Here is a 234,701-nt window from a genome sequence, read left to right on the forward strand (position 1 = left end):
AAGATGATAAAAAAAAAGTGATGGCAGAAATAGGCAAGAAGTAATGGGACCGATAAGGACTTCTTTGCGCGTGCAATGTACACTTTCGCAACAAAAAATTATTTTGAGATGATTATGACAACATGCCGAAGTGTCCCAAATGCGAGGGCCTTATTCATCATATATGTATGTATTTATATATATATATAATAAATCTAATGTACCTCTACTACTTTTGAGTAGATGTAGCAGCATTTGTGCACACGTTCATCACTGTCCAGTAATACGACCATTAATATATTTCGATATTTTGAATGGTGTGGCTGCACAATCACAAAAAAAAATATTTACAATATTTATTTCTTTATTTGACGAAGAATTGTGCAGTGTCATTTTCAGAGGTGGTTTCCCCGCTGTCATAAAAAATGTAGCGAAGGTAAATAAGGTAATAAATCATAATTAATGCCTCTCATTGTAATTTTGTTATGGACCAGATCACGTTCATAAATTCATTTAAAACAATTGCTAAATGATGTTTATTAAGACTGTTTGATGACCTTGTTTAAGATTTACACTGTCTTGTCTTTTTTAAGACAACTAACTTCACCTGGAAAAAAAAATATTTCTGCTTATTTTGCCTCCATAATGTGTACCCAAATGTGTATCCAATGCAAAAAAAAAAAGTGTGAATCTGAATAAATGTAACATTAACAATGTTTTTGATATTTGTCATTTTGTTTACAGGTGAACATTTGAAAATATAGAATTACTATCGGTATATTGTTTACATGAGGTAAGACATTAAAAAAACAAGTTGTAAATTTCCACATGTATATTTTTACATTTTTATTGGGATCCATAAAACTTTCAAAAACATCAAATTCCCCGCTGAGCCTTCTCATCACAAATTGACTTTAATTTTGTAACTCACGAGTGCCAATTGAATAAAAAAAAATATATGTATACAACCGAGGTGCCGTCTATAAAATTTCACATTATTGTATGTCAAAGTTATTTATAGTCAGTGACAACCAAGTTTTAACATTTCTCAAAAAGTTGTGTTAAGAAAATGTCGATTTTCATCTGTGATAACACCTTTTTTTTTTTTTTACGATCCCATAATCATTCTTTACGTTAAACGACAGGTTGGACTTGGATACAGAAATGTGGAGGCTCGCTTCCTCAGCAAGATTCTGCAGCTGTCACCTACTGAACTCTCTGAGACGAGACCCGACTTTCACGCATTGGCGATAAGAATAAGAGGCGGCAATCTGAAATTGCCATCACTCGACCCAACGCGCAAATATGCAACTCCGACTGGCATCTGGGCGGATAGTAAAGCGTTGGCCTCACAGTTCTGAGGTCCCGTGTTCAATCCCGGCCCCACCTGTGTGGAGTTTGCATTTTTTCCCCGTGCCTGCGTGGGTTTTTTTTCTGGGCACTCCGATTTCCTCCCACATCCCAAAAACATGCAATATTAATTGGACACTCTAAATTGTCCCTAGGTGTGATTGTGAGTGGGACTGTTGTCTGTCTCCATGTGGCCTGCGATTGGCTGGCAACCAGTTCAGGGTGTACCCCGCCTCCTGCCTGTTGACAGCTGGGATAGGCTGCGGCACTTCCCGCGACCCTCATGAGGATAAGCGGCAAAGAAAATGGATGGATGGATGGATGGATGGACTTGCATCTGAGTTCCGTCATTTGTGGGCCCAGCCGGGACAATTTGAGGCTCATGCGAGGTGAGCGGTGCACGTTTGTAATGTGACTGAGCACAGCATCACCTAACATATTGATAGCCATCACCTTTGACCTTTACGAGCTGTGAAAAGCTCGTTTTTGCTGCCTTGTATTTTCTTGCTGTTGCTACACATCCCATTATGCAATCGAAACATTTTTTTTCCCCAGATAGTATATGGTTTATGACTGGAAAATGATTGTATACAGGTTCTACCTATATTTTTATTTTTTACAAATATAGTTTGAGAATAAATGAATACATTTTATAGGTAATTTGGAGCCTCCAAATAAATGGATGCACAATACTTCAACAGATTTGCTTAAAAAAAAAAACGAATTATCTTTCAGAATTAATATTTTCTATGGTACATACTACTGCTCATTATATATTGCCACAAATGAGGTTTGATTGAAATGTGCATACACAAAAATTTCAACATTCATTTTAACATAATCCATCCATTTTCCTAGCCGCTTATCCTCACGAGGGTCGCGGGGAGCGCTGGAGCCTATCCCAGGTTTCAACGGGCAGGAGGCGGGGTACACCCTGAACTGGTCGCCAGCCAATCGCAAACAGCCACACTCACAATCACACCTAGGGGCAATTTAGTGTCCAATTAATGTTCCATATTTTTGGGATGTGGGAGGAAACCGGAGTACCCTGCAGAAAACCCACGCAGGCACGGGAAGAACATGCAAACTCCACACAGGCGAGGCCGGGATTCAGAACTGTGAGGCCAATGCTTTCCAGCTAAACCACCATCCCCCCAATTGTTATTTTATTTAAAAAAAAAATCATTTAAATTATATATACGTATATAAATTATATTTCATGTTTACATCATATACAAACATTAAAATTACAAAATTAAAAAAAAAAAGGTTGCACTCCACCTCATTTAGGACGAGTTCTGCGGGGTTTGTCTGCTTTAATAGCTCAAAGCAGGAAATTGAATTATGACTCAAATATTCCCCAGATTGTGACACACAATCGAGGATTTCCTGCAATAATCACTTGACAGATTCTGATTAATATTCCCTTTAATCCTCACCGAGATAAGAGAAACCAACAACTGAATGAAATTCCCTGTCAATGATCTCATTGCGTGTCTGAACTTCCCCTCAAAAATCATCAATTGCACTCATTGTCGGATTTGTTTCTGGACCGATTCCGCACTGGCACCGTTTTTGTGACTCATCACAGGAATTATTAATCATTAATCGGTTCCTCAATTACAGTACTAGCCAGGACGGTATCACTAATCTTGTCGACTGCATTCACAGATTAGGTTTATTGATTTCGTTTTCAAAATGGTGAGGGTCCTTTCGAAAGAAAGAAAAAGCCTGGACGTTTTTCAAAAATTTATTAAAGAAAAAAACTCAGACAAATATCTTTTAGTATTCATATGAAAAAGTGAGAATAAGACAAATGGCTCAATTGAGAACATTGGAACAATTACTTCTAATTCCAAAGGACAACAAAAGGGAAAACTAAAACGTACATGCCACTTTTTCGAGAACAAAAGGTAACGCTTTCTCTCTGTGAACTTAGGCAAAACAATCTGGCCGAGTGAGCCGACGTAGCATCTAAAACCTGCGCTGCTTGTTGGGTACGTAGTCCCCGGGTCCAGGGAGGCCCCGGGGGAAGCCGCCCTGCGCCCCCGGCAAGCTGGCGCCGCCCGAGCCGGCCATGAGGGCGGCGTTGTCGGCCGGCATCCCGGAGGAGCCCAGGTGCATCCTCATGTCTTGCTCTCGGCTCTCGGGCTGGAAGCCGCCCCTGAAGCCCTCCTGCTGGCGCTTCATCATCTCCTCGTTGCGCATGCGCATTTCCTCCTCCCTGCGCCGGCGTTCCTCCTCCTGCCGGAGCTCGGCCTGCTTGCGCTTCTGCACCTCCTGGCTGTGGAGCTCCTCCATCCTGCGCAGCTCCTCCTGGCGCCTGAGCAGGTCTTGCCTCATCAGCATCACCTGATGCTCGTGCCGGGCCGCCTCCATCTCGGCCTCCAGCTTCTCCTGGGCCTCCTTCATGTTGCGGTCCACCATCTCGTACTGCTGCTTCTCCATCTCCATCAGGGCCTTCCAGCGCATGGCGTACTCGTACTCGAAGGAGCCCGGCTGGGCGAAGCGCGGGGGCTGCTCGCGCTCTTTGTGGTACTGCTGGTTTTTGGTGATGAGTTTCTCGGACAGACCCTCCTCGTCGTCGAGCTGCTCCATGGGCTCCACGATGATGGGGCGGGGGAAGGCGGTGAGCAGGTAGGCGCCGTCGTTGCATTTGTCCAGAGCCTTCCTGGCCGCCGGCTTGGAGGTGAATTCCACAATCCCCTTCCCGGTGGGCCTCCCTCGGTCGTCCACGATGATGACGGCGCGCTCGATCTGACCGAAAACGGAGAAGGCCTCCTCCAGCAGCTCGTTGGACACAAACTCCGGCAGGTTCTTGATAGACAGGGCGGCACCGTGAGTGGCGAAGCGGACGCGGATGGGTCGACCTCTGAACGGGGTGTCGTCGAGCTCGGCTCTGGCGATCTCGGCGATGATTCGGGTCTCCAGGCGGATGAAGCCGAACCCCCGGTCCTTGTTGACGAAGATCTCGGTGGCCTTGCCGTACTTCGCGAACAGCTTTTGAATATCCTCCTCCGTGACTCCGCTGGGCAGGTTACCCACAAAGAGCCTGCTGCGCTGGGTGAAGGTTTTCTCACCCGGTTTCCTGAAGCTCTGCAAGTCCAGCGTTAAGGCCTCGTTCGGGCGGCTAGTCGAGTCGCTCGGCTCCTCGCCGTTCGTGTTCCCTCCATGTTTCTTCTGGTCTCCCTGACCAGATTGACGGTTGGGACCGTGGTTTTGGTGAGGACCCCTGTTTCCTTGCATCGTTTTGTAAAAAAAAAAAAAAAAGCGAGCCAATAAAACGCCCCCGAATCTCTTTGCAGAGAACGGCGTACAAAGACAAGCGCAAGCAAAAATGGCGAGCCTGTGTGATGCGCGACCCTATTGTGACGTAAAACGAAAGCGACGAAAACATTTGAATGGATGACGTGCCCATTGCGACTGAGGAAAAAAATGCATTTGGGGGAAAAGACTAATTTACATTTAGACCATGCTGCCATCAAACCATCATATTTTTTTCTACCGTTTTTAGCCCTCTTAAAAATGTGTTAACTACAGATCTTGTTTTTTTAAAGGAGTTTCTCGCGAGAATACACAACAGCCCGGAAGTACGTCGAGCAGAGATATTCTATGTAACAAGAGGAGCTCGTCGCATTTTTTGTCGTATTACATTTAAAAAAAAAAGTACGCCATTAAAATTTTCGTTTATTTTGTAGGCTAATTTGCAGTGCTGTAGAAAGGAACGGAATTATGCCGAGTTTTGTTTCCTGTTCCAGGTAGTCGCAGACAATTAACGCCACCAGTTAGCCGTCAGTAGTTAATCTTTATGCTTTGAAAGCATCTCTGTTAGAGCGGGAAGCCAAGTATTGTAAGTAGCAATAACAAACGTTGCACCGAATTCAACACATTTGGTTTCAGAGTCCAAGACAATAAGACGACCAAGGTGAGAGCTTCAGCTACCAACCTTATACACTTTTTTTTTTTTTTTTAAATCAGCTTTGAAGTCGGCCACTTGTTAGCAATGTCAAAGCGCGTAAAGGTTCTGGATCGCATGGCGACTCGACGCTAACGTTTCCTGTGCGCCAACAGGGCCGGCATGTTCTCCGATCTGAGCGCCCCGAGAGACGGCTCCTCTCTCTTGTGCCGCCCCGCCGAGGACGTGGGCCCCGTGTTCCAGAGGGCTTCCCCGGCCTACAGTCCCGGCTCCGAGCGCTTCGGGGTCGGTGAGCGGAGTTTCAATCGTCAGTATGCGCATATTTATGCGGCACGACTCATGCAGATGAGACCGCTACTCACGGAGAAAGCCCAACAAAAGTGGGGTACGTCTTATTTGCTGGAATGCACAATCACACAAAGTAGCCCGTACCAACCTTTATTTAGTCAAAACATTTACATTCATCTCACGCCACGGTATACACAAAAACAATACTGGATTCACATCACACGTTATTTGACATCTACCAAGGTGTTTAATAGTCCAGGTACACACAAAATGATTTTTCAAATCTTGCAAGATTATCTGTGACAGATTTATTCTTCTTTTCCTTAAGGCTTGTCCGGTTAGGGGTCGCCACAGCGTGTCATCTTAGATGAACGCATATTTGCTTGCCACAGTTCTACGCCGGATTCCCTTCCTGACGCAACCCCTCTGCATTTAGCCCGGGGACTACACACAGGAAAATAAAACATCAGTGTGGTGGAATGGAAATGGATCTTTCCGATGGCGTTCTTTAGCTCCGCCCCCTTAGCCATATCCCACTAGCTTCCAAAATGGCGACTGAACATAATAGGTTTGAACTGGATCCTCCATCGCGTATTCCAGATAATATTGCAGTATGTTTTTTGCCAAATACAGACTGGTCTCAACTATTTCACGCAAATATATGTACACGGAATTAAGATTGTAACCTAGCTGGATATCTTTCATCAGATTTGCACGTTCCTTAAGCGCATCTGAGGACCATTTTCTTGGTAACATTAACTTTTCCAAGCGCACGCTACTGACAACCAGCATTGCTTGTGAGGCAATATGGCGAGAGGGGCGTGTCAAGCCGGGGGTTAAGACAATGCGGCTATCTGATTGGCTATTATTGTACGAGTGATTAAGTCAGAAAGGTCCATTTGTCAGGAAAGACTTTGTTTGGTGAATGACTCAAAAAGTAGCTTACGTTCCTCAAATACAAGAAGATTTTTCGTTGTAAATATATTTGCTATTTAAATTTATGTGTTTCGGACCCATTCAGAGGTCTTTTGTTGGGACTGAGCATAATCAAGACAGCCTGGTTGTTTATTTGTCCGTCGTGGACCCAAGATACTGAACATAAATTGGACTAAATAATATTTGGGCTAAATACGTGAATTTGGATGATCTCTCACTGCACGCTGGTTAGGAATCGCAGCATGTAGAAAAATTATGAAGAGGGTTTTTTTTTTTTTTTTTGCATAGGATCAGATGTGCTGGTCCGGACACTGTGTGATCTTCAGACGGGGGAGCAGTGCTGCATTGTGGGAACTCTGTTCAAGCGTATGGACTTGCAGCCATCCATTTTAAAAGAGATCAGTGAGGAGGTTAGCATTACGTCAGATCCACTACACCCGGAAAGAATTTGTCACACTTCACTTTTTTCCACATTTTACACCCTTATCCCAATTTTTTGTTATGTGATCACGTAGTCGGCGACGTTGTCAAGGATTCAGTATGCCGCGTTGTAATGTTTTTGAGGCAAAAAGAAAATATTCCATTGTTAAATGTAGAGAAAGTGACGTCACAACTTCTTTTTCCCTCCGTCTGATCGCCCCCAGCACAACCTGCTGCCCCAGCCTCCACGCGTCAAGTACATCAGCGACAACGACGAGCTGCTTCTTGAGGACGAGCTGCAGAGGATCAAACTGGAAGGGAAAATCGACAGGGACAGGTGCGTCACAGGTGAGAGGGTTTTTCCATTTTGCTGCTCGTCACGCAAATGCACTGCGAGGTGCATTCGCTGACTCCCATTTTCTCCAGGCAGTGTTATCGCTGTGTATGGAGCTGAGAGGAGTGATGGGAAGTTCACGGTGGAGGACTTCTGCACAGCTGATCTCCCCGCGCAGGCCGTAAGACCCGCACTCGACGCCGACAGGTAAACGCACACAAAACTTTTAAAACATATTCATTCGTCCCATAATTTCCGGCCGATAAGCCGCGACTTTTTTCACACGCTTTCATCCCTGCGGTTTATGCGGCGATGCGGCTTTTTTTTTCTAACGGCCGCAAGGGGGGGCTCGAGCGGAGACTGATGCCAAGGAAATGACTTTTACCGGTATGTTTTTATTTAACCGGCCCTGTTAGCGCTGCGCGAGTGTGTTTCTGCTGTCTTACTGCCGCGTTTCAGACATTTAGGTATGTTTTTTTTTTTTAAGCAGCTCTGTTAGTGCTGTGCTACCTTGTTGCTACTGTGTAGCTGCCACTGCAGGGGGCATTCGAGCGAAAATGGTAAGAATGAGAGCAGTGGAATATATATGCAGAAGAGGTGACTTTTACCGGCCCTGTTAGCGCTGTGCTAGCGTGTTGCTGCTGTCTTACTGCCGTGTCTCAGTGAAATTTATTGGTAAGTTTTATTTTAACCGGCCCTTGTTAGTGCTAGTGCGTTGCTAACGTTAGCGCTAGCGCGGTGCTAATGCCGTGCTAGCGTTAAACTCTGTGTACCATCTTTCTTTGTAAATATCTTGTGTTTCAATGTGTGCACTTTCGGCTTTTACACAGCTGCGGCGTATGTATGTACCAAACGGTATTTCCTTTACAAATGTACTCGGTGAGGCTTGTAACCAGGTGCGCTCTGTATGCCGGGAATTACCGTAAACAGTTGAAAAATTCAGCCGCATTGAGCAGTGCACGGGTTTCTGGTTCATTGTCCGATTTCGACACATGTCCTCTTTTAAGCTCTGATAAGTTGACAAAAGACCTCAAGTTCTTCCGCGAAATATTTTGATGATGGAACTTCATTTTTCCATTGATGATAGCAAACAGTCCAGGCCCTGATGTAGAAAAGCCTCTCAAATATCTCCAGGTGCATCCTGGAAGTGTTTGCAAATTTTGCGGGATCACGATCATGAAACGTTGGTTGAACAGATAGAAAAATGTCCCCTTTATCAACATGAAACCATCTGTAGGGATTTTTATCCACAGTTTGTCCATTCGTCTCCCAGCCAGCCGCCAACTGTAATTTGTTTGCCGTTTTCCAGTTCCGTCGGGGTCTCCCACTTCGGTTAATGTACGTCAGGCTGTCAAAGGATCCCGTTTTGTGTTGTCTATGGTTCTTTTCTCTCCTGTGCAGATTTGTTCTGCTCGTCTCTGGGCTGGGCCTCGGCAGCAGTGACGCCGACAGCATGCTGGGCCTGCAGCTGCTGGTCGACATGGTAACGGGTCAACTCGGCAACCAGGGGGAGCAGAGCGGAGCGGCGACGATTACGAGGGTCTTGATGGCAGGAAACCTCCTCAGCCAAACCACGCAGGACAAGGATGTCTCGACCAAGGTGAGCCACACGTACGACAGGGTCCACTGTACAGTGTATATATGACCTTTTACCTCCGGCAAGGCACATGCTAACACTTTTATCCTGTAAGTGATCTACGGTATGTTTTTCCTCTGCAATAGTTAACAACGTCACCACCTGTAAAAGTCAAATAATGGCTGCCTGAAATCTGACTTTTGGTTGGTGTCTAGGCCAAGTACCTGACCAAAAAGACTCAGGCTGGCAGCGTGGAGGCCATTCGCCTATTGGACGAGCTGCTGCTCCAGCTGGTGGTGAGACCACCCCCCCTCCCCCCGTTACTTTCCTTGTCGGTCACCAAAGTGTGAGGACATTTGTAAAAATCTATCCTCCCGTTGTAGGCCTCGGTGCCAGTGGATGTGATGCCCGGCCAGTATGACCCCACCAACTACACGCTGCCTCAGCAGCCTCTGCACCGCTGTATGCTGCCTCTGTCCTCCGTCTACCCCACGCTGCAGCTGGCATCGAACCCATACCAGGCCACCGTGGACAGGGTGAGGTGAGGAACGACACACGCGCACGTTATTCATGTGACCAAACGACAAATCAGAAGTGGAAATATTAAGAATGGAATAAGTCCAATGACTCGCCACTTGGATGTATTCCAATTTCAACTGAGTTCTGGACTTGAAATGTGGCTAATCTTCCTTGTTTGAGTGCCATCAAGACTCTGCTGGTCTTGCCAAGTTGATTTTTTTTCCTTTTCCTTTTCGGGCTCTCGATGAAACTCACGATGGACTTTTTGTTGTGTCCAAAAAAAATTGGGCAGCCGATCCATTTCTGTGAGGATCAGCACAGTCGACAAGATCACAGCATGGTCTCGCCGCCTGGTGGATGTAAAGTGAAAACGGGAGACATTCTAGAACAATTTGTGAAGCACACAGCATTTATGGGGCTCGGCGAATCGGAACTCACCACTAGCGTTTTCCTCGACAATAATCCTTGAAGCATCTGCACATTTTTTCTTCCATTTCCGAGAGCTCGATCAGTAGAGTCTTTTGCTAAAAGAAAACCTTCTGGCTTAGACACACCTATGTCAGATCCATCTAGGTAGATTATTTTTGAATACGTTAATTGAAAGTCACAAGAGCGGGCACGTTCCGTCAAGACTCCCCGATTCTCCCCGTTCCTGCAACCGACAGCAAGTGGACTTCTTGGAACTTGGCTTCTGCATTACCAGGTCTTTATTGCTTGTGACTATCTGTTTTTAAGTTTGCTTGCTTCAACCAGGGCCTGCCTGAATTTGCTTTCTCGTGTTGGAATTCTGAACTTCCTGCTTCACAGTCTTACCCGCAGGTCGCCTTCACAGCTTCAGGCATCTCCATGGTTGTCTTTGGATCTATCAGATCTTCCAGATTTTTCTAATGCCTGCATGACTCTCGAAAAGACCATCCCCATTTCTATCATCTTGGCAAGCACATACCGCAGTTTTTTTGGGTTGAGGTTCTGCCTTTGTTTAACAGGCCCTGTCCAATATCAATAATGACTGTCATTTTTACTACCGTAATTCCCGGCCTACAGAGCGCACCTGGTTACAAGCCTTAACAAGTACATTTGTAAAGGAAACAACATTTGGTACATACATACGCCGCACCTGTGTAAAAGCCGCAAGTGCCCACATTGAAACACGAGATATTTACAAAGACGGGACACAGAAAGAGTTTTACCCTAGTGCAAACAGGGCCGGTCAAAATAAAACTTACCTGTAAATATTGCTGAGACACAGCAGCAACACACTAGCAAGATATTTACAAAGAAAGACGGTACACAGAGTTTAATGCTGGCGTCAGCACTAGCGCCGCTCTAAAGGTAACGCTAAAACTAGCCCCAAGCTATCGCTAACACTAGCGCCACGCTACGTAAAAGCCGCAAGTGCCCACATTGAAACCCACATTAAAAACACAAGATATTTACAAAGAAAGATGGTACACAGAATTTAGCGCTAATGCTAACGCCACGCTAACAGGGCCGGTTAAAATAAAACTTACCGGTGTATATATCACTGAGACACAACAGTAACACAGCAGCAACACGCTAGCACAGCACTAGCGCATCGCTAACAGGGCCGATAAAAGTCACTTCCTCGGCAGATATATTGCACCGGTCTCATTCTTACTTTTTCCGCTCGAGTGTGCCACTTGCCGCCGTGTGAAAAAAAAATGCACAAATTAGTTGCATCATTGCATAAATCGCAGGGTTGAAAGCGTGTGAAAAAAGTCGCGGCTAGTATGTCGGAAATTACAGTATATTTGCGACTCATGGCGCTGTTGACACCGCTAAATTACCCACTCACGTGTGTACACAGTGACTGCACCCAGTTCGTTCCTGGCTTGGGAGGGACTGATCCAAGATGAAGGTCACAACACCTTCTTTGTTTTTTTTTGGGGGGGGGGGGGTCTCGACAGAGAAGACAAGAAGCCCCTATGACGCGATAATGCTAACAAATCTATGTCCGCAACATGTGAATACAACACACATGCACAGACAAACACTAATGTGCAAACGTCTGGAAGTTCGTCTGAAAGTGCCGTTTTGTTTTCTTCCCCTCAGGTTCCTGGGCACCTCTGGTCAGAATGTGAGCGATATCGAGCGCTACAGCAGCATGGACAGTCATCTCGAGATTCTGGAAGAAACGCTGCGATTGCGCCACCTTGCTCCTACAGCACCGGATACCCTTGGTGCGTCAGGCTCTTTTGCTGTTTGTACTAGTAGCATAATCTGAGCCATTTCTGCATTATCTATGGATTTTTTTAATTTTTTTTTGCAGGTTGTTATCCATTTTACATGAAAGATCCGTTCATCTTGGAAGAGTGCCCGCATGTTTACTTCAGCGGCAACGCCCCAGCGTTTGAGTCGAAGCGCCTTACAGGTGCGTGCGTGCGTGTGTACGTGAGCTCATTTGCTTAACAAGAAGAATGTATCTACATTTATCGCAGGGGTTGGAGTCCAGAAAACACCCGCAACAAATGAAATCTGACAAGTAGCGATATATTCATGCAATTCAATGCCAATATGGGATACCTTAGAGAGATGCTGATATTTTATTTGTCCACTTGAGGCCACCATCAACCTTCTAAACAAAGACATGCCTAGGCTGGTCTATACCACTTAGTAACATGAACAACAGCCGATGTGAACTTCGTATGAACTAGTGTTTTTCTGCCTTGAGTGTTTACATCGTTCCTCAAACTCAGTCTTCACAGTGTTAGCAAAATCCATTATGGGAACCCATAAGTCATTGCAGTGATGTTTTTAACTACCGTAATTCCCGGCCTACAGAGTCAGGGTTTGCACGCGGCCCTAAAAGTCCCTAAAAAACCCAAAATTTTCGAAGGTGCATTTAGGGGCTCCTAAAAGTCCTTAAAATCCGCGAAAACCGGTCAAGCCCCTAAAAAGGCCTTAAATTAAAAAAAAAATCAAAGGGAGGACCTCTACCGCCAAAATTCTCCCTAAAAAATAAATTAATCTTTGATTGAAATCAGCCGGAAATTGTCACCGTGTTGACAACTAGTCGCCATCTTGTCGATATTCCACTGTTTGTTTCCGTGAGTAGGCATTTCACTTCGTCTTCTTTACGACGTAGCGTAGTTCTTTCATCGATTCAACTTGTATCACGGGGAAGTGCATTTTTCAAGAAGCTTGGGTTGAAAGTAAGGAGTTTGGGAGCTGGGTTCGTCGAGATCCAAAAGATCGGCACATGTTTTACTGCCATCTGTGCAAGCAGACTAGACTCTCTCATCTTCCGTTGGTATGAATCTGTTTCTAAAATATCAAGCTTACCTCTTCTGCTCGAGTGCCCCCCTGCGGCCGTAACAAAAAATGCACAAATTAGGCGCATCACTGCATAAACCGCAGCGTTGAAACTATGAGGGGAGGGGGGGGGGGGGGAGCAGCCGGAAGTATAGGCTGGAAATTACGGGACTGTAATTTTTAAAACTAGCAGTACCTTGAGTGCCCCAACTTTTTTAAAGTTTGGAGACGTCCACTGGTCGATCCGTTTTTTTTGTGTCAGACAAAATTTGAGATCTGTACAAGCTTTACATACACTGCTGCTCTTGTGTAGTGGTTGATAAACAGGAGCAAGTAATGTACTATAACCTACTTACTTTTTGGCAAGGAGAGCCACGGTGCCGCCTGCGCTCAGAAGATTCCCACTTTTGCTACACTGAACCTGAAAAATGTTTTCAGAATGCAATTTTATTACTGTAATTCCCGACCTACAGAGCGCACCTGGTTACAAGCCTCACTGAGTACATTTGTAAAGGAAATACCATTTGGTACATACATACGCCGCGCCCACATTGAAACCCACATTGAAACACGACATATTTACAAAGATGGTACACAGAGTTTAACGTTAGCGCGGTGCTAAAGTTAGCGCTAGCGCGGTGCTAAAGCTATCAGGGCTGTTTAAAATAAAACTTACCAGTAAATATCACTGAGACACAGCAGCAACACGCTAGCACAGCGCTAACGCCAGCGCAGCACTAACAGGGCCGGTAAAAGTAACTTCCTCGGCACATATATTACACTGGTCTCATTCTTACCTTTTCCGCTCGAGTGTCCCTTTGCAACCGTTAGAAAAAATGCTCAAATTAGCCGCATCACCGCATAAACCGCAAGGTTGAAAGCGTGTGAAAAAAGGTGCAGCTTGTAGGCCTGAAATTACGGTAATTGAATTTTTCTTGAAATTCATAAAGTGAATGACTAATTTCACTTTCACTTCACCAGGCGCCGATGGCCAAGAAATCCTTTTGGTCACCGTACCAAAGTTCCAGAGCACCCAAACGGCATGTCTCGTCAACTTGCGCACTCTCGAGTGCGAGCCGATCAGCTTCTCGGCCTTTTCTGCGGGCGACGACGACGAGCTGAACGTCAGCCACTGATGGTGGCGTCGTCCCGTCACGGTACTCGAGTTATCTCGCACGGCGTGTTGTGACCATTGCCTGAAATATACTTGTTCTTTTCACGTTGGTCTGCGAAACCTGACTGTTAAATCTTCAGTGACATACTGAAAAATGTACATTTGTCGAAGAACGAAAGTGTAAATAATTACATCTTGAATTTATAAAAAGTTGGTTTTAATGTGCATCTGCAATAAAAAAAAAATCATGTATAAAAAGACTGAATATTGTGTCAGAAAGATGCAGCATGAACAGAAAAAGATGCTTGATTTTCAGTGAAAACTCATTTTTTTAGTGTTATACAATTGTTAAAAGATTTAAAGTCGCGGATGTGAACATTGTTTATTCAGTAGCCCCAAACAGTACCGTTTTTGTCAGTTCTGTTCAGTTGCAGTCCAATTTCAGACACACCGTTGTTTTTCCTAGCCTGTGGTTCAAGGCGCATTCGACACGACTGAACCGACTGACGACTGCACTGTGTTGCTGTGACGTCGCACTGTTCACATAACTGACAGTATTTCCTTTCGGCGGTATTTACCCACAGTCAAGTACGGCAGACTGAACTGATTTCTTGTTGTAGCTCAGAAAACGTCACGGGTATGAATGCGATCAGTTTTCTTCAATAGTCATCAATCTTGTACTCGTAATTGTAGTCCAAGATGGAGTCTGTGAAGCCACCGGGAGTGGATGATTGTCCCTCTTCTATTAGCCAAGAGTCGTACCAGGATGTGGTGGTCTCCGGCGTTGTGGGAATTGTTGTGGTGGTGGTGGTGGTGGTTGTTGGTGGTAGCGTGGTGGTTGTCGTCGTTGATTGTAAGCGCGTTAATTTTTGCTGCCGGAGACGGCGGATGCGGGCTATTTTGAGTCTCCTCAGCCGTTCCTTGCTCAGTTGGGCATTTTGCGAGATGCCACCGTTGCCGTTAAGCACACGGCCATCGCTGGTGACAATTGGGGGCTGGACGATGGCGTTGCCGTGGCTGACCAGGCGGATTGGTTTGTTGCCATGAAGAGCCAAAATCTGCGGGCAAATGACAAAAGAACGTCTCTTCATTTGTAGCCAAAGCGCAACTCTTAACCGTCCTGATGACGGCTTCATTGGCGTACCTGTTTAATCCGATCCCAGTTGGATTTGGCCAAGTTGAAGCTGCAGGTGGTCGCTCCCGCCTGGTAACCCACCACACAAAGCTTGGTCAAGGAGGCGAAGCCCTCGGCTTTGGCAGTCACGCGGTACTCGCCAGGGTTTAGCAGCCGCCAGTAGTCTCCGGTTGAAGCTGCAGCGAGATAAGAGGGGATAAATGTGGGCTTCGAAAAACAGGATTCCACCTTCGTGTGTAACTTGTGAATTTGGTCTGACTTGTGGTGACGTCGTGGTTTATCCCTTCCACGGACACGGTGGCATTTGCCAGCGGGTTACCCTGCTCGTCCTTCACGATACCGCGAATGCCACGATGAACCTAAACATAAAAACAGTTGGTGTACCAATATCGTCTTGTGGTTGCAGTCCGGTGCATTTGCTAAGGATTTACCCAACTTAATCCACCAATAGCTTTGCAATTATAGAATCAGCAATCATGTACGTAAATGCAAGATAATGGGACATAACTCAGAATCAATATTCATCCAATTACATGTCAGAAATGCAAGAAAGTCGAGCTTTGCTTTATCTACGAGTCTATGTACTTCCTGGTACTTTGTTGTCAGTGCGTGTGGGTCCAACCTGCTCCATGAAGATGAGCATGGCCTCTCGGTTCTTCTGCCACTCTCGCTGCAGCTCACTCTCATGAGGGAACTTGTCACAGCCCAGGAAAATCGACAGTTCTAAGCAGTTGGTATGCAGGTAGCTAAAGTCATTCATGCCTGGGGAGAGAGGCACAATTAAAGCTTCCGTCGTGTGTGGTTTTAGCGCCAAATGAAGCTAATGGTCTCGACGTACTTCCGGTGATTGGCTTCCACTTGGCTCGGTTGATGATGCCGTGGGCTCCTGCAGTGATGTCCCCGTGGCAGGACCCGTGGTAGTTGTGCGTCATGGTCAGGTGTGTGGACGCGTAGGACACAGCTAACCACCTGAAGAGCGACTCGTCCGCGATCTCTCGGAACTCGTCCTCGGGCTCACCGTAATGGTAGCCGGCGCTTCTCTCCCTGTCGTCCTCCTCCTCTCTGTGGTCGTAAGCCTGGTGGTAGCTGGGATCGTAGCCGTGGTCGTAGCCTTGGCCGTGGTCGTAGCCTTGGCCGTGGTCGTAGCCCTGGCCGTGGTCGTAGCCCTGGCCGTGGTCGTAGCCCTGGCCGTGGTCGTAGCTGTGTCCCTGGTCGTATCCATGACCATGTTCATAGCCATGCCCCCTCCACCCCTCACGCTCTAGATAGCCTCTGTCCCGCCACTCGTGATCTGGCTCAACCCGGTATCCCTGTCCCCACTCGGTCCCTTCGTAGCCCTCGTCTTCATACCTGTGCGAGAGTATTTAAGTGAGGAGAATGCCCGAAATAATGATACGCAGTCGTGAGGCGTGCTGTCGTACTGTCTCTTCTTGCGGCTGTGGGGCTTGTCCTCAGGAGGCTGTTTGGCGCGTACGTTGTCGTATGGGTAGGCCACAAATGACTCCCCACCCTGAAAGTTTGCCCCCAACACAAACGGGTGGCTTTGCATCCAAGAGATGATGGCCCTGGTTTCTACTGCAATCTGGGATCAAAGAGGAGGATCAGGGCCACTCGTGTAGCATGGAAGCCTACATATATGTACATCACAAGGTGGGCCGTTATTTGGTATGTGAGCCTTCAATGGAGACTTAGCTGAATTACGGCACCTGCTAATATCCATACATCCATTTTCTTTGCCGCTTATCCTCATGAGGGTCGCGGGGAGTGCTGGAGCCTATCCCAGCTCTCAACGGGCAGGAGGCGGGGTACACCCTCAACCTGTTGCCAGCCAATCCCAGGAAACATAGAGACAAACAGAGGAACTCACAATCGCAACTATGGGCAATTTCGAGTGTCCAATTAATGTTGCACGTTTTCGGGATGTGGGAGGAAACCGGAGTGTCCAGAGAAAACACACGCAGGCACGGGGGGAACATGCAAACTCCACACAGGCAGGGCAGGGATTGAACCTGGGTCCTCAGAAATATGAGGCCAACACTTTACCAGCTGATCCACTGTACTGCCGCTGATTCTAATTCTGAGCAAATATTATCATTTAGACTTGTGAATCAGATCAGTACTTGACTTGACGTCCCAATCACTCGATTCATTACTCCCATATTGAAGTAAACACGACACTTACCGAGCTGTTTTGCAAAAAGTGGTCGGGTATTGCAACGTGGTGGTTGGGGAATAATTTGGGCACCATGCCCCGTTCTTCTGCATCCCACAGGATGCTGCCTAGATCTGGAAAGTTCTGGAAAATGTCAAATCCGTCGTTGGTAAAGTGGCCAGTGGTCCACCCGCTCAGCTCTGAGCCCTTGAACGTGGAGAAAGCGACAGGACACCAACAACCCAGTCATCCATCATTCACCACCATTTCTGTGCATTTTTAGTTCTTTGTTTTTTAAACGTACAACTTGAAAGGCTTCTTCATGTCCATCGGGGTTGAGCGATGGCACCAAGTGGATGCGTATTCCATCCACCAGCCGCTGAGCTCGGGGGTTTCGGTCCCTGTATTCCTTGCACAGGTACTGCATGAGAAGCAGGATCATTTCCCTGCCCACCGCCTCGTTGCCGTGGAGACCGCCCGTGTAGCGTAATTCCGGCTCACCTGCAGAAAACGCCGAAGAGGACTGTTGTTGTCTAGCGATGATAAACGAGCAACAAAACTGGCGCCATCTTTATGACCTGCTGAACCGATTGCTGCCCAGTAAGCTAGTTTTGAACTTGAGAGGCTAAATTTCCGCTTCTCCCAGCCTTGCTCACCTATTTCGTGCTCCGTGGGGTTGCCGGAAATCACCATGGCCATGATGTCCAGTCCCTTGGAACTGCGGCCCAGGCTGTACACGCTGGTGATGTTGGGACACTCTTCGTGCACTGACTTCATAAGCTGGACAAAAGGTTGAAAGTCATGCTTGGCGTGACTTTTGCTTGTTACGGCCGGACCCAACCAGATTTTGGACTACATCCTTAGGATCAGGCGATCAGTTGCAGGAAAGTCTGCTATCTGACCCAAGACACTAATAGTGGGTCATTTGCAGCTTGTTAGAAAACTGGATTGTGTACGGTTCGAACAAGTTGCCCGCTGATGGTTGAAAGTTCGTTCCCTTGATAAAGCTGCATCGGATTTGAAGGGGACAGACACATTAGGGAACTTTTTTAATTGCTTGTGTACCGATTGTTGGGTCTCCGCATACCCATCTAGTGTCCCCAATTACAACTAAATTGAATTTTAGTTTTCTCCCGATTTCTGAAAATGTGTCTTGCAAGTGAGTTGTTCTAATTTTAGAGTATATTGCAAACTAGCACTAAATCCGTGGTTTTGGAACTGGGGAGTGTGGTGTTATGACTTTTGGGAGGGCGGGGCTTAATTTTACTACCGAGCACACAAGCCCATAACCAGCCACTGAAACGGCTGCAGGAGGAACTCAAGAGATTCCATTTTAACAGGAAAAAAAGTTTCAATTTTTGTTCATTCTCGGTGGCTTGATAAACTCGCCAGTATAAATTTTCAACTGTAAAAGTGACCACTGCGGTCCCCTACGCTGAGGTGACTTGCCAAGTGTGCTGAACGGAGTTCCGCCACTTTGAAGGCTCGGCTGGTCGACGCTCTGGAAAAACAAAACATCCAACTTTGGCTGTGCCTCTAATGAGCTTATTTCTAACCCTATCCAACCTGCTCACTCTAAGCGAGAACCTCAGCATCTTCATTTCTGCTACCTCAAGTTCTGCTTCCTGTTGTTTCTTCAGTGCTACCCGTCTCTACTCCGTACATCATGGCCGGCCTCACCACTGTTTTATAAACTTTGCCCTTCATCCTTAGCAGAGACTCTTCTGTCACACAACACACCGGACACCTTCCACCAACTGCTCCACCCCGCTTGGACCCGTTTCTTCACTTCCTTACCACACTCACCATTGCTCTGGATTGTTGACCCCAAGTTTTTGAAGTCGTCCACCCTCGCTATCTCTTCTCCCCTCATCCCTTCTCATTCACGCACACATATTCCGTTTTACTTCAGCTAATCTTCATTCCTCTCCTTTCCAGTGCATGACTCCATCTTTGTAATTGTTCCTCCACCTGCTCCCTCCTCTCACTGCAGATCACAATATCATCTGCGAACACCATAGTCCGAGGGGATTCCAGTCTCACCTCATCTGTCAGTCTGTCCATTACTACCGCAAACAGGAAGGGGCTCGCCGCGGATCCCTGATGCAATCCGCTGCGTGCTTGTGCGTGCGCACGGGTAAGAACCATAGCCCCCACGCTCTGGGCTCCACTTCCAATTGTTACCCGCTGAAATTGTCGCAATGCCCTAACCAGACCCCAGTCGTCATGGTAACGGAAGCCTTGCTGGCATTTACCCAGCAGTTTATCGCGCAAGTGAACTTTCGCCCATTTGCACGAGACAAAGCCCTGTTGCCAAACTGGCTCATTTCAGCAAGATAAGAAATAGTGTGCTCAAATCCTGGATATTTTCTCTTCAAACATTTCCTGGACACGTTTTAAAATCTGGGAACTGCTTGAGAGGAAAATACATCATATGTCACAATTACTTTAAACATGATACTCACTGCCACCATTTCTGTGTAGCTGTGATGCTTGAATTTCAGATAATCTACCGGAGTCACTTCATTTTGCCTGTACTGCACAACATCTGGATCTGTTTGAGGGGGGAGGGAGTGGAATGAAAATATGAAACATGAATAGTGATTGTCTGTGCATGTGTTTTTAGGCACGAGCGTGTGTGTGTGTGTGTGTGTGGTCCTCTCACCAGGCAATGGGCAGCCCAGAATCTCCAGTCTCATGCACAGTGTGCCGTTCCAGCTTTGTGGGATGATCCGGATGTAACGGGCCACAACCGGCTCCGCCAACTGGTTCAACACCGGAGTGTCTTTATCGCTATTTGCGAAAAACAGCTGGACAGAAAAAAAAGAAAATGAGACTGGGAGGGTTTGGGAGCGTCACACCGTTTCAGGTGAGCTCACCCAGTCGGCGTAGCCGTCATGGATGGTTGTCCATTCCCTGCTGTCATTGCTGAAAGCCACAAAGTATGACGTCACAAAGTCGCTCCTGCAATGACGCAAAGGATGTCGGTGAATTCAAGGAGGCACAATGCGCCACAATGGCAAGCCTTTTTCACACGCGCGCTCGCGTCTCACTCGTTCTGCGAGTCTCGACCCTGAGTTATGACTCCCGTGAACTCGGTGTCCCTGCGGGCATCAATTTCAAACCAGTGGACTCTGTCGTCTGAGTTTGCGCACCACGCGCCGCCTTGGGGGTTGTCTTCATCGTCGGAGCCCTGGAAGCCAGCGAGACGAGGACAAGGTTGCGATTAATTACAGTATACATGATTTCATCACAGAAAAATAGAGAATCCAGCAGCTGTCCTACTTTTGCTTGTCTATATGCCCGGCAATTTTTTTTCACTTCTCATTTTCATATTGTATTGACATACAGTACTTAAAGGTCCACTGTCACTAAATGCACGATTTTTAGTATGTTATTAATGGAAAAAAAAAGGCAGCCGGAATGTACCCATCCGTTTTTTCACCACAACATGATTTTGACGTATATGGCTTTTGTCACCCCCGCCACGAAAGTCCTCTCGAAGCAGGAAGTGACGTACGGGGCAGGAGCACCCTCAAGCGGACTTGTTTGTTTCTATTAGTTTTACCTGCGGGAAGGTAGCTCGCTGTTCCTTCGTGTTAGCCAAAATGCCGGCTCACTGTCTTCTTCTTTTCCTTTCGGCTTGTCCCGTTAGGGGTCGCCACAGCGTGTCATCTTTTGCCATCTTAGCCTATCTCCTGCATCTTCCTCTCTAACTACAACTGCCCTCATGTCTTCCCTCACCACATCCATAAACCTTCTCTTTGGTCTTCCTCTCGCTCTTTTGCCTGGGAGCTCCATCCTCAGCATCCTTCTACCAATATACTCACTCTCTCGCCTCTGAACATGTCCAAACCATCGAAGTCTGCTCTCTCGAATCTTGTCTCCAAAACATCCAGCTTTGGCTGTCCCTCTAATGAGCTCATTTCTAATCCTATCCAACCTGGTCACTCCGAGCGAGAACCTCAACATCTTCATTTCTGCCACCTCCAGTTCAGCTTCCTGTTGTTTCTTCAGTGCCACCGTCTCTAATCCGTACATCATGGCCGGCCTCACCACTGTTTTGTAAACTTTGCCCTTCATCCTAGCAGACACTCTTCTGTCACATAACACACCAGACACCTTTCGCCAGCTGTTCCAACCTGCTTGGACCCGTTTCTTCACTTCCTGACCACACTCTCCATTGCTCTGTATTGTTGACCCCAAGTATTTGAAGTCGTCCACCCTCGCTATCTCTTCTCCCTGTAGCCTCACGCTTCCCCCTCTACTTTTCTCATTCACGCACATATATTCTGTTTTACTTCGGCTAATCTTCATTCCTCTCCTTTTCAGTGCATGTCTCCATCTTTCCAATTGTTCCTCTGCATGCTCCTTGCTTTCACTGCATATGACAATATCATCTGCGAACATCATGGTCCAAGGGGATTCCAGTCTAACCTCATCTGTCAGCCTATCCATTACCACTGCAAACAGGAAGGGGCTCAGAGCTGATCCCTGATGCAGTCCCACCTCCACCTTAAATTCCTCTGTCACACCTAAGGCACACCTCACCATTGTTCTGCTGCCATCATACATGTCCTGTACTATTTTAACATACTTCTCTGCCACACCAGACTTACGCATGCAGTACCACAGTTCCTCTCTTGGTACTCTGTCATAGGCTTTCTCTAGATCCACAAAGACACAATGTACCTGCGTGGTTCTACCTCCGCTCTTGTAGGTCACTATATGTTCCTCCCTCTTCTGGAAATAAGTGTTCACTACAGCCATCTCCATCCTTTTTGCAAAGTCCACCACCATCTGCCCTTCAAAGTTCCTTTCCTGGATGCCGTACTTTCCCATCACTTCTTCATCGCCCCTGTTTCCTTTACCAATATGTCCATTACAATCTGCACCAATCACAACTCTCTCGCTGTCTGGGATGCTCAGAACTACTTCATCTAGTTCCTTCCAGAATTTCTCTTTCAACTCTAGGTCACATCCTACCTGTGGTGCATAGCCGCTAACCACATTATACATAACACACTCAATTTCAAATTTTAGTCTCATCACTCGATCTGATACTCTTTTCACCTCCAAGACATTCTTAGCCAGCTCTTCCTTTAGAATAACCCCTACTCCATTTCTCTTCCCATCTACTCCATGGTAGAATAATTTAAACCCTGCTCCCAAACTTCTAGCCTTACTACCTTTCCACCTGCTCTCTTGGATGCACAGAATATCAACCTTTCTTTACTTTATTGCTCGAACACTCGGGAGGATGGATTCATTCTTTGTACTTTTCAAAAGGACCCGGTTCCTCGTAAAAAATGGATTGCACGGGTGCAAAGGATGAGAGCGTCGTTGGCTCCAAATGACAGGTAAGTGTGTATAGAGCTATGGGAGGGGGGGAGGGGGAGCACGTAATCCGTGTCTCATAAGGTGACAAAAGATCTGCGTATGTAAGACGGGCGCTAAATGTGTCGACGTGCACGTCGGACGGCTTCCGTGTCGGCGAGCCCGACGCAGAAGCTTTCGGCGAAGAGCCAAAGTCCGACGCGCACATCGACACATTTAGCGCCCGTCTTACATACGCAGATCTTTTGTTACCTTATGAGAGATGGATTACGAAGGCTTCCGTGTCGGCCACGATGGGGCGGTGGTTTGGCCGTGTGCGGGAGGAGAAAGGAGCTTCCCCCGCGGCATGGGTCCTCCTGATTATGCTACATACTGTCAGGGAGTCTTGTTAGTTACAAATGATCGTATAATCATCAAAATATGGTTCGAAATGATAGGGTAATATTGCCCTGGTCATTTCACTCGATTGTGAGATGTTCTTCGAAAAGAGCTTCCATGTCCGAAGGGGCGTCAGAAAAACCCCAAAAATCTCTGTTGTTTCTCTGCGCATGTCCCGGTGTGATGTCATCAACAGATGTTGCAGGCAATATGGCTACCACTGGGATGTCGAGTGAGACTTCCGCAACTTTGCGCATGGATGACGCGCTCTCCGCTCATATTTATTTTTTCGTATAGACGTTGAAGTGAATAATGTTATATGTATTTTCCATGACAATATCTATTTTAGAATGTTTATAGGCATGACACTTAAATACTTTAATAACTTTAATTTAACGCCTACTGTCTTTGTGGTAGACAAAGCGGTAGAAAATGTCACCGGAAAACGATTTCCAATGGACATCGTTGCGCTACAAAATGGAGCCTTGTAAAAATCGGCAGTTAATGAGTTTGCCGTGTTTTTTTCCAGACATGAGTAGGAGTGGAAGCGACGCCCGTGCCGTGCGGTCACCCTGACTGATGCGTACCTGCATGTTGAGGCGCGCCCTCTGGGCTGCAAAATCGTACTGAGACGTCGAAGAGGCGGACAGCTGATCGGGCTCGATCCTGTGCGACTCCATCCCCATGGGAGGACATTCTGACACAAACACGCACAGCGTAAAACAAATAGCCATGAATTATGTGTGTGTGTGTGGGGGGGGGGCGGCTCACACCACAGTTTCCAGACTGTGGACAGCATTTGACTTACTTTTGGGCTCTTTATAGACACGTGGTCTGTTCCTGGCACGCTCCTCGGCCTCCTTCAGTTTCTGTGCTCTCTCTGGCAGAGGTCAGAAAAACACTTAAAAAAAAAAATTCCACAGTTTTGGTCACAAATCGCTCGTCTCTTACTCAACCAAGAACTCTGGGGAATCAGCGCCGTTTAGCACATTTTGCCTGGCTAAGCCAAAAGTCCTCATGAGGAGAAGAGAATAGTGCAAAAAAATAAACAGAAGACTCCCAAATGTGCTCTGGTGAACCTTACACCTTTGAAAATTGGAATTTTCTTACAATTAGGACTGCGTATATTGCTATATTGTATTTCACTCTCATGCTGGCCTGTGCGTTTTCTCAACGAAGCTAACAGTCGTACGCCACGGCACGCGTCGTGTACTGCCGGGCACGGTTGACGGCCATCTGGTGGTCTTAGCAGTTTGCCACGAGTCACTTTGCAGCCCAGCGTCAACTGCGGCTCGTTTTTGGAAGTGGTACGAGCATTCGCGACCGGAAGCCCACAAAAAGGCCGCATCCCTCAGAAGTGGGACCTGTCGATGTTTTCACCGTTTGTCACAGTTGCATCCCGCTCAGAAGGCGACAACTGACCGCATCTCTCTCCCTAGCTTGGGGTACAAGGTCACCTTTCCATTTTATTTTAAACATTTGACATAGAGCTTCGTGCACGTGGCGTCACCATTTCCACGGTGCTATATTGCTGGTCAAACAGAGCTGCTCGACATTGAACCGGAGGAGAATATTTACAATACCCAAGACCTGTTGTGCTTATGGTTTTAGACCAGAAAAGATCGATGGATTTTGGCAATTAAATGTGATGGATGGTGCCCAACCAAATACACATGCTTGCGTAGCGATCATTTCATTTCAGGTACGAGGTATTCTTCTCAATCTCAAATTAACAAGAAGTACTTATAATGCCAAATTGACTCATTCGAGATGCAATGCAGATTTAAAAAAAACGAAAATAAACCGTCTGTTGCAAAGAAGGTTTACGGAGGTTTACGTGTGCCCGCAATACGCTTCCGTGTACGGAGGAGCTGTCTCCGTGTTTTTTTTCCCCCCAATCATAGTTAATGAATGCGGGTTTGTATAAAACAGGGGTAAAATATTTAAATATTTGTATTGAAAAAAAATCTGAGTAGCTCCATCACTATGTGAGATTTATTCCTGATTGAGAACAGATCCAGCAACGAAGTATTTGTATGCGTCCGGACTTTTCTACGCTTTCAAACTTTTCCGTGTAAATCTCGACGACTTACCCACCAGATACACGTGTGTGTCCAGTTGTCCGAGACAAGCGGAAGCGGGTTAACAGTCCAATTTCTTATTGGCGAAAACATCAACTTCGGCATTAAATACGGGTCCTCTATGCCGAGTTTATCAAATTTTTCCACGTGCCTTTGTTTATTATCACCTTCTAAATGTTTAATTAACAGTATCGGACAAAACTCTAGGCGTCGTGTAATATAATATTTCTTTCTTTTTAAAGTGCAGCAAAGGAATATAAGCCATATCTGAGAGCTGATGAATGTGAGGGAGCTTGAGATACCGTACAAAAGTATTTGGCGCTCCGGTTCTCATTCTGTTGGGCCACTATGAAGCGTCACTTAACATAAACTGTAGTAAGCAACAATTGTATCATATTTGAAATCATCACCCACTGAACAAAAGTTTAGCAATGCCGTCCCACCAAGCTCAAGCCGCTCAAGTAATGCGGCAAAGTAGTGAAGAGAACTTTTATCCCGTTTGCGTAGCGGCAAATCACATCTGTATTCTCTTATGAGCGGAATGCGACCCAATGGGAGGGAACACGTCGTCGTCGTTATCTGCTATTTAGCACTTGGGTCACAGGCCATGTTCATTCTGGCCAACACAGATATCTGATAAACAAGCAAAAAAAAATAAATAAAAAAAAAGTTCCCGGCTTGCTCTCCTACCTCTCTGCTCCCTCTCCCTTTCTTTTTGTGCTCGCTCCCTTTCCTTCTCCATCCATTTGTCATCAGTTTCGTCTTCCTTTTTTTCTGCAAACATTTTTTTTGAAAAAAAAAAAAAAAAGTGGAAGATAATTGGACTTTCTTGAAGCTGTGAGCGCTGTGTGTTCCACGAGCGGTCACAAAGTCTTGGAAAAGGTCACATCATTTCAAACCAAAAGTTATTTGGAAAATTGCTGTCCAGACGGTGCTCAGCATTTGGTCACGGAAAGAGCGGTTTTGTGTGTGGCTCCGTTAACACGTGTGGCACGTACTCATCCCGTATTCGTCGTACTCGTCGTACCAAGTCTCCTCATAGGGTGGCGTATGCGTCGTCTCTTCTGCATGAACAGATGAACAAATGTTGTTTTCGCATTTCATTTCATATTTTGTGTTTTATTGGCGGTCTCATAACAGTTCATTTAATAGTTTGCTCCATTTAAAGGGGAAGTCCACTCATTTGCATGAACAATGTATCCAATAGGTCATGTAATTTGTACTCTATTTTGACAATCTGATGTTAAATCGTCTCTCATTTACTAGTGTTTTGAGAAGTTTTTATCAACAATTACGAATTTTCAGGGGGGCTGCCATTTTCGCGAGTCACATGACCAAAGTGCGCGGATGTGACGTGTTACGTGCCGCAACAAAGGCTCCATAACACGGGACACCATTTATGCCCAGCGCTGATTTCTCGGATTTATCCTCACCTGGTGAAGAAATCGCAGTATCGACCGCTCGGTTGATTCGGAAGACAGAGGAATACTTCCATACACGTGTATTGGAGCCAGCAAGCCGGCTTGGGGGTGTCCGTCCCCCACATAAGACGTGTCTAGAAATAGCACTTTCGGTGACGGAGGTGCCGCTCACGGCTGTGTTTGGAAGTATTCCTCCATCTTCCCGACCAAGTGATATTGCTATTTCTCCATCAGATGAGGATAAATCCGAGAAATCAGCACTGGGCTTAAACGGTATCCCATGTAATCGAGCCTTTGTTGCGGCACGGTACACGTCACATCCGCGCACGTAGGTCATGTGACTCGCGAAAATGGCAACCCCCCCCCTGAAAATTCGTAATTGTCGATAAAAATCTTCTCAAAACACTATTAAATGAGAGAAGATTTAACATCACGTTGTCAAAATGGAGTACATATTACATGACCTATTGGATACATTGCTGATGCAAACCAGTTGATTTCCCCCTTTAATTTTAGTGGAATGATAAAGTTCTGATCAGATCATCAGACCTCTGGCTTGAAAAGAAAAAAAAAACACAACTATGGAAAGTTTGGTCTGTGACGTGTGCCCCCCCCCCATCCGCCCCCACCCCTCCTGTCTGAAAAGTAGGACAGACTCACTTTAATACTTTAATGTTATTCCCATGTGCTGAATTAGTCACGTCATTTCTCAATCCCGCGACACAGACGGCGGCAAACTGGAATCTGGACCGGCCGTCACGCCGGCACGTTTGAGTGGCGCCGCTTACCTGTGAGAGTTTCTACTTTTATCTCGGGGCTGACTTCTTCGCCATCTGGGGGAGGAACTTTCTCTGGCACCGCAACTGCAGCAAGAAAAGTTCACATCGGGGCTCCATCAATGACACAAAGATCTTCGCCCGACAAGTTTATCCAAGTTTGGCAAATCTCTAAAGGGCCGAATAGCGTACGTAACATTTTACTATGTTTGAGTTACTATCCTATAAAGTACAGCTCAGCTTGATATGTGGAAAAAGTAAGACCGAACAGTTTTAGGGATAAACAAAAATATTGGATAATGGTTGTGTTTTCATCCGTGCTGCCAAACTGGAGACTGCAGAAAACAAAACACTGAGCTGAAACGTTTTTCAACTTTTTTTTAAATCATTGGTTTGCTGACGGGCAGCACAGTGACTCAGCTGGAAAGCGTTGGCCTGACAGTTTTGAGGTCCTGGGTTCGATCCCGGACCGGCCTGCGTGGAGTTTGCATGTTCTCCCCGTGCCTGCGTGGGTTTTCTCCGGGCACTCCGGTTTCCTCCCACATCCCAAAAACATGCAACATTAATTGGACACTCTAAATTGCCCCTAGGTGTGATAATGTGTGTGGCTGTTTGTCTCAATGCGCCCTGCGATTGGCTGGCGACCAGTTCAGGGTGTACCCCGCCTCCTGCCGGTTGACAACTCGGATAGGCTCCAGCACTCCCCGCGACCCTTGTGAGGATAAGCGGCATAGAAAAGGGATGGATGGTTTCCTGATGGGCATTGGCCTGACAGTTCTGTGGTCCTGGGTTCACTCCCGGACCCATCTGTGTGGAGTTTGCATGTTCTCCCCATCCCTACGTGGGTTTTCTCCGAGCACTCCGGTTTCCTCCCACATCCCAAAACTTGCAACATTGATTGTCATGTCATGCTAATCCAAGCCGCTTATCCTCACAAAGGTTGCAGGAAAGCTGGAGCCTATCTCGGCCAGCTTCGGACGAAAGGCGGACTACACCCTGAACTGGTCGCCTGTTCGTCGCAGGGCAGATATCGACACCATCACTGAGCGGGAATCGATCCTGCGCCGCTCGCACCAAAGGCAGGCGTGTGTACCAAAACACCATCAATGACTGCATCATTAATTGGACATACTAAATTGCCCCTAGGTGTGATTGTGAGTGCAATTGGTTGAAAGAACGGAGTCTTTTTTTTTTTTTTTTTTTTTTTTCTCAGCCAAACTTACAAGATTTTTTTCATTTAAAATTGCTGCTCTTTCCAAATTTGAGGCTCGCCGTCAAGAACGATGGATGTGACGAACGTGACCCCAGGAGCCGCCTCCCGAGTTCACCTCCTGGACTCGTCGTCAGCATAGACGTGCGTGTACAAGATGTTTGAGTTACTCTGCAAATAGTTCGGCCGTCCAGCGTGCAAGTGTGGAAACGGCACAGGGAAAGTCTTTTTCTCTACTTGAGGTAACCTCTTTGGGCTTTGGGGAGGACACTCGTAGGATTTGTCTTATTTGAATCAAGCTAGCAATTTTTGTTTTGACTGAAATGCAACTTAAAGTGCTTTACAAAAATAAAAAATGGAAAGGAAAACCAGGTGCATAATTTGGTGCTACGGCCACGCCAGTGACCACTTAACGGTCACAGCATTTTGTTCCATCAGGACGTTAAGGGCCATCCATTTTCTCTCCTGCTCGTCCTGTTGAGAGCTTCAGTCCCGGTTGCCTTTGGGCAAACGGCAGACAAGGCTTGGAGGGTTTTGCCAGTCAGTCCAAGGCACACGTAGAGACCACAACCACTTGCATTTCGTTGGACGTACACGTCTGCCGCGCGTACAACTCCACAATTGACGACTTTCCACCCATTCATTAGTCTTTAACGCTGCAGTTGCTAAAGTATACGAAGACTCCATCCATCTTTGACTCCACTATTTACCTTCCCAAAATCAAAAGTGACTGCCGGGGTCCCTAGAAAATAGTATTTTTGATTTGCAACCTTGAACCCAAACTCAAGGCACCCCCATTCCTATCCTTAACTGCCAAAAGCAGTGGCCCGGGTTTTACGTTCCACCGTTTTGTCAAGGCCTCAGCCACAAGTGGAGCGGTGCATTTTTTGGATGTGACAAAGGGAGAACAAAGAAAGTGACGGACTCACATGTGGAATCCCAGTAATCGCCGTCATCGGTCTTCGTTTTCTCGTCAAGCTTGGGGCCGGCGGGGGTCGGGTCCACCTCTTTCCAGTAGACTTCGTAGTCGTCCGTCTCAGTCGGAGACAGATCCGTCTCGTCTGGTTTCCAGTAGTCTTCGTCTAGGTCTGTTACCGGAGCATATGGGTCTTTCCCGTCTGGTTCCCAGTATTCTTCTTCAGGCTCCGTCACTGGGGGTGACGGATCTTTTTCTTTTGGTTTCCAGTATTCTTCTTCGGGGTCCGTCACTGGGGGCGATGGGTCTTTTTCCTCCGGTTTCACATATTCTTCTTCAGCGTCCGTTATTCCAGTGTACGGGTCTTTCTCTTCTGGTTCCCAGTATTCTTCTTCAGGGTCCGTCACTGGGGGTGATGGGTCTTTCTCTTCCGGTTTCCGGTACTTCTCGTCCGTGTCTGACACTGGATTGCCTGTTTCCGTCACGGGGGGCGTCGGGTCTTTCTTCACAGGTTCCCAGTCAAAGTCGTCCTCCGTCACCGGAGCGAGTGGGTCTTCGTCCTCCGGCTTCCAGTAGTCGTACGGCAGATCCGTCACCTCCGAGGCTGGACCGGCCGGCGTGGGATCGGCCTCCCAGTAGTCGTCGTCGTCGGGCTTCCAGTAGTCATTGTCTGGCAGGGAAACACACGCAGCGACTTGATCATCTCGCAGATAGCTTTTTTTCCGGTTTTGTACAATTCTATTCAATGGGATACAAATCTGACTCAAAGGAAATCCGTTATGATTTAGGGCTGGGCTACTCTCTATACTTCATCTTTTGTACTGCAAAATTAAATATTGTTCCGCATCGTGCGGTTTTGCTCTTTGGCCACGATGCTTTGTGTCATTCGGAGCAGTTGCCTCACATGTTCTCCCTCTGTAGTCGTGACATTTGACCTTGAAAGTCTGAGAACTGGAGAGCTGCAAATTATCTTGGTGTCGTATAGTTAACCTTACACTCGTGGGGATTGTACTTTGACACAAACTTCTTCAAATCCTCACTACCTCTATATTTGAGAGATTTGAAACAAACGAACAGAATGTTTAGATTTGTTTTATAAATAATTCCTCGTCTTTTAAGTCACCTTCTCGCTTTCATTTTGGTGAGTAACGATATTAGTTGAACCTCCCACGCGAAAATAAGAATCATCAAAAGACCAACGTACCGATATCGGGGTAGGCGTAGTCTGTGTAAGCCTCGGGTTCTGTGGGCGGTTCCGTCGGGAGAGCTGAAGGCGGCACAGAGACACAAAGTCAACAATTTTGCCATTGGCGCACTTCAAAAGTTACAAGCGCGGCTCGCGGGGTCACTTGTGGTGGTGGGCGGCAGAGTTGTAGTCGTCGTCGTTGTCTGTCTGTCCTTCTTCCTGCCCTTCTTGTCACTTTTGGGTTTCTTGGTGGCATTGGGGTCTTTTGGCTCTTTTTTCTTTTTCTTGTCCTTGTCCTTTTTCTTCTTTTTGCCTTCTTGCGGCGCTCTCCTCACTCGGCCCAAATGACCTGCGCACATCAAACCTCAGAGACTTAAAAATGATCTGGTATTGCCAGACAGCGAATGTATGAGTTTCAGTGAAGCACTTGAAAATTCCATTTTATTTCCATCCATCCATTTTCTTTGCCGCTTATCCTCACGAGGGTCGCGGGGAGTGCTAGAGCCTATCCCAGCTGTCAACGGGCAGGAGGCGGGGTACATTACAATACAGTTTAAAAAATATTTTGTGAAGAACACAAAAGGAGGAAACAATTTTAGAATAAAAATGTTTTAGCTGTTAATTATGGTTTGTTTGTTGATGAGATCATTGGATCTTGAAGAAGGATGGCAGTAGGATAGAAGCCTTTGCACAAAAGCCTCGACAAGATTGTTTGTAAAGGAACTCAACATCCATCCATCTGTTTTCTTTGCCGCTGATCCTCACGAGGGTCGCGGAGAGTGGCGGAGCCCATCCCAGCTGTCAACCGACAGGAGGCGGGGTACACCCTGAACTGGTTGCCAGCCAATCGCAGGGCATACAGACAAACAACCGTTCGCACAATCACACCTATGCGCAATTTAGTGTGTCCAATTACATGTTACATGTTTTTGGGATGTGGGAGGAAACAGGAGTGGCCGGAGGGAAAACCAACACAGGCGTTCAAACTCCACACAGGTGGGGCCAGGATCGAACCTGGGTCCTCAGAACTGTGAAGCCAAAGCTTTACCAGCTGACCCACCGTGCTGCCCACTTTATTTCCACCCCTGCAAATTGCTTGGGAGTCAAGTCAGAGCATTCAATAGTTCATTTTTTTCATCATCTGTTTCCCAGTTTTTAACGTTAGAAATCATCTCAAGGCACACGCCGCCCAAAAAATGACACTTTTCATGTAACGTAAGAATGAAAGTAATTGTTCTGCATGTCACTAAACGTCGCTGGCATAGATAAACCAAACAGATTCATTTGTGATTGGTAAATCATTTCCCAAAGAATTAAATAAAATCACATAACAGCTAATGAGCTCTCATTTGCTGCAATCAATCAATAATATCTAATTATTTCATCAACACAAAGTGGATATAAAAAAAGTGTACACACCCCTGATCAAATGCCAGTTTTGATTACATCGTTGCAAAACCTTTTCTGCCACAAACGTGGCCGGCAACAACCCAACTTTTGACGCAAGACGTCGAAATAAACAACTGAGTTCATGTGTTGAGAAGAATTTTGAATTTGATTGATGCAAATTCTGAACCCGCCATCTCCTAGTCACAGAGGGGTGTGCACAAATTTGTAACCGCCGCGTTATTCCAGTTTAATTTTTCTAACCTTTCTCGAAAGGATGAAAAGAAATCATTTTAACGGCATTCTACAGGATATCGTTCCCTTTGAAGGCAGAAAGACTTTAGAAATTATTCATCTTGTTCTCATTTTTTTTTTTGTATCACCAAAAACTGCCATTCCAACAGGGGTGTGCAGACATTTTCTATCCATTGCCTATGTAGTGACAGGCAAGACAATTTGGTGCTGAGTAAGCAGAGATGAGATCGTCATTATTTTTGGAATATTCATTTTTGTTTGGCAGTTTTTGTCCGAACGCCGCTCGTGAAAAAGTGGCCCGAACAGCGAAACCAATCGAGAGCTCAGCAGAGGTTCATCAGAATTTCCGTTCTCAGACGCTTCCGTGGAAAAGCTCTCTGCAGTTTCCATGAGCCAGGCGGCCTGAATCCCGCCAATCCCTCGGGTTTTACAGGAAAAAACAGCGACGTCCTGCCCCAGCGCTGGCGGGATTCATGGCGCTGCTCGTCGGGACTGATGTGGATTTCAGCCGTGGGTCTCCTCTTCTTCTACTCATCGGCGCTGATTGTTGAAACATGCGAGGGCACAGCAACCGAAAACTTGGAACTCTGCGCTTATTCGTCATTGCTGGGCTGGAAAGTAGTTGTCGCAGGCATGATCACGAGTTGAGAATTAATATTTGTGGAACTCAGATCATTCTCAGAAACTGGAGAATCGGGATGAATTTAGTGGCATTTTGTAATGAAAACATGCACACTGGAAAAACGGTCTTACTTTCACCTACTTTCAATTTCAGCGACAATGTGCTACAGTGAAGAAAATAAGTATTTGAACACCTGAGAAAACCAATGTTAAGATTTGGTACAGTAGCATTTGTTTGCTATTACAGAACATTTCATGTAGTTGCTCACCAGGTTTGCACACACCGCAGGAGGGATTTTGGCCCACTCCTCCGCAAACATCTTCTCTAGATCAGACAGGTTTTTCTGAGCTGTAGCTGAGAAACACGGCATTTCAGCTCCCTCCAAAGATTTTCTATTGGGTTTCGGTCTGGAGACTGGCTAGGCCACGCCAGAACTTTGATATGCTTCTTACGGAGCCACTCCTTGGTTTTCCTGGCTGTGTGCTTCGGGTCATTGTCATGTTGAAAGACCCAGCCACGACCCATCTTCAATGCTCTGACTGAGGGAAAGAGGTTGTTCCCCAAAATCTCACAATACATGGCCGCGCTCATCCTCTCCTTAATACAGTGCAGTCGTCCTGTCCCATGTGCAGAAAAGCAGCCCCAAAGCATGATGCTACCACCCCCATGCTTCACAGTAGGGATGGTGTTCTTGGGATGGAACTCATCATTCGTCTTCCTCCAAACACGGTTCGTGGAATTATGACCAAAAAGTTCCATTTTGGTCTCATCTGACCACAAAGCATGGGAACCTTCCGTGCCAGGCATGATTTCAAATCATGACATATTAGTGTATTACCAACAGTCACCTTGGAAACGGTGGTCCCAGCTCTTTTCAGGTCATTAACCAAGTCCTGTCGTGTAGTCCTGGACTGATTCCTCACCTTTCTAAGGATCATTAAGACGCCACAAGGTGATATCTTGGATGGGGCTCCACTCCGATCAAGATTGACCGTCATTTTCAGTTTCTTCCATTTTCTCATGATTGCTCCAACAGTGGAACTTTTTTTCACCAAGCTGCTTGGCAATTTCTCCGTAGCCCTTTCCAGCCGTGTGGAGTTGTACAGTTTTGTCTCTGGTGTCCTTGGACAACTCTTTGGTCTTGGCCATGTTACAAGTTTGAGTCTTACTGATTGTATGGGGTGGACAGGTGTCTTTATGAAGCTAACGACCTCACACAAGTGAGTTCAGGAGTTGAGGTGGACTTTTAAAGACTGACTAACAGGTCTTTCAGGGTCTGAATTCTAGCTGATAGACAGGTGTTCAAATACTTATTTGCAGCTGTATCACACAAATAAAACGTTGTGATTTCGGGATTTTTCTCTTTGATTATCTCTCTTCACAGTGGACATGCGCCCACGATGCTAACTGGGATTGCTCAGTGGGAGAACTATAATATAGCAGGGTGTTCAAATACATATTTTCTTCACTGTATATGAAAAATGGAAATAATTGAATTAGTGTAATTACTCGGATGTTTTTCCAGCTAAGGTCAAACCTTTCAATTGCCACTTCTTTGTTGCTAGGCAGAAATTCTAGGGCTCACTTTTCAAGGAATGCAACAGTTGTCACATGCCAGCCACGCCCACTTGATTTTTTTTTTTTTTTTAAAAGGGAAACTGGAGGAAAGTGACTGATACATGACAAAAACTTTGACGTGAATACCTAACATTAAAATAATGTGGAATGAAAAACAATGCCATCTGCTGGATGCAGTCGGGGCACCGTCCTGCCCCGACTGCCCCAAGTGCACCGTCATCCCTTTTTCCCCGTCCGTCACTGACCTGGTTCCGCTGCGGCCTCACCGCTGTCGCTCTCCTCTCGGCCCGCCTTGCTCAAAGGCTCACCCCGGAGCAAAACCCCATCTGGCTCATCTCCTTCGTGCCGCGACAGGGACGCGACCCCCCCAGCGCTCCCCCCTTGTTTGGGGATCAGCAGGCAGCAGAGGGCCAGCAGAGCCGCGGACGCCAGGACGGTCCGGCTTCTCATGCCTGCGGCGCTTCCGATTCCCGAATCCTTTTTGACTTTGCTTCGGAGCTTTCCGACGAGACGGTTTATCCGGCAGAAGTTTTTAATTTGAGCCTCTCTTCCTGTGTGGAGTCCCAGAGTCAAGCAGACTCAGACTGGGCTAGGCAGAAGTGGAGTGGGTTGGGGGTAGGGATCGAGGGGAGGGAAGGAGGTGGTTTCAACAGACACCGGAGAGATAGACAGCAAAGCGCACATTCAGTCAAATGAAAGACTTCAACTTCTTCGGCTAAAAAATAAGAAATGTGGGAGGTCACAGGGTCGCTGTCACCTGGCGGGACGAGTCACGACAGGTGCAGGCCTCACCCGAGAGTCAATTGCGAGGTGGGGGGGGGGGTCAACGCTGTCTCATTTTGCACAAAAAGAAGCCGGATGAGTTTCTTGTTGCCCTCCACGACGCGTTGGAGTGACTCCCGAGTCAGGGAATTCCAAAAGAGGAAGGCGGTGGAGAAAGCGGGAGTTTGGGGGGTGGGTGGGAGACAAACGTGAGTGGGACGTGAGCGATTTCGTGTGGGTGTGTGTGTGTTGAACAAAACCGTAAAGTACCAAACATCAGAGCTGGGATTTCAAGTAAATGAAAACAGACGTGAATTCTTTTTCACTGCTGTACTTTGTCTCAGTTGGGAATGGACATCTGCTCTCCGTCACCGTTTCCTCTTTTCTTGCACTGCCGAGAGGCGTGTCGGCTCCGGAGGTGCCCAAAACGGGATCGGAACATTTGAAAAGGTGTTGCTTTCTTTTGTCCTCGGACTCCCTGCTGAAATCCAGTCGTCTTCCGCATCCCGCACTAGTTGATACGTCGCTGAGTTCATGTTCTTCCTCATCAAATTCTTCCAGCCAGAACCTTTACAGAACTTGTTTTGTGTACCGGGGGAGTCACCGATGGCTTAGGATGTCTGCGTCAAAACGTTTACTTCGAGGATGGGTCACCGACCCTTCTGGAACTGATTTGAGCAGGGACACCGAGGGCAAAAGAAAGCAACACCTTTTCAAATGTTCCGATCTCGTTTGGGGCGCCTCCAGAGCCGACGCGGACGTGGATGTCGTGACGGTAGACATGAGGAAAGTGGGTGTTCGAGAAGAGGATGGAAGAGATAGGCTAGGATGGAAAAAGATGACACGCTGTGGCGACCCCTAACAGGAAAAGCCGAAAGGAAAAGCAGAAGAAGAAGATATGCTGCCATCCAAGCAACATCTTTCTCATGGACGCCCTTGCTTATTTCAGTGAGACAATACCAAAACACATTCTGCTGGTGTGACAACAGCATGGCTTCATCGTAAAAGGGTGGAGATTCTAGTCCGGGCTGCCTGGAGTCCAGACCTGTCTCCCATTGAAAATGTGTGCCCTATGATGAACTGAAGTCTGAAAGCGGAGACCCCGGACTGTTGAACAGCTGAAGCTGTACATCTAGCAGAAATGGGAAAGAATTCCACCTACAACACTTCAACAATTAGTGTCCTCAGTTCCCAAACATTTATTGAATGGTATTGAAAGAAAATGTGATGTAAAATAGTGGAATGTGTTGCACACATAAAATTATAAATTGATTAAATTGAGGTTGAACGTGATTTCCAAATCGTTGTATTCTGGTTTTATTTGTTTAACACAATGTCGAAACTTCATTGGAATTGGGGTTGTGCACATATATCCACCCATTTTCTTCACCGCTTATCCTCACGAGGGTCGCGGGAGTGCCGCAGCCTATCCCAGCTATCATCGGACAGGAGGCGGGGTACACCCTGAACTGGTTGCCAGCCAATCACAGGGCACATTGAAACAGACAACAGTCACACCGAGGGGCAACTTATCTTCCAAATTTACACCAATACATGTGTGACTTAAAAAATTTAAAAAAAAAAAACATATATATTTAGCAACACTGGTGAGTGAAGTTTTTGGGTGTGTGCGTCTGTGAAATAGCAGCAAAAAAAATTGCCCAAATCTCCGATCGCACCATTTTGGTGACCTCTAAACTAGAATTAGAAAAATTACAAAGACAAGAGATTAGTTCTAAGATTTTGGGAACTACGTTCTTACATGATGCTCCATGACAAGAAATGTGAAAAAAAAAAAATAAAATGACGTGTCAGCCAATGAATGTTGACTCAGAAAGTTTTTTTTTATTTTTTAAAATGAGTTTGACTGAGTCACATTTCGACTGTTCAACGTCTGAGCTTTTTTTAAACAACTGAGGCATGAACGTTGCCAAATGCGCAAAAATAATCGGTTTATATGAGGCGAGGTTGTGCTGAGGGCGGCGCAAATGAAAAAATGAAATATTTCGGGGTTATGACTTCGGCTGACGAGAATGTTGCAGATAGTACGTCCTCCACTAAGGTCAAGACGAAGCTTTTCAAACATTGCAGACGCACCGACTTTGCTCCTCTTATGCCTTTCACGTAACTGATAGTAAAGCAACAAGGACGAACTATGAAACACATTATTTATATTCTTCAAGAGACGTAAACATTGTGAAATATAATTTAAACGGATTTTAAAAAAATAAAAAAAACAATTGGCGGCACGGTGGGTCAGCTGGTAAAGCGTTGGCCTCACAGTTCTGAGGACCCGGGTTCGATCCTAGCCCCGCCTGTATGGAGTTTGCATGTTCTCCTCGTGCCTGCGTGGGTTTTCTCCGGGCACTCCGGTTTCCACCCACATCCCAAAAACATTCAAAATTGCCCCTAGGTGTGATTGTGTGTGCGACTGTTTGTCTCCATGTGCCCTGCGATTGGCTGGCAACCAGTTCACGGTGTCCCCCGCCTCCTGCCCGTTGACAGCTGGGATAGGCTCCAGCACTCCCCGCGACCCTCATGAGGATAAGCGGCAGAGAAAATGGATGGATGGAAAAAAAATGTGTTAAATGTGAGTAAGTTACACTGAAATCTTATCGTACTCCAGCAAACCCTTTAGTAAACACACTAAAATAGTCCATCCATCCATTTTCTTTGCCGGTTATCCTCACAAGGGTCATGGGAATACTGGAGCCTATCCCACCTGTCAACGGGCAGGAGGCGGGGTACACCCTGAACCGGTTGCCAGCCAAACGCAGGGCACATCGAGACAAACAGTTGCACTGACAATCACACCAAGGGGCAATTTAGAGTGTCCAATTAATCCATTTTCCTAGCCGCTTATCCTCACGTGGGTCGCGGGAATGCTGGAGCCTATCCCAACTGTCAACAGCCAGGAGACGGTGTACGCCCTGAACTGGTTGCTGGCCAATCGCAGGGCACATAGAGACAACCACACTCACAATCACACCAAGGGGCAATTTAGAGTGTCCCAATTAATGTTGCATCTTTTTGGGATGTGGGAGGAAACCGGAGTTGCCCGGAGAAAACCCACACAGGCACGGGGAGAACATGCAAAGTCCACACGGGCTGGGGCGGAATTGAACGCTGGATCTCAGAACTGTGAGGCCGACACCTGCCTTGCCGCCCGCTGAAATAGTTCTGTCCATAATATTTTTGATAAAACAAACAAACAAAAAGGTATATTCATCGCGTACATCTCCAATTCAGTTGTTCCACCAAACTGCACCAAGCCTCCCGCGTAAATTGATCATTTCCTTTTCAGAGTTTGGAAGGCGTGCGTAGCCGAGCTAAACGATAAGCGTGATCGTCAAAGCGGCTCCAGCTGGGTGATAAGATGAAAATGAGCACGTAGAACGTTGCAAAATGAGTGTTGGTGCTGCTGCGGTTCCACCTGTCATTACCTGGAGTTCCCGCACACATTAAAATATATGTTAGCTTAAAGACTGTTGTTATAACATTGTTATTACATCTTTTTCCCCCCCTTTTTTCCTGAGCTGCGTCTGAATATAATCTGAACAGCTATACCGCTATACAGATGTTCCCGTTACAGGGTCATGTTTACGACCGTCCGGTGCCGCACGGCGCTCGGTGCGCCCCACGAAACAACGGAAACAGAAAAGAAGGCGGAGGTCAATCTACCGAAAGTCGAAGGGGCAACGACGGCTGCGCTTGTGACGTCACGTTTGCCGCGTTTGTAGGACGGCGGTCGTCGTGCTTTTGGGCCTGCTCTCGCCTCGGGCGGCGCGTCGGGATCCGGCGGGCTGGGAAACAATGACATCGGGGGGGTGGTGGGGGGAGGGAGGGGAGGGGGAGGACGGGGGAGGAGGGGAAGAAAAAAAAAAAAAAAGCTCCAACCCAGAAGGCTCACAAGGTGCAAATGGAAACTGCTTTGCAAATCGCCAACCCGTAATATTCTGCTCACTCCCTGCGGAGATAAAAATTCATACCGCAAAGAAGTGGAGCTCGTCATCCGATTGGTGGATTTTGTTCCAACTCCTCAGTAAAAATCTTGTATACAGGGTGTACTGCACAAATAACAATAACAAGAACAGTTTATGGATCTGATTTGGACTCAGACGAGTTCTAAATGCCTTTTTTTTTCCATGCCGCGTGTGTGTATGTGCAGCGATTCGGCAGGTCGACCGCAGCTCGGTCATCTGGCTCTGCGGTCTGATTAAGCGCAGATGTCGAAACACACGCTGCAGCAAGATTCCTTCGGAGGCGCAGCAACTTCGTGACCCGGCACCAAAATCCGCCCCCCCTGCCTCAGATTGCTCAACATCATTCGGTGGGTGGGGGGTTAGTGGATATTCGACGGAAGCGCTGCTGGGGGCACGCTTCACTCTGAAGGCTGGACCAAGTCTCACCAATGTCAAAGAACAAAAAAAAAAAAAAAAAAAAAAGTGTATGCACGCGATGTCCATCCGTTATCCAAGCCGCTTATCCTCACAAGTGTCACAGTAGAGCCGGGGCTCACGCCAGCTAGCTTCAGACGAAAGGCGGACTGGGTACCGCATGGGCGGCACGGTGGATCAACTGGTAAAGCGTTGGCCTCACAGTTCCAAGGACCCGGGTTCGATCCCCCACCTGCGTGGATGTTCTCCCCGTGCCTGCGTGGGTTTTCTGCGGGCACTCCGGTTTCCTCCCATATCCCAAAAACATGCAACATTAATTGGACACTCTAAATTGCCCTAAGGTGTGCTTGTGAGTGCGAGTGCTTGTCTCCATGTGCCCTGCGATTGGCTGGCGACCGCTTGAGGGTGTACCCCGCCTCCTGCCCGTTGACAGCTGGGATAGGCTCCGGCACTCCCCGCGACCCTCGTGAGGATAAGCGCCAAAGAAAATGGCTGGATGGATGGATAGCGCATAGACATCGAGCAGTGTGTTGATTGATTGAAGCCAGTTGGCCGCCATTTTGGTACTCCCAAAAAGTGCGGAGGACAGGATTTACAGGTTGGATTATGGCGGAGTTTTTTTCCGCAAAATTTGCCATGTGGAATTAAAATTGGTCGTTGGAGCTTGACATTTTTTTCACTTCTGGTAACATGAAGGATTTTTAATTCGACTTGGTAAACCAAAGGAAAGACATATAACACTGTAACTACCAAGAAACCTTGCATATTACCAAGGGCCCAATTTCCCTGACATGTTAACTTTTCCCAAAATATGCTGTAAAGCACTATAATCATAACATAGTAAAAAACTAACAATTTTTTGTCATAAAACATTCAATTTTAAGTCAGTCATTTGAGATATGTTTTTGGAAATAAGTACTTCCAATGGGAAAATAGATGCTAAACGCATTGTTCATGTGTCGTCTCCGCGACATCCGATTTCAGACAGAAAATTAAAACTTTTTTCCTTGCATTTGAAAAATTTAATTTGCAGACTTCTGTATTATAAAATTCATTAAAAAAAAACGAAAATGTGTTTTCTTGCTTATCCACTGATGAAGTTTGGGAAAATATTTACATTCCTTTTTTGCAAAAAACAAACAAACAAAAAAAAAAACATCGGCCTATAAAGGTGAAGCAGAGGGTGAACAGTGAAGAACAAAAAAAGTCCACAAAATTTTGTTCAAGTGAATTAAGATCATCAGAAAATATAAAAGCCTTTACAAACAAACTTTAACACTGTCAAAGTAAATCTTTCTAACTTACCTGTGGAATGTTTTCTCACAGCCACAAAACTGGAGAAACTCGCTGCACAGGTCGGCATGGTTGTATCAAGATGGCGGATGGCGACTTCAGGTTTGCTGGCCAATGAGCCATCCAGTCATTTTTTTTTTTTTTTTTTTTTTTAGATCAGTGATCGACACCATCACTGAGCGGGGGTCGATCCCGCGCTGCCTGCACCAAAGTCAGGCGTGTGTAGCACTACGCCATCAGTGACTCCAGGCTACATGAAAGCCTGAAAAAAAAAAAAAAAAAAAAGCGCACGCTAATATAGTGACAATCACATAATTAAGTACACTTGAGACGAAGTCAAAGATCTAAATTTTTTTTTTTTTTAATTTTTAAAGTTACATTTTGATCACAAAGCTCACTTTTGACTGAGACTGTCACACAACAAAAGAGTACAGTATATTCAATTTAAGAGAGCTCGTGCACCTACGTCATCAAATCACATCACTTATTATATGCATTATAAATACTTCTCGTGCATTTGAGACCATCGATCTTTTCAGCTGGTATTCCATAGAATGACCTCTTTGAATTTCTGTCTCGTCTGTTGTAACAACCAACAGCACAACTAGTCTTGGGAATTGTGAATATTCTGTCTGGGTCAATTTCCCCCACACTGTCGAGTAGCTCTTTTTGACCGGCAATATGGCGCCGTGAAAATAAGTGACGTCACGTGCACGAGCTCTATACTAGATTCAGTCACGAACAAAAGTTTTAACTCACGTTTGCTTTCACTCACTTTGCTGCTGTGTTTTACTTTGGAAGACACGATCAAAACAAGTTTGTGGGGGAAATGATCGCATTTCTATCAATAGAAAGAGAACAAAAATAAACAGATCGAGACCCAAATTGAATCACAAAGAGAGAAAATTGATTTAACGACCAAATTTGAGTCGGCCTTTAAAATTTGCAAATGTTAGCAATGAAGATGAAATAAATCAGTACATGTCAGTACATAACTTTAAAAAAAATAAAAACTAAATTTTAGTGCTGCGTGGGACATTTTAGTTGCGGTTGTATCAAACAGTGCCATCTAGCGGATAAACCGAGGAACGCGGAGAACGTTGAATCGATTATCTCGATTCAATTTTTCGACTGACGTCAGCCAGTACGAAGTCTCCAAGTGCAGATTGCATATAATTTGGAGTACAAACGCGGAACATAAGAAAGAATGTATTTGAAGTATTATTCAAGTATCGGGATATATTTTTGCTCCAGTTTCTTCCCAACTTGCTCACTTTCTCTGTAACCAGTGGAACACAAACAGGCCCTGCACATTTCAGATTGCAAAAATTCAAGACTTCCCCCAAGACCCTAATCTACTGACAAAAACAAATCAATCAATCTCCGACACTTGAATAAACATGTATTATTCCGGTGCTATAGATTCCGTTTCCAGAAGATTATAGCAATAATGCGGCGCCTGCAAATCAACCAAACGAAGCCGACGAGACAATTTAAGCTTTTTCCTGCATGTGACTCAAGAAGTTGGACGTGTCAAACATTTCACACAAAGTCAAAATTTGGCTTAGTAGGGTCTCTTTGCAAAACCTACGAAGAAACCTGCAAATAAAAGAAATGAATAACCCCTTCTTTGAACCTGTAACCCCGTTTTGAACCCCAAACCTTTTTTCCAAAACCTCTTCTAAAACCCCAACATCCTTTTTTTCAAACCTGACTTTATACTTTGAAACCCGAACTACAATTTAACCTGTTTTTAAAAGCTATTTTGAAATGTGACCCCCGTTAATTCCACTTCTATGTGCCAGTCGATGGGACTGGCATCCTCTGTTGCCTTGACGACGGCATCCCATTGCCACAGGGTTTCCTTCCAACATCACCGGTGAAGTCTTGACTTTGTATTTCTGCCTCTGCATTCAAACCGTCCATTTTGTTCCTCTCCTGCTCTTAGTCTGTGTGTTACACCTGCAAATAAGTATTTGAACACCTGTCTATCAGCTAGAATTCAGACCCTCAAAGTCCTGTTAGTCCGCCTTTAAAAGTCCACCTCCACTCCATGCATAATCCTGAGTCGAACGCATCTGTGTGAGGTCGTTAGCGGCATAAAGACACCTGTCCACCCCATACAATCAGTAAGACTCAAACTTGTGACATGGCCAAGACCAAAGAGCTGTCCAAAGACACCAGAGACAAAATTGTACAACTCCACACGGCTGGAAAGGGATACGGAGAAATTGTCAAGCAGCTCATGAAAAATCATGAAAAAAATGGAAAAACCATTTTTCCAAGGACTGTTGATAATACGCTAAGATATTATGATATGATGATAGATATAATGGTTTGAAATCACGCATGGCACAGAATGTTCCCCTGCTTAAACCAGCACATGTCAAGGCCAGTCTTAAGTTTGCCAATGACCATTTGGATGATACAGAGGAGTCATGGGAGAAGGTTTTGTGGTCAGATGAGACCAAAATTGAACTTTTTGGTCATAATTCCACTAACTGTGTTTGGAGGAAGACGAATGATGAGTTCCATCCCAAGAACACCATCCCTACTGTGAAGCATGGGGGTGGTAGCATCATGCTTTGGGGCTGCTTTTCTGTACATGGGACAGGACGACTGCACTGTATAAAGGAGAGGATGAGCGCGGCCATGCATTGTGAGATTTTGGGGAACAACCTCTTTCCCTCGGTCAGAATATTGAAGATGTGTCGTGGCTGGGTCTTTCAACATGACAATGACCCGAAGCACACAGCGAGGAAAACTGAGGAGTGGCTCCGTAAGAAGCATATCAAGGTTGTGGCGTGGCTTAGCCAGTCTCCAGACATAAACCCAATAGAAAATCTTTGGAGGGAGTTGAAACTCTGTGTTTCTCAGCTACAGCTCAGAAAAACCTGTCTGATCTAGAGAAGATCTGTGTGGAGGAGTGGGCCAAAATCCCTCCTGTAGTGTGTGCAAACCTGGTGAAAAACTACGAGAAATGTTTTACCTCTGGAATTGCAAACAAAGGCAACTGTACCAAATATTAACATTGGCTTTCTCAGGTGTTTGGTTATTTGCAGCTGTATCACACAAATAAATCATTAACAAATCATACATTGTGATTTCTGGATTTTTCTTTTTGGAATGTCTCTCTCACAGCGGACATTCACCTACGATGAATATTTCAGACCCCTCCATGATTTCTAAGTGGGACAACTTGCAATATAGCAGGGTGTTCAAATACTTATTTTCTTCACGGCACATGTCATTTTCTCCACAAAACATTCATCCACATTGAAATGAGAGAGCAACCGGATGAAATATTTTCAAAAAGTACACAGGACGCCACCCGAGCTCCGTTTTCAACAGCATTTATTTCACTTTCTCCAGACAATACATTTAATGTACAACAGCACAAACTATTCTGAAATAACTCTCAGTATAAAATAGGGCGGTCTACAATCAAGGTACAGTCAGAAAAGGCTCCGAGGGACATGACAAAGACAGCAAAAAACAAACAAACAAAAAAAAAAAACCCTTCAAAGTGTCGTCGGGACATTGCGTTTGGCGAGCCGCAAGGACAGCGAGCAGAACTTCAGACGGCAGCTCTCGGAGCGTCTGACGTCCTGCCAAAACCCGTTTGTTTCTCTTCTCTCTCTTGGTAGGAGACTTGCAACTGAGGAGAATTCTAAAGCAAAAACATGTCGCGAGGACAACTGCTGATGGATACTAACGTTTGGCGGTAATTAGAAGACACGTTTGTCCGGCCCAATATTTGATATACAGAACACCGTGAAGATAGCGTAGCGTAGACTTGAAATCATGCTGGTTGAGCTCTAAAGACTGGATTGTTTGCTCGAAGTTTTCCAGGGGCTAAAATCACAGCAAATGATACGTACGCCACCGTCACCGAAAGCCACAAGAAAACCAGCTCGTTCCAACATGGCCGACAGAAACCGATTCAAAGCTGAGTCGTACGAAGCGCTTTTAATTTGCGGAGGCGGCTGGGCCGACGTGGGGAAGGTAGCGCACGCTTAATGCAGACCCGCTTCGCTAATACCGTAATTTCCGGCCTATAAACCACGACTTTTTTTCCCACATGCTTTCAACCCTGCAGTTTATGCGGTGATGCGGCTAATTTGTGCATTTTTTTCTAACGTCCGCAGGGGGGGGGGGGGGGGGGAATCAAACGAAAAAGGTAAGCGTGAGACTGATGGAATCAATGTGTCGAAGTGGTGACTTTTTACCGGTCCGGCCCTGTTAGCGCTGCGCTAGCGAGTTACTGCCGTGTCTCAGTGATTTTTACCAGTCTTTTTTTCAACTGGCCCTGTTAGCGCAGCGGTGCTAGCATTAGCTCGGCGGCGCTAGCGTTAGCATTAGCATATCAGTGCTAGCGTTAATCTCTCCTTGTACCGTTTTTCTTTGGAAATATGCCGCGTTTCAATGTGGGAACTTGCGGCTTTTACACGGCTGTATGCACCAAATGGTATTTCCTTTACAAATTAACTGGGTGAGGTTTATAACCAGGTGCGCGCTGTAGGCCGGGAATTACGGTAGGTGGCCATAAGAACGTCGTGCTTGAGCTGTTTAATATTCTGCGCGCGATATAACCAGTCCAGTTGGTGAAAGAGAAGGTCAAAAGTACAAGCAAACATAGAAAGATGTACTGAGAGCCCAACGCCTATCAGGAAAGAGAGAAAGGAGAGATTTGTCGTAAGTCTTGAGGTAAGCAATGTGTTTGCGTATAATGCCCTACAGACAATCATACATCTTACAATCATTAATTCTCTATGTACAAACTTCCTGATTTACAAACACTGTACTGCTCCTCAGCTTCAAAAAAGAAGGAAACCAAGCGCGAGGGATCAGTGTGGTGCAATATTTGAAGCGAGGAGGTGGCGGGGGGTTGCGAGGGGACCTGACCGACACCGTGGCTCCCGAAGGTGGCTCTTTTGCATACGTCACACACACAGTTTTATCTACAACAGTGCAAAATTGCTGGCCAGTCAGTCGCACGACGCCTCCGCGTCTCGTTTGTGAGCAGATGGCCAACGGCGGCGCTTTAGGGGGCACGATGACGCGACGAGGTCAGCGGCTCGCGCCCGCTTGGGGTCGGCTGGCTGGCTACTGCCTTCTGAGAAATCGGGAAGGGGTGCGGGTGGGCCGGGGGGAGTAGAGCACATGACCTTCCCCGATTCTGCGACGAAGGCACCGTTTTCGCCCGTTACCTTCTCGAGCTCATTTACACGTCAGGCCCGTCACCGCCCGCGAAGCGCCTACCGAGGGGCAACGAAATATGAATGTGCTATCGTAGTAAAAGGTCCGCGCACTCATCGACATTACAGACCAACGTCCACATGACATCAACGAGCTTCACGAAAGGAGGCGGCGGCTATAGGATGCTACAGTACTAGTGCTACCTGAACATGCTACAGATTGAGACTACAAAAACGGGAGACAGTTTTGCACGAGCACAAAGCGCGAACCAGCGTTTTCCAAAAAGCCTTGACCAATTCCGGGCCAACCATATTTTGTTTTTATTTTATTTTTTCTAATTGGATTTTTTTGGTCACATTCCTTTGTAGTACCGTCTTCAAATGACAAAAGTACCATGTTTGCAGCTGGGCAGACCGAGTACGTGGTGCAGCTGGCTAATTGTGGGCAGAGGAAAGCACCCAATCCGTAGTCAGTTCCTGTCAAACGAGACGCAGCCGCACTTTGGATCTCAGTGACAACGTCTGGATTAAGCTTAAAGGGTATTCCAGTGCTTGGCATGAACAATGTAGCCAATAAATTATGTCATACGTACCGTACCTTGAATATGTTAAATCCTCCGTCATTTAATTGTGTTTTGACAAGATGTTTATCGACAAGTTACGAATTTTCAGGGGCGCTGCCATTTTCGCAAGTCACGTGACTTATAAGCGCGGATGTGACGTGTAACGTGTCGATTACATTGTGCCCAGCGTTGATTTCTCTGATTTATCCTGATCTGATGAAGAAATAGCAGTATCGGTTGATCGGGAAGACGGAGGAATACTTCCACACACATTTGAACCTGTGGCTGGAAATAATGTTGAATATTCGGATGGTTCTTCAGACGGAATGACGCCGGAGTCTGACCACTCGGAGGCCTACGCGCGGGACGTAAGTGCGTAAACAAAGGCCCTGGAGCTCCGGGCCGGCAGCAACGGATGGTTTTTTGGAAGGGTATGACGCCGAGTCTGACGAGAGAGCCGAGCTTGAGCGCTCGGCCAGAGCGGAGGCCGCGAGCCGAAACTCGGCTAACGGCCTCCGCCGCCGAAACTCTCCTCGCGGCCCGCTGCCGGAGCCCGCTCGTCAGACTCTGCGTTATCCACATCCAAAGAACTATCCACGGCTGCAGGCCCAGAGCTCCGGGGGCCTTTGTTTACGCACTTACGTCCCGCTCGTAGGCCTCCGAGTGGTCAGACTCCAGCGTCATTCCGCCTGAAGAACCATCCCAATTTTCAACATTAATTACAACCACAGGTTCAAATCTGTAAGGAAGTATTCCTTCGTCTTTCTGATCAACCGATACTTCTATTTCTTCATCAGATGATAAATCTAAGAAATCAGCACTGGGCATGTAATCGAGCCAGTACGCGTTACATACGCCCACGTACATCATGTGACTCGCGAAAATGGCAGCGTCCCTGAAATTTCGTAATTGTCGACAAAAATCTTCTCAAAACACTATTAAATGAGAGAGGATTGAACATCACATCGTCAAACTAGAGTACATATTCCATAACCTATTGGATACATTGTTAATCCAAACCACCGGAATTCCCCTTTAACATCCTAATCGTAAAGAAGAACTAAAGCAGACGCCGTGACAGCGAGAAAAAAACAAAAAACCTGTCACCAGTTTTACGTGAAATGTCTTCACTAGGACGCGTTTCCGCTCTCGCGGACAAAAGTCACACAAAGACGTCCACTTGCGCAAACACACGAGCCCTGAAGTTCGGAACGATGTCTCATCGTCACACTTTTGATTATCATCGAGCGCGAGCTGCAATTGCATACTGTACCGTACGCACGAGATGCACCTCGTCGACGTCAGCTCAATCATTTTCCCACGCGCTCGCTCACACGTACAAATTGTAACTATAAAAAAAACACACTTACCGACGGAATGTCCACAAAGCTTATATTAGACCTTCAGCTTAAGTTTAACGACGAAAGGCTGAGAATGTATCTTCTGTGAAATCTTTCTTAAGGTTATCTTCAAAAAAAAAAAGCAGGTAAAATATACATTTTCTTCTTGGTCAATCATATTTATTTCTATAGCGCAAACGAATGGAGATTTGACTCCCCTTCTTTTTCTACATTTTTGAGTTTGATCTTCAACCTCCCGACCGAGCATGCGAAGGGATCGATAGCTGAAGGCAAGCGACCACGAAGCCCGCTCGAAGCTTTCTGGACCTGATCCACGTGACCCGATCCGAGCGTCACGCCGCCGCTTATGACCCCGCATTGATAAATCCTCCGCGCTACACTGGGGGGAGTCGATCCGAAAGGGAGCCCTCGTGTCACCTCTGATGCCAAAAGAAGCTGGCTGAGGGGGACAAACTCCGCAAGGGTGGAGTTGTGACCACAATATATATATATATATATATATATATTTTTTTTTTATAATTTGAGTACTAAATTTGAAGAAAAGTGCAAATGTTCACTTTCTCGTTTTGGGACATCCTGTAAAAGCGCCATTTGAGTGTTCTGTGTTCAAATAAATAATTCAAACAATATAGCTCTGATCAACCACATAAAAACGACAAATCTTAGCAAAGTGCAGCACCCCAACATCAGAGGATGGTTGGGGGTGGTGGGTTGGGGGGGGGGGGAACATATTGGACAGATTCAGATTGCAGTGTGTTCTTCATCTAGCTCTGTGTAAGCTTAGATGATTCTGGCGTCACCCTCCATGTCAGATGGCAGCTCGCACACCCCCGTGAAGTGCAGCTCCTTCGCCTTGCCCCCCGCCCTGGCCGCCCGCTCGTCCTGGCCGGGCGAGGGCTGCTGCGCCGGCGGCTCTGGCGACGTCCCTCGGGGGACGCCGCCCCCCCGTCTCTCTTTCAGGAAGACCTCCAGTCGGCGAAGCATCTGCTTTGGGTTCTTTTTGGCGAAGAGTTCCACTTCTAAAGGGTGAGGAAACACGCAGTGAGTGTATCTGGAGTCCGAGGCCGTGTCTTGCTACAAGGCTGCTGGTTTTTTTTTTTTTTTGTCAAGATGTCAATTTTACGTCAAGTCAATTAATAATGCCTCGGTGTGCATGTCATGCCAATAGCTGGCAATGTACCATAATTTCCGGCCTATAACTGCGACTTTTTTTCCACACGCTTTCAACCCTGTGGCTTATGCGGTGATGCGGCTAATTTGTGCATTTTTTCCCAACGGCCGCAAAGGGGCACTCCAGTAGAAAAGGTAAGACTGAGACCGGCGGAATATATGTGCCGAGGAAGTGAATTTTACCGGTATGTTTTTTTTTTTTTTTAACAGGCGCTCAGTTGTTAAGAGCGTTGGTTTAATAAACTTAGGGTCGTGAGTTCGAATCCCACTGGGGCCTCCACTCCCCGAGAAGGGTTGCGCCAGGAAGGGCATCCGGCGTAAAAACTGTGCCAAACAAATATTCACTGTGGCGATCCCTAACCGGACAAGACAAAATAAACTTACTTTTCTGTTAGCGCTGCACAAGTGTTAGCGCTGTGCTAAAGTGTTGCTGCTGTGTTACTGCCGTGTCTGTGATTTAAGTGGTTTTTTTTTTTATAAATCGGCCCCGTTAGTGCTGCGCTAGCATTAGCGCTTTGCTAACGTGTTGCTGCTGTATTACTGCCGTGTCTCAGTGATTTTAACTGGTATGTTTTTTTTTAACCGCCCTTATTCGTGCTACCGTGTTGTTGCTAGGTTAGGGTAAGCTAAGCTATTAAAACTTTTAAAACTCTTTCTGCATACTGTCTTTGTAAATCTCTCGTGTTTCAATGTGGGCACTTGTGGCTTTTACACAGGTGCGGCTTATGTATGGAGCAAATGGTATTTCCTTTACAAATGTACTGGGTGAGGTTTATAATCAGGTGCGCTCAGTAGGCCGGGAATTACGGTAATACAAAATTAAACATTGCGGGATGTCAGTAAGCACCAGCGATCAACAGCCACTTTGCTTGAAAATTCAAATCCAGCTCGATGTCGCTATCAAGATCCTTTCTGCATCAGAATCATGTTAGCCTGCACGTTGCAGTTTATTTATATAAAGGGTATAATGCTTCATTCATACAATGAATAGGAAGTCAAATAAAAAAAAAAAAAATCTGACTTAAAAGGGGTGAAATGGGAGGGAAAAAAAGGGCCTTCGATGTTGACTTGTCAAAAATTTCCTGCTGCCTAGATGAGTTTTTGCTCAGCAACTTGTGAAGCAAGGTGACATTTTTGCCTTACCAAACTTCAAAGCCCAAAAAACAAGAATGTCAAAAAGAAATATAGATGATCTCGTCTGAATATGATCAAGAATCTTTATTGTGTGTGAAATCTGGAGCCGTTTATTTGAACACAACGCAATTATTCCGCTATTTCCCTTTATCTTTACCTTTAATCACAAAGCCAGAGTCAGCAATGGTTTTCTGCTGGCTCTTCCACACTTGGTACAGGTGCAGATACGTGGCCACGTAAAATTCATTCAGCACGCCCACCACTTGCTGCCGGCGATTGCACTCCCTAGTGAGGCAGAGAAGGAGGCGTTTGCGTGACTCACGCGCTGTGCGAGGATGGGATGGAAATAGAGAAGACAAAAAAAAAAAAAAAAAAAGATATGCTGTATATCAAATCAAAAAACTGACTTGGACAAGGCCTCCTCTCTGAGCACCTGCAGAGCGATGCGGGTCATGTTGATTGACATCACACTGAAAGGAAAGTTCTGGGAAATAACAACACAACATTACAATGCATACTACTGTGGAAAAACTTAAATTAGATCCAACAGCTGTGTTAAAAAAAAAAAATAAAAAAATAAAAACCAACTAGAAATAAATCGTCTTTCTTAAATGACTACAAGTACCCAGTCACAAATGTTCCAATTACAAATCAAACAATTTAATCCAATTTAGAGTAGAAAATTGAATATTCGTTTTTTTTATCGTTCCTTAAACTCCTTGTGGCGAACATGTCAGACATTTGACAAAATAAAAAGTAATATACTGTCATTTTTAACCCATTTCAACTGTGGTTGGTGCAAATGCACCAAACAGAATTGTGACCTGTGTTTAACTAGAGACGAAAAATCCATTATGGACCATAAACGCACAGAATAATACTTGCTCAGTTTTGATTGCGCCTGTCAGAAATGTAAAATAAAAGTTGATGGTGGTTAAAGTGGTTGTAGTTGGTTTATTGTTACACTGTTAAAGGCGCTTGTAATATTTTGGTAATAGTAATTTCCGGCCTATAAACCACAACTTTTTTCACACGCTTTCAACTCTGCGGTTTTTGCGGTGATGCGGCTAATTTGTGTATTTTTTCCAACAGCCGCAACGAAGCATTCGAGCGGAAAAGGTAAGAGTGAGACCGATAGATTATATGTGCCGAGGAGGTGACTTTTACCGGTCCGGCCCTGTTAGCGCTGCACGAGCGTGTTACTGCCGTGTTTCAGTGATTTTTACCGGCACGTTTTCGCTTTTAATTGGCCCTGTTAGTGCAGCGCTAGCACAGTGGCGCTAGTGTTAAACTCTCTGTGTACCGGCTTTGTAAATATCTCGTGTTTCAACGTGGGCACTTGTGACTTTTACACAGCTGCGGGGTATGTATGTACCAAATGTACTGGGTGAGGCTTATAACCAGGTGTGCTCTGTAGGCCGGGAATCACGGTACATGAATACCACCCTAACATACAGTTGCTCGAAAAGAAAGTGTACGCATTGGGAGTGTTGTATTTTCCGGATTATAAGGCGCACCTTCAAGGACTGGCCCATTTTAAAACTTTTTTTCCATATATAAGGCGCATAGAATAGACGCTACAGTAGAGGCTGGGGTTACGTTCTGCATCCATTAGATGGACTGCGCTAAAGGCTCAATAGTGACCCATACATAAGACGCACCGGATTATAAGGCGCACTGTCAGCTTTTGAGAAAATTAAAAGCTCTTGGGCGCGCCTGATAGTGCGGAAAATACGGTACCTTGCAACGAGCAAATGATACCTGTGTAGGGTGTTGGGATAACTTGTAGATGTCTCGAGCCAACGGCAGGGTCTCTGGATCCATCACAAAGTACAAAGTGTGCATGAGTCCCAGGAAACCAGTCCCACGCAGGTCAGTGGCTGGGTCCGTACCTAAAATGCAACATGCAATTGACCATAAATTAGAGGAGAGCCGCTTCATGTACTTGTCGCTGGATGAAATGCAGTGTTGGGAGTATTTTTACCCTGAAAGCCAATGTTTTCCCAGTGTGTCCCATAGCGAGGACAGTCCAGTCTGCAGCCAATCAGCCTTTTATAAATGGTCTGGAGGACACGCATGTGGACACTCTGGCTGTTGTCCACGTGGCCTACAGAAAATACATTCAAATTGAAATCATAACCCAGCATTTAGGCAACCCCACAGATGATTGCTCAAACAGGCGCGGCGACGACTCGCTGACATTGCGCCATAGCGAAGACGAGATCCCGCTCCTCCGTGAGTTCCCTGTGCAGTCGGGGCGGCCCAAAAAGGAAATGTGTGACGGCGGCCAGACCTGTCCTGCGAATCGTTGGCTGGATGTTCTTCTGAAAATGATCGTGAGGATAAAACATAACCCAGATCACAAAGGTTACAATTGAAGCCAGACATTTACGTACACGGTGGAAAAACACGTTGAATTTTTTTGTTGCACTATTTAAAGTAAAATCAGACTTATGCTCTTCTGTTTCAGGTCAGGATCACAAAAAACTTCTTAATTTTGTCAAAAGCCACAAAAATTTGAGAACTTTAGATTAGATTAGATTGCTATATCTTCAAAAGGTCTTTAGCTTTTGTTCTGGGGTTGATTCGCACACTTTGAACCAAAACACGTTCATCTCTGGGACATAGAGCCCATCTCCTCCCTGAGCGGTGATGGCTGGACTTTCCTATGATGTCTATACTTGTGTCTAATTGTTTGAACAGATGAACGTGGCACTGTCAAGCATCTGGAAATTGCACCCAAGGATGAGCTATACTTGTGGACCACAACGATTCTCTTTGATTTTCTGGTCGATTTGTTTTGATTTTCCACAAGGATTTCTAACAAGGAAAGAGTGTTTCAGGTGAGGCCCTAAATACATCCCTAGGTGTGCCGTCAATTAACTCACATGTTGTCAGTTAACCATTCAGGAGGTTCCAAACCCACAACCTGATCATCTGTGTTCTTTAAAGACATTGTATTTTTTCTGTATATAAACTTCTGACTTCAAAGAAAATAATATAATTTTCTACCAAATTTTCTCACATTACTGAGGCATTTCACAAAATTAAATAACATTGGTGATCCTGACTGACCAGAAACAAGTTTAGGTTTAGTGTGAGACAAAAAAAATGAAACGTGCGTGTATGCAAACTTCAGCCTTCAATTGTATATTCTCTTCCAAATTGATGTACTGCATCTCAATACATGAATTTTGTACTCGCTGTCTTTTTAAAGCTATATTCTTTACATCTCTCGCAAACCTAACCTCCATCTGTCTATTTGCGATTTTCAATAAACATCCATCACGATATCAATAGTCACAAAGGGAGTATAGCAAGCACTCCTGTTGTTCTGACATAAAAAATAGCATAGAAATCCTCAATTCTGTCCTCATTCTCTTCATCTTTTCAACATACTTAAACAATGAGATGGAGACAGAACAAATTCCGAATTCCTTACCAGCAGGTCCCCGAGATCTGTAGTCTGAAAGTACTGAAGGGCTTCATTGAAAGAAATGAGCGGTGTTGGGATTGAGTCTTCGGTCAGAGCTGGGAGATTTAAATAAAACAAAAAAGACAAGACAAGAACATATAATTTGGCTCAACACACTTCTGACAACATTGAGCCACGTTGCGGTCATGCAAACTGGTGAAATTGCTTGACAACTCTAACCTGGTTGAATGCTCTCCAAAGCTTCCCATTCCTCTCTGGCCTTTTCCAACTCCACATGATCTTCTGTGGAGACACACACAAACACAAAGGCCAGGTAAGAAAATACAGTTACTCACTAGATGGTCTAGTTCACGTTGATGCTTCCTATCTGGTGGACTTGCACCATTCACATAAGCTAAGCACCAAGCTGATAAGCCGTATCCCAGAGGGATGCTCCAGCTGCACAGGCAACTCGGTGTCTAGGATACGTTACCAAATTCCAGAGGGGAAAAGGATGCGAGACCAAATGTGAGTTTGTGTTACCTTCAGGTTTTGTCTGGTCCCCTTCTGCTGCTGCAAGAGCCTGCAGGAGGCCATTCTGCTTCAGGGTTGAAATCTAGACACAAGTTTAACACCGCCACTTTTCAAATGAAGATCACTTCAACTTCTCATTTACTGAAGCAGAACAAAATCTTTGGTTTAAAGATTCGCACTAATTGAATAAAACTACTTCCTAGAAAATATGTACGGTAATTTCCGACCTACAAGCTGCGACTTTTTTCCTCACACTTTCAACACTGCGGTTTATGCGGTGATGCGGCGCTAGCGTCAGCGCACCAGGTTATAAGCGCCCCGCTAGCGTTCAACCTTCTGTGTACCGAAGCTCATAACCAGGTGGGCTCTGTAATTACGGTATATACACAAAAGATGTGTTCCTAAAACATTGAAATATTTTCTGCATCCCCTGAACTTCAAATCATACAATTTGGAGTTCAACCCGAATTTCCCAGGAAACAGTTACACAAAAACTTGGAAGTTTCAAATGCAGTCGAGCATGCAGCGTCAAAGTCGCAATATCGCGGTTCACCGTTCGGACCTCTGCTACGTACCAGATTTGGAATTGGTTTTTAAAATACATTTGCAAGTTTAAATTTGGAGTTGTGTCCAAGTAGTACCAACAGCAGATGGGCTGAGATTTACTAGAAAAGAGGCGGCCTAATTAACAGCAAGAGGTGGCGGAGAAAGGCCCCATTTAATATTGTGCGAGTCTCAAGTAGTTAAAGGGAGATTCGGATGGTTTGGATTAATAATGTATCCAATAGGTAATGTCATATGTACTGTACCTTGACAATGTGACGTCAATCCTCTCCCATTTAATGGTGCTTCGAGAAGATTTTTATCGACAATTACGAATTTTCAGGGGGGGGGGTTGCCATTTTCGCGAGTCACATGACCTACGTGCGCGAATGTGACGTAATAGGCGTGGCAATAAAGACTCGGTTATGATGGGAAACAATTGTGGCCAGCGCTGATTGCTCGGATTTATTCTCATCTGGAGAAGAAATAGGATTATTGGTTGATCGGGAAGACGGAGGAATATGTCCATACACATTGGCACCTGTGGCTGTAAATAATGTAGAATTTTCTGATGGTTCTTCGGACGGGAATGACATGGAGTCTGACGAGTGGAGCTAGCTCGCGGGCCGAAAAATCAGCACTGGCCACAATTGTTTCCCAACGTAAGCGAGCCTTTGTTGCCACGCCTTTTACATCATATCCGTGCACGTAGGTCATGTGACTCGCCAAAATGGCAGCCCCCATGAAAATTCATAATTGCCGATAAAAACCTTCTTAAACGAGAGAGGATTAACATCACATATTCACGGTACAGTACATATGACATGACCTATTGGACACATTGTTAATCCACATCACCAGAATTTTCCCTTTAATAGTTGTTATTCCAACAGACTCTCCACCTGAGAGTATTATGTCGTTTGTAAAAGTCTTCCAAATCAGTGTGTGTTAAAGTCATAGTTGCCAGTTTACAATTATAAACAGTAACAGCTCTGAAAATTTCTGCAGGTCTGTAGTTTCGGTCATATATGTTAGCATTAAGCTAGTAGCATTTTGTTGGATAAATCTATACGGCTATAGTCTTTTTTTTTTTTTTAAGATAAAATGCTAAATTGATTTATGTGTCAGTTTTAGAGAAGTAAAACTTAAGCGTGACAAAAAGCTTGAAAGCAAGCATGCTTTGCCTCTTATTTGTGGAGAACTGTGTGAGTAAGTCTTCAATTCTCACAAATCAGTCCTTCTTACATTGCTAGTACAAAATGATGATAAAAACAAACTCCTTAGCAGAGATAATTACCGGCAGGGAGGTGAGAAGGGTGCAACCGTTGGTGGTGTGGTCTTTGACACTATGACTGATGATCAACCCATTCATAACCTGGAAAGAAAATGTTTTAGCAATTTTTGAGGGAGCAGGAATTTTTGAATCAAATTGTGCGAATACAAGAGCAAGGAATTATCGTAATTTCCGGCCTACAAATTAACTTTTTTCACACGCTTTCAACCCGGCGGCTTATGCGGTGATGTGTCTAATTTGTGCATTTTTTTTTAACAGCCGCAAGGGGGCACTTCAGCGGAAAAGGTAATTTAGACCGGTGGAATATATGTGCCGATGAAGTGACTTTTACCGGCCTGGCTGTTAGCGTTGTGCTCGCGTGTTACTGCCGTGTCTCAGCGATTTTTACCAGTATGTTTTTTTATTTTAAACTGGCCCTGTAGCGTTAAACTCTCTGTGTACCGTCTTTCTTTGTAAAGATCTCGTGTTTCAATGTCAGTTTCAATGTGGGCAATGTGGGCTTTTCCACCCCCGCGGCGTATGCATGTACCAAATGGTATTTCCTTTACAAACGTACTGGGTGAGGCTTATAACCAGGTGCGCTCCGTAGGCCGGGAATTACGGTTATTAACAGTACTCACAGGCTTTTGGTTGGAGTGTCCATTGGTGGTCTCCTCTGATGATTTACATTCAGGAGACAAACCATTTTGGCCCTGAGAGGAGACCGTCACATGTAGCAGATGATTATCAGATGAAAACAACCCCCAAAAAAAGTTATGTTGAACTTAATGCGATGAAAAAAGTGATTCATCTGATCAAAAAGTAACGGCCACAAGAAAAAGAAGGAACCTCGCGGAGCGGAACCAAGCTGAGGATGAAAGAAGTGCTTTGTCAGCTGCCGCCATGGTAACACGGCAAGCGAACCGGAGCACAGATTACAGTGAAAGCAGTGACCTTGGGTCTTAAATTAAACATGTGGGTGAAGGGCTAAAAACAAATGAGCTCTTAATTGTTTCACAGACGAGTGCGGGAAGAGAAGAACGTCTCCATGAGAAAGCGCTAAGACAGACACAACAGCCTCAGACTTTGTTTTAATAGTCCAAATAAAATGATGAGATAACGTGCAAGGCCAACTGTATTACCTCAAGGTGGAAAGTGACATCAATGTCTTCTTCCATTGCATATGAGTGTGTCGGCTGCCAAGGGTCTTCCCGATTGTGGCCTCTAAAGGCTTCTAAAATCCTGGAATGAGATGGGCTGACAAGCCGCTACAAGGACTACCATGGTTCCTTGGGCGCACGTGTGTGGCGACCGCAAGTTTTTATGCTTCAGACAGTTGGAAACGTCCACGGTCACAAATTTGACTTCAGCAAGCTGGTAACAGACATCCAGGTAGCGCACATCTCGGGTTCCCCCTCGGAACGGCGATGAGTGTTGGTTTTAGTGGCAGCCTCCTCCTAAATTCTCCTAACCTTGAGTGCGCACACGGAGAGGAATGTGCAGATATCAGTCTAGCGCCCAGAGGAAATGGCACATTTCCCGGAGCCCTCCCTCCTTGCTCCCCTCCGCTGATCTTCCTGGCCTGTTGCTTTGCTTCTCATCGCCATCAGAGGTGCCCAGAAGCTGGATAATGACATCGCTTTGTAGGCTTGAGCTCTCCTCATAGAAGACACTTCATTACGTTGGCTCTCAAGACAAATCCGATAAGCACTCCAAGATAGCAGCGCGCTTTAATTGACTGGGTTATCTTTAGCTTCAACTGAAACAATAAAAAGGGCAGGTGTCCAGATGCAGATCATGGATGGTCTTCTTCCGGCCAGCAATTTTTTTCTCATATGCATTAAAATCTGCAATTAAAAAAAAAAAATAATAATAATCAATCACAAAGCTGTTTTTGAGACACAAAGCTTCCGAAACATAAAGCCTACAAAGGGGAACAAAGGTTAAAAAAAAAAAAAAAAACATAAAACCTGACCATTGTGCACTCAGGAAAAGTCTAAAAAAAAAAAAAATCTAATTAATCAGATCCGTACAAATTTTTGTAGCAGAGCTAAATGTTTACTGAGGACTTGGTGTCACGCAAAAAAAAATATCACTTCACCGCTACTGCAGTCATCACTTCAATGGTGCTAATTGACAAAAATAATTTTCCAACGGGTCCCGATAAAGTGTCAGGTGCTTCTTCTCCTTTGGGCACGGGTGCCAAAGTGCTCACCAATTGGAAAAAAGAAAAATCCTGCAGATAATTACTTCATGCAGCCTAAAAAAATCTGGGTAACAAACAAGATAGATATTAATGAGGTGTTTTGATCAAGTCAATGCATTTGAGTGTTTATTATTGTTTTTTTGTTTATTTTTTGTTACTAACAGTGTGTTGACTACTACAACTACAGTAAAAAAAAAATTCTTGCTGTCTTCTGAAATTGTTGAGCATATTGGAGAAGGCCACATTTTTATACATGTCTTGTGTTGGGTCTTATTAGAGCATGGGTGCGAAAAGTTTGGCCCACAGGCCGATAAGCAGGCCATTGCGTTTTTTAAAAAAAATGAAATTATCAATATTTTTTTGCATAAATGTTTTTCCCTTAAAATTAGCTAGTTCTAATTTGTTAATGAAGTAAGGTAATCATCAAATCAAATAATGCTACTGCAATACAACATATTTGGAAACAATTTATGTACAATAGTTAAACGGTTTACTCACATTTAAATCAACAAAACAATAACAAAAAAACGTTCTCATCTACGAATGTCTCACCTCATCTATCCATTTTAAAAATAAAAAAATCTGGTGCCTTGAATAGCATATTTTTTAGTCACTAATGTGTCCAGTGAGCGTTTAAAAGTATGTACTGTGCCTAAATGGCATTAATGACGTATCATAGGAAAACGCAAGACAACGAAAAAAAAAACCCCAAAATATACATGCAAAAGGATATATTTAAATGTACTTAAACTTCATGTACGTTGAATTTCCAGTACAACTGAACACAATACTGCCAACACAACTGCTGAAGTAAAGCTGATTAATGGAGAATAATATAGCAAAGGCTCACTCGGAAACAGTGTTTGACAGTAAAATATTTAAACGATTAAAAAAAAAAAAATTCCTTACAAAAAAAAAAAAAACCTGACAATTGTAAGGTCGACCCAGTCCAGTAGCTGTCAGCTTGCTAGCTGGCTGGCTGGCTGGCTAGCAACCAGCCAGCTAGCAACCCCGCAGGCACAAAAGACGCAGGCACGGCGGCGGCTCCATCTCGACCACGGAACCGCAACCATCGCAATGCTTGGCAAAAGGAGCGCTCCGAGTCGGCGTTGCACGGCAGCCAAAAAGCATGCCACGAAAACGGCGTGCAGTGGAGCTCCCGGAGGCGCACAAGTAAAGCACAAGCACAGCCAGCTGTCAGGCTAACTAACGGGCTACACGTAGCTCTGCTCCAACTGTCATCGGGATGGAGTCTGCCGAGTCCAAATCGGAAATGCACGTAAATCGCATTTTGTCATGGGGCCACTTGAAACAGCAATACAAACTCACGGCATGCACCGCCAACTGGGCGTATTATGTGGAAAGAAGAATTGCAAAGTACCTCAGTTTCTGCTTGTTTCTTGCTCCAATCTCAGTTTCCCTTCCCCCGTGCAGCGGCCACGCTAGTGCAATGCATGACGGGAATTGTCGTTTCCTGTCGCCAGCCGGATCCATTACGTCATTATTCTCTGGCTCAGAGGGACTGATGGCGTTTCTTAGCGTACACTCTTCACAACATACATCATTGTTATATGATAGTCATTTCCCGTCCCTGTGGCTATTTGCCAAAATGAGGCAAAAATGAATGCTATCGTGTATCTATTCTACATACCTGTCAAATTTTCGGAGCGCCAACCTGTATAAACTACCCCAAAAATCCTTATAGAGAGCAAAAAAATCCTTATAAAATACTGAAGCAAATTATATGTAAAAAATAACGGAATGATTTTTATTGTCGATCTCCATAATGATAATATCTGAAGTTAATGTCTAATTATCAAAGTCTATTTAGTGGCATTACTGTGTTCAGAATTGTATTCATGTGCAACTTTCTTTACCAACTCTAAATGCTGACCCTTTGGCTTGGAAATTTTCAGAATCCGTATGATTTGTGATGTACGGCCGTTTCCGTATACGATTCACCACAAAATCCGTATGAACTATGGCTAAACCATACGAATTGACAGGTATGATTCTATCTAATAAACACAAAGTACATTTATAACAGAAATTGCATATAGCATGCAGGAAAGTGGAAATATAGCAAACAACATATGAGAACATATGTATAGGATATAACAAAAGTTCACCACAATTGTTTAAAGGCATGCTAAGTTTATTTGCATATGAACAATATAAGCACTTCAATGACTTTCAAAATTATTCAGTTAGATTACTGCAAAACTGCAAAAGGCAAAACATCTGAACAGATCCTGATATTTCTGGTGAGGGGATGACAAAATATTATAATGAGGATTGTAAAACTTTTATTTTAAGGAATTCTGATTAAAAAGATCCATTGAAAATAATAAAATAAGACTCAGGGCCGTTCAATGACAAGACGTAAAGCTTTATTTGTATTATTTGTAGTTGCGGTACTACCAAATGCCAAATAATAGCACATAAAACGAGCGATACCAACCAAGCATGTTCAACTCTGATTAATATTCACACTCGACCCATGGGCAACGCAGGCGCCGGGAGCACATGCAAATTCCAAGATTCGAACCCGTAACCACTCGGGCACAACTATGTGAATGGGTGGTTGCTCACGTTGATGGCGAGAGTGGTGCTGAAGAATGCGGTTTCGGGTGAAACTTTAGTCAGTTTGTGCTCCAGCGGGGAGAAGACTCTCCTCAGTGCAGATATTTTGGACGAAGTGGCTCACCACAAAAAGCGGAAATGTTACACAAGTGGCCACGAAACTGATTTCCTTTAAGAGATTTAAAAAAAAAAAAAAAAAAAAATCCATTGTTACTTGTGAGGAAATGTGCTGCTGGCATCCGTGCGCCCGTAAGACGGACCGAGCGCCCCAGCTCTCTGGCAAGCTGTCAGCGAAGAACGTCGGCATGTGTGTTTTACTGTGCTCGGTTACGTATGCTCCCCATAAAGCTGACAATCATTTCAATTCTACTGCAGGGTCGGGCAAGAATACACACAAAGTGTTCTTTTTGCATTTCTTTGAGTTCTAGTGCATCAGGAGAAAATAGGATAAGTAGCACCTCGGTGCTGTTTCGTATACGATCATAAATATCAATAGCATAGAAATCTTTTATTCACATGGCGGCTGATTGAACGCGACTGCACAAAATCAATAAATAAAGCGCTGCAATAAAATCTGCATTTTCAAAATACGGCAATGGACGATACCCATGTTGTTACCAATGTGCAGTTTCTACATTGTTAACGTTAATCAGAAACGTGATTGTTGTCTCACTGATAGGTCGCCTATTAAGAGGTGTAAGATTGCTCATGTTTCCAGGTGTAAATCAAGCGATATATTCATCTACTTTGCCTAATAATTGTTGTTTTCTGCTCTGATCATAGCGTGTTTGCGATGTTTGACGGTGCATGAGTTTGCTGCAGCGCAGACCATCTTGTGTCAGCACGCGTCGGCCATCTCCAGGGAAACCTGAGTGGCCATCCTTTGCCTGAGGTGGTTGGCGAAGTCCACCTGCGTCTGGGACAGCACTTTGTTGATGATGGTTTTTGGGATCCAGCCCTGCGCGCAACAAAGACAAAACCGGAGTTTGGGTTTGAACACTGGATCGGAGTCCACGGCTATGGAAAAAGAAGCGCAGATAAGACTAGAGTGTACCTTTAAATCTATATTCAGTAACCAGGTGAACTTGGTCTTCGTGGGGTCTTCATTGCTGGGCTTCAGGACTATACAGGTGGGCCCATTCTCTGCCCTGTTCAACATAGTTATCGATTTATCATTGCTTCATCGTGAGGTTCATTTATTCATCGGAGTGGTCCCTCACCGGACCACGCCCCTCTGCTCGGGCATGTTCGGGTGCCGAGTGGCCGTCCCGGCCAGGAAGCAGGCCGATCCGCGGCGCTTGGCGCAGCGAACGCTGACGAAGTCCCGAGGCCCCACTACATTGCCGGGGGTGTCTCCTGAGACCTCGTGCGTCACCATCGTGTCCTTGCCGATCTTTTGAAGAATCTGTTGGGTGTGACATTTGAGGAAACTCGCTTTAGCTGTCAGGAGTACCAAATTAATTGCGTGCAGATGACGCTGCCCCACCTTGACCTGCTTCACATTTGGGTTCCACTCCCCCATCTGCTCCATGTTTCCCACCAGCTCCCCGTAAAGGCTGTCCGGATGCTGGTCCAACAGCACTTCCAGCCTGAACACCTTCCCCACGCCGGGCAACATCTTACTCAGGACTTTGTCACCGTTTGGCTGAGGAACACGACAACCATACTTTATTTATTTGCATTATTCTGTTCAGCATCGCCAGGCGGACAGCACGCGAGTCTGGCGGTCAGTCAGACCACACTGAGTGAATCCTGTATTTCCCATGATCACAAAAGGTTAAAAAAAAAAAATCTATTCAATCAACCTTCATCCAGCAGAGCGGTTGCGGTCTTGACACTTACGGCGACCGTTTCCACAGTCCAGCCGTCCTGCTCGCTGAGAATTCCGATAGCCGTCTTCAGCGCATCTTCACCTTGTTTGACATAGGACATTTCCTCCTCACTGAATCCACTCTCCTCCCTAATCGGGCAACCTTCCGGCAAACAGGTGGGCAAAATATTCCAAATTTGAGATCCAACACTTTCAACCTTTTACCTCAAACACTTACCTGTCAGCCCCCTCTGGCCAAATAAAGTATATTAGGTTTCTCCTAGGTGTGCGTTCGAGTGATAAACATGAATAACTCACTGAGGAGGGAACTTCGTCTCCGGACTTGGCTGATCCAGTGACTCGGGCCTGGACCTGCAAGTCGGTCCAGGTCATGGTGAATAGCCACAATTGCATTCTTTCTTAAACATTAGTGATGGGGACAAAAGGCAAAAAAAATTACGACAATCTACCTGATATTGCGCAATCCCAAATAGATCGCGAGCAATTTGAAGCACTACACAGCAGAGTTATGATTTCACTCACCTCTTATGTTCCTCATATGTCGGTAGGAGATGCCAGCAAAGAGTTTGAAAGTCGCAGGGAGCATTTCGTTTCGCTTCGGGAACGACAAAAACTAGATTGCGGGTGTGGAGAAACAGTTTTGGATGTCAGCGCTGTGGCGACGGCTTTGAATTCTGCCCGTGGCCGTCCGAGGGGGCCCGTGTATATATATACACGATGCGCCCACAAGGCCACCTTGCTATCTCCACCTAGATAAACACACATCACCTTCCTCTTCCGAGGACCGTGTCGCCAAGGTCGCTTCACGTACATGACAAGCTTTTCTCTGACTTTCACATGTTGTCAGATAACGTCCAGTGCCTAAAGCCCGCCGTATTGCTCGCTGAGGTCAGCGGGAGCGAGACCGGAAAGATCCATCGCTACGTGGTCTAAAACTGCTTAAATATTTGGGTTGGAAAAATAAAAATGAAGTCCCGGCTTGCTTTGGCTCCATTCTGCCTAACCTTCATTGTAACTGATATGTTGCCACACGCGCATGTGGGCCGCGTGACATTTGTAATTGATGGGGGGCCATCAACCCTGATGTTCTGTTTGGGTGGTCTGGAGAATCTGCGTTATCTAACATTTGATTGCCTTGAAAAACTGCACGGACAAAAGTCTTGGGACGCACCTCAAAATGACTAACCAAAAAAATCAGAAGTGAGGCCACACTTGTTTGTTGTCAGGCAGTTTGCAGAAGGTCCTTTTTTTTTTTTTTTTTTGCTCTCGATCGACACGCCGCTGGAACGCTGAGGCCAATTCATATTATTTTTTTTTCTGTAGATGTAAACATTTGAGCCTGACACCAAAAGATAAATGTGAAACGGCAGATTAATGTGGAAGTAAATATGTGCCACCGGGATTTGAATTTGAAATGTAAAGTGATCACATTTTCAACAGTTGTTTTTGAGTGTAACTTTAAAAATGTAAAATGTAAAATTCAACTGGCTACATTCGCTGACAGAAATTCATCGTCTGCCACCAGGCAGGGTTAACTTCTGGTCAGAACCAATCAGACAGCCAATCCAGTTACGCTTTCTTAGCATGTGACGTCATGTGACTAAGAAAGCGTAACTGCGATTGGCCGGGTGTTCGGTTCTGACCTGAAGTAATCCTGCCTGGTGGCACAGAAGGTGAATTTTAGACAGCGAATTGTAGCCAGTTGAATTAACAGTGAAAAGTTACACTGAAATACAACTATTGAAAATGTGATCACGTTACATTTCAAATTCAAATCCTGTTTTCTGTGGCATTTCAAATTCAAACCCTTGTGGAACATATTTACTTCCATAGATAAACATTTCTGCTGTTTTCTTCCTCCAAGTGTTTACATCTGTGTTGGATATTCAAAAGAGACTTTTTGTCTGAGTAATACAGTAGTCCTGGAACATGTAACATAAACATAGCGGGTACATTTTGCATTGGAAAAGACAAGTATTGGTGACATGAGCGACAACCACCAAAGCGCTGGAGTGCATGTTGTGTGCATGAGCACAAAGACTTCAAGACTCAGTGACGAGAAGAATGGGAAGACCAGACTGGAACTCGCCAAACGTGGTCTAAGGCCTGATAAGACCTCATTTCCAATATTCACCTTCACCAAAGCGATGGAAACGCTGACCGTAAACGCTGACTTCCATCCATCCATCCATCCATCCATCCATCCATCCATCCATCCATCCATCCATCCATCCATCCATCCATCCATCCATCCATCCATTTTCTTTTGCCGCTTATCCTCACAGGGGAGGCGGGGAGTCTTGGAGCCTATCCCAGCTGTCAACAGGCAGGAGGCAGGGGACACTCTAAACTGGTTGCCAGCCAATCCCAGGGCATGGAGACAAACAGTCGCACCCACAATCACACATAGGGGGAATTTAGAGTGTCCAATATTAATGTTGCATGTTTTTGGGATGTGGGAGGAAATCGGAGTGCCTGGAGAAAACCCATGCAGGCACGGCAAGAACATGCAAACTCACACAGGCGGGGCCGGGATCGAACCCGGGTCCTCAGAACTGTGACGCCAACGGTCTGCCAGCTGCTCCACGGTTCCGCTGCCATGCCAAAATAACAAAGATGTTTATCATGGGCAAGGAGAAACCAAGAAAGATTTAAATGACAACACCCACCGAGCGATCTGTGCCCATCTGTGGGATATATGAATATACATTTTTGTGGAGGGCAAGACAATGTGACTGAACAAAAAATATGATATTGATAATCAATCTGGAAGAATTCATATATTTAAATCACCTTGGGAGCACATCTTTGGAAAGGGCAGAAGTCTTTTTCACTTTAAACTGGTCAAAGTCTGTGTTCCAATACTTTTGCTCACTTAAAAATGATAATCTCCACCCCTCCCAAAAGAGGACTGCTATCTACTCAGTTTTGTCTCCGATTCCGCTTTCAATATCTGGAAAATGAAAACTAAAACCTGAATGTTTTTATTTTGCGGCATCGAAGTCGTCGTCTTCAAAACTTTGCGGGGCTCGTCTAGTCACTTCACGTTAGCGACGTCATCTTTACGACTGCGCTTTGGCCTCCGCAAATCCCAGCGCGGAAAAAAGGATGTCCAACGGCGCTCTGTGTTTTGTCAAGCGTCTCACATGTTTTGACAGCCTTGTTCGGGCCTCCGAGCCAAAGCAAACCCATCTAACAGTAATATTGCCTCGACGGTCCGCTCGCCGTGCCGACGCTCAGTGTCAACATTGCACAGAAAGTTGTCAAAAGTCAAGTCATCCGATGATGATGTCTATGATGTGCGTAATAAAACAGGAATCTAGTACTAAGTCCCATCGAAATACTGGAATCCCCGTGACCTAAAACTTGGCGTCCCTCCCAGTGGATTGTAGGGATTACCCATCAGTCTCTGTGGCCTCGCGCCGGCCGAGCTGAAAACTCCTTTCCGAAGACGTGAGTCCGTCAAAATGCTCAAGTCCCAAATGGAGTACGTGCGCCGCCTGTGATGTACTTCCGGACTGGCTGGTGATTTTCAAACTCATCAAAGCTGTTCAAGTGAACAGATATTGTATCATATCAAACAGTACAACCAATGTACAAGGCCAAGAAGAACAAGCTACAGTGAAGAAAATAAGTATTTGAACACCCTGCTACATTGCGAGTTCTCCCACAAATTATGGAAGGGTCTGAAATTTTCATCGTAGGTGCATGTCCACTGTGAGAGAGATCATTTAAAAAGAAAAACCCAGAAATCACAAGCACATGTCGAGGCCTGTCTCAAGTCTGACAATGACAATTTGGATGATAGAGAGGAGCCATGGGAGAAAGTTTTGTGGTCAGATGAGACCAAAATGGAACTTTTTGGTCATGATTTGGAGGAACATGAATGATGAGTTCCATCCCAAGAACACCATCCCTACTGTGAAGCATGGGGGTGGTAGCATCATGCTTTGGGGGTGAGGACGACTGCACTGTATTAAGGAGAGGATGACCGCGGCCATGTATTGTGAGATTTTGGGAAACAACCTCTTTCCCTCAGTCAAGGCATTGAAGATGGGTCGTGCCGTGGGTCTTTCAACATGACAATGACCCGAAGCACACAGCCAAGAAAACCAAGGAGTGGCTCCGTAAGAAGCATATCAAAGTTCTGGCGTGCCCTAGCCAGTCTCTAGACCTAAACCCAATAGAAAATTCTTTGGAGGGAGCTGAAATGCCGTGTTTTTCAGCGACAGCCCAGAAACGTGTCTGATCTAGAGAAGACCTGTGTGGAGGAGTGGGCCAAAATCCTTCCTGCAGTGTGTGCAAACCTGGTGAACAACTACAGGGAACGTTTGACCTCGGCAATTGCAAACAAAGTCTACTCGACCAAATATTAACATTGGTTTTCTCAGGTGTTCAAATACATATTTGCAGCTGTATCACACAAATAAATCGTTAAAAAAATCTTTCATTGCGATTTCTGGATCTTTCTTTGTAGATGATCTCTCTCACAGTGGACATGCACCACCGATGAAAATTTCAGACCCCTCCATGATTTCTAAGTGGGAGAACTTGCAATATAGCAGGGTGTTCAAATACTTATTTTCTTCACTGTACCAACAAGAATCAGTCACTTTTGCACTCGCGCTTATTATGTATGTCAAAACGTGTCAAGATAGAACAATTTGGGACTGGCGGCACAGTGGATCAGTTGGAAAACGTTGGCCTCACAGTTCTGAGGTCCAGGGTTCGATCATGGACCCGCCTGTGTGGAGTTTGCATGTTCTCCCTGGTGCCTGTGTGGGTATTCTTCGAGCACTCCGGTTTCCTCCCACATCCCAAAAATATGCAACTTTAATTGGACACTCTAAATTGCCCATAGGTGTGATTGTGAGTGTGGCTGTTTGTCTCCATGTGCCCTACGATTGGCTGGCAACCAGTTCAGGGTGTACACCGCCTCCTGCCCGTTGACAGCTGGGATAGCCTCCATCACTCCCCGTGACCCTCGTGAGGATAAGCAGTTAAGAAAATAGATGGATAAATTAAAAACTCGATTGTTGAGAAGTGTTCGGTAATACTTATAATAAGTTTTTGAAAAGCACCACACTGCTTCCTTTTCTGTGCACAGGAGCTGTTCGACTCCACTTGCCTCAAAACGCGGTGCTTGCTTTTATAGGCTATATTTTTACAGTACTGTATTTATATTTATAGACTGTATTCACTTGCTTGCGCGTGGCTCTTGGCCATGATCGTTTCTATTCAAGAGACTGAGGCAGAAAGAAAAAAAATCAAAAAAGGTGAGCATGTGGGTACATTCTGATGATAAACTAAAATATTGTGTGCATTTTCACTAGTTTAGCCCAAAAAGTAAAACTCAAATATTACACTACCAAAATTCTGGGATATTCACATTCAAAAGCTTTAGAGGTGAACATATTTTGAGCTTTCAAATGAGTAATAAATGCCCCGGTTCGATTAGAAGTAGTCCAAGAAGACGGTAGATATTTTTGGGATGTGGGAAGAAATCGGAGGTCAGCCCCAAGTATGATTTTTACTCATTTATATTTGAATGCGGCGTCGTGGTGGATCAGCTGGAAAGCATTGGCCGCGCAGTTCTGAGGTCCTGGGTTCAATCCCGGCCCCCGCCCGTGTGGACTTTGCATGTTCTCCCCGTGCCTGCGTGGGTTTTCTCCGGGCACCGCGGTTTCCTCCCACATCCCAAAAACATGCAACATTAATATTGGACACTCTAAATTGCCCTTAGGTGTGATTCCGAGTGTGACTATTTGTCTCCATGTGCACTGCGATTGGCTGTCAACCAGTTGAGGGTGTCCCCTTCCTCCTGCCTGTTGACAGCTAGGATGGGCTCCAGCACCCTCTGCGACCCTTCTGAGGATAAGGAGTTAAGTAAATAGATGGATGGATAAATTGTCCCTAGGTGTGATTATGAGTGTGGTTGTTTGTCTCTATGTGCCCTGCAATTGGCTGGCAACCAATTCAGGGTGTAACCCCCCTGATGCCCGTTGACAGCTCGGATGGGCTCCAGCACTCTCTGCGACCCTTGTGAGGATAAGCGGCTAAGGAAGGTGGATATGTATTTGAATGTTCTTTTTTTATCATGTAAAGCACATTGAGTTACCTTCTATTTGAAATGTACTATACAAATAAATTTGCTTTGCTTTAATCACTCCTCTGAGTCATGCTGTTCACATTTTGACATCACGAGATGTCAAAGGTCAGACAATACCTGACACTTGATCAGTACCGCTCTGTTTTTGCTATTGGTATCGGTATTTCCTCGGTGTCGGACGGGATGTCCGGAACCGGCATTAGAGAGTCAGAGAGAGAGTCAGTCACAGAAAGACGTCCAAGCCCCAGTTGAGAATTTTCAAGTACGCAGATTGAAAAAAGAGACGAGCAAACTGCGGGGTACTCAAACTAAAGCACAAAGTTTATTGGGACTTGAAAGACGCAGCGGGTTTGGGTTTCACATGCACCCGGCACCGCCCCAGCTTCAACTTGCTCTCCTCCGGCGGATTCGCGAGCACGCCAGACAACTCCCGAGTGCTGATGTCGTCTGCGTGGGCATCGTCCGGGTGCTCACGCAAACAACGAGGCACTTCGGTCTCATTCGGACATTTTTCTTTTTGTTTTTCTTCTATCGGGAGTCGGGCAGACTTGCGAGATGGGTGAATGAAATTAGTTACCAGATCTCCCCAAATGCAAAAATAACCTCATTAAAAACAGGAAGACGCGGTGATGCCCGTCTTTTTTAATTAGCTGTGCTGCTGCGGGAAGGCCACTTGATCCTTGTGTTATATTCCGCTTTCTTCCGGCGTCTTCCTCTTCCAGACATTAACGAAGTGGACCAGATAAATAAAACCAGGATAAGATCAACCATTCATAGTTAATATCCTCATTGGGTCTCGGAAATATAACAAGATGAAGAGCCTTCGGACAAGATGAGGCCATTTGATCACGTAAAGGAGAAAAATACAAAAACAAAACAAAAAAAGAAACGGTACATGAGTAGTGAGGCAGTAATATTGAAATGTAAAAGGCATAAAGGGAACAAGAACACTTAAAATTTCAGATGCTGTAACTAAACTGTAGAAAAGATGCATTGCATGGGATTACTAATGCAATCATGTGCCGTCAGAGGTAAAACATTTTTCATTTTGGTGGCAGAAAAAAACAAAACAAAACAGCATGACATTGTTTTAAAATGTGCAACTTCTATACGTCAGGCTGAGTGCGTGTGTTCCTCAACAGTTCTGATCCTGTACAGTTTATTCATTCTTGTTGAAAATGTCAACTCGAAAGCGACGCTGTAAACTGAGGGAGATGCACGTGTGGTATACATGAACACCGGCGGAATGAGGTATGCAGAAGCAGGACAGGGATACGTACAACTCGTCCATGCAAGCGCGATTCTCGGGGTGCAAGCCACAGTGAAGAAAATAAGTATTTGAACACCCTGCTATAGTGCAAGTTCTCCCACTTAGAAATCATGGAGGGGTCTGAAATTTTCATCGGTGGTGCATGTCCACTGTGAGAGAGATCATCTACAAAGAAAAATCCAGAAATCACAATGTATGATTTTTTTAACGATTTATTTGTGTCATACAGCTCCAATTAAGTATTTGAACACTTGTCTATCAGCTAGAATTCAGACTCTCAAAGACCTGTTAGTCCGTCTTTAAAAGTCGACCTCTGCTTCATGTATTACTCTGAATCAGATGCACCTGTGTGACATCGTTTGCTGCAAAAGGACACCTGTCCACCCCATACAATCACTAAGACTCTAACTTGTAACATGGCCAAGACCAAAGACCTGTCCAAGGACACCAGAGACAAAATTGTAAAACTCCCCACGGCTGGAAAAGGCTACGGAGAAATTGCCAAGAAGCTCGGTGAAAAAAGGTCCACTGATGGAGCAATCATTAGAAAATGGAAGAAACTGAAGATGACGGTCAATCTCGATCGGAATGGAGCCCCATGCAAGATATCATCTCGTGGAGTCTCAATGACCCATAGAAAGGTGAGGAATCAGCCGAGGACTACACGACAGACTTGGTCAATGACCTGAAAAGAGCTGGGACCACCGTTTCCAAGGTGACTGTTGGTAATACACTAAGACGTCATGGTTTGAAATCATGCATGGCACGGACGGTTCCCCTTTTTACACCAGCACATGTCAAGGCCCGTCTTAAGTTTGTCAATGACCATTTGGATGATACAGAGGAGTCATGGGAGAAAGTTTTGTGGTCAGATGAGACCAAAATAGAACTTTTTGGTCATAATTCCAGGAACCGTATTTGGAGGAAGACGAATGATGTGTTCCATCCCAAGAACACCATCCCTACTGTGAAGCATGGGGGTGGTAGCATCATGCTTTGGGGCTGCTTTTCTGTACATGGGACAGGACGACTGCACTGTATTAAGGAGAGGATGACCGCGGCCATGTATTGTGAGATTTTGGGAAACAACCTCTTTCCCTCAGTCAAGGCATTGAAGATGGGTCGTGGCTGGGTCTTTCAACATGACAATGACCCGAAGCATACAGCCAAGAAAACCAAGGAGTGGCTCTGTAAGAAGCATATCAAGGTTGTGGCGTGGCTTAGCCAGTCTCCAGACATAAACCCAATAGAAAATCTTTGGAGGGAGTTGAAACTCTGTGTTTCTCAGAGACAGCCCAGAAACCTGTCTGATCAAGAGAAGATCTGTGTGGAGGAGTGGGCCAAAATCCCTCTTGCGGTGTGTGCAAACCTGGTGAACAACTACAGGAAATGTTCTGTAATAGCCAACAAATGCTACTGTACCAAATATTAACACTGGTTTCCTCAGGTGTTCTAATACTTATTTGCAGCTGTATCACACAAATAAATCATTGAAAAATCATACATTGTGATTTCTGGATTTTTCTTTTTAGATGATCTCTCTCACAGTGGACATGCACCTACGATGAAAATTTCAGACCCCTCCACGATTTCTAAGTTGGAGAACTCGCAATACAGCAGGGTGTTCAAACACTTATTTCTTCACTGTATGTGATACGCCTGTAGGCTCACATATGAAGAGGGTGTGTATTATACTTATCAAACAGCCCAAAAACAAGTCTCACGTGATTGTAAATGTCATCAAAATCACGCAGCCGATCTATCTTTGGCCCGAGCGGAGACCAGGCGAAGCTTATTCGGAGCTGACGTCGCGGACGAGGCCGTCGTTTCTGAATGTTAAGGACTGATGTGAGGTAAGACAGGCGGGAAATACTGAGAAGGTAATATCAGTGATATACGGGTTGGTGACGCTATACATAGATGGCTAGCTAGCTATTGGTACAGGCCAGGAAGTAAAAGACTACAGTATTTCTGGAAAAAGAAAAACATCACACGGGAGGACCCACTTTTCAATTCCTTGCCGTGGGTCTTTATGATACAATGGATCCCCTGAAAAAAAAATAGCTTAGTTTCTCTCCTCTGAACTCTTTGAGCAACACAAGTGAATCTGTTCTGTCGTCCATCGATCCTGAGGGTAAGAGGGTTCGTCCAAATATTTCAAAATGGCTCTGACCATCTCACTAAAAAAAGGGCCCAAGTATCCGGGCCTGGTCAATCCCCCTTTAATGGGCTGACCCACGAGACTTTAGACAGGCAGTCTCACGACCCAGCTATGGACTAATTAGCAGCGGGTAAACCCTCGGGGCTTCTTTCCCTTTGTGTGCGTGTCACTGCACCACTAGGGGGCAGAGTTGGACATTGAGTCCACAGAGTTTACGCTGGAAGACTGCACACGGCTGTGAGAGATAGACACCTCTGGGTGCTGCAAAAAAAAATAAAAAGTAAAAGCAAAGAAAGGTTTTGCGTTACAATTGTCATTAGCATCACCAAACGCACGAGCCGTTGCGTCTACGTACGTGCCTCCTGAAGATCCTGTCCAGCAGGCTGCGTCTGGGAGGCTCCGGAGGTTGACTCCAGTCTAGGTCCGGAGGTCTCGTCCCTTGGGGGCCGAACACGTTCAGGTCTCTGAAACACTCCGTTTCTATCATCTGGAGAAGAGAGGACACTTCAGGCCTTTTAAAAACATCGCAATGCTCCGTTCTTGATGAAAAGAGTCAGACAGAGCAAAAGACAAAATAAATCAATCTCGACTGAAAGAATTCTTCCCTGAAGTTATACGAACCGCACAAAAGTTTTTTTTTTTTTTTAAATTGTCTGTCAAGGCGCACATGGTTACCTCATTCTGCCACGGGATGGAAACACTGCCTGTCGCAAATTTGGAGTAGAAGTCGTTGTCAGTTTGGTCCAAATTGACTCCCTTGACAGTGGAGAACTGCTCGATGTCCAACACATCCTTACAGTAGACCGCCCGAGGCTGCGGGAGGACAACGGAAGAGAAAAGCGTGAGAGCGAATGTATTTTGATAAAAATTCGCAAAGTAGAGCACATATAAAAAATGGGAAAAAAAATATTTCACCCCTCATTCACACTTTAAAGGTCCACTGTCATGAAATGCATGATTTTTAGTATGTTATTCATGAAAAAACGTCAGCCGGTATGGACCCATCCGTTTTTTTCACCACAAAACATGATTTTGACGTATATGGCTTTTTGTAACTCCCGCCATGAAAATCTTCCCGAGGGATTTGTTTTGGAGAAGAAGCAGGAAGTGACGTTAGTAGCAGACGCCCACTCAAGTGGTCTCGTATGTTTCTACTAGTTTTACCTGCTGGAAGGTAGCTCGTCGTTCCTTCGTGTTAGCCAAAATGGCGGCTCGTTGTACTGCTGGATATTGCTCCAACATTCAGGAGGATGGATTCATTCCTCATGCTTTTCAAAAGACCCGGTTCGTTGTGAAAAATGGATTGCACAGGTGCAAAAGACGAGAGCTTTGTGGGTTCCAAATGACAGGTAGGTGCGTATAGAGCTATTTAAAAAAAAAATAGTTGGGGGGGGACCAAGTAATCCGTCTATCATAACGTAACAAAAGATTCGCGTACGAAATATGTCGATGTGCGCGTCGCACGGTGTCGGGCTGCTGCACGGACGGCGGCGAATCTGTATGTATTTAAGACAGGGGTTCTAATGTGTCAATGTGCCCGTTGGCGCCGTGTCCACCGATCACGGCTTTGGCCGGGGTGGCTCATCTACGCCGTGTGGAGGTGGATCGGACGAGGAGGTGGTTTGGCCGCGCCTTCGTCGCCCGCGGCCACGGGGGCCGTTCATCGCGGAGGTGGAATGGGTCGGGGAGGTGGTTTGGCGCATGCGGTTTGTCCGTGATCCGCAGATCATCTAAATATGGCTGGAAAATATAGGGTAATATTGCTCCGGACACTTCACTTCCGCATCAGAAGGGGCGTGTTCGTCTCCCACAGTAGGGGTCAAAGCGTGTTTACAATGGCGAATGTCCCAGCGTGACGTCACGGGCAGTAAATGCAGCCAATTTGGCGACCACTTGGATGTCGAATGACACTTCCGCAACTTTGCTCATGGGGGATGTGCTCTCCGCTCATATTTATTTTTTCGTATAGACATTGAAGTGAATAATGTTCTACGTATTTTTCATTACAATATCTATTTTAGAATGTTTATAGGGAGGACACTTGTGCTTTAAACAGACTTATTTATAGTTAGTTAAAAAAAAAATTTAAACACGTTGCAAACAATTTGAACAGGCACAAAAAAAGTGCAAGTCTCAAATGTATTGAAAATACTGTACACATTGTAGTGTGTGCGCTTTAAGAAGTCGGGCTTGCCGGGGTGCGGCGTGACGTCTGACAGCCGTTGTGTGAGTGCCCGGCGGTGAGCTGTGGCTCACAGCAGCTCATGCGTAAGTGTCTTTATGTGTTGTACTCTTCTACCGGCTTCAACAAATGCCTGAAATGTGCGTCGGCAACTGCATCTCAAGAAAAAAGAAGCTTGCTTTTAAGCTTAACGATGGAGTGCGTTATGGCGCCAGGAACAGGGCAAGACTACTCACATCAGGCACAAAAGGAGGCTCCACTATTCCAGCTTCCAGCCTCTTGAAGTTGATGTTTTTGAAGAAGGCGTGGGCCTTGACGCCGGCCGCTCTGTCCCCGTGGCAACCCAGCCTCTGCTTTGGGTCTTTGGTGAGCAGCTAGGAGAGATGCACCGCTACCTTATTCAGCGTCCATTCCGTCGGCACGGCAACCTCTTTGCCTCCAGTCCTCACCCTTCTGCAGATTTCCTTGGTGTCCTCTGTAAACTTGTCGCTGTACTCCTCCTCTTCCTCCTGCACCCTCCTCTCCACCTCCTCCCGCTTCACTCGCTCTTTGCGGGCACGGAAGGGCGATCGCCCCGCCGTCATCTCGTACACGAGGCAGCCCAGCCCCCACCAGTCGGGACTCATTCCGTACTTTTCATTGTTGATTACTTCTGGAGCTAAACAGGAACAAAAGGGGTATTCAAACGAGCAATTTGCAGGTGTGAGCAAGATGTCAATCAGAGCGACGCTCACCCATGTAGCCCACCGTGCCCACCCTTCCTCTGATCATCTCCCCTTCAGGCACTTTAATGGCGAGGCCCAGGTCAGAAATGCGGATGTGTCCTGAAGTGCAATAAAAACAACGCCGATGCTGTCATTATACAACTCACATTGGTTGCAACAAAACAAAACAAAAAACAAAGTCTGACATCACCATTGGATACTGTGATAATTTCTTATTTCCTGATATGACAATACAAATATCCGTCTTTTGATCTGTACCACTTGTCCTCACGGGACATGCAGACTAACGGCCATAATGGACCTTTTCGACCCGCCAAGCACTCGTACAATAACAGCCAATCAAATAGCCGCATCGTCTTAACCCCGGGCTTGACACGCCCCTCTCGCCGTATTGTCCCATAAGCAATGCTGGTTGTCAGTAGCGTGCGCTTGGAAAAGTTAATATTATGAAGAAAATGGTCTTCAGATCCGCTTGGGGAAGGTCCAATTCTGATGAAAGATATCTTGCGAGGTTACAAGGGGCCCGCTCGATTCATTTTCCAAAGCCTAAAACACAGTTGACGAAGTGTCTACGATGGATGAAGGCTCGCGGAAGAGCGCACGTAAAACCAAATCTGAAGAATATCAACAAACACAAGGCTCTATGTTCGAAGATAAGTGAGTGAGAAGTAACTTCTCTGAGTTTGATTTCATTATTATCAGTGCTTTAGACATTGCAGGAGAACAACTTTCACTTCATTAGTGTATCACTGACCTGCTGAATTAAGTGTGTAATGTTTTATGCCGAAGAGTCGGGTTTGTGATACGTAATGCGTGATGTCATGCAAGAGAAATGTCTATTTTCCCATTTTTATCTTATCGGACTTTTAAGACAGAGCACTGGGTTCCATTACGAGCCCATTCAAATGAATACATCCACTCACTTACAAAGACTACAATGATACTACTCGTGATGTTTCCAAGTAAAAAGTACCCCGCTCACCCCGCTTTACATGCGCAGTACAAATCCACTATTTTATCTTGTTGGATTTCAATATGAAGTTTGTGAGGCATCAAACTTTTTCGCATCGATCGCCAACGTTTCGCTCTAACTTTGACATTCCGTCATTCTCCGTCCAAAATCTTCATTCCGTGTACATATCCTTGCGTGAAATAGTTGAAACCTCTCTGTAGAACTCTCTTGGACAAGTCTGACCCATTTGGCAAAAAACATACCCCAATATTATCTGGTATACGCGATAGAGAATCGACTTCAAACATGTTCTGTTCAATCACCATTTTGAAAGCTTGTGGGGCATTCCTAAGGGGGCGGAGCTTAAGGTCGCCATCAGAAAAGTCCATACAGAAACTACGATCAACTCAACACTCACACTCAAAACAGAGATCTGAGCTGATTATGCTTAAAACCCACCGTTGTCATCAAGTAGGATGTTCTCCGGTTTTAAATCTCTACAAAAAAAAAAAAAAAACAACAAAAAAATTGGTTAAATGTCTTTCAGCAAGTTCCATTATGACCAACTTCTGGCTTCATTTTCGGTGGATATTTCCATACATGTCTAAACTGAACATTGAACCTAGTCTGTAGATTGATACCTGTAGACAATGGATTCTCGATGAAGATGCTTGAGACCGCAACAGATCTGAGCAGCATAAAACTGGACCCTGTCTTTGTCGAAGCCTGGCGTGCCCATGTTGTAGATGTGAAACTTCAGGTCTCCGCCATTCATGATGGTCAGCACCAGACAGAGAGCGTCTTTGGTCTCGTACGCGTAGGCCAAACTCACCTACACACCGGCGGGGGGTAAAGGGGGCCGTGAAAGTGGCTGTTGATGCACGGGATCCAAACCAGAGAGAAGTGGCTGTCAAATCTTTACTCACAACAAATCTACTGTTGACTTTCTCCAAGATCTGCTTTTCGTTGAGGGCCATGGACTCTCCTTTCCTTTTCTTGATCCTCTTCTTCTCCAGCTTCTTGCAGGCATACATCTTTCCCGTGGCTCGAACCTGACAGGCACACACCTGAGCGAGACGAACCAGAAGTACATCGCACAACGGGATTCACGTCGCAATCCATACGTGCGTCATCTTATTTCACGGACGAAGGTACTGAGACAAAGCCTCGGACTCAATTTGGGATTTCGGAATCTCACCAACGCATTTCGAGCAATTCTTTGCCTTCAACCTTGCGGGAAGAGTGTTGTGGAAAGCAAGGCCCATTGACGTTTGTTTGGATGAGTTTGCAGTGGAACAATCCATCAATATTATGAAGCATCTTTGGGATTTCCACAAGAAAGACTGTGACTCTCGTCCCACATCGGTGACGACGACCTCACATTCATTTCCCGCGAATCCCCGTGGAAAGTATCTCCAGAATTGTCCACGTTTGTGTGCCGTGTTTTGATTTGTTTTACCTTTTGTGGAGTCTCATTACCGTTGCCCATACAGCGTCTGACAAAGCGGTCTCTCTCACCTCTCCAAATCCTCCCTTCCCCAGGACTCGGTACTGTCTAAACGTGTCTTTCGTGATGGGTTGCCTGACAAAACACAGACACGGGGAAAACCCATTAATACATGCTCATATACCGCGGTATTGATTGGGCCAGAGATGTTATCCGCAGAACTCAATACCATCCTGAGTCTGTTTCCTGTGCACGGGGTGGGGCCTCTCGTGTGCAATTTGACTTTCCAGACAACGGATGTGATCGAGGATGCACTGAGAGCCTGCTGTTTACTCGCCTCGCTCTGCATCGCAGATGTCCCTGCCAAGAGCGATCAACTCCTATTCGGAGCATCCACGAATCAGCAGCTGCCTTGGAAAACCAGCTTGTCGCGTCTCACATTTTTTTTTTTTTTTTTTTTGCCTGTTAACGGAAGGCGACTTTTTACCCGGAACCAAATGTTGGAGCACTGTTCTCTTTTTGCATGCGTGTCTGTTTATTAGTTAGCGGGCCGATTCCTGGTTTAGGGAGAAAGATGTCCATTTTGATTCTGTCGGGTGCATTGCAGAAACTCAAACAGGTTTACAATTCTAGATCCACAGACTGTATTTGAGCAACTACTGTTTTTATTTTTGCCTCGTTAAAATGACAAGAACGTAGAGAATATGTTTCGTCTTGGTGTTCTTGCCACTCCAAACTGAAGTGATTCTGACGATCGTTCGACAAGTCTGCCGTGTGTTTGGCTTTGGGTACTGTTCCACTGCACCCGAAATAGTGGCTGGCAAAAACTGCTCCACATTATGCTGGTCCATCTTCACAACACCCATACATCCATTTTCTTTGCTGCTTATCATCACGAGGGTCGCGGGGAGTCCTGGAGCCTATCCCAGCTGTCAACGGGCAGGAGGCCGGGTACACACAGAACTGGTTGCCAGCCAATTGCAAGGCACATGGAGACAAACAGCCACACTCACAATCACACCTATGGGCAATTTAGAGGGTCCAATTAATGTTGCATGTTTTTGAGATGTGGGAGGAAACCGGAGTGCCCGGAGAAAACCCACGCAGGCACGGGGAGAACATGCAAACTCCACACAGGCAAGTCCGGGATTGAACCCGGGACCTCAGAAATGCGAGGCCAACGCTTTACCAGCTGCCCCACCATGCCACATTCTTTACAACATCTGATTAGTAAAGCAAACTGGAACTTGTTCTGTACGCTTATTTGTGTTTTATTTTATTAATTGAAGCCCTTGAGTTTTGATGCTGAATAGAGGAACGATTTGGTTAACTTATGTATTTCTCACTTCAATTTCAAAACAACTTGACAGTTGACCAAAAAAGACAACATCGTGAAAAGAAGCGTGACATAAAAGAACAAGTCGGGGTGGATAGTCTGGAAAAAGCAAACAAACAAACAAAAAAACTATTACACTAATGAGACAGGAGGGCATTTGAATTGTGACAGAATTTTTGGTGTTGTTTTATTTTGAAGAACCTCACCTATTCACAGTTATCTGGAACATGGGGGAGGGGCAAGTCAGAAAATGACTGTATTTAACTTTTCATGGTGAATGTTAGATTCATTGTTTTATCATGCATTTGCTTTGGAATCGTTCTCTTTGCGGCGGCCGTGTGACCCCGAGTGTGACCCATAGCGTGACCCGGAGTGTGACCCAGCGACATCTTGGGGGTGATGCACCCCCTTGCTGACTTCAAAGCAGACACTCTTCTTCTTCTTCTTCTTTTCCTTTCGGCATGTCCCGTTAGCGGTCGCCACAGCGTTTCATAACACTCACTGCCCTCATGTCCTTCCTCACAACATCCATCCACCTTTTCTTCGCTCTTTTGCCCGGCAGCTCCCTCCTCAGCACCCTTCTACCAATATACTCACTTTCTCTCGTCTCTGCACATGTCCAAACCGTCAAAGTCTGCTCTCTTCAACCTTGTCTCCAAAACATCCAACTTTGACTATTCCTCTAATGAGCTCATTTCTGATCTAATCTAAGATATTCCTCAACACCATAAACATGCTGTAAATCATAAACCTGCTGATCTGTAGCAGGTTTATTAGGACAATGCTGCAGCTTTGAAGAAATGTTTACTTTAGTATTCATCTTTGTGTTGTTATTACCATCTGTTCCTCCATTTGTTTTGTAATCTTGTAACCTTTTGTCTTGAGAAACTGATAAAAAGGGGGACACCGGTAAGGCTGACTCAGAACGGGGGTTGGAGTTGCAGCTGGTCAGCCGAACCTCAATTGAAGACCTCTTCTGTTCCTTCATATCCATATTTAGTCAAGCGGTTGGGTTTAAACCCAACAGTGAATACAATTCATACTTTATTGTATTGTCGACAAGTGACGATTACTGTTAGCCATAACCAGATCAAAAAAAACCCAAACAAACAAAGAAACAAAACCCCTCAATGTAGTCGTCGGCTTAAGCACTGACCTCTCCAACATCTTCCACTGCAGGAAGCGGTCAAAATACATGCTGTTCTCAAAATCTGCGAACGGTGCCCCGCTCAAGTAGTCGTGGACTGCTCTGCAACACAGAAGAAATCCGACAAATAAGCCAGAGCAGCGTACGCTGTACGTGTAGAACGGGAGCGGGCGAGGTCAGGTGAGGACGACAAGTAGACACGCAGGTGGAGAGGTGACTCACTTGCGGCAGTTGCTGAAGATCTCCTTACACGGACTGAGCTCCAGGTTCTCTCGGCACTGATCTGCAAAGGCCTCCGCGATGTCCACACGCTCGGGCGACTACATCGACGTAGAAAATACTCCTCAGTCTACGCATTCATTGTACGGCACTTTTATGAAGAACGATTCGAGAGAAATACGGGGAATTAACTGACTTGTTTGGAAAGGAAGGTCTTGATAATCTGGTCCCCTCTGCTTTTTCGTTTTTCATCAGGCGTCACCTCGTAATCTTCCTGTGCGAGCAAATAAATCGCATCACCGTCAACATCCAGATGTGTTCTACCATGCTGCAGTACCAACGTCGAAAGGTGTAAACAACTCAAGAGCTTCAAAAAAAAAAAAAAAATAGATGGATTCATGAAATGATACATCTTATCCTAGAGTATCCCAAAGGCCTCAAAGTACATGGGAAACTCGTTTAATTTCTAAATTCCGAAAGAGTTTATTCCCTAATTTTCTCTTGCGTTTACCGTCCCCCACGTCACGGAGATGAGGCCATTGTCAGGGCACCTACAGACAATTTAGTCTTCATTCATCAATGCTTTTGAAATGCAGGAGGAAGTACCCGGGGAAAACCCACACAAGCACGAGGAGAACACCACACAGGAATGTTGGATTCAAGCCCTCGACAACAGAACCGAACAGAACTTTTTTTGCTAAGAGATGCGAGTGGTCGGCGCAGCGGTGCATGCTACTTGCGCATCTGCAAATCAAAGGTTCTTGGTTTGAATCTCTGATCAAGCTTTTTTTTTAATGTGTGTGAAATTAAAGGGACGGTTGGCAGAAGCGCAGTTTTATCCGAAATTTTGTTAGGGGCTCAAGGGCTGCAAGTTCAAGATTCCCTGTGAAAAGCCAAAAACCCCAAAACGACTGGGATGAGTTGCTGGTGAGATACAGGTTCCAAAATGCCCTGGAGCAAGGCACCATGTCATGAGCAAGGCTTGGCCACTGCCAAGAGTGGGTGTGGCCAGGCCACTGCTCTGGGCGGCGTCACCTCTGACACCTGTCACAGCTTTTTTCCATTTGGACTCTCATTAGACCATGTACGTATTTAAGTTTGGAGTTTTGTCACTAGCAGTTGCCAGTTCGTTTCCTTGTGTTAGTGAGTTGGATTCACTGCCCGTGGGACTCTCCGCTTTTATGCGTAAGTTAGAGTAACCCTAGTCACACCGATTCTGTGCCCTTTTGTTTGATCATGTCCCGTTAAGTTTGTTAGTTTGCCTCATAGTCATCGGACCTTGCCATATGTCTTTTGGATCCCGCCTAGCCTAGCGTTTCTGTGCCTCTGCCTTGTTTTGGACTGCTTTTTGGTATCGACCAGTTTCCGGAATAAGCCACATTGAACATTATGTCTCTGCCTCGAAGTCCTGCATTTGGGTCGGCCCCCGCGCCGTTGGTTCCCGACACACCAATTCCCGATTTGCTCAGCGCACCAGCACCATTCAAGTCCCCTCACTGACGTCTGCCTCTTGTCTGAATTATTTCTATTTAAGAACCTGGAATAAGAGGCCTGTTGCTGTTCTCTTGAACTTCATTCAAATTGCTATGCATACCATCGCAAAAACTATTTCAAGTGAAATATTATTCAAGTGACCAACTGTGCAGTGGTACACTCGCCTGACTTTGGTGCAGGCACCGTGGGTTCGGTTCCCACTCAGTGACACTATCGATATCTGACTGGCGACCAGTTCAGGGCACAGTCTGCATTTTGCCTGAAGTCAGGTGAGATAGGCTCCAGCAGACCCTTGACCCTAACCTGGATAAGCGGTCTTGAAAATGGATGGATGATTCAATTAATTCACTGAATCATCCCTACAAGAGACTATTGTGAGTACATGTGACTCGATTCGCCATGTACTGGTTTCACGGATTTAGTGGAGGGGAAAAATGGATTTAGTACTAAATAAAGGTTGCAGGTCTACTTATGAAGCACATGAACATGAGGGATAAGATGTATTGTGGCTCACTGAAAGACACGCAACTCATATTTGCAGTTTCACATTCACACAAAACCACAATAAAGAGTATCGTTGATGAAGAGTCAATCCGATTTTTGGGCATGGCTGTTGCTGACGCATTCAACTTCCATTGAGTCACGACAGGCCACCTTTTCCCATGTGCGAAAGAGGGCAAAGGCGCGCACTTTTGCACTTTTCTGTTGACTTAAGTCTGTCGTTGACACAGATATGCACAAAATTGTGCGCATTTCCTGTCAAATGAGGTCACCGTTGACGTTCGCACGTTTTCTCTTCATCACTTCAGAGGCTGTAATAAATGAAGTGCTCCAGAATATTTCATTTACTGGATTAAATAGGCCTGAAAAACCTTTAAAACCCTTCAAGATAAACAAGCGCAGGGCTTCCGCTGATTGTAACATTTCAATTCATTGTTACTGCGTAAGGGTGAATATTACATTTTAAGTGTAGCTGGAGCGTTCCACGCGTCCCGACTGACTTTCTACACACTGCATCCTCTATATACAGTGAAGTAAAAAAAGTATTTGAACATCCTGTGTTCAATTCCCTCAGTCAGAGCATTGAAGATGGGTCATGGCTGAGTCTTTCAACATGACAATGACCCGAAGCACACAACCAGGAAAACCAAGGAGTGGCTCCGTAAGAAGCATACCAAGGTTCTGGCGTTGCCTAGCCATTCTCCAGACCTAAACCCAATAGAAAATCTTTGGAGGGAGGTGAAACTCCGTGTTTCTCAGCGACAGTCCAGAAACCTGTCTGATCTTGAAAAGATCTGTGTGGAGGAGTGGGCCAAAGTCCCTCCTGCAGTGTGTACAAACCTGGTGAAGAACTACAGGAAATGTCTGACCACTGTAATTACAAACAAAGGCTACTGTAACAAATATTAACATTGGTTTTCTCAGGTGTTCAAATACTTATTTGCAGCTGTATCACACAAATAAATTCTTAAAAAAAAATCATACATTGTGATTTCTGGATTTTTCTTTTTAGAAAGCTGCTTGGCAATTTCTCCGTAGCCCATTCCAGCCGTGGGGAGTTTTACAATTTTGTCTCTGGTGTCCTTGGACAGGTCTTTGGTCTTGGCCATGTTACAAGTTAGAGTCTTAGTGATTGTATGGGGTGGACAGGTGTCTTTTTGCAGCTAACAATGTCACGCAGGTGCATCTGATTCAGGATAATACATGAAGCGGAGGTCGACTTTTAAAGACGGACTAACAGGTCTTTGAGAGTGTGAATTCTAGCTGATAGACAAGTGTTCAAATCCTTAATTGCAGCTGTATGACACAAATAAATCGTTAAAAAATCATGCATTGTGATTTCTGGATATTTCTTTGTAGATGATCTCTCTCACAGTGGACATGCACCTACGATGAAAATTTCAGACCCCTCCACGATTTCTAAGTGGGAGAAGTTGCAATATAGCAGGGTGTTCAAATACTTTTTTTCTTCACTCTAAACATTTTCAAATATCAAGTGTGCTTTATTCTTTCCACTGATTTCAAAACCATTCACAAGTTTATATAAAATTAACCAAGATTTCTATCCAGCCTTCGGACATCATGCCTTTTTGCGGTTTTTGTGTTCATTTAACGCTTATGCGCAGAGGGTGTGTCAGAAATATGGACGGGATATGAAAGGGGTGCAAGATTAGGCGCTTCAAAAAAAACAAACAAACAAAAAAAAAAAAGCTAACGCACAGATGGGAAAATATGGCCCCGAATGCGTGCGCTGCTGTCATTCTCACCACAACATATGGCCCGCTTGGCTTTGCGTCATTCCATATGCTGTCATTCACGCAGACACGCGCGTCTGCTAAAGCCTGCGCATTGCGAACCTCTCTGACGCATTTCAGAGCGAGCTCTTCTAACTTTCCACGAGAAAAAAAAAAAAGGCAGGGAGGAGGGCGACAAGGCACCCGGCGGGCCGCACGCCGGCCCCGACACCGTCTTTCAGTGCCCCCCCCCCCCCGACAAGGCCCTGTGTTGCCTGGCAACCACACAGAAAACACGGCGGGATTCCTCGAGGTCCTGGAGTGTCACGCCTACGTCAGCATCTTTCCACTATAAAACACACGCACACATGTATACATACAGCGCATACGCACATAAGCCCGGAGATTTAGGCTTTAAAAAGCAGCGGCGTCACTGACACTTCAGAACCCGGCACAAAGGACATACAACTTTTATACGGCCGCTAGCCAAATTATTAGATACATCTGTCCATGAGATGAACAACATAGAGTACAGTATTAGGAATTCGTCACAGTATCAGTTGTGACACAATAACTCAAATTAAGGCACATTTGCTGTAAAACTCTCTCTTTTTTTTTTTTAATCGCATCACTCTCAGTGAATACATTGTTAAAGCCCAAGTGTCATCCCTATAAACATTCTAAAATAGATATTAAAATGAAAAATACATATAACATTATTCACTTCAATGTCTATGCGGAAAAATAAATATGAGCGGAGAGCGCGTCATCCATGCGCAAAGTCGCGGAAGTGTCATTCGACATCCAAGTGGTCGCCATATTGCCCTCATCTTCTGTCCGTGATGTCACACCACGACATTCGCCATTGAAAACACGCTGTGGCCCCTACTATGGGAGACGCACCCGCCCCTTCTGACACGGAAGCTCTTTTCGAAGAAGAGAACATCTCCCAACCGAGTGAAGTGACCGGGGCAATGTTACCCTATCGTTTCGAGCCATATTTAGATGATATGCGGATCAATTCTAACTAACGACAGACTGCCAGGCAGTGTGTAGGAGCCAGTTTGGCCGAAGCTGTGCTCATCTGCGAGGCACGGCTTCGGCGGCGGCTCATCCGCCCACCTACTATGGGACACGGAAGCTCTTTTCAAAGAAGAGAACATTTCACAATCGAGTGAGGTGTCCGGGGCAATACTACCCTATCGTTTCGAGCCAAATTGAGATGATATCCAGATCACTTCTAACTAACAACAGACTCCCAGACAGTACGTATCAGCCACCCGAACGAAATCGTGTTTGTCCGCGAGGCACGTCTTCGGCGCTGGCTGGTCCGCCCGCCTACTATGGGACACGGAAGCTCGGCCGAAGCCGTGATCGGCGGACACGGCGCCGTCGGGCACATCGACACATTAAGCACCTCTCACTTACGGATGCGGATCTTTTGTTACGTTCTGAAAGGATTAAATCCTCCCCCCCAATTATTGTTTTTTTTTTTTTTTTTTAGTAGCTGTATACACACCTACCTGTCATTTGGAACCCATGATGCTCTCGTCGTTTGCGCATGTGCAATCCATTTTTCCCAACGAACCGGGTCATTTGGAAACTCATGAAGGGTAAATCCATCCTCCCGAATGTTCGAGCAATATCCAGCAATGCAACGAGCCGGAATTTTGGCTAACACGAAGGGGAAAAAAAAGCTACCTTCCCGCAGGTAAAACTAATAGAAAGAAATGAGTCCGCTTGAGTGCGCTACTGCCCTTAACGTCACTTCCTGGTTCTTGTCGAAAACAAATCCCTCAAGAGGATTTTCATGGCGGGAGGTACAAAATGTCATATACATCAAAATCGTGTTTTGTGGTGAAAAAATACGCATGGGTCCATTCCGGCTGGCTTTTTTTCCATTAATAACATACTAAAAAAAATCATCCTTTTCATGACACTGGGTCTTTAAATGAGTACGCACAACAGATACAACTTCAATCACTTGACCAAATTGTACCTTTGGCTGAGCTCAACTTAACTCTAAAAAACGCTCAGCTCAGTGGAAAAGTCGGCCCTGTTAAGCTTTTAGAAGCGAGGGGAGATCCTGCACGCGTGCACAAAGGGGGCGCACCCTTTCCCGCGGAACCCCTGCACAGATTCCTTCCTCCGTCGCGCAAACTGTAAAAAGCTCAGCCGCTTCCAAATGGCCAAGCTTCCTCCGCTTCACGGCTCATTTTCAAAGTGATTTTACTGAAGAAGTACGAAGGGGTGACTATTAAGCTACATTAAAACCTCCTGAGCGCACGGGTCTGGTCTCGCTCCCGAGCACCTGCGTGGCTGTAATCGCTCAGGTCTGCTTTATTGCGTGTCGAGTTTACAACGAAGAGAACCGCAGGATGAAGTAAATGTGGCAAGGCCGCATTTACAGTGGGATCCCCCACACTTTTACGGCGGGTTGACAGCGCCAGAAGGAGGAGGTGGGAGGGAGGGAGGTGTGTGCTCGTGCAGGGATCGGACGCCGGAATCGGACGGGGCGGTGTGAGAAACAATGCTGCCTTTTTTGTGGTCACATACCCGCAAAGATATCCTCAGCGTAGACAAAGACTTAAACGTGTCAAGTGGGAGGTATTTGGTCTGGACGCAAACAGAAAGTGACGTGGGCTACATTTTTGGGGGGGAGAAGGGGTTCTGTGGAATAATCACAACTCTTGTTACTGGTCTGCTCTGACACTGTGTCAGGCAGCGCTGTGATCAAGTGCAAAAAGTTGGTGTTCCCCCCAAACCCGCCATCTCTGCAGTAATTGAAGTCTTAAGCACCCGAAACAAATTTGTGGTCGTCACGTTATCTCTCTTGTGGTTGTCAGGCAACTTCACCATGACGACATGACTCCAAGAAGTTGCCCCGCCACAAAAAGTGAAAATATGGCATGCCAAGAAAAATGATGCAACTGTTCCCCTCGTTTCCACTCTCAAATTACGCAATGACCGGGTTGAACTTTTTTTTAAAAAATTCGACTTGTTAAAAGTCTTAAAGCTCCCCTTCCGTCACTGTTTTTCTATTTATATTATTTGATCATCTTTGATGTCCTTTGCTTGAGTTAGTATGATCATTTTGGTGGGAAATGCCCAGAATGTCCTTTTTCAAACTGTTAAATTTGGTCTTTCCTGCTCTGCATTTGAGAGAATTGGATTTTTCCTTATTATGCAACATGTAAATGAGCTTGGTTCTGATTGGGTCGCTGATACTCCCTACCGAAAGGAGAAATCCAGTGGTTTGCATTAATGATGTATCCAATAGGTCATGTAATATGTACCCTATTTTGACAATGTGACGTTAAATCCCCTCTCATTGAATAGTGTTTTTGAGAAGATTTTTATCGACAATTACGAATTTTCAGAGGGCGCTGCCATTTTCGCGAGTCACATGACCGACGTGGGAGTATGTGACGTGTTACGTGCCGTTCTAAACGTTCGATTCCATGGGACACCATTATGCCCGGCGCTGATTTCTCAGATTCATCTTCATCTGATGAAGAAATAGCAGTATCGGTTGATCGGGATAACGGAGGAATATTTCCATACGGAGCAGCGAGGCCATGAGGTCGCTCGTCAGACTCTGTGTCATTCTCCCCGAAGAACCATCCAAATATATTCAACATTATTTACAGCCGAGCGGCGGAGCTTGCTCGCGGCAGAGGCGTGGGCTGAGCATTATTTACAGCCACAGGTTCAAATATGTATGGAAGTATTCCTCCATCTTCCCGATCAAGCGAGCGGCGGAGAGCCGCTCACGGCTGCGTATGGAAGGATTCCTGCGTCTTCCCGATCAACCGATACTACTATTTCTTCATCAGATGAGGATAAATCCGAGAAATCGGCGCCGGGCATAAATGGTGTCCCATGTAATCGAGCGTTTGGAACGGCACGTAACACGTCACATACGCCCACGGAGGTCATGTGACTCGTGAAAATGGCAGAACACTCTCAAAACAATATTAAATGAGAGGATTTAACATCACGTTGTCAAAATAGAGTACATATTCCATGGATTTCCCCTTTAAAAATGCAACCGTGCTTGGCTCTGATTGGTCGATCTTACACCATCTACTCGGGGCGGCCACGCATTGATAGCGACATCGCATCCTTCGATGCAACGTTCAGACTCGCGTCCCTTCGAGAGTTTGCTCGCAGGGGTTATTAATACTTACTGAAGATTCGCTCCGTTAGCGCCACATTGATGTGCACCTCCGACCTCGAGGGTCGTAGGTGCGCTAGTGTTTGAAGGTTTCTGAGGACTCTAAATTGCCCGTAGGTGCTAATGTGAGCGCGATTGGTTGTCTGTTTGTATGTGCCCTGCGAGGGGCTGGCAACCAGTTCATGGGGTAACCCGCCTCCTGCCCGAAGATTTCTCCGACGGGCTCCAGCACCCCTGCAACCTTTGTGAGGATAAGTGGAATGGAAGGTGAATGAATGAATGAATAAATTTTGAATTCCCATTTCCTGCCACTGCGCCCCACGACCCTTACGGCCGGCGACGATCCACGTGAAACCCAAAATTGAATCAGAATCAGCTTTATTTATTATTCTATTCTAGCTTGAAAAAGGACATTCTGGGCATTTCCAACCAAAATAATCAAACTAACTCAATTAAAGGACATAAAAGATGATCAACATTAAATGGAAAAATCGTGTTGGAAGGGGAGCTTTAAGACTTTTAACGAGTAGAAAGGATGCGGATGAAGATAAAAAGAGACTGTTGATATTTTGAACGCGCCATTCCATCTTTGACAGGACTCGAACGCACTCACGCGATCATCCCTGAATTTACATCGTATGTCTGCGTACCATTGCATCCAGCAGTTGAATGCAGCGTTGCAGTTTTGGTCTGGTCTCGCAGTAAACTCGGAAGAGCTGCCTTCCGACAGGCTGCTTCTCACAGATGCTGACATAGTCCTTCTCTACAAAGACAGAGAAACACAATACTTTACACAGTACAGTGATGCCTCGGTTCTCGACCACAATCCCTTCCGGAAAACGATTCGAGAAGTGAATTGTTCGAAAACCGAATCAATATTTCCCATTACAATGAATGGAAAAAGAAATAATGCGTTTCAAGCCTAAAAAAAAATTATTCTTTTTAAAGTATTTTTTAAGCTTTTCCTGATAATAAACTGCACAGTAGAAATATATGTATAGTTGCAATGCTTTATATATAAAAAAATGTAAAAAAATATATTTATTTTTTGCTTAAGCTGTATGCTTTAGTAGTAGAGTACGCTAGGTTTGGAGTGCATTGCCGTGTCTGTAGCGACTAGGCCCCCAGCCTTGTAAACTTTTTTTTTTTTTAATAACAAAAGTGCAGAATAACTTTAAACATTTGAAATTTTAAACATTCTGGGTTTTTTTCACGGGGCGTTCGAATTGACAATAACAAAACGCGTCGTGGGCGGGTCAGCTGCTTGCGCCGTGCGCATTATGTGGTTTCTGTGTTTTTTACGGCAACATGGGAATTCACAACAAAGCGTGTCGTGGGTCAGCCGGTCTGGCCGCGCGCAATATGTTGTTTCCCAGTTTTGTCGGCGGCGTTCGAGTACCGATTTTCGTTCGAAAACAGAAGCAAAAAAAATAATCTTAACATTTTCATTCGAAAACCGACGTTGGAGAACTGATGCTTTTGTCCCACGCGTGCGCACAAACCGTACCGATGCCGCTGCCCAGCTCAGTGCACTGACTTATGTGGGGGAACCGAAGGATCTCCTTCCATTTTTTGCTCCTCCCTTTCCGCTTGCCTCCTCCACCTGCAGCGAGAGCAAAAAAAAAAAAAACAAAAAACGAGAAGTTTTCTTAGTAGGGGGCACACCGAGGCCCGCCGGCGGCCAGGGAAGGACGACGAGCGAGCGTGAGACGGGGCGGGGTCGTTGCAAGCTCCCCGTCGAATGAAATCATAGTCTCAGCTTGTATATGCATATAATTCATTAATTACGTTGCACTTCCTCTCCAAGTCTCAGGGCTCGCCGAGGACTTTTCTGAGTGCGAGAGATAGAAGCCTATCCCGACGCTCTTACTTCCCGTCAGAGGCCATTACGTGACTGCCAGACTGGATTCCACTGCTGTGAATAATCAAGCATCGGCTTCCTTCTGCATCACCAAATCATTACCATCCACGTCATCGTTGATTAGTGCAATATAGGTGATCAATCCGCGGATTAATCACGCCCTCACTTCACTGTCTCGTTATTTTAATTGTTTTTCTTTTTTGGTCCTGTATTAACTTGTGTATTATCCAATTGTGACTACTACTTTTTTTTTTTTTTTTTTTAATCAATTAGCGCTACCGTGTCCAGCGTCTTGTTTGTCTTCTGATTGCTATCTCGTCGGTCGAAGTCGCTGCGAATTCCTCCAGCTGCGAAGCGCAGTGGAAAAAGGCCGCAATATTGCGAGCATGAGAACAGGAAAAGCAGTGACAAGCAAACATCTTTAAGTAATAAAGCAGGAATGCGAGCGGCAGCGCGTCATGCTGGAGCCTCCGAGGGAAAGCTTCAGCACTTTTGTCTTCGCATTACCGCCGCTTCCTCCCCTCCCCTCCTCTGCTGTTCCACTTCATCACTAATTCCTCTGTGGCCTCCACCGAGGCGGCCATGTTTTCTTTAGGTTCCTTTGTGTTTGGGTGCAACTTCCTGTCTATTGACCTCGATAAACGCATCAATTTCTCCGCAGTGAGAAATATACTGCACATTTATTTTGAGTGGATGAGTGTGAAATTATTTTGCCACACCATAAGAGAATTACAGCTAAGATTTACTGAAATAGGCGGCACGGTGGGTCGGCTGGAAAGCGTTGGCCTCACAGTTCTCAATCCCGGCCCTCCCTGTGTGGAGTTCGCATGTTCTCCCCGTCCCTGCGTGGATTTTCTCCGGGCACTCCGGTTTCCTCTCACATCCCAAAAACATGCAACATTAATTGGACACTCTAAATTGCCCCGAGGTGTGATTGTGAGTGCGGCTGTTTGTCCCTATGTGCCGTGCGATAGGCTGGAAACCAGTTCAGGATGTACCTTGCCTCCGTTGATCCCCGTGTGGATAAGCGGCTAAGAAAATGGATGGATGGACTATTCGAGTGTGTTTGCTGGAGTACGTTAGGATTTCTGTGTAACACATTTAACACAGATTGTGTGATTGCAATTGGCTGGCAACCAGTTCAGGGTGTACGCCGCCTCCTGCCCATTGACAGCTGGGATAGGCTCCAGCACTCGCCGCAACCCTCGTGAGGATAAGCGGTCAGAAAATGGATGGATGGATGAAATAAATTGATGGAAGGTGACCTTTAATTTTACACAGGGTGGGTGGGCAGACACTTCAAGCGCTGCAACTATTTCCTCCCAGATTTTAATAAACATGCAACATTATTTGAACATTTGGAAATAGAAATTTCCCCAAGGTGTGATTGTGAGTGTAGCTGTCTGTCTCTATGTGCCTTGCGATTGGCTGGCAACCAGTTCAGGATGTACGCCGCCTCCTGCCCGTTGACAGCTGGGATAGGCTCCAGAACTCCCCGTGACCCTCATGAGGATAAGCGGCTAGGAAAACGGATGGATAATGTTAAAATGAATGTTAACATTTTCTTGTACGCACATTGACAAGAGTTCCTTATCGATCAAACCTCATTTGTGGCAATATATATAATGTGTAGTGTTATATAACATAGAAAATATTGATTCTGAAAGATAATTGATGTTTTTTTCAAGCAAATCTGTTGAAGTGTTCTGCATCAATTCATTTGGAGTCTCAAAATAACCTCTAAGGGTCCAGCACTCCCTGGGACCCTTGTGAGGAAAAGCAGCTAAGAAAATGGACGGATTTACTGAAATAAGAAAAATGTGGCGGCTTTCCGGACGTGCTATAAGTGCTATTTTCGGGAAATTCAACTCAAACCTAGTTCTGAATACTTTTTTTTTTTTTTTTTTTTTTTACTCAATATGAGAGAAAACATCTTATCATGAGTCCAACTCAAGATAAGAACATATAATGTTTGTGTAGTTTACTTTCACAAGACAAAAACATTTTGAATCCACGAGACAGTACTGACAGTGTTTCATTTTAGACGATGGCGCTCTTCAAGGAGGACTGTGAATTGATAAAAGGACTTTTTTTGGCACACACGATTGTTGTCAGGGCAGACAAATATTCGTTCACTTTTATGAACAAAAATCGGAAACACGCTTTTTACGCAGCACGAGAGAGGAGAAGAAGAGGTCAAATATCCCCAGACAAACACCAAGGCTCGCATGTATTAATAACCCAAGTCAAAATATCCCCTGAGAGAATCATTAACTCGCAGCACCTGCTACTCATCAACATTGTGTTGGACGCCATCAGCTATAAGCGGCCACGCTGGCTCGATTTAAGCTCCTGGAAAACAGTTAATATACAAAGTCAGGTATGTTCCGCATCCGTGCGCCGTACAAGCGGATAATTTGATTTCCTCCGGCGAAACTGTGACGTCCGCGCAGTGAGAGTTAATCCCCCCGCCGCCGCCCATCTAAAAATCAAGGTAATGGAGGGCGGCTTTGGAATCGCCACGAAACAAACCACTTCCTGTGGAAGGTCACGTCGCGTCAAATAATTGCCGTAAACATCCAGCTTTTACACAATGGCCTTTAGCGGTCTATAAAACTGCTGATGTGGTCCAAAATCAGATCTCTGGTTTCCCAAAAGGAATGTATTCCTTTTTTTTTTTTTTGGACTTGTTAAATAGCTCCTTTTGTAGTGGGTTTTTTTTTGTGTCAAATAAAGGTTGCATGACCAAATGATGCGTTTAATTGGGCCTTGGGTCCTAATTAAGACCGCCTTGGATCAATTTTTCTCTGGTCTTATGGCTTTTGACCTCAGGTGAAGACATGACAAAATCCTTCCATCCATTTTCTTTTGCCGCTTATCCTCACGAGGGTCCCCGGGAGTCTGTCAACAGGCAGGAGGTGAACTGGTTGCCAGCCAATCGCAGGGCACATTGAGACAAACAGCCGCACTCACAATCTCACCTAGGGGCAATTTAGCGCGTCCAATTAATGTTGCATGGGTTTTTTTTTTTGGGATGTGGGAGGAAACCGGAGTGCCCGGAGAAAACCTACGCAGGGATGGGGAGAACATGAAAACTCCGCACAGGCTTATTTGTATGCATTTGGGAATTGGGAAATTGATGTTTTTATTGTTGTGGCACAGTTGTCACTAAGTGACATCCATCCATCTATTTTCCGAGCTGCTCATCCTCACAAGGGTTGCAGCCAAGAGGCAGGGTGCGCCATGAACTGGTTGCCAGCCAATCGCAGGGCACATCGAGACAAACAGCCGCACTCACAATCGCACCTACGGGAAATTTAGAGTGTCCAAATAAATGCATGTTTGGGGGATGTGGGAGGAAAGCAAAGAACATGCAAACAGGGTCGGGATTTGAACCCGGGTCCTCAGTACTGTGAGGCCAACACTTTACCAGCTGATGCGCCGTGCTGCCGACATGACAAAATATGTACTGTAAATGTTATGGTTAGAGCGTCTGCCTCACAGCTCTGAGGACCGGGTTTGGAATCCCGGCTCCGTCTGTGTGGAGTTCTCGCGGGCACTCCACTTTCCTCCCACATCCCAAAAACATGCATTAATTGGAGTCTCTAAATTGCCCGTAGGTGTGATTGTGAGTGCGGGTGTTTGTCTCCACGTTGAGGGTGCACCCTGCCTCCTGGCTGCGACCCTCGTGAGGATAAGCGGCTCAGATAATAGATGGATGGATGTCACTTTGTGACAAGTGTGCCACAACAATTTCCCGATTCCCATATGCATCCAAATAAGCATTAATAATTCAAACTCATATAACAGATGAATCCCATCTGCTGTGTTGTGGTTTCCTGTTCAATCAAAAGAGCTCAAATTCCACTTAACATTGTTTGTTGTGTTAATGCGATATGCATCTGCTCCCCAAAGGGGGAACAATCCGGGCAGGATGCGACAAATCGGGTCGAGAAAGCAATTTGTCAAACGACGGCCGGGAAGGACTTTTAAAAGTGACGAAAACGATTGAAATCGTTGAAATTCATTCATTTGATACATAAGTCCTCCGTGAAACATTTTTTCCCCCTTCCGTCCAGGATTGACGGCGTATATGTATTTATTATATGAAACGGCGCTCAAGGTCTCAGCATCCGTCACTTCCACAGCAGCTGGACAATAAAGCAGACTGCGCTGAGGCGTTGCTGCGCGCAGGCCCACGTCACTTTAATTTCTTCCATACGCCTGTGTGGTCACTGCACTTTATTTATGTTTCCCCTTAACGGCTCTGACATCATCAAGGCACGTCAAGTTGAGAAAAAATAAGCCTGCAGAGGGAAGGTGCGACACTTTGAGGTTACCGGAACCCGAAAACGTGTGCGTTTTCTGTGCCTGCAAACAATTGTAGGCTTGACCTCAAGTTCCTCAAGTTCAACATTTCACGCCGTTAACCGAATGCGGGACAACAGCACACCCCCCCGCTAGCAGTGGCGTGATCCCCGACCAGATCGCCGTCACACCCCGGTGCCGCGTGAAAAATCTGTGCCGTTACGGTCTAGAAAATAAATCGAAATCATGCAGCTGTAAAGACAAACTACACAACCGCACTTTGCGCCTCCATTCCAGATACAACGGTATGAGCTCAGAGCGCTGCGGAATGTAAAGTCGAATTTCAAATGTTTTAAGTCATTTTTGGGTCACTGTGTGGGAGGAAACCGGAGTGCCCGGAGAAAAGCCACCTGAGCCAAAAATGAGCCCAAAAAATGAGCGGACAGGGCGGCACTGTGGCTCAGCTGGTAAAGTGCTGGCCTCGCAGTTCTGAGGTCCCAGGTTGGATCCCCGACCCGCCTGTGTGGAGTTCGCGTGTTCTGCCTCTGCCTGCGTGGGTTTTCTCCGGGCACTCTGGTTTCCTCCCACATCCCAAAAACATGCAACATTAAGTGGAGACTCGCAATTGTTTGTCTCCATGTGCCCTGTGATTGGCTGGCGACTGTTCAGGGTGTACCCCACTTCCTCCAGCACTCCCTGTGACCCTTGTAAGGATAAGTGGCCAAGAAAATGGATGGATGTATACTTAAATAAAAAAAAAAAAGCATAAGCCAAGCCAGACTGGAAAAACCTTTTCTTCACTCTTTCGTGGAATAAGTTGGTCAGCCCCAAGTGTGAATGTTTTTAAATCCGGGTTGAAAACTCTTCTTTTTTTCTCATGTTTTTTAGAATATTCCACTTTTTGATCATATTACGTGCGCTATATGTGGTTTTAATTGTTTTTTTTTAATATTTTGTTTGTCATTTTTATTGTCTTTATCCCGTTTTAAATCTTTTATCTCTTTGTTTTCAAATGCCCTCAATCATGTGAAGCACATTGAGTTACCTCGTGTATGAAATGCATTATAGAAAAAAATTTGCTTTGCTTTGCTTGCATGTGAGAATAAGGCTGACAATGTCCGCATCCGAATGCGACGTCGTCCCGCGTGTGTGGGTGCTCCTCAGAGGTCACCAAAAAAGGTCAAACTTTCCGAGGATTAACCGCGTCTCTACCAGCCTGATATTTTCTTCACAAAAAAAAATTAATAATAATAATAATGCGCCCAGGCTTCTTATGTAAGCGCTCACACATTCTCACAACCACCTCCTTTTGCCTGAATTGTGAAACGTCGGTTCTGGAGTTGAGTCACGGCCGGGTGGTCAGAAAGGTAACGAAACGGTGACGAAAAGCGGCGGCGTAATACAAATGCCTTTGTTCTCGGAAAGTCTTCCTTTTCCTGCTCCTCCGCAAAGTCCAACTGTTTGTGAGATGCAAACCTTTCGCGTCAGAGATGAAGGAGCTTCAGCCAAAAGAGAAGTAACAGATTTACAAACAGTTAGGGTATAACTTCGGTAATATTGTCTTTAAAGGTCAAGTGTCATGAAATGGGTGATTTTTAGTACGTTATCAATGAAAAAAAAACCGCAGCCGGTATGGACCCATCTGGTTTTTCACCACAAAACATGATTTTGACGTGTATGGCTTTTTGTAACTCCCGCCATGAAAATCCTCTCGAGGGATTTGTTTTTCGACAAGAACCAGGAAGTGACGTCGGAGGCAGTAGCGCGCTCGAGCGGACTCGTTTCTTTCCATGAGTTTTACCTGCGGGAAGATAGCTCGATGTTCCTCCGTGTTAGCCAAAATGCCGGCTTGTTGCATTGCTGGACATTGTTCGAACACTCGGGAGGATAGATTCGCTCTTCTTACTTTTCCAAAAAAAAAACTGGTTCGTCATGAAAAATGGATTGCACAGCTGCAAAGGACGAGCGCTTTGTGGGTTCCAAATGACAGGCAGGTGTGTATAAAGCTACTAAAAAAAAAACAATGGTTTTGGGGTAGGTGGGGGGCGTAATCCGTAAGTCAGGGGTGCTAAATGTGACCATGTGAGCATCGGAAGGCTTCCGTGCAGCAGCCGTTGAAGGACGGCCTCCGCAGGCCTTGTGAATTGCCACCGGCCTTGTTGACAAGGTCGAGCCGGCTGCCGGCCTTGTCAGCCAAGGTGGCTCGTCGCGGCGCCAGGCTGCAGTGGCTCATCTCCGCCACGGAAGTGGATCGGACGGGGAGGCGGTTTGACCGTGGCGTCGTCGTCGTTCGCGGGCGGCGTTGTTTTTATCACCGCCGCAAGGAAGTGGATCGGGCTGGGAGGTGGTTTGGCCGTGATCCGCAGATCATCTAAATATGGCTCTTAACAATAGCGTGTTCGTCTCCCATAGTAGGCGCCACAGCGTGTTTTCAATGGCAGTTGTCCGGGGTGACGTCACGGATGCAGCCAACATGGCGACCACTTGGATATCGAATGACACTTCCGCAACTTTGCGCAAATTCATTTTTTCGTGTAGACATTGAAGTGAATAATGTTATATGTATTTTTTATTTCAATATCTATTTTAGAATCTTTATAGGGATGCCTCTTGACCTTTTAACCTAATGTAGCATTGTCATGGAAAATTACCACCGGGTAGAGTGTCAAAGTTTTTCGTTAGCAGGGGGGGGGGGGGGGGATCGAGGCAATAACTGATACAAAAATGAACAATAGTAAAAAAGACAATAGAAAAAAATGCAATCCGGTACCTGAAAGAAAAGACCCTCCCGTTTTTGAGTAAAAGAAGACCTATCGGGGATAGTCCCGGCCTCTGCGATTTGTGTTTGCGTGCCTCAGGAAGCGAAGGGAAACACTGCCCAGACTCGAGGTCAAGGGGAGGACTATGGCCGGAAGACGCTCTCGCCTCTTCCACAATGACGTCACGGCCGCCGGTCCCGTTGCCCTGCGGCCTCATCACAAATTCGAAACCTTTCGCGGACTCGAGCTCAACGGGCACATCTGCGCTCACAGCAGACACGACCCAGCAATTCTGACCTATTCTTTTAGTCGCTGGAGTCAGGGAGGACACACCTGCTCAAGCACAAAGTGTGGGAAAAAAATGGAAATAAAAGAATAAAATACAACCACACCAATTTCACAATTCCAGACCAGATCTTATTTTCAGCAATATCTGCAATAAAGAGCTCCATGAAACTTGTTGCAACATTGCAATACAAGACGTTGTGACGATTTTTCCGTCACGTCCTTGTAATCGCCGGTGCTAAAAATAGCAAGCGAGCCAAGGGCACGAACCAGTGAGCTAATACACACTGAGATGGTCAAACCGGTCGGTGACCTCGCAGCAGTTGTTGCTTGAGTGATTTTGCGCCTGTGTATGCGCTCATAAAGGGGGTTGGGGGTGGGGGTGGGGGACGACGACTGAGCAGACCAGGGAGGCCGTGCCGTTCCTGTCTGGAAAGAGTCAGGTGCAGCGGGGTTCCTGTGCTAATAATACATTAAGTATGGAATGCGGAAGGGGGGGGGGGAGAGAGAAATAAAAGCAGAAGCGCAGATAAAATAAAATGCAGGTGTCAAACTCAAGGCCGGGGGGCCAGATGTGGGCCGTCACATCGTGTGATGCGGCCCGCCTAAACACATCAAATGTGCGCGGAACTCATGTTTCTCGCTAAAAAATTTTCCAGTAATGAAATGTTTCTTTGCTTTTAAAAATGAGATTGGAAGCAAATTTTGTTACCGAACCACTTCTTTTTTTAATTGAACAATGGCTAAACATCCATCCATTTTCTTTGCCCCTTATCCTCACAAAGATGCACTGTGCCGCCACAATGGCACTAAACACTTTGAGCAAATATCTTTTCCTTGACTTTGTATTTCAAAAATAGTCATCGAACACTTTTTGTGTACAAAATGTAATCTGTGGAGACGGTTAGAAATCCGGCGGCACGGTGGAACAGCTGGTAAAGCGTTAGCCTCACAGTTCTGAGGTCCCGGGTTCAATACCAGACCCTGCCTGTGTGGAGTTTGCATGTTCTCCCTGTGCCTTTGTGGGTTTTCTCCGGGTACTCGGGTTTCCTCCCACATCCCCAAAACATGCAAACACTAGTTGGACACTCTAAATTTCCCCTAGGTGTGATCGAGTGCGGCTGTTTGTTTCCATGTGCCCTGCGATTGGCTAGCAACTAGTTCAGGGTGCACCCCGCCTCCTGCCCGTTGACAGCTGGGATAAGCTCCAGCACTCCCAACAACCCTTATGAGGATAAGCAGTTGAGAAAATGGATGGATGGGTGTTCAGTGCTTCAAGTAGTGTTGAGTCCAGCCAGCAGAGAAGGCCTTGGTGTCCCTGACTGCTTACCACTAGCTGTGAGGTACTTCTCTTCACCCGCCCCCCCCCCCCCATATTTCTTTGTATTAAATATATATAATATTAAATATGCCTTCGGATCCGCTAACCCCAATGCGATTCGAGCTGAGTCTGTGTGGAAAAGGGAAGCTGTTTTGTGGAGCTTTAATTTTGCTGACTCAATCAAAGGTGGGATAGGCTCCGGCACTCTCTGTGACCCTCATGAGGATAAGCGGCAAAGAAAATGGATGGATGGATGGGTTGGAAATCCATATCGTCGTAACGGCTCTCGACGGTAAACCGTGGAGTCTGTGACAAATATGACACTTTCTACAACTACTATTTGACAGGCATTGGGATCTGCCTCAATATCAATGCGCCCTGTTCTAAAAAAAATATCACGTTTCTCACCTTTTTTTTAAATTATTATTATTATCCCAGGGCTGGCACTCAGTACTTTCTTTGAAAACGGGGGAATCTCATTCAGCAGTTCATTAAAGTGAAAACAACAACAACAACAACAACCTTTTGAAGAGCATGAGCACGCATTTAACTCAATGAGAAATCACCCAACAAAGTTGTCTATCCTCACTAAAGCCTTTGCGTCGGTGCTCGATTCCGGGTAACGAGTGGCCGAGAAAAGGAATCGAAAATCAAATCGTTTCAACACTGAAGTTAGTTATTATCTCCATGGAAGGCAACATCATCAAAAAACAAACAAACACTCCACTCCTCCCCATCAACACGACCTTAGCATTGTCAGAATGCAATAAATGTTTTTAAAGGGTGACTTTTATGGCGGCGTAATCTCTTCTGTATGATTCCATTTCCCGTCATCCGGGGGCGACGCTTTGTAGTTACCCGAAAGGAAGTGGCAAACAACAAAGAACGGAGCCAACTTACCGTGGCGCAGGATACGCCGACGACTGCACGCGTGCGCCGTGGAGCGCGCTTAACGCGACTACGTCGGGCCTTCTCTGGCTCGCCCTCGCCCGTCGCGCTGCTCTCTCGTGCGCACGCAGATGCTAACATCAACGTGTTTGTTCCATATTTTACAGCTGTGTTGACATTCCGAATGGTTTTATCCGTGTTATGACAACATCTCGGAAAAAAAGGTTGTGCTTCTGATACAAACCGGCTGTTCCTTTCTTGTCAACATCTGCGTTTATTCTGTGTTTTAGACCTGCTATTTTATTTTTTCCCCCTCCATTGCCATTTTCGATCTATACTTGCCTGCAGCTGATGATTGATGGTTTTACAGTGTGGACGTTTTAGATTTGGACCCGTTTCTTCACTTCCTTACCGCACTCACTATTGCTCTGTATTGTTGACCCCAAATATTTGAAGTCATCCACCCTCGCTATCTCTTCTCCCGTCCGCCCATATATTCTGTTTTACTTCGGCTAATCTTCATTCCTCTCCTTTCCAGTGCGTGCCTCCGTCCTTCTAATCGTTCCTCCACCTGCTCCCTCTATATTACGATATCATCTGCGAACATCACAGTCCAAGGGGATTCCACTCTAACCTCATCTGTCAGCCAAAAATAGATAGTTTGTGGCGACCCCTAACGGGACAAGCCGAAAGGAAAAGAAGAAGAAGATTTGATACCTTTTTTTTTCCTCCCAAAGTCCTTTAAAAAATATTGAGGTCAACAACTGTTGGTAATGTAAACTCACATATTTGTCAGTTTAGAGAAGAACTTCCACATTCGAATGCCATAGCGAAGAGTGATTGCATGTCATAAAGAAGCAAACGCTGCATGCATGTTGCTGCTGACTAACAGTGAGGGGGTATAGGGAGGGGGGGGGTGGGGGGGGGGGGGGATATTGATTAGTTCCAGGTTGATGCACCTGAAATATTAAAAGAACGGTCCGGTATTAAAAATATGGCAACAATGCAAACGGCGCATACTCAAGATAGGTTCAAATGCAACTTAAAGGTCCACTGTCATGATTATTTTGATTTTTTTTTAAAAAGGCAGCCGGAATGGACCCATCCGTTTTTTCACCACCCAATAGGATTTTGACGTATATGGCTTTTTGTCACTCCCGCCATGAAAATCCTCTCGATGGATCTGTTTTGGAGAAGAAGCAGGAAGTGACGTTAGTAGCAGACGCCCACTCAGGCTATCTCGTATGTTTCTACTAGTTTTACCTGTTGGAAGGTAGCTCTTTGTTCCTTCGTGTTAGCCAAACTGCCGGCTCGTTGTATTGCCAGATATTGTTCGAACACTTGGGAGGGTGGATTCATTCTTCGTACTTTTCCAAAAGACCTGGTTCGTCGTGAAAAATGTATTGCACGGGTGCAAAGGACGAGAGCTTTGTGGGTTCCAAATGACAGGAAGGTGTGTATACAGCTACTAAAAAAAAAAATAATAGTGGGGGGTTATGGGGACATAATCCTCTCAGAATGTAACGAAAGATCCGCGCATGAAAGTCAGGGGTGTTAAATGTGTCGATGTACCCGTTGAAGCCGAGGCACGGCTCATGCATACTGTCCGGGAGTCTGTTGTTAGAAGTGAGCCGCATGTCATCAAAATATGGCTCAAAACGATAGCGTAATACCGCCTCGGTCACTTTACTCGATTGTGAGATGTTCTCTTCTTTGAAAAAGGCTTCCTTCTCCCATAGTAGGTGGGCAGGTGACCCGCCACCAAAGCCGTGCCTCGCGGGCGAGCTGGCTCATACTTACTGTCTGGGAGTCTGTTGTTAGTTGGAAATGATCCGCATATCATCTAAATATGGCTCGAAACGGTAGGGTAATATTGCCTCGCTCACTTCACTCGATTGTGAGATGTTCTTCTTCTTCGAAAAGAGCTTCCGTGTCCCACAGTAGGTGGCACAGCGTGTTTTCAATGGCGAACGTCCCGGTGTGATGTGATAAACAGACGATGCAGCCAATATGGCGACCACTTGGATGTCAAATGAGACTTCCCCAACTTTGTGCATGGATGACACGCTCTCTGCTCATATTTATTTTTTCGCATGGACATTGAAGTGAATAATGTTGCATGTATTTTTTATTACAACATCTATTTTAGAATGTTTATAAGCATGATACTTGACCTTTAAGTAATCTAATACAGTGTTGGAAACCTATGCTATACTGTGGTACTTGAGATATTTCTGGAGTACTATACTGTTGCATTTAATAAGAATATTTCATCATTCATATTGCACCCATCTTTTTCCTTCTTTTACTCTATTACCCAGAGTTCCGTTTCAACAACCCCGTTAAGAACAGGCGTGAACTTGTTGCATCCAGAGTTACATATACTGTGCAGGACTGCATGTGTGGGCAGAGGCAGCAATAACAATAGAGGTGCAAGTGCCACTGAGCTGAATATTTCCACTCAAGAAAAAATAAAAAATAAAAAAAAAAAATGAGTCACACTCCCACTCAAAACAGAGCCTTGTGGTGCCAATGTACAAATGTGCATCTTAGTATCTTCTTTGCTTGCTGCCTTCATGTACGACCGCCCATAGAACCGCGTACTCTGCTCGGATTCCCACCCAAATTTGACTTTTAACGCAGTAATTTACAGAAATATTTTTGTCACTTAGCAACCTAGTAGTATATCTATCTATAAATAAGAACGTGAGGGTAATAAAACGGAGCCGTGTTCCGCACTCCAAAATCTGCGGCCTACGACAGAGTCCGTATAGTGTTCCTCTGATTTCTCCCGTTGTGATACGACGAAGCGTATTTTAGAGTCTTCCACCTCCACAGATCTCCGTACGGGCTCCAGTTGTCCACGAGATAAAAAGTCAACAGCGCGTCATGACAACAAAGGGATGTGCTCTTAGAAGACAAGGCGGGAGGACCTTAATGGGAGTGGAGAAAGGATGAATGAGACATCATGGCATGGATTTGAAATTCCCGGCCTACGGAGCACACCTGGTTATAAGCATCAGCCAGTACATTTGTAAAGGAAATACCATTTGGTACATAAATACGGGCAGCTGTGCAAAAGCCACATTGAAACACGAGATATTTACAAAGAAAGACGGCACACGGAGAGTTTAACGCTAGCGCCGCCACGCTAACAGGGGCGGTTTAAAATAAAAACATACCGGTAAAAATCACGGAGGCACGGCAGTAACACGCCAGCGCAGCGCTAACAGGGCCGGACCGGTAAAAGTCACTTCCTCGCCACATATATTCCACCGGTCTCACTCTTACTTTTCCCGCTGCGGCTGTTAGAAAAAAAATGCACAAATTAGTCGCATCACCGCATGAAGCGCAGGGTAGAAAGCGTGTGAAAAATGTCGCGGCTTATAGGCCGGAAATGACGGTACTTGAGCAGGTGACATTCAGGCAAGTTGCGCAGCGCTTTTTCGCAAGAATTTGGGCAGCACCGTTGACACAAGCTGGTCTACCTTGCTGCGACTTGTTGTGGTATCGCAACCGCCTTCCCTCCAGCTCCCCGGCTTGATTGACACTCCTGCGTGATCAAAGTCACTCGCACTCATAAATAACTGAGCGGCACGGTGCCGCGGCTGTAGAGCGTAGGGCTCACAGTTGTGAAGCCCAGGGTTCAAATCCCGGCCCCACTTGCGTGGAGTTTGCATGTTCTCCCCGTATATGTCTGGGTTTTCTCCGGGCACTGCGGTTTCCTCCCACATCCCAAAAATCATACATTAAATGGACAAAGGCGGCGAGGTGACTCAGCTGGTAGTGTTGGCCTCACAGTTCTGAGGGCCCGGCCCCACCTCTGTGGAGTTTGCATGTTCTCCCCGTGCCTGCGTGGGTTTTTTCCGGGCACTCCGGTTTCCTCCCGCATTCACAAAAACATGCAACATTAATTGGAAACTCTAAATTGCTCCTCGGTGTGATTGTGAGTGCGGCTCTCTATGTGCCCTGTGATTTGCTGGCAACCAGTTCAAACTGTACCCTGCCTCCTGCCCATTGACCTTCGTGAGGATGAGCGGCTCAGAAAATAGATGGATGGACTATATTAGTGTGCTTACTAAAGGGTTTGCTGGAGTATGTTAAGATTTCTTTGTAACTGACTCACATTTAACACAGATTGTGTGATTGCGATTGCAGGGTGTACCCCGCCTCCTGCCACTTGACAGCTGGGATAGGCTCCAGCACTCCCCACGACCCTCGTTAGGATAAGCGGCAAAGAAAATGGATGGATGACTAAATGGACAAACTAAATTTCCCCTCGGTGTGATTGTGACCGCGACTGTTGTCTGCCTCCATGTGACCTGCGATTGGCTGGCAACCAGCTTCCCCCTGCCCGATGACACCCGGATCAGCTCCGGCACTCCTGTGACCCTCGTGAGGATAAGCGGCTCAGAAAATGGATGGATGGATGAAATAAAGGGTGAGCTTTAATTTTACACAGACACTTGAAGAGCTCCAACTATTTGGGTAGATTAACACATTGAAATACAATAATATAATAATATTCCCATAAAGGGAATGTATAAAAGCAGGATAACAACTACCGTAATTTCCGGCCTACAAACCGTGACTTTTTTTTTCCACACGCTTTCAACCCTGCGGTTTATGCGGTGATGTGGGTAATTTGGGGATTTTTTTTTTCCAACGGCCGCAAGGGGTCACTCGAGCAGAAAAGATAAGAATGAGACCGGTGGAATATATGTGCCGAGAAAGTGACTTTACCGGCCCTGTTAGCATTATTGCTGTGCTAGCGTTTTGCTGCTGCGTTACTGGCGTGCCTCAATGATATTTACCAGTAAGTTTTATTTTAACTGACCCTTTATTAGCTGCATTAGCTTTAGCACGGCGCTAGAGTTACCACTAGCGTTAGCACCGCACGCTAGCGTTGAACTATTTCCGTGTAACATCTTTCTTTGTAAATATCTCATGTTTGAATCTGGGTTTCAATGTGGGCACTTGCGGCTTTCACACAGCTGGGGCGTATGTATGTACCAAATGGTATTTCCTTTACAAATGTACTCGGTGAGGCTTGGAACCAGGTGCGCTGTGTAGCCCGGGAATTACGGTAATTGATGTGCCATCAAGCGTTTTTAGATTGGAACATCTCCAAATTGTCTCACCTACACGCGAAACTTCTGAAAATCACAAAGGAACAAAAATTCCCACTTTTACCGGATCATTCTTGTCAAGACGTCCCCTAATCTAGACATCTTTTTAGTAGGTGGACATGCTCCTGATATTTTTTGTTGTTGTAGTTTTTCCTCCACCAACACTAACTTCTTTATGACTGAACTGGTCAGTCAGCGAACATTTAAAACAGGGAAAGAGAAAGAGAATGCCAGCAGGCAGCAGGAGAGTGGAATTCACTCAGTTGCGGCCCAAACGAAATACTACCGCTCTGTTAACATAATTTACTGAGGCCATCTGGACGCGGCGCTCCAGTTTTCCTCCCCGTACTCTCATTCATTTCAACAGCCGGTGACGTTTGCCAGTTTTGGAATCTACAACCGCTGCCGGGAGGAGTTGTGAATGGGGAGGCGATGCACGCACACACACGCATTCACTCCAGTGACACGCTGGTGTGCGATTACATTCAAACAAAGGAATTGACCCCAAGAAATATACCAGAAAGGCCGCGATTAAATGTCAGCTAGCGTGAAATAGGCATGCTCAATCGCACATCGCGCAATCGCCCGCGAGTACTTTCCGCGGTGTTGATCAGCTGTCACCGCAGCGGTTTTCTCTCCGAGAATGCGTGACGTGCAGACCGACGGGATCGTCGGAGCGTTGAGCGTGACAGTCAACTGATCCGCGGGTGACCGCGCCGAGAGATCGGGGTGTTTCGTTTCACCGCACGCGCTCGTCGCCCGTAAAATTTCTTCAAGCGGAGACCCGAGAGCGAGCGGCTCCGCGGGAAGGTGGAGATCGGGTGGCGGTTGCCCACTCAGTTTGTTATATAACAATCAATCTGATTAGATCGCTGATGGGCTGCATCTAACTGATGGAGCACATTAGCATTGTGGAATTTATGTAAGTCGTGATTGCTTTTTTTTTTTTTTCTTCCCCCTCCTGGTGAGTGGGAAACAGAAGATGAGTCATGTTTCCTTCGGTGGGATTGACACGAAACCGATCAGAAGTCCGTGATCACCATTCCTACAATGCATTTCTCTCTGTGAGAGTCAACAAAAAAAAAACAAGACAAGGCCGGCCACTGACGGCCTAAACGACCAAATTGCTATTTCTAAACTTCGCTAACAGTGTTTACAGTATTTCTGATTGTCGCAACCAGAGACCGTTTGCCTCCCGGCTCTGCGCATAAACAAACACATAAAGCAGAAATACTTTTGATCCATTCTCCCACCGCTGCTGACACGCGACCTAAAATGGGCTTCGGCCTCACAAGATCGGCACTAGGCCTCGAAGCATTAAGCCAAACATCAAATCGTGTTTCAAACAGTTGAACGACAAAAACGGACGACCGGACTGTGACAGGCGAGAACTCAAATGATGGCCGCCTCGGACAGTGACAGCACACATCGAATACCGCACAGTACTGTCCGTACCGTACGTATTTCAGACCCTGAAAGGCCCGCCTGATCCCATCCGCTGGCTTTCCTCTCCCACACACAGCCGGAGACTGGAAGAGGACCAACGGAGCAGCTGGGACAAGCAAGATCTGTCATGGGTCATTAGGTGCTCTTATTAATTTGCAGAGCTTGATTCTCCCGGCCCAGTCATGCTCTGCTTCCGTAGAACAAATGTCCGCTTTGAACAGAAGGTGAACGCATATGCGTCGGCTTGGGTTTCAATTTTTCAGAGCGCCGAGGAAGCTTCCCGTTTCACTTTATTATTCCATTAATTCCCACAAAACCCTCTCACGCGGGATGCCCTCCCTTCTGCAAAGTACGCCGTCATCACGGTGACAGGAATGCACTGCCCGAAGCGCGGACTCGACTCCTGCGTGATGGCGCAACTCCTCGGATGCGTTTGATGCGTGACGCCGCCTGCTGCCACGGACAGCAATCGTATTTGTGAACGCTTGAGGTAATGGGGGGGGGGGGACATTTGGTTATGTGTGAGATGGAATAGTACAGGACATGTATGAGGGCAGCAGAACAGCGGTGAGATGTGCCATATTTGTGTCAAAAGAATTTAAGGTGGAGGTGGGAGTGCAACAGGGATCCGCCCTAAGCCCCTTCCTGTTTGCAGTAGTAATGGATGAAGGCTGACAGATGAGGTTAGACTGGAATCCCATTGGTCCATGATGTTCACAGATGAGGCAGTGAAAGCAGGGAGCAGGAACAATTAGAAAGATGGAGGTACGCACTGGAAAGGAGAGGAAGGAAGATTAGCAGAAGTAAAACAGAATATATGTGCGTGAATGAGGGGGGCGGTGGGGGAAGTGTGAAGCTCCAGGGAGAAGAGATGGCGAGGGTGGATGACTTCAAATATTTGGGGTCAACAATCCAGAGCAATGGGGAGTGTGGTAAGGAAGTGAAGAAACGGGTCCAAGCAGGGTGGAACAGTTGGCGGAAGGTGTCTGGTGTACTATGTGACAAGAGTATCCGCTAGGATGAAGGGCGAAGTTTATAAAACAGCGGCGAGGTCGGCCATGATGTACGGATGAGAGACTGCGACACTGAAGAGACAACAGGAAGCAGAACTGGATGTGGCAGAAATGAAGATGTTGAGGTTCTCCCTTGGATAGGATTAGAAATGAGCTCATTAGAGGGAGAGCCAAAGTTGGATGTTTTGGAGACAAGGTTAGAAAGAGCAGACTTCGATGGTGTGGACATGTTCAGAGGCGAGAGAGTGAGTATATTGGTAGAAGGGTGCTGAGGAGGGAGCTGCCGGGCAAAAGAGGGAGAGGAAGACCAAAGAAAAGGTTGATGGATGTTGTGAGGGAAGACATGAGGACAGCGGGTGTTAGAGAGGAAGAAGCACGACATAGGCTTAGATGGAAAAAGATGACCCGCTGTGTGGCAAGCCATAACGGGACAGGCCGAAAGAAAAAGAAGAAGAGTGGGACCCCCGCCGCTTGGTGGCAGCACCAAGTTTGCTATTCAATCAGCCAAATTTTCCATTCAGCTGTGACGTGTCTTTTGATTGAACATGATTAACTCTCGCAACAAGTGATTGCAAACGTGGAACCGGAGCAGGAGAAAGATCCATTCCAATATTCTCAATCGACTTCGCAACTTGTCAAATGTAATTTCAGTGAGGGGGGGGGCAACTGGTGGTTGATGCCCCACCCATTTTTGCATAGATAGAAACGCCCCTGTATAAATGACATTTCCCATCACTTCAAACCACCAAGACAGTTGACTTCAAACTTTGCAATAATCATCTTGTTTGTATAGACAGACACTTTTGGATACACCCTTGCGTACCCAATGAAGCGCCCCGTGAGTGCAGTTGATCAAAATGCAAATTCATAAGCGCCGTAGATGTATTGCAACAGGGTAATAACTCCCTTATCACAATCACAATGGCCTTGCCACTCCCAGCTGTTGGCGACATGTGCATTTTTTTAAACGGTGTTATCAACTGCAGCGGTGTATCACGTGCCCTATCGTGCACGATATTGCGAAGGAGTGCATTCATATCTGATGCGGGTGGAGGGTTGGGGGGGGGCAGCTTTTGGTCTTAAATATGAGCGGAAAACGCCTCGCAGTGCACCGAATATAAAGGAGAGAGAGTGGCTGATTTGACAGTTTGGCAATCATCCGGCGGGGTTTACCTGGAGCCACGAGCGGCTCGGTTTACCTCGTCCTTTTGCACACATTTCAGCCAGAAATATGAAAAAAAAAAAAAACCAAAAAAAAAAAAAACAGCAAACGCGCGCATCATCGGTGCAGCGTTAACTCACCCTCTCTGGCTTTAAGCAGGACAGTGTTGGCCACGATGTTCTCCAGCTCCATTAAAAAAAATAAAATAAAATAAAAATCCCGAATGCAGAGGTTCACGTTCTACACGAACGTCTGCAGCGGAACCACCGGCGTCCTTCGGGCTGGCGCGGCGTCTTCACTGGTCGTCGGCAGCCCAGCGAATCTCGCTCATGGCAAAAGTCGTCTGGGATGGGAGAGGATTTCTTGGCTCTGCTTGCAGCGCAACACGGCCACGGTCCTTGTTGTGCATTTCATTTCGACTTGCGCAAAGGGGGTCCCATGCGTGACTTGGCCACAGAGGATCCACACTAGGGGGGGGGGAGAGAGAGAGAGAGAGAGAGAGAGAGAGAGAGAGAGAGAGAGAGGGAGAGACCTGCGCTGCCCTCGGTGGACACCAGCGGGACACCGCCGACGGCTTCACGTTTGCGCGGCAGAGGTTGGCAGGCTGAGTGCAGCACAGAGGACGTCAGCTCGCCCCTCAGCCCGCGCTTACGTCACACAATGTGGGCGGGGCCCCTGACTGTGTCAAGCCCACTTACGCTTCACCTCACCGGAACATGCGACATTTTTGATTGAGTCAGAAAAGTAAAAGCTCCACAAAACAGCTTCCCTTTTCCACACTGACTCAGCTCGAATTGCATTGGGGTTAGCGGATCCGAAGGCATATTTAATATTATATATATTTAATACAAAGAAATATTGGGGGGGGGGGGCGGGGGAAGAGAAGTACCTCAAGGCGAGTGGTAAGCAGTCAGGGACACCAAGGCCTTCTCTGCTGGCTGGACTCAACACTACTTGAAGCACTGAACACCCATCCATCCATTTTCTTAACTGCTTATCCTCATAAGGGTTGCGGGGAGTGCTGGAGCTTATCCCAGCTGTCAACGGGCATGAGGCGGGGTACACCAGGAACTGGTTGCCAGCCAATCGCAGGGCACATGCGACGAGCAGCCGCGCTCACAATCACACCTAGAGGCAATTTAGAGTGCCCAATTAATGTTGCATGTTTTTGGGATGTTGGAGGAAACCAGAGTGCCCCGAGAAAACCCATGCACACGGGGAGAACATGCAAACTCCACACAGGTGGGTCTGGGATTGAACCCGGGACCTCAGAACGTTTGTCTGTCCAATGAGATCATTTTACTAATCTGCTGAGGACCTTTGGAACACTCAGTGCAATTAGCTATTGGAATTTTTTGGGGGGAGGGCGGGGGGTGCTATTACTCATTCACTGGGCGTGCAAGTTTCCAATTTGCTTTATCCTTCATTAAAAAAAAATATTTGAACACAGAAATTTGCACTTTGTGAGGTGCGCTCATTGACATTTAACTCAAAGTGTACAAAAATCCGGGCGGCAAGGTGGCTCAGGTGACAACCAATTCAGGGTGTACCCCACCTCCTGCCTGTTGACAGCTGGGATAGGCTCCAGCAACCCTTGTGAGGATAAGCAGAAATGTACGGACGGATGCACAAAATCCCACAATGCAAAAAAGCTGCATAAACACGACATGATTTATCGAGAAATGCTCTGTAGCAGTAACAAAACACTCATGGCCAGTGTTTCCTGCAAAAGGCATTGATATTTATATTTACACAGGAAGGAAACCAAGATTTAATATAGATATATATAAATAATGGAGCACAGCCATTACATTTGTGTCGCTAGCAGGCCTTTATGTCGCCAAACACGGAACACAAAGCGCTGCTTCAAAGTAATTGCTATCATAGCGATCCATAAACTGTTTCGTCACTGTTAAACTGAAAAACAGACATTCATTCAAATTGAAATTTACACAGTACACTACAGTAAAGAGGCAAAGTACAATTTTGCCCTGTGCTCATAATAAAAAAAAAAAAAAAAAAAAAAAATCCTGCTTTCAAATTCAACTAAGATATCAGTCTGATACAAACTGAAGCGCGTCGGGTTCCGCACGCCGCGTTAATATTCATCCAAGTTATCAGCTTTGGGGATGGCGAGGCCTCGGTCTTTCAGGACCTGCATCTTTACTTTCTCCGTCTCCTGCTTGACTTGCTGCTTCAAACGCTGCTCCTCCAGAATCTCCTCAATGGAGACCTGCTGCAGGACCGTCTCGCACGGTTTATCCACATCCTGCAATGACAACTCCATTCATTAGGCACATGTTGTACCACGTAAAATTACCCGAACCTGAGGTGTGCGCTCGCATATTCTGCCCCTGCATTTAAATGAGTACAAGTACAAGCCTCAAATAACCCCAAAAGCACTTAGATGGCAACACCTTACAGGAAAACGGTTGCATTTTCCTGAAAGCTGAGCTAAATTTAATTCAAGCTAAAATTGGACATTCTTTCAAGATCAGTCGAGGGAGAGTAGGAAGAAAATTGCTACTCACTACCAAACGGACCATAAAACTCACAGAAGTAGGGGTAGGGTTGGTTATAATATATAAACCCCACTAATGCCACAGCCAAGAAGTTGACACGTGTAGCGTTAATAAGCTTAAATCCAATTATTGTTAAAAATGAAGGCATTTGGGAGAGCACAGGTGTGACAGAATATTGGCGGAACAGCTGGTCAAGCGTTGGCCTCACAGTTCTGAGGTCCCGGGTTCAATCCCAGACCCGCCTGTGTGGACTTTGCATGTACTCCCCGTGCCTGCATGGGTTTTCTCCCACATTCCAAAAACATGCAACATTAATTGGACACTTTAAATTGCCCCTAGGTGTGATTGTGAGTGCCGCTGTTTGTCTGAATGTTGTGCACTGCGATTGGCTGACAACCAGACCAGGGTGTACCCTGCCTCCTGACAGCTGGGGCAGGCTCCAGCACTCCCTTTGACCCTTGTGAGGATAAGCAGTGAAAAAAATGGATGGATGGATCTGCACCGCAGGTCTGAGAGGAATACTACTTTTGGTATGTTGCATGTAAAACACATGTGAAAATATTACTTGATCCTGTGCTTGCGCTCCTAAACTAGTTGTACATAATATTGTATAAAAATACAAACTATACCATGATGAAAGATGTGAGCACATGAATCTTGGGGAACCGTGCAACTAGCAACCAAATAATTTGCTCGAAGTAAAATGCACACGTACTATTTCGCCAAGCAGCACCACATTTTCTCCCCGCACGATGAAGATTCCTCTGGGGATGTCACCAAATTTCTTGCCCACGTGGATACGCTCAACAGTTTGATGGAAAACTAAATTGGCTGACAGGGAAGAGAAATTAATGAGTTGCGGAGTTTACACAACAGCAAGTAGTAGTTGCTAGCTAAACTCGCGCGTTTGGGTACTTCACGCGCTTTGAGGCAAACACGTACCGAATTGGTCAATGCTTCTGAGGTACCCGATTAGTGTTCTACCATCCCGGAGGAGAACCAAATGTTTTTCTGCAAAAGTACAAGCATGACGGGACATTATACAACAACATTGACGGGCCTAATGTGTCAAAGACACGATGGCAAGTCTTCATTTGGGATTTGTCTTCCCCACTCGAGTCGAGCCTCCTCTCGGACTTACTGTCGATCTCGTCGATGAGACTGGCCGTCCCTGGTACATAATTCATCTTGAGATCTTGTTTATTGCCTTCTTATATATCTTAGCGTCAAGCCATGAAGCCCAGGTAAGGATTCTTAGACGGAAGATGAACGGAAGTGTTTTTTTTTAATCGACGCCAGGCTTTAACTTCCGGGTAATTTTTTTTAATAACTCTTTAATCGACAGAAACATTTAATAGCTACATATCCAACATCTAGACTCAACATCATTTCATAAATGAGAACGAAGATTCCAGGTTAAAAATTAGGTTAAAGAATGCAACTATATTTCAAGTCATTTTCATTTTTTTCAGAGGTCATTCGGCTGTCAAAGATTGCACAAAAATTGTTGATTACTTACTCGTCCACTAAATTTCCTGGATAATTACTTTTAAATTTTAATGAAACATTGAAAAAACACACTCTGATTTCACTGTCACAAAAACACAAATATATACTAAAAATATATAAACATGTAGCTATTTTTCATATCGTTTGTGTTGTTCACGTTGTCCTTAAAAATATCCTAGTGAGTCATCTTCCTATTCGCGATCCCTCATTAAGGGTAAACAAGTTGAAGCGAGCTCGCTGTGTCACAAGCCATTCAGTCATTTTCTTTGCTCGTTTGTTGCATCATAGCTGCATTTATCGGTGACAGGAGAGCTTTTTTTTAAAAAAAATAAAATCTTATAATTATTTTTAAGCCATAGAAGTCGTCTGCTACAGTTAGTGTACTATCCGAGATAGCAAGGAGTACGTTTAGTTTGTACACCGCCGTCAAATGGATCGAATTCTGTCTGGCCCTTAACTTAGAACTTGGATAGTAACCCCGGAGAGACAGAACATGGTGAGTCACACTTAAGCACCCGGGCTGTAAAAAAAGAAAAGAAAAAAGCTGCCAATGCGATATTTAATTTTTGGGTAAAGAGCAGCTAAAGCTCCTCAAGCTGCTAGCTATGCGGCTAACATGCTAATTGGTGTTATGTAATGGCTAGCGCTCCCTTGCTAGCTCAGCTAAGTTCACGTTTAGCTTTACGTCTCCACGTCGCTCGCAAGTACGTGTACTTACCATTCATACAGGCTCTCTGTGTACATTTTTAAAGTTTACTTGAGTTACACGACACGAGCATTTTCATACAGACCCTGTAAAGACCATTTCAGGAGTATGGGTATCGTTTTCCTCTGACAAATATTAAGAAGGTCGTGAATCTTTAAACAACTATGAATTGTATGTATCATGGAATTGACGTATGAGAATAAAATGAAGAGATTATGTCGCTGTGTTCTCAGGACACGCCACAGTATCCCGGCTACCCATCACACTACTGGTACCCCCAGTCGCATTCCACTGGACACTATGCAAATACCTACCCCTCTGAATCTGATGGCCAGCCACGGTATAATCCTCAGGTAAATTTTCAGTGGACGTAACTTGTAAAAGGTGGAAATGGAGCCTAACTGAAATGTTATGTTGGCATTTGATTGTCGATCCTCAATATATGTGGAACATAAAGAATGTTAATACTCTATTTGCCACGTCTGTCAAAAACAACAAGGAATTTGTGTCTGGTAGTTGGCGTAGCTCTAGTATGAGAATAGACAACCATTTTGACAAATAATACTTTTGAGACGTAAAAACATACTTTTCCAAGAGGTCACTATGACAAAAAAAAGATTAACCATGAAACACCCCTTCATACAATCTCTTTGTCACACAGAAGAAAGAAGAGGTTTTCCGTCTACATTTACCAGCATGCATAACATCAGTCCCGTTCACTACAAGCTAAGTTCAAAGGAAACTAGCAAACTGTAAACTAGACTGTAGTTGTCGAGGAACACACCAACTGAATGTCTTCGTTCTCCAGTCTCATCTAAGAGCAACTTTGCAGATGCTCCCCATTCAGTTCAGCGCCTCCCAGCCATCAGTCCAGTTGTAGAGCACCGTCTTACGCAGTCCACCAGCTCTGACATTTTTATGTAATGGTTGAGTGTAGCCTATGAAGGCGCAAAAACACAAGCGTTGTCAGCCCAACAGCGCCGACGTTGCCCTCATTAATGGCATGATTGGAAATCTATCCATTAGTCCGCGATGGACAAGAGACAATAAACACTAAATGACAAAAACAATGAAAAAAAAAAACCAGCAATGCTCTTTAAGACTGATGTTTATGCCATGTCGCCATTTTAAAAGAATGGGATTACATTGGTTTACCATCAGCTAATGTCTTCCGAAATGGATCTGTGAAAAATTTACAATTCAAAATGTGAACTTTTCAAACATGTGAATATTAGTTCAGGTAATATATGCCACATTTATAGTGAAAACAGGGATGACAATTTTCTGCGGAATTCTGAGGTTTTTTTTTTCAGATGAAAATGTCATTGTTGTGAAACGTGTAGATTTATTGAGGAAAATTTGGGAGGGGGGGGGGGGGTTACGCCTTGATGCAGGGCAAGGCTGTGATCAAGACCGGCCGCCAGCATCTATCGGCAACACTCGTCGTGAAATTAGTCACAGCTGTGATGGCGGAAAACGGCATTGCTACCTGTTTGCATTAAATTTGGTGTTTATAATAGCTGCAACATTCCAATTTCCGGCAGCATTTTGGCAGTATTTCGTCTGTATTTTCACTCTGATGTTAACATTTCTTCGAGAAGCATTCTGTTCACTACGGCATACATATTAATTATAGACATACGTACGCATATGTTATCGAGCGGTCTGCACGTTTTCCAGTATGGCGAAAGTCTTGGAGTGAAAAGATGAAGCTCGTGCCAGGGAAATTGATAAAAACCTTGTTGTGAAAAACTGTTTCAGATGGGCACAGCTTGTAAAAAAAGTGTAACCGTGCAGATAGGGACGAAAACGGTATCAACGTGTCTAACCGAACACATACAAAAAGTGGACGTTCCCGGCAAAGTACTGTGCACTTATCCAGGAGCATATCCAAACAGGGAAGCACAAATGTAAGTTGGATGTAGTTGTTGTTTTATGATGGCTAGTTGAAACAGTGTGACCCTAGAATGGATTATTTGTACGGCAATTATTTTCTTCTGGAATATGTGTTTTGAAAGCAAAACAATTCAGAGTCTCAGGAGAAATTGTTACCTTTGACCTTTCACATAATAGGAATTCTACATCTGCCTTTTTAGGAAATTCCTGGAGGTTATCCAAACGGCCATGGCGTCTACAACCCGGCAGCACAGAGTCAATATTCCACGAGTGGTTTCCATCCATCCAACCCTTTCTACTGTGCTAACCCTCAGAGACCTCCTGCAGCTTCTTACTCTAACCAGAGCTGTCCGGCGGAGCAAAGCAGTGGGGAAGCTGGACAGCCGCACTCTCAAAGTCATCACTATCCCGGTATACACTGTCAAGGGGTAAGGGCATTTCAAGTAAAAAAAAAATAAAAATAAAAATACAATCGGCCCGATGTATCACCACAGTAAACAGGACTACCACTATGGGTTTTTGTATCAATCCTTCTCATTCACTATTTTTTATTGTTGCTCCCAGGGTCCTGGATATCCTCCGGGAGCGTACTCTTACTACAGTGAAGGTGCTCATCCAATGACTCCAAACACGCTGTATCCCAGCGGCCAGTCTCTGCACCCCAACTCCCAGGCTGACACTTGGCCACACGCCGGGACATATGCAGCCTCTCAGCAGCAGTGGCAGCCAGGCCAGCAGCTTGCTCAAAGCCATTATGGAAATCCTCTACGTCCGCTACACCCTCCGGCTTGGCCAGGGACCGGAACCGGTGCTCCACCACCTTACCAGCCTAAGGTAACTGTCAAGCAAGCGGAAGGATCATGTGTGTTAAGGCGGCGGTGTGACTGTCTGAGCGCTCCCCCTTGCTGAAAAGTCTACTTGTGATGAATGCGGATGCGTTACAAACGGGGGAACTCTGGGTACGTAGCCGACGCTGAGTGGGGAAATCACCCGCTCTCATTCCTCCTTCTCCTTCTTCTACATAGAGCAAGCTAACATACGTTATATCCTAACCTAACCTTGAAACAAAAGTTGATAAAAAGATATACATATATAGGTACGTTCGCTGTGTCTGTCTTTCTGAGGCGTCCATAGTGTTACGTGTGAATTTAGACGGACGTCCCCTTTGTTCAAAATGCGACAAGGCAGTTGTATTGCGTTTCTGACAATTTCATCTCACACACATCAACACAACACAAACACGCTAAAATAGCTAACACAAAATAGGCGTTCAAGAACAGAGTAGTTGAGCCACAACGGCGAATAGTTAACAATGTTGAACAAGTGTTCCCAAACAAGCAAATGTTCGTCCCAGCGGGTATTCCAAGTTAGCGAAAGTTCCGGCCGGTCCGAAAAACGGAAGGCAGCAGGCGTCAGTGTGGTTAGTGTTCCAAGCAGCGTCGTTTCCCAGAGCAGCGGTGAAGTCTCCTTGTCCATCTTTCTCGTCCTTATATAGCCACTCCTCAAAACAATAGCAAACATGAAAACTCAGCGACAAGTTGTCGAATGGCACACTGCGAAGCATGAATGGGGACGTTTCAAACTGGCGGGAAGTTTACAAAATGTACACTCATGCGCGTTAATCACAAGAAGACTTTTCAGCACCGGGTAGTGCTCAGACCATCGCACCGGCACACCGAGCAACGTGGCCGAACCCGACTGAACTGTCGCGCAATGCGTGTGGTACGGCGTCCGTTTTTATGAATGGCCGATGAGTCGGCTGCAGGTTGGAATTTCTCGACTTCATACGCCACTACCAGAGCTCTCCATCTGCGTTTCACGTGTATTATCACAAGTGGACCTTCTACATAGAGGCGACCAGTCAGAGGAAAGGGGGTGGTTTTAGCTGAATATCGACAAAGCTAATATAAAACTGGGTCAAGCAGAGGTAGCAGTAAGAGGGGCCTTTTCTGGATACTCATGAAAAAGCCAAGGTGTTTTTATAACAAGTCCGTGTTAGTCACTCAGTGGATTTCTAAATAGCCAAGATGTGGTACATTTAACAATATTTGTAACTTCCAATGTGCCTGTGCATAAAAATATTAAGCTTGTGACTAAAATTCACACCCGCGGTACGTATGGCGCAGGGTTGTTCAAATGAACGAGTGCACGAGACGCTTTTAAAATATCCACACTCGTTTTTATTCTCACCCACGTCCACTCTTTTTAGCGACCCACTTCTTTTTTTCCAAACTAGTCGTCAATCTTCCTGTGGTTCTTTTAAATGTGCTAAAGTACTACAGGATCAGATCCCTACACTGGCTCGCTATTTGGGGTTTCTGCATGTCCAATCGGTCAATGTGTGGAGGTCAGTCGCAATTCTCAAACTTTATTTGATGGTCCGTTCCAGTCGGATTTGATGGCATCGCGCAGTGTGCGCCAAGCCTTACTTATCAGTAGTGTCAACCCCCCACCGCCCCCCCAAAAAAGTCATGGCTTGTAACTTGAAGTGAGTATTGAAATGTAACGTGGCAAGATTTTTATTCTCCACCCACCCACTCCGTTTGTTGCTAATAAACATAAGTATTTAGAACAAAGCTGACCCTGATTCATCTGCAGTGGGATGCTGAGTCTTTCAACTTAGGTGCAGAGTAAATCTTGTTTTTAGTTCTCAAATATGTTACTGTAAGTGTTAAATCCGTTTTTTTTCGTACTGTGAGTTACCCAACATGCTTGCACATAGTTAAAAGAGGTGGGCCTAAGCACAGCAGAATTACCCATGCTGTCAATGTTCCTACTGCTAGTTATCAATGATGATTGCATTATACTGGAAAGCATTGGGCTCACAGTTATGAGGTCGCCGGTTCAATCCCGGCCACGCCTCTGTGGAGTTTGCATGTTCTACCCGTGCCTGCGTGGGTTTTCTCCCGGCACTCCGGCTTCCTCCCACGTTCCAAAAACACGCAACATTAATTGGACACTCTAAATTGCCCCAAAGTGTCATTGTGAGTGTGACTGTTTGTCTCTATGTCCCCTGCAATTGGTGGGCAACCAGTTCAAGGTGTCCCTTGCCTCTTGCCCGTTGACAGCTGGGATAGGCTTCAGCACTCCCCGCGACCCTTGTGTTCATAAGCAGCTAAGAAAATGGATGGGTGGATAAATTTCCTGTAGGTGTGATTGTGAGTGCAGCTGTTTGTCTTGATGTGCCCTGCAATTGGCTGGCAGCCGGTTCAGGGTGTCCCTTTCCTCCTGCCCATATACAGCTGGGATAGGCTCAAGCATTCCCCGTGACCCTTGTGAGGATAAGCGGCTAAGAAAAATGGGTGGATAGATGGATGTATTTTGGAAGCAGAACAACTCCAAATAAGACATGAAGTCGGTTGTTATGTCATGGGCTGATGCCAAGGACGAAGGCAGCGAGCGTCATTGTAGGCAGGGTGGGACCGAGAAGGGAGGGTTCATTTATTCCCCAACAATGTACAATATAGCTGAAATACTGGGTGCACCAAAAGTAAAGTTTAAAAAAAAAAAACCTCAAAGTACAGACACCTGAAAAAATTCAGTACGTTTGTACTTTGGTATTTCCTTCTGACCACTGTATACTAGTTGTAACTACAGTACTCAGAAGGTTTTAAATCTCATTTCAAGTCAAAAGCAGAGTGAGTAGTGCTTTTCATTAGCAAACTAAAGCAAATTTATTTATATAGTGCATTTCATACACAATGTGCTTTACATGAGTAAAGCATTTGAATAGAAAGAAAACATTTAAAACTTGGGGTGGGAAAACAATAAAAATGATAACAAAATATAAATGCAAAATGGAAAAAAAAGTAAATTTCAAAACAGTCTACAGTGTAGGAAATATCATTAAAAAGTGGGAAATACATGAGAAAAAGGAAATTTTAAAGTAATGTTGTGTTTTGTGTGACTCCAGGACCAACACCAGCAGCACACCCCACAATTGGGACCTGCGCCCAGGCTGCCAACATCCCCCCACCACAGCAATGGGAAACCTATCGAAATTAGTTCACCTCCCCAAATCTACAACAAAACTGGGCGAATTGATCAAAATCACTCCCAAGGTGAGCCCCCACCCTCTGCCCCCACCCAATGTCCAGCTCCGGGCAACGCCGGAGCTCAGCCCGTGAGCGACAACCCCAGCTTAGCTCGGGTCCAGCAAATCATGGCTCGAGTGCTACTTCTTCAGGAAGACGTCGACGAGTTTGTGGGGAAGAAAACAGACAAGAGTTATCGATGCCTGGAGGAACTTCTTACCAAAGAGCTGCTTGAGCTGGACTCTGTGGAGACACGGGGACTTGAAAATGTCCGTCAAGCGCGAAAGGAGGCCGTGCAGAGGATCCAGGCCATTCTGGACCAGCTGGAGAAGAAAGCGTTCTAAAGGGGGTCATGAACCAGCGTGTTCGTCCTCCAGATCCAACGAAGTCCAAATACATTTTTCAAAAATAACCCAGGAGGCTGTTGGTCTGTGTGAGCAGTGCCGATACGGTGGATGAACAAACTTTTTTTGTAGATATCATCAAAACAAACTTTCAAATCAGTCAATGATTGAATTTCGATTTGCGTTAATGCAGCAAAGGGGGCGTAGGACCGAAGGCCGCTCTGTGCGATGGCCGTCGATTGCGCCCCCCCCGGGTTGATCGTGGGGAGAGTTCAGAGTGGCGCTACCTTTGGCGGCTGCCCAATCGCCCATATCAAAAAGCACCCATGTTGTGGAGGATTATCAAAGGAAGAGGCACATTTTTATAGCCACTTCCAAGATATTGCTCATCTCCTCCATAAAGTGATCCTGCTGTCTCTGCCGGTGTGTCCGTTTCAAAAAGTTCCTCACAACATGCACATTGCCTTAACTGCCCACAGTTGCATGATCACGTCGTCGTCGGATACCCGTCACGGAGCCTATCGCGGTACCGTCATTCAGTGTGTTTGCATGCATCCCTCTCGCCTCGGAATCGGACCACAAGTAATGAAATCAGTACAAAGCTCTTTTGGCTTCCGCTGTGATGTCTTACCTTCATTTTTTTAGGATTGAATTTAATTATTCAAAGTTAATCCTCGTACTCCCAAGCAATGTGTATTTTCCCTAAATGCTCATTCAAATTGTGATGAAACAATTTTTGTTCTACATCAGTGGTCGTGACCGCACCGAAATCAAATTTTCTCTTCTGTCTTTAATCCCATCATATTTCATTAAATTCCCCCGATCCTTACAAGTAGTTCACGGTAAATACGTCACCCTGAACATTACCGCAACGGTGATTATGACCGAGTGCTATATATCAGGGGATGTTGAATATATTTAGGGAAAAAAAAGGTAAAAGTATTGCATGGAAAATTAATCATCTGTCTTCTGTATTCATTTACTTGTGCTGTTATGTGGAGCCTCAGTGTAAAATGTCGGGTGTAATGCATGTTTCCAACACAAAATGGAAATATTTGGCTGGTTTAAAAAAAAAAAAAAAATCACCGTAGAGAATTCTCAGAAATAATAAAATTATTATATTTTCAAATTGTGAAATCTGTCATTCCTCCTTTAAAAAAAAAAAAAAAAAAAAAGATCTGGAACTGTATTAATCTTGGCACCCACATTGCCAGTGGTCTTTAAATAGACTGCTATTTCCATGCAAAGTCGCAGCAGTAGACGACCCCCCCCCCCAGCAATGTTAGATGGAATTAATACGGCAGTCCGACGGTTTTGAATCTCTTTGGACATCCTTCTGTTAGTTTACTTCTCTAAAGCCTGCACTGCCCGCATTTTTTCATTGAAAGATTCAGGCCAGAGAGCACCGCTTGAATCCAGCACCGGAAAAGTGATGTCGTTTACATCCAAACTTCCCGCATCCTGGAATGACCGAACCCCTACCAGGAAGGTAGAAATTGACCTCACTTCCCCTGGTTTAGCAGTCTTTGATTTGGAAAGACTCCTGTTTACCGGCAAAGCCATCATCAGCCACGCAGATGAAGTGTGGCCGCGGCTCTACATTGGCGATCGGTAAGTAGCTTGGCTTCATTCTTTCATGCTGAAAATAAAGTCGAGCTCATCTCCGTTGAACACCAAATACATTTACTTGAAATTATCTGTTTTCATATTGTGAATGTTCTCTGGCGTTGAATTGATAGCGCATTCAAAAATGTAATTCACATTTAAGTGAACAGCAAGCTGCAGTAATTCTAAACTCCTCAAATTACATTCCGCATGGTGACAGCTGTGCTCTGTGAGTTGCAATCAATGACCGTGAAGTCCGCGACACATTTCCTCGGTTCAAACTAAAATGCCTTGATGTCTTCTTCTTCTCTTGATATTTGCATTTCTTCACCGGCAGCCTTTGCTGCATATTAACATAACGGTAATAACCCCGTCAGTGTAGTAAAGTGTTGTGTTTTCCACAGGCATAGTGCAGAGAACAGGAATGACTTATCCAGACATGGAATCACTCATATCCTGAATGCAGCTCACAGTAAACGTCAAGGATGCCCTGACATCTACCAGGGCATGCACATTTCCTATATGGGCATTGAGGCAAATGACTCCTGCAACTTTGACATGAGCGTGAACTTCCAGCCAGCTGCAGACTTTATTCACACGGCTCTGAGGAGAGGCGGTGAGAAAGGGAAAGTTAAAGGGGAAATTCAGTACTTTGCGTGAACAGTGTATCCAAAAGGTCATGTAATATGTACACTGTCCAATCCGCTCTCATTTAATCGTGTTTTGAGAAGATTTTTATCGACAATTGTGAATTTTCAAGGGCGTTGCCAAATTTCGCGAGTCGCGTGACCTCCGTGCGTGGATGTGACGTGTACCGTGCCACAACAAAGGCTCAATTACACGGGGCAAAATTTATGCCCAGTGCCGCTTTCTCATATTTATCCTCATCTGCTGAAGAAATGGCAGTATCGGTTGATCGGGAAGACTGAGGAAAAGTTCCATACAGATTTGAACCCGTGGCTGTAAATCTTGAATGTTCGGATGGTTCTTCGGGCGGAATGACGTGGAGTCTGACTAGCTTCGGCATCCGGGGCTAACGGCCCCCGCCGCCTGGAAGCTCGGCTCGCGGCCCGCAGCCGGAGCTCGCTTGTCAGACTCCGCGTCATCCCCGTCCGAAGAATCATCCGGAGCTCCCGGGGGCCCTTGTTTACGCACTTATGTGGCGCGTAGGCCTCCAAGTAGTCAGTCACATTGTCAAATAGGGTACATATTACATGACCTATTGGATACATTGCAAATGCAAACCACTGGAGTTCTTCCCTTTTCCCCCTGCAACAAAAATTCAGCCTTTATTTTCTGGCTTGTTTTTCCTTCAGGTCAGGTTCTGGTGCATTGTCACGTAGGAGTGAGCCGCTCCGCCACTCTGGTCCTGGCGTACTTGATGCTGAAACAGAGGCTCACCCTCGTGGAGGCGATATGCGCTGTGAAAGAGAACAGGGGGGTCATTCCCAACCGAGGCTTCCTCCGGCAACTGATCCGTTTGGATAAACAACTTTTTGGCACACACGACTGAAGCCAGAAACGGGTGCTGCCAGGGTTTTGGATACCTGTGGATCTCCCACTTCACTGCGGCAAATCGAAAGTATAGTTTTCCAAGGCGCCTTTTAGTCATCTAGAATTATTTCATCCATCATGACTTTTCTCCCCCTTTATGGAAACCCTTCTATGTCTGTATGTATATTCATCTTTTACTTTTTAATCAAGCAACTGCTTCACATCTTTCACACAGATTTTAATCAGCAAAGCATGAAAAGTAAAATTTCGAGATGCAACATGAATGTGGATTTCAGATTTCCAAACTCCAATACCGATGTTGGGAAGTTGTGCAAAATGTAAATAAAATCTGAATACAAGGAATTTGCAAATCCTTTTGAACTTATATTGAATTGATTACATTTGCATTTGCTGTTCTAACTGAATAACACTTTTTATTTCTTTGTAAATATTCACTCATTTTAAATGTGACGCCTGCAACACATTTCAAAAACGTGGGAGAGGAGCTAGAAAAGACGGAAAGATGAGTGCAAAGAAAACCCACCTTAGATCATCCCACAGGTGAACAGATTAATTGGAAAGAGGTGAATGTTATGATTGAGTATGGCATTATTGTGGAAAGAATTTCACCTGCACGTGTGCTCAGGAGCACTTCAGAAAAACATTGTCGGTTAAAGCATGTTATCGCCGCATCGATAAATGCAAGTTAAAACTCTACCATGCAAAGCAAAAGCCAAATATTGTATTGTCAACACACCTCCAGCTTTTCAGGGTTTGAGCTCACCTGAGATAGACTGACTCAAAGTGGAACAGTGGTCTGACAAGTCCACATTTCAGATTTTTGGGGGGAAATCATGGGCGTGGTGTTGTCCGTGCCAAAGAGAAGAAGACCACCTCCACTGGAAGTGTGAAGCTCAAAAGTGAGCATCTGTCATGGAATGGGAGCATGTAAGTGCCATGGCACGGATTACTTACACATCTGTGAAGTTAAAGTCCATCCATTTTCTTAGCCGCTTATCCTCACAAGGGTTGCGGAGGTGCTGGAGCCTATCCCAGCTGTCAACAGGCAGGAGGCAGGGTACACGCTGAACTGGTTGCCAGCCAATCCCAGAGCACATAGAGACAAACAGTTGCACTCACAATCACACCTAAGGGCAATTTAGTCTGCAATTAATGTTGCATGTTCTTGGGATGTGGGAGGAAACTGGAGTGCCCGGAGAAAACCTACGCGGGCACGGGGAGAACATGTAAACTCCACACAGGGAGGGCTGGAATTGAACCCGGGTCCTCAGAACTGTGAGGCCAACGCTTTACAGCTGATACACCGTGCCGCCTCTGTGAAGTTACCATTATTGCTTAATTGCACATCCAGGTTTTGGAGCAACGTATGCTGCCATCCAAGGAGTGTCTTTTTCAGTGAGTGCTTCTGAGTGCTTATTTAGGCAACAAAATGTCAACCCACATTCTGCGCGTTACAACAGCAGGACCTCATAGTTGGAGAGTGAACATTACATGGGGACGGATTGGTTAAGCATGCTGCAAAAATTTGCCGTGTAAATATATGAAATCTATACAGTACCTGGTATGAGAGGATTCGAAATGGAAACAGGTCAAATTATCTGTCATCGCAGTAAGAGAATTACGCTTGAGAAGAGGAGAGAATGCCACATTGGTCAAATTTTGACAGGTTGTACCACTTACATTATAGATATTTATGGCCATAAATTGGACCCTTATCGGGTTATTACGTGACGTGATTAATGATCCCTCGTGAGCGTGTAGAAGTCTTGCTTGAATCGAGTCTGAACTTGAGACTCTCTTTCACGTCTGACAATATCAAAGCGCCATTGACTTCAAGTGTTTTTTTACATGAGGCCGGTGACACTTTTACGAGTGGTCATATTAATTATAACTCATGACACTCCGTGTTTCCGTTGCAACCTACATCATGAATACATCATGACTTGTCATCACATGTTTACTGCCTCTGTGAATTCATCATTGCACAACCAAATTCCCGTTTGGACATGAGGCCTTGTGATACTTTGTTGTTTCCTAAGGAGTCATTATTATTGCTTGTGATACATCATAACCTTTTGAACTATTAATGACTTGCTCTGACACCTCATGACTGATCGTTAATTACATCACGTGATACGTGACCTGATAGATGTCAAAGGTCATGGCCATAATTGCCATGACCTATTGAGGGTACAACCTGTCAGTATTTGATGAATGCGGTGATCTCTATTTCTCACTTGTTAAAGCATCCATCCATCCATCCATCCATCCATCATCCATCCATCCATCATCCATCCATCCATCCATCCATCCATCATCCATCCATCCATCCATCATCCATCCATCCATCCATCCAAGTAGCTTCAGCAGGGATATCCAGACTTCCCTTTCCCCAGCCACTTCTTCCAGCTCTTCCGGAGGGATCCTGAGGCGTTCCCAAGCCAGTCGAGAGACATAGTTTCTCCAGCGTGTCTTGGGTCGTCCTCGGGGTCTCTTTTCGGTGTGACATGCCCGGAACACCTCACCTGGGAGGTGTCCGGGAGGCATCCGAATCAGATGCCCCAGCCACCTCATTTGGCTCCTCTCAATGCGGAGGAGTAGCGGCTCGACAGTGAGTCCCTCCCGGGATGACCGAGCTTCTCACCCTATCTCTAATGGAGAGCCCTGACACCCTGCGGAGGAAACTCATTTCGGCCGCTTGTGTCCGGGATCTAGTTCTTTCGGTCACGACCCGCAGCTCGTGTCCATAGGTGAGGGTAGGAATGTAGATCAACTGGTAAATTGAGAGCTTCGCCTTTTGTTCTTGAGAAAGGAAAAGTTATCTTGGTCTCCCAAAGAGAGGAAACTCTATAAGTGGTCAAATAGTCATTCCAAGCATTGTATTAACTGTAATTTTTCGACAGCTCGTTTTACCTTATTTGAGTGAAAAGATTTTAATACCAGAGCAACTCAGCAAGCTATTTCTTGTTCAAGAGTTATTCGCTCATTTTCAAAATCACAAATATGCCCTACCCACTAAGCCTCTCCCGAAAAGAGATACTGCCCTTCCCTCAACCACCACCCCCTGATTTGGATCCTCCATGCTAAACTGTGGAAATTATGACTTGCAAGTACGAGAGACGGGATCTTTACTGCAGATTAAGTAATAGCTGCCAATTGCAATTAGCTTGCATCAGTAAACAAAATGAGACCAAGGCCTGTGTGTTGGACCACGAGGGAGAGGACAAGGGCGCTAGCGTCGAGCTAACGCAGCTAGAGAGGCCTGTGTTTGGACATCAAGGAAGAAAAAAAGGACGAGGACCGTGAGGATGCTGGACAGAAGAAAAACCACCTTCACCTTTCTTCACTCCTGCCTGGGGAAGCACCGCAACGACATTGGGGTTTGAATTTCATTTGCTTTGCCGGGTAGATTCAGTTTTGTCTGGGCCCTTAGCTTAGGTTACCCTAGCCATGTGTGCAGTGTGTTCCTGTTTTGTTCAATTTATTTACTGAATGACTATTTGTTGAGTAAAGAGATTTGCTTTTCTAACCTTTATTTTGTTATTAAATGTTCACACTTTTTGTTACATAACCAGGTGAATTACTTGACTATCTGCAAGACCGTTAGAAGTAAAGAGTAAAGTTGGAATAGACATTTAGAGTAATTACCATTGAGTTAATTTATTAGTTTCCTACTTTGGAGTGAGGAAAGAACTCAGGTGCCAACCTCGTCGAAGTATTGTATACTAGAGAGGCACTACATATGCTAGGGTGTTTTTATTCATTTTTGAGAGGTAAAACGAAAACACTGTCAAACTTCCCTCCCCACAATCCAGGCGTTAGGTTTGTCACCTAATTTGCTGGACTAAATGCGCAAGGAAAATACAGTAAGAAGACGTCTTTCTGATCATGTGGACGTGAGAGACAGGCCAGTTACAGTCTCCAAACATGTTCTGAACCGGCCTCTCGCGTACTCTTTTTATTTCTGAAAACACACAAGGTCAAAAGGAGGGGTGATTGCACCTGTGTGTGTGGGGGGGGGCTCGTCCTGTGAACAAGACTCTCAAAACGAGGTCTGGCTGCAATTTCTGTGTGCAAGGAATCTTCGAAACAAGGACGATACTTTGGGTTTGTTACAAGTCCATAAGAAATATATTAACCATAATTCTAACACCAGGTGAAAGTGATTTTGTCACGGATCAGGTTGCACGTAGGTCCCAGAAGCAGAGAGGACACGTAGGTAGGGTTGTAAACGAGCGTTTATTGATCAAAAGGCGAACCGAGGAACCCTGGTTGCAAGTTCGGGACTTGTAGAGTTCCAATGGGGACTAAGCCGGCAGATGAGCCGCAGGCGGTTGCAAAGATCCACGGCAGATGGAAAAACTAGAGACAAGATAAAGACAAAAAGAACAAGGCTGTGAAAATTCCCAGGAGGTTCAAGAAGCAAAGTTATGTTGGCTGGGCTACAAACGTGGATCGTTGCTCGTGTGGTGACGAGTTGGAGTCCCACAGGGTCTTAAAAGCAATCTGGTTGATTAGGCTGACAAACTGCAGCTGCTGGACCACACACATCAGGACACTGGGCAGCTTGGTGTGATCATCTCCATTCAGATGCCACTCATCTCCGGCAAAATGGGAGGAGACAAGAAAATAAATTATGCAGGAAGTGGGCTCGTCCCACTCGCTCAAGGTGTATAAAGAAGGCCGTCCTCACTCTGCAACTCGTGCTTGGTGTGGCTGCGGTTTTTTGAGACTGGGGGCGCAGTCAGCAATTGGTAAGTTAGTCAACTTCTCAATATTTTTACTTTTTTGCTAAACCTTTACAACATATTGAGATAATAATTAGGACCCACAAATTAATTCTTTTGCATGGAACAAATGCTGTTGCTGACTTCCCCGACAGTTTTAAAACATTCCAATGTATGAATGTAAGCATGATTAATTTCTGTTTTAATATTTGGACAATTTCATGCATTGTAGATGAAAAATTCTATCAGGGATGATGTAACCGGACACAAATGAAGCATGTTAATATGGACAATAAAACTGCTTCATGAAGAAAAATTTAAATAACCAAACATTAGTTTAGCTTAGCAGCAGAATTAACTACAATTAAATTTACCTAAAGCTGCGAGGCTTCAATGAGGGACGATTGCTTGGTTGTTGGCGGGAGGCACAATGTTCAGGAGGTGAGCTGCAGTCTGGAGGAGGGATGGAGCTACGTTGCAGACCTCAGAACTAGAGCGACGGGAGTTTGAAACATAATCACTTGTTCCTAGGAACGAGTCACTACAGACTGAGCTCGAGCCGCCCCAATAATATTAAACATTCAGAGTTTTAGGTACAATTAAGAGACGTATGAGCATACACTCTGGATAAAAGCAGTTGTGCATGTTTGTAATCTTAAAATTTACAAAATGTATGTAATTGGGTGTAAAATGGCTTATGATTATCGTGGTACAGCTCAAAAGTACAGGAATGTTAGGAGCACATGTCCATTATCGGTCAAAGATAGAGAGACCTTATTTAGTTCTTCCATAATTTGCGGTGACTCAATGCTCGACACTACCCTGACAATGTATACTTTGGTTGTTGGACTCAGACATGTACAAATAAATGTTGTGTAACCACAAGATCAATGCTGCACCCCTTGAACCTTTTTTGTAGTCACAACGATGCACGAGGCCCTGGGTTTCTGGATCTTATCAGCGGTGGTCTGTGTGGGACTTGGCCACCACCATGTGGGCCACACTGACGGCCTATCACAGGTCATCTCAGGAAACAAAGAGTTTGCCTTCCAGATGTACAGGAAGTTGGCGGCTCATGCTAACAACCAGGGCAAGAACATCTTTTACTCTCCGAGCAGCGTTTCCGTCTCCTTGGCTGCTTTGTCTGTCGGAGCCCGGGGGGACACCCACCAACAGCTGTTTAATGGTCTGTATTATAACACCTCCCAAGTTACGCAGAAGGATGTGAATCAGGTCTTCAGCACGCTCATCAAAAGGAGAGACAATTCCTCGGACATCAGTGAAGGGACCGCTTTGTTCCTGGATGACACCTTCGAGCCAAAACCAGAGTTTGTGAAGGATTTGAAAGAATCCTTTTATACACTGGTGTCAAATGTTAACTTCCAGCAAACAACAGAAAGCGCGAATACCATCAACAAATATGTATCAGATAAGACCAACGGCTTGATTGAAAAGTTGGTGGACAGCCTGGATCCGAACACAATCATGTACCTCGTAAGCCACATCTACTTCAAAGGTTTGTTGTGACAAACTATTCTGAGGTTTTTTTTTTTTTTTTTTTCCCCCCCAAGTTCTGACATGAAAATGTTGTTCACTCTTCCTTGTCTTTTCATTCGTACTACACAGGAAAGTGGGACACTCCTTTTGAAACCGAGCAAACAAAAGAAGATATCTTCACTGTTGATGAGAACACCAAGGTCGGAAGCTACCACTTCAAAGTCAAGATAGAATACCGATGTGAGAAGAAGGGAGTCTGGAATGTCGCTCTGAATTGTTTTCCAGGTTCCTGTGCAGATGATGAACAAGAAGGCTAGTTTTCCCGTCTATCGTGATCTGGCAATAAACACGACAGTCCTGCGCCTTCCCTTCAACAGCTCTTATTCCATGCTCCTGCTGTTGCCTGACAACATGGCAGAGCTAGAAAAGGCAATTTGTCCACAGCATCTCGCTAAATGGACAAATTTGATGGCAGTTTGGTTGGTTAACAGTCATCTTTTAGATTGTTCCTAGTTTCACTGTGTATGATCTTTTCCCAATTTTTCTTTTTTTTTTTAGGAAGTATGACATATTTCTTCCAAAGTTCTCTATTAAGACTGAGTACTTTCTGAAAGAAATACTGATTCAAATGGGAATGACTCACATGTTTGACGGTCGAGCAGATTTGAGTGGCATTTCGGAGGGCCCGAAGCTGATGGTCTCCAGTGTAAGGATGCCGCTAGTCTTTTTTTTTTATTTTATTTTTTGGTATTCTTTCATTCCATTTTACGTTTAACTTCAGGTTGTGCACCAAGCTACCCTTGACGTTGACGAATCAGGAGCCACTGCTGCAGGTGTCACAGGCATTGGCATCACCCTGACGTCCTCGCGTGTTACCCCTGTGTTGAAGTTCAATCGTCCATTCATGCTTCTCATCACTGAAAACGGCACACATGATATTCTCTTTTTGGGTAAAATAATTAATCCCAATCAGTGATGAACAACAGTTGACCCACTTTTTTTTTTTTTTTTTGACCTTCCAGTATCTCTTTCATGTTCAATAAAAAGCAGTGCAAATTAAAATTGCCATCATGGTCCTATAGTCTTGTCACAACAAAATATGGAATCTTATTGCAGAGCTGACATGGCGGTGATGAAATTGGTACACGTGAAATGTGGTACTGTTAATATCCCTCCGTAAACTGTCACCTTATTTTGGTGGAGGGATTTGTTAACCCATGAGCCAAGTTTTCTGGGGGCTTCGTATTCCTGACATGGTCACACAGGCCAAGCGGATCCTAAGGTGAGGGACCAGACAAAGTGCGGCTCAAAAAACCCTTCAAGTTGGAGCTCAGCAGAGGAAACTCGTGTCTGTCTTCCCATGGGGCTTCAGGTGCGGATGGGGATTGGAGATTCCATCCCTGGCTTCTGAAGCTGGCTATAGGGATCTGCTATGCCACCTCTGGTGGAGAAAGATTCTGAGCTGGTGTGCTATGTTGAAAGGTTCCGACTCGATATATTCCACATGCATCTTGGGTTCTGGTATCAGTCTTCTAGCCGGGGGTTGGACTCTACTCGACTGTAGAGTTACCCACCGTGAGAGGCGCAAAGCCGGGGTGGGCGTACTAATTGGCCATTGGCTCGGTGCCTATATGTTGGGGTCCACCCCAGTGGAGAGTAGGGTAGTCTCCCTTTCCCTTCAGGCGGGGTGCTAGGTACTGACTGTTGTGACTGTGTACCAAACGGAACTTCAGAGTTCCCTTCCTTGGAGGTGCTGCTGGAGAGTGGTCCCAGGTGGGACTCCCTCATTCTGCTGGGAGACTTCACTACTCATATGGGCCAAGAACACAATGAGACATGAAAGGGCATGTTTGGGAAAGAACCCCCAGCAGATCAGGACCGAGGGTGTTCTCATACTTCTGTGCTTGTCACAGTTTGTCCATAATGAACGTCATGTTCAGTCTTCAGGGTGTCCATGTGTGCTTCTGCAAAAAAGGCATCGTGGAACCCCCAAATTGAAACTACGATCTTCTAGAGCCCCTTTCAGTCTTTGGCATTTACAACCATTTTATGCATACAAACTTTTCTCCACCTCATGGCACCCTGTATTTGGTGACACGCTATTTTGTTTTTGAGATACAGTATGTAGACTGTCAAATCTTTTGCAGGTTAGCATACACACTTTATCTTTGCTGTGATATCTCTTGTGTTGTCACAGTTGGACAGCAAACATTACATGGAGGAGACATCGTGGTTAAGCACACAGAAGAGTACACGCAACCAAAGTTCAGTTGTTTTGCTCATTTCCAGGTTATGAATGGAGGTAATGTGTCAGGGTTAGAACCTTTTAAAGAATCCAAATAAAAGTAATGCGAGAAAGCATTTTGGTCAGTTCAGTATCAGATTGTATTAAATGGTCTATGGAAATGTTTGCCTGATTGTGTAAATGTTAGTGCTACTCCTTTAAGCCTGCTCTCCAATAATTTGCATGGATACCACGCTGACAGATTTAACAGAGAGGAACAGAGAATGTTGATCCAACACACCACGAAGGAACAGCGGCTACTTAGCCAGCAAGCTAAGCTGAAAAGGGGGAAGGTCGGTCTAGTTCTTGAAGATTTATGGGACCGACGATGACCCCTATACAGACCTGCGATTCTCCCTGTGCCCAAGGGATAGCGAAGGATCATTGTTAAAGGAAGCCATTTTAAACCAATACCTTTGCTGTTAGGAAATGCCGCAGCTAAAACCCGTTGCTCATAAGTCAGAACGTGCCCACGTACTACCTTACTGGTTCAATAGATAGTTTTTAGATTAGAAAACTGGACTTGCCATTTGGTAGACCGTGATTTTGAAATAGTACGAGCAGTACTGATTTGAAATTGGGATTCGCTAATCATTCACCATTGTCGATAAGAAAAGTGATTGGAGTATTCAGGGGGCGAGTTCGAGCACATGCAAAAAATATCAAGCTTCCAAGCCCACAATGAAGGTGAACGTGCGTTACATGATCATCTCCATTCTGATGCCAGTTATCTCCCACAAAATGGGAGGAGATGAGAAAATAAATTATGCAGAAAGTGGGCTCGTCCCACTCGCTCAAGGTGTATAAAGAAGGCCGTCGTCACTCTCCAGCTCGCTTGGTGTGGCTGTGGTTTTTGAGGTTGGTGAAGCGGTCGGCAACTGGTAAGTTAGTCAACATCTCAATCTTTTTTACTTTTTAATAATTTTTTTAACATTTCTAAGATATTGAGCTTATAAAAATGACCCACAAATAATTCCCTGACATGGGACAAATGTTGTTGCTGACTTCTCTGACACTTTTAAAACACCCCAACGAATGACAATACCTAACATGTTTCATGTACAGTATATTCATTTTTTGTTTTCGTATGGATTTTGAATTAATTTTAAAATCCACCAATATATCCTCAACAGCTGAAAATTTTGATTCAAGGGATGATATAAATTAAACCTCACTGTAGTCAATGAAATACACCCAAACCCACTCAGACTTAACTTCCGCAAAGGAATTGGAAGCTGCGAGGCTTCACTCAGGGACAAAAGGTCTGGTTGGTAGTGGCACGAACAATGTTCAGGAGGTGAGCTGCAGTGTGGAGGAGGGAGTGCAGCTACGTTCCAGAGGTCAGGCTCACGCTGGTCATCCACACTGCAGAACTAGACCGACAGTAGTGTGAAACATACTCACTACAGACTGAGCGAGAGCCGCCCCAATAATAATAATAATAATCTCAAAGGATTAGGTGCATTTAAGAGAAGTACGAGCATACACACTTGATAACAGCAGTTGTGCATGTTTATGAACCTAAAATTACAAAATAGCATGAAATGTATGTAATTGGGTGTGAAATGGCTGATGATTATGGTGGTATCCCTCAAAAGTACAGGAATGTTCGGAGCACTTATCCATTTTCGGCCAAAGATAGACGGACCTTATTTGGTCCTTCCTTAATTTGCACTGATGCAATGCTCGACACTACCCTGACAATGTATACTGTACTTTGATTGTTGAACTTGGACATGTGCAAATAATTTTGTGTCCCAAGTTGTGTAACCACAAGATCAATGGTGCACCTTTGAACCTTTTTTGTAGTCCACAACGATGCATGCAGCCCTGGGTTTCTGGATCTTATCAGCGGTGGTCTGTGTGGGACTAGGCCACCACCATGTAGGCCACACTGATGATGGCCTGTCACAGGTCACCTCAGGAAACAAAGAGTTTGCCTTCCAGATGTACAGGAAGTTGGCGGCTCATGCTGACAACCAGGGCAAGAACATCTTTTACTCTCCGAGTTGCGTGTCTGTCGCCTTGGCCGCTTTGTCTGTCGGAGCCCGGGGGGACACCCACCAACAGCTGTTTAATGGTCTGTATTATAACACCTCCCAAGTTACGCAGAAGGATGTGAATCAGGTCTTCAGCACGCTCATCAAAAGGCGAGACAATTCCTCGGACATCAGTGAAGGGACCGCTTTGTTCCTGGATGACACCTTTGAGCCAAAACCAGAGTTTGTGAAGGATTTGAAAGAATCCTATTATTCCCATGTGTCAAATGTTAACTTTGAGCAAACGACAGAAAGTGTTAATACCATCAACAAATATGTATCTGGTAAGACCAACGGGTTGATCGAGAAGTTGGTGGACAGCCTGGATCCGACCACAATCATGTACCTCGTAAGCCACATCTACTTTAAAGGTTCGTCATGACAAACGATTCTGAAGGTTCACTTTTTTTTTCCCAAATTCTGACATGAAAATGTTGCTCACTCTTCCTTGTCTTTTCATTCGTACTACACAGGAAAGTGGGACACTCCTTTTGAAACCGAGCAAACAAAAGAAGATATCTTCACTGTTGATGAGAACACCAAGGTCGGAAGTTACCACTTCAAAGTCAAGATAGAATACCGATGTGAGAAGAAGGGAGTCTGGAATGTCACTCTGAATTGTTTTCCAGGTTCCTGTCCAGATGATGAACAAGGAGGATAGTTTTCACGTCTATCATGATCTGGAGATAAACACGACAGTCCTGCGCCTTCCCTTCAACAGCTCTTATTCCATGCTCCTGCTGTTGCCTGACAACATGGCAGAGCTAGAAAAGGCAATTTGTCCACAGCATCTTGCTAAATGGACAAAATGGATGAAAATCAGGTTGGTTAATAGTCATCTTTTCGATTGCTCCGAGTTTCATTGTGTATGACCTTTGCCAAAATTTGTTTTGTTTTTTTAGGGAGTATAACATATTTCTTCCAAAGTTCTCTATTAAGACTGAGTACTCTCTGAAAGAAATACTGATGCAAATGGGAATGACTCACATGTTTGACAGTCGAGCAGACTTGAGTGGAATTTCGGAGGGCCAGAAGCTGATGGTCTCCAGTGTAAGGATGGCTCTACATTATTTTTATTTTTTGGTACTCTTTATTCCATTGCCATTCTTCCTCACGCTGCCACTTTAAACTTCAGGTTGTGCACCAAGCTGCCCTTGACGTTGACGAATCAGGAGCCACCGCCGCAGCTGCCACAGGCATTGGCATCACCCTGATGTCTTTACATCATGTCCCCGTGTTGAAGTTCAATCGCCCATTCATGCTCCTCATCACTGAAAACAGCACACATGATATTCTCTTTTTGGGCAAGATAATTAATCCCAACAATTGATGGATGACGGCTGATGTATTATCGCCATCATAATGAAGTCATACCGTGGTCTCAGTTATTTCATTCTTTTCATGTGTCTTGTTAAATAAAAGCTCGGGAGAACAAAATATGGACTTGCAACTAATGTGTCAACTCATTTCAGGATGAAATTTGAGCGTTATTTTCGTACGTCCCCAGTTTTAAGCCTTTAAAGCTTTGTCTCACAGATAAAACAATGTGGTTTCAGTAAATCCACCCATTCTACTACCACACAACCTGTTAAGAGCCACCGGGAGCCACAACCTATCGCAGCTGACTTTGGAAGAAAGAAGGACTACAGCCTGAAATGGTTGCCAGTCAACCACAAGCAAATCAAGGCACAGTGTTCTTCTTTTCTTTTCGGCTTGTCCCGTTAGGGGTCGCCACAGTGTGCCACCTTTTTCCAGCTAAGACCACCTCGTGCTTCTTCATCTCGAACTCCCACTGTCCTTATGTCCTCCCTTACAACATCTTTCTCTCGATCTTTTGCCTGGCAGCTCCATCCTCAGCACCCTTCCACCAATATACTCACTCTCTCGCCTCTGGACATGTCCAAACAATCGAAGTCTGCTCTCTCTAATTTTGTCTCCAAAACATCCAACTTTGGCTGTCCATTCCTGAGCTCATTTCTAATCCTATCCAACCTGTTCACTCCGAGTGAGATCCTCAACATCTTCATTTCTGCCACCTCCAGTTCTGCTTCCTGTTGTTTCTTCAGTGCCACCGTCTCTAATCCGTACATCATGGCCGGCCTCACCACTGTTTTATAAACTTTGCCCTTCATCCTAGCGGAGACTCTTCTGTCACATGACACAACAGACACCTTCCGCCAGCTGTTCCAACCTGCTTGGACCCTTTTCTTCATTTCCTTCCCACAGTCACCAATGCTCTGGATTGGATTTAGGCACAGTAAACCTTTCATATCAATTTTCGTACCCTCACTGAGCAAGGAACATAAGACACACTGCCTGCTACACATCACTGAACATTACTAAATCGATATTGTACAATAACGCCCAACCATTAAAACTTACTATGAATGAAAATATAAAATCTTCAGTTTGTCTCACAAGCATGTTTTGGGAATTTGTAAAGAAACTGGAGCATCTGGAGAAAACCCACTTAAGCACAGCCAGAACATACAAACTCCAGAGAGAAGGACCAGAACCTGGATATGAATACGAGACCTTTGAACTGTAAGGTAAATGTGCTAACCAGCCGTCGGTGTGCCAGCAAAGCTGCCCGCACCACCTGTTTCTAACTGTTCGATTCAATATTTCTTCCATATCTATATCAGTCAGTTCAGGGTGTCCCCTGCCTCCTGCCCGTTGAGAGCTAGGATAGGCTCCAGCACTCCCCCAACCCTTGTGAGGATAAGTGGCTATGAAAATGGATGGATGGATGGATGGATGGATAATCTATTTCATTTGTCAGGGGCTGGCGTGTATAAAACAGTATTGTAAAGAAATATTTCCAACTCAGGTGCTGTAAGTAGCATACTATTGCGCCCAGAAATCTGATCATTGGCAAATTGGTGTGCAAAGTTATGCAATTTCACTTTCTCACAATGATTATGTAATTACAAACATATCTTCGTCTGTCTATCTATGGCAATAATGTATAGGGACAGATAGAAAAAAAATGATAAAATGTCCTTCCATGGGATGTCATTTGAATTTGAAGTCAAGTAGGTATTGCAATTCCCATGTTTAACTGTAGGTGGCAGAAAGGCGACAAGGAGCTATGATGTGGCAACCATTGAAACCAACGAAGAAGAGGTTGGACCGGTCCCATTCGATGCTCGCAAGTTCGAGACAATCATGGCGGAAACAAAAGAGGAGGCACCGCTAATAGGGGAATATTTGCCAAAGGAAAGAAAAACGTTCACCCCCGAGGAAGAGGCCAGGCTCGAAAGGCAACATTTTTGGAGAATAATCGACGCCTTTAGATTTTACAGGTGTTGTTGTACTTGAAAATAAAGGTTGCGAAAAACTGTCGACTTACAGTATTAAACGCAGAACTCTCTGAGAGCAAGTCATGTTAGTTGCTCACTTTTCTACCTATTTACCAATTTGTGTGTTTTGTAATTGTTGAATTTGTTTTGGAACACCTCTTCCACAGTTCACAATGTTCGCCCTTACTAACTACAAAAGGTTGCAAGCCACAGTTAGCCTTGTCAGAATTTTAACATTTGGATAGCTCATTATTACGTTTTAAGATGTTTCACACACTTAGTTGTACACGTTAACCTTGAAGTTCTATTAATCGTCAGAACAGTAACGTTTATGTCACCCCGTCTACCCGCAGAAGTTTGTGACCGTTGCATTTTTATGTTTACTTTTTTTTAGGGGGCATGTGCAAGAGCATGTAAATCGAGCAGAGCGGCACTTTCTGAGTCTGCCTGAGCGCCACCAGAATTTACTGCCTTCTGTACTTCCACACCTGGCCCGGATCCGTCAGTGCGCAGACCACAACCACGAAGTCCTGCAGGCCATTGTCGAGCACAGCATTCACATGTTTGAGAACATTGAGTACGGGGAGAGGGTGAGTACTCAGTGTGTTGCTTTTGTCCTGTATGGGTTCTCTGCCTACTCAGGCTTTCTTCTTTCCTAAATGATGTATGTTAAGTTCGTTGAACACGTTACAGAATCAGAATCATCTTTATTGGCCAACTATATAACAACACACAAGAAGTTTGACTTTGGTAGTTGGAGCTGCCCTAGTATGACAGAGTGACTGGTCATGGATTAAGCTGGGCCAATGTCTATTGTGCAAATATTGCAGATACTCCTCAGTCAATGGACCTTTCCGATGGCGACCTTAAGCCCCCCCCCCCCCCTTTAGCCATGTCCCACAAGCTTTCAAAATGGCGATTGAACAAAACATGTTTGAAGTCGATTCTCTATCCCGTATTCCAGATAATATTGTGGTAAGTTTTTTGCCAAATGCGTCGAGACTTGTCCAAGAGAGTTCTACAGAGAGGTCTCAAATATTTCACGCAAGGATATGTACACGGAATTAAGATTTTGGACGAAGCAGGACGCAATGTCAGAGTTACAGCGAAACGTTGGCGTTCGATGCGAAAAAGTTTGACGCCTCACAAACTTCATATTAAAATCCAAGAGGATCAAATAGTGGAATCGTCCTGCACATTTAAAGCAGGGTGTCTACTTTTTACTTGGAAAGATCACGAGTAATATCATTGTAGTCTTTATACGTAAGTGAGTAGGTGTATTCATTTGACTTGGCACGTAATGGAACCCAATCCTTTGTCATAAAAGTCCGATGTGGGACAAATAGGCAAATAAACATTTCTTTTGCATGACGTCACACGTTTACGTATCACTAACCTGACTGTTCGGCATAAAACATGACACACTTCATTCAGCAGGTCAGTGATACACTAACAAAGTGAAAGTTGTTCTCCTGCAATGTATAAAGCACTGATAATAATGAAATCAAACTCGGAGAAGTTACTTCTCACTCACTTACCTTCGAACATACAGCCTTGTTTTTATTGATATTGTCCACATTTAGTTGTATGTGCGCTCTTATGTGAGCCTTAATCCATCGTAGACACTTCGTCAACTGCGTTTTAAGGCTTTGGAAAATGAATCATCCAGATATCTTTCATCAGAATTGCACGTTCCCCAAGCGGATCTGAGGGCCATTTTCTTCGTAACATTAACTTTTCCAAGCGCACGGTACTGACAACCAGCATTGCTTGTGGGACAACCCGGCGAGAGGGGCGTGTCACGCCAGGGGTTAAGACAATGCGGCTATCTGATTGGCTATTATTGTACGAGTGATTGACAGGTCGGAAAGGTCCATTGTGCAAGTTGTGCGGATGCTGCTCAAGTACAAGAGGCTGGTATTGATCGATAACAGATGTGCAGATGGTGTCATGAGAATAATACAGTGAGTGCATGAACAACCTATAAAATGGAATAATAATTTGTCCGGCAGAATGTGAGAACAAACTCCAGGCAAAAAAAAATGGTGCAGTCTAATTGTACGTTGGTTTCCATTGTTCGGTATCGCCGACCTATGGTTGTTTGGATGTCCGTTTGGCTTCAGCTTTCGCCACGACCCTAGAAATTAGATGCGTAGCCATTGTACAAATGTCTTTATTTCCTATTCAGGAGGATTCGAGGAAAGTGCGCTCCTCCTCAACGTTTGACATGGACAAGCTCAAGTCCACCATTAAGCAGTTTGTCAGAGACTGGAGCGAGGCGGGTCAGTGTGAGCGAGAGTCCTGCTATGAGCCCATCATCCGGGAGATCCAAAGGCACTTCCCAAGTGACCAATAGTAGGAAGCACATTTATGATCTCACAACCAATGCAAGGATATGACGTGCAGAAGGAGGCTTATTTTGCTCAGATATATGTTGCACAAAACTGAGATGTGTGTTGATATGACGACACAATATCAATTGCTGTATTATGGTCTTGTAAACTAGTGAGTGTTTTCCATGTTATATATGTGTTTTATTATGTCAGTGATGTGTCTAAGGTCAGCGTGCTGGTCCCGGGGGCCGGACTTGGTCGTCTCGCTTGGGAAATTGCTCGTCTTGGTTATATTTGCCAGGGCAACGAATGGAGCTTCTTCATGCTTTTCTCTTCAAACTTTGTTCTTAATAGGTACATTGAGAACAGACATAAATTCCTCGATTGGTACTTCATATGTTGATTACGTGTAACATTTTTTCCCCTGCCTGTTTACCCAGGTGTGAAAAGGTGAATTGTCTGACGCTGTACCCCTGGATTCACCAGTTTAGCAATAATAAGAAGTCTTCCGATCAGACGCGGTCGATCCAATTTCCTGATGTCAATCCTCAGAGTTTACCGCAAGATTCCGACTTCTCCATGGTAGCAGGAGATTTCCTCGAAGTCTACTCTGATGCAGGTTGGTAAGCTAAAACCTTGTCGTGGGGGGGGGGGGTGAATTGTTTGTGCGTCAGAATTTGCTAAACTAGTACACGAGCCATTAACATGTATATCTCTGTCCCTTAAATGTATGGGACATACGGTATGCCACGAATGTTAAAAAGAAGGCAAGCGGACTTGTTTTCGGCAAAAAAAAAAAACAAACAAAAAAACTGGCGAAACTTATTGTAGTGAACCATCCAGCTATTCATCCATTTTCTTAGCCGCTCATCCTCACAAGGGTCGCGGGAGTGCTGGAGCCTATCCCAGCTGTCAACGGGCAGAAGGCGGGGTACACCCTGAACCGGTTGCCAGCCAATCGCAGGGCACATCGAGAGAAACAGCCGCACTCACAATCACACCCAGGGGCAATTTAGAGTGTCCAATTAATGTTGCGTGTTTTTGGAACGTGGGAGGAAACCGGAGTGCCCAGAGGAAACCCACGCAGGCACGGGGAGAACATGCAAACTCCCCACGGGTGGGTCCAGGATTGAACCCAGGACCTCAGAACTGCGAGGCCAACGCCTTCCAGCTGAACCCCACCGTGCTGCCATATAGTGGACCACATAGGAGAAATTTTTACCGTATGACAAGAAAACACGCATAGTTTATTTTAATTAGTATGTGGATAATGGAAGCAAACACATTTTGCTCTTATACGTTTTTAAAATATATATTTTGTATAGTTTTTAGTGATTAAATGGATTTATAAAAGACCAATATGTACATAGAAAGTAGAAATTTATATTTTACACGATCTTCTCTGTACCGAAGCGGACATTGTATTGTAATTTTCATAAATGGCGTGTTTGTGTTAGATTCCTGGGACTGCGTGGCTACTTGCTTCTTTATCGACACGGCTCATAACATCATACAATATGTTGAGACCATCTGGAAGATTCTTAAGCCTGGAGGAATTTGGATCAATCTGGGTGAGTCCTTATCACAGTCCTAAACAACAATAATAATTTTCAAAAGGTTGTATCGTTTCATACATTTTACATACACATTTTTCTGGCCTACAAGCCGCGACTTTTTTCACACCCTTTCAACCCTGCAGTTTATGCGGTGATGCGGCGCTAACGTTAGCGCGGCGCTAGCATTAGTAGACCTGGTTATAAGCCTCGGTACACAGAATTCAATTCTAGCGCCGCGCTAACGCTAGTGCCGCCTTAGCGTTAAAGTCTTTCTGTGTACCGAGGCTTATAAAAAGGTGCGCTCTGTAGGCCGGGAATTACGGTATGTATTTGTCTCATGTCCATAAAATAGAATTGTCTCTACGAGAGTTGCATTTGATTTTACCCAGATGTGGTAGTTGGGATATCATAATTTTTTTCTGAAAGTAAGTATTTTAGCGCGGTTGGGGCTGAATGTTCAAATTTTTCCCCTTAGGTCCGCTGTTGTACCATTTTGAGAACATGGCCAATGAGCTCTCAGTTGAACTCAGCTACGAAGACATCAGGGCGGCAATGGTGAAATTAGGCTTCCACATAGTGGTAAAACAAAGAACTTATATGGATCCCTTCGTTTTCCGTTTTTGTTATGGAAATATACTTTGTGAATTAAAACAGCATCTGCTGTCCTACAGGTGGAGAACGAGTCGCTACATACCACCTACACAGAGAACGAGCGTTCGATGTTGAGATACATTTACGACTGCGTCCTCTTTGTGGCACGGAAACCTCACAATTTGCACTCTAACTGTCGAAAAGAGGAGGACCAACAGAGTTCGCCGCCCGCTGCCAAATCGCCACGACAAGATGACTCAGAGTGTTGTACGTGAGTGGAATTTTTTAACCGAGGACTATAAACTTCCAATTCATGTGAAAAAAATGGATCGCCAAGGGAGCTGAACCAAAAAAAAGCTGAACTCGGCTGTCTTTTGTGTTACATTCTGTTTGTAAGCCAAGAAAATGTGATCTGTCATGGAGGGAGACACTAACAATTAAGTAAGTATAATCGCAAATGTTTAGGGGTCATTTCATTTTCAAGGCAAACAGTGTTCTTATGACAGTGATCAGGACTGAAGGTGTATTATTATGATAAGAAGCAGTTTCTCTTACAATTGTGCCACCTTGTGGTACAATTGAGCTTTGGAAACAGATTTCTGCTGAACAGATCGTTTCTCTTAATTTTATCAATCACTTGCGTAAACGTGAGTCAACATTTTTACCGTAATTTCCGGCATACTGCGTGCACCGGATTATAAACCTCACATTTGTAAAGGAAATACCATTTGGTACATACATAAGCCGCACCTGTGTAAAAGCCGCAAGTGCCCACATTGAAACACGAGATATTTACAAAGAAAGATGGTACACTGAAAGAGTTTTCAAAGTTTTAATACTTTAGCTTAGATTAACATAGCAACAACACGGTTGCATGAACAGGGCTGGTTTGGAAAAAAAATAAAAAATAAAATACCGGTAAAAAAATAAAAAAAAAATATATATACCAGCTGCAGCGGCTACACAGTAGCAACACGGTAACACAGCCCTAACAGAGCTGGTTAAAAAAAAAAAAAAAAAACATACCTAAATCACTAACAGCAGAAAAATGCTGGTGTGGCGCTAACAGGGTCAGTTAAAAAAAAACAACATACCGGTAAAAATCACTGAAACGCCGCAGTAACACAGCAGCAACACGCTAGCGCAGCGCTAACGGGGCCGGTTAAAAAAAAAACATTCCAGTAAAAATCACTGAGACGCTGCAGAAACAGAGCAGCAATATGCTAGCGCAGCGCTAACAGGGCTTGTTTAAAAAAACAAAACATACTGGTAAAAGTCATTTCCTCGGTACATATATTCCACGGGTCACACTCGTACCTTTTCTGCTCGAGTGCCCCCTTGCGGCCAAAAATTAGCCGCAGTGTGGAAAAAGTTACGCCTTATAGGCCGGAAATTACGGTAATATCAAAATTTATAGAGGAAGTAAAAACAACAGGCCAGCAATGACAAAAAAATCTACTTTTAAAATGTGCTGTTAAAAATTGCTTGAACTAAATGCTCAAGTGAGTGGTAAACTATGCTTGGGTCTTCACAATTTGGCTAAACCCAAATATTATCGTCAACATCACTAGAAAATAATATCACTGCTGATTAATGCTACGAGAGAATGTAACAGTCGTGTATGTGTGATTGGTAAAGAAAACGCGGAGTTTCCAATCTGATCGCTAGCATTCTTGCGTGCTTGCGACGTCTTACTGTCCTAACAAACTTAAAAACTCTCCAGTTGTAAACGTGAGTGTTCATGATTGGTTGTCTTTGTTTCCTGCGATTGGCTGGTGAGCAGTCCAGGTTCTCTGTAGTTGTCCAAGTCGACTTGGATCGCCTCCAGTTCCCCCGTGGCCCCAACCAGGGTAGGGGCCATAGAAAATGGATGGATGGATATTTGCTACATTTCAAATGCAACAGAACAATGGTGCCCCTCTTTGCACGGATCGTCCATGAAAATGTCGTCAAAGCTTGCTGCAGTTTTGCCAGAATGTTTTTTTTTGTCTATTTTGTACTTAAATAAAGAAAAAAAAAAACGTTTTATATACAATGTTATCTTGGATTATGTTTGGCCATTTAAGAGTCTCATTCAGTTTTGAACTGTGCAGTAGTGAAATGGTTTTCAAAACACTTTGCAGCGCCAACTTCAGACATGATATACTTTGCATTGTAAATTATTTTGATCACTTTTATCACTTTGATGATAAAACTTGGCCAGTTTTTCAGCCTCATTGCTCAAGGGCAGGTCAGCTAGGATGTGGTATTGACTTGAAGATTAGTACATTTTTCTATTAATTAATCTTTTATTACATTCAGCTATTGTTTTTTTTTCTTTTTGCACACTTATTCCGGGTTTTAATTACTATTGAATGAAAAAAAAAAACCGTGTAAGCAACGTCAAACATTTTCATATCTTTCAAATACGTCGGCAGTCATTTCCTGTGATGGGCGTGGCCAAGTGTCGGTACCACGCATTGATTGGTTGGCTACAACCGCGGAAACACGCCACTTCCGGAGATCATGCGTACTTTGATTCTGCTTGCAAAGTTAAGTCAATGAGTTACGCGCATTGAATTTGATTAGAAAGTAACTGTTAGCATTTGCGCATTTTCCCCATTCATGGCGAAGAGACGCACCGACGACTCCTTGTTTTCCCAATCGCCAGCGAAGAGAAAATTCCGCTGTCTGTGCCGTGTTGTCGACTTGCAGCTCGAGGGCATGGCTGCCCGCGGGGGCGTGAGCCCGTCGTGCGCTCTCGCTTTGTTGAGCGGTCGTTGCGGTAAAAGGCCACGGAGCTTGGAAGACTCGGATGTACCCCAAGAACGAGCGCCTCGGTCCCTCTACAATACAAACTATCACGCGCAGACGTGCGGCCTCTCTCATGAAGATCTCAGATCATTTGCGTCCAAAAAACGACGCCGAGAAGAGCCCGTTGGACTGGAGACCGACACTGCTCCGGTTTACAGTAAAGTAAGTCAAGTAAAGCTGTAAAATGAATGAAATGTATTGCACAGTAACTCCCATTTGCTGACAATGGAGGGAGAGAACCTGTACCACCGCTAGGTGTCACCCTTTGCCCATTATTCAGTTGCATGCCTGTGGAATTGGAGAAATGTCAACGTTTACTTTTCGAGTGACCCTAAGTTGCTTCATCATATATATATATATATATATATATATATATATTTTTTTTTTTTTTCCAGACAGAAGCCGACGCTGAAGATTGCACTTACAACTCTTTTCAGTACTGGAGGGCCCCTTTGCCTCAGCTCGACCTCTCGCTGCTCGAAGAAGCCACCGAACATTGCCAAATACACAATTCAAATGTCGGAAACGCAATGGAGACGTGAAAATAAAAGAGAAAAAGTCAAGATTGCTGGAAGTACATGTGAAATTGTTCTTGTCTTGGAATGTGAAGAGGGCATTTCTTTGACTAGGCGACACATTTCCAAAATATTTTTTTTTGGGGTGAGCATTTATTGTATATCGTAGTATCTTTGTCTTCACAAGCAAGACAAGTTAGTGCGTTAGTTAGTTAGTTAGTTAGTGTCTTACTAGTTATGCTTTTCCACTACTGCCTTCCATCTTATGACAATTCTGCACACAGGTAGGACAACTTCATTTTGTTAGTGATGCAAAACTGTTGTACCCTTTTGTTAAAAAAAAAAAAAATCCAACGAGACTCTACAACTAAGTCATTCTGAATAATCCATTTGTAATATGATTAAATGCATTTGTTTAAAATGAGAGACTTGAATGAATGAGGATGATTTTATTTTTCCCCCAACTATTCCAAAGTTCCGCTTCACTATCTGGAGCAACATAATTTTGCCCTACTAGTCTGCCAACTTTGCATTATCCACTACTGTAGAAAGTTGTTGTTTTGGCCACACCAATAAGATGTATCATATTTTCATCAGGTGGTGGTCCCTGTCAAGGGGGCAGGAGACACTTTGCGACAATGAAGTGGAAAGGCGGGGACGGGGACCTTTTCAAGCATTTCAAAGATAGTTTTTACCCTTTGGACTTGTCGTGACTGATAAAAGCCTGCTCTTGTCATTGAACGGCTATCAATAATGTAGGCGTATTTAAGAGTGTGTGTGGGGAGAAAAAAAACATTTCCAACTACAGTATTCTTCCAGACATGGTGAGTGTTGTGTTCATCTAACTTTAAATGTGGCACCTCTACTCAGTGACGCTTTTTAATTTATAACTAACATATTGATGCTGTTATTTTGACTTGTATCTCTCACGAATGTTAACAAAACCGTGTAAAGTTTACTTGTACTTTCTTAACCCAAGCATTCCTTTTAGGTGAATAACAAAAGCTATTGTTGATGCAGAAGAGCCCTTTTGTATCCTGAATGATTTTAAGGTGTTTTTCTTTCATTTTTTTTTTCATTTAATGGACAAAATTGGAGTTAACATTGCTTTGCTAATTTGTCCCATTTACTGTACAAACAATTCAAGTTTGCAGTGTCGTAGGAAGGGCACCATATTGCAAGTATTCACATCTCAGGAAAGGGATGCAATGTGTGTATGTTTCCTTCCAACAATACTTCACGTCAGGCCATTGTTAAATATTTGAAATGCTGCTCGCTCGGGAGACAGAAAGACCTTGAGAACCTGGGAGGGGTACGCAGAAAATACCGCAGTCGAGCTGCATCTAACTATTGGATGGACATTGAACCTAGACTTACCAAAAATAGAACCACTATTTTTGTTTTTGCTACCATTTGTCATGATCTTACCTTTAAAGATCAAAAACATTTTCTATAGTGTATACAGATACAGCCATTTTCTCGCCAATATTTTTTCCAAATTGTAAATCTGTGTTATTGAGCACTTTGCCTCTGCCGAGATGAACTTTGTTGCAGGTGAGGCCGCTAAAGCCCCCCCGTCGTTCTCAGGTGTGATTCGGTTCACGCAATGGAGGCTTTAAGGAGGGAGCAAAAACGGCATTATTTATTTTGCTGTTTTGACATGCTTTAAGAATTAAGTTGCCCATTTTTTCCCCCTCAAGGTACTTTGGCTCTATTGAGTGTGTATTGGACAAGCTGTATATTGTATCCAAAATGGAAGCTATTAAAGATTTAAAGCAAACAAACCCAATTGAATTATTTCATTCCATCACGCAATGAGAATTGATCGGGCATCGGTTTGATAAGCAGTATTGATAATGGAATCGTGATCGCTAAATCGTCCCAAATGAAGATGCTCATACAACAGCATGATTATTGTACAGGTTGGCCTTAAGTTACCCACAATAAAAGGTCACGATAAGGCTAAAGATTTGCATTAATGACTGCACATTTATCAGCATTACTATGAGGTTAAGAACAAAGGCGATGTTCAGAATTGTGGAAATTAACAGAGTAATAAAGACGATGATCCACACAATGAAGTTATGGGAAAGAGTAGTGGAGGCCAGACTCAGGATGGAAGTAAGTATCTGCGAGCAACAGTATTGTTTCATGCTGAGAAAGATTACCACAGATGCATTATTTGCCTTGAGGTTGCCCGCGGAAACGTACAGAGAAGGTCAGAAGCAGCTACAATGCGTCTTTGTAGACCTAGAGAAAGCCTCTGACAGAGTACCAAGAGAGGAACTGTAGTAGTGTATGCGCCAGAGTACCAAGAGAGGAACTGTAGTACTGTATGTGCAAGTCCGGTGTGGTGGAGAAATATGTTAGAATAGTACAGGAAATGTATGAGGGCAGCAGAACAACGGTGAAGTGTGCCGTTGGTGTGTCAGAAGAATTTAAGGTGGAGCTGGGACTGCATCAGGGTTCCGCGCCGAGCCCCTTCCTGTTTGCGGTAGTAATGGATAGGCTGGCAGACGAGGTTATATTGGAATCCCTTTGGACTATGATGTTCGCAGATGATATTGTGATCTGCAGTGAAAGCAAGGAGCAGCCGGAGGAACAATTAGAAAGATGGAGGTACGCACTGAAAAGGAGAGGAATGAAGATTAGCTGAAGTAAAACAGAATATATGTGCGTGAATGAGATGGGCGGAGGAGGAAGAGTGAAGCTCCAGGGAGAAGAGATAGCGAGGGTGGACGACTTCAAATACTTGGGGTCGACAATACAGAGCAATGGAGAATGTGGTAAGGAAGTGAAGAAACTGGTCCAAGCGAGGTGGAACATTTGGCGGAAAGTGTCTGGATGAAGAGCAAAGTTTATAAAACAGTGGTGAGGCCGCCCGTGATGTATGGATTAGAGACAACAGGAAGCAGAACTGGAGGTAGCAGAAATGAAGATGTTGAGGTTCTCTCTAGGAGTGAGCAGTTTGGATAGGATTAGAAATGAGCCCATGAGGGGGACAGCCAAAGTTGGATGTTGTGGAGACAAGGTTCGAGAAACCAGACTTCGATTGTGTGGACATGTTCAGAGGGGAGAGAGTGAGTATGTTGGTAGAAGGGTGCTGAGGATGGAGCTGCGAGAGGAAGACCAAAGAGAAGGTTGATGGATGTTGTGAGGGAAGACATGAGGACAGTTGGGTGCTAGGGAGGAAGATGTACGAGATAGGCTGAGATGGAAAAAGATGACACGCTGTGGCGACCCCTAATGGGACAAGCCAAAAGAAAATGAAGAATCCTGTGCGGAGCATTTGTGAAATTTAACATTCTCCATTCATATTCCAGTCACTTAAATCATGGATTGAGGAAACCTTCTCCAGGAGAGAATGTGTGAAGTTTATCCTCTCCTCCCGAGATCTTCACAGGTACAAACCACATTTCTATTCGGCTCAATATTTACCTAATCTATCCAACCAACACACCAATGCCAACAATCTTTACACGGAAGGCCCTAAAGCACAACTGATATCAGCTGCGTTTTTTTGAATATTGTCACCTTCCTAAAATAATAGCCCTAGAATTTTTCCCTCCCATTTTTCTCTGAATATACAAAAACCTGAACCAAATGCTGAATATACTACATTTATTAGTAGAACGAATTCAACTGTGGCAGTGGTGGGCGACATATGAGGAGATGATTTAGGGTCGACATTTTCACCAAAAACAGCAAAGGAGAAAAGTCGAACATTGGCTCCGTCATTATTTTTGGAAGGTGCAATCAGATTTTTCCGAGACGAGAAGGATTGGCTGTAGCACGCACATCTTCTTTCCAGAAACGTGGACCATGTCTGATGATGTCTTTGATAATAATGTCATTTCCCACTTTTTACAGATGCTTTCCAATATGTCAAGTATGTCAAAACCTGATCAGGTATGATTTAAAAATAACTGCATGCGCATGTATGTTGCAATTACATCTTGCAGCCACTTACAATTAAAAACCTCCAGTTCTGGTGAATTTCCAGCATTTTTGACTTTACAACCTAAGGTCACTTTTTCCATTTTACCTTAGTTTTTGCTCCCCTTCCATGTTTTCTGTCAAATGGCAAATTCTTTGATGGGCCACAAACTCTGCGCCAATATTCACAATCCTTTTTTTGTCTAGGTGCTGTTGTGGTCGTCTAATGGTGGAACACCTTCGGCAAGAGGCACCCGCCCCCACGGTCATCTTTCCAGGTCCAGAACAGGATGTGGCAGAGGACTGGTCCTTGGAGCTACACACCAAAGCCAGTCCCACCAACGCCTACGGGACCATAGACTTCCAGAACAGTGCAACGCGTGCGTGCCGGGCCAAGGTCAGTGATTACAGGGTGCAGTCGCTCGGTCCTGGACTCGTAAGGCCTTCGGGTGCGGCAGGACCAGAGAGGTTTTTGTTGATTGTCGTGTTGCCAACCAGGAACACAAAATCGAGCATCTGAAACTTTGGTGAAGATGACGTTGTCATATTTCCATCTGCTCCCGCAATAGTTTGTGCGTTTGGCCGTGGACTCAAAACCAGATATGCTGCTCCGGTTGATGTTGAAGGAGTGGCAGATGGAGAGACCCAAGCTCCTCCTTACTGTCCACGGAGGAGCTGAGAACTTCAAACTTCCTCCCAAAGTCAAGCAGGCTTTCAGTAAAGGCCTCATCGCTGCGGCTCGCAGTACAGGCGCATGGATACTCAGTGATGGTATTAATACTGGTAAGCGTTCGTTTGACGTAGTGGCCCACATTGCCAACAGATCTTGCCTCTTTTCATGTCAACGTCACGGCCATTGTGTAAATCCGTAATTTCCTGCAATGTTTTTCCAATATCTATTGTTCAGCTTCAGTTAAATTTCATATACTTCCCTTTTGAAAGCATTTAGCTGGTTTTGCAATCCTCTCCAGGTGTTTCCAAGTACGTGGGCGAGGCTGTGAAAACATTTGGGGGCCACAACCTGAGGAAGAGGAACACAATCGGGATCGCGCCGTGGGGAGTGATCGACAACAACGCAGACCTGATAGGAAGAGACGTGCGCATTCATATGACGTCGTTTAATATCCTTTGAACGATACGGGACGCGTTCTTCTTACACTGCCCCTTCGTTATTCAGGTCTTCAAGCCTTACCAGCCACTGGGGAATCCTTTGAGCAAGCGGGCCTATCTTAACAGTTTCCACTCCCACTTTCTCCTGGTGGATGACGGAACGCTGGGAAAATACGGTTGCCAAGAAGGCCTCAGGAAGACGCTGCAGAAACACATTCAGCTGCTGAAGATCCACCCTCGTGAGTCAGTGAGGGAGTGAGGAACACAAAAGAGGCGTGATAATACAGTCGTTCCCGTTTGTTTGCCCTGAGCGGTAAAATTATCAATGGGTGTGGAAAAAAGCCAAAATACAGCACTCGAAACAGGTCAATGCTCCGCCACGGGGGCCATAGTGGACGAACGCTGAGCACACTTCTCAGGGTGACACCTTGGATTTGGGTTCTTGCCTCCCGGTGTGGAGTTTGCATGTCCTCACTGTGGTTGTGTGCGTTTCTTCCACATAATCCGTTTTTCTCTGACATTCACAAAAATATGGATTTTACTGTATTTTTTTTTTTTTAAAGACTAAATTGTCCGTAGGTGTGAGTGGTTGTTTGTTTTATATGTGCTCTGTAATTGGCTAGCAACCACTTCAGGGTGTTCCCTGACTCTTGGCTCTCGTCAATGGACCTTTCCGACCTGTCAATCACTTGTATAATAATAGCCAATCAGATAGCCACGTTGTCTTAACCTCTGGTTTGACACGCCCCTCTCGCCGTATTGTCCCACAAGCAATGCTGGTTGTCAGTAGCGCGCTCTTGAAAAAGTTAACGTTACGGACAAAATGGTCCTCAGATGCGGTTGGGGAACGTGCAATTCTGATGAAAGCTATCCTGCTAGGTTACAAGGGGCCCGCTTGATTCGTTTTCCAAAGGCTAAAACACAGCTCAGGCAGTGTCTACGATGGATGAAGGCTCGCGGAAGAGCGCACGTAAAACCAAATGTGAACAATATCAACAAACACAAGGCCGTATGTTCGAAGGTAAGTGAGGGAGAAGTAACTTCTCTGAGTTTGATAGAATTATTATCACTGCTTTATACATTGCAGGAGGACAACTTTCACTTTGTGTATCACTGAGCTGCCGAATGAAGTGCGTCATGTTTTATGCCAAAGAGTCGGGTTTGTGATACGTAAATGCGCCATGTCATGCAAGAGAAATGTCTATTTGCCTATTTGTATCACATCAGAGTTCTAAGACTTCTGGATTTGCTTACGAGCCAAGTCAACCTTTTTCATCTGGTGACTATGGTACTGACGGAGTTCATCCCCATTGTTTAAAAGTAGAAAATCGAACCTAACTCACTTATAAAGACTACAATATTACTCGTGATCTTTCCAAGTAAAAAGTACTCACTCTGATTTACATGCGCAGTACGATTCCAGTATTTCATCCGGTTGGATTTCAATATGAAGTTTTGTGAGGTGTCAAACTTTTTTCTATTGATCATCAATATTTCCCTGTAACTCTGACATTGCGTTCTGCTCCATCCAAAATCTTAATTCCGTGTACATATCCGTACGTGAAACAGTTGAGACCTCTCTGTAGAACTCTCTTGGACAGGTCTGACGGATTTGGCAAAAAACAAACCTCAATATTATCTGGCGTACGGGATAGAGGATCCAGTTCAAACCTCTTATGTTCAGTCGCCATTTTGGAAGCTTTTGGGACATGGCAACCCTAGCTAAGGGGGCAGAGCTTAAGATCGTCAGTCGGAAAGGTCCATTGAATTAAGTGGGATCTGCACTCTTGGTAGTGAATGGGACGAAAAACAGGCCGTTTCTAAAATGTTAGAATTCAAAATACTCCATTTCTAAAGCATAGTGTCCTTTTTTTGGAATAAACACGCAACAAAAATGACAAACACAAAGAAGTGGGCATCTTCAATCGCTCTACTCTGCTTGGTGTAATTTGTTCCATTTGGTTGAATTCATTGGCAAGATGTTGTAGTGTTACGTGAGGTTACACATATTTTTTTGTTTTGTTTTTAACAACACAAGCCACTTGATGGCAACTGTGTTTGTCTACGTGCTTGACTCCGGGCACTCCGCAGGACTTAACCAAAGGGTGCCGATGGTGTGTGTGGTGGTGGAAGGAGGCCCTGCCATTGTGTCCACAGTCCTGGACTACGTCAGCAATGACCCCCCTGTGCCGGTCTTTGTGTTTGAGGGATCTGGAAGGGCTGCCGACCTGATTGCCTTTTTACATAAGCACACTGATAGTGACAGGTATGCGTACGCTTAGTTTTCCATAAACTCAAGCTTACTTTTCAAACACGTTCGCTCGTGTTTGAGGTTTATCGCGCACACAATGTTTCTTGTGCGTTTCAGGCAGTTGGATGCAGACATTCAACTGGACTTCCTTGTAAGGATTGGGGAGGTGCTCGGAGTCGATAGAAAGGAAGCGTCTCGTCTTTGCGCTCTCCTCCTGCAGTGTATGGACCACAGACAGTCTGTAGGTGACAAAATAATTCCATTTGATTTATGCTCGGTCAGATGTCTGGACCGCACTTTGCTGTCACAACTATGCGTTTCAGATAACCATCTTCGATTCAGAGTCGGAAGACCAGATGGCCCCTGATGCCGCCATTTTGACCACCATTCTGAAAGGTCAAGTGTCATGCCTGTAAACATTCTAAAATAGAAAAATAGATATCACGTTATTTACTTGAATGTCCATACGCAGAAATAAATATGAGCGGAGAGCACGTCATCCATGCGCAAAGTTCTGGAAGTCTCATTTGACATCCAAATGGTAGCCATATTGCCTGCATCAGCTGTTCATTACGTCACATCGGGACATTCGCCATTGAAAACATGCTGTGCCACCTACTATGGGACACAGAAGCTCTTTTCAAAGAAGAAAATCACAATCGAGTGAAGTGACCGGGGCAATATTACCCTACCGTTTCGAGCCATATTTAGATGATATGCGGATCACTTCTAACTGACAACAGATTCCCAGACAGCATGTATGAGCCAGACCGGCCGAAGCCGTGCTCGTCCGCGAGGCACGGCTTTGGTGGTGGCTCGTCCACGCACCTACTATGGGAGACGGAAGCTCTTTTCAAAGAAGAGAACATCTCGAATGAAACGACAGAGAAAGTATTACCCTATTGTTTTGAGCCATATTTTGATGATATGAGAATCACTTCTAACAACAGACTCCCAGACAGTGTGTATGAACCGTGTCTCGGCTTCGATGGGTACATCGACACATTTAGCACCCCTGACTTACATACGCGAATCTTTCGTTACATTCTGAGAGGATTACGCCCCCCCCAAGTATTATTTTTTTTTTTTTTTTGTAGCGGTATACACAAATACAAGTCTTTTGGAACCCACGAAGCTCTCGTCCTTTGCACCCTTGCAATCCATTATTCACGACGAACCGGGTCTTTATGAAAATCCATCCTCCCAAGTGTTCGAACAATATCCAGCAATACAACGAGCTGGCATTTTGGCTAACACGAAGGAACATGGAGCTACCTTCCCAGAGGTAAAACTAGTAGAAACATACGAGACCGCTTGAGTGGGCATCTGCCTCTAACGTCACTTCCTGCATCTTCTCGAAAACAAATCCCTCGAGAGGATTTTCATGGCGGGAGAGACAAAAAGCCATATACGTCAAAATCACGTTGTGTGGTGAAAAAATGGATGGGCCCATTCTGCCTGCCTTTTTTTCATTAATAACATACTAAAAATCATGCATTTTATGACGGTGGCACTTTAAAGGTTAATTAGCTTAATTTTCTCCGGCATTTGACACACAGTATGAGAGAAGGAGTACCGCCTAGTAAATGAAATAGCCATCACGAATCTATTTTATTTCCCTCAGATGTGAAATAAGCTGCAAAAGATCTGTGGAAACAAAATGTTGAAATGTCTTGTATTTATCTGTATGGAGAGCAGGCACAAATGCGAGTCCTGCAGAGCAGCTGAGCATGACTCTTGCCTGGGACAGAGCTGACATCGCACAGAAAAACCTTCTGGTGTACGGACAACATTGGCAGGTAATACCAAGCCTCCATTTACACTGCAGGTCTCTATATCTGCATTCAATTTTGGGGGATTTTTAGTTTATTATGCAGAACATATTGGTGTTCCTCAGGGTTCACTTCAACTCACGCTCTAAGCCAGGTGTGGCAAATTCATTTTTGTCCCAGGCAACATTGTAGTTATTATTTCCTTCGGCGAAATGCATGTAGTATACACGACACACTGATGTCTAACCAGTTTGAAATCAGAAGCATATAAAAGGTATCGTTTATGTTGCACACCACCCATCGAAATGACCCATTTTTCACATCATCGTTCTTAACGAAAACACGACGCAATTATACCAAACGTTAGTTTTACTTTGCGTTTAGTTTACCCTGACCTGACTCTTCGCATGTAGCTCAAAGTGAGATGAAGTTGGTATTAGTTGACACCATTGGTCACGGCTTCCTGGAAGCTTTCCGTTTAGCGTAGCAGTTCAAATTCATTGCTGCTGTTCCTGGTGCATTCCTCCGTGTCTAGGTGGGCTCATTGGAACAGGCCATGCTGGATGCTTTGGTGATGGACCGCGTCAGTTTTGTCAAACTGCTGATTGACAACGGGATGACAATGAGCCACTTCCTCACCGTGGATCGCCTGGAGGAACTTTATAACATGGTAATTACCGTAATTCCCAGCCTACGCAGCACACCTGGTTCCAAGCCTCACCGAGTACATTTGTAAAGTAAATACCATTTGGTGCATGCATACGCCGTAGCTGTGTAAAAGCGGCAAGTGCCCACTTTGAAACCCATATTGAAACACAAGATATTTACAAAGAAAGATGGTACACAGAAGAGTTTAACACTAGCGTGCTAGCGCTGTGCTAACGCTAGTGCTGACGCTAACGCCGTGCTAAAGTTAGTGCTGACGCTAGCACTAACGCTAATGCTAAAGTCAAACTTACTGGTAAATAACACTGAAAAACCTCAGTAACACAGCAGCAACACGCTAACACTGCGCTAATGCTAGCACAGGACAAACAGGGCCAGTAAAAGTCACTTCCTCGGCACATATATTCCACCGGTCTCATTCTTACCTTTTTTTGCTCGAGTGCCCCCTTGCGGCCGTTAGAAAAAATGCACAAATTAGCCGCATCGCCGCATAAACCGCAGGGTTGCAAGCGTGTGGAAAAAAAGCCGCGGCTTGTAGGGCGTAAATTACGGTATATAATATTAACTAATTTACAAGTGTTTTATGCTCTCAGTTGCATTTAAAGAAAAAAAAAAAAGAATCAGTTCTTCTTGTTTTCTTTGTTTTGTTTTTTTTTCCTCTTTGCTTTGAATGCAGTCTCCACTTACTGGACAAATCGATGGAATCCGCTTCATTTCTTTTGCATCTTTTGAAGCTCAAATTGTCAACTGTGACTGAAATCACAACGACGGCAAACTCGGGCTGGAGAGATTCTTTGTGGTGTTTGGTCATTTGCATTCAGTGCAATTGTTTCGGCTGCTGTTAAGATCAGAGGACTGTTTGTCGTGGGTCTACTTGATTCCCCTCCCCTTTCGCTTGCCTTCATCTTTGGTGTGTTAAAATATGCTCATTTATTTATAATCCTAGTTAAGAAGTCCCCCTAAGAAACAAACTAAATGCAGCGATCTTGCTGAATACACAGTATTTGGACTTCTTTGACTTAAAAAAGTAGCCATTATAATTCCATTCTCATTCCATATACTGAGCTACTTATATGTGTTATTATTAGTAGTAATTATGTAATTTGCTCTTCAGCCTCAGGGGCAGACTGACCATTTTCTTCATCATCTTGTTGAGGATGTGAAACAGGTAAGTTTTTAAAAATAATGCAACCATCTTTTGCATGTACAGTTCGTACCATATGATGTTTTTTGATCCTGTGTCGTGTGTGTGTGTGTGTGTGTGTGTGTGTATAGACATCTTTACCTCAAGGCTACCGATTGTCTCTCATTGACATGGGCTTGGTCATTGAGTACCTCATAGGAGGAGCATACTGCAGCACTTATACGCGCAAACACTTCCGAAGTGCCTACAACCGACTTCAGGAAAAGGTGAGCAGCCGTGGTTGTTACGTTCCCCCCTCGATTCAATCTAGTTCCGTTCTCCCGTTGATTGTTTGTGCAGAAAGGTCGACGTGTCCGCAGCTCTTCCTTGTCCAAACAAAAAATGGGAACGATCGGCATCTCCCGGAGGAGTGCAAGTCGTCAGGATCCCCATTTCTTTCGAACGGCTCAGCCTTACAAACGCAAGGTGTGTGGAGGATTCACAACAGAAAGCGATGCATCAGATATCGGAGAACACTCAAGCGTTAACCGATCACAGGAGTGATTATGTCGTGCAATTTGACAGTCTGACACAATTTTTTCTGGTCTTCTTTCTCGCTTGTCTTTTGAAATATTGCTAATCCAAGCTGCTTGGTGTTGTGTCCTTATTTTTCAATCTAGGAGCAGAATGCGCCACACGGTACCAGGGAGAATGCCGTATTGCGCGACGGTCTTTGTGAAGCTCCACCCGTCTTTTCTTTCAACTTCAACGACGTCTTCGTGTGGGCCGTGCTTCAGCGGCGCCAGCAGCTGGCGCTGTTCCTGTGGCAGCACGGCGAAGAGGCTCTCGCCAGGGCCGCGGTGGCCCGCAAGCTTTACCGCTCCATGGCCTTTAAGGCGCGGCAAAGCAGCTTGGACGAGCACATCGCGGAACGCTTGAAAGCGTATTCGCTGTGAGTGCGAATGGGGCCGTTGATCCAGTCGAGGGTGGGATTTCAAATCCCGGCTGTGGGCTTCCTCTGTGGGGCTTGCAAGTTTTCCCAATGCTTCTGGTTTTGTGGTGTTTGTCCTTACTTGAAATGAAGCCGCTTGTGTTTTTATTCTTTGTCTTAGTGAATTTGGTCAGCTGGCAGTCAACGTCTTGGACTGTGCTTTTCGTCAGAATGAGAAGATGGCAATGAAGCTGCTGACTTCTGAGATGGAGGCGTGGAGCCACTTCACTAGCCTGCAAATCGCAGTTTCCTCATGTCACAGGCCCTTTGTGTCGCATTCTTGCACCCAGACCCTCCTCACTGATCTCTGGACGGGTCCGCTCAACATGAGGAAAAACTCATATCTGAAGGTACAGACGGGTTTGCGATGCATCTTGATAAGTAACCAGTGGAACTCGTTGACAGACATTTATGCTCAAAACAATCAGGCGGGGATAACATTTAATATCAGTTCCTTGGTTGAAAAGGTGTTGAGACTTTCATATTCATACAGTGAAGAAAATAAGTATTTGAACACCCTGCTATATTCCAAGTTCTCCCACTTAGAAATCATGGAGGGGTCTGAAATTTTCATCGTAGGTGCATGTCCACTGTCCGAGAGATCATCTAAAAAGAAAAATCCAGAAATTACAGTGTATGATTTTTTTAAAAAATGATTTATTTGTATAATACATCTGCAAATATATATTTGAACACCTGATGAAACCAATGTTAATATTTGGTACAGTAGCCTTTGTTTGCAATTACAGTGGTCAGACGTATCCTGTAGTTCTTCACCAGGTTTGCACACACTGCAGTAAGGATTTTGGCCCACTCCTCCACACAGATCTTCTCTAGATCAGACACGTTTCTGGGCTGTCGCTGAAAAACACGGCATTTCAGCTCCCTCCAAAGAATTTTCTATTGGGTTTAGGTCTAGAGACTGCTTCCTACGGAGCCACTCCTTAGTTTTCCTGGCTGTGTGCTTCGGGTCATTGTCATGTTGAAAGGCCCAGCCGCGACCCATCTTCAACGCTCTGACTGAGGGAAAGAGGTTGTTCCCAAAAATCTCACAATACATGGCTGCGGTCATTCTCTTCTTAATACGGTGCAGTTTTCCTGTCCCATATGCAGAAAAACACCCCCAAAGCATGATGCTACCACCCCCATGATTCACAGTAGGAATGGTATTCCTGGGATGGAACTCATCATTTGTCTTCCTCCAAACACGGTTAGTGCAATTATGACCAAAAAGTTGCATTTTGGTCTCATCTGACCACAAAACTTTCTCCCATGAGTCCTCTGTAGCATCCAAATGGTCATTGACAAACTTAAGACGGGCCTTGACTTGTGCTGGTTCAAGCACGGGAACCTTTCAAACCAGGACATCACCTTGGTAACGGTGGTCCCAGCTCTTTTCAGGTCATTGATCAAGTCCTGTCGTGTAGTCGTGGGCTGATTCCTCACCTTTCTAAGGATCTTTGAGACCCCACGAGGTGATATCTTGCACGGGGCTCCACTCCAATTGAGATTGACCGTCATGTTTAGTTTCTTCCATTTTCTAATGATTGCTCCAACAGTGAACCTTTTTTTTTTTACCAAGCTGCTTGGCAATTTCTCCGTAGCCCTTTCCAGCCGTGTGGAGTTGTACAGTTTTGTCTCTGGTGTCTTTGGACAGCTCTTTGGTCTGGGCCATGTTACAAGTTTGAGTTTTACTGATTGTATGGGGTGGACAGGTGTCTTTATGCAGCTAATGACCTCACACCGGTGCATCTGATTCAGGATAATACATGGAGTGGAGGTGAACTTTTAAAGGCGGACTAACAGGTCTTTGAGAGTCTGAATTCTAGCTGATAGACAGGTATTCAAATACTTATTTGCAGCTGTATCACACAAATAAATCATTAAAAAATCATACACTATGATTTCTGGATTTTTCTTTTTCGATTATCTCTCTCACAGTGGACATGCACCCCCGATGAAAATTTCAGACCCCTCCATGATTGCTAAGTGGGAGAACTTGGAATATAGCAGGGTGTTCAAATACTTATTTTCTTTATTGTATGTTCAAAACTTCATTGCTTTCTTTCAGATAATTTTGAGCCTTCTTCTGCCTCCTGCCATTCTGCTCCTGGAGTTCAAAAGTAAAGCTGAAATGTGTCACGTTCCCCAGCCTCATGAGGCGACTCTCTTTGGACGCGACACTCTCAAGTCAGGAGCAACTCCTGAGGAAACTGATCACGTGGTACGTAGTGTACAGAGCAAACTGGAACTGGGGTCCTCGATCACCGTGGCATTTAGAAATCTTCCCGCGCAGGATAACCAGGATGCAGAGACTGGACTGCCGCCCCAGGACCAAGATCCGGGTTATAGGTCTGAAAGCCTTTTCCCAGTCACTTTGCATCGTGTGTCCTGGCTCACAAGACTCTATGAGTTCTACACAGCCCCTGTTGTTAAGTTCTGGTTCCACACAGTAGGTGACACGCATGTTTTCAGGAATAATCAAATTGTTGCACTTTTTTAAAATTTTATTTTACTGTTTGAATAGAAATACCAAGTACAGCTTCTTGTTTTCTTCCATCCCCCTCATCGTCCCGTGACGGTGTCCGCTGCAGATGTCATACCTCGCATTTCTGATGTTATTCTCCTCCACCATCTTGGTCAAGATGGATGATCAACCCGGTGTCCAGGAGTGGTTGGTCATTTTGTATATTTTGACTACAGCGGTGGAGAAAACCAGAGAGGTGAGAAAACCAATCAACTGGATTTTGGGGACAAAAGTGGAATTATAATTTTCCCAAGCGAATTAGAAAATACTGTTATGTGATGAAAAGCTCTGATTACTAGTAATGATCGTTTATGTAAACTCCTTGTCAGGTTCTAATGTCAGAACCAAGGAAGCTGAGCCAGAAGCTGAAAATCTGGTTCTCGGAGTACTGGAACTTGTCTGACTTCATCGCCATCGCTCTCTTCCTGTTTGGTTTTGTGATGCGTTGGCACGCTGACCCGTACCGGACAGCCGGACGCATCGCTTACTGTCTGGATATTATATTTTGGTTTGTCAGGGTGATGGATCTGCTGGCTGTCAACCAACACGCCGGTCCCTACCTTACAATGATCACCAAAATGGTTTGTGGGCAACGTCCATTACTTCTTCACCTTTAAAAAAAAAAAAAAAACAAAAAAAAAACATTGTCATTACTTGTCTTTGTTTCCATCCAGACCTCGAACATGTTCTTCATCGTGGTCATGATGGCAATTGTACTGCTCAGTTTTGGGGTGTCCAGAAAGGCCATCCTGGCACCGGATGAGGACCCGTCGTGGAGGTTAGCCCGTGATGTCGTCTTCCAGCCGTACTGGATGATCTACGGGGAGGTCTACGCATCAGAGATAGATCGTTAGTGCTTCAAATAAGGACCTTGTGATTAAAATGACATTTATCTTCTGTAAACTGTTGTACTGTACATTTTAGTTGAGGATAATCCAGAATGTGCTGTATTCTTAAAAAAAGATGATTTAATGTGGAGGTTTTATGCAGACTTATCTGGACCGCTGTCTTGTATTTTGAAACTTACGTCGAGTCTCATGTTACCATGTATAGAGCTCGTGCACCTACGTCATGAAATCACATGATTTTTGTTTACCTCGCCATATTGCCGGTCAAGCTAAGCATTGCTCACTGCTGAGTCGGTTGGAGACCACGCGGAAATATCTCTTGTAGCACGACGCCCAGAGTCTTGTCCGATACTGTCAGACATTTACAATGTCAAAATAAATGACGGTACGTGGAAAAGTTAGAAAAACCCGGCATAGAGGACTCGTATTTAATGCCGAAGTGGATGTTTTCGCCAATAAGTAATTGGCCTGTTAATTCGCTTCGCTTGTCTTGCACAACTGGATCCACAGTAAGTCGTCGAGATTTACACGGAAGAGATTGAAATCGTAGAAAAGTCTGGACGCATACAAATACTTCGATGCTGGATCTGTTCTCAATCAGAAATAAATCCCACATCGTGACGGTTTTGACGACTCGTGAACGCAGAAGTGTGTTCGGCTACACGTTAACCTTGGCTGGAATCCACCAATCTTTTCCGATAGTATTCAATACAAATACCAATATTTAAATAAATGACCCCTAGTTTTACACAAACTCGGATTCATTAACTATGACTGGAAAAAAAAAAAGAGAGGACAGAGTCGTCTCCAGGGAACGTACACGGAAGCGATTGCGGCCACACTTAACCTCCGTAAACCTCTGCAACAGGGTTTTTTTTTTTTTTTTTTTTTTTTTTAATACGCATTGTTCTCAAATGAGCCAATTTGGCATTATAAATACTACTCGGTAATTTGAGATTGAGAAGAATAATTCCTACTTGAAATGAAGTGATCGCTCCACAGTTGTGTGTATTCGGTTGGGCACCATCCATCACGTTTAATTGCCGAAATCCATCGATCTTTTCTGGTTTTTCAGCTGGTATTCCATCGAATGATCTCTTTGAAAATCTGTCTCGTCTGTTGTGACAACTAACAGCCCAACACGTCACGTGCACGAGCTCTATACTCGACGTGTCTCTTTGTATTAACAGCGTGTGACGACGGTCATCCATGTGCGCCTGCTTCCTTTCTCACGGCATTCCTTCAAGCTGTCTACATGTTCTTTCAGTACATAATCATGGTCAACATTCTCATTGCTTTTTTTAAGTGAGTACCTCAGCACGAGGTTTGTCCGGCCTCACGTTTGAGTTCTTTTGTTTGTTTTTTGAAGCTGAGGGTTGTCCTTTTCATGATCAGCAACATCTACTTCGATATGGCGTCAACATCCAACAAGTTGTGGAAGTACAACCGCTATCGCTACATTATGACGTATCAGGACCGCCCGTGGCTGCCCCCACCCCTGATTCTTCTCAGTCACGTGGGTTTTGGGGTGAGGGCCATTTACAAGCAACTGAATGGAAATGCTGAGGGAGATGAAAGAAGCTCTGGACTGAGTGAGTAGTAGTAGTGCCAATTTTTCCATGTGCCGGTATATATTCTTTTCTTCATATGACAAGCTTTAGCCTTATATATCGAGTTTAATCATAGCTCACTAAGTGAGTGGTACTACAATCTCTTTTGAGAGCTCTACTTGGGCCACGACGACCGCAAGAGGCTCCATGAGTTTGAGGAGAAATGCGTACAGGCCTACCTTCATGAGAAGAATGAAGATCTCCACAGCAGTCAGATGAACAGGATCCGAGTCACGGCCGACAGGTTCGATTGCTGCTACTGGAATATGATAGAACACAAATCAATCGCTGCTAGTGCCGTGTGGATTTTGATATTGTACAATTTGTGTAGTGTTCTAAATGTTACTGCAGTTCGGGCTCTGGTGTCAAACCCAAAGCCTGTGGGCCGGATCAAGCCCTTCACATCATTTTATGAGGCCCATGAAAGCTTGACACAATTTTTTTCTGAACTTCTGTTCAGAACTTTCCTTTTTGTCCCAGATGGGGCCCAAAACAAACAATGTCAAATGCCAGTGCTATTAATAAGTAATTATATTCAAGTAATAATAAGTAATTAGCTAATGCAAATCAAGAAATGCCAGAAAAACTAGTGTTTTTCTTACTGTTGCACTTTCCTATCCTTAAAAAAAAAAAGAAAAATGATTGAGGCTGCCTTTTCCTAAAAATGTAAGACACTTCAAATGTTGATGTTCATTTTGAAACACAGTAGATAAGCCATCTTGTTTTGGATTTTGTTCCCTTACTATTCGAGACAATGTGAACTGAAAAAATCAAGGTACACACCAAAGCTTTATTTTGCACATTCCTTGCAATTGAACACGTACTGCGTGTGCTTTCAAAGGTTGAAACCACATGCTGAAATTCAGAAAACAAATTTTACACCTTCTTTGGTGCGCTACATCCATCCATCCATATTCCGAACTGCTTGTCTTCAGTCGGATCGAGGGGTGTGCTGGCGTCTCTCTCAACTAACTTCAGGCGAGAGGCTGCGTACATCCAGAATTGGTTGGCAGCCAAGTGCAAGGCATAGTGCCCGACAAGATTTATTAGTATTTCTTAATTTGTAAAAATATCAATGCGCTTTGTATTAATGTCAGTGCAAAAAAAAAATCTTTTTGACAGTAATGTATGCTTTCAAATAGAGCAGAAGAGATGCGCACGATGGTGGACGATGTCTCCGAGAAGATCAACGTCATTCAGGACAGCCTCCTGGAGCTGGACTCTCAACTGGGTCAACTTCAGGATCTTTCGGCGCTGGCCGTGGACACACTGACGCTCCTCTCGGCCTCCGACAACCTCCATCAGGAGGAGGCTCGCCTGGCTCAGTCCCAACCGATCCAAACGTCTCAACGCGTCCTCCCTCACAGCTGGACCCTGCACCACAGAGGCGCCGCCGACTGCGATACGAGACGACTGATGAGCAAGCTTTGTAAAAGTGCTCCGCCGTCATGGATCAAAGGCTGGACTCTCAGACATGTGCCGCAGGAGGAGTCCCACATGGGTGGCGGAGGGATAGAAGGCCAGACGCAGGAGGGACAAAAAGAGGTGGGCTGTAATCTTACAATTTTCCTGCAGTAGCATATGGATGTAGTTTGTAGTTTGATATTTGGTGATTGTTCTTTAATACAGGACAGTAAGTTAATAAATAATATGTTGACCTGGCTTTTTTTTTTTTTTTTTTTTTAAATAGGGATCACAGTTGCCTGAAGTACCCCATCCCAGTGAGTCCTCTGTGGGCCTTTCTCAACCTGAGCCGCTCCCTACAGTTTTGCACCTCCATGGACTTGGAAGCCATCTTTGTGGTTTCGGTGATCCTTATGAGTCACGTGGACCCTCCCGCTGTGGGTCTCTGCTTTCTCTCAAGTTCTCCGAAAGAGGACTGGAGTCACCGCACTCTAAACTGTGGAGCTGTGACCTCCACTTATACCCGAATTGTGAGGAAAATGACATGGAGGAGGAGGAAGAAGAAGGCAACGAAAATGACGACCACAAAGACCAGAATGAGCCAGCGCATGGACGCCGCTACAATCTCGAAGTATGGAGACCTACCAGCAACGTTGACCTTCCCGAGCCCGCAAACATTTCAGAGGATCTTGAACATTCCGACTTCCGCCAAGAAGATCCCCAACTTATTTGCCAAAACAGACCTTCTGTAAAATCTCCGAGGTCAGCCTGTCGGTCAAGAGACTTCCCTCACGGCTGCTGCAGATCTTTGTCATCCAGTGTGGAGAATATGACTTTCTCTGGGGCATCCCCGATTCCACGGGGGGGATCCTTTCCCTACCTTAACCAAGCACTGAACAAGCAAGGCGATAAAAGAAGTTTCGGAGATGACACGTCGCTGCAGTGTAGCAGGAGCAGAGGTACTGTCGTCGTGTGTCATATTTGAACTTGGAAGCAGTCTTGACAAACAACAGGACGGTAAGATCAGACGTGTCTGGTTAAAATTTCAATTGGAATAATGGTGAGATAATGTAATTGTTTATGGCTAACTCAGGACGTTCGGTTAGCTATCTGATTGAACTTGTCGAATGGTTCAGTCTGAGTGTTTTTCTGTTTGATTCCGCAGAGTGGTCCAAGTCATCTGACTTCCTGAACAGAAGTAGAAGCTCAAATAGGAAAGCTGACAAAATACAAGAAAGCGGCCCAGACAGCGTAAGAATGGCTTTCCAATGATAGATTTGTATGCGCTAGGAAGAAGGGCAAAGTTTAGACAACAGTAGTGAGGTTAGGTTTGTCCATGATGTACGGATTAGAGACGGTGGCACTGAGGAAACAACAGGAAGCAGAACTTGAGGTCGCAGAAATGAAGATGTTGAGGTTCTCACTAGGAGTGAACGGGTTTGATAGGATTAGAAAAGAGCTCATTCGAGGGACAGCCAAAGTTGGATGTTTTGGAGACAAGGTTAGAGAGAGCAGACTTCGATGCTTTGGACATGTTCAGAGGCGAGAGAGTGAGTATATTGGTAGAAGGGTGCTGAGGATGGAGCTGCCGGGCAAAAGAGCGAGAGGAAGCCCAAAGAGAAGGTGGATGGTTGTTGTGAGGGAGGACATGAGGACAGACAGTGGGCGTTAGAGAGGAGGATGCACGAGATAGGCTCAGATGGGAGGAGATGACACGTTGTTGGCGACCCCTAACAGGACAAGCCGAAAGAAAAAGAAAGAAGAAGAAGAATTGTCACAATTTCCTGTGTTGTCAGTTTTTGTTTTTGTGAGGTTCATCACCTTACTGCTGGAGTAATATGCAAATAATAGGGACTGAAGAGGTCATTAATTTGTCTCGTGAGGAAATCGGGCTTGGCTGACCAGCTCCACCTCCAAACCTCATACTGAGTCAGCCTCACCGTTGTTTAATTGCTTTCTCAGGTCAAAAGGTTACAAGTTCACTAAGTACAAATGGCGAAACAGATGTCAACACCGACACAAACACTAAAGAAAACATTTCTTCAAATCTGCAGCAGTGTCCTGATAAACCTGCTTGAGATTAGCAGGGCACCTGATTTAAAGCATGTTTATCGCCGCTCACAAAGAGAATGATTCAGGGCAGGAATAATAGAAACAGATGCATGATAATACAATTTTTTATTATTATTTTAACAGGGAAGCATGCACACCTTTTTGTCTGACGCTTGCTGCAAAAGATGGCAAAGGCTGAAAGGAGCAGCTGCATGTTTGTCAGCGTCAACGAGCCTCAGCCAACTGAGTAAGGAATTCTTTTTGCCTTTTTCATTGAACGTTTTGCATAATTTTAGCATCTTTCAACCACGTTGTAGAACATCACAGGCTGCATATAAGAGCATCCAAAAAGCGTTATTTTACATTTATCATTATTTTATTTACACATTTTTATGATTATTATTTTCAAGGTTTTGAACCCCTGGATTTCCAGAAGCAAGTTTTTTCTCATCAGGTACTTTAATTTTTACAGTTGTGCAAATATACTGCACGTGATGTCATGTTATACTTTTGGGAATATTTAGAAGAAGAAAAAAGTCACCTAAATATGTAATTGTAACCTTTTCTGCGGCATCCAGGACGTTTTGAGCCCCTCTCACTCAGCATGGAACAGCTGGGCGAGACCAGCGAGTCGCAGATCTTCGTAAGTCTGCAGTCTGGCCGGCCGGCCACTTTCGGCTCGCGCAATTTCCGCGCATCAACGGATCAATGACGTATATTTTTTTTTCGTTTGTCTACTCCAGGTTGCAGAATGGCATTAACGCTGAAGGTATTTCTGAAATAGATTCGTGTGGGTGTAAAATAGTTGTACAGTACAAAATTGTTTTCCTGTCATTGTTTCAGGGAGTTCCTCATTCCAGTCCACAGATATGTTGTATCCACATTACTCAGGTATTTTGTAAAATCAACATTAAATGTATATAAACAAGTTATGTGCAAATATTACCCATGTATATTTTTTCACATCCTATCTTGTGCACCGATAGCCGTGGAAAGAAACAATCTGATGAGACTGGCTCACACCATCCCTTTTACTCCTGTTTCCATTCTCGGTACCTTGATTTCTTGTTGCCTGCTGTAATTTGACATTCCAAAACATAAATTATGATATGATCAAATATGACGTAAACACCCTCCATTTCCTTTTGTTCTCTTATTCTCTGGAGGCGCTGAAGAGGTGAGCATTTACTGTTTGGAGGAAGTTGGGTCAGAGGCCAAGCATGAGTCCGGCGCGGTCTCCCGGTGGTCCTCGCGAGGCCTGTCCGCAATGCTCCAGCGTCTCCCGAGCGAAGCGGGATCGCTGGACGGGGGTCTGCGGCAGGGCTGCAGGGTGCTCTGCACCTGGGCCCAGCAGGACGTGCTCATACCTGGGACGGTGTACGTTGTCAAAGCCTTCAGACCCGAGGTAGTGTCTGCCTGGCACAAGTACTTTCATGGTAGCACTGCGCTGCAGCTATGTTTGAGGGTGAGTCCACCAAAAAAAAAAAAAAAAAAAAAAAGGGAAATACTAATTTCAGCTAGCAATTACTGGCAGTGTTATGTCATGGAAAAAGCCCAAGTTGCACTTTCCGTTGCCATTTTAATGTCACATTTTGTGTATTCGCTGTACTTGAAGGAGATCCAGCAGCAGCGGGCTGCCCACAGGATGATGCAAGTTTTCAACCACATCAAACCTGCCGGCATTAAACACTCGCCCAAGTATGTGTGCTTGACCGATTTCTCTTGCACTTTTACACCCCGTCTCGGGTCTGTATTAATTCATCATGTCACTATGTCAGATTTCTGGACGTCTCATTGGTCCGTTGGCATTCAAATGGCCAGTGGCTGACTATCGAAAGGAACATGGTCGGCAACTTCCGGAAGTACAACAACAACACAGGAGAGGAGATCACACCTTCCTGTCCGCTGGAGGAGCTCCTCCTAGCGTTCTCCCACTGGACCTACGAGTACTCGCGCGAGGAACTGCTGGTGCTCGACGTACAGGGTCTGTCTCATTAACCTGCAAGTTTTTTTTCCACATCATTTACTACAGAATTGATAAGCACCAGGTATGCACACGCCACTCCCAAGAATAATCTCACACAAACTGTAATCTTTCCAAATGAACTTCATTTGACCTTCTCTGCATTTATGAATGTACATCCATGTTTTCTTTGTTTAAATACTTTTTTCCACAACCGGCTGTTCTCTAACAATACATTTCCTGGCTCAATTAGCATTGGTGTTGTTTCTACATATATTACGGTATTCAAGTTTGAATATAATTGCAGAAACTATGTGCAAAGACTGAGAAGAAGGTAGCACTGAATGGTGATCTCCCGTAATTTCCGACCTATATTTCACACGCTTTCAACGCTGCAGTTTATGTGGTGATGCGACAAATTTGTGCATTTTTTTTTATAACGGCCGCAAAAAGTAAGAGTGAAACCGGTGGAATAAATGTGCTGAGGAAGTGACTTTTACCGCTCCGGCCCTGTTAGCGCTGCGGTAGCGTGTTACTGCCGTGTCTCAGTGATTTTTACCGGTATGTTTTTTTTTTTTTTTTTTTTTTTTTTAAACCAGCCTTGTTAGCTCGATGTTAGTGTGGCGCTAGCATTAGCGTGGCGGCTCTGTCTCTCTCTCTCTCTCTCTCGCTCGCTCTGTTTAACCGGCACTGTTATAGCGTTGCGGGGCTATCGTTAGTGTGGTGGAGCTTGCGTTAAACTCTGTGTACCGTCTTTCTTTGTAAATATTTTGTTTCGATGTGGGCACTAGCGGCTTTTACACAGCTCCGGCGTATGTATGTACCAAATGGTATTTCCTTTACAAATGTACTGAGTGAGGCTTATAACCAGGTGCGCTCTGTAGGCCGGGAATTACGGTAATCATCTTGATCGTGCTGTTTACATTTTGAAATCGTGAGATGACTTCCAAAGAGACAGGAAGAGTTACAGACAGGCACAGACGCGGACATCCTTGGAACTGTTTGGCTTCATGGATCAAACGCCCATCATGAATTTTGCCGTTAAGATCCTGGTTAGAGAACAGCAAGTTGTTCAAAAAAGTACTGAAACGCAGTTGGGCGTGTTGTCAAAAGTTTAGATAAGGTCAAATTGAATTCACCAATCAAGCTCATAGTCCATTTAGACTCATATGCAATTTTCGCCTTAAAGCCCATAACCCTTAACTTTTTCTGAGCAGTCTACGTTCCATTTTCTAACGGCAGGTGTAGGCGAGGAGCTGACGGATCCAACAGTCGTTATGGCAGAAACGGGCAGGTATTCCGCCAACTTCAACAGTAGAATGCGGCATAAAGAAGTTTTCCTTTCAAATGCCTTCTCTGGTCCTCGCCACAGCGGCGGCGCGAGCGAGATGCTGTTTGGTCCCGACAACCTCGGCGTTTCCGCCATCGAGGCTTTCCTGCAAAAACACTCCTGCGGCGCTTTCTGCCATGCGTTGGGCCTCTCAGGTTAGCAACCCACACTGTCATTACGTTCTTGCATTTGAGATCCGAGAGAAAGACAACGTGCGATCAAACACGCCTTGCGCGTATTAATGCGCAATGTCACCTCGTTGATGTCACTCAGGAGGCCAAAGTTGGCTCTGAGATAAATCCCCAGCAACTTCAAATGAAGACAGCGCAAACTGTATCAACAGCCGGCTAATTAAGCCGCCGGCGTTCGTTTATTTCTATAACAACAGTAGAGTTGGAGGCGGAGTGGCTTGTGCTTTGTGCGTTTGCGCCGCGTAGCCTTTGATTACGTATTAATCATGTCTTTGTGCTGGCAATGTGCTGCTGAGACATTTAGCTTTGATTAGCTATTAATTAATGTCTCTGGGTAGACCCGATACTGGCATCTAGAGGATAACTCGCTGGGAAAGGAACTGCGCTCAAAAACAAACAAGTGCAGCGTACAAACATACAGCCGCGGTTGTTTTGATATTTCAAAGGTGGTGTTGTGTTTCCTCTTCCTCCTCTTATGTCCTCTCCAAGATTTCTATAACAAATCAAAACAAATTATTCATGATGGAAGCACGGACTTCCTCGCAGCCCTGTCAGTATTCTCTTTCTTGTGCTAATGACTGCGATACTGCAGCGACATGTCGCTTTACTGATGTTTCTCTTGTTCAGCTTTCAGGCGCCATCCCGACACGTTCAGGAGCAGCAGTTGGGCAGAGCCCGCGCCGGGGGGTGGCGGACGACCGGCCTCAAAGCCTCAGGTTACCTTTGACCCGTGAAGTAGGGGGGAGGACACTCACTCACACGGACAGCTCGGAACTCACCTTGTGCTCGGAGGACATTTCGGCTCGCTCGTTCATGCAACATGTCTTAAACATACTCTGACTTACAGTAAAAAAAAACGTGCTAGTGATTGAGACGCATGTACAGTATGGATTCATTTGAAGTATCATACGCATGATAATATCTTTTCGTTATTTACGAGCAAGGTGGAAAAACATGCTGCTTTTGTAACACATTTGTCTAATTATATCATTGGAGACGAGCCGCTAGTCAGTACGCAAATATTGTTGTGCATGCGCGAGGCAGAAAAAGGAGGCAGAATTTCACCCATAAAATTTATTGTAATTTTTTTTTTCTTCCCACAACAAAATGTCTACAAAAGCGATAAAATATAGAATTTAACAAAAAAACAAACAAAAAAATTACTTCAGACCTTCACATTATATGTACACATATCAAAGGAGGACTCGGTTAAGGGCCCTGCATAGCTCTGAACTTCAAGCCGTTCTAATCCGGAACATGTGGGTGTCTGCGAGGCAATTCAATGCAAATTTATACATGCACGCACACGCGTTCTGATTCGAAAAAAGAAAAGCGTTTGCACACAGGAGCTCGTGGACTGATAGTCGGAGCTCGGAGTTCCGCAGAGTCCTGCGTGGCCGCGCGAAGAAAGCGTCACGTGTCCAAACGCAAGACAGTCCACTTCCACTCAATTCCTCTTCTCACTAGCTATGGCACTTTGAAAACAAAAGAAAAGATTTGCCTTTTTTTTTTTTTTTTTTTAATATAGATTTTTTTTTGTTTGTTAGTCCTGCGTAAAAGAGATTCTGTCAGGCCAAATACCCTTTTTTTTTTTTTTTTTTTGTTAAGGGACTGGCCACAGTTTGCTACATTTTATTTTCTCTTACTTGCGCTCCAAGACATTCTAAACAATAACTTAACAATTTTTCAACGCTACTTGAATTGCACGCATAAGGAATGCATTGAGAAAGCTTACAAAGCATCTGTAGACAAAATATTGTCTCATTCTCACAGTATCTGTCTGTCACGCACCCACACACGCACGCACACATTTCGGTTCTTTTCAAGAAAGGTAGAAAGAAGGGTTTCTAGATGTCGGACAAGGTCTCGGAAATGTGTTCCAAAAAGAAGTGTATTAAAATGTCCGTCAGCGCCCGCGTTGTGGAATGCCGACTGTTTGATTGTGCGCTTTTTAAATGTGTTTGCCTGTGTTGATGGAGTGCTAAAGGCGCGTTGAGTTCAGTCCCCTCGCGCTGAACAAACGACTCCATAACATTCAGAAAAAGTTGACCGTCTCCCCCGCAGCACGGGCACCCGTGTAAGAAGACTCTCTGATCCGGTTCAGTAAGGCCAGTGCAGAAAAGGGCCGTTCGCTGACTGGTGATAGCAACTCACACATTCAAATGTTTTAGCGAAGGAAAAACAAAAAAAACAAAAAAATGCCTTTTCACCCAGTCGATCAGTAGCTCTTAAATTCCTCGTGTATAAATAATAGCATTTTATTTCAAAGTCCTTCAGACTGTTGGGAAATCACTCGGAAGTGACTTGTAAGTCTTGAACCCGCCCTGCCAAATAATCCCCCCCCCCTCCACAATCCCCACAGTAGCGTGAGAAAACACAAATATGCCCCAAATGTTTCATTGCAATGAAACGTCATGCAAGTAGAACAGAACAACAATAGGCTAATAGTAAGAGAAGAATAGTAGACATAATAAGAACAATAATAATAGTAAATAGTAATCAAATGAAAAATAATCTTACAATGCAAACGTGACAGTAGTAAATGCCTCCAGGTCTTATTGCTACAGTGTCTTACTTACAGTGTTATGTTATCAACCAGCACATCTCTCACGACCCCATCCCACCTCTGCGATTCACAGTCGAAACAAGGGAGAATCAAAACGGCTCACAAAAGACTCCTGAGTCAGAGTCGGGGATTCACTGTCCGGCCTTTGTTGGGGTGTTGGCCACGTCGCTGGTCCCAGAAGCGGTAAACGTGAGCGCACGCATTGATATGGAGCAAATCTCGCTCCTTGTGCTGTACGTCACAACGCTTCTCACAGAATCTGGACCGGGACCGCGTTTGGACAGTGAATTCCTGCCCTGTACGCACACGCACACGCACACTCACACACACTCATCAAAGCCTTGTCTGGGCAGATGCTTCAAAAAAAAAAAAAAAAACAAACGGAAAAAAACTACTTCTCTTATAATCAAAAACATTTGTTTGTAAATTTGAAAAAAAAAAAAAACAATAATAATAATATGAAACTCTCTTCTCATGCAAAGTCAGAAAAGAGCCGCTCCCTGAGAGATGCTATGAAGTGCATCAAGCCTTGTTATGAGCAAGTGATTGATTGTCTTGTACTCCACTCATCGTCTGGGTCAATCAACTAAAATCCATCTCATTTTGACAAGAATTCCATTTGGCCACTGTGCAAAGGAACTTCGGTACCGTATTTGGGTGACCGACCACCTTTTGGCGAAAAAGATGCGCGGTGCTCACATCGGAATGATGTGCTTTCTCCATTTTGGGCCACTTTTGCAAATATTAGTCGCCATCATTTCCAATTGATTTATTTCCTGCTCTGGTCCAATTTTTAAGACGATGAGCAACATGATTGGTTTGTCGTCGCCACAGCTGACAATTATGAAAATAATGCACGCGGAGCATCTAGTGGCCAAAAGCGGAAGTGCACAAAGGCCAAGTCGTCATTTTCGTGTGAGCTCGGTGGCCCAATTGTACTCGGAACAACATTAAGGCAGGACAATTCAGAAAAAAAAAAAAAAAAGATCATTTATAAGTGCTAATGAATGTCATGGCTACCAAAAAAGCAAAAAAGGTGATTGTCTATCACATTTTTTTTTCCTTGAAAAATTGTCATTTCAGAGCTGATCGTTGGCGTTTCGGGTGATTTTTGCTCACCTCTGGCTACCAGCCATCTATGTCTAGCCTAAACAAAGCTCATCTTGTGCCTTGCAAAAAAAAAAAATACACAAAAAAATGGAATTTTGTACCATCTAATATAGTGCATTTGAGTTGACAAATTGCTACCCTGTTCCGAACAACAGAAAACGGGGAAGGGGATTTGAAAGATTGAAAAGAAAGGAGAGGAAAACAAAAAGGCAGTGTAAAAAGTTATTGCTCTCTGGGTTCCTTCATATATTCACAGGAGGCCGGAGTGGTCCAGGATGTCCAGGAGTCGGATGTGCAAATACGTAGCGACGGGAGGGATGAGGCCGTACAGTACGGGCAATGATTCGGCTCTTTTGAAGATTTCAACGTTTACCTTCTACTGAGATGAACTTTCTTTTCTCGTCTTGCTCTCCGCTGGAGCAAATTCCCGCCGCTCTGAAGTCGACTTCCCCTCACACGAGGGAATTCGTGGGCCGCAGTTTGGGGGAATTTGCTCCAACTCGGGAGTTTCTGATTGGTTGTTCCTCGATGATTGTTCAAAAGCAATCAGGCTTTTTCAGATTTTGTTATTGCAGCAACAATATAAAATATTCCTGTATATATCCTCGCCTTGAAAAGTAGTTCTTTGTGTCCCCCCCCCGTTGTACTTTACATGTCTACATGTTACCGTCAGAAGGACGCTCTTCCTTCTATACATATGAACAAAATCCAGACAAGGCTTCTATATATAAACAAACAAAAATGGACTCCCAGTTTTACCCAATATTCCTTTACAAGTCTTAACTTTAGAAATTCTGTACACAAGAAACTATCAGTTAAAATAATAATAATAATAAAAAAAAAACACTTACAGTGTAGACAAGGAATAATCAGCCACGGAGGACTGTTGTATATTTAAATTAGGACTAACTTATTTTAACAGAAGTAATACTGGAATCTGCTCTGTACTAGGAGAATATCTACAATAGCTTCTCTAATTTAACCCCCCAGCCCCCTCCCCCATTAAGCGTTTTAAAACTATTTCTTTATCTCGGAATAAAACCAACAAAAAAAAAGGGGTTTTGCCTTCCTTTTTCAGATTCAAAATAAATTTGCCACATTTTAAGACTGACAGCATAAATCGTCCCTAGATTTTCTTTTTTTTTTTTTTTAAAGTCTGTACATTTCCGGTCAGGAGACGAGAAGGAGCCCCCCGCAGGGTGCGTTTCATTTCTTATATACATTCTTCAGACTGTATCGGTGAATCGGATGGGATAAGTGCTGGACATTCCAAGTAACTGTAAGTTTATGGTAGGTGACCCCCCCCCCAATCCACATCCACAGCCTCACATGAAACGAGGGGGGGGGGGGGGGCTGTGAAATATGATGAGGACCTAGTAGATATTGCCAACGTGGTCTTGTCAGACACAGCAGTCCTTTTAATTCTCTCCTTCCTCCGCCGACATTGTTTGTCGCAACGCCGCAGCCGGCGGTCACTTGGGCATGGACATGGCCGAGTTCGGGTCGGGATTGAAGAGTTCTTTGTAGAGCGGAGGGAAGAGGACGCTGACGGTCTCTGGGTGAAGCTGCTGGAAGGCTTGAAGCTCCTCCGTGTGGAGCGTACACAGAGCGGACAGGGTTGGGATGCGACTGATCAGCTGACGGGAGAAGGACGACAAAACAAAGAGTTACTTGGATCAGAACATCCTGCACAGTGCCGCCCATCGGACCCGCGGTGGGTACTCAGGTTATTTTCACTCAAGTAACATTTGGGATAATCAGTAGTTTGAATGCTGATGATCGACATGCTGCTCGCGATCTATTTTTGGACTTCCCCTTTGATTTCTGGGCCAATCCAACGTGATCACGAAAGTTTTTTCATGTCTTTTCAGTACTCAACATCAATGTTGTGCCAGGGCGCCACCAACTGCGGGAGACTGTAATTAGGCATTTAAGTTGGAGTTTTTGTCACTGACGTTTGCCAGTTCGTTGCTTTATGTCAGTGAGTTGCATTCACTGTCTGTGGGATTCTCCGCTTCTATGCATAAGTTAGAGTAACCCTAGTCACAGCGATTCTGTGCCCTTTTGTTTGATCCTGTCCTGTTGAGTTTGTTAGTTTGCCCCAGAGTCATCGGACCTCGTTGTATGTCTTTTGGATCCCGCCTAGCCTAGCGTTTCTGTGCCTCTGCCTTGTCGGACTGCTACACCTTGTGTGACCCAGTTTCCGGAATAAACCACATTGAAAATTATGCCTCTGCCTCGAAGTCCTGCATTTTGGTCTGCCCCCGTACCGGAGGTTCTTGACAATTTATAGACTTGAGTATTTAGAGGGTCCGAAAATTAAAACGTTATGATGAAGTTACTCACCAGGCACTCTTGATTTTTTTTTTTCGTTGTGTACTTTCTTACCCTGACTCAGGGTCTACTTTTTACTTTTTACTTGAGTCACATTATTGTAAAGTAACAGTACTCACACTTGAGTCCACCGACCTTTGAATAGAACCCGCACCCAACGAGAGAGCGAGATCACACTGGCTGCTTAAATCTCATTTGACATTAAGGCCAGCAACACGGGAGCCAAATGAATTATTAATTAATATTGTTAATGTACAACCAATTCATTCCATGATGTTGCTTTCTCCTTACGACATAGTTAGTGCCACATACTAAACTGCCATGAGCAAGGCTTGGCCACTGCCAAGAGGGGGAGTGGCCAGGCCACTGGTATGTCACAGCTGTTTTCCAAATGGACTCGACTTAGACCATGGATTTATGTTTGGAGTTTTGCCACTGGTATTTGCCAGTTCATTACCTTTTCTTAGTGAGTTGCATTCACTCCCTGTGGGACTCTCCGCTTCTGTGCGTAAGTTAGAGTAACCCTAGCAGCCCTAGCATTGTTTTGGGCTGCTTTTTGGTATTGACCCGTTTCCTGAATAAAACCATCGAACGTTATCGCCTGGAATTCCTGCATTTGGGTCCCCCCCCCCGCAGCGTTGGTTCATGACCCTAAACTCAACACTTGGCCTCTCTGCTATCCGGCAAAAGCATTTTGCGTTTTTTTTTTTTTTTTTCACGCATCTCCTCCAATCGCCTGCTACTCGAAGGATGACGTTTGTGACTCTGAAGGTTTTCCCTACCTTCGCCAATGCGTCTTCGTCCATGTGGTTCTTCTGCATAATGTGCTGCAGGGCAAAGTAAATCTTCTCCTGGAGTTTTTGGACTTTGCGGGGCTCCATCAACCACGGACGATCTGTAAAGGAAAGAGTTTTTTTTTTTTTTTTTCATCGGCAATGTACAGCGGGCCCACAAAAACGCTCCCTGATATGACATCAAAACCAATACAAATATGCTGATGAAGATGGAGTCCATAGATTGGCTATCAACGTTATTTGATTTTACTTTCATCCCTGCAGCTGTTTACAGACTTCACTGCATTATTTGGCGGATGAACTGCTACTGGTTAGAATTGCATAGCTATGTCAATCAATTTGATGTGATTTATTTTGTATTTTTTTATATTGCACTGCTACTCTGGCATCTTGTTTTCAGGAGATTTCTCAAACAGACTCCCAAACACATTGATGGGCCGTGCTGGATAAGATGAGATGTTCAGCAAGAGGCTTGCCAACTGCAAATGTATGTACAGCTCATGTATTTCCTACAACCCTGGATGAGCTAAAAAAAAAAAAAAAAGCGATACTAAAAACTGTTCCATGGAACAATACCTATGCTGCAGTGAGTGGACACAGTTACAGTATTCAATCAATGTTTGCACAATAACCAGAAGGGGGCACAACGAGTATTTGTACTGTTAGCCTAGACCACATGAAATCCATCCATCCATCCATCCATCCATCCTTTTTCTTAACTGCTTATCCTCACGAGGGTTGCAGGGAGTGCTGGAGCCTACCCTAGCTGTCAACAGGCAGGAGGCGGGGTACACCCTGAACTGGTCACCAGCCAATCACAGGGCACATGGAGACAAGCAGCCGCACTCACAATCACACCGTGGGGCAATTTAGAGTGTCCAATTAATGTTGCATGTTTTTGGGATGTGGGAGGAAAACGGAGTGCCCACCGGGAGAAAACCCACGCAGGCACGGGGAAAACATGCAAACTCCACACAGGCGGGGCCGGGATCGAACCCGGGTCCTCAGAACGGTGAGGCCAGCTGATCCACCGTGCCTTCACCACATGAAACCTTTTCTGAAAATATTTCAAGTTAAGCTACAAAGTGAGAAAATATAAATGAAATTACATCTGAAATCAGGAAGTATACCCGCAATATTTGTGTTCTGAAGTTGAATGATTTGCGATGCAATGATAATTTGTCGCAATTTGGTTGTGCGACTTGGATTCCAACGCAATTTAGCGCGTGTCGGCTGACCTGTGGAAATGAGGACAGCTGCTGAGAAGAGAGCGATCTCCTCCTCCGTCAGCTGCAGTGAGCACAAACTCTTGGCAAAGTCAAACACCGCGCTCACTAAGTCATCACAACCTTGAAGAGCAAACACAAAGACGAGGACAGACGAGAGGAATAAAGTCGTTACTGTACTCGTTTTCTAGACCGTAATGCTCAGAGGGACATCGTTATTTGAACAGGACAAATGATCCAAGCAATTTCCTCCAATCGACCCTGATTGTCAGTTCCACCAAAGAGTACTGAGCAGCGAATCACGTCTTACTTACCCAGAGCTTTGAACATCTGCATGCCTCCATACTTCCCCTCAAAGAGCACAGTGTTGTTGAGAGGGTTGAAGGCCCTGCACATCCTCACCAGGACGACCTCTAAACAACCTGAAAGAGCAGACCGTTGGAGCCTGAAAGTTTCCTTGCTGCGTATTGGACAGGCTGAGTGAAGGCCTTTTCACAGCGCACTCGGCAACGGGCAAGCCGCCGCCAACTGTCCCGTTCGTTTTGTATGTGCTGAAGGGGGCGGGACCTCGGAATGTCGTATCGTGGCGCGGCAAGTGCAGCGGGCGGCTGACGTAAATAGAAAAATTTTCTATTTTGAATGGCCAATGACCAATGGACCTTTCCGACCTGTTCGACTCGCCGTACTGTCCCACAAGCAATGCTGGTTGTCAGTAGTGTGCGCTTGGAAAAGTTAATGTTTCGAAGAAAATGGTCCTCAGATGCAGTTGGGGAACGTGCAATTCTGATGAAAGGTATCCGGCTAGGTTACAAGGGGCCAAGTTGATTCATTTTCCAAAGGCTAAAACACAGTTGACAAAGTGTCTACGATGGATTAAGGCTTGTGGAAAACCACACGCACAACGAAATGTGGACAATATCAACAAACACAAGACTGTATGCCCGAAAATAAGGGAGAAGTCAACTTTTTTGCATCGATCGCCAATGTTTCGCAGTAACTCTGACATTGCGTCCTACTCTGTCCAAAATCTTAATTCCGTGTACATATCCTTGCGTGAAATAGTTGAGAGCTCTCTAAAGAACTCTCTTGGACAACTCTGACGCATTTAGCAAAAAACATACACCGATATTATCTGGAATACGCGATAGAGGATCGACTTCAAACCTATTATGTTCAGTCGCCATTTTGGAAGATTGTGGGGCATGGCAACTGATTTCTGAGTGCTATTGTTGTCGACTTGTCCCCTAAACGGCGTGGGGGGAATGGAGAAAACCACAATAAATGCAGTGACCCCAACAAGAAAAAATTATGTACTACGGTATCTTCAAAAGCCTTTCAAAATGCTCCCTGCTCCTCCTGAACTACATCCCAAAGCGTTCTTTGTGGAACTATCGCTCACTAATGTGCTTATTAACGCCGAGATCTGCCATGAAATTAGTACGGGATGGACACCTTCCCTTTCTTTAGCTGCTCCTTGAGATAAGCAAAGCCAGGGCTTTTCTTCAGTTTTGTGCTACACTCCCTCAAAACCTCCACATGTGGCCACGGTCGGCATGGGTTGCGCCGGGATGCCGTTGTCCTTCCGCGCTGCCTCGCGGGCCATTCCCGCTGCGCAAGAGTGGCGTGAAAAGGCCTTGAAAAGGGGCAGTCGGGGTGAACTCACCTGATTTGAGCAGGAGGATCTGGTCATTTTGACACAGCTCCATAAACCCTGAGATGCGCTTGGCGAACTCCACCACGTACTGGATCGCATGCGTGATCTGAATGGCGCACTGCTGCCACAGCACGTCCCGAGGCTAAACCACATCACATTTGTTCCTTAGAAAGAGACTGGTAATGCATGTCCCTTTTATTCATGCCATTGCATACTTATGAACAAAAAAAAAAAAAAATGCTGTGTCAAATTCCTACATACTACATACTCGGTTACTTGGTTTCGGGGGAATGTGTCAAAAGAATCCTTTAAAACAAAAACGCTCACCTTGCTCTGATAGATTTTGACCTCCTCGTAGGAGTGTGTCTGCCAGGCTAACTGCTGAAGCTCCTCCGAGGTGTACTGACAAGTTTCCAGATGAGACTTGATGATATTTTGAGCGATGCGGTCTGGAGGAAAGAAGGTAAGCCAATTGACTAGCTGCTTAACACGTCCGTTTAGTAAATTATAGATACATTGGCTGCAGAGGTGTCCGTGTGGCGTGCGTACGTGTGCACACTTGTTCTATATTCATGTATCAGTAGATTGCTTGCTACACAACACAGGTGTCAAACTCAAGGCCCGGGTGACAAGATCTGGCCCGGTGCATAATTTTATGGGTCCCGCGAAAGTAAATCGTGTGCGTCAACTTCCATGATTTTTGTTCAAATCTGTGCCAACATTTCAAATTGCAATATCATAAATGATAACGGTGAGATATTGCAAGCGGTTTTGTGTTAGCAAACATCAACATAGTTGTACCCTTTGATTTCCGATTCCAAAACTATCCATCCATCCATCCATCCATTTTCTTTTGCCGCTTATCCTCACAAGGGTCGAGGGGAGAACGGGGGCTTATCCCAGCTGTCAACAGGCAGGAGGCGGGGCACACCCTGAACTGGTCGCCACCCAATCACAGGGCAGATAGAGACAAACAGCCGCTCTCACAATCACACCTAGGGGCAATTTTAAAGTGTCCAATTAATGTTGCATGTTTTTGGGATGTGGGAGTAAACCGGAGTGCCCGGAGAAAACCCACACAGGTATGGGGAGAATATGCAAACTCCACACAGGCGGGGCCAGGATCGAATTCGAGTCCTCAGAACTCTGAGACCAATGCTTTTACCAGAGGGATCACCGTGCTGCCCGATTCCAAAACTAGTTCATAAATTTCATGCGTAATTATGATGAGGCGGTTTAAGATTTTGATGGCGTCACAGTCATAACAGCCCTCTAAGGGAAATCGTAACGACAATGTGGTCCGTGACAAAAATGAGTTTGACACCTCTGCTCTACAATATAAGCAAATTGAGCATTTGTGAATGCGTCACAAACTTTCTGTTTCGTCCTCTGTCTGTTATTCTCTAACGATGAAGTAGTCATTACCTAGTTCTCCCAAGCTAACATTGTTGTGACCCAGTTGACTGTCCTGGTAGCCTCCGTAGCTGAACAGGTTGGGTACCGGCGTCAGGTCGTACACCGGCTCCTGTTTAATGTGCTTCATGCCTGACATGTCCAAACCCGACTGGTCTGGAGACGGCTGAGTGGAATCCATCCCGTAGTAGCCCCCTGGAAGTCCGGCGCCGTTGCCGTGGCCCCCCTTGGGCAGGTCGATGACGTGACTGTTGGCATAGGTGCCCCCAATCTCATGGTTGAGGGTTGACAGTCCATTGGTGAGGCTGGATGAGTAGACGCGTGCCAAGGCTTCCGCTTCTCCGGTCTGTTGCTGCCGCTGCTCTTGTAGTCGGGCTTGGTGCTTTTGGACCTCTGCGTACAGACTGTCACGTTGTTTCTTGGACATCCGGCCAAACTTAACCGCTAACAACACCAATAAAAAAAAAAAAAAAAAAAAAGGGAAGAGAGGGAAAGAGACAGAAAAACCTTTTTCAATAAACAGTATCAGGACAACACAGCTTGATTTAGTGAATATTCAGTTTTTGCCCCCTCTGTGGTAATGTTTATGTGGTCCAAGATCTCTGATCTGGGCCTGGTTCACAACATCCGGTCTCTTGCATCCTAAAGGTGTTTGGTGGGATGGAGTCAAGTTCTTCCTTACTAAACTGGGGCACAATCTTGCTGGAAAAACTAAAAGGTTTCCCCAAAATCAGAACTCTAAAATTCTCAAAACTGTCCAAGTTGGAGAATTAAGATCAAGGAGGAGGTTTATCCCACCCTGATAGATAAGTGAGTCCTCAATCAAGCATTTACAAGTCTGCAACGTTCATTTCATGTTCACTCCAGTGCAGGTGAAAGTGGCCTCACCGTCTCTGGACATTCCTAGGGCGAGACACTTCTGAAGGCGGCAGTGTTGGCACCGGTTGCGGTTGGTCCTGTCGATGAGGCAGTTTCTCTGGCGGGGGCAGGAGTAGGACGCATTGTTCTGCTGACTCCTTCTGAAGAATCCCTGATTACACGTCAACACAACGCACCAAGACTGAACCCACGGGTACCTGAACAAAAGAGAGAAACCACTTTCGGGACGTCGACAAAGTCTTACCTTGCACCCCTCACACGTGATGACTCCGTAGTGGATCCCCGATGATTTGTCTCCGCAGATTTTGCATGGTATAACTTCGATTTGGGCTGCAAGCAGAGCGAGGTGTCAAAAGAAAGATTTTTTTTTTTTTTTTTTTTTTAAAGCACAGTGAGAGGACAAACTGCACAAAGCCTCCACACTTTTAGAACCTCAGTCGTTGGGCTTATTGGACCGTGAAAAAACTGAATGCCAGTAACCTAGTTGGCTGTAAGACCCCAGCGAAGTGGCGGTGTGTGAACTACAGCACGTTTTCGAGTTATGAAAACACCTTCACAAGGGCAGTGTGACACGTAGACCTTCTGTGTGTCTTTGCAGGAGTTTCTCTTAATGACCGCGATGAGGTGGACCGCATGCACCCACTCAAACACTTCGCTTGCACTACTTGTGGCTCTCGGCTCTCGTCTTCCACTTAAAGGAAACACCCCTGCAGTTTAGCAACGGTGCCCATAATGAATTAAAAAAAAAAAAAAAAAGTTACATCACTGCTGCTGACCACTTTTCATTAGAACGATCCCCAATTCCTCCCACTTTTCCCACATTTAGGCCTTTCCTGAATCATTCGCTCACATTTATTGAACCATACTTCCTTTGAAAATCCCAATTTATTACATTTCCTTTGAAAATATTACTCACTGTGTATCGGCAGCTCCATGTACAGCCAAAACCGAATGCACGGCATGGAAACAACAGAATCTGTTTTCAGTGCGACACGCCCGCGCACCTGTTGCCCGCGTATCTCAGCCTATCGTCCATCGTCTGTGGGAAGCGAAAGCCGCACTTCCTGTGAAGTGATACTTGGACGGGTGCGCGGTGACGGGCAGGTCTGTCTGCTGAGATTGCACACTCTCTAAAGGGATTATGCAGCCGATTTAATCCTAAATTATTTCCCAACGAGCTGGCAGTGCTGAGCACGATCTTAAAACGCCGCTCGGGTATCCGTTCAGTTCACTTCAAATGAAAGTTCGGAAGTTTTGTTGGGTTTGCTGAAAATGCATCAATAGCCCAAGTAGATCCACGTGCATGGGTTTAACAAATTACCCACTAAATTTTGTTCTTCATGCTCCATGGGACACTGCAAATTACAAGATAAATATTGAAAATAATACTTCTTCTGTGATTAGCTGGCAAACAGTTCAGGGTGTACAATGTCTCCTGCCCGTTGACAGCTAGGATGGGCTCCAGCACTCCCGCGACCCTCGCGAGGATAAGCGGCTAAGAAAATGGATGGATACTCCTCTGATGGTGTTGGTAACAATGTATTACGTAGTTTTGAAACACCTCTTCATTAACTTTTACTACGTTGTGAAGGTGAAGTCCACTGAAAAAGATTCTCTGTCAGTCCATACTGTTTGTACGTCATATTTATAACGCATGTTTCATTTCATACGTGTTCACAAAGGAATATAGCCTTACACAGGAATGAGTGCGCAGTGCGTGTAATTGGATAATCCAATATGCGGATCAGTGGGGACAGTTCTGTCTGTCTAAGCGAGTGAGTAGTTAGTTACAGACGGTTCTCAGAACCACGCTGTACGCTCGCATCGTCATGTAGTTTTACGCGGGTGTGCAGAAGAGCGATGCCGTCCGTAATATCACATAGATGCGCCGCGCCACTGCCGTTTACTGAAACAGCGTTTGCTAACTTTTGGACCCACTGTGTAAATGGTTGTCAGTAAAACAGATGATTTTGTTGAATTGCGTTCAATAGTCTGTGGGTGAACCAGTGCTGTCCTTTTTTTTTTTTTTAACTCCAGTTTATCTGCCACTGCACTACACTGTAGAGAAGGTCAGAAAGAACTACATTGTGTCTTTGTAGACCGAGGGAAAGCCTATGACGGAGTACCAAGAGAGGAACTGTGGTACTGCATGCGCAAGTCTGGTGGCGCGGGGAAATATGTTAGAATAGTACAGGACATGTATGAGGGCAGCAGAAGAGCGGTGAGGTGTGCTGTTGGTGTGTCAGGAGAATTTAAGGTGGAGGTGGGACTGCATCAGGGATCCGCGCTGAGCCCCTTCCTGTTTGCGGTAGTAATGGATAGGCTGACAGATGAGGTTGAATCCCCTTGGACTATGATGCTCGCAGATGATATTGTGATAAGCAGGGAGCAGGTGGAGAAACAAATAGAAAGATGGAGGTACGCACTGGAAAGGAGAGGAATGAAGATTAGCCGAAGTAAAACAGAATATATGTGCGTGAATGAGAGGGGCGGAGGAGGAAGAGTGAAGCTCCAGGGAGAAGAGATAGCGAGGGTGGACGACTTCAAATACTTGGGGTCAACAATACAGAGCAATGGAGAGTGTGTTAAGGAAGTGAAGAAACTGGTCCAGGCGAGGTGGAACATTTGCCGGAAAGTGTCTGGATGAAGAGCAAAGTTTATAAAACAGTGGTGAGGCCGGCCATGATGTATGGATTAGAGACGGTGGCACTGAAGAGACAACAGGAAGCAGAACTCGAGGTAGCAGAAATGAAGATGTTGAGGTTCTCGCTCGGAGTGACCAGGTTGGATAGGATTAGAAATGAGCCCATGAGGGGGACAGCCAAAGTTGGATGTTGTGGAGACAAGGTTCGAGAAACCAGACTTCGATGGTGTGGACATGTTCAGAGGGGAGAGAGTGAGTATGTTGGTAGAAGGGTGCTGAGGATGGAGCTGCGAGAGGAAGACCAAAGAGAAGGTTGATGGATGTTGTGAGGGAAGACATGAGGACAGTTGGGTGCTAGGGAGGAAGATGTACGAGATAGGCTGAGATGGAAAAAGATGACACGCTGTGGCGACCCCTAATGGGACAAGCCAAAAGAAAATGAAGAATCCTGTGCGGAGCATTTGTGAAATTTAACATTCTCCATTCATATTCCAGTCACTTAAATCATGGATTGAGGAAACCTTCTCCAGGAGAGAATGTGTGAAGTTTATCCTCTCCTCCCGAGATCTTCACAGGTACAAACCACATTTCTATTCGGGTCAATATTTACCTAATCTATCCAACCAACACACCAATGCCAACAATCTTTACACGGAAGGCCCTAAAGCACAACTGATATCAGCTGCGTTTTTTTGAATATTGTCACCTTCCTAAAATAATAGCCCTAGAAATTTTCCCTCCCATTTTTCTCTGAATATACAAAAACCTGAACCAAATGCTGAATATACTACATTTATTAGTAGAACGAATTCAACTGTGGCAGTGGTGGGCGACATATGAGGAGATGATTTAGGGTCGACATTTTCACCAAAAACAGCAAAGGAGAAAAGTCGAACATTGGCTCCGTCATTATTTTTGGAAGGTGCAATCAGATTTTTCCGAGACGAGAAGGATTGGCTGTAGCACGCACATCTTCTTTCCAGAAACGAAAAGAGTGAAGCTCCAGGGAGAAGAGATGGCGAGGGTGGACGACTTCAAATACTTGGGGTCAACAATACAGAGCAATGGAGAGTGTGGTAAGGAAGTGAAGAAACGGGTCCAAGCGGGGTGGAACAGTTGGCGGAAGGTGTCTGGTCTTCTATGTGACAGAAGAGTCTCCGCTAGGATGAGTGGCAAAGTCTATAAAACAGCGGTGAGGCCGGCCATGATGTACGGATGAGAGACGGTGGCTCTTAAGAAACAACAGGAAGCAGAACTTGAGGTCGCAGAAATGAAGATGTTGAGGTTCTCTCTAGGAGTGAGCAGTTTGGATAGGATTAGAAATGAGCCCATGAGGGGGACAGCCAAAGTTGGATGTTTTGGAGACAAGGTTAGAGAGAGCAGACTTAAATGGTTTGGACATGTTCAGAGGCGAGAGAGTGAGTATATTGCTCGAAGGGTGCTGAGGATGGCGCTGCCAGGCAAACGAGGGAGAGGAAGACCAAAGAAAAGGTTGATGGATGTTGTGAGGGAGGACATGAGGACAGCGGGTGTTAGAGAGGAGGATGCACAAGATAGGCTTAGATGGAAAAAGATGACACGCTGTGAGGACCCCTAGCGGGACAAGCCGAAAGCAAAAGAAGAAGTAGTAAATCGGGCACTGCTCGAGTATTGAATTGTGGTGCAGCTCAATGCCCGACCCATTTCCATCCATTCCCGCCCAACAGTCTCCACAATGACTCAGATCGCGGCACCGGACTGGGACGACCCAGACGACATGCGCGTGGGGAAGTCCACTAAGGAAAGCCCGCGAGGCACAATATAAGAAACCAGTCTGCAAACGGGTCACTCGCGTCTGGGGCCGTGTCGATTTCGTTAGCACCGATAAACGTCTCAACTGCGTTCACGTCTGCTGTTTCCATTTGCTGCAGTGATGCGGACACAGACGCAGATTTGACGAGCAAGCAGTGACATTTCTGCCCCAGTGATTGCAGTATATCTACATGTAAATTCAGTCTATGTCCTCGAAACCCATGGGAGATTGTCCTCCTCTTTGTAGTACACAAAGGAGCACAGGCGGGCGTGTGGGCACGTGCGTTGTTTCAGCGAGCGTTAGCATTAGCGTTGCAGCGAATTTTTCCCCAAAAATAAGGCGACGTGCGCGTGCGGCCCGCGCGCGCGTTTGCAAATGTGCGTGTGGGTGTGCGCATTGTTGGTCGGCGTGCGTGTGCCGCGCGCCTCGCCGGCGGGCACTGTCAGGTAGAATATAGAGATACGGCCATGACAGCATCGCTGTTGCCAGGGTGACCACCCACTCGCTGCACTCGTCTGGCTGTCACAGCGATGATGTGCTAAGATGTCACACTCTTAAAGGAAGTGATGTCATCCAGTGTCCTGTTCTCACCCCCCTCTCCCCGCTCGCCCTTCCCGTCTTTTTCCTATCACAGCAGTTGAGGATTTAGGAATTGTTAAAGCGTAGGACTCCCACTTCTTCTTCTCCGAAACAATACTTGCTTCTTGTTCTACTTCAGCTCCGCTTTGAGATTATCGTAGAATTGAGAATTTTGTGCGTTCAAAGCGAGCTTCTTATTGCCTTCAGAACTTCTTCTGGTTTTACACAGACACCAATTTGCTGAATTTCTCCAAAGTATAACTTTAAGGCAGAAACCCCAAACTCTTTTTACAGACATCTAGATGCAAAAACACAAGTACCAGGAGATTGTTAGCTCCATGATATAAAACCTATTGTAGATCTTCAGTGTCATCTTCTCAGTTTTGCTTGAGTTGGCCTGGTTTTATTTTTCATGTCCATATTGTGGGTCGTCTCCACCTGTCGGTGTTAGCCCCGCCTCCCCTGTCTTGACCAATCGGCTCCCTCCAGCCACTCGCGTCCCGTCCAGGTGTCTCTGTGTATTTATCTACCGGTTTTCTTTCCCTTCTTATTGGGACGTTGTCCTTGTCACGGGTTGCTTTTGCTTCGTTGCGTTACGTCAAGTTTCTAGTTTAGGTTTAAGTCATACATTGAGTATTTTTAATTGTTTAAGTTTTTCGAATTAAAGATTTTTTATTTTTTTTTGACATTCCTGCAGTCTTGCCTTGCCTCCTGCTTCCCCGCATTTGGGTCCTCCACACCTTGGCGTGCCTTCCTCACCGTGACACTCAGACATCCTGGTGATGGTAAGTAATCCCCAAAAGTTCAATCGATGCAGGCGGACTCTGTTTTTGTTTGTTAAAGACGCATCACTTTTAAACCCAAAAGGCTTCTTCAGTTCTACATTTTAGATTGTGGAGTCTCCCTGTACGGGGGTCCTCAGGTTAAGGTGGTCTCGACGTAAGACGTTTCGACTTTACAACGCCCGTCCCCCATCCGCCATTTTGTCTGGCTAATGCTTGTCCGTGTTTGTGCGCCAGGAGTATCTTCGCCGTCCTTTTTCGACTTTATGGCCCCAAAGAAGAAAGCTGTGTCTTTTAGCAATGCTTCTGCAGCCAAAAGAAAATCCACGACCATGGAAACTAAGCTCAAGATCATAAAAAGATTGGACAAAGGAGCGACACCAACACCACCAAGGCTTCAGTCAGTCGACCGTGGTGACAATTATTAAAGACAGCCCGTATCTTGGCGCACGTGAAGGGTTTCGTTCCGATGTCGGACACAATGATCCCAAAACAAGGTTCTTTGATTCTTGTGGAGATGGAGAGGATTGAGGACCAGCTTCCTTCGCAATAGCTCCCCTTCTTCTTCTCCATCCACCTCTCAGCAGTAATACTAAGTACATCAGCTTGTTTCTTTCACTGTATTTGTTTTTCTATACAAAGTATTTTGATGTGAATTCTGACTTTAATGGTGGAATCCGAATTAAGTCGAAATTTTAGCTCAGTCGCTACTGCAGGAACGGATCTCGTAGACTGCGGACTCCCTGTATGTCTACAACTTTACCTATTTCCACTAAACTTTAAGAATGGGTGTATTTCATGGGCCAAGCAAGACACCATCCGACTTTATTGCGGTACAATATTTGATATCGAGGTGTACGCGGGCATGTTTTGTGATAACTCTTGAGTACGGTTGAAGAATGACTTGCTCCTGGTGAGATCTGGTCTACAGAGCGGGTGGAGAAGACGCTTGAGCTGAGTGACTGACAGCTCTGTTGACTACTCCGAGTGGGAGTGTTTATCCTGAGGTTGTTACGTAAGAGCAGGACTGCAATGCTGGCGATTCCTCAGCTAAGAGGAGGATCAGTCGCAAGCTCACGAGAGGAAAAGAAAGACCAGTTTCAGAGTAACAAGGCCAGATAGCTGTGCTTTAAACTCTGCACGTGTGTAACCGATATTGGCCATGAGGACCATATCACACCAGCACGTGCATGATCATAATTGATTTTTAATGAAGTGAGGTTCTCTTGTGTATTTCCTGGGTTGCCCCTCTTTAAATAGAGTCCTAATTATCTACAGCGCGCTACCAGAAATGAAAAAAGAAGCAGCATGTTGCCGCCGGTATCTTGATAATATTTCGTCTTATTACACACAAACATGCTCATTAGTGGTTACGAACAGAAATGCATGTACGCAAACTAAGTGACGACTTCATTTCCCAGATTAATCGTGCAACAGCAAATGGAGTCCACTGGGTGTTGCTGTACATTTTAAGCATGTGTGTGTTGTTAAGAACCGGCAGACTGGACATGGATGTTTCATTTGTCCAGCCTGCAGGATGGCCCCAAAACAGAAAAAAAAAAACCCCACAGCGAGCAACACGAAGGCGCAACGGCACGGCGTGAGCGTCGCGCTCGGCGCGAACACTCGCTAGTTATCACTTTTCCACCCTAACTTCTGCCGGCGTAAAGCACTTCAGAAAGGCAAACAAAACTCCCGAGCTCCCAGGGGCTGATTCGACGAGGATGACTGCGGGTGGTGTTTCCCCTAATATTAAAAATGTGAATTGTTTCTTTCCAAGTTAACGAGATATCTTGTGGGAGAATGAAGGAGAGCGACGCTTTTCCGCTTCCCTCCCCCGAAGCTGCTTGTTAAATGTGAACGTGAAGTCTGGTGCCCGCCTCAGATGTCTTACACACTCTGAATTATGTTATCACTGTTCGCCATCCCTTCCACTTCAGTCTGTTTGACATTGCCGCGCGTCTCTGAGTGTTCCTCCACGCTGTAAGTGGCTGTGTGACTTGGAAATCATCTCCGTTTCTGCATTTCATGATCTATTTCCATCTCGCGGCAGAACTTGACTCATAAAGCCGAGAGAGGAACGAGCTTTTTCTTCCCGTCCGCCGCTGATGAAGAAACGCTGCCGAAACTTCTGCCGCTGTGATTGCCGAGTGAATTAAGTCACACTTCTGGGAATAGCGCATAAGAATACTGCTTGGGTTATCTCCCCTGTGTCTCCTCTCATGTTTGCACATCTTACTGTCCCATTAAAATCAAGCAAATGCTCCTCTGCCTCCGGATTCACATGGACTTGAGCAGCGCGCCGCCTCACTTGCTGTGTGAGACATCTAAAACGCAGCGAAGCGCCGTGGACTGTGTGCTCTTCTTAACAAACTCATTTTCAGTCACTTTCCTACTGCTCGTGTTCTTCGCCTCCTTCTGGCGCAGACGTCTGCGTTTTTCCACCGCTGTATCTGAGCGCCGTGAATTTGTGATGTACCGTGTAGGAATTTTTGAAATTCCGGTTTCTCTGCTGAGCCTGGAACTTCTCGATACCCGGTTTTACTTTCATTCTCAGAAATGACAAATTGTATGAGTAACGTCTCGACGAAGTACTGCACTGACCTAACGCACAATGCCACCTTCATTCCTCTACAAACCAACTTCAGCGGACCCTCATGGGGGATGGCGACCGAGTCAGCGCACAATTAGCAAACTTCTGCAAATAATTATCACCTAAAAATCGGAATTGCCTCTTAATAGTTTGCACCACAAATACATCGAAAGGTATGACCCCAAAACACTTTTTAATAAATATTTCATACAATAACAAACATCTTGAAACTCTTAAAAATGTACTAGTACTGTACAGCGGGAAACCTTTTACAGTAAATCACACCTCTTGCTTTGCTTGTTCCCACCTCCCACTCGCTGCTGCCATACTTTCCATGTTGCAAAAATAAGCGCTTCCAAGAATGCGCTTCCTCCTCAACCTCTGCACCCAGCTAGCTGCTAACTGGCTAGCCTGTTGCTAGCGCTGATACCTTGAAAAGAGGGGTTTTATAAGCGTAATTATTAGTTGTTGGGTGGATATTGCATTCAGATGATGAAGAAATACTGCTGAATGAACATTAAATTACTTTAGGTAAAGTGCTATATTTTTTTAAGCTAATTAGTTGAGCACTGTTTTCAAGTTGGCTTTACATCCGACTGTGCTAGCTTTCGTTACATGACCTCATAAGGTGAACGCAAGCCTATTCCCAACGCTCCAGGAAATTTTAACAATAGTCACCTCAGAACTGTTATCCCAAAGTACATACATGCGTACTGTAAATAGTACTTTGACATGAAACATGACAAAACCTAGACTTTAAAAAAAAAGAATCTAAAGTAGGTGACGTTTTCTGCTGATCAACATTGGTTAGATTCTGGAAAAAAAAAATAAAATATCATGTATGGGTGAGTTTGCGAATGCTGAACTGCAAATGTGTGCCAAGAATTGACTGTATCGGCCAACAATTTACTATTGTATGCACTGAAAATCATAATCATAACTTCATCTATTTGTCCATTTTCTACCGCTTTTCTGAAGCCAAGTCGCAGGGCCAGTAGCTTTAGCAGGGACACCCAGACTCCCCTTTCCTCAGCTACTTCATTCAGTTTTTCCAGAGAGATCCCCAGGCGTTCCCAGCCCAGCCGAGAGATGTAGTCTCTCCACGTGTCCTGGGTCAGCTCCGGGGTCTCCAGGATGAAAACCACATAGAATCTGAATCTGAGATTCGACTTCACGATGGACCTTCCTCTCCAGCACCCCTGGATAAACCTTATCAGGGAGGCTGAGGAGTGTGATCCCCCTATAGTTGGAACACACCCTCGGGTCCCCCTTCTTAAAAAGCGGGACCACCACCACAGTCTGCTATTCCAGATGCACTGTCCCTGATGTCCACACGATGTTGGAGAGGCCTGTCAACCAGGACAGGCCCACATTATCTCGAGCCTTTAGGAACTCTGGGCAAATCTCATCCACCCCCGGGACTTTGCCACCGAGGAGCTTTTTAACCACCTCGGTGATCTCAAACACCCAGAAAGGGAAAACCCACCTCAGAGAACCCGGACTCTGCTCCCTCATGGGAAGGCGTGTCGGTGGAATTGACATCTGCAAAGTATTCTCCCCATCAACTCACAACGTCTCCAGGTCAGTAGCGCTCCATTTACACTAGACAAAGTGTTGATGGTGCTCTGCTTGGCCCTCCCGAGATGCCAGGCGATGGACCAGAATTTCCTCCAAGCCATCCAGAAGTCGTTCCCCTTGGCCTCACCAAACTCCTCCCACACCCGAGTTTGTGCCCCCGCGACCACCAAAGCTGCATTTCGTTTGGCCAGCTGGTACCCATCGGTTGCCTCAGGCCTGCCACAGGCCAAAAAAGGCAACATAGGAATTTTTCTTCAGCTTGTCGGCATCCCTCACTGCTGGTGTCCAGCAAACGGGTTTGACCATTGCTGCCACGACAGGCACTGACAACCTCACAGCCACTGCTCTGTTCAGCAACCTCGGCAATTGAGGCACCGAATATGGTAGACTTGGACTCAATTTCCCCTGCCACCGCCGGAACATTGGTGAAGTTGTGCCAGAGTTGAAACGTCTTCTCACGGGGGATTTTTCGTTCCCAACAAGCCCTCACTTAACGTTTGGGTTTTCCCCACCACCGGAGCCAATTCATTCCAAAGTGGTGATCGATGGACATCTCTGCCCCTCTCTTCGTCCGAGTGTCCAAGCCATGCGGCCGCAAGTCCGATGGCACGACCATAACGTCAGTCATCGAACGGCGACCTTGGGTGTCTTGAATTCAAATTGAAAGGTTCTCATTCAGTTCAGGTTGTCACGGTGTACTTTGGATCATGACTGTGATCTGGTTTGGTGTTCCGCCACAGGTTAATGTGGGTGGAATTGCAATATCGGGATCTGCTCTGTAAATAGTGTGACATCAAAGCAGTGATACGAAGCGCAACTTTCAATGAAGAGATAAACAGCACACTCGGTTGTGTAATCCAAAAAAAAAAACATATGCCGCGCATGAGAAAAGTTCAATTTTGTGTCACCCAAACACTGCACTGCAATGTGTCTCGCGCCACCCTTTCAGTACTGTACCACAGTGTTCGATACCCCGACGCAAGTGGACCAGAAAGCAGTCTGCAGTTATACTAGTACCCTTCAGAACTTTCCCATTTCTTTTATTTACTAAACTCATCTCCTGATGGATGCATGTTGCCATGCTCACACGAGGCTTGAAGCAACCTTGCACCAGTTGTGGGTGTGCGCATCCTGCTGTGTGTTACAATAATAATCATAATGACAGACAGCAGCAATGCCCCTCATATCCCCGGGCCCCCCCTCCCTCCCCACCCTGGGGTCTTCCCACCCCCGCCGCCAAACATCTCTTTGTCACACTGTTGCAGCATCTACAGTAATTGGACAAATTTATTAGACCCCCCACTACGCATTTGCCTCCAGACCATCCAGCATCTGCTAGCGCTTGAATACAAGCTCTTTTCTTTTTAATGAGCTCGCAACATTTTAAAATTTTGAATAGAAATGAGGAATTCACTTTTTTTTTTTTTTGGTCCAAAATTTGAGCCACCTTTTTCGGCTTCTTTGAGAATTTAAACAGAATTCAACCAGTTTTTCTTTTTCTGTTCAGCAATGTAGATAACTTTAATTTGACATAGCGGTAAATAAATAATAATGCAAATTATATATTTTTTCAGGTTTTTTTTAAAAACACTGAACTAAAAAAAAAATGGTTAAAATATTATTTCAGCTAAAGATTTGCTGGTGGAGTAATCATTGCAGAAACCTAAAATTGATTTTGCTTGCTGCAGCAGAAGACTTTCATTGGCTGGCGGTCTAATCGTTCAGCGCTTTACACCCATGTTGTTTCTCACAACTCCCCCCCAAAAAAAATCTGTCGTCATCAAAGTGCCCCCCCCCCCTTTGCCAGCACAACTGTCCTCATGCGCAAATATACAAACAGACAAACAGTCTGTCTTTCCGTGCACCCCCAACGCTGTGTGTCAGAGGGCATGAGCTTGTCCAGATTGCCGTCCAGCCGCAAAGCACTCTGGGTAATTGCTCAGCTTGCAGGTCTGGGATCAGCTGCAGTTTCTTCAAAGAATATTCTGCTGCGGTGTGATTGGGCAACACAGGGAGGGAACAGAAGGGGGCCACTGGCTGTTTTCCAGTGCATCGATTCTCACACACACACACACTATTTGCAACACACTCAAATATGCTTGACTGCATAAATTACTGCGAGCTGCTTTTGGAAAAAAAAAAAAAAAAGCAGACATTACAGTATGACATACTATACTTAACCCTTTCCCCTCCCAACACACACACACACATGCGCACACACACCCAGTGTCTCCCATCCATTGCAGGATGGATCAGGGAAGAAGGAGGCGTGGGAAAAAATCCACAGGGTAAAGCCAACCCCTGCCCAAACACACACACACACACACACACCGAGTCGGCCCATCTGCCTCTCATGGTCACTGTACACGGTCGCACACAGGCCCTTCGGTGCCCCCGGTGACCCGTAGGAGCCCGACAACCTTTGACCTTTCCTTAAGGACCGAGCGAACGCATCAGAGTGGAAACGAGTGTGAGAGGTCCGCATCTGGTCATTCTCGTCCCGAAGTCAGCCATGAGAACGGAGACAGACGACGCACTCGCACGCGTCGCTCGAAGCTCCGTCTTCTCCCGCTCGGTCCCCGCGACGGCGCATGTTCCCGAAATGTGTGCGTACGAAGACGAGCCGCTTGTGTGCACGTTTCGCTTGGACTGAGGCGACGAACGCGCTGCAGAAAATGTTTACACACACTGAGTTGAGGTCCTCCCCTCCCCGGGGTGGGAAAATAATGTTTGTTGGCGTTGGCCACGTCCTCGTCCTCCTTCAACGCTCCTCCTATGGTGTTTCTCTTGAGTCTAATCGTACATGACAGTGTGTGTGTGTGTGTGTGTGTGTGTTGGTGTGTATGCGTGATTGTGTGTCTGTCTTCGAAGGGGGAAGGGAGGGAAAAAAGGTGGCTAACCCAGCGAGCCAAGGAGGTTAGAGAAACTAATAGAAAAGAAGGGAGGCACATGCTTCCAAAGACAAAAAAAAAAAAATCATCATTTCTTATTGAAGATGTGAGGACCGAGCGAGCCGGTAACTGCAACTGAAGCAGATTGTTTTCAGAATTTGGGGTGCGGGGGTGGGGGAGGGGGGGTGTAGCTTGTGGTTCAAATGTAAAGCGGTGCAAGGATGCTGCAAATCGCCGTCGAAATGCATCATTTGGAGACGAAGCGCAGGAAGAAAAAAAATATATACTGCGTCTGTTCATGCAACACTTCATAATACCCGCAGGGCACTTCCACAGCTAAAATAATGCATCTGATGAGACGCTGGTATTTAGAATAATAATAAGTAATCATAATTGCGCTGAGTAATATCGCACTTGTCAGGGTAGCCGGGGATATAAAAGCCAAAAGAAATTGTTGAAAAATATTTCATGAAATAAAATAATTTTCCGCAGGATTAAAACCGTGTGGAAAAAATCTATCTATCTATCTATCTATCTATCTATCTATCTATCTATCTATCTATCTATCTATCTATCTATCTATCTATCTATCTATCTATCTATCTATCTATCTATCTATCTATCTATCTATCTATCTATCTATCTATCTATCTATCTATCTATCTATCTATCTATCTATCTAGCTATCTATCTATCTTTTGCAGTCATTGTTGTTAAATTGTGGGGGGGTTTTTTGGTCTCATTTCGCTCATGACAACAATACAATGTACTTTTTACCCATTTCATTTTTTTCATTTTCATGAAAACTTGAGCGTCATTCCGCTTCGTTCGCTGATTGGCTGCACGGAGAATCCCCGCGGTAGTGACGCTTGTGTATCGGTTTAAAAACGTCCGACATGTTCCCTAATATTCTTTCTTTCTTTCCCTACAAAAGGTGACAAAACGACCGTGACCTCCCAGAGCAGATTGTTCGTTTCTGTCTTTCGTTGCGCTCCGTTGAACTAATTTGGGAGAAACTGCTTCACCGGAGACATCATAAACGATCAAAACGGGTTCAATACACGCTTAACAAAATGGGCACAAGTTGCACGCAGCCCGCATACCCCTTAAGTCACAGGTGTCAAACTCAAGGCCCGGGGTCCAGATCCGGACCGCCGCATGATTTTATGTGGCCCGCGTAGCTAAATCTCGCATATTGACCTCCATGATTTATTTGTTCAAATCTGTACCATAATTTCAAATTGTCATATCACAAATCAATGATTCACAAACAGTGTGCCGGGCTACATTAGTGTCCTGTGAGCGCTCTTCGGGTGTGCCGTGGAAAGTTATCCAATTTTATAAAATTGCTAAAAAAAAAAATAACTTTTTTTCCCAAGAAATAATGTCTTTATTCATCTATTTATGGCAGTGAGGCACAATGATAGACAGAACAAAAAAAATCTCTCCTATTCGATGGCAGGAAGTACATACGGTAAATAATCAATCCATTTTTGCTGACATTTACTTTTGTTGGTGTGCTGTGGGATTTTTCAATTGTAAAATATGTGCCTTGGCTCTATAAAGTTTGGAAATCGCTGTCATAAACGATAACACTGTGGAATTGTAAGCATTTTTGTGTTCCCAAACAACACTAGTCGAAAAAAAACTCATTCCCCTTGATGTCTGATTTCCGAAAGTACATGGAAATTCCACGATGAGGCGATCAAAATTTTTTTACGGTTTCACAGTCATAAATGGCCCGATGAGGGGAAACCGGAACTCCAATGTGGCCCCCGACAAAAAACAGTTTGACACCCCTGCCTTGAGTGATTTCGCCAAGGTATTTGTCGTACTTTGGTTGAACTCTGATTTTTTTTTTTTATTACACTTAAGTGTGAGTGCGTGAAAGCCATCTTTTTTTTTTTTTTTTTTTTTTTTTTTTCCTCCAGCAACCGAATCTTTTTACACTAGACTGCCTCAAGTTCGGATTCTTCCACGGCGGCTGTGTGTGTGTGTGTTTATGTATTCCAGCGAGCGAAGCCAGAGTGCACGCGAGCATATGAATGAGAGGCCGTTGGAGCTGATGTGTGCGTTTCAATGCGTGCATGTGCGTTTCTGTGTAAGTGCGGGAGCATGCGATATGTGTGTGTGTGTGTGTGTGTGTGTGTCCTCTCAGGGATGGCCACTAATAGCTCGCCTCGGGCAACAATTTAACTCAGCCTAACAAGGTTCTCCCCAAAGTGGCCCCAGGGGCATCTTTCGCAGAGGCAAATTGATCACAAAGACTCGCACACAGCCTGCTTCTGCTCATCACCTGCTTTCTCTCCACTCCTCTCTCTTTCGCTCTCTCTCTCTCTCTCTCTCTCTCTCCTCTCTCTCTCTCTCTCTCTCTCTCTCGTGGCACGATTTCACAGAATACATTACCCACGTTAAATTGGTGTCGAGTGAGCAAAGAGGAGCGGCGCGGTCTTGGTTTCATAATTTCATTCCCTTTACCGAGGGAGGATAAGAGACCTCATGTCAATCGCTTGCAAGTGTGTGTCCTGAGCAGTGGTTGTTCTCACACACGCGCGCGCACACTTGCGCTGAGTGAGGTTGCTCAAGAGAGAGAGAGAGAGAGAGAAGGGGATAAAGAGAAGGAAAGATAGTCCGAATAAGAATCTCTTCAATGGGATTACCAGCACTAAAACAGGCTAATCTTTGTCATTAAGAAAAGATGCGCTTGGCTTATTGGCACAGGCTTTATTGTTGCGACGTGCAAGCGTCGCAACTGCCCGCGCGACACTTTTTTTTTTTTTTTTTTTTTAGTTTGCAGGCGCACTCTTAAAACCCGTTGAATGCAACCGGGGGCATGGCACGAATCGCTTTTGGGCGCATCTGAAGTTCCCGATGCGCACATATGCGTGTTGGTAGAACAAAGAAGGTGGCAGTGGGAATGTGACACCATCGTACAGTGACTGGAGGTCTGTAATCTGATTTTGTGTTAGATAAGCGGCGGTTTCCGAGCGTGGACTTTGGATGCCGCCCGTAATGGGTGCAGGCGTTGGTCAGCGCCGAGGGGCAAACACGCTGTGCGAATGTCATCTGATCACATTATCTTGACTCACTATGCGTGTGTGTGTGTGTGTCTACAGTTTGGACTAAATGTCCGTTTGGCGCATCCGACTGAAGTGCGCGTCCTCCACGTTAGGCGCACTTTTTGGCTGCCGCGCCCGCATGCACGCTTACTTTATTTTATAACCCTTAAGTCTTTTAATTGCTCCCCTTTCTTATCTCCTTCTCATGCTCCCGACATTCTTTTTTTCTTTTATCTCCTGACTTTAAATGCCCGCTTTAACATTTGTTCACTTCAGATCAGCGCTCCCATCTACGAGTGCAGAAAATGAAATCATTTCACACATAATGCGGTGGAAATGAAGAGCAAAACAATAATTGCCGAAGCCCACCGTTTAGCATTCTTCTTTTTGATGCTCTTAGAGAGTGTGATTTTTTTTCCTGGCCACTTCAGGATTCATACTGTCTTTGTCTTGTCAAAACTTTGTCCTCTATAGTAGTTTTGACACAAATGGTCATGAAAAACATTTGTCTGCATTTGCTTTAGTTATTTTTTTTTTTTACACTCCACTTTTAAGCAACACATTTGTTATTAAGAGCTTCAGTCTGAATCTGGGAAAAAAAATGGTATTGAATATTTTTGTAGCTCTACAGAGACAAACTCCCTTCCTGGATCAGTGAAATTGGCATCAGAGGACTTACGACTTGAAGGCAGATTTAGAGTTTAGGGAGCGGTTTGGGTCTGAAAATCCCTCCTGGCGTAGATAAAGTGGCTGCACAAACTCGAGCGCGCCGTATAGCCCACGCTTTTGTGTATATTAACATTGAAGTTGGGGAGAGAAACTGAGGAGAAAAAAAAAAGGGGGGGGGCACGGTTCGCCTCATATCCCCGAGATAGCGACAGCGGCGTAAAACCAACATGGAAGTCTATGCTGAGCACACGCTAAACAAACATGAGCTATGATAGCGGCTCAGCGGGACCGCAGGACTGCCATCGGGCCTCAGACACACACAGACAGAGTAGAGCAACGCGATTGGCGAGGTGGGGTGGGGGTGGTAGACTGTGGTATCAGTTGGACTTGTATATCGCCGGTGGGATATTTCGTCCCACGTGTGTGTTGCGACAGCACCCGAGCCCTTCGAAGCTCAGTCAGTCGGCCCGCGTTGAGGGATTAGCAATGTGGCCCTGCACGGGCCCGGGGTAATCTCTCCTCTCTTCTTACGTAACACTCGCCATTAGTCAGCACAAACACACAATAAACAACGCCGTCGACGCTAACCGGGTCCGACAACAGATTATTGCGTCTTCTGCGGCGTGAAATGAAGCAGTCGCGGCGGGAATCGGTCATTTCGGTCGTGAGAAGGCGCCTCCACTGATCCCAGTTCAGACCGTCCAGCAGTTGAGATCTTTCTGTCCACCTCCTAAAGGGCAAACTATTCCTTCAGTTTAAGGACGGCGCGACGGGTTCCAGTGATGTCATCTGAGTGACGCGGCATAGATTTTATCTGAGCTGAGCGCTTCCGTTGCCTTTGGCGGAAAAAATCCATCCCGGGACGCTTCGGATCTCGGACGGATCGATGCACGGGCCTCCACGGCCAAACGGGACGGGACTAATTCGCATTGGCACGAGGCCGTCATGCGTAGTGTTCGACTCCGTGTGTGTGTGTGTGTGTGTGTGTGTTAAGTGATGCTCTACGTGGGTCTGATGGCCTGGGAACGATACAGCATCAGCACACCTCACAGGTGTGTCGTTGTGACACCTTTGACCTCAGCTCGTCCCCAAATAGCGTCGCGTTCCCCTCTTCCCGCCGTTCTACCGAGTGCGGGAGATCGTGATTGACACACATCGCTGACGCAAACTGCACTTTGACCTTCCCTCTCCCGCCCCAAAGATCCCCCGCCGCTCCGGCGACTGCACGCTGAACTCTTTGGCCTCGAGCGAGTCGACTCGACGCGGCTCAGCCGTCTGACACCGCGGCAAATGCAAAGGCGTCCCCGCGTGAGCTCCACGAAATGCGCGGCGACGTGTCGGACGCGACTTGTAACTTCATACTGAAGGTCGAGCAACAAGTAGAATACAAATGTTCCTTTTTAAAGCGTCTTGCGTCGCATTTTCTGAAATACAGGAAAGACCCAGATTGTATCCCCCCCCCCTTCCCCCCTCATCTCATCTTCCCTGGCCTGGCATCGCCGTCAGTCGGAACTTCAGAGGTTGTGGCTACTGTTAAATGATAATTACCACGGTACACGAGGGGCCTGTATATTTTATAACCTTGCGGTTGCGAGCACATTTCCATGTAAGGGCAGCTGAGACACACACACACAGGTTGAAAGTGGGGGGGGGGGGCGCTGCCCACACTGATTTAATTCTATCTGACAAAACCCTTTCGGGCGTGCAGAGGGAGAGAGGAAGATGGAGAGAGATAGAGATGGGGAAAGAGGGGTGAGAGAGACGCTTCAGGGGCCTCCTCTGCTAACCGTGGCTGTAAAGTGAAAGCTGGAGCTTTCCGGAGGAACACCCCCCCCCCACCCCCACCCCCCATGCAATGCACAAGAGTGGTTGCAAGGCCTGCCATTATGTGCACAAAATGCAAGGTGCATGACACACGACTTCCAACAGAAGCATAGTTTGAAAATCTTATGCGTGACATCTAAATACACAAAAAGTTGACGGCAAACATATGATGCAGATTTCCAATTTGGATGATGGAATTATTGTTTTGTTTTTTTTGTAAATGAGACGGCGTTGTTTTTAATTGAATGCCACATCAAGCAATGTGCAGAATTGATCGCAACTACTGGAAAACAAAGCAACTATATTAAGAGGATCAACGATATATTATTCGTATACATCACAATCCAGTCTTTTCCATTTACTTTATATAATTCAAATAATAAATCCAGTCAGTGATTACACCAGCAATAATCAGATTTGACGACGATCACCCATATCTCCACCAAGCGCTACAATTGTTTGTTTTTACTGGCAAATTTGGGTATAAATATTGTAAAAGACAAAATTCGTAACAGGTTTTCCAAAAGTTGCGGGATGCAACTTCATCTGAGCCTAAATTGCACATTAAGAATCACTATAAATAAACCTGCAAATGGATATGAACAAATGTGCGTAAACAATACACAATAGTTTGATAAATAAAAATGGGAGAGAGGGAGAGACGGCAGCGTGACATTGAAGTTAAAATGGAACATGCCGGGCGCCTTGCGGAAAAGTGGGTTAGTGGAGCGCCGCACAAGTGGCCCCGACATTCCCTCCCCTCCCAAAAAAAAAAAAAAAAAAACCTTTGGGCACAACCCCGAATCCACAAGACGGAAAATGATCTTTATTTCCTGACTGCAAGGCCAGCACGCAGGCGGCCACGCGGGCGAGCTGGCGCGACGGCTCGGGCGCCACTTTCAATTCCCCATCGCTTGTTCACCTGCGCACGCGAATAAACTTTTGCACGCTCACTTTATTGTGAATGGCGGGGAAACGACTTGACAGTTGACCACTAATATATATATGCATATACAAATCAACGGAAATCTCCCCGACAATGAACTTTGGGTGTCCAACATGACAGTGCGCCCGTGTGCGTGCGTGTGAGTGAGTCGCTCTTACCTCGCATGGTGTTGATGTTGCGCCTCACTTCCCACAGCAGCAGTCATGAAGAAACAAACACAAACACGCAAATAAAAAGGGGTGGGTGGGGGGGGGTCGTCTCGGCGGGCAAGATCCTCGGTTAAAAATAACAAGGACAACCACCACCACCACAACAACGACAACAACAACTAAAAGAGCGTCGACGACCGCGGGCTGCCCTGATCGGAGGCGGCCTGCGCGCTAAAAGCATCCCAGACGGACGGAGGTCGCTCGGCGTGTCGCTCGCTGCGCGCTCGCTTGCATGACATTTGCGCTCTCGCCGCTGTGGGAGGCTTGCACTCTTTTCTGCCGGCTGAGGGAGGGGAAGGAGGGAGGGGGGGAAGTACCGGGGGGAGCGAGCTGGCGTGGAGAGCCTTTGCCCGCCTGCTACGATTGGACACGAGCACTTTACGCTCCTCCCACTCGCTCTCGCTCGCACGCACGCTCGTGGGCTCGGCGCACGAAAAACGTCCTCAGCCCAGTACTGCATGTACAGTACAGTATTGTTGCTTGTTTTTAAACATCCACCCAAAAAAAAAAAAAGCTCAGATTTCCTCACTCAAGAATTGAAAGAGATTTGCCAAATCAGATACAAACTAATTTCAACCACGTTTTACAGCTAGGTCCAGATACTGTACAAACAGAACAATAATATTTTTTTTAAAAACTCACTCCAAACACAGGTTGCTATGTGGTAAATGTATCCAAATTATAACTCTCAATCCATCTCTGATCAGTTTTAGACCCACAACACATGTAAATGAATGCATCAAGCAACATGTCCTTCCATCCATCCAACCATCCATTTTCTTCACCGCTTATCCACACGAGAATCACGGGAAGTGCTGGAGCCTATCCCAGCTGTCAACGGGCAGGTGGCGGGGTACACCCTGAACTGGTTGCCAGCCAATCGCAGGGCACACGGAGACAATCACACCTCGGGGCAGTTTAGAGTGTCCAATTAATGTTGCATGTTTTTGGAGTGCCCGGAGGAAATCCACACAGGCAGGGGGGAGAACATGCAAACTCCACACAGGCGAGTCCGGGATCTCAGAACTGTGAGGCCAACGCTTTACCAGGTGATCCACCGTGCCGCCTCAAACAACATGTCTTTATGGTCAATGACATTTGGCATTTTGACTGGATAAACGTGAATTTAAAACATGCTTTGATTGTCGTATCATTTCACGAAATCAAGTGCAGAGTTAAAACTAAAATCCACTCAAGCTCAATCAGGTTGGATACACTTTAGACACGCCCCTCAGTATGATGTCGTGCACATAACCGGCAGTCAACAACTTGCAATTCCATCAGTTTTTGCAACCAGAGTCATTTATTTAGCGGTCCACGCTGCTGCTGATTGCCAACTGGAAACGGAATCGACACACCGTCGCAACTTATTTAAGACACCGACAACGTACGCGCAGGTTGATGATGTTACGTCACAGGACGAAGCGCAGCTCCGATTTCGTGACCAGTCTCCGGTGTCCTTAGGGATGACGTTCAGGGTGGGGTCTTGCTCAAACAGGACCGCGTGGGGCCACGGTGACTGACACGAAAGGCTTCCGGTGGTTCCAATCATGCACGTCTTGTGGTTTAGCCCCCTCGTACCGTCAACTAACAAATTCCGACCACGTGGAAGTTAAACTTTGGAGATCGACGATCATCCAAGTGGTGTGCATTCGCCGATATTTTGCGTTCTTAGAATTTGAAAAGTTTCAAGTGTTCCTCGTGAGTTTGCAAAGTAACTCTTTACATTTTTTACGCCAGGCTGATTAATGGGCAATGGGACGGATGTGTTTCCATGTGATGGAGGTTCTGTCACCTCTGACTCCTGCATGGTGACTTCCGACTTTTGGAAGTTTGAGAAAAGTGGGGATGACGAAGGTGCACAAATATGCGTTGTCCCGTCTGCGCCGGAAAGGTCTGGTCCCGTCACGGCGGGTCGGCAGGTGCGGGATGGAGCCGCCGCGTTCAGCGCCGGCCTCGTAGCCTCCTTCGCTGCGGCCCACGGAGGGAGAGAGACGCGCAACCGTAGAGAGAGAGAGAGAGAGAGAGAGAGAAACTGCCCCGAGCGCATCTCCACTGACCTACATTTTATCTGTCGCTTTTTTTCCACTCTTCCTTTTTTTCATCCCTTATTTCCCTCATACCAACAGCGCCATAATTGTGATGTAATGACCAAAGCAAGCGTGATAAAATCCCAGACTGGTCGGGATGCGAGGAAAGACAGCGAAGGACAGAAATGGGGAGGGGCTTATTGTTAGCGCCTTAAAATAAATTAGTCCCGTTTTGTCATGCGATTTGGGGGGAAAAATGTCTTCATATGATCTGTGTGCTGTGTGGACTTTATTAATTCATTGATGTCAAGTTTGGTGAGTCCTTTCAGAGGGATTAGCCGCTAATGGAAACGCTTCTACCAGAACAAGAAGAAATAGCCGCCAATTTCCTTTAAACGCATCCAAGATTGTCGATTGTGCGGAGGCGGGACTTGATGAGATCTGGAGTGTCCATATGGCGGTTGAGAAGGAGGAAGGGAGCAGGAGAAGCAGACCGGGCCATGCCCGAGGGCCCAACTTGGAGGAGGAGGAAGAACCGCATTCTGCGCAGAGATGCAATCTCGGGCCCTCGCCATCTTCCTCAGCCTGCTTCTTCTTTTCCTTTTCTCTTTTTCTTCTTCTGTGAAATCATCCATCCTCGTCGGTCCCGAGCCCCCATCTGTATTCCAAGAACTGTAGAATTAGTCATTGCTTTTGCTTACTTTCTTCGTATAGATTGGTGGTTCGGAAATATGTACAAAACCCAACGCCTGATTTTACTTTGGTGCTTTAAGAACCGGATTAACGCCAAGCTTCAGGCTCCAGGTATGCAGCAGGACTCCCGTTTGGAAAAGCTACATCGTTTAATTCATTAGCTAGAATCCCATCCATCTCAAAGCGCCCCAAATTGTTTAAAAATAAACAGTAACCAATTCAATGAAAAGGACCGACTTCTTAAAGCAATTCGTAGCAAGCAGGCAGCATTGTTATTATTTCTTTTGTTGCTCTGGTGCATGCGTGGTCAACACGCTTCATCATTTGTGGCCACAGATGAGGCAGCTGCTGATCTGCACTGGACAGGTGTGTACGCAACTTCTCTGGAAACGCTAGAGTGGAGGTCGAGGCTCCGGCTAATGGACAGGGATAGAGTAGGACGAGGATAAGGGTGAGGATAAGATAAAGAGACTCAGGACAGAAGTCCAGGTGTGTCACTGGGCTCCGTTTTAGGCACACTTCAAATATCCGGACAACTGAAATCGGAAAAATAAAGACTTTACTGCGATGGGTTCCACATTCGTAGATGGTGCAACTTGCGCCGCAATGCAAATTTTGGTGGAAGTGTGATGTTCGCTGGCCCGTTTGTCGATTTGGCGGCCTGGGTTGTGCCAAGATGGCCGTACTGACGCAATGAGGGCTTGTGGCAATTTGGAGACTTAACATCGGTCTAAACTTACACCTGCTTGGCTCACGTCGATCTTTCGGTGCAGCTAGTCTAATGCGATTTTGTTGGATTTGATCAGGGCACAGGAATGGGCTTGCGGCCATGCTACCCTGAGAACGCCTGATCTCGTCAGATATAAGAAGCGAAGCGGGTTTGGCCCTGGTGAGTACTTGGATGGGAGACCGCCTGGGAATACCAGGTGCTGTAAGCTTCTCTCCCCGCCTAAAATGCAGAGTGGTTGCGTCAGGAAGGGGATCCAGCGTAAAACTGTGCCAAACAAATGTGCGTTCATCTGAGATGACACGCTGTGGCGACCCCTAACGGGACAAGCTGAAAGGAAAAGAAGAACATCAGGGCACTGGAATCTATTCTGAAGTGACGAAGTTCCCTCCAAAACGTGAGAACAGCGGACATCGAACCCCGTGAAAACAGTTAATTGGATGCATTAATGTCATTGTTACTGTATTTTTCTAAAATCATCCCACATGTTGGTTGACACATAGTTGTGGGTGCAGGGTTCAGCACTCGTGGGGGTGGAAAATGATTACTGCAGGGTATATAAATTAATAAGACGTGCGGACACACCCAAGTTGTCTGCAATTTTTATTTCAATTCTTGTTCTGTATTTAATAAGGATATGCCTCTCACTTTCAGTGCTCGACACACACAACTCACTGAGACCTCTTCCGCATGGGGCGGAGTCGTGTCCACGCGAGATAATTTGCGCTGCTTTTAAAGGGGATGAAAGCAGCTGCTTTGATTGGACCGGATTGAACTCGGCTGTGGTGATGCCAACACTCGCGGACAATCGGACGTCCCATTTTAAATGCCTTGAGAGAGAGTGAGAACAGTTCCCAAGGAACACTTTTTTTTTTTTTTTAGTGGGTTTTAACAAGCTCTAATGTGTCTAAAGCACACGAAGGGTAAAACGTAAAAAGTTTTCAGATGGTCTTTCACTGCACTTGAAAATCCATTAAAAGTGTTTATTTAAATAACCTATGGCGCCCAGATGGCCTCTATTTCACTAAAAACTTGTCTTTATGTATTTTTTGCTCAAGAAAATCAAAGCGCCAGCCATCCCCATCAAATTCTGCCGCAGTCATAAGATGCCACCGCCGTGCAAAACTCTTTTGAAAGCAAATGGCTGTGTCATCTCAGCGTGCCAGATACTCTTTCAAAGGTAAGCGATGGAATCAATGCACTGAGCCAACAAAACTTGTGTGTACAGGCTCAACATGACTCAACATTGTCTAAAAAAATATATAATAATAATAATAATTCTGACTTTAGGGTACGTTCATACCACAGAACACAAAGTACCGTAATTTCGGGCCCACAGAGCGCACCTGATTATAAGCCTCACCCAGTATATTTGTAAAGAAAATACCATTTGGTACATACATAAGCCGCACCTGTGTAAAAGCCGCAAGTGCCCACATTGAAACACAACATATTGATGAAGAAAGACCGTACACAGAAAGAGTTTTCAAAGTTTTAATACCTTAGCTTAGCTTAGCAAAGAAACAACACGGTAGCATGAACAGGGCTTGTTAAGAAAAAAAAAAAACATACCGGTAAAAATAAAACAAAAAACAGCCGCGGAAGCTATACAATAGCAATGCGGTAGCACAGCACTAACAGAGCCGATCACTGAGACGTGGCATTAACACAGCAGAAACATGCTAGCACTGTGCTAACGCTAGCACGGTGCTATCAGGGCTGGTTAAAAAAAAAAAAAAAAACATACCGGTAAAAATCACTGAGACGCGGCAGCAACATGCTAGCAGAGCGCTAACAGGGCCAGTGGAAAAATAAAAACATACTGGTAAATATCACTGAGACGCGACAGTAACACAGCAGCAAAATGCTAGTGCAGTGCTAACAGGGCCGGTTTAAAAAAAAAAAACATACCGGTAAAAGTCACTTCCTCGGCACATATCTTCTACTGGTCTCACTCTTACCTTTTCCACTCGAGTGCCCCCTTGCGGCCGTTAGAAAAAATGCACAAATTAGCCGCAGGGTTGAAAGCGTGTGAAAAAAAACGTGGTTTATAGGCAGGAAATTACGGTAGTTCAATCTGGAAAAGTACTCACGGCACATTGCTGAGGTCACCAAGATTCTGCAGGTTTGTGCCAAAATCTGTCTCAAAATCTAAAATGTCATCAGAAAACAAGCCAAAAATGACTACTGGGTCTATATTGGGGGAAGAAGATTTATCCTGGAGACATCATTTTTACATCCAGGACTATGGAATAAATACCAAAGTAGACACCAAGACAGAGAAGTCCTTGGTTCAACCTTTTTTTTTCCAGGCCCATCTTACACTGTTATAATTGAGTTTATGTGCTTACTCGAGTACGGTACCGTACTGCATTTCCATTTGATTCTGTTACATCATGGGTACAAGTATCGACTATCTGGCCATTGGGATGAATGACGTACTGCGGGAATACTGATGACCGAACAGCCTCAAAATGATGACTGTTGGCACGATGCAATGATATCCAATATAAAAGCGATTTTTTTTCTTTTTTTTTTACAAAGCTCATATTGCTGACTTTTAATTGACATTGTAGTAGCATTCTTCATTTAACAACATTATCGTCCTAGTTTGCATTTGAGAAATTCTGTACTACACCGTAATGAGATTGCCTCAATCAGTTACCTAAGAAAGTCAAAACTATTATCGTAATACCCGACCTATAGAGCGCACCTGGTTACAAGCCTCACCCAGTAGATTTGTAAAGGAAATACCATTTGGTACATACACACGCCGCAGCTGTGTAAAAGTCGCAAGTGCCCACATTGAAACGCGAGATATTTACAAAGAAAGACAGTCCAGAGTTTAACGCGAGCGTTAGCCGCTAAAGCTAGTGCTAACGCTAGCGCCGCCCTAGTGCTAATGCTAACGCTAGCGCTAACGCTAACAAGGCTGGTTAAAATAAAATTTACCGGTGAATATCATTGAGACACGCCAGTAACACACCAGCAATACGCTAGCATAGCGCTAACGCTAGCGCAGTGCTAACAGGGCCTGCTCTCTTTCCTACCTTTTCCACTCGAGTTCCCCCTTGCGGCCGTTAGAAAAAAATGGCCAAATTAGCAGGTCACCACATAAACAGCAGGGCTGAAAGCGTGTGAAAAAAGTCGCGGCTTGTTTGTCCATAAATTACTGTAGTATGATGCAGTACATTTATACAATACAACCACAATAACAAACTTATTAAATGTAGAACTCTGCTTGTATCAGTCAAACTAAAAATTATTTGTTTCTTTGCAGACTTCCATAGAGTTCCGCATAAGCTCTCCAAATATTGTCGCGAGTCAGGGTGCGTATGAGACAAGGTTAAAAAGATTTTTTTTTTCTTAACTCATTCATACCAATCAGTGCTGCCCTTGAATCGACCACCAGGAAGTTAACTTAAATATAATTAGATAAGTTTCCTCTTGAAAATAAGAAACGAGGCCACAGGTCTCCGAGGAATCGTCGTCTCGGATCTGACACGTTCCGCTCAGCACTTCGGCTTCTCCGCGGGAACAAGCAGGTGATTTTTCTCTGCGCAGATACCGTTAAAAACACGTTCAGGAATAGCGGCACAGTCGCGGCAGGTTTACTCTTCGCAAATCTGCTCGAGTGCTTTTTGTATACGCGAATACGTGACCGTACACGGTACTTGGGCGATTTCCACACCGGGAAAGTTTTCCCGGCGTCGGATGCGGAATGAGAGGCGAAACGGAGAGAGAGAGAGAGAGAGAGAGAGAGACGGGAGCCGGAAATGGAAAATACACTTGAGAAATTCGCCGAGAGATACCACAAGTGACATAGGCAATTTTCTGCGGAAAAAAATTACTTCATCATAATTTGAATCCCGAGAAGAATTGAAAGGAAAGCCCTGAAGGGGGGAGGCCGAGTCACCTTGAAAAGCGCTTGCAGAAATGCTCACCCACACGCCCCACACAGCTTCAATTTTACGCATTAATACCAAATGTAAAAATGATTCTTCGGTCTTCCGCTAATGAACTTCATGTACTTCATTCCCATTGTTGTTGTTTTTTTAATCCATAAAGTGTACAGTACATGCCACCAGTGAACCACATTTAAAATAAACAGTGCACCGTGCAAAGTCCACAGTTCATCGATAGCTTTGTTTATTATTACATAATAAAATAGCAAATATTACGTCTACTGCAATCGTGCTGCTTTTCCCGCTATTTATTTTCGGCCATTTAAGTAAAACAAAGATTTTTGCACGATCGAGCTGTCTCCACCGTACCCCTCGCCGAATCAAAGCCTTCCAAAATGTTTCATGTTTTTACCTCAGAGTGCCAATCGTCAGATTTTAATTGGATTTCTCAATTTCTCTTCTTTTTTTCTTCCTCCCCACACTTTGCTATTAGAAAATGGAATCTGGTTTTCCTTTTGAGTTAATCATTTTCCTCTTCTTCTTCCTCTTAATATACAGTATACAGTATATATTTTTTTTCTTCTTCAGCGGGCAGGCACGTCGAAAAACGAGTCTTTTGCCCGAGGCGCTTTCTGAAAATAATTTAGTCTTCGTTGATTTCTTTGCGAGAGCTTAATAAACGTCGGCGTGGGGAGGGAACGGATGAGAGGAAATTGCAAACTGCGTGCGGCTTTCATGTTTCTGGGCAACTTGAGTTATTTTGATTTTCTGATGTGGTTCCTAATTTTATAAACTAACAGAGAGTGCAGCAATGGCTTGATGTATTAATTGAATGGTGGACAGTCCCTATTGAAGACGTGTGCTTGTCCTCATCTCTTCGTTGTATAATCTTCTTCTTTTTCTTTCGGTTTGTCCCGTTAGGGGTCGCCACAGCGTGCCGTCTTTTTCCATCTAAGCCTATCTCGTGCATCTTCCACTCTAACAGCCACTGTCCTCATGTCCTCCCTCACCACATCCATCAACCTTTTCTTTGGTCTTCCTCTCGTTCTTTTGCCTGGCAGCTTCCATCCTCACCACCCTTCGACCAATATACTCACATTCTCGCCTCTGGACATGTCCAAACCATCGAAGTCTGCACTCTCTCACTTTGTCTCCAAAACATCCAACTTTGTCTCTCCCTGTAATGGGCTCATTTCTAATACTATCCAACCTGCTCACTCTGAGCGAGAACTTCAACATCTTCATTTCTGCCACCTCCAGTTCTGCTTCCTGTTGTCTCTTCAGTGCCACCGTCTCTAATCCGCACATCATGGCCGGCCTCACCACTGTTTTATAAACTTTGCCCTTCATCCTAGCGGAAACTCTTCTGTCACATAGAACACCAGACACCTTCCGCCAACTGTTCCATCTCGCTTGGACCCGTTTCTTCACTTCTTCACCAGGCTCTCCATTGCTCTGTATTGTTGACCCCAAGTATTTGAAGTCGTCCACCCTCGCCATCTCTTCTCCCTGGAGCTTCACTCTTCCTCCTCCGCCCCTCTCATTCACGCACATACATTCTGTTTTACTTCGGCTAATCTTCATTCCTCTCCTTTCCAGTGCGTGCTTCCATCTTTCTAACTGTTCCTCCGCCTGCTTCCTGCTTTCACTGCGGATCACAACATCATCTGCGAACATCATGGTCCAAGGGGATTCCAGTCTAACCTCATCTGTCAGCCTATCCATTACTACCACAAAGAGCTTAGCGCGGAACCCTGATGCAGTCCCACCTCCACCTTAAATTCTTCTGACACACCAACGGCACACCTCACTGCGGTTCTCCTGACCTACTGTACATGTCTGTCATAACCAGAACGCGGAGTTGGACCCAAATGCACGACTCGGGAAACGTGGAGGCAGTTCGGGACATATCTTTATTCAGTCCAGAGTCCGTAACCACCCCGGCAGTCCACGAGAGCAGTGATAATGACGTCAGGCTTATGGGGTAGGTCAGGAGACAGGCAGGGGTCGGTACACCGGGAGTTGAGATCAGAGTAGAGGCTGTGCGGGAACGAGGCATCAATGGCAACGATCTGGCAAAGCCAGACCGTCCGCTGGGTCGTATAAGTACTGGGGTTCATTATCGCAGATGAGGCGCAGGTGTGCACCTCCTAATCACTGCAGGTATGTAGGGGACTTGCACCGCCAGGGCTGGGACCGGCAGGACCATGACAATGTCCTGTACTATTCTAACATATTTCTCCGCCACACCAGACTTGAGCATGCAGTACCACAGTTCCTCTCTTGGTACTCCATCATAGGCTTTCTCTAGGTCTACAAAGACACAATGTAGCTCCTTCTGACCTTCTCCCTACTTTTCCACGAGCATCCTCAAGGCAAATAGTGCATCTGTGGTTCTCTTTCTAGGCATGAAACCAGACTTTTGCTCGTAGATACTTCTGTCCTGAGTCTAGCCTCCATGAATCTTTGCCGTAACTTCATTTTGTGGCTCATCTGTATTCCTCTCCATAATGAAATGCCTTTTTAAATTTCACACACATTGTGGGTTTGGGTTATTACAAGTTCTATTTGAAAATGTTGTCAAAACATTTTAGTCGGCGTATTTGAGATGTTTGCTGTTTAATTCTGTTCCGGGATCAATGCGGCAATGCACAATAATCCCCCTCGTCAAAACAAACAGATGTATCTTTTCTAACTTCACAGGCCTTTTACGCGCAACAATTGACCTTTAACCTCTGTCTATTGGAAGGTGTTGCTATTGGAGGGGGTGGGGCTTTTTCAGAAGACCAATAACAGAGCCCAGGAGGACGCCACCCAGAGATCCTCTTACTGTCTGCCGCGCAGGAGCAGCACTAAGCGCTATAATCTGAAAGGAGGGCTGGTGTGGTGGAGATGATTGTGTGCGTGTGTAATGATGATGATGATGGTAGTGTGGGGGTGGGTGGGTCTGGACGGCGCGTTTGGAACCCCTCCCTCATCTCCCTCCCCTCTGGTTAATCTGGAGTCTAGCATGTGGATTAGCGCAGCACCACTGTTTGACACAACGCTACATTTCCTGCCGTCGCCTGCAAGATTACGTCTTTAAGCAGTTTACCTTCACAGCTCAGCGAGAATATTGCAGTTAGCACGTCGGCTAACGACGTCCACGCAATCAGGCCGCGCGCTCCGTTAGCATCCACCCTCGCCGCTAGCGCTCCCGCGGCCGCGCTTTTGGGCACGGAGGTAGAGTGGCACGACATGACGGGTGTTTCCCAACAGGTGTTGGAGTGTTTTTGATTCTTCCTCTCGGGCCCGGTGGCCCCCTCAGACCACCAGCGCCACTCGCCCCGCGGCCCCCGCTAGCGCGCGCACACACCGTCTCATCACGCTAATGCGATCATCACCTTCGGCGTCGGATGGATGATTTGACATCTCTCTTTGTTTGGGTTGAGGTAAAATGAGTCTGTTAGTCCGTTAATCCATCGGGATTAAGAAACAACAACAATCCTCCGTTTTCTGCTCTGTGCGTGGGGGAGAGTGAGCGTGTGCGCGCGAACCTTTGAATTTTGACTTGGGCTTTTCCTCGGGCTTCACAAATCGCGTACGGACGCAAACTGTAACGCCGCGGCGCGATTTGGACGCCGCGAAAGGCGCACGGCGGAAATGGTGATGATGAAGAGAAGAATGGACGACGGGGGTGTGTGTTCAAGGGTAGAAGAGTGTTGGGATTAGTTGATATTTCCCTGGCATTAGGTACGCTTTGGCGAACATCTACTTAAGTCCTGCCTTATGCGCCGCTGTCTGGAACACACACACAAAAAGCCCTCTGTCCCATTCACGCACACAAAGACTATTAGTACAGTCCAGCTCATCCTCTCAATGCGCAGAAGAAAGGAGAGAAAAACATGTTAAGTCTTTGTCCTCTTCTGTCTGGGCTCATTCATTCTCTCGTCCATGGGAGGAAGAGTAATAACGTGAAGAGAAAAAGGGGTGAGTGGGAGGGGGGAGGGGATCGGAAAGACATGGATGATGAGGATTGGTTCGATGAGGTTGCGGTCAAGTTACTTACTTTAGTAACTAACTCCGCTACTCGACCGGATGCGGGGAAACCGTAACAAAAGGTGTACGGTAAATAGTCGGCAAATTAGAGGAAAATAACCTCATTTTTTGGGAGATTATGTAACGGCTACATGTCAGGATGTGATCGATATCATTTTTGTTTGCCTGCATTTTGGATTATCAACAATATGTGCTCCAGCACTCACTTTAAAGAATTAATCAGAATCATTTTGTGACTCTTTCACAAGTGAAACTTGCAATTATCGTAATTAGAATCATTAGAAAACTGATTATTGGACTTTGGATTTCTCAGTATAGAAAAAAAAAATCTTTTCAATGTAGTAACAATGTTATTACTACTGTTGCGTTTCTTTGCTGATTTGTCATGAGAGGTTTTTGGATTGAATTTGCGAAAAATGATTTCAAATTGTAGGCGCCACGGTGGATCGCTTGGTAAAGTGTTGGCCTCACAGTTGTGAGGACCCGTGTTCAATCACAGCCCCGCCTGTGTGGAGTTTGCAAGTTCTCCCTGTGGCTCTTTGGGTTTTTTCCGTGCACTCCGGTTTCCTCCGATGTCCCAAAAAACATGCAACATTAACTGGACACTCTAAATTGTCCCTAGGTGTGATTGCGACTGCGGCTGTTTGTCTCTATGTGGTCTGCGATTGGCTGGCAACCAGTTCAGGCTGTACCCCGCCTCCTGCCCGTTGACAGCTGGGATAGGCTCCAGCACTCTCCGCGACCCTTGTGAGGATAAGCAGCTAATAAAATGGATGGGTGGATTTCAAATTGAGTCACTGATGGTGTAGTAGTACACACGCCTGACTTTGGTGCGGGCAGCAACGTGATCTGCCCTGCGACTGACTGGCGACCAGTTCAGGGTGTAGTCCGACTTTCGCCCGAAGCTAGCTGGGATAGGCTCCAGTTTTCCCGTTACCCTTGCGAGGTTGACCGGTTTGGCTAATGGATGAATGGTTGATTTCAAATTCAGATTTCAAACACTAAAACCTTGATTGTCCGTCAGGGCAATTCTCAATCGAGCATTGTTAACACGAAATCGCCGTAAAACTGCGCTTTGATGGCACTCAGTGAACTTGTGGCGTTTCAGGGTGTGAGACGAAAGCGACGACCGCTGAAGGCGGCTTGCTTGGCGCAAATTCTGCCAGCAAAAAGAAGGTTACCACCGCTGCGTACGAGACTTAAAAGGAAAAGAGTAAACGGTGCACTCGGGGGGGTTGAGTCGATCGCCACTGGACTGTTCCGGTTGTCTTAGAGGACGTTTCGCCTGTCGTCCGAGCAGGCTTCATCAGCTCTTGGAGTGAAATGTCTTCTACGTCAAGCGGAACAGGAAGAGTCCACTTGCCATCTTTTCACCATGAGAATGAAATGATCAGGACGAATGAGAATATGCGCGGGCAATTCGCGGCGTCCTCGCCATTAAGAGGCACTTACGGAGTCTTGCTGTAAGATTTTGGAATTCGTCACATCAACTTTGTGACAATGTTTACAGGGACTCACGTTTGAAAAGCCCAAATGCAGACTTTCCACACACGTGCAGCCAAGTTGAAGAGTTCATGAATTGTTAATTGATGACTGTTCTCCTTACTGGGGGAAATCATCTTTAAAGAGTGTGAAATATGCAACAATGAATATCATAATGAGGTCTGGGTAATAACGCGCGGGGATGTTGGTTCTCGGCGCAGGCTTGCGATCGCGGCGCGATAATGGGAAGTGTCTGCTATCTGCCACCTGGGATGTTTTTTTTTTTTTTCCTGCGCTCTCTCCTGAGTTCCCTTTGGTCTCCGTACTGTACTTAGCCATCGCTGTGCTCACTTTGCTTCAGTGGCTGCCACTTTCAATCTCTCCTCCCATCCCTTCCCCCTTTTAACTCGTTCTGAATTATCCATAGCGGCCTCGCTTTCCCTCAACACGCTCCCCCGTCCCCTGTCTGCACGTTTCCTCCCTCCGTCTCCCGCTCTATCGCTTCCCCATCTCTCAATTTATTCTGGTGCTCGGTGGCAGCCTTTCACTCCGTGCACTCTCATCTCTCGTGGTCTCCCCCCCCCCCCCATCTTTCTCTCCGCTGCCTGGCTCGTGCCCTCTCTTCCCCCGTTTGCCTGTGTCTCTCGCTTAGTGTAACTGTAGGATATAGGTCAGCGGGACGGCTTGGCTGACTCGTGTCTAGACTCAGCCTCAGTCTTGGGGGCATGCAGTCACACAGCGGAGCACATTGACCAAGGCAATCGGCGCGGCACGCTGGAGACTCCGTTGACCGCCCGGCGGACGAAGCACGCACGTGCACGCACTCGGGCTGGGAGGCCGAGTTCTTCCGAGGAGGTTTCGCCCCACGCGGGGCGGGCGTCGCCAAAGACGTTCACGCCGTCTGGGAAGGGAAACCTGCGGTAGAAATGTCAGCGCAAATGTCATTTTGTTGCTAGTTGATATTTCGACGCGGACAAAGGTGACCAGAGGCGGCGCTGAGAATTTTTAGAAGTTCAGTCGTAGACAAATGCGAGATTCCACAGCTTGGAAATACATTTCCATGTATCATTCATTGTCTGAGTCGCATTTGTTGACTGTGGAGAAGGCGAAATGAAAATTCGATATGGCGTGCGTGCGTGAATACTGCTGTAAAATAAAACAAAATATATATATATATTCTAAAAAAAAGGGGAGGTGAGGTGGGGGGGGGGCGGCAGCTGTGTTTGGCAGTGGGTGCTGCAGGGTGCGATGTGCCGTGGGGAAGGGTACGCGGGAGGATGACGCCTTGTGTGTGTTAGGCCAATGATTCATTCAAGTGAGTGTGTTATGTGGTCCCTCTCCCTCCCTCTCGGGCTCCAGTCCAGATGTGCTCCCCCTCTTTCCCTCTGGAAACTGAGTCAGTGCCCCCACGCAGGCTGCGAGTCCTCTGGCTCCCTACCCAATGAGGGTATTGCACAAAAATGATTCTAAAATCTAACCATGTACCGTATCTATCTTTTCGTCTGTCGTCGGGTGGTTCTGTCCGTCTCATCTCAGGCCCACGTTTTGCATCTTTCATTTCGTACTCGGAGTCGCGGTTACCAAGCAATCCAAAATTGTGACAGATGTGGAACAATCGTCAATGACTTGATATTGACTTGACTCATTTGTCATGATCTGCCCGGTAACAGGGGTGTTCCCACTTTTGTGCTCAGCCGAAATATTGAATGGTGACAGCTATTGGGAGTTGTGTTCATTTTTCTGACTGTCATATCTCTACAGATGACACAAAGTTATATTTAGGAGTGTCTCCAGATGACTGCAGTTCAATTGAGGCCTCGTGTCACAGTCTAAAACAGATAAAATAACTGGATGAGCCAAAATTTTCTTCCACTAAACGACAACAAAGCTGAAATAATTGTTTAGGACAGGGGTGCCCAGTCTTTTTTACCACAAGATCTACTTTTCAAGCAGCCACCCTCTCACGATCGATTGGGGGGTAGGTAAACATACTCAAGTTTGATAAGATTTCTTAAGCGAAGGCTTAAAATAGGGGGGAACTCGCCGGCTAGCGTGTTTTCCTGTACTGTCGAGAAAAGAGAATTGCTGTTAGTAAATACCTGGACTAACTATCTTTAAAAACCAAAGACCAAGTCTGAAACCTTGCTGTTCTGAAAGATTCCGACCTGACTATCAAATCAATTACTAAAACTGCCTTTTACCATCTAAAGAACATATCTAGAGGCCTGGATGTGTCAAACAGAGCAGGAGAAGCTTACCTGTGTTTTGATCTCAAGTTGACTTGCCTATTGTAATGGTCTTCTGACTGGACTCACCAAAAAGAGCTTGAAACAGCTGCAGCTCATTCAGAATTCAGCAGATAGGGTTCTGACCAGGACACAAAGGTCAGAGCAAATAACTCCAACTCTAAAGACTTTGATTTGCTAATATTTTGTATTTGAATGAAGTCCTCAAATTTTCAAGATACAGTACATATGACATGACCTATCGGATGAAGGCTTGTCATTGTTCAGTGGACTCTTCCTTTAATGTTTGCTGTATTGAAAAATGTATTCTCTTGTCTGTCCTCTTTCAATTTTACTGTCCTGTACTGTACTGTGTCGTTTCCAGTTATGCAGCATTAAGTTACTCATCAGTCAATTTCTTCAGAATGACCTTTTACACCTGGATCGTGTACCGTTGAGACAGTTCCACTAATTCCTTCCGTTTTGATGGGGTAGTGACACGCTTGTGAATTTTTCCGAGCTTGTCATGTGACCCACCAGCGTCCCGATACAGCATTGTGACACATGAAGTAAACGGCGCGTACGCCCGGCCAGGCGTGCACACACGCATGAACGGATGTGCGCTTACTACACACAAACATACGGGCACACGTGCAGTACAGCATGTTCGCCCACACCTGGTTACATCATCTTGGTAGGCTCGATCATCCTTGAAAACACTTTGTCGTCTGTCCCGGTGACTTTTTGTTTGTGTTTGTTTATTTTTGCCCGAGTACCTTTTTGGTGTCAAAACTAGTTTTGTTGTGTTGCGTCTGAGAGGGCGCTGACATGCCGGGACTCTCATTGCAAGGCGTGATTATTAGTAAGTACTCGACGTGGCTAAGATTACATGACGACGTTTCCCCCGGCACACGCTCACAGGAACGGAACACTATTTCGTCTGCCGTTGTGTGAATGCAAAATGTCTGCCCCGTCAGCTCACCGATCCCTCTGGTGTATTGCAACAACATAACGAGCGCGCTATCTCGTGAAATTTGACGGAAAAGACAGCTTTAATGACAGAAAAGACTATTTGGAAAGCAATAATAATTAATAGAAATAACTCTCAAGACACTAAGATGCATTTATATCAGTTTGCAGGGAAAAGAAATGTGAAACTGTACATGAAAAATCATATACATCCAAAAAATGTATTTAGCAGCTTCAGAAAACATGCAGTACATCAAAATGAGCAAACTTCATTATGGACACCAAAGGGTAAAGACATTTAGGCATTAAAATTTATAAACTATTTTTCCCCTTATAAACACTTTTGACCTTTTCAATGATCCTGCCAATAATACAAAAATGCAAAAATTAATAGATTTTAAAAAAGGAACTAAAATGACGTGTTTGTTTGTATGAATGTATTTTTGTACAGTATGTGCACTGTGCACCGCAAGGTGGAATCGACCGATGTACAGCACAGGTCAGCGACCTCCCCTCCCCCCCTCCCCCCATTGCCAATCATTTTCCATCTCTGCGTCGTCGTCCTCTCATGTTGCTCCAGGCGCGAATGTCATTTCCCATCACGCCTTGCTCAAGCAACAAACATGGCGAGACGTCAGCGTGGTCGTGGATGTTTTCCAAACCGACTAAGTTATATAATCTTTACATTGTATTCATATAACGCATTTCTTCTCTCTGCCTTATCGCTTTAAAATTTGAACTTTCCACACTTGCCCTGCGACTGACCGCCGACCAGTTCAGGGTGTAGTCTGCCTTTTGCCCAATGTCATCTGGGATAGGCACCGGCTCCGCCGTGACCCTCGTGAGGATAAACGGCATGGATGTACGGACTTTCCGCGCTTTTTCTTTTTTTTTTTTTTTGGTTCAATTCAGCACATTAATTTTTTCAGTGTTTCGAACGGTTCCGCGCACATAAGCAACAGCACCGAATATAAAAGGGCCGGGATATAATATTTTGCTCTTGTACCAGCGCACATTGATCAGTTCATTCATGAGCAGGCGTGGGCTCATGGGAAAGCCGCAGCTGCAGACAATCAATGCCGGTCAATTTGCAAGCCAACCATGGCCATTATCCATCCTACCATTGAAGCAAAAGTCGCTTCTCTCGTCCGTGCGCCCACCGGAATTAGTCAACTGGATGGCGTAAAGCACTAGATCGCCAAAACCCTCCAATCCAAGGCCGTACGCTTCACAACTGGAACAAAATCTAAAAATCATTTTTTGGTTCCCATACAGCACAAACGATATTGTATATGACTGTGAGTACTGTTGTGTAGTCGGCTCATGTGTGTCATTGCTGGGTAGCAGTTTCAAGAGTTTATAATTAGCGTAATTTCTCGAGTATAATGCATAGTGAAGTATAATGCGCACCCCCAAAGTCGACCCCCCAAAAATTAGGAAAACCCTTCTACCATTGTATAATGCGCACCTCCAATTTGCTCCTAGCCATATACTCAAAATATTGGGAATTATCTGTATTTTATTTTGTTAGTTTGTACTTTTATTTTTTTGTACTTGTATTGTTTCTCAAAAAATCGTCCGTAAAACAACAATTAATCATAATTTTTGTGCATGTACTGATGCAGCTGTAATTTGTGTCTTGGGACAAGCCACAGGACACGCTTGTCATTACGCCCTTACTACGTAGTTAGAGCTCACGTTGTTTTGATAACGACCTGAAGCCATTGAGCTCTCGTTGTTTTGACTCCCGCGCTGCTTCCGGGTTGCTCACGTCACCGATGACACATTTCTTTGAAAAGCGGCTGCACAACTAGTCGTTGTAGTAGACAATTTTTTGTCTTGGTTTAATTTAAAACAAACTCACGGTCAGTCTTTGCTGATCTTTGGTGGGGTAGCAACAAATATGCCACGCGAACGATCGTAAAATGTGAAGCTCCACTGAGGAGGTGAGAGAGCTCAGGTTGGGGGTGCACGTTACCATAATATATATAAATGTGTAACATAAAACATCGAATATTATATCGAAATGTATATGTATACCTTTTTTCAACCACTCTATGTACCTGTATATGACTATACAGTGTGATTGTACTTTTTTATTTTTCATCCATACTGAAATATGATGCGCTCTATTAACTTTTTGAACATATTTTTGGAAAAAATTTGCCCATTATTTTCAAGAAATGATGGTACCACATCAAGGGAGTCAAACTCATCGTAGTTCAGGGGTTGCACAAAGCCCAATTTGATGTCAAACGGGCTGGAGCACTATGCATCCATCCATTTTATGAGCCGCTTATCCTCACAAGGGTGGCGGGAGCCTATCCCAGCTATCATCGGGCAGGAGGCGGGGTACTGAACTGGTTGCAGGCCAATCGCAGCGCACTTGGAGACAGACAACAGTCCCACTCACAATCACACTTTTTGGGGTAATTTAGAGTGTCGGGAACACAACGTATAAATGCGATAAACGGGTTCACGGTTCTGTTCTCATTGCTTTCCGTCCGTCCACCTCGCTCCCACAACCACGCTGGTGTACGACATTAACAGCAAAGTCAGACCATTTATATTTCATGTAGCATTTTGCAAACATGATATGAATAAATGATACCGTAAAAGTGGGCATAACCTCCGCATCAGCATATCGCGGTGCCGTGGCCTATTTCTTTGCTTTTCTCAATGGCGAGTGTGTGTGTATTCTCACCCCGCATGTGTATTTCACTGCGCCTGCGTGGCGCTTGTGTACTCGGTGCGAGCGGGGTTAGGCGTGTACTCTTGAAGGATTAATGAAAGCTCGGCTGTGCCCCCGGTGTGAAAAAGAGCAACACTGTTAGATTCACCAGCTCACCGTCACCTCTGTCCCCGACCATTATTACCTCCATAAAGACTCTCTTATATAATCTCTTCGGCCATTAATGGAAAATAACACTCCTCTCCGACAAAGAGCAGACGTATAATTACCGGCGTGAATGGCACCGCTGCTCCTTATTCTTCCCCGGCGAGAGACCGCGAGAGTGCCGCGGAAGGACGGAAAAAGAGGGCGAGAATTGAGAAAATTGAGAAGGGTTTAGCGGAAGAGGATGTTTGAACGGTGAGAAGGCAGAAGGGTTGATAAGAACACGGACACAATGGGGGACGCATTGCAGATCGTGATTCTGCCGAGGAGAACTGCGTTTAGACACCCAGTATTCTCACGCAAATGCAATACAGTACCACCGACGGTGAGGAAGTCTTTGTAATATTATGCATAAAAGAAATACGCGATGAAAATGAGCCATTTAGGCCCACTCCTCTTTGTTTACGATTTTTGGAACGTTTATTAATGCTCATTCTATAGGATAGGCTGACAGACGAGGTTAGACTGGAATCCTCTTGGAACATGATGTTCGCAGATGATGCAGAGAAAGCAGGGAGCAGATGGAGGAACGATTAGAAAGATGGAGGCACGCTCTGGAAAGGAGAGGAATGGAGATTAGCTGAAGTAAAACAGAATATATGTGGGTGAAAAAGAGGGGTGGAGGTGGAAGATGAAGCTCCAGGGAGAAGAGATGGCGAGGGTGGACGACTTCAAATACTTGGGGTTCAACAATCCGGAGCCATGGTGGGTGTGGTAAGGAAGTGAAGAAACGGGTCCAAGCGGGGTGGAACACTTGGCGGAAGGTGTCCGGTGTTCTATGTGACGGAAGAGTCTCCGCTAGGATGAAGGGCAAAGTCTATAAAACAGTGGTGAGGCCGGTCATGATGTACGGATGAGAGACGGTGACTTTGAAGAAACAACAGGAAGCAGAACTGGAGGTGGCAGAAATGAAGATGTTGAGGTTCTCGCTCGGAGTGAAATGAGCTCATTCGAGGGACAGCCAAAGTTCGATGTTTTGGAGACAAGGTTAGAGAGAGCAGACTTCGATGGTTTGGACATGTTCAGAGGCGAGAGACTGAGTATATTGCTAGAAGGGTGCTGAGGAGGGAGCTGCCGGGCAAAAGAGCGAGAGGAAGACCGAAGAAAAGGTGGATGGATGTTGTGAGGGAGGACATGAGGACAGACAGTGGGTGTTAGAGAGGAGGATGCACGAGATAGGCTCAGATGGAAAAACATGACACGCTGCGGCGACCCCTAACGGGACAAGCCGAAAGGAAAAGAAGATTTTCCCATTTCTTTTTGTTCAATGTGAGTGATCGAAGGATGAATGGCTGAATAATGTCACGTATTGAGGCACAATTTGTTCCAAACTATAATACGGCGGCTACACTTCTTTATAAAGAATGTCCTTTTAATCAAACATCTTTCATTAAGTTCCATAAATTGGAAAAACATCAGTGATGTACTTTGATTTGATCTAGTAAATTATTCTGGACAACTATTAACACTCATAAAGACTTGAAAGAAATGTGTCGTCGTGTATGTTTGTCATGATATAGAAACAATTGTCTATATTCCTTTTTTACTGGTTTTACTGGTGCCTTTTTAATGGCGCCTCTTGCCAAACGATACATTTGCTCGATGACGGAAACTTTCTTTCCCAGGTCGCCTTTCATCGAAAGAAACCTTCCGCCGACTTTACGACAATTAGCTTGCAATGTCCAGTTTCCGTTACTGTTGCGAGGCTTTGGACCATTTCGTGCTTCTTTTCCCCGACTCGGCATAAAATTGTGACTTGCTCCACGTTGTAAGGCAAGATCTTGGATACACCTCCTGACACGGATCAAATGAGATTGTCAAAGTGAATCTGAGCAACGGGAAGAGACGTTATTTGAAGCGATCATCCGGCGTCTTATTTGCTCTGGCGCGATTTTGCTGCCAACTTACGGAGAGTATTCGTCCGTCGCACGGACGAACCAATCTCATCCGACGCCAGACGAAGACATCTTCCAAAATGGCGACTGATGGAGCTTAAGGTTTTCTCGGCGGCAGATCGCTGCGGCCGAATCCGTCCGAGACGCAAAGCGCGTCGAGGACGCGCACGCGCGGCTTGTCTGCGACGTTTTCTGCTTCACGGGGTGCAAACGCGCCAATGGCAAAGGCGCAGCCGCTCAAACGTATTTCTCACATCCAGTAGAAGACGGGACAGTTTGAATCACAGTCGGGGGGGTAGAGGGGGGGTGGCAGGTGCATTTCTACGTATGTGCGGGCATTTACATAATATCCATCCGTGCCCCCTCAAGCCTGTCCGCTCGAGTTTATTCATCGCCGTGCATCCAAATGCTTATGATGCTGAACAGCAGCGTGCATGGCTGCGCCATGACTCATTTGTGTGTTACAAATCCTCTCCTGAGCGCGTTTAACCTTCAAGGTTCAACTCGTGGGTGACTTTGTGTGTCAGTCGGCGCTTGGACCCGGGTTGGTGACCCCCAATGTGCACGTGGTGGGGGGCTGGCCTGGGTCACACTGCTCAAAATCTCCTTTCGCTAAACTTTTCTTTATTTCAGGAACTTTTGCTTTTGATTAACGTCAACAAGGCGGCACGGTGAGCAACTGTTTAGAGCTTTGGCCTCACACTTCTGAGGACTGGGGTTCGAATCCCGGCCCCGCCTGTGTGGACTTTGCACGTTTGCTCCGCGCCTATGTGGGTTTTCTCCAGGCACTCCAATTTCCTCCCACAGCCCCAAAACATGCATTCATTGGAGACTCTAAATTGCCCGTAGGTGGGATTGGTTGCCGACCAGTTCAGGGCGTATCCCACTTCCTGGCCGATGTCAGCCGTGACCCTCGTGAGGATAAGCGGCTCGGAAAATGAATGAATAAACAGCGTCAACAAACCAATTCGCTTCCTTCTTTTGGACCCGTCCTCGCATTTCTTGATAACTTATTTGGATGAAGAAACACGCGTGATTAAAAATTCAAACATCATTCCTTGAATATTTGATGACGGAGTGGCATATGTTAAATACGTGTTGAAAGCATGCATTAGATTTGTTTTGTATACAAATCAGCTGCGGGCGTTGGCCCTTCGGGGGGAAATCGCAGCCTGGAAGAATTGGCATCTCGCGACAGTTCTATTATTTAATCTGCGTTCTTCTGTCGCATCTGTTTGTCGCCGTGCGTATTCGAGCTGTAAAGTAAGATGAAATACTGCAAGGGCCGACTTACGCGCTCAGATGCATGTGGAAGAAAAAACATGTTGGGGTAAATTGTGTATGACATTTTGAAATATTTCACGGGGCGCGTTTAGTGATTTTAATCCCAGTTGTAATTGGGGATCTTTCTTTGGTGTTTGTATGTGCTTGTGGCTCCGCTGCTTGAATTCGTTTCCCCTGAATTTGGGGTCTTCTTCTTCTTTTCCTTTCGGCTTGTCCCGTTAAGGGGTCGCCACAGCTTGTCATCTTTTTCCATCTAAATCTATCTCGTGCATCTTCCTCTCTAACACCCGCTGTCCTCATGTCCTCCCTCACAACATCCATCAACCTTCTCTTTGGTCTTCCTCTCGCTCTTTTGCCCGGCAGCTCCATCCTCAGCACCCTCCTACCAATATACTCACTCTCTCGCCTCTGAACATGTCCAAACCATCGAAGTCTGCTCTCTCGAATCTTGTCTCCAGAACATCCAACTTTGGCTGTTTGGCCGGCCTCGCCACTGTTTTATAAACTTTGCCCTTCATCCTAGCGGATACTCTTCTGTCACATAGAAGACCAGACACCTTCGGCCAACTGTTCCATCCCGCTTGGACCCATTTCTTCACTTCCTTACCACACTCACCATCGCTCCGGATTGTTGACCCCAAGTATTTGAAGTCGTCCACCCTCGCCATCTCTTCTCCCCGGAGCCTCACTCTTCCCACTCTGTCTCTCTCAATCACGCACATATATTCTGTTTTACTTTGGCTAATCTTCATTCCTCTCCATCTTCCTAATTGTTCCTCCACCTGTTCCCTGCTTTCACTGCATATCACAATATCATCTGCGAACATCATATCTCCAAGGGGATTCCAGTCTAACCTCATCTGTCAGCCGATCCATTACTACAGCAAACAGGAGGGGGCTCAGAGCGGATCCCTGATGCCACATTATTATTATACTGTATATTATTATTAGGACTCCAAGATCTTGCGAGACGGAAGGATGCGGAAATGGAGCATTCACCCCCAACACAGGTGGAAATGTACAACATTGCCCATTTATGACATTATTTAAGAGAGGTTTTTGGTTTTGGTGGATCCGTGAATGATTTGTGGCAAATGTTTTGTATCTTGTGGCAGCCTAAAGTATATCTTAAATTTAAAAAAAATTTTAAAAAAAGTGAACAGGAAGTCCATTCATTGGTCTGTAAGGGTGCAGTGTTATTTCTGGTCTATAATTTTGGGTCCGGATCAGGTTGTCAATTTGGGGTCTAATTGAAAGGAATGCCAAACGGCAGCAAAATCCTGAAATGGGACTGACATGCGGATTAAAGAAGACACGCGGCCAAAATGAGTTTGCAATCCATCGATCGTAGCGCGGGATCCGCAGCGTCAAAGTGGCGTCAGCGGCATGAATGAAACGCGGCATGTGGCGCAAATACGCCGCGCAGCTGAGGCTCGACGGCTTTAACGTTGCCAATGTCATATTGGGCGATCTGAACTCCTGCCAACGTTTTGTGCCATCTGCGCCCGCTTTGAGCAGGGCGGCAGAGGCGCTACGGAACCCCCCGGTCAAGATGCTCGTCGGGGGCGACAAAGTGTTGAAATTTGGAGGGAAAAGTGAAAAGACAGACAGAAGAATTGGTGAGAGCTTTGAAAGTGCGCGTGAGTGTCGGGATGGAGGGCGGGCGCCTTTGCGCGCTAACACAGATCGCGATCGTCATGTTGGCAGGATCTGAAAGATTACACACATCAATAGTTGATGAATCTCCAGAGTTGTGCTCAATTCCCTCTTCTATAAATTACTAAATAAGGGCATTTACATCACAGCGCCACCGCAAACTTTTTCCTCTTCCCCCGCTCTCTCCTCTCTTTCTTTCTTCTTTTTTTTTCTCTTTTCTTTTCATCTTTTCTCATTTCAACTCGGACGCAGCCCGTTTGACCCCCGCGAACTCCTGAGCGACGGGAGAGAGACGAACAGAGCGGGGAAATTGCGGAAAACATCGCCTTTAATTTGCGAGACAAGATAGACGGAAAGCGCGGAAGCGCGCCCGGACGGAAAAGGAGACGCAGCCGACGCAAACGCCTAAAAGTCTGACATCATTAATTGATGTGGCCTGCCGATTCGCATGAATTATGCAACTTTTATATTCAAGAAAATGACAAACAACCCATTGGGAGGGAATGGAAAGGAATCATTAACTGTAGACTTGAACCTTTGTACAATGCACCAAATTTTGAATAATGAATACACATAAACAAATAACGCATGAATAAGGAAGACTGTACAAGCCACCAGGAGTTGCGCAAACTTTGGAACTTTCTTTGTGCGAAGAAGATGATGACGATGATGATGGGGGAAATTCAAGACTAATGATAACGATATGAATCAATGCCAGCTCGTTATTTATTGGCCGGAAATAATCTTAAAATGAGCGCTGGGAAGGTCGAAGACGAGATTTAAACCCAGGACCTCAGAAGTGCCAGGCACGTGTATTGTCGCTGATTGAATGAGAGTGTCAACATCCACCGAGCGTCAGTGCCTTGCTCAAGGGTACCTCGGTTCCTTAAACCATCTGGCAACCAGTCCAGGCCTCCGCATTCATTTGTCTGTAGGAGCGCAGTGGAGTTTCTAATTTCGTGCCCGGATCAGGTCGTGAACCCCGACCTCCCGTGACCTCCCTGACCCACCCGGGCCTGGTGAATTACGATTATGATGCAATAATCTTAACGTTATGTTGCTAAATTGGTTTCCCTTGGCTCCTTTCAGAATTCATCCATCCAAATGCGAGGACGATTCCAAAAGAGGGAAGCGAATAGCTTTGTTGACGTTATTCATTCGGTCATTCATTTCCCGAGCCGCTTATCCTCACAAGGGTCCCAGGAGAGCTGGAGCCTATCCCAGCTGTCAATAGGCAGGAGGCGGGGTACACCCTGAACTGGTCGCCAGCCGATCGCAGGGCACATGGAGACAAACAGCCGCACTCTCAATCACACCTGGGGGCAATTTATCCATCATTCATTTTGTTAGCCACTTATCCTCACGAGGGTCACGGGGAGTGCTGGACCCTATTCCAGCTGTCAACGGGCAGGAGGCGGGCTACGCCCTGAACTGGTTGCCAGCCAATCTAGGGCACATAGAGACAAACAACTCACTCACAATCACACCTAGGGGCAATTTATCCATCCATCCATTTTCTTAGCTGCTTATCCTCACAAGGTCGAGGGGAGTACTGGAACCTATTCCAGCCGTCAACAGGCAGGAGGCGGGGTGCACCCTGAACTGGTTGCCAGCCAATCTTAGGGCACATAGAGACAACAACTCACTCACAATCACACCTAGGGGCAATTTATCCATCCATTTTCTTAGCTGCTTATCCTCACGGGCGTCACAGGGGGTGCTGGAGCCTATCCCAGCTGTCAACGGGCAGGAGGCGGGGTACACCTGAACTGGTCGCCAGCCGATCGCAGGGCACATGGAGACAAACAGCCGCACTCTCAATCACACCTAGGGGCAATTTATCCATCATTCATTTTGTTAGCCACTTATCCTCACGAGGGTCACGGGGAGTGCTGGACACTATTCCAGCTGTCAACGGGCAGGAGGCGGGGTACGCCCTGAACTGGTTGCCAGCCAATCTTAGGGCACATAGAGACAACAACTCACTCACAATCACACCTAGGGGCAATTTATCCATCCATCCATTTTCTTAGCTGCTTATCCTCACAAGGGTCGAGGGGAGTACTGGAACCTATTCCAGCCGTCAACAGGCAGGAGGCGGGGTGCACCCTGAACTGGTTGCCAGCCAATCTTAGGGCACATAGAGACAAACAACTCACTCACAATCACACCTAGGGGCAATTTATCCATCCATTTTCTTAGCTGCTTATCCTCACGGGCGTCACAGGGGGTGCTGGAGCCTATCCCAGCTGTCAACGGGCAGGAGGCGGGGTACACCCTGAACTGGTCGCCAGCCGATCGCAGGGCACATGGAGACAAACAGCCGCACTCTCAATCACACCTAGGGGCAATTTATCCATCATTCATTTTGTTAGCCACTTATCCTCACGAGGGTCACGGGGAGTGCTGGACCCTATTCCAGCTGTCAACGGGCAGGAGGCGGGGTACGCCCTGAACTGGTTGCCAGCCAATCTTAGGGCACATAGAGACAAACAACTCACTCACAATCACACCTAGGGGCAATTTATCCATCCATCCATTTTCTTAGCTGCTTATCCTCACAAGGGTCGAGGGGAGTACTGGAACCTATTCCAGCCGTCAATAGGCAGGAGGCGGGGTGCACCCTGAACTGGTTGCCAGCCAATCTTAGGGCACATAGAGACAAACAACTCACTCACAATCACACCTAGGGGCAATTTATCCATCCATTTTCTTAGCTGCTTATCCTCACGGGCGTCACAGGGGGTGCTGGAGCCTATCCCAGCTGTCAACGGGCAGGAGGCGGGGTACACCCTGAACTGGTCGCCAGCCGATCGCAGGGCACATCGAGAGAAACAGCCGCACTCTCAATCACACCTAGGGGCAATTTATCCATCATTCATTTTGTTAGCCACTTATCCTCACGAGGGTCACGGGGAGTGCTGGACCCTATTCCAGCTGTCAACGGGCAGGAGGCGGGGTACGCCCTGAACTGGTTGCCAGCCAATCTTAGGGCACATAGAGACAAACAACTCACTCACAATCACACCTAGGGGCAATTTATCCATCCATCCATTTTCTTAGCTGCTTATCCTCACAAGGGTCGAGGGGAGTACTGGAACCTATTCCAGCCGTCAACAGGCAGGAGGCGGGGTGCACCCTGAACTGGTTGCCAGCCAATTGCAAGGCACGTGGTGACAGTTGCACTCACAATCACACCTTGGGGCAATTTAGAGTGTCCGATTAACGTTGCATGTTTTTTGGAAGTGGGGGGGACGGGGAGAACAAGCAAACTCCACACAGGCGGGTCCGGGATCGAACCTGGGACCTCACAACTGTGAGGCCTACACTTTACCAGCTGATTAACTGTGCCACCCTTTTAGAATTCATCGTTTGGTAAATTATCATGTGACGATAAAGATGAGCGTTCCCTTTTTGGGTGTGTACTGTACGCGTGTGTCCAGCGGGCAGCAGTTTGAGGCCCTCATTTATGAATCTTACTCATGGAAGCAAGTCTCAAATCATTTAGCGATTAACCGACAAGTAAAAGTCTTACAGTAAAATAATTAGGTAAAAATATTCTTCTTATTATATTATTAGTATTATGTTAGAAGAATATTCACTTTTCGTGAATTCCGGCCACATAAAACGCTTGAGGTGCGTTACCTTCTGCGTGTCATTTTAGGGTTTTTAGGTTTTATGATGTGAAAATGATCGCTTACTGTGTTGGAATCCATCACATCTACTGTGGTCCCATCAATTCCTGGGGGGGTTTGAAATCCGAAGAACTCGGAGGTCAAGCAGCATCCCGGACTTGATTGTGTCGGCCTGTGTCGGCCTTCCCGTGTGATTGGTGAAGCCAGCCAGGGTTGCGTCGGCGCGGCGGGGGGGGGCGAATCCGGCTTTTGTCTCCGCGGAGAACGGCAGTTGTGTGCTTCCTAATTGCTGTGCGCCAAAGAGACTTGGGGAGCCAATCAAAACGGTCAATCTCGAAAGATGAGCCAAAACTAATTTGTTAGCAATATTCTCTCCTGCTCCAAGTCTCTCTCGCCGCGTCCTCTCGGTCTCCCGGTGCCAGTCAAAGGTTCATTCCGGTGCTGCCGTGGTCATGACCTCGCTCCTCCTCTGGAGCCTCACGCTGAGTTCATCTGTCGTGTCGCTCTGGTCACGACCCGACGCCGAGGAATTGCGCGAGGAGAGCGGGAAGTCGACCAAAATGTCGGCGAGAGCGACGCTTTCTGGATAGGAAATTCTCTTTTCTCTTCTCGGGACTGCGACTGCTTCCTTATAAAGTGTGTGTGTGTGTGTGTGTGTGAGAGACTTTTTCTCAAGACGCATTTTGAAGCTAGTGGGAATTACAATATCATAATACCATAATGGAGAAAACGGCGAGGTGTAAATTTGTGTATGGCGCGACAGACGCAAGCGACCATTGACGTGTATGCACGCCATTCATGGGAGCGCCCAGCTCAACAAACCAAGAATGAAACTTCAAGCTAATGTGCGTCCTCCCTGGCTGCAGCTGCTCTGCTCACACACCCCCTCAAGTGTTGTACACTCAAAACCCAAAAATGTATGAAGCGCTTGACGGTCAAGATTGCAGCGAGGAACGCCCGGTCACTCAGATGAGTGGATTTTTTTTTTGCTTCTGTTTTCGAACGAAAATCGGTACTCGAATACCCCCGACAAAACCCGGAAATAACATAAGTGCGCGGACCGACCAGCTGACCCATGTCGCGCTTTGTTATTGTGTATAGCATTTCTGCATTTTTGTTTTGCTTCAAAGATTTCGTTAACTCGAGTTACGAGTTAATGTTTTTGTTTGCTACTTTTTGTAAAAAATTTGCTTTTTTAACCCCTCATTATTGCTTGTTTAATGTTATTCTGCACTTTTGTTAATACAAAAAAGTTTACAGGGCTGGGGGCCGAGTCGCTACTGATATGGCAATCCACTCCCAGCCTAGCCTACTCTACTACTAAAGCATACATTTTAAGCAAAAAAATATATATAATTATTTCGTTATTTTATTATATAAAGTATTTAAACTATACATGTATTTCTACTATGCAGGTTATGATCATGAAAAGCTAAAAAAAAATGCTTTAAAAAGGCAAATTTTTTAGGCTTGGAACATATTGTTTCTTTTTCCATCCATTGTAATGGGAAACATCGATTCGGTTTTTGAACAAATCACTTCTCGAACCGTTTTCTTGAACGGATTGTGGTCGAGAACTGAGGCAAAACAAGGAGGCAGTCTCGCTACAAATGCTTGGCCACGAGACAACGCTACATCGCCAAGGACCCATCGGACAAAATCCACCCATTTCCATTTTCTTCACCGCTTATCCCCACGAGGGTCACGGGGAGTCAACAGGCAGAAAGCTTGGATAGCATTATTTCTTTTTCCATTGATTGTAATGGGAAATATCGATTCGGTTTTTGAACAAATCAGTTCTCGGACCGGCTTATGGAACGGATTTTGGTCGAGAAGCGAGGTTGCACTGTATCTAGATTTTGTCGCGTTTGTATTTCCTGCACACCAGTTGGCAAAAGTAGTCTGAATCTCTTCATGAACAACGCTGGACTTGAGAAAGTTCTTTTTTTTTTTTTTTACTTTGTATGAAATAAATTCTTGCTTTAATAACCTCTGCACACAAAATAGTTTCTCTTTTTTGTTGTTGCTAATTTTTACGTCTCAATTACATTTGACAAATGATTCTGGCAACGTGAGAGTGCCCTCACGTTCACTGTCTGTCCGCTCAAAGCAGGAAGCGGAATTATACTGATGTCAGGGGGAGCAATTTATAATAATAGGGACATACAGTATGTTCACCATCCGAGCTGCTTATCCTAACAAGGGTCACGGGATTGTAACGGAGAGCGTGAGAGATGATTTGATTTGACAGCGATGGTGTAATGAGAAAAAAGGCAAATGAAGCATGTTTTAAATGATTACTTGAACGTGCCAATCTATTTTAATCTATTGTCACCTTGGGAGAGCAGCGCTCGGTTTTTTTTTTCTTCTTCTTCTTCTTTTTTGGTGGACTAATTGGATTTCAAGATTTTTATTGAAAAAGTCTAATTAGGTATCATCACACGGGGCGACGCGGTGTGAGCCGCACACGCTTCATGAGCGTGTCCGTCCGGGCAGGTAGCTTTCCTTTCGGCGAACACCTCCTCGTCTCTCTCGTGTCGCCACTTTGTGGATTTATTTATTTTTTTTGGGGGGGGTTCCTTCAATTTAGCCCGCCGCTTTGGAAGGATCACAAACCATTTTAAGCCTGGGGGGGTCTCTGTGGTTGGGTGGTCAAGGGTCCTCGCAGGGGTCGCCGGAGGTCAACGTAGACACGGCTGACCTACGATCAGGTTAGAGGCCCTGGAAATCGTCAAATCGTAAACTTTAACGCACGGGGAGCGTTTTTGAGAAGGCAGCAATCGATTTGCGTCATGTTCTCTTGCTTGCTTAGATGCTTTATTACATTACCAGCGACAGACTCGTCAATGTTGCTGTTTCAACTCTTGTACTTAAGTAAAAGACTGGAAAGTATATATTTTTTTTATATATAATGAAAAGTCAAATGTAAAATAAATGGGCGGCACGGAGGATCAGCTAGTAAAGCGTTGGCCTCACAGTTCTGAGGACAGGGGTTCGAATCACGGCCCCGCCTTTCTGGAATTTGCATGTTCTCCCCGTGCTTGCGTGAGTTTTGTCCGTGCACTCCAGTTTTCTCCCATGTCCCAAAAACATGCAACATTAATTGGGCACTCTAAATTGCCCCTAGGTGTGATTGTGAGTGCGGTTGTTTGTCTCGATGTGCCCTGCGATTGGCTGGCAACCAGTGCTGGGTGTCCCCCGCCTCCTGCCCGTTGACAGCTGGGATAGGCTCCAGCACCCCCTGTGACGCCCGTGAGGATAAGCAGCAAAGAAAACAGATGGATGGATGTAAAATGAATAGTTACTGTCAATTATCGTATTTTTAACACCCCTTTTAGGCATAGTAAGAAAAACACACAACAAAATTACACATTGTAAAAAATAATAAAATATTATTAAGTAATATATAAATAAATAATAAATATATAATAATAAAAATAATAAAAACGAAACATATGTATGTGTATATATATATATAATTTACCTGTTTTATGAATTTACCTCGTGTTACTACATTTACAAATGAAAAAGAAACACACCTTTTTGTGTGTGTGTTTTTCTCAAGGGTAAACGGACAACGGACGGCGTCCCATCACGGGTGACCTGCGGCCTATCCCGGCTGGCCACCAGTCAGGTGCAGGGCACATTTCGTCAGCTGTTTACGTCCCGCTCACACTTACAAGCATGTTCGACTCTTCTATTTTCTTCAGAACCTGCAAACGCAACACAGCTAGGTCAGGATTCAAACTCAAGTCCTTTGACTGTGAGGCCGACATGCTAACCACGCGACCTACTGTGCCGCCCAGCCTTATTGTTTCATAATTCACATTTACAGAATAGGCTGCATCTCGACTTTTGTCAGGCAAAGACGTGGAACATAATCATCATGAGTTTGTTCCTTTGTGGGTGTTTGGATGTCAACTAAAATGTGAACGACGCCATTTATCGTCATTGTCATTTTTTTCGGGAGGCGGGGGGGTTATTTTGATGTCAGGCCACGGCTGACGGTACGATTGAAGTTTGAAGTTCGCAAGCCGACGCGCCGTTCCAGTGTTTGCGAGGGGGATCCTTGAGCGTTCCTCCATGAAAGGCGACAATGGGGCGCTGGCGGGCCTGAAGTGGCGAACGTGCGCACGCCGCTCCCCGCAGAACGCCGCTTTAAATGAGATTAGTCTTGACGAGTGAACTTCACATGGTAATAAAAAGCCCTGTTTTTTTTTGTGTGTGTGTGGTTTTTTTTTTTTTTATCTGCAATGCAAACATTCGAGACGCCCACCCGGATGAATACCTAACTCCTGAATTAGCATAAGAATAGCTCAGATGAGTACACTCCAAATGCTTAAACTAACAATGCAGGACACACACACGCTAATGAGTCGTTTCACTGTTTGAGAATCTCGCCCAGTTAGGGTGGCGTCCGCGGCGGCAGCGTCACCGTGACGATGAGCAGGAGGAATGTTGGGAAGCAGACAACACCATTCTGCGGCGTCCTTCCGACACTCCCACAAGTCGACCCGAGGCCCCACTTTGCCCCCCCCCCTTCCTCCCCTCGAATATGCACAAACAAATGTCAGAAAATGTGAAACTCTTCTGTCGCTCTTTCGGAACCATCAACAACTTTCAAAGTGTGGACTTGCACTTCTCTCATCTTCACCTTTTGAACCCGTGAGAGTCATCCGACAAATTGGCTGCCGCCAGGGGTTTTGGGGGACCCCACACGTGACTACCGGACCATCCAATGCCCGACTCTCCCCTTTGCCACCCCACCACTCTCCCATTTGCCCCCCTCGCCCCCGCAGGACCCCAGCGGACCCCGCGGAGCCGCACGATGACCGGAGCTGCGGCGGGGTGCAGAAAGCAGGCCGTTGGTTCCCAGGACCGCGGAGCGCTTGTCATGTAAATGAAGAAGTCACAACCAATTAGAGGAATGGCGGCGCGTCACCTCGTCTTCGCCACGGCGGCTGTGCTGAAGCGGGGTGGGGTGGGGGGGGGGGCGGGGGTCGCGACCGTGGGGGGCTGAGGAAGTAAGGGACGGCGAAAAAACAGAAGACGGGAAAATGGGAGAGGGAGACGCTTGTCTCGTTAGTTCAAATCAGACTCCAGCAGGAAATACATGACGTTTTCTTCTTCTGTGGTGCTTAACTTTGATTTTCCACGCATTCCAACAAGAAAATGCGCTGTTGAAATTGTCGCTGTGGTAGTGAGTTACTTTTTTTTTTATTTAGCTAATGCTGAAATGAACAGTCATTAGGGGCAATTTCTGGATTCTCCTCCAAATAGAATGATATACAGTAGCCTGTGTTTTTTTTCCCCATTAGGTGACAGTAATAGTGAGTCAGTGAAAATACTGTGTGTGTGTGTGTGGAGCGAGGATGAGTGAATGTCTCACAGCAGGTGGTGGGGGCTAATGGAACCCCCCTCTGGCTTATCAAGAGTAGTGGGTGAGGGTGCAAATGCGCGTGCATGCACAACGGGATGCGTGTATTTGGGAGGGGGGGGGGGGGGAGAGAAATGGCCGGCGCGTACGACCGCTCCTAACCCCTGCTTCGGATTTGACAAATGTGTCCGATCGTCGAGGAAAGCGCAGACCGGATGGAGGAGGAACGGCGGGAAAAGAGAACGGAGATTGGAGCCCGAGGCTTCAAGCTCCATCTACGTGCTCGGTGTTCCATCCATCCGTCCATCCATCCAGTCTTTGGGATTTAGCATGAAGGCCCCGCGGCGTCCTATACGGTTTACACAAACGCAGCATGGGCATTTACAGCAAGGAGTGTGTGTGTGTGTGTGTGTGTGTGTGTGTGTGTGTGGTGTGTTGGGGGGGGGGAGTTAATGTGTATGCCTGAATAAAAGCCACTTGTAATGTTCTGCAGTATCCCAAGAGGTCTAGACAGCTCAGCTAAGAGAACGCGGCTTTTAAATCCCGCCCCCACCCGCGCCCGCTCCCTCGTCTGCCAGAAAAGACGAAGCAATACCCCCCCCCTCCATAACGCATACCGCACTGTACTTACAGTGTACTTACAGTATTAACTTTTATTTTCTATTTCGGTGCAAACTAGCTTCGCAACATTTGCAGTATTTCTTTAAAGGCCCCAAGCTATCAAAATCAAAAATTTTCTATATAATATCGTTCAAAAAGAGAGCATGACCTGGTTTAAGTTTGACATCCATGCGGTTTGTTAACTGAATGTAAAATGCAACAAACAGCATGAAAATAGCAAAACCACCTGATCAGATTTCTGCGTGTTTTGGACATAGATACTAAATAATTATTCAAGTACCCGCCCACTTTATGTACCGTATCTCAGAAGAACGGCAACGCAGCGTTTCCGGGATTTTACAAATAAAAAGATCTCCACATATAGATTGTGTTTTCCAACGTCGCTATATTTATAATTTATCATGCGAATGCGGATGAAATTCCAAAAATATGCTCATCACGTGCTGATAAACTTCAACGTTGCGGATGATGAGCGTAAGATCTCTTTTTTTTTTCGGACCACGCTCCCTTTTGTGGATCAACATTCCAATGTGTTGGATTCTGGTTCACAATACATTAAAGCCTCGGTTCTGATCGCTGTTTTCCAACAAATCGGTTTTGCGCGCGGCCCGACCAGCTGACCAACGACGCGTTTTGTTGTGAATTTCCACGCCGCCGAAAAAAACCCGGAAATAACATAATGCGCGCGGCACAAGGAGCTGACCCACCCACGACGCGTTTTGTTATTGTTAATCCGAACGCCCCCCGAAAAAAAACCCGGAAATAGGGCGAAATCAGCGCACTTTTGTTATTCTGTATAAAGCAGCCTCTGTACACAGACGTGTCCCGGTAGAAGAATGTGTTGTTTTTCTTCTTATCGAGAACTACTGTATTAACCCCTAATCATGGCTCCAAAGAAGGCAAGTTGCTTGTTTAAAGTTATTCTGCACCTTTGTGAATAAAAAAAAGTTTACAAGGCTGGGGGCCGAGTTGCTACCGATACAGCAAAGCACTCCCAGCCTAGCATACTCTACTACTAAAGCATACATTTTAAGCAAGAAATAAATATATTTCTTAAATTATTTTATTATATAAAGTATTTAAACTATACATGTATTTGCTATGCAGTTTATTATCAGGAAAAGCTAAAAAAATGCTTTAAAAAGGAAAATTTCTTAGGCTTGGAACATATTGTTTCTTTTTCCATCCATTGTAATGGGAAACATCGATTCGGTTTTTGAACAAATCACTTCTCGAACCGTTTTCTGGAATGGATTGTGGTCGAGATCCGAGGCATCACTGTATTACGAAAACAAGGACGCAGTGTCGCTACAAATGCTTGGCCACTAGACAGCGCTACATCACCAAAGACCCATTGGAGAAAATGTGTTACATATTTAAATATTAAATAACAACAGTCCAATCACAGCAAAGGTTATTCCGTAAATATTAATCAGAAATACAGCCATCTTACTTGCCAGGTATGAAATACCAACGAGAATAGCTTGAAAATGGGAATCCTGGGCATTTTCAAATGATCTCGCAAAGCCGATAAAAGGAGAGCAAAGATAACAACAACAACAAAAAGAAACGATAGCATGGAACCTCGAAAAACGGAGGGACTTAAATACAGTTATGTCTCTCTAGTTCCTTCAAACTAATACATATTCACGCCATATTTTCATGCTTGCAGATAACAAAAAAAAAAAAAAAAGACTGGATAGCGCATAGACATCGAGCGGTATGTCGATTGGTTGAAGTTGGCCACCAACTCGGTACTCCCAAAACATGCGGAGGGCATGGTTTACATCTTGGATTATGGAAGGGGTTTTCTCAAAGTTTGGCATGTAGAATGAAAACTGGTCGTGTGATCTTGGCATTTTTTCAGTTCTGCTAACGTGAAGGATTTTTAATCCGACTTGGTAAGCAAAAGGAAAGACATATAACACTGTAACTACCAAGAAACCTTGGATATTACCTATGGCCCGATTTCCGTGGCATGTTAACTTTTCCCAAAATACGCCGTGAAGCACTATAATCATAACATAGTAAAAAAAAACTAACAATTTTTTCATCATAAAACATTCAATTTTAAGTCAACCATTTGAGATATGTTTTTGGAAATAAGGACTCGCAATGGGAAAATACATGCTAAACGCGTTGTTCATTTGTTGTCTCT

At 45.4% G+C, this 234,701-nt stretch overlaps 14 protein-coding genes, 1 long non-coding RNA gene and 1 pseudogene across 36 annotated transcripts; 9 read left to right on the forward strand and 7 right to left on the reverse strand.

Annotated features, from left to right (window-relative positions):
• Nucleotides 1-3,063: 3,063 nt before the first annotated feature.
• nono (non-POU domain containing, octamer-binding) lies at nucleotides 3,064-4,715 on the reverse strand. Its single transcript, XM_061816813.1, has one exon. The coding sequence runs from the start codon at nucleotides 4,573-4,575 to the stop codon at nucleotides 3,304-3,306; it is 1,272 nt and encodes a 423-aa protein (XP_061672797.1). The 5' UTR covers nucleotides 4,576-4,715; the 3' UTR covers nucleotides 3,064-3,303.
• A 35-nt stretch (nucleotides 4,716-4,750) lies between these two features.
• On the forward strand, nucleotides 4,751-13,965 carry pold2 (polymerase (DNA directed), delta 2, regulatory subunit). Its single transcript, XM_061816811.1, has 11 exons — nucleotides 4,751-5,254; nucleotides 5,401-5,630; nucleotides 6,758-6,879; nucleotides 7,114-7,237; nucleotides 7,316-7,430; nucleotides 8,625-8,823; nucleotides 9,015-9,095; nucleotides 9,183-9,340; nucleotides 11,392-11,519; nucleotides 11,609-11,710; nucleotides 13,573-13,965. Exons 2-11 carry the CDS (start codon nucleotides 5,408-5,410, stop codon nucleotides 13,725-13,727), a joined length of 1,407 nt encoding a protein of 468 aa, XP_061672795.1. The 5' UTR covers nucleotides 4,751-5,254; nucleotides 5,401-5,407; the 3' UTR covers nucleotides 13,728-13,965.
• Nucleotides 13,966-14,107: 142 nt separating this feature from the next.
• aebp1b (AE binding protein 1b) lies at nucleotides 14,108-34,868 on the reverse strand. Its single transcript, XM_061816810.1, has 22 exons — nucleotides 34,384-34,868; nucleotides 30,461-30,646; nucleotides 30,316-30,378; nucleotides 29,125-29,781; nucleotides 26,998-27,072; nucleotides 25,787-25,852; nucleotides 25,479-25,562; nucleotides 23,516-23,587; nucleotides 23,295-23,404; nucleotides 20,046-20,185; nucleotides 19,872-19,956; nucleotides 19,658-19,802; nucleotides 19,458-19,546; nucleotides 17,649-17,772; nucleotides 17,297-17,493; nucleotides 17,023-17,199; nucleotides 16,262-16,422; nucleotides 15,679-16,190; nucleotides 15,463-15,602; nucleotides 15,100-15,199; nucleotides 14,850-15,016; nucleotides 14,108-14,763 (listed from the first exon to the last, which is right to left on the reverse strand). The coding sequence occupies exons 1-22, from the start codon at nucleotides 34,586-34,588 to the stop codon at nucleotides 14,365-14,367; spliced, it is 3,954 nt and encodes a 1,317-aa protein (XP_061672794.1). The 5' UTR covers nucleotides 34,589-34,868; the 3' UTR covers nucleotides 14,108-14,364.
• LOC133499165 (uncharacterized) lies at nucleotides 17,790-27,052 on the forward strand. Its single transcript, XR_009794571.1, has 3 exons — nucleotides 17,790-19,129; nucleotides 23,237-23,424; nucleotides 26,936-27,052. It is a non-coding gene; the product is annotated as an uncharacterized LOC133499165 (long non-coding RNA).
• A 12,208-nt stretch (nucleotides 34,869-47,076) lies between the features above and the next one.
• elmod3 (ELMO/CED-12 domain containing 3) lies at nucleotides 47,077-59,505 on the reverse strand. 2 transcript variants are annotated; one of them, XM_061818312.1, is made up of 13 exons: nucleotides 59,369-59,505; nucleotides 56,924-57,628; nucleotides 56,423-56,494; nucleotides 55,806-55,883; nucleotides 53,975-54,047; nucleotides 53,672-53,731; nucleotides 53,459-53,547; nucleotides 52,217-52,340; nucleotides 52,001-52,123; nucleotides 51,778-51,908; nucleotides 50,424-50,500; nucleotides 50,174-50,301; nucleotides 47,077-48,731 (listed from the first exon to the last, which is right to left on the reverse strand). In XM_061818312.1, the coding sequence occupies exons 2-13, from the start codon at nucleotides 56,957-56,959 to the stop codon at nucleotides 48,493-48,495; spliced, it is 1,230 nt and encodes a 409-aa protein (XP_061674296.1). In that variant the 5' UTR covers nucleotides 56,960-57,628; nucleotides 59,369-59,505; the 3' UTR covers nucleotides 47,077-48,492. The 2 variants fall into 2 exon arrangements, with proteins under 2 accessions (XP_061674296.1, XP_061674295.1); XM_061818311.1 differs by having other exon boundaries at nucleotides 47,078-48,731; nucleotides 53,672-53,734.
• Nucleotides 59,506-60,355: 850 nt separating this feature from the next.
• On the reverse strand, nucleotides 60,356-63,072 carry star (steroidogenic acute regulatory protein). Of its 4 annotated transcripts, none has more exons than XM_061817229.1 (7): nucleotides 62,924-63,072; nucleotides 62,699-62,752; nucleotides 62,413-62,543; nucleotides 62,057-62,215; nucleotides 61,791-61,975; nucleotides 61,625-61,718; nucleotides 60,356-61,528 (listed from the first exon to the last, which is right to left on the reverse strand). In XM_061817229.1, the coding sequence occupies exons 1-7, from the start codon at nucleotides 62,985-62,987 to the stop codon at nucleotides 61,409-61,411; spliced, it is 807 nt and encodes a 268-aa protein (XP_061673213.1). In that variant the 5' UTR covers nucleotides 62,988-63,072; the 3' UTR covers nucleotides 60,356-61,408. The 4 variants fall into 4 exon arrangements, with proteins under 4 accessions (XP_061673213.1, XP_061673217.1, XP_061673215.1 ...); XM_061817233.1 differs by having other exon boundaries at nucleotides 62,699-62,806; XM_061817231.1 differs by having other exon boundaries at nucleotides 62,699-62,795; nucleotides 62,924-63,062.
• Nucleotides 63,073-68,690: 5,618 nt separating this feature from the next.
• Nucleotides 68,691-108,644, reverse strand: grk5l (G protein-coupled receptor kinase 5 like). Of its 3 annotated transcripts, none has more exons than XM_061817701.1 (16): nucleotides 108,167-108,644; nucleotides 89,362-89,457; nucleotides 88,505-88,617; nucleotides 80,146-80,223; nucleotides 79,953-80,050; nucleotides 79,740-79,832; nucleotides 77,319-77,382; nucleotides 76,727-76,867; nucleotides 76,442-76,632; nucleotides 76,260-76,297; nucleotides 74,858-74,947; nucleotides 74,573-74,781; nucleotides 74,360-74,497; nucleotides 72,617-72,754; nucleotides 72,297-72,428; nucleotides 68,691-72,202 (listed from the first exon to the last, which is right to left on the reverse strand). In XM_061817701.1, exons 1-16 carry the CDS (start codon nucleotides 108,216-108,218, stop codon nucleotides 72,119-72,121), a joined length of 1,755 nt encoding a protein of 584 aa, XP_061673685.1. In that variant the 5' UTR covers nucleotides 108,219-108,644; the 3' UTR covers nucleotides 68,691-72,118. The 3 variants fall into 3 exon arrangements, with proteins under 3 accessions (XP_061673685.1, XP_061673687.1, XP_061673688.1); XM_061817703.1 differs by lacking the exon at nucleotides 108,167-108,644 and adding an exon at nucleotides 96,794-96,864 and having other exon boundaries at nucleotides 68,692-72,202; XM_061817704.1 differs by lacking the exons at nucleotides 88,505-88,617; nucleotides 89,362-89,457 and having other exon boundaries at nucleotides 68,693-72,202; nucleotides 108,167-108,210.
• An 859-nt stretch (nucleotides 108,645-109,503) lies between these two features.
• Nucleotides 109,504-111,847, reverse strand: lsm1 (LSM1, U6 small nuclear RNA associated). Its single transcript, XM_061817924.1, has 4 exons — nucleotides 111,690-111,847; nucleotides 111,491-111,559; nucleotides 111,264-111,379; nucleotides 109,504-110,295 (listed from the first exon to the last, which is right to left on the reverse strand). The coding sequence occupies exons 1-4, from the start codon at nucleotides 111,733-111,735 to the stop codon at nucleotides 110,125-110,127; spliced, it is 402 nt and encodes a 133-aa protein (XP_061673908.1). The 5' UTR covers nucleotides 111,736-111,847; the 3' UTR covers nucleotides 109,504-110,124.
• Nucleotides 110,924-119,196, forward strand: bag4 (BCL2 associated athanogene 4). Of its 2 annotated transcripts, none has more exons than XM_061817921.1 (5): nucleotides 110,924-111,078; nucleotides 112,997-113,116; nucleotides 114,860-115,087; nucleotides 115,224-115,493; nucleotides 118,573-119,196. In XM_061817921.1, the coding sequence occupies exons 1-5, from the start codon at nucleotides 111,031-111,033 to the stop codon at nucleotides 119,035-119,037; spliced, it is 1,131 nt and encodes a 376-aa protein (XP_061673905.1). In that variant the 5' UTR covers nucleotides 110,924-111,030; the 3' UTR covers nucleotides 119,038-119,196. The 2 variants fall into 2 exon arrangements, with proteins under 2 accessions (XP_061673905.1, XP_061673906.1); XM_061817922.1 differs by lacking the exon at nucleotides 110,924-111,078 and adding an exon at nucleotides 112,252-112,553.
• A 1,102-nt stretch (nucleotides 119,197-120,298) lies between these two features.
• Nucleotides 120,299-122,490, forward strand: LOC133499663 (dual specificity protein phosphatase 26-like). The gene is made up of 3 exons (XM_061817923.1): nucleotides 120,299-120,648; nucleotides 121,047-121,258; nucleotides 121,959-122,490. Exons 1-3 carry the CDS (start codon nucleotides 120,470-120,472, stop codon nucleotides 122,153-122,155), a joined length of 588 nt encoding a protein of 195 aa, XP_061673907.1. The 5' UTR covers nucleotides 120,299-120,469; the 3' UTR covers nucleotides 122,156-122,490.
• A 4,264-nt stretch (nucleotides 122,491-126,754) lies between these two features.
• Nucleotides 126,755-134,049, forward strand: LOC133500034 (uncharacterized). Its single transcript, XM_061818591.1, has 12 exons — nucleotides 126,755-126,911; nucleotides 127,804-128,400; nucleotides 128,511-128,581; nucleotides 128,667-128,860; nucleotides 128,940-129,087; nucleotides 129,163-129,353; nucleotides 130,868-130,958; nucleotides 132,475-133,075; nucleotides 133,178-133,248; nucleotides 133,334-133,527; nucleotides 133,607-133,754; nucleotides 133,840-134,049. Exons 1-12 carry the CDS (start codon nucleotides 126,794-126,796, stop codon nucleotides 134,032-134,034), a joined length of 2,619 nt encoding a protein of 872 aa, XP_061674575.1. The 5' UTR covers nucleotides 126,755-126,793; the 3' UTR covers nucleotides 134,035-134,049.
• A 1,761-nt stretch (nucleotides 134,050-135,810) lies between these two features.
• On the forward strand, nucleotides 135,811-142,509 carry carnmt1 (carnosine N-methyltransferase 1). Of its 6 annotated transcripts, XM_061818367.1 has the most exons (10): nucleotides 135,811-136,009; nucleotides 136,401-136,596; nucleotides 138,195-138,361; nucleotides 138,553-138,693; nucleotides 138,780-138,958; nucleotides 139,797-139,910; nucleotides 140,371-140,474; nucleotides 140,567-140,757; nucleotides 140,884-140,927; nucleotides 142,270-142,389. In XM_061818367.1, the coding sequence occupies exons 1-9, from the start codon at nucleotides 135,873-135,875 to the stop codon at nucleotides 140,918-140,920; spliced, it is 1,266 nt and encodes a 421-aa protein (XP_061674351.1). In that variant the 5' UTR covers nucleotides 135,811-135,872; the 3' UTR covers nucleotides 140,921-140,927; nucleotides 142,270-142,389. The 6 variants fall into 6 exon arrangements, with proteins under 6 accessions (XP_061674351.1, XP_061674346.1, XP_061674350.1 ...); XM_061818362.1 differs by lacking the exon at nucleotides 140,884-140,927 and having other exon boundaries at nucleotides 140,567-140,753; nucleotides 142,286-142,509; XM_061818366.1 differs by lacking the exon at nucleotides 140,884-140,927 and having other exon boundaries at nucleotides 142,286-142,470.
• A 427-nt stretch (nucleotides 142,510-142,936) lies between these two features.
• On the forward strand, nucleotides 142,937-143,853 carry wu:fa19b12 (uncharacterized protein LOC560551 homolog). The gene is made up of 2 exons (XM_061816767.1): nucleotides 142,937-143,441; nucleotides 143,675-143,853. Exons 1-2 carry the CDS (start codon nucleotides 143,091-143,093, stop codon nucleotides 143,819-143,821), a joined length of 498 nt encoding a protein of 165 aa, XP_061672751.1. The 5' UTR covers nucleotides 142,937-143,090; the 3' UTR covers nucleotides 143,822-143,853.
• A 115-nt stretch (nucleotides 143,854-143,968) lies between these two features.
• On the forward strand, nucleotides 143,969-172,124 carry trpm6 (transient receptor potential cation channel, subfamily M, member 6). 10 transcript variants are annotated; one of them, XM_061816763.1, is made up of 41 exons: nucleotides 143,969-144,618; nucleotides 147,118-147,197; nucleotides 147,665-147,703; nucleotides 147,938-148,127; nucleotides 148,300-148,513; nucleotides 148,702-148,826; nucleotides 148,908-149,079; nucleotides 150,932-151,106; nucleotides 151,209-151,332; nucleotides 151,415-151,487; nucleotides 152,790-152,890; nucleotides 153,399-153,533; nucleotides 154,644-154,697; nucleotides 154,805-154,939; nucleotides 155,013-155,138; nucleotides 155,333-155,604; nucleotides 155,765-155,993; nucleotides 157,715-157,867; nucleotides 157,940-158,095; nucleotides 158,238-158,366; nucleotides 158,500-158,751; nucleotides 158,845-159,019; nucleotides 160,209-160,323; nucleotides 160,414-160,610; nucleotides 160,740-160,872; nucleotides 161,771-162,173; nucleotides 162,319-162,991; nucleotides 163,198-163,283; nucleotides 164,229-164,331; nucleotides 164,495-164,538; nucleotides 164,663-164,727; nucleotides 164,828-164,853; nucleotides 164,928-164,975; nucleotides 165,071-165,136; nucleotides 165,251-165,549; nucleotides 165,700-165,782; nucleotides 165,863-166,068; nucleotides 167,290-167,341; nucleotides 167,420-167,532; nucleotides 168,196-168,284; nucleotides 171,501-172,124. In XM_061816763.1, the coding sequence occupies exons 1-41, from the start codon at nucleotides 144,616-144,618 to the stop codon at nucleotides 171,585-171,587; spliced, it is 6,000 nt and encodes a 1,999-aa protein (XP_061672747.1). In that variant the 5' UTR covers nucleotides 143,969-144,615; the 3' UTR covers nucleotides 171,588-172,124. The 10 variants fall into 10 exon arrangements, 2 of the variants coding, with proteins under 2 accessions (XP_061672747.1, XP_061672748.1); XR_009794560.1 differs by lacking the exons at nucleotides 168,196-168,284; nucleotides 171,501-172,124 and having other exon boundaries at nucleotides 165,863-166,132; nucleotides 167,420-167,486; XM_061816764.1 differs by lacking the exons at nucleotides 143,969-144,618; nucleotides 147,118-147,197; nucleotides 147,665-147,703; ... (2 more) ...; nucleotides 148,702-148,826; nucleotides 148,908-149,079 and adding an exon at nucleotides 149,735-149,861 and having other exon boundaries at nucleotides 171,501-172,121.
• Nucleotides 172,125-172,366: 242 nt separating this feature from the next.
• Nucleotides 172,367-199,171, reverse strand: rorb (RAR-related orphan receptor B). The gene is made up of 10 exons (XM_061816766.1): nucleotides 199,060-199,171; nucleotides 179,789-179,874; nucleotides 179,554-179,695; nucleotides 178,678-179,109; nucleotides 177,580-177,701; nucleotides 177,262-177,394; nucleotides 175,913-176,020; nucleotides 175,611-175,721; nucleotides 174,361-174,473; nucleotides 172,367-172,881 (listed from the first exon to the last, which is right to left on the reverse strand). The coding sequence occupies exons 1-10, from the start codon at nucleotides 199,064-199,066 to the stop codon at nucleotides 172,717-172,719; spliced, it is 1,419 nt and encodes a 472-aa protein (XP_061672750.1). The 5' UTR covers nucleotides 199,067-199,171; the 3' UTR covers nucleotides 172,367-172,716.
• Nucleotides 199,172-202,652: 3,481 nt separating this feature from the next.
• LOC133500101 (5S ribosomal RNA) lies at nucleotides 202,653-202,771 on the forward strand (annotated as a pseudogene).
• Nucleotides 202,772-234,701: the final 31,930 nt, after the last annotated feature.

The sequence above is a fragment of the Syngnathoides biaculeatus genome, chromosome 4 (genome assembly GCF_019802595.1).
Source record: "Syngnathoides biaculeatus isolate LvHL_M chromosome 4, ASM1980259v1, whole genome shotgun sequence".
Lineage (NCBI taxonomy): Eukaryota > Metazoa > Chordata > Actinopteri > Syngnathiformes > Syngnathidae > Syngnathoides > Syngnathoides biaculeatus.

Coding starts and splice junctions, on each gene's coding strand:
- nono (XM_061816813.1), bottom strand. CDS start 4,575: ATGCAAGGAAACAGGGGTCCTCACCAAAACCACGGTCCCAACCGTCAA.
- pold2 (XM_061816811.1), top strand. CDS start 5,408: ATGTTCTCCGATCTGAGCGCCCCGAGAGACGGCTCCTCTCTCTTGTGC. Junction 7,431..8,624: donor CCCGCACTCGACGCCGACAG/GTAAACGCACAC, acceptor TCTCCTGTGCAG/ATTTGTTCTGCTCGTCTCTG. Junction 8,824..9,014: donor ACAAGGATGTCTCGACCAAG/GTGAGCCACACG, acceptor GTTGGTGTCTAG/GCCAAGTACCTGACCAAAAA.
- aebp1b (XM_061816810.1), bottom strand. CDS start 34,588: ATGAGAAGCCGGACCGTCCTGGCGTCCGCGGCTCTGCTGGCCCTCTGC. Junction 19,547..19,657: donor TCTGGGCTGCCCATTGCCTG/GTGAGAGGACCA, acceptor CCCCTCAAACAG/ATCCAGATGTTGTGCAGTAC. Junction 17,200..17,296: donor ATGAAGAAGCCTTTCAAGTT/GTACGTTTAAAA, acceptor TCCACGTTCAAG/GGCTCAGAGCTGAGCGGGTG.
- elmod3 (XM_061818311.1), bottom strand. CDS start 56,959: ATGGAAGAAGACATTGATGTCACTTTCCACCTTGAG. Junction 54,048..55,805: donor CCCTTCTCACCTCCCTGCCG/GTAATTATCTCT, acceptor ACTTGTGTCTAG/ATTTCAACCCTGAAGCAGAA. Junction 52,124..52,216: donor CGTCTTCGCTATGGCGCAAT/GTCAGCGAGTCG, acceptor TATTTTCTGTAG/GCCACGTGGACAACAGCCAG.
- star (XM_061817233.1), bottom strand. CDS start 62,987: ATGCTCCCTGCGACTTTCAAACTCTTTGCTGGCATCTCCTACCGACAT. Junction 62,807..62,923: donor ACATATGAGGAACATAAGAG/GTGAGTGAAATC, acceptor CCCATCACTAAT/GTTTAAGAAAGAATGCAATT. Junction 62,544..62,698: donor GAGACGAAGTTCCCTCCTCA/GTGAGTTATTCA, acceptor GTTTGCCGGAAG/GTTGCCCGATTAGGGAGGAG.
- grk5l (XM_061817701.1), bottom strand. CDS start 108,218: ATGGAGCTGGAGAACATCGTGGCCAACACTGTCCTGCTTAAAGCCAGA. Junction 76,868..77,318: donor GGAAGGGAGGATTTGGAGAG/GTGAGAGAGACC, acceptor CGTCTCGCTCAG/GTGTGTGCCTGTCAGGTTCG. Junction 74,948..76,259: donor CATCCTACTTGATGACAACG/GTGGGTTTTAAG, acceptor ATTGCACTTCAG/GACACATCCGCATTTCTGAC.
- bag4 (XM_061817921.1), top strand. CDS start 111,031: ATGGATGGATGGATCTGCACCGCAGGTCTGAGAGGAATACTACTTTTG. Junction 111,079..112,996: donor TGAGAGGAATACTACTTTTG/GTATGTTGCATG, acceptor CTGTGTTCTCAG/GACACGCCACAGTATCCCGG. Junction 115,494..118,572: donor CACCACCTTACCAGCCTAAG/GTAACTGTCAAG, acceptor GTGTGACTCCAG/GACCAACACCAGCAGCACAC.
- lsm1 (XM_061817924.1), bottom strand. CDS start 111,735: ATGAATTATGTACCAGGGACGGCCAGTCTCATCGACGAGATCGACA. Junction 111,560..111,689: donor TCTCATCGACGAGATCGACA/GTAAGTCCGAGA, acceptor GTACTTTTGCAG/AAAAACATTTGGTTCTCCTC. Junction 110,296..111,263: donor TGGTGCTGCTTGGCGAAATA/GTACGTGTGCAT, acceptor TTGTCATTGCAG/GATGTGGATAAACCGTGCGA.
- LOC133499663 (XM_061817923.1), top strand. CDS start 120,470: ATGTCGTTTACATCCAAACTTCCCGCATCCTGGAATGACCGAACCCCT. Junction 120,649..121,046: donor CGGCTCTACATTGGCGATCG/GTAAGTAGCTTG, acceptor TGTTTTCCACAG/GCATAGTGCAGAGAACAGGA. Junction 121,259..121,958: donor CACGGCTCTGAGGAGAGGCG/GTGAGAAAGGGA, acceptor TTTTTCCTTCAG/GTCAGGTTCTGGTGCATTGT.
- LOC133500034 (XM_061818591.1), top strand. CDS start 126,794: ATGCAGGAAGTGGGCTCGTCCCACTCGCTCAAGGTGTATAAAGAAGGC. Junction 126,912..127,803: donor GGGGGCGCAGTCAGCAATTG/GTAAGTTAGTCA, acceptor CCTTTTTTGTAG/TCACAACGATGCACGAGGCC. Junction 129,088..129,162: donor CGAAGCTGATGGTCTCCAGT/GTAAGGATGCCG, acceptor GTTTAACTTCAG/GTTGTGCACCAAGCTACCCT.
- carnmt1 (XM_061818362.1), top strand. CDS start 135,873: ATGGCGGAAACAAAAGAGGAGGCACCGCTAATAGGGGAATATTTGCCA. Junction 138,694..138,779: donor TCAAACTTTGTTCTTAATAG/GTACATTGAGAA, acceptor CTGTTTACCCAG/GTGTGAAAAGGTGAATTGTC. Junction 138,959..139,796: donor CGAAGTCTACTCTGATGCAG/GTTGGTAAGCTA, acceptor TGTTTGTGTTAG/ATTCCTGGGACTGCGTGGCT.
- wu:fa19b12 (XM_061816767.1), top strand. CDS start 143,091: ATGGCGAAGAGACGCACCGACGACTCCTTGTTTTCCCAATCGCCAGCG. Junction 143,442..143,674: donor CTGCTCCGGTTTACAGTAAA/GTAAGTCAAGTA, acceptor TTTTTTTTCCAG/ACAGAAGCCGACGCTGAAGA.
- trpm6 (XM_061816763.1), top strand. Junction 154,940..155,012: donor ACAACCGACTTCAGGAAAAG/GTGAGCAGCCGT, acceptor TTGTTTGTGCAG/AAAGGTCGACGTGTCCGCAG. Junction 155,139..155,332: donor CTCAGCCTTACAAACGCAAG/GTGTGTGGAGGA, acceptor TTTTCAATCTAG/GAGCAGAATGCGCCACACGG.
- rorb (XM_061816766.1), bottom strand. Junction 175,722..175,912: donor GCAGATGTTCAAAGCTCTGG/GTAAGTAAGACG, acceptor TTGCTCTTCAAG/GTTGTGATGACTTAGTGAGC. Junction 174,474..175,610: donor AGCTGTCCTCATTTCCACAG/GTCAGCCGACAC, acceptor TTTCCTTTACAG/ATCGTCCGTGGTTGATGGAG.